At 47.9% G+C, this 222960-nt stretch overlaps 6 protein-coding genes and 1 long non-coding RNA gene across 16 annotated transcripts; 2 read left to right on the top strand and 5 right to left on the bottom strand.

Moving 5' to 3' along the window:
* Positions 1-5962: 5962 nt before the first annotated feature.
* On the top strand, positions 5963-24310 carry TOMM34 (translocase of outer mitochondrial membrane 34). The gene is made up of 7 exons (XM_072801185.1): positions 5963-6183; positions 10731-10830; positions 11868-12020; positions 15141-15310; positions 18409-18556; positions 23068-23194; positions 23390-24310. Exons 1-7 carry the CDS (start codon positions 6057-6059, stop codon positions 23492-23494), a joined length of 930 nt encoding a protein of 309 aa, XP_072657286.1. The 5' UTR covers positions 5963-6056; the 3' UTR covers positions 23495-24310.
* Positions 21605-47276, bottom strand: PABPC1L (poly(A) binding protein cytoplasmic 1 like). Of its 2 annotated transcripts, XM_072801184.1 has the most exons (16): positions 47047-47276; positions 45024-45217; positions 43359-43474; positions 41726-41865; positions 41436-41530; positions 38173-38310; positions 37774-37869; positions 32677-32943; positions 31299-31383; positions 30544-30672; positions 29295-29398; positions 28109-28202; positions 26763-26893; positions 26239-26313; positions 25129-25181; positions 21605-22704 (listed from the first exon to the last, which is right to left on the bottom strand). In XM_072801184.1, exons 1-14 carry the CDS (start codon positions 47237-47239, stop codon positions 26245-26247), a joined length of 1851 nt encoding a protein of 616 aa, XP_072657285.1. In that variant the 5' UTR covers positions 47240-47276; the 3' UTR covers positions 21605-22704; positions 25129-25181; positions 26239-26244. The 2 variants fall into 2 exon arrangements, with proteins under 2 accessions (XP_072657285.1, XP_072657284.1); XM_072801183.1 differs by lacking the exons at positions 21605-22704; positions 25129-25181; positions 26239-26313; ... (3 more) ...; positions 30544-30672; positions 31299-31383 and having other exon boundaries at positions 32734-32885.
* Positions 47277-48950: 1674 nt separating this feature from the next.
* On the bottom strand, positions 48951-69936 carry YWHAB (tyrosine 3-monooxygenase/tryptophan 5-monooxygenase activation protein beta). 2 transcript variants are annotated; one of them, XM_072801175.1, is made up of 7 exons: positions 69739-69926; positions 65418-65473; positions 55789-56091; positions 53495-53618; positions 52226-52389; positions 51245-51340; positions 48951-50928 (listed from the first exon to the last, which is right to left on the bottom strand). In XM_072801175.1, exons 3-7 carry the CDS (start codon positions 56080-56082, stop codon positions 50872-50874), a joined length of 735 nt encoding a protein of 244 aa, XP_072657276.1. In that variant the 5' UTR covers positions 56083-56091; positions 65418-65473; positions 69739-69926; the 3' UTR covers positions 48951-50871. The 2 variants fall into 2 exon arrangements, with proteins under 2 accessions (XP_072657276.1, XP_072657275.1); XM_072801174.1 differs by lacking the exon at positions 65418-65473 and having other exon boundaries at positions 69739-69936.
* A 5670-nt stretch (positions 69937-75606) lies between these two features.
* Positions 75607-118601, bottom strand: LOC140618510 (uncharacterized). 4 transcript variants are annotated; one of them, XR_012018630.1, is made up of 4 exons: positions 118453-118601; positions 87778-87944; positions 76264-76365; positions 75607-76161 (listed from the first exon to the last, which is right to left on the bottom strand). It is a non-coding gene; the product is annotated as an uncharacterized lncRNA (long non-coding RNA). The 4 variants fall into 4 exon arrangements; XR_012018629.1 differs by having other exon boundaries at positions 87822-87944; positions 118453-118597; XR_012018628.1 differs by lacking the exon at positions 118453-118601 and adding an exon at positions 92062-92478.
* Positions 92339-180532, top strand: RIMS4 (regulating synaptic membrane exocytosis 4). 3 transcript variants are annotated; one of them, XM_072801173.1, is made up of 7 exons: positions 92339-92505; positions 93812-93878; positions 157604-157742; positions 172123-172235; positions 172525-172626; positions 173229-173368; positions 175973-180532. In XM_072801173.1, the coding sequence occupies exons 3-7, from the start codon at positions 157666-157668 to the stop codon at positions 176189-176191; spliced, it is 651 nt and encodes a 216-aa protein (XP_072657274.1). In that variant the 5' UTR covers positions 92339-92505; positions 93812-93878; positions 157604-157665; the 3' UTR covers positions 176192-180532. The 3 variants fall into 3 exon arrangements, with proteins under 3 accessions (XP_072657274.1, XP_072657271.1, XP_072657272.1); XM_072801170.1 differs by lacking the exons at positions 92339-92505; positions 93812-93878 and adding an exon at positions 118023-118184 and having other exon boundaries at positions 157601-157742; XM_072801171.1 differs by lacking the exons at positions 92339-92505; positions 93812-93878 and adding an exon at positions 118027-118184.
* KCNK15 (potassium two pore domain channel subfamily K member 15) lies at positions 180005-186290 on the bottom strand. 2 transcript variants are annotated; one of them, XR_012018626.1, is made up of 3 exons: positions 185978-186290; positions 180982-182061; positions 180005-180898 (listed from the first exon to the last, which is right to left on the bottom strand). XR_012018626.1 is itself a non-coding variant. In XM_072801169.1 (2 exons), the coding sequence occupies exons 1-2, from the start codon at positions 186258-186260 to the stop codon at positions 181349-181351; spliced, it is 996 nt and encodes a 331-aa protein (XP_072657270.1). In that variant the 5' UTR covers positions 186261-186290; the 3' UTR covers positions 180005-181348. The 2 variants fall into 2 exon arrangements, 1 of the variants encoding a protein (XP_072657270.1); XM_072801169.1 differs by having other exon boundaries at positions 180005-182061.
* Positions 186291-205347: 19057 nt separating this feature from the next.
* Positions 205348-218196, bottom strand: CCN5 (cellular communication network factor 5). 2 transcript variants are annotated; one of them, XM_072801168.1, is made up of 5 exons: positions 217878-218196; positions 217603-217695; positions 213430-213646; positions 208134-208388; positions 205348-206372 (listed from the first exon to the last, which is right to left on the bottom strand). In XM_072801168.1, exons 2-5 carry the CDS (start codon positions 217660-217662, stop codon positions 206152-206154), a joined length of 753 nt encoding a protein of 250 aa, XP_072657269.1. In that variant the 5' UTR covers positions 217663-217695; positions 217878-218196; the 3' UTR covers positions 205348-206151. The 2 variants fall into 2 exon arrangements, with proteins under 2 accessions (XP_072657269.1, XP_072657268.1); XM_072801167.1 differs by having other exon boundaries at positions 217603-217717; positions 217878-218178.
* Between the last annotated feature and the right edge of the window lie 4764 nt (positions 218197-222960).

Genomic DNA, 222960 nt, shown 5'->3' with positions numbered 1-222960 from the left:
ATGGCAATCTGTAAACCCTCAGTTGCCAAAAGCATATTCCACCCAATTACCCATGGGGTAAGTTACATGAGAAAACATCACTGTTTTTAGTTGTCCTGCTTTTCCCAAAGGTATGTCATCCATGAAATTAACGCCTGAGCATCCACTTTTCAGGGCCACCCATGTATGGCATCCCATATGCTAAAATAGGGGTAATGGATCCATTCCCCTTAAGCTGGAGGAAAACATTTATAGCGAATCTGCTATGTGCCAGACACAATCCTCAAAACAACCCAATGAAGTAGAAGTTATTATTCCCATTTTACGGATAAGGAGAACTCTTTAACTGGCTAGACTCCACAGAATCCATGTTTTACTTGCACTTTGCCCTACTAGAAATCTGTGTAAATGCCAGTAAGAGCTCTGGGGTAGTAAAGATCAAAAAGTTTGCATCAAACTCAGTAAGCCGCCACAGGTCCCTGTTGCAAAAAGTCAGTCCTCTATCCTCTGAAATCCCCTGGTACTTTTCCTGTACTTCTCCTAAAGCACACTCTACTTTTGATCTTAAGTTCAGGCCCTGCTGCCCACACACGCATCCCTATAAAAGAAGGTACTCAGAAAGCATTTTTTAAAAAATAAATGTCAGCTTACCAATACATGATGTCAAACATCCCTGTCTAACCCCTTCCTGGGATTTTCCCTAAGATAGACTGACGTTAGGATTCCCCTCTTTTGGGGTGCCAGGGTGGCTCAGTCGGTTGGGTGTCTACCTTTGACTGGGGTCATGATCTCAGGGTCCTGGGATTGAGTCCAGTATCCAGCTCTCTGCTCAGCAGGTAGCCTGCTTCTCCCTCTTCCTTTGCTCACTTGTGCTCTCTCTCTCTCTCCCAATCTCTCTCAAATAAATAAAATCTTTAAAAATAAAAAAAAAAAGATTGCCTTATTTTCAGCAGAACTTCCAGCCCAGCACTGCCCCATAGAAATTTCTGGGTTTTGTTTTTTGTTTTTAAGATTTATTTGTTCATGAGAGACAGGGAGATAGAGGCAGGTTCCCTGCAGTGAGCCTGATGCCAAACTCAGTCCCAGGACTCCAGTATCACGACCTGAGTCAAAGGCAGACACTCAACCACCGAGCCACCCAGGCACCCTTAGAAATTTCTGTTTTGATAGAAATGTTCTATATATATGCTGTCCAGAACCACTGCTATAGACATGTGGCTATCGAGCACTTTAAACATGGCTAGTATGAAAAACTAAATTTTAAATCATATTTAATAATTTAAATTGCAAACCTCAATGAACTGTCATATGATATTTGCTTAAGAGAAAGAACCAATGGGGCACCTGGGTGGCTCATCAGTTGAGTGTCCAACTTGTGATTTTGGCTCAGGTCATCATTTCAAGTTAGTGAGATCCTGTGTCTGGCTCCACGCTCAGCAAGGAGTCTGCTTGAGATTCTCTTTTTTTCCCCCCACTGCATTTCTCTAACAACTAATGATGTTGAGTATCTTTTCAAGTGCTTGTCATCTGTACATTTTCTGAATTATCTGTTCAAGTCTTTGTCCTCCTTAAAATCGCATTGTTTTATTATTGAGTTCTTAGAGTTTTTTAATATTCTGGATTCTGGATGCATGTCCTTTATCAGATATGTGATTTACAAACATTATCTGGGACTTGTATTTTCATTCTCTTAATCTCAATTAAAGAACAGAAACTTTAATTTTTAAGTATAGTTTATCCATTTTTTTCTTTTATGAGTCATATTTTTGATGTCATACCTAAGAAATCTTGGGGGAGGAGACCAACTGTACAAGCTCACTTCCCAGGTTCCCATGTCAGCAGACTTCTGGATGGTTTCAGCTAGCACTAGCAGGAGGCAGAGGGCAAAACCAAGAGAGAAGCCAGTCTTTTCTTTGCTTCTGATCAAGTATCCAACAGTAACTTTGTCTTCAGCTCCTTCTAGAATGTCCTGACTTGGCTTCAGCTCCTAGCAACTACAGCTTCTGACCCTGTAAATATCACTGATGAGGGAGCAAAGGCAAACAGAGCAAAGCACATGCTAATCCTCCCCAGCTGCCCCCCTCCATGGGATATGTGTGACATTCTTCAGGCACTTATGGCTGCCCTAGAGCAAAGGAAAGGGGGGAAAAATGATAAAGATCACAGTCACGCAAAATACAAGTTTTCTTCAGCTTTCAACTGACTTCATGATTTGTAAGAAAAAAGCAATTTTCAGAATCCCATAGACTCAATTTCCTGGAGCTCTAAACATCACCCTCCCCTCCCTAGGTCAGAAAATCTTTCATGAGTCACTCCTCACAACACCAGCGCAACTCTTTCCACCCCTGGGTCCTGTCTCGGTGCTTTAATAAAAACCCACCTTTTTCCACCAAAGATGTGTCAGGAATTCTTTCTTAGCCAAACCCCAACACTCCAAACCACATCATCACCATTTCCTTTTTTATCTTCAAGTCCTGAGCATAGTAGTCATTTCCTGCTGCTGCTGACCTTTGGGCTCCTTCACTGTTACCTGTTGGCATCTTGGCTCCTCTGTCACCTCTGAAACCAATTCCCTGAATTAAAATCTTATTTCAAATCCCTCCTATAAGCCATCTTACTCAGATTGTGATTGATACACCTGAATTGAAAAGCATCCAGAATTATAAATTGACAAATTATGATGTCGTTTATACTTCTTTCCCTAAGACTAATTGGTTCATTATTTGGAATTAGCATATAAAAGTATTGGCTGTGCCTGGCTCAGTTAAATGAAACCACCAGTTAACCCTGAAAAGAAGTGTTTAAACAACAATAAAAAATTAATGTCCAATAATAATGTCTGTGCATATTATCACACCTAGGAGACTATGGCTGTAATATCTATTCCTTCTCCATTAAAGCTGAATACATATTAAATATGGCTTTGATGAGATGGTTAATTCAGAGAGATGAAATCTTAATAAATGTCAAAAGTTACTTCCTGCCCCAAAAATAGATCTCAAAAGTGCATCAGCTGATAAATGTATAAATAAATTGGACAAAAAATAAATAATAAATAAATAAAATGGACACCCAAAAAAATGTATACAATGGAATATTATTCAGTAAAAAGGGATGAAGTTCTGATACATGCTATACCGTAGATGACCCCGGAAAACACTATGCTACATGAAAGGAGCCAACGAAGTATCATATATCATATTCCATTTACATGAAAAGTTAAAAGTAGGCAAATATATCAGAATGTAGATTAGTGGTTGCTTTGGGGTTGGGCTTGGGCTTGGGGATGGGGGAGATGGGGTAGGTGAATTGACATGATAACTAAAAGAATGTAGGGTTTCATTTTGGGGTAATGAAAATTCTAAAATAGATTGTGATGATTGTGCAACTCTATAATAAAAAAACCACTGAACTGTACTCGAAATGGGTGAATTATATGCTAATGAATTACTTCTCAATAAAGTTTCTAAAGAGTCACCTCCTGGGGCACCTGGGTAACTCAGTGGCTGAGCGTCTGCCTTTGGCTCAGGTCTGATCCCAAAGTCCTGGGATGGAGTCCCGCATCAGACTCCCTGCAGGAAATCTCCCTCTGCCTATGTCTCTATTTCTCTGTGTCTCTCATGAATAAATAAATAAAAATCTTTGAAAAAAATAAAAAGTCACCTCCTAGAAGACTTCCCCTCTGCCCCGACCCCCCAATTATCTCCCTTCCTTAAATTATTTCAGTTCTGCTTTTATCAGCCCTAATAAAAGGGAAGCCCTGATATTATGGAAAGCATTGTGGGAAGGGATTGCCATCTCTCAATTGCTGTGTAAGAAACAATTCCCAGGGGTGCCTGGGTAGTTCAGTTGGTTAAGCGTCCGACTGACTCTTGATTTTGGCTTAGGTCATGATCTCAGGGTCCTGGAATCACCCCCCCCCTCTTTTTTGGGCTCCCAGCTCAGTGGGGAGTCTGCTTGTCCCTCTCCCTCTGCTCACTCTGTCTGTCTCAAATCTTAAACAATGAAAGAAAAGAAACCATTCCCAAAATTAGTGGCATAGAACAGTATTTTTTTCTCTCTCATAAATCTACAAAGCATAGCTTTGGAAGGTAGATAATGTCATTTCCACTGTTGAGGGGGCCTCAAAGTCCTTTGCAGTTTCAAAGACAGATGAGATAGACTCCATCTCTTTGATGGCCAAGTTCTGGAAGGGGGTAAAGGACTGGAAATTATTGTTCTGGTCATTTTTGGAAAATACCACTTGCCACCAGTGAATTTGTACCATTTATAATATGGTGGTACCATTTATAATATCTCCACCTGCAAGCAACTGAAAAAAAAAACATCTAAGTGGTGGCTAAGGCACTGTGGCATTTGCTGTTTATCAGTAAGTAGTCCAGAAGTCAGACGTTCCAGGGTTGACTCAGCAGATCAACAATGTCAATTTCATCTTTCAGCTCCCGCCCTACTCAGCATATTGATTTTTCATACCTGTGCTTTTTGCCTCATAATTGCAAAATGACTGTCACGTGTCCAGGTGTATATCCTTAACTACCCAAAGCATAAAGAAAGAAAAAAAAAAGTTTTGCAGTCCTGTACCTCTTATCTGGGAAGAAAAACTTTCCCATAAGCACCCGGGAGACATCCCCATAATCTCGACAGGTATACCAGGGTCACATCCACCCCTGGCCAATCACTGGCAAAAGGAAGTGAGATTGTGATTGGTTTAAAGAAACCCTGATATTCCCTGGACCAGGAGAATTCAGACTTCTAGAAGCAAAGATGGAAGCTGTTGAGTAGATAACCAACAGTTTGTGTGCCTCCTAGGGTTTCCCTACCACACTAAGTGTTCATGCTTTCCATATGGGGGACCTGCCCTGGACTGAGGGGATGCAGAGGGAACAGCCATTCAACCTCCAGAAAGTTTTAATCTGGTTGGGTGAGGTTTACAGAAATAATTATAACTAAACACCTCAGAGACCAGCTGTTTGCCAACAAACCTTTATAACTGCATGTTTGGCGCCAGATCCTATTAGGTCTTGTGGAGACAAAAATAAAGGCCTACTCCCTGCCTTTATTTTTTTATTTTTATTTTTTTACTACCTGCCTTTAAAAAATCTTAGTGTTTGAGAAAAGCTGTAAACTGACAATCACAGAGTGATAAGTGCTAAATGAGAGATAAACCCTGGGAGCAATAGGAGCAGAGGCGGGACAAAATGAAAAAGACCTGAGGAGTCAAGAAAGGCCTTCAGAGAGGATGGCTGAGTTGATTACAGATGGAGTCGGGATCAGGAAGAGAAGTGCTTGAAAAAAAAAAATTGCAGGGGGTGGGGCGCATAAGTAAAGGTTGGGAAGCAAGAAAAACAGCTTCATGTGCACAGGTGGCAACAAGCAATTAATCAAGTGGGACAGGACGCTGAAGCTAAGCTAAAGCTTCCCTCAGTGAAAGATCCTCATCAACCTATCAGTGCAATCATTCATTAAATCAATTATCTGTAGAGCACCAGGTACCAGTTAGTTTCCAGCCTCAGTGCCTTTGCACTTGCTATCTCTGGGCCCGCGCTCCTTTAATCTTCTCAGGCCCCTTCAGCTCAATTCCTACCCCGGAGTCCCTCGGAGCCCCTACCCCCCCCCCCCACCCTCTGATCTAAAAGAGTCCCCACGTGGTCACTTTCCATTACATCCCTGTTCGGTTTTCCTTCTAGCACTAATCACAAGAGCCTATGGTGTTCGTTTGCTCAAGACTTAACAGCGCATCCGTTCCCCTTAGAGCGTAAGCTCCTTGCGAGCAGGCGCCGGGCCTCTTCCCGGGTTTCACCTACGGAGCCCCGGCAACCGCGGCGCCCAGCGCATCTCCAGGGGCCCGAGCGCGCCGGCCGGGCGGCCCCGCCCCGAGCATGCGCAGGGGGCCCCTGGCGCGCGCAGCCCCGGCCCCGCCCCGCGCGCCCCGCCCCGCCCCTCCCCCTCCCCCTCCCGGGCAGGCTCCGGGCGGGCCCGCGTCCTCGGCCGCCGGTGCTCCCGCCCACGCGGTTGCGCACGCCTCGGCGCGGTAACGGACGCGCCCCCCGCCCCCGGTGCGCCGGCCCGGCCGCGGGATGGTCCCCAAGCTCGCAGACTCCGTGGAGGGGCTCCGCGCCGCCGGCAACCAGAGCTTCCGCAACGGCCAGTTCGCCGAGGCCGCGGGGCTCTACAGCCGCGCGCTGCGGGCGCTGCAGGCGCAAGGTAGGACCTGGGCCCCCGCGCCCTCCCGTCCCCCCGCCGGCCGGCTTCTCCCTCCGTGACCCCGCCGCCGCCCACACCTCGCTCCCGCCCTGGGTCAGCCCGGGGCTTGCTTTCCCCGCGGCCAGCTGGCTCACCGGGCTCCCGGGCATCCTTCCCGCCGTTCCCCCACCCGCCCCGGCATCCTACGAGAAACTTCCTTGGCCCTTAACACTTTTTTTTTTTTTTTTAAATTATAATACAGTTTTATTCCTGGTTCTTTTTCACTGACAAATCACAAACATAGTTCCATGGTAATGGGGGTCTTATCACATTTTTTTATTGCAGTAAAAAAAAAAATAAATAATAAAAAATAATAATAAAATAAAATAAAAACAGCGTTGAATTTACCTTAACCATTTTTAAGTGGGTTCTTAAGTACATTCACATGGTCGTGCAGCAGATCGCTAGAACTTTTTCATCTGCGACGGTGGAACTCTGTACCTGCTAAACACTAATCTGTCTTCCTTACCCCCCCTCAGCCCTGGGTTTCCACTTTTCTCCTTTGCCTACCTATGATTTTGATTACCTTAGGTACTTCAAATGAGTGAGGTCATACAGTGTTTGTCTTTTGTGACTGGCTTATTTCGCTTAGCAAAACGGTCTCAAGGGCCTTGTAATCCATGTCGTAGCATGTGACATTTCTTCTTTTTTTTAAGGCTGCTTCATTTTCTGTTGTATGGATATACCACCTTTCTTTATCCAAATGTACATAAGGCCTGTCTGATAAGGATTAGGGCTGCGAGGAAGATAAATATAAGGGGCACCTGGGTGGCTCAGTGGTTGAGCATCTGCCTTTGGCTCAGGTAGTGATCCTGGGATTGGGCAGGGAGCCTGCTTCTCCCTCTGCCTGTGTCTCTGCCTCACTCTGTGTCTCTCATGAATAAATAAATAAAATATTTTAAAAAGTGGAGGGGGCAGATACAGTAACGTGGTGAGAGGGGTGACTGGGGAGCTCCTTTAGAGTGGAAGGTCAGGGACAACTTGGAAGAAGTGACATTAGAAGTGATGTTGATGTCCAAATGATGAGAAGAAGCCAAGCAGGCACAGTTTTGGGTGCTGCATATTCCAGGTGGAGAGAACTGTCCTTTACAAAGGGCGCCAGGGCAGAATAAGCGTGCTGTGTTGCAGGAGCCAGAGCCTAGTGAGCCCCATAGAGAGTGGAGGAACAGTAAGTATTGAGGGCAGGTAGGCAGAGCCGTATTGCATAGGCATTTTGCATGGTAAGGTGGTGGTAAGGAGTTTGGATTTTATTCCCTGATGGGAGGCTACTGGGGAGCTCTGTTTTAAATAGAGGAGCTGCGCATCCTTATCAGTTCTTCCCGGCCTCTAGCTCATGGGAAGACACTTTGGAGAAGAGGTAAGCCTCATTCTAACCAACCACAGCCCATTGCCCCCAATCTCCTCCAGAACGTCTTACCCATGAGCCCTCATTTTCTGTACTACCTGTTTCCCCTTCTCTTCTCGGCTAGCATTTGTTGAGTCCTTTACTGTGTGCTAGACACTACAGACATCATTCCTTTTTATCTTCATACAAACTTATGGATAAGACACGTCATAGATGAGGAGTCCAGAAGAGTTAACCCTGGGTTACACAATGAAGGAATCAGAGGCAGGATTTGAATATGGGTCTGTCTGATTTTTAAGTCCATGTTTTATTTAATTTTTTTTATGATTTTATTTTCATGAGAGACGCAGAGACAGAAGCAGGCTCCATGCAGGGAGCCCGATGTGGGACTCAATCCCAGGTCTCCAGGATCACACCCTGAGCCGAAGGCAAGCGCTCAACCCCTGAGCCACCCGGGCGTCCCTAAGTCCATTCATTCATTCATTCATTCATTCATTCATTCATTTATTTATTTATTTATTTATTTTTAATATATTTATTTATTTATTTATTTTTAATTTATTTATTTATTTATTTATTTATGATAGTCACAGAGAGAGAGAGAGAGGCAGAGACACAGGCAGAGGGAGAAGCAGGCTCCATGCACCGGGAGCCCGATGTGGGATTCGATCCCGGGTCTCCAGGATCGCGCCCTGGGCCAAAGGCAGGCGCCAAACCGCTGCACCACCCAGGGATCCCAAGTCCATGTTTTAAATCATTGTGCTAGACTTCTCAAATCCTCTTGTTTTTCTAGGACACTCTTCTTTAGACCCACCTCCTCATCTCAGCCTCACTTGATGAAGTCACTGACAAATCTGATATACTGATAATTTCTGCCTTTTTCTTTCATCTTACCCCAGTTGACCTGGAAAAGCTTATTCCTTTGTATAGATTTATTCTGGATTCTTAGAAGGGCTGGCCTGGAGTCTGGATTTAGTAGGGGGGACCAGCATTTGATTCTGCTCTTGCTATTGATTTTTCACATGTTTTATGGGCAAATCCCTTGATTTCTCTGATCAGTTTTGCTGATCTTGAAAGGACAGCAGGGAGCAACCTAACAAAATAGACCATTCCAGCAAGTCTGTGAAGTAGAATCTTGATGTGACAGGTGAGCACATACGATCAGAGGGATTGAGTGACTCCTGTGGGCTCACCGGCAGAATCATAGGTTCCCATGCCCTTCCCATGGCACCGCTGCTATTTCTGTGCGACCAAGCCCTAGCGACTTGAGAGGGACTGCAAGTTCTGAGTACTTGTACTTGTTCCTTAAGGGCAAGGATATATTTTACTTTTTTCTGTACTTTGCTGTCCCACTCAGGGCCTAGTAAAGTCAGGGAGAAAGTTATTATTATTATTATTTTTAAATATTTTATTTATTCATGACAGACTCAGAGAGGCAGAGACACAGGCAGAGGGAGAAGCAGGCTCCATGCAGGGAGCCCGACATGGGACTCGATCCTGGGTCTCCAGGATCACACCCTGGGCTAAAGGCGGCGCTAAACCACTGAGTCACCCAGGCTGCCCTATTTTGTTGTTTTTAATGTGTGCATTAGTTATTATATATTTTTTTAGGTTTGTTATTGTTGATATTGAACAAAAGCGATCATCCCTCTATGTGGCAACATACGTAGTGGAAAAAATTAAGTTGTGGAAGGATAGGCAGCGAGGTACCACTTAATTTCTAAAAGCTTTGAAAGCTATAAAATGGCATATTCTCTTCCCTGTGAACCATATGTAATAGAGGTAGGCAAACATACATATAAAAGAATGTTACAGGGCAGCCCAGGTGGCTCAGCGGTTTAGCGCCACCTTCAGCCCAGGGCCTGATCCTGGAGACCCAGGATCGAGTCCCATGTCGGGCTCCCTGCATGGGGCCTGCTTCTCCCTCTGCCTGTGTCTCTGCCTCTCTCTGTGTGTCTCTCTCATGAATAAATAAATAAATAAAATCTTTAGAAAAAAGAAGAAGAAGAATGTTACATACCAACTTCAGGGTTACGCTGACCTCCCAGAGTCTGGGGAAGAAGCATAGGGCAAAAGATGAGGATAAGTGGGGCTTTAGCCATCTCAGAAATGAAAAAGGTTGGGAACAAATGTAATGTATGCCAAGTCCAGTGATGGACGTCAAGTATATCTTTTACTGTATTCTAGATGTTTTATAGTCTTCAGAAAAGAGTTTGTTTTTAATTCTTTGGCATATATACCCAGGAGGGGAATTACTGAGTCAGCACTTAATAGTTTTGGAGCTTTTTGTTTGTTTGTTTTCCATTATGGTCTCTGCTAGTGGGTATGAAGTGGTTGAAAAATTATTTTTATTTATTATTTTTTAAAGATTTTATTTATTTATTCATGAGAGACACAGAGAGAGAGAAAGGCAGACACAGAGGGAGAAGCAGGCTCCATGCAGGGAGCCCGACATGGGACTCGATCCTGGGTCTCTAGGATCAGGCCCTGGGCTGAAGGTGGCGCTAAACTGCTGAGCCACCTGGGCTGCCTGAAAAATTATTTTTAAAATTAAAAGTCATCGTGGCCACACAGTAAAAGACATGGGCTTCTAAGATTGCTGAGGATAAGGATTACCTTTAGAGAAGTGTCTGATAATTCTCCTCCCCAATGGGGGGTAGCTTGAATCCATCCCCTAATTAAGTTGTGCATTGTCCTGGCAAAGTCCTCTCTGATTTGACCAAGTAGGATTAGTCTCTGTCTTTTGTGTCCCCATAATACCCGTTCCGTCTATTTATCACATTCTTCTTTTTCTTTTTCAGGAACCCCTCTTACTGGGTTTACATGCTTTTTGTAACAAAATTCACACACACACCCAAACACACACACATACACACATAGTTAGAGCATGGATTTCTTTGAGCAGAAGCCAGCTGGTTCCTGTTTTGTCTTTTGCCTGGTCCTAACTTCAGTGCTGGAGTGAGTGAATGAGAAGGTACTCGGTTCCCTGTGGGTGGCAGGAAGCTTGCTGCTCTCACCCCCGTGTAAGGATGACAAAGCTGGCAGTCCATCAGACCAGCGAGCCTGGTCAGGTAGCCTAGAGAGCTCAGGAATGAAAGACACCCCAGGGTCCCACGGCATCCATTTCCCTATTAATCTCGTACTTTCCGCTTCCACCTGGCAGGTTGTTCGAACCCTGAAGAAGAAAGTATTCTCTTCTCTAACCGCGCCGCGTGCCACCTGAAGGATGGCAACTGCAGGGACTGCATCAAGGATTGCACTTCGTAAGTAGCCGGGGTGACCTCGGGGGGGGGGGGGGGGGGGGGGCGGGTCTCAGGAGAGGAGCCTCTTCTTTGGACCGATTCCCACAGCTAGAGCTATGCCAGATAATTAGGAAGGGTCTTTAGGTGTCACCAGGTCACTGACTGGTGCTTGTGGCCTCTGACTTGTATCTCCGGAGTCTGCCAGAAAGGGAGTAGGGCAAGGACTTAGAGGTGGGCCTCCAGGGCCCTGTGAGACTGGGGCCCTCAGGATGAGGTTGAGTTGCAGACTCGTGACTGGTTTGCCCAGGTGTTTTCTGGGGTGGATGTGCATGGGAGAGAAAGAAAGAGGGACAGAGGTTAGTGAAGCAAGGAGCAGAAGGTATCCATCGATGACCCAGATGTAAAGGACGTTCAGTTTTTCATACTTGTTCCTTCTGCAAGGCAGTCTGACACTGCCTTATTTCCTCATCACTGAAGTGGGACACATGTCTTCATGTGTTCCTAGACCCGATATCCTATGGCTTCACCTTAATTCATGCCCTGGTGCTAGATGAGAAGAGGAGAGGTGAGCGTGCTCATGGAGCCCGTGTAAGTTGCTCTGTGCCAGGTTTCCTTCTTGGAAGGCTCATGACTGCTCTGCGGAGTAAGTTTACCGTCCGGCCCAGGCTAGAATGGAGGCCGTAAAGTGATCTGCTGGGGGCCATGTGGTTGGTGGCAGAGGTGGAGTCCAGACACCATCTGACTGCAGAGCCTGTTTCTCCCACCAGGTCAGACTCTGTAGAAACACTTGGAAGAATGAAAGCTACAGGCACTTGTTCTTCATGTGGGGGGATTGCAACTATGAATATTGGTGCCTGGACACACAGATTTCACAGTATTTGTGGTTTTTTGCCCATCCTCCTTTCTCTTCTTCAGTCTAAGCTGGAAAGCCCCTCTGCTAAGGTTTGGCCTTTTTAGCAGTGTCTCTGTGCCAGATGTGACCTCTTGTGTACTGGAAGCTGCCGGTGACCCTGCCTTGTGACTTAACAGCCAGATGACATTTCTGCCCCCTGCTCTAGAGCGCTGGCCCTGATTCCCTTCAGCATGAAGCCCTTGCTGCGGCGAGCATCGGCCTATGAGGCTCTGGAGAAGTACCCCCTGGCCTACGTCGACTATAAGACTGTGCTGCAGATTGATGACAAGGTGGCCTCGGCCCTAGAAGGCATCAACAGGTGAGCGTGAGTCACTTCAGGCTATCTCTCTAGAACTCCCTGTCCTCTGGGATTCACTCGGGACCACGACTTTGGTCACCTTCAGGGGGTCCCTCTGAGCAAGGCCGAGAAACTCCTAGTGAGCACGTGGGGAAGGGGTGGAAGGAGAGTCGAGTCCACTGTTGTGTTCAGTGGGGCCTTGAGAGGTCAGAGTGAGAGGATTGCTGGATTGATTACCCAGCTGCTCAGATTCATTCGCATAGTAAGAACTTACTGAGCTCTGTGTCAGGGATTGTGCCCAGTGTGTAGGGAGGACTGCAATAAAAAACAGGCCCAGACCCTACCTGTTTCACAGACCTCTGTGGAGTGGGGAAAGTAAGACAGGGGCATCTGGGACCCAACACTACAGGACTGGTGTTCGCAGGGGTGGGTCATTGTGTGGTACTGTGACCCCTGTGTGAGGCCTGGCAGGGGGCATTTCCTCCTGGCTTTTGAGTGGCAGTTTGTTCTAGCCACGGATGCCCTCATTTGTGTAACTGATTGTGTTTCCCCTCTTTGCATGGGCTGCTCGAAAGCCAGGCTCTGCAGTAATAGCAAACCCTTCCCAGGACTTCGTGGCATGTGTTTGGTGTATTGCTTTTAGCATGACTTGTTTTCTCTCTGCCTCCTTTTTAGTTTTTATTGTTCAGCAGAATCTGCCACTCAGATGTACCCGACTTTGCATTAGGGCCTGATCTGCCACTCAGATGTACCCAACTTTGCATTAGGGCCTGGGGTGATGCCTGAGACAAAGCTCTTCCTGCCCTGATGAAACCCCTGGTCTCATGGGGAACCCCAGCCAGTCACAGCCCAGTGCACCACAGTGTGGTGGGTGCTGTGGTGGCAGGTGGCCCAGGAGGCCGTGGGGGCAGAAGGGGACACCTGACCAGCCGGGGATGGGGGAGCCAGTCAAGACTTTGCAGAGGAGGTAAGCTGAGGCTGAGAAACAGACATTAGGGCAGCCCTGGTGGCTCAGCGATTTAGCGCCACCTTCGGCCCAGGGCATGATCCTGGAGACCCGGGATCGAGTCCCATGTCAGGTTCCCTGCATGGAGCCTGCTTCTTCCTCTGCTTGTGTCTCTGCCCCTCTCTCTCTCTCTCTGTGTCTCTCATGAATGAATAAATAAATTAAAAAAAAAAAAAGAAAGAAAGAGACATCTGGGGCCAGGGCCACAGGAAGGGCAGCTGTGCAGGGTGAGCCAGGATGATGTATTCCAGGAGTTGTGAGAAGTCCCATGTCACTTGGTGCTGCTGGTGAGCAGCTCAGCTCGGACATGTGAGGTGAGGCCAGATTACACAGGGCCTGGACCTAATCTAGGCAGGGTGAGGCATTGTGAAAGGGTCTTTCACAGGGGAGTTGCATGAGCAGATTTGGGAGAAGAGCCCCCTGGCTGCCATGTTGCCGGGTGACACGAAGAAGAACAGAACTGGAAGGGCTGGGGAGTAACTCAGAGGGTGGAGACAGTGGAAAGAGGATGCGGGGATCAGTTCTGGGGACAGTTAAGTAGCAGTCCAGGGAATTTGGCTGTTGCGATGGTGAGAAGGGAAGAACAGGAGAATCATCCGGTGGCTGATGCGTTGAGTTGGAGGGGACCGAGAGACTTAAGGACAGTGGCTGGTGTTATGTGGGTTTTGGAGCAGAAGAGACAAATACAAGGCAGGCATGTGGATTTGAAGGTCTGTCAGCATAGAGGTGAGTTGAGGTTGTGGGAGAAAAAAAAGACCCCCCCCCAGCAAGTGAGCAGGATGACGTTTTGAAAGTTGCAGCATTGAGGGACTTCCAGGAGAACTGCAGCTGGAGGGCAGGAGGAAACTTGGAGCATTTAGGGAAGAAGTCTTTCCAGAAGGGTGAAGACCTCATTCCCGTCAGGTGTTCTAATGACTTAAGCAGGCTTCTGCGTTTCAGAGTGAGAGCTTCTGGTGGTGGTTATGGAAGCATCCAGGAAGGTCAGAAGCCCAGGTGGCCGTGGATTTAAGAAGCCTGGCTGTGAGAAGCAGGGGAGTCCAGCTGCGGTGGCAGAGCAGGGTCTCCAGGGGGGGTCTTACGAAGTGAGGAAGTAGTTAAATGCAGACAGTTGGAAGACAGTAGAGAAGATCAAGCTAGAGGAGAGCTGCTGGCCGTGGTTCCTGATGGAGGTAGGAGGAGGTGAGGCCCAGAGCTGAGGTGGAGAGACTGGCCTTATCACTTCCTCAGTGGTGACGGGAGAGAAATAGGAAGGATTCGGTGCCCGTGCAGGTGGGACCAGGAAGGGTGCCCTGAAAAAGCAGGAGGGGTTGGAGAACCAGGCTGAGGAAGGTGGAGGTTTGAAATAGCTTTGGGGGCTTAGTCAGAGACCATGAGTTTGTAGTGATAGCAGCCTGTGACGCTTTCTTTCTAGTCACATAGGAGCCCAGTCGTTGGAGCAGAAAAACCACACAATTGGCTTTACTCACTGATGGAGCACATACCTGGCACCCACCTGGCGATGTGCTAGGTGCTGGAGATCACGTAACCAAATGGATGTGGTCCCAAAGCAGCGTTTTAAGCAAGTTAGCTGGGCCCAGAAGGGGGAGATGGGGAGTGGGAAGTGAAGAGATCATTCCAGGTAGAGGGAAAAGCATGTGCAAAGGCTGGAACAAACAGATCAAGAGGGAATGTGGCACACGGTCAAAATGGAGGTGGGGAGGGGACCAGATCTCAGGCCCTGTCAACCTAGGAAAATGGGAACCAGTGGAGGATTTTAAAACTTGATAATGACCTAAGATTTGTATTTTTTAAAAGTCTGAGCAGTAATCAAATGTCAGGTGCTTACATGACCTTGTAATAGATCCATTAAGAAAATATAAGACATACAATCCCTTCTTGGGGCGCGTGTGGTCCTTCGGGGGTAAGGTTGAAGTACCCTTAAGAAGCAGCAAGTCACCACTTTGAAGGTAACAGTGTGGCCAACTGATGGCCAGGCAGGGAGGGAGGGTCATGGTGGCAGACTTCGGTTCCGTTCCTGCTGTTTGTCAGAAGGCTATAAGAGGATGATGGCTCTTGTACACCCACTTTGGATTTATGAGAGAAGGAGTATTTTGACCCAACCGCAAACCTCCCTGTAATACTGCCTGCCTTTCCAGAATGACCAGAGCTCTCGTGGACTCACTGGGGCCCCAGTGGCGCCTGAAGCTGCCCTCTATTCCCCTGGTGCCTGTTTCAGCCCAGAAGAGGTGGGATTTCTCGCCTCCGGAATACCAGAAAGAGATAGCTAAAAGCAAATTCAAAGAAACCACAACTGCAAAGACCACAGGTAAGCTGTGACATCCTACCCAGAGCATTACAATCTCCCCATAGCCACCTTCTTTAGAGTAATCCTGTAAAAATCAGTGATGCTTATGCTGAGCTATAACAATTATGTAAGAAAACAAGTCTTGTTCTCTTAGAGACTGTCCTCTCAGTTCCATCCTGAGAGCGATGAGAAAGCCCACCCACCACTTTACAGATTCAGTGATAGAGAAGGCAAGTTGAATTCTCAGCCTGACATATATAGGTATATAGCGTTAGTTTCCTTCTCTTTCCTCTGGCAGCATTGGGGATGGATGATCTAGGATGTTTTTGGTGGCAAGAACAGAAAAACTCAACGTGGTAAAAATAACAGAATGCATTGGCTTATGGAACTGAAAAGTTCCAAGTTCAGGTTCAGGCAAGGTTTGCTCCAGCAGTTCACTACATTATCAGACTCTGACTCCATTCCTCTGTAGTCTTCTCAGCTCTTTTCTCTAGTGTGTCTGCTTTGTCTTGGGACAATCTTCCCTCCCATTAGTAAAGTAGCTGTTAAATAGTTCCTGGCCTTGTGTCCCAGAGGAAGAGAAAAAGGTGGGAAAAGGTGGTTGTCTTCTGATAGCTCCCTAAGAAAGAGAGGGTTTCTTTCCTTTGAATCCCTAGGTCACATGTCTTCTCATTGTATTCTGGCCTGTTTGGTCACGGGCCATTCTCTGAACTAGTCCCTGTGACCAGGGGCTGAGATTCTGTGATGAGCTCCACCCTGAGCCATCTGCTCCCAACTTCATAGCTGGAGAGGAATGCTTCCCCAAGAACACCCACATCAGTGAGACCCTGGAGGTGGAATAAGAGGGAAGATCAAAGCCAGGTAGCCCCAAAACAGGAGATTCTCTGCCTCCACAGTGTGCAGTTGGGGATACCATCCTTCAGGCATCCGGCTCACCACGCCTCGGGGAAGTAGCTGGGCCCAGCAAGCTAGGTATGGAGGATGGGAGGTACAGAAGGTGTGAGGGCCAAAGCCTTTGGATGGGTGTTAGCAGACAGCAGGTTTGCTCCCCTCCCCAGGAGGGAATGTGTGTGGCCATGGGTAGCACTCAGGGGAACCTGATATGTGTCCCCCCACTCTTCTCTAGAATGGAAATGTGGGGTGCTGGCGAACTAGACGGCTTTAGTGCACCCACCACGTGTTTCATTCTTTCATAGTCACCAAGCCATGTATTTTCCAGGCTCCATGTCAAGCAGTGTGATATAGAGAGGACAGGCAGTCTTGGCCTTCAGGAAGCTCTCGGTCTGGATAAGAGACTGAGACATAAACAGCATTTTTCAAATACAGGAGGAAGGACAAGTGCTTTAGAGCCTTTAGTATTGGGGGAGTTCAAAACAGGAACTAACGGACGTGCGCCTAGGGGGCCGGGGAAGGCTCCTGGAGGAGATGGCATGTTGAACTAGACCTCGAAGTGGGGCATTCTTCAGGTGGGAGGGAGAAGAGGAGGGAGTCTCTGGCAGAGACGGAGAGAGCTAGAGAAGGCAGTGCGTGGTATCGCTGGTGGGAGGTGGGAGTGAGCATGACGGCAGCCTGTGGCGTGTGGCAGAGTGAGGGGCAAGCTGCAGGTGCGTGTATTTTGTGGCCCCAACAGGTGACAGGTGTGTCCACGCAGAATGCTTGCGAGAGCAGCAGACAGCAAAGCTGGAAGCGAGGCGGATCTCTGAGTAGAAGGGATGAGTGAGCCGAACTGTGGCAGTGGGGATGAACCAACCCCAGGGAGATGTGTCGGTGCAGGCGACTCTGAGGAGTAGTATTCAGGGGAAGAAACAGAACCAGGTTATGGAAGGATGCTTAGGATTATTTATTTTTTTTGTTTTTAATTTTTATTTATTTATGATAGTCACAGAGAGAGAGAGAATAGCAGAGACACAGGCAGAGGGAGAAGCAGGCTCCACACACCGGGAGCCCGACGTGGGACTTGATCCCGGGTCTCCAGGATCGTGCCCTGGGCCAAAGGCAGGCGCCAAACCGCTGCGCCACCCAGGGATCCCTGTTTTTTTTTATATGAAATTTAAAAACAGCAAGTGGTATGTGTGTGTGTATATATTTACATATATATAGTATGTATATAATATACATTATATACAATATATATATATGCACACACATATACATATAAATATACACATATACATATATATAGCTAAGCTACCAAGAAAAAGGGGGGAAGGACACACAGAATTGGGGACCATGGTTTCCTCCAGGGGTGGGTTGCCTGGGGGAGGGGGCCCCTCCAGGGCTCCAAAGGCCATGATAAGTGTCTCTCTCTCAAGGTGAGGGATGAAATCAAGGGTGTTAGCTTTGTTCCTAAAGCCTTGCTTACCCTTGCCATAAATACTCAGGATTTTAAAGATAGTTTTTAAAAAAGAAACCCAGTGATCTGGGAGGCGGGCCGGGAGCAGGAGTCCCGGCTGTGCAGCAAAGGGCCTAAGGGCCTAGCGAGAGCATCCCAGAGCTCACCTGCTGTCTCTGTCCGGGAAGGAAGGCAGGGGCAGAGCTGCGTGGGGTGAGGGGAGGAGCAGAGACGAGGGGCAAGGGGGTTCTTCTGCCCTGTTCTGAAAGCCTAGGAGCTACACTCTTTCTTTCTCAGATGCTGACTTGCTTAAATCCTTGCTTATTCTCCTGCTGTAAGTTTATAGGGTGCTCTGCACTTTGTGAGGTACTCTCAGGGTTTGTCCTGACACTAGCCAGTGTGGGGAAGGTGGTGCCCCCCACCTCCACCCCGTGGTGCTGCATTGTACAGAGAGACCCAGGTCCCAGAGGCTTAGGTAGGTCACACCGAGTCCCCAGCTCCGGAGCGGCAGCGCTGGGGCTCAAACCCGGCCTGCTTTGCACCACGTATCTGTTCTTATGTGCACATCTGTGTGTGTTTACATCAAGAGTCCCCAACCTCCTCTGACTGAAAACTGGAAACTGCACGGGGGACTCGGTCCTCAGGGAGGCTGCTTTAGAGCAGGATAGGGAGGCCCGGGCAGGTGCGGGGAGGGTCACAGATGCCTGGGAAGAGCCGATGCTGGCGAGGCATCGTGGATCTCGGGCACCCGCTCCATGGCTTTTTCCTCTTCTGAATTTGCATCTAGTGCCTTCTGCTGGGGATGTGGAGAGAGCCAGAGCTCTGAAGGAAGAAGGCAATGAGCTTGTAAAGAAGGGAAACCATAAGAAAGCTATTGAGAAGTACAGTGAAAGCCTCTCATTTAGTGACATGGAGTCCGCCACATACAGCAACAGGTATCTGCACGCAGCCGCTGGCCTGGGGGTTTCAGGATGGTGGCTGTTGTCTGGTAGTCTTCTCTGGACTGGGGCGGGCTCTACCTTCCTAGGGTTCAGTCAGTACGTCATAGCTCGAAATAGGCATTCACAGGTGTTTGGTCACCGTGAGGAGGATGTGGCCAGTGGCATTTGCTCTCTTAAACGAACAGAAGCTGAATCCTGTCAGTCTGGAGACTCAGATTTTCATGAACCATCCAAGTGAGGACAAGCAGCATGCCTGTTATGTAGACACGGCCTCAACACCTACCTGTCTCATGGCCCTCCCCCTGCCCCCAGCCCCACAGCTTCCCAGGACCCTCCTGCTACAAGGATGGGCACAGTCTCAGCACAGTTTCAGAACCCAAGGTGTGGACTCTTGCCTGGCCTGGGAGTAAGAGAGAGAGGGTCCTCTAGCCTGGAGGCTGTGATCTGTGGCCCAGTGAGCACCCCGCACCATGGGCTGCTGTCCATGGCTCCCAGTTCTTTCCACCCATAGTGGGGGCACCATCCCTTTATTGGATAGGAGTCACGGCTTTGCAACATACTCAGGTGTACTGGTGGTCGGGGGTCTTCCCCTTTTAAAGTCAAGAAATCAGAGGCTCGAGCCAGAAGGGCTTTACGCCAACTCGCCTGGCCAGTAAATGGTGGAGACAGACCTGGCTCCAATGAGATCTATTAGTTTTCCTCTCAGAACCTTGAAACATTCAAACATTCAGCAAGGGACCAAATCTGATGCACATCTTTTTTTTTTAAGATTTTATTTATTCATGAGAGACACAGAGAGAGAGGCAGAAACATAGGCAGAGGAAGAAGAAGCAGGCTTCATACAAGGAACCCGATGTGGGACTCCATCCCAGGAATCTAGGATCACGCCCTGAGCCAAAGGCAGACACTGAACTGCTCAGCCACCCAGGCGTCCCATGATACATCTTTCTTATAAAATATTTACTATAAAATGTTATAGATTGTTCCTCCCATACTGCTAACATATACATATTACTCTTTAGTTCAAAAATCTTGGATCTACTATAGTCTTGCCATTCCCTATCCAAAATTTTTGATATAAAATGTGTTCCAGATTTGAGTAAGGTAATACGATCCATACACTGGACTACATAGTACTCCCATAGGGTCGGGGGCGGTTGCTAAAGTTTGTTGTTAACCTTTCTGCCGTGAAACATAGGGAACTCCTGTGTTCACATGGGGCAGTGTTAAAGGGGCCTCATGCCTACGCAGGTCAGGTTTTGTTGTGAAATAAGTTAAAAGGAGAATGTTTAGTTTTAAAGCCTGGATTTTAGAATTTGGGACGTGGTTTTACTGGCTGATTGGATCACGGGTGCCTCAGTCTGCTGGCCTCACCGGAGGAAAGGCTGCTGCCCATTTGTTCTGTTTCTGCAGCAGCATTTTGACTCACTTGTCTCTGAGCCCACTGGACTCGTTCACCTCAGATTGCGAGGGACCTCTATTAGCCTATTTTCCTGGGTTTTTAACACATTCAAGACAGTGCTTTGTTTAAATATGGATTTTCATGCAAGTGTGTCTATGCTACCCCATTTTAATTATTAGTGCTATATGAACATCACTGGCTTTTTTTCCAGGTTTGTCCTTCCAGCCAAACCTTAAGATTATTATTTTTTTTAACCTTAGGATTATTTTGACAGACTTGGTGGGCATTTGGTTGTGGTTCCATATAACTTATAAATTTAATTTAGAGGCCCAATAACTTGACACAAAACTGAGTTTTCCATCCACTGTGGCTGGAGCTATACTGCATCCTGGATGCTGTTTCAGTGCTCCACCTGGTACATCTGCAGCTCTTGCACCAGGGCTTCGTCTAGGCCTTCCTTCAGTTCTCCCTGTGCAGCTGGTACTTCAGTGGGGCTGTCACTTACGTACCCGGCACCGACTGTTTGCCCTGAAGGAACCCTTAGAAGAGTCTCATTTACTCTGGAATTATTTTATTCTGAGACAGTGGGTTCAGAAAAATGAATTAGTGTGCACACAGCTCAATAACAAATACTTGATCAAGTTGGGACTTAAGCCAGGTCTTTGTGACTCCAAAGCTTGGGTTCCTTCTCACCTATATCATCTCCCAGACTCCTTTGTAATGAACACCCTTCAACTGGATACAAAAATCATTGTTTGCCAAAAGCCAAGGTGGTTTATTTTGTAGCCCAGAGTCACACACTTTTAACATCTTAAATATAATCTTTAGAAGTATTAACGTAATACTATCACATTTATACTCTGCAATCCCCACATCATATGTAATGCATGGTTCTTCTACTTCCCAGAAACTTAGCTAAACTTCTCTAATTTGCCAGAGCCCACTGGGAGAAAACCAGTTTCCTTAGAATTCTATGTTGAAATTTAAATCAAGGACCACTATTCTAAAACTTAGTAGCTTACGACAGCCATTTTATTTTGCTCATGATTTGTGAGCAGGAATTCAGAAAGGGCAGACCTTACTTAGGATCTCTCTTTCAGGAGCAACAAAATAGTAGGTGTGGCTGGAGTCCTCTGAAGCCTTCACTGGCATGTGTGGCCCCGGGGCTAGGGGACGGCACCACTCGGGCCAGCTGGCACCTTTTTTCTTTCTGTCCTGGCAGCCTTTTCTCATATGCTGGCTTGAGCTTCCTCACAGCATGGTGGCTCCAGGGTAGGTGGCTTCTCAAATGGCAGCTCAAGGCTTCAAGAACCCAGGCTGTAGCCCCAAGGCCTGTGTAACCTAGCATTGGAACTTACAGCACATCCTTTCCTCTCTACTGGTTAGTCACAGAACCTGCCTAAGTTAGGACCCCTTCATTGGGAAGAGTTCCCCAGAATTTGTGCCTGCTTTTAAGTTCGTACATAGCAGTGTTGGGGGGATACTCTGGCTGACTGTGCCAGTGGAGCATACAGCTCCTGATCTCAGGGTCATGGGTTTGGGCCCCACACCTAGGTATAGAGATTACTTAGAAAAAGCTCCCCCTTGTATCAATTTTTTTAATTTATAAATTCCCCTCAATCATAATGAAACCACTAGAATTTTCTTTACGATGGTTCCAAAGTTTATTAGGAAAAAATGTGAATAGCAGCATAAGAATTCAGCATATGATAAAGTGTAGAAAAAAGAGGGATTATCCAATGAATGGTGTTCCATTGACTGGATAGGAGTTAAAAATAAACCTGAATCTCTATCTTACTCCATCTTTTAAAATAAATTCTAAGCAGATCACAGTTTCAAATGTAGAAAGTAAAACCATTAAGTTCTAGAAGAATGTGTAGGTTAATTATCTCATAGTGGGGAAACTATTAAAATTGTTGTGGGGTAGGGGATAGGGATCACAGAGGTCGTTAAAGGTAAATTTGATTTCATGAGGTTAGAAAGCCTTATGTAAAGGTACTGAGCTTTGTGCATATTGAAAGCAACTATAGTAAAACAGACCTTTTCTTCCATTATTGACTGAAGTTAAAGGTTGACACCTGGGGTTGGTACAGTTACAGGAAAATAGAAATAGTTATGGATAGAGCCTAAGAGAGCAGCTCTTTTGGAGAGCGTTTTGGCAATAACAGTCAAGGTGCATTTGTAAATCTGTTGACCCATCCATCCCTCCCAGTAGGCATCTAAGTTTTATGTACAGGGAGGCTCATAGCAGCATCTTACATTTACAAACTGGGAGGAATGAAAAATACATCCAGATAGGGAATTGGTAAAATAAGTTATGGTTCATCCAACTAAGTGAATACGGCCCCCATTGCAAATAGTGAGGTGGAACGGAGTTCCGGAAGGAGCTCCAAGACACCTGTTTTTAGTGGCCGTCTGGGGAGAACACACTGAGGAAGATGTTCATACTTTTTTCCCCATAGATGCAGAACGCTGTATGGATGGATGCATGCAACTTTTTTCCCATGATTATGAAAATGATCACAATATAAGTTTAATTGTACATTGAATACTCATACACCTAAATTCTTCGTTAATGTGGTGTTACATTTGTTCTATCACTGTGTAGCCATTGATTGGTCCATCTTGGTTTGGGCACATTCAGAGTGAGTTGCAGACATCTTTACGTCTTCCCGCTAGCATGTCCACATGTCCATCCTCAGAGTCCAGTTCTGATGTTTCAGGTAGAGGGCTTTTTAATCTATCAGGAGCAAAAGAGCACAGGATGGGAACATGGAGTAGTCTGAGTGACGGAACCAACCGGTCAGGGTGTGGAGTCCTGCAGGTTGTGCCCCCATCCAGGCTCCGCCCCACAGCAGCCCTGGTACAGGTGTTCCCCCCCCCCGACCCCTGACACCCCCCCACCCCACCCCTCCACCCCACCCCCGAGCCAGCCAGCACCTTCCATCTGTAGAGCAGGGCTGGCATTGCTGCAGGGGTAAGGGAGCTATAGGGGGCCCAGTACAGATCGGGTGCTCAGTGAATCCACAGTCACCCCCACCTTATGGTTGGTGGGCGGCCTCGAAGCCATGACTGAACCCTCCAAATGGTCTTCCCCCATCAGAGCACTCTGCCATCTGGTCCTGAAGCAGTATAAGGAGGCAGTGAAGGATTGCACAGAGGCCCTCAGGCTGGATGGAAAGAACGTGAAGGCGTTCTACAGACGAGCACAAGCCTACAAGGCACTGAAGGTAAACAGCCTGACTGACTGGCACCTGTGGGGACGTCCATGTCTGAAGTGGCACGTCCAGAGCGGAGGCAGGGCAAGGTGGGGAGTACCATGTTCATCTCCTGGGGAGCCCACGTTGCTCAGGGCAGGCCCACAGGTTGAGACCCTCTGCCCCCCAGTTGGGTCTCCGTCTTCACCACCCTCTCTCTCCTCTCAGGACTATAAATCCAGCTTTGAAGACATCAGCAGTCTCCTGCAACTTGAGCCCAGGAACGTCCCTGCCCAGAGGTTGCGGCAGGAAGTTAACCAGAGTTTAAACTAAAATCCCAGAAGGGCAGCAGTATACACCTGTGCCCAAGCTCTGTCCTCTGTGCCTGCTCCTGGCACCCGGCACGCCCCCGAGTGAGCTCTGAAGCAACTCCAAGCTGATGGCTTCCCAGCCCTTAAGAGGCTTTGCCTGTTCAAATTAAGCTCAGTGTAGTTTAAAAAAACAAAAACAAAAAACAAAAAAAACCCAGATGTTTTATTTTGCTGGAATGTCCCCACTAGAGCTGAAGCCCTATTCCCCACTCCCCCCCAGACTTTGCTCTGTCCCTGCCCCCAGCATGCAAGCCCCAGCATGCTGCTCCTCCTGCTCTTCTAGTTTCACCAGACCCATCTCCCTGTGCTTCATCTGAGCAAACTGAGCTCGTGGGGTGGGGGGTGGGTGGGTAAGGGAGAAACTAGAACCCAGAGCAGCCTGTCGAGCTGGTTCTCCAGGGCTACCATCCCCACCCTGTCCGTGGCAGAGTTCCTTGTGTTCTGAGCTCCAGTGCCTTTTGGCTGGGCCCTCCTTGGGTAGGGACGGAGAATCCTGACCCTTGGACGGCCTTGGCCGTGGCTCCATGCTGCTGCCTCCTGCATGGAGGTGCCTAACCGGTGTTAAGCGTCCAGAGGTGTGGCCGCTCCCGAAGGTGGGATGGAGAGAGGCCTTGAAGTCCGTGTCCTTCCAGTCTGGGCAGGGACTTATTTTGACCTCAGCAGTGGTTCCCTCCACGCTTCTTGGTTCTTTGTAACGTGAAGTTAATTTGAACAAAACTGACTTTGTTGAACTGTGTTATTTAAAGGTATTGTATTAAACATCTTTCTGGTACATAAAGGTTTGCTGTACTTAATTTAACGTTTGTTTTTTCAGCTTTGGGTTTGGAACTTAGCGGTAATAAAAAGCTGCTGCTTATTGAGCATTTATGCACTCGTTGAACAGACTTCCTGGAATGTCTGCATGGGTCAGGCTCTGTCTAGTGGGGAAATCACAGTAACCAGACACGGTCCCTGCTCTCAGAGGGCTGAGGCTCTGGTGGGCAGTGGAGAAGGTGATCGGACAGTCCCAGGAACAAGATGCAGCCTGCTTAATCATCAGAGTGCTTTCCCTGCCCCGTGTGGGGTGGGACGCTTGGAGAAGGGGTCCCTGAGGACATTGGCTTGCATGGAATTCCAGTGTGGGAGTTAGACTGGTGAAGAAGGCGGAAGGCAATCCAAGCAGCCACAACAGTGGTTTGTAAAGCTAGGAGGAGGGGGCGAGGACCTGGACCAGAAAGTGCTGCTCAAGTTCATAAGACATGGCAAGGAGGGTGGACAGCACTTTAGGATTTGACCAGAATTAAGGGCTGCCACCCTTTCCTGGGCTGTGTCCCAGTTAAACTGTTCTCCCCTTAATGGAGCAGCAAGCAATTTGAGGACTCTCCGAGCAGAGGGATTTCATTGTCCCTTTGCTCCCCATCACCTAGTACTGAGCGCCATTCAGCTGTTAGCACACTGCTTCTGACCTCGGAGGGATGCATCTCTGCACTGTGAGCAACCACCGACCTCCAAGCTAAGCAGATTTTAGGGTTCACAGGCAGACCCATGTGTATGGCCTAGGGACCAAAGTGGGGAGCTGTACCCCTTTTATCCCCCACCCTTAGACATGACTCTTACCTGATTTAAGTTCAGTGGTGACGTCCATTCACGATTGAATGACTTTTCAAGGTCTAGAAGGCAAGCATCTTGATTTACTAATGAAAACATAGAAGGTAAAATCATGACCTGGGAAGGTATCCTAAAGTTGTTCTATGTGGGTTCCTTTATAATTACATCACACAATCCCTCAATCAGCCATCCCAGAGCCTAGAAGCAGTTGCTGTTCTGACGTGTATACCTGCACCGCTGGTACTCAAGCCAGGTGTCCAGAAACCTCCATGTGCCTCAGATGTGGGCACCTATAGGCTTTAGTTCCTTCTCTGGGTGCTGGGTGATGACTGCCAGTGAGTGACACTCTGCACCACTGCTGGGTGGGTGGGGTCTGCTCCCATCCTGGCCGTCCCACTCTGGTGTACACACCTTCTATAGACTTCACTCTTTGGGTTGCTCTTCCAGCCAAACCCTCCACCAAGTCAAGCCCACCCTTTGCTCTGCCCCACCTCCCTCAGACACAAGAAGGCCTCCTGGGAGACAAGACAGAGTTTGCAGCACTTTTAATGCACAAAGGAAAAGGTGATAGGCTGGCGGGGTAACCAGCCTTCCTTCCACATACAGAGCTCAAGTCCAGATAGAGCCCAATTGGAAAATAAGTTATGGTTCACAGGGACGGAGAGCCAAGCTTGGCAGGAAACGCCATTCTCTTGTCAGCCAAGGAAGGGTGGATTCCATTTTCTGGAGACGAAAGGATAGGCGTAAATGTTTCTAACATCTAGCAGATACCGGCCTTCAGCTAAGAAGGTAGAGTGGGCTAAGCCAGGCCTTCCGGCAAGGGGAGTAAAGCCAGGCAGTGCCCAGGGACCAGCCTATTCCCAGGGGGGTCAGGCAGGGCCGCCGGCAAGAGAACACCTGCGCTTGGCACGATGGTCAACATTCATTCTAATCACACAGTCTGTCCTGCCCTTGATCCTTACAGCTTCCCCCAGACTCCTTGGTGCCTCAGAGAAAGCCAGCGACACACGATTCTGTGGTTCTCAACGGGTTTCTGACTATCAGCCCCTAACTGGTTCTTTCCAGCTCCTCTTGGGCTCCACTGCTTCTGTCTCCGTCTGGCCGACCCCAGCCACCCACCTGGTTTCAGAGCACATTCACTTTCGCCAGCTCTGTGGCCTGGTGTGCCTGCAGCACTGCCAAAGCCTCCTCCACCTGTGGGATGTGAGTGTTGGAGGCAGGTTAGGGCAGCTGCCCAGCAGGGTCCCAGCAGAGCCCTAGCCTCCCGCTGCCTAACCCTGCTAGGTGCTAGAAGTCCCCTCCCTCCATAGCGTTGCTGCTTGCTAGCGCCCCTGACAGAAACCCCACGGCCACCTTCTCAAGACCGATGTATGCTGCTGGACAGCTGGGAGCATCTCAACCCGATACTCAGAACACAGCTCCTTGAACCCAACTCTCGTGGCACGGAGCTGCAGAGAGGGAATCTGGAAGGGCTGAAACAGCCAACGCCAAGGCCTTCTCCACTCAAAGACCCAGCAAGTACTGGCCAGCATTCGCCAAAAGGTAAACGTCCAAGCCACAGTGCACTGGCTCATCTAGGAGAGGTCCTGGTGACGAGCCCTCCTGGCCTCGCAGGGCGCCCTGCCACCCAGGCCCCAGCCCACCTTGGCATTGAGGGACTCTGGGGACTCCAGCATGAGCAGAAGCTCCGAGTTGTCGATCTCTAGCAGCATGCCTGTGATCTTGCCGGCCAGCTGGGTGTGGGTGTTGTAGATCAGGGGGTACAGACGCTCACCTGTACGGAACACCTGGCCGATATCCCAGCAGCCCGGGGTGGGGGTGGGGGTTACTGTGGAAAGGAGGGCTGAGGCATCTGGGGGGTCGTCCCAGAACTGCTCCTTCTAGGCTGTGTCCCTTGGCCTCACTGAGAGCCTCTTTCTGTTAAGTACGCAGAGCAAACTCTGCTTCAGAGCTAATTTGAAGAATCAAATTTGATGTTCTACATGAAGTAACGTATACAGAGTCTGACACAAACTCGGTGTTTAAAGACAACTCTTGTTCATTTTGCAAGAAATAGTTCCACCATACACACTGAGATTCTAACCAAGACAGGCTAATGCTGAACTAGACTTTTTTGGGGCCGGAGGCAGGGGAGCCACATATGTAAGACGAATTCACCTACCCCCATCAGGCACTTCTAGTGACAGGGTCTAGCATGGGTGGTCAGCCCACTTCGGCAATGTAAGGAGGGTCTAGCCAGGCTGGGGGGCTGGGGTGGCTTGAGTGGGAGGGGTTTTCCCAAAGAAAGTAAAGGGGTTTACAGGGAACTGCTAACAGAGCCTTCTGCCTCCATTAAGCCCATGCAGAATTTCCTGGGAAGTGGCGAGACCCCAAATGAGCTGAGGAAACAGGGTGGTGGCAATGAGGGGCCTTCAGAGAAGTTCTGGAAATCTTGGCGGCCACAAAGGAAGGAACCTGCCAACCAGGAGCAAACCTGTTCATTCACTGGACAGTTAGTGGCATCCTTTGGCAGGGCCTGCCATAGACACTGGGCTCGGGGTGAATGACAGGAAACTCGCAGCCCAGCGGGGAGCGTGTATTTGCCCACGGCACATTTATTTCTTGCCTTCTCCCTGCAGTGGGCGCTGGGAGGTGGACCCCATGGGGTGACAGCCTCTTCCTGTTCAGGAGGTGAGGATCTGCAACATCCAGCGGCAGAACCCAAGACCACATCCCCTTACTCCCAGCCCCAGATCTCCCCACAGCTGAGATCTCTCGAGCCTGTCAGGGGCTCTGAACAGCTCTGCTGTCCTGACCAGTGTTTTAATACAAGAGAGGGAGGGAGGCCGAGAGAGCAGAGGTGACCCGAGCAAGGTCACCCACCAGGTTGGTCAGCGGCAAAGCTGGACCTTGTCCACCGGGCTGATCTCCACCCAGACTTTTACCCACCGGGCTGGCCAACTCTCAGCACCCCACTTCTGGCTCCAAAGTAGGGGGACCAGCCACTCACCAATCATCTGCTTTTGCTCGTGCAGCGGTGCAGCAGCCAGCATGGACGCGGTCAGGGGCTCCTGTCCCAGGATGCGCACGGCAGGCTCCTGGACCTGCACATGGGGCCGGGGACACATCCCTTAGCCACCACAGACAGGCAGGGCCCCAAAACACTTACCCTGTCAGGTGAGCATAGGCCCCCCAGGAGGCTCTGGAAGAGGGGGCAGGGGGCAAAGTATGGACAATTGGGTGGGATCACATCCCTAGCAGGGGTACAGTGGGCCAGACACGCTCTAATTCAGATGCCTTCTGTGGTGCCAGGAACCTATAAAAAGGCCCCTGCCTGAACGTTGCCAAATGAAAGTCACACGTTACTCTTCACTTTGTGCCAAGTACTGCACTTTTTATCATGTAGCTTTATGGCCACATCCCCAGCATACCTCTGACCTTTCCACATTATGGTAACTTTAAAAGCATTTGGCTGCTTAAAGACTTCTCCTGTTCCTTTCTGCAAAGAAGAGTTTGAAGTATACACACTGAAATTCTAAACGGGATATAATGATGCCAAGTTTGAGACTTGGACAGGGGGAGGGGAGATAAATACATAGCTTTTTAACTTAATTACAGTAGATATTTTCAATTTTATAGATTAATCATATCCCTTCAATATTTAGCATATTTCTAGAATATTTTTCCATGCTGCTCACTGCTGAATACTAAAAAAAAAAAAGAAAAGAAAAAAAAATCCAGATTAATTTTGCTAATAACCCAGGCAGAGCAAATCAATAATTAATAAACCAAATGTGATCTTGGCCCTTAGCCTCCTTCTGTTAGTAAGGGTGATTGTTTCTTTTTTTTTTTTTTTAATTTTTTTTTTTAATTTTTATTTATTTATGATAGTCACAGAGAGAGAGAGAGAGAGGCAGAGACATAGGCAGAGGGAGAAGCAGGCTCCATGCACCGGAAGCCCGATGTGGGATTCGATCCCGGGTCTCCAGGATCGCGCCCTGGGCCAAAGGCAGGCGCCAAACCGCTGCGCCACCCAGGGATCCCGGTGATTGTTTCTTGATTGTACACGTCAGTAAGTGAAACTTCACAGATCAAGAAAAGAAAAAACAAGGTCCCAGAGAGGGCCAAAGCCATAGCCACAATTCTGAGCCAAGCCCCCTGGAGCCCAGACTAGAGGGCAGTCAGGCCGGCCTTACCCCATGGTTGTGTGTCGCTGAGGGATATCTGTGTGTCAGGAGAGGCCCACCTGGTGTAGAATATCCCACCCCGCTGGCTCCTGTGGTCTGGGTACCAATGTTGGCTGTAAGAGATAAGCAGGGGAATTGGGGCCTGACAGCGATCTAAAGCCACAAAGCCTAAAGATGAGCATTCACATGGAATCCCAGCGCCAGCTGTGAGGCTGGCACACACATGTACAAACATCTGCCGAATGAAGAGGTGTGTGCCTTACGGCCCAAATCTACCACCTTGTTCACGGCTGCTACAGTGCTTGCTAAGGTTCTAAGCTGAGGCTAAGCCCCGGCATGTGCAATCTCATACACCTGCGCGACAAGATGGGAGCACTCTTTGCATCCCTAAAGAAGAGGTGATCACCCTACAACCCAGCAATTGCACTGCTGGGGATTTACCCCAAAGATACAGATGCAGTGAAACGCCGGGACACCCGCACCCCGATGTTTCTAGCAGCAATGTCCACAATAGCCAAACTGTGGAAGGAGCCTCAGTGTCCATTGAAAGATGAATGGATAAAGAAGACGTGGTTTATGTATACAATGGAATATTCCTCAGCCATTAGAAACGACAAATACCCACCATTTGCTTCAACGTGGAGGCACCTGGAGGGTATTATGCTGAGTGAAATAAGTCAATCGGAGAAGGACAAACAGTGTATGGTCTCATTCATTTGGGGAATATAAAAATTAGTGAAAGGGAATAAAGGGGAAGGAGAGAAAATGAACGAAAATATCAGCGAGGGTGACAAAACAGGAGAGACTCCTAACTCTGGGAAATGAACAAGGGGTAGTGGAAGGGGAAGTGGGGCGGGGGGTTGGGGTGACTGGGTGATGGGCACTGAGCGGGGCACTTGGCGGGATGAGCACTGAGTGTTATGCTATATGTTGGCAAATTGAACTCCAATAAATAAAAATAAAAATAAATTTAAAAAAAATTTTTTTAAAAAAGAAGAGATGATCAGACCCAGTAGTTAGCAAGGCCACAGAGCGAGCTGGCCACAGGAACAGGGTCGGTGGGACTCTAGGGTCTGCACACTAACTGCTATGCCATGCAGCCTCCAAAGTCAGCTCTGCTCTCCAAGAGGGCAAAGGACAAGGTCACGGTGGAGGCCAGTACTGACCCTCCCCCCGCCCCCGCCTGTGCCAACCCAGCACCAAGCCCCTGCCCCACCCTCCTCACACACCCATTCCTCTTGGCCCCGCCCACACTCACCCACTCTTTGGGTGTGGGGCACCGGGGGTGGCACCTGGGTAGAGGCCTGCCTGACACTGCTGACCTGGGCCGGGGGGCGCCGCGACATGGCTGGTGGCCGGACCACTGAGGCAGCTGGAGGGTAGGTGGCTTGTGGCACAGAGAACATGGAGAGAAAGGTTGGCGGGGCAGGGGCAGGGCGATCCGAGTGGCACACTGCACCCTGAAGGTGCCAGGGGGAGACAGGGAATGGCGAGGGGGAACTCGAACGTTCTCAGCAAAAAGATGAGTGCGTTCACCTAGTCAGGCAGACCCAGACTCCAGGGAAGGGGAACGTGTGGAAATCTACAGTTACAAAGCCAACTTGTTTCCACCCAGAGCCCCAGGAGGCACAGGTGCCATGATCACCCCACTGGGCCCCCAGGACGCTTCAAGTCAGGGCAAGCTCCGCTCCTGGAGGGGGTGTCCATCAGCAAGCGGGCCACAGGGGTGCCTCCTGACGGTCACAGAGCAGACAAGCCTTGGGAGCTAACCTGGAGAACGGCGACCCGCGCAAGCCTTTTGCCAGTTTGGCACTGCTTGGTGCTTTCTATACGCCTCATTCAGAAGAGGAAACTGGAGGTGAAGTGACCCCCCCCCCCGAGTTAAGACCCGAGAAGCAGCAGAGCCAGGCTCGCCCCCAAAGCCTCTGTTCGCAGCCCCAGGCTGCACACTGCCCCAGGGGCCCGCCCACCTGCCACCTGCCAGGCTGAGGATTCAGAGTGGGGGGCACTCACAGGAGGGTCTCGGAGGCGGGGCCGTCCACCTGGGGGTGGGCTGCATGGGGAGGCCGGAGGCATAGTACGCAGCCTGGGCCGGAGGCTGTGAGGGAGAAGGCCAGCTGCTGGGGTCCGCAGCAGGTGAGAAAGCCACCCCCTCCCGGACTCCCCTGCCGGAATTCCACTGCCCCCTCTAGGGACCAGTGTGAGGCCCCACGAGCTGGGATGAAGCCCCCGCTGCCCAGCTCAGGCTGTCTGTCCGTCAGCCCTGAACCCTCCAGGGTCTCAGGTTCAATCCTTGCCCCTCAGCAGAGCCGGCAGCCCGAGAGTGGCATCAAATGGGCACACGCCTGCTCGGACCTGTGCCAGCCAAAGCTCCTGCTAAAGGGAGCAGGTGCATCCATCCCAGGAGTGGCCCAGGGCCGACACCTTCCTACTTCCTCCAAGTCCTGGGAGCTCCCTTCCCAAGCTGTGCTCCTCAGAACATGACCCCCGGCAGAGAGGCTGGCGGGCAGCCCACAAGCCAGGGCCCTGCAAGCTGCGGAAATGCCACTCGCTCTCTGCTGGTTTGGGGAAGTCGTCATGCATCCCACATGCTAGGCCAGAACGGTGTGTGCAGGAGGTGCACGACAGCATCGAAAGCCAGGCTCGGGCAGCCCGGGGGGCTCAGCGGCTTAGCGCCGCCTTCAGCCCAGGGCCTGATCCTAGAGACCCAGGATCGAGTCCCACGTCGGGCTCCTGGCATGGAGCCTGCTTCTCCCTCTGCCTGTGTCTCTGCCTCTCTCTCTCTCTTTCTCTCTCTCTCTCTCTCTCTCTCTCTCGACTAAATAAATAAAATCGTAAAAAAAAAAAAAAAAAAAAAAGCTAGGCTCCTTTCATTTAATGCATTATTTCTTCAAATTCTTTTGACCAAAAAAAAAAAAAAAAAAAAAAATTCTTTTGACCAGAGAGAGTTGTTTTTGTTTGTTTGTTTGTTTGTTTTTTAGCATAACACAAATACCTCCCTGGTGGGGAAGGGCTGTCTGACAGCCACACTCTTACCCCTCCTTTTACAGCTGGGGTTAAAACGGCCTGCCTGTTGGGGCACCTGGGTGGCTCAATGGTTGAGCATCTACCTTCGGCTCAGGTTGCAATCCCAGGGTCCTGGGATCAAGTCCTGCATCAGGCTCCCCATGGGGAGACTGCTTCTCCCTCTGCCTGTGTCTCTGCCTCTTTCTCTGTGTCTCTCATGAATAAGTAAAATCTTAAAAAATAAAAACAAAAAAAATTTTTAAAAGGCGGCCTGTCAAGTTTCCAGCAGAAACACGCCAAGAACCCACATCTCCCCGTGAAGCTGTCCTCCCGCTCTGCCTGGCTGTCAGGGAAGGAGTGTGGGAGGGTGCAGGCAGGTCATCACCTGGGGCACAGAGGGCAAGAAGTAGCTGGTGGGCTGGTGGAAGGAGCCCAAGAGGGGGCCGCCCAGGGCCCGCACAGTAGAGAGGCGCTGCATGTACTGGTTGGTCAAGATGGCCTTCCGCTCCTCTTTGCGCTGGGCCAGTGCCACGTACAGAGGCTTGGTGCCCAAAATGCGCCCATTCATCTCTGTCACGGCCTTTGTCGCCTCTTCTGGAGAGGAAAAACACACAAAGCCAAACCCCTTGCTGTGGCCACCCTCTGTCATCACCTAAAAGCAAGACAAGACAAGGGCTGCTGGGGGTAGGGAAGGAAGACTCCTGGGCGCTGTGCTCCCCATCTCTCCCTCCTGCCCCACTTCTGGGGGCCCAGCCTGGCACTGAGCAGGTCCAGGAGAAACCGCCCACACCCAACATTGACTGAGGCCCACTGCATGCCAGATATGCCTTCTCACTTCATAGGTACCACCATCTGAACTGGGGCAGGGGGCACACCCCATTCCCACTTCACAGGCATCAGAAGTGGGGCTCAGCCAAGAGTGACTTGGCTGAGACCAGGCTACTAGCTAAGCGGGGGCTGCTCCCTGTTCAACAAGACATTCCCCAGAGTCCGTGGGAACAGCTGCATTTCAGGATTTTTATCTGTACATTTTCTTTCTTAAATGATTTTCCTAAGCTGTGATGGAAAGCTGCTTTAAATAGAATCGGCCTTCATCACACAGGCTATGATGAAGTAAGGGGACAGTTTCAGGATGGTTAAAGATCTAAGAACAGGGCAGGGTTCTTTAGCCAGAACCATAATCTTAAACACTTCATTTGAGGTCGCTGTAATGAAAATTTGCATTTTGACTACTCTCTTTTTTAAACTACCCATACGATTCTTTGGCTCATTTGAGAATTAGAGAAAAAAAATACTCCTAAGGATTTGTTTCCTAGAGATTCCAATTAAAAGGTAGATTTGTGTGGAATATAAAAAGGATTTAAATTTATATTTTTGGTGCCTATCAATTTAGTCTATCAATTTCCTCTGTGGTAGAAATAAAAATCCTTATTACAACTAAAAAAAAAATAAAGTGACTTGTCCAGGGTCACCCAGCCTGTGGACACACATCAGCCAGGATTCAAACCCAATGTAGTGTTCTGGAAAACATCCACTGCCTCTACAAGGCACTGAGCCAAGCTCTTTAGGAGTCTGGGCAAGAGGTTCTTAGCTTTGTAATCTAAATAACCTTTTTTATTTTGGAATAACTTTATGTATAGAAAAGTTGCAAAAAATAATATGGAGTGACTGTCAGCCAGCTCATCCCAATGTGAACAAGGTGTATGTGTCAAAACTACGACGTTTCCATTGGGACAATACTATTAATTATTAGCCACAATACCATTAACTGAACTGCAGGTCTCATTCAGCTTTCACTAATTTTTCTAATATTATTTTTCTCTTCCAGGATTCAATCCACATTGCATTTATGGTTCATAATCTTTTTTGGGGTCAAGACACTGGCCTGGCTCACACATTTGGATTTGAACTGACATACTTTTTAAATCTGCTCTAGTAAGAGTTTATGTTCTGGGGCGTCTGGGTGGCTCAGTGGGTTAAGCATCTTCCTTCAGCTTAGGTCATGATCCCAGAGTCCTGGAATCAAGTCCTGCATTGGGCTCCCTGCTCAGTGGGGAGCCTGCTTCTCCTCCTTCTGCCTGCTGTTCCACCTACCCATGTTCTCTCATTCTGTCAAATAAAATCTTTAAAAAAAAAGAGCTCATGTTCTATCTACATCACTGATTTTCAAACTGCACTTTGCTACCCATTCACAAGGGGGCCTAAGAGTTCACAGATCCCCTCAAGGAGGCCAGTGGATAGAAGTCAGGGGGTCTGTGAATTCAGATGGGAAAAAACAATGGCCTCTTTGTAGTCACAATAGAAGGGACTGCTGATGTGAAAACAGACGACAAAAATAGGGGAGTCTTGCCTGTGCTTGCGATTTTGTCAGAAGAAAATATTTTCCTATCACGTTAATTACTGCTGCCCTCAAAATATCATTTATGCTAATCGCTATGTCCCTAGATCATATAGCTGGATACAACAATGAAGCACCTACTGCTGTCACCTAAGTATTTTGATAATTATGTTTCCACATAGTTGTTTTTCTGTAATCCTCTGAATTTTCTTTTAGGAGTTGAAAAATATTCTCGGAAGGAATCTATAGGCTTTCATCAGCCCAATTTTCTTGGCACAAAAGTATTGTCTGAACAAGTTAATGAGAACTTCTGTTAGGTAGTAAATAATGATAAAATACATTTATGCAGCTTACTATGAATGTGATAGCATTATTAGCATTTTCTATGCCTTAACTTGCTTTCATAATCACTGTATTTTATACACAAGCAAAATCATATAAATATGTAAGCTTACATAAAATCCGCACTTTATAACCTAATTGATCAATTAACAAGACAGTAACACAACTCTGAGTGACCCAGCTTTTTACAATTCCCTTCACTCAAGGGGTCCTCAAGGAGGTTGGTGAATCTCCAGAAACCAGACACAATGTGTAAATAATAAGATCACTATTTCACAACTTATTATGGGCAGGTGCTATACATGCAGGCTCTTTGGTGCTCAGGATACCTCTACGGTAGGGAATGTTGCTCCCATTTTACAGATGGGTAAAGAGAATCCAAAAGGCAAAGTCACTTCCCTCAGATTCTATAGCAAGTTAATGTAGGACTGGGACCTAGTTCTAACTAATTTCAACATCCCAGTTTTCAACCACAATACTACATAAAATATAGATTTGCTGGGAAAGAGGGCCTACAGCTTTTTTATGATGCTTAAGCAAATTTACTGAGGTTTATTTACATGTCCTATAGCTCCATCGTAATTTTTTCAAAGGTCCTTAATTCAAAAATTGTTAGAGCCTTTTCCCTAAACACCAGGCTTCTTGAAGGACATTTAAAACTGGATTCAGGGATGCCTGGGTGGCTCAGCGGTTATGTGTCTGCCTTTAGCTCAGGGCATGATCCTGGGGTCCCGAGATTGAGTCCCACATCGGGTTCCCTGCATGGAGCCTGCTCCTCCCTCTGCCTGTGTCTCTGCCTCTCTGTATGTGCCTCTCATGAATAAATAAATCTTAAAAAAAAAAAAAAGCAAAAAAAAAAAAAAAAAACCCAAAGTGGATTCAAGGGACACCTGGGTGGCTCAGTGGTTGAGCATCTGCCCTCAGCTCAGGGTGTGATCCTAGGGTCCCAGAATCAAGTCCCACATCAGGCTCCCTGCATGGAGCCTGCTTCTCCTCCCTCTGCCTATGTCTCTGCCTCTCTCTGTGTGTCTCTTGTGAATAAATAAGTAAAAAAAAAAAAAAAAAAAAACCGGATTCAAGGGTACCTGGGTGGCTCAGTTGGTTAAGCGTCTGCCTTCAGCTCAGGTCATGATCCCAGAGTCCTGGGATTAAGCTCCGAGTCATTGGGCTCCCTACCCTGTGGGGAGCCTACTTCTCCCTCTGCCTGCCCTTCTCTCTGCCTGTCTCTCCCACTGCTTGTGATCTCCCTGCCAAATAAAATCTTTAAAAAAATTTAAAAATAAAAAACATAAAATTGGATTAATAGGCAAAAGAACTTCTAGACCACTTCCCAAGAGCAACCATCACATCACATCACATGTGCTGGTCTCCAGCCCTACCACTCACACTGATGTCTTTGAAAACTTCCTCATTCCCACCTGCAGCTTCCTACCTGCTCACAGCTAAGCCAAATGCTTCTGCCATTGCCACTTCTTTTTTTTTTTTTTAAACAGACTTTTATTTTTTTTTTATTTTTATTTATTTATGATAGGCACACAGTGAGAGAGAGAGAGGCAGAGACACAGGCAGAGGGAGAAGCAGGCTCCACGCACCGGGAGCCCAACGTGGGATTCGATCCCGGATCTCCAGGATCGCGCCCTGGGCCAAAGGCAGGCGCTAAACCGCTGCGCCACCCAGGGATCCCTGCCATTGCCACTTCTTTTTTTTTTTTTTTTTTTTTATTCATGATAGGCACACAGTGAGAGAGAGAGAGGCAGAGACACAGGCAGAGGGAGAAGCAGGCTCCATGCACCGGGAGCCTGATGTGGGATTCGATCCCGGATCTCCAGGATCGCGCCCTGGGCCAAAGGCAGGCGCCAAACCGCTGCGCCACCCAGGGATCCCCATTGCCACTTCTTACAGGAAGCCCTCCTTCCTGTTCTCCTGAGCTACCGCAGCTCTGCCTCCAATACTCCCACTACACTACACAAACACCTAACAATAAACTGGAGTTGGTGATGTATCAGACTTCTCCACTTGACTATAAGCTACTCAAAGGCAAGAACCACATCTAACTGTTGTTCTATGCTTCCCAGAGGGCCTGGTAGGGCAGAAGGTACTTAAGCATGGCATGAGTGAACACAGGGTGATCTGAAAATCACCTGAGGAGCTTTTAAAATAAAATGCCCAGGCCCTACTCTGAGATTGTCATTTGATTTGTCTGACCCAGGTGCCTATCTTTAAGAGCTTCCAGGGGATTTTTTAAACATTTTATTTATTTATTAATGAGAGACACAGAGAGAGGTAGAGACATAGGCAGTTCAGAAGACACTGGTGAGAGGTCACAGAGCTACTGAGTAGAACTGCCAATCATCACATTTCAGATCTAAGTGGGCAGGGCACATGGTACGTGCTAAGTAAAAGGGGAAGAACCCAACCCTCTCATTTTCCAAATGGGGAAACTGAGGTCCAGAAGACACCAAAAGTTAGTGGGCATTCTGAGACATGAATTTCTAGAATCTGGCATACAGTAGGCACTCAATAAATGCTTGTTGAATGAACCAAGGTTACAGTGACCCCTGATGAGTCGAGCTGTGTGGCTAGGACTGGACTTCCAGACTCTGCCCCTCCAGAGCAGACAAGGCTGCAGATGGACACCAAGCTCCAGTGAGGGTGGGGTGGGGTTAGACATAGCCTTCCAAATTCTAAAAGGAGTAGCTCAGCTCCAACTCCCTGGAAGCCACGAGGGAGAGAGGGGTGTGCAGGCAGCAGAAGGACAGGAGGTGCAGTCTCTCTAGCCCCGTAGGTGCCCTCAGCCCTTACCTTAGCACTGGTGATCACTCCGTAGGGAGAAAACTCTTTTCTCAGCTTTTCGTCATCGATGGAGTCATCCAGGTTCTTAACATACAGATTCACACCCTAGAAAGAAAGGTTATTTCTGGGTGTGTCCCCCCCTATTCCAAGCCCCAGGCTGCCTTGTGTCGGGGGCCATCGGGGGCCATCAGGGGCCTGGAAGCCCTGGCCACCAAGCCTGCTGTTTCCAGTCTTGCATGGCACCCATGCCCCCATCACTCAGCATGCCCATCACCTGGAAGCTGCAGCCCCCCACAACCTCTAAAGCCAAGTTCCCAGAAGTGGGATTGCTGGAGGGAGGCTTCACATCCAGTCCCCTCCCCTCCAGACACTCTCACACAGCAGCAGCTGTCACCGGGGATCTGTCACCTGGTAACGGGTCAGCCGATCCTGCTTCAGCTGCTCAAACCTGCGCTTCAGCTCACTCTGCCGTTCTACCCGCTTCTGGGCCCGGCCCACGTACAGCAGCCGCCCGCTCACCTCCTTCCCATTCATGTCCATCACAGCCTGGGCAAGGAAGGGGCCAGAGTCCTCAGTAACCACCACCCCCCGCCGCCACGTGGCCCTGGCCTCTCAGTCCTAGCGTCCAGGCCTCAAGGGGGCCAACTGCAACCTAGGCCAGTCTTGTTCGCTGAGAAGAATTAGTACCAGGATGAAGCCCACAAAATCTCAGAGTAAGCCATAGATTTAAAAAATCTGGGGGCACCTGGGTGGCTCAGTGATTGAGCAGCCACCTTTGACTCAGGTCATGATCCCGGGGTCCTGGAATCGAGTCCCACATCAGGCTCCTTACAGGGAGCCTGCTTTCCCTCTGCCTGTGTCTCTGTCTCTCTGTCTCATGAATAAATAAAAATCTTAAAAAAATAAAAAATTTGATGGAAGCTCTATTTTAAAAAATTGAAATAAGCAAAGTTTCCCATATTTCACATTTAGGTTCTTAACTCCCTGATTATCTAAGCAAGCAGAATTCTTTCAAAATGGCACAAGTGCATAATTAACAGCCTTCACTTCATGTTGGATTTCACAGCAGAAAGATTCTGTTTTGCTAACTATGAGGGCTTTCATTTTTAAGAAACATGCCTTAACCCTTTTTCCTTTTTCATTTCTTCAGTTAGCTGCCCTAAGACTGCCACATTCTAAATTATCAGTGGCTGTGAATGCACAAAACCCTACATCTTCTACAAGATGTGCAACTTCTCTTAATGCACGTGAACTGAATTTAGACTTACCTGAAAAAAAAAATCGGCAAACGGTAGACTTGTGTATCAGCTCAATAGTCAGGAGTAGACACTAGTATTGATGAGGAGAAATGTTTGAAAGGGGACTTTTTAAAGTAAGCTCTATGTCCAAACATGGGGCTTAAACTAAGGGGGAACTGACTTTTTATGCAGTCAACTAGTTGGTTTAAATATTTTCATATAATGGTGCTTCCCTACCTAAATATGTAAATCCATGTAAATAAACTCTCAGGCCCCAAGAACTGCTATTTCTACAACAGTCTTAAAAGATCACTGCCTGGGTTTTCTATTCTGTTCCATTGATCTATGTGTCTGTTTTTGTGCTAGTACCATACTGTTTTGATGACTATAGTTTTGATTATTCAGCCACAAAAAAGAATGAAAGCTTGCCATTTCAAGGACACGGATGGAGCTAGAAAATATAATGCTAAGCAAAATAGTTAGAGAAAGATGAAGATCACATGATTTAATTCCGTAATGTAGGTGGAGTTTAAGAAAACAAATGAGAGAAGGGGGAAAAAAGAGAGGGAGGCAAACCAAGAAACAGACATTTCATTGTAGAGAACTGATGGTTAGCAGAGGGGAGGGGGTGGGGTAGGTGAAATAGGTTAGTTAACACAGTGTAATATTAGTTTCAGGTGTACAATATAGTGATTCAACACTTCCATACAACAGCAGGTGCTCATCAAGTGCAATCCTCAATCCCCATCACCTATTTAACAAGAGTTCATTCTTTTTTGAGTAATATTCCAATGTGTATAAGTATATATACACACACACACATATGCATGCACACACACCCCACATCTTCTTTATCCATTTGTCACTTGATGGACATTTTGGGCTGATTCCACAATTTGGCTATTGTAAGTAATGTGGTTATAAACATCAAGGTGTGTTGGAATTGTTGAATGACTATATTGTACACTTGAAACTAATATAACACTGTAAAACAAATTTACACTCCAGAAAGTAAACAAGTCATTACCGAAGTAATGTAAGTAAGACCTTGGAGTCTATGGACCTCTGAAGCTTCACCCACCTACTCCAACTCATCATTTCACAGTTGAGAAAACCAAAGCCTAGCGAGAGGGTGGGATTTGTCCAATGATACATAACAGGTCATCTTTTCAAAGGGGCCATTCACTTAAGAGCAAAACTTCATAGTCAGAAAGAGCTGGTTCTATCCCAGTGTTGCCTCTTACCAGCTATAACCTTGTGACACCTGGTAATAACTGTTGAGTCCACCCTAGGGGAGCAGAGAGGAGAGTGTATGCAGCGATTAGCACAGTGCTTGGCTCGTGATAAGCGCTCTGTGAGAAGTGGCTGCTATCAAGAAGGCACTGGGTCAGATTTCTAGTCAGAATCCACAGTGAGCTGAAATCCCCCATGTCCAATGGTCTTAAGGGGGCAGCAGCTTGGGAAAGAGCTTTAGGGTGGGAAGCCAAATGGGAAAACATTACTCGAGCTCTGTCACCATGAGACCTTGTTCCATTCACTTGTTCAGCCAATAAGTATCCGGTACCTACTGGCAGGTGCAACACTAGAGACTTAGCAGTGAAACGAGATCCAGTCTCTACCCTCAGTCCTATACATGGAGATCTGTGTTACTGATGGAAAGAGGCAGAGGGGCACCTCACCAGAAGCATGAGGACTGGAGAGGCTTCTTGGAGGAGGGAAAGTATAAGCAGAAACCCACAGGGTAAGCAATAAGTAGTCTAAAGCCACACTGTCCAACATGGTGATCACTAGCCACATGTAGCTATTGAGCACTTGGAATATGGCTTGTCTGAGTTGACATGTGCTAGGAGCACCAGATTTCAAAGAATTAATACTGAAAGAGGGGAATGTAAAATATCTCAATTTTTATATTGAGTACACATTAGAGGGATTTCAGTATGTTAAGTTGAATGAAACATTATTAAAATAGGGTTTTTTTTACCCTTTTTAATGTGACTATGTTAAATCTCACATGTGGCTCCCATTATATTTCTATTGGGCAGTGCTAATCTAAAGAGCAAGAGAAGGGAAAGGTTTTGAGAAACAGCATCTGCAAAGACCCGAGAGCAAAGAAAAACCTAGCACTTCCCCTCCCCAGCCTCAATCCCCATCAATTCAAGAAGAGGGCAGTGGCTATCTCAGATGCCCCTCTACCTCCCATGTGTGGCAAGAATCTATGAAAAGTAGTCAGTCCTAGGGCTTGGAAGCAACCAAAGGAGGCTAAAACTTTCTGCCTTTGCCACAGGTGGGAAGGGCCCTGAATGGTGTGGGCCCAGGCTGGGGAGTGACATTCTTCTTTTCTATGGCAGCTGGAGCCCTCTGTTCCTGATCTCCTTTCTTCCTAGTGCTGGCATGGTACTCCTCCGTGAAACAGAGCCGTGGGGAGACTCCTACCTTCTGGGCTTCCTCATGCTTCTGAAAGTTGACAAAGCCGAAGCCCCGAGAGTGGCCGCTGTCATCCCTCATCACCTTCACACTCAGCATCTTTCCTGGGAAGGGCCAACCTGGCTCAAAGGGGAGTTTGGGAGGCCCCAAGATGTGCCCTTCCCTTCCCCCCCAGTGTGGCTTTAGACTCCTCAGTGCTTCCCCCAACTCCTCAGGAAGCCCAGAAAGGCCCCTCCTCCCAGCCCAACCTGGGGAGAGAAGACAAAGTGATCCCCACTTCCCTTGGGGAATACGCCCACCAAACCGGGAGAAGAGGTCCTGCAGGCCCTGCTCATCCACATCCACATGGAGGTTCTTCACATAAATGTTGGTGAATTCCATGGCCCGAGCTCCCAGCTCCGCTTCCCGCTCCCGTCGAGACTTGAAATGGCCCACGAAGCTGTGGACACAGGACGGGGTAGGCAGCTGCCAGCCATCAGCCACCCCCATCCCACCCAGCAACCTGGGTCACTTGGGTCAATTGCGGCCAGCCTCTAAGGCCCCTGTATCCCTCATCAGGAGACTGGGCAGGGCAAGACTCTTTAGATGGAACACTTCCAAGGCCAGATCACTTCCAACAGCCAGGATTCTATGTTCTGGCATAGGTTAAGAAGATTTCATTCATTCCTGTGACACATGCACAGGAACTCCTATATACAGCTGAGTGCACAGGAGAGAAGGGCAAGAGTGAACTGGACAGTCATACAGATGAGGACCTGAATTCTCACTCTGCAGTTGCCTAGCGGTGTGACCCTGGGCAAGTTACTTAACCTCTCTGAGCCTCAGTGTTCATTCCTATAAAACTGTGGATTAAGGGTGCCTGGCTGGCTCAGTCAGTGGAGCGGGTGACCCTTGGCCTCAGGGCAGTAAGTTCAAGCCCCATTTTTTTTACTTAAAAAAACAACAACAACAACAAAAAAAAAAACGGAGATGAAACTCCAATCACAGGCATTTGCTTATTCATTTAACAGGTCCTAGATGTACCAGGGAAGCAGTGGTGAGAGAATCAGACATGATCCACACCAGAGTTACTATGGGGAGAAAGCAGGGACTGAAAACTATTAAATTTTCAAAATCATAATTTCCAAGTTCATGTACACACATCTAGGAGAATATCCTAGATTAAGAAGAAAACATAAGAAAGACTCGATGGTGTCTATCACACACTTAGCGCAAACAAGTCATAGCTGGCACTAAAAATTAAAGAACACAGAACGGCAAAGATGAACCCGGCGATCCGTAGCTAACAAAGATCACATCCTTCTGAGAACAGAGGAAGGCCCGCCAAGGCTCAGCTTCGTTGATTGGAGCCTCCCCTGAGATGCTCTGGACAACGTATTCTCATTGCGTCCATCTTCCAGCTCAGAGCCTCCTTCCTTCCCTCCGTGGTGCTGAGCTTGGGGCTGGCGGTCCAGGCGCAGATTCCAAAGTCGGGGAAGAGAATGGCCAGAGCGGATTCTCTCCAGCATCTGCAGCTCGGCTGGCTCACCCGAGAAGCCAGAGGGGGTGGCGAACTCACACGTGTGAAGATAGCAGGCTACGCTCGGGCCTGATTCCCTTCCTGCCCCCAAAAACCCCATGAAAACACAAATGGTTTAAGAACAAAATTCATGGCCAAGCCAAGAAGGCTGGAAAACAGACAAAAATCACAATCCAGTGGTGACCTGGCCGTCAGCTGTTCCCACTGGAATTTCGAAATCCCCTTATAGCTCAGAGCAATCCCCTTGGGAATATCAGCAGCCCCATTCTTGCTCAGGGAAAGGGAGCTCCTGAGGGCAGTCACGCGGCCAGCAGAGTTCTGGCTGCGGCTCTGTGCCTCTGTGCCCGGTGCCCGTGAGTGGTGACGGGCAGCCCTGTCCCCTGGCAGGGCGGTGCCCACGCCCCACCACTCACACTTTTCGATCATTCAGCAGCATCCCGTTCATGGTGGTGATGGCCTGCTGCGCGGCTTCGTGGGTCTCAAAGTGGACAAAGCCAAAGCCTCGGGAGCCGTGATCGTCACACACCACCTGGGTCACAGGGGAAAATGACAAGGTGGAAGGGGCGGGCACCCAACAGAGGGTTTGGGTACAAGAGAATGGCCAGGTTAAGGAATGACTATGGTCTCAGGGCTTACTCTGTGCCCCACACAGGGTCCCTCCACACTCAGCTCTAGCCCCAGGTCTTCCATCCAGATTTAATCACGGGGATCCCTGGGTGGCTCAGTGGTTTAGCACCTGCCTTTGGCCCGGGGCATGATCCTGGGATCCTGGGATCGAGTCCCACATTAGGCTCCCTGCATGGAGCCTGCTTCTCCGTCTGCCTGTATCTCTGCCTCTCTCTCTCTCATAAATTAAATATTTAAAAAAAAATCATGTTGACCAGGGCCCCACTCCAGGCCAAGCACTGGCTAAGGGGGTCACATATTTATCTGGTCCTATTTGCTATTAGAGCCCCTCCAGGCAATTCTCAACCTCTGAGCCCCAGCTGCCTGATTGGGGTAAAATGGGAATAAATGACTCATCCAAGGTCACTAGCCATCAAAGTTTCTGATTATTCTAACTATCACTTAGATGATAAATGGAGGTGGGAGGGCAGGTGGCCTTTCAGTGTTGTGAAGATGACTAGACTTAACATACATGCACAACAAGCCTAGAAGGTAGTTCTACCACTGTCCCCTTTTAGAGGAAGCCGAGGTATGGATAGGTTACACAGCTGGCCCGAGGTCACACTGCTAGGATGTGGAAGAGGCAGGATTTGAACCCTGGATGGTCAGCAGTAAAGTCCTATATCTGACCGACTGTGTTGTGCTGACTCTTTGCTCAGCAGCTGGCTGGACTATACAGGTCTAGCACTCTTCCCATCATGCTACAGAAACCTTTTCCAGGCAGCCACATGGTATTGTTCTCTATCCTGAGCTTCTGACTACATGGCTCACTAGGCTTTCCCTCCAGAGCCCAATTTCCAGCTTTTCCCAAAAGTCTCACTGTCTCCAACCAGCAGCCTGAGAGCTCCTGAGGTAGGCCGCACACTGTGTGTGCCTTGTATCTGACCTGGGCCACAACCACAACGGGTCCTCATGAGGCCTTGGAGACTCGCCCGAGTCACATCCAGCCTTCTGTCCAATTCTCAGTGGCCCAGAGGAAGCCTCAAGGCTTGACTGCCCTAATGGCCTTAATTAGCAGCCTTCCCGTACCCATCCATGCCTTTATCCTGTCATTTCCACTGTCCTCTCTCCCTGAATCTGGTCTCACAACTTGCTTTGGCCAACAGAATGCAGCGGACACAGAACTGCGCAGCCAAACAGAGCCTGGATGCCAACTGCAGAACTAGGAGCTAAATAAAGGCTTCGTGTTGACGGCCTCTAAGTTTTGGTGTTGCTTACGCAGCAAGAGCTGACTGATACACAGGTGACTTCTGATGGATCCTTCCAGAGAACTGGAATAACTACCTGCCCCCCAACCCCCGGAGCTGCATGGATCAGACGTATGGGCTGTGAAGCGAGGCTCTGCTTGGGATCCCTCTGCCACACAAATATTTATTTGACACAGCCCCTCCCCGGCAAGAGGACACACCCACCTTGCAAGAGAGAATGTTCCCAAAGGTGGAGAAGGTGTCATACAAGGCCTTGTTGTCAATGGAGTCCTCCAGGTTCTTGATGAAGATGTTGCCAACGCCCGACTTGCGCAGTCCTGGGTCTCGCTGGGACCACATGATGCGGATGGGCTGGCCTTTGATCACTTCAAAGTTCATCGTGTCCAGTGCCCGCTCCGCTGGATGGGAAGAGGAGAGAAAGAAGCAAGTAAGGGTATTTCTTTCCCTGAGCCCTGAGATGCTTCACTGGGAGGGAAAAAAGGGGGAAAGAAAGTGTCACTGTCTGGGTCTGACTTGAGAGAAGAGCCTGAAGCCTCGGGGGCAGACACGCAGAAAGAATGAATGTGCATGGCCCTCCACCCACCTTCCCACTGGGGTCTCATGTAGCTTCTCACAACAGCCATGGGAGCATGGATTCCTATCCCCCCTTCACAAAGTAAAAACTGAGGCTCAGAAAGAGGGAAGGGTCAGTGGTGGGGCAAGGTCTTCTGCAGTTTTGAAAGCACACAGAGGAGATGAAAATGGAATGGAGGGCCCAGAAGACAAAGAATTGCACCAGTTAGGGAGGAAAAAAAAAAAAAAAATCAAAGCTCAGAGGTGCCAGGAGGCAGCGTTGAGATTCAATCCCAAGTATTAGGGCTTTGGGGGAAGAACACCTCTCTGAGCTTATTTCTTCACCCGTGAAGTGGGGATGATGAGACTATACTACCCTATCTCCATGTCTTACTATCTACCTCCAGGTGCTTGGACAGGCTGAAAATTAAATATGTAAGGCGCCTTATACTTTGTGCTTGGCACACAATGGGAGTTTAGTAAATGGTAGTGTGTCTGCATACAGCAGCCTATGCCCATCCCCCTGCCACTGCAATAGCCTGTTCCCTCCCAGCTAAGAGGAAAAGTCCTTTCTCTTCCCCAGAGCTCAATTTGTCTCATCTGTGAAGTCTGGCAAAAGGTCAGAGGTGCAGGGCTTGGCAGAAGAGGTTAGAGGCAGTGGTGGGTGAAGCAAAGAAGCCTCTCTGGAATCCAGCGCAGTCACCTGCTGGGAAACAGGGAGAACCACCCCAGCAAATCCTCTTTTAGGAAACCTTCCCACCCACCCAGGAGACCCAGAGTAAGAGTGGCGTTGTTTGGATTTGGCCGGAGCAGCCCTTTTGTTTTTTTTCTGGAGTTTTACGCCTCAGTGTTATAGTTGCCATTATTTTTCTCAAGTTTGCATTTATCGAGCCCTTACGATGCACCCAAGGATACTGGAGATGCTCTAGACATAGCTCACTCCTTCCACGCTCTTGGGGAATAAGACTTAGTTAGCCCCACTGCACAGGCGGAGAGGAGGTGCGGAGTGCGAACCCTTGCCAAGCTCACACCCTGGTGGCAAAACCCGGTGCGCTCCATCTTTATCCTCTCCACCTCAAAGAAAGTGGGGCCATAACCACCCGGCAAGCTCTAGGCAATCCTGGTTTCAGGGCCTGGAGTGGAGGAGACTTTGGGTGCAAACTCAGGTCTGCAGCCGGGAAAGGTGCGAGCCCGAGGCCCAGCTCTGGCGGCTTCTCCACTCATCACCCGCATCCTCACAGGTGCGTGGACTCTCTCGTCCTCCCCAGGGCTCTGTAAGGCAGGCACCACCCCGTTTTTCAGACAGGCAGCTGGAACTCAGAATGGCTGAGTAATTGCTCAAAGCCGCGCAGCTGCGGGCTTGCTAATCCCGAGGTCGGCCTGACCCCAAGGCCCTGTCTTCACTGAGCCTGAGTATTTCTCCTCTGTAAAACGCAGCACCAGAAAACACACAGTAGGCGCACACCTATTGCTCGTTCCTGTCTCAGGGGCCTCTCGGGGGCAGGGCCTGTATCTCTGGGCCTCAGTTTCCCTGGCTGCAAAATGAGAGATGCAGGAGCAGCCGGAGATGCCGGCGGGGCCCGAGCTGCTGTGGGTGGGTGGGGGCGTCGCGGCGGCGTCCGTCGGTGCGTCCGTCCGTCCGTCGTCCGTCCCCCGCCCCCGCCCCGGGGCTCACCGTCCGCCGGCTGCTGGAAGTTGATGTAGGCGTAGCCCAGCGAGCGGCGGGTGGCCACGTCGCGGCACACGCGGATGGACAGGATGGGGCCGGCGGGCGAGAACTTCTCGTACAGCATGGCCTCGGTCACGTCGGGGTGCAGGTCGCCCACGTAGAGCGAGGCGAGCGGGAAGCCCGGGCCGCTGGCGTTCATGGTGGGAACCCAGGCGCGGCGCCGGGGCCCTGCCCCCCGAGCGGCCGCCCCTCCCTTTAGCCCCCGCCCCGCGCCCACCTGGGACCCCTCAGGCGCTCCCGGAGCCCCAGGTGGGGCCGCCCGACCCCGCCCCCCGCGGGGACGCGGGTGGAGACTGCGCGAGGCTCGTTCCAAGGCTTCGGGGCCCCTGGGCCCGCTTTCCTCCCCAACCGGTCCCCTGGGCGTGGAGGGCCCGGGTGCGTTGCGGGCGTCTCCCAGGCGAACAGTCCAGAGCCGAGCCGGACACCCAACTTCAAAGCCGGTGCAACCTGCCCGCCTCCCCCCGCCACCGCCCCCCCCCAAGGAGTCTTTTTCTCAAGACGGCCCAAACCCAGCACACCCTCTGGAACCAGCTTTACGACTTGGGGTTGAAGGCTCCACTTGGGTCCAATTCCTCAACATAGTTCTTTTTTTTTTTTTTTTAAGATTTTTATTTATTTATTCATGAGAGAGAGAGAGAGAGAGAGAGAGAGACATAGGCAGAGACACAGGCAGAGGGAGAAGCAGGCTCCACGCAGGGAGGGAGCCTGACGTGGGACTCGATCCCAGGTCTCCAGGATCACACCCCGGGCTGCAGTCTGCACTAAACCACTGCGCCAACACTAGTTCTTGTACGGTCAAGATCCTTTCCAGGATATTCCTTTTTTTTTTTTGAGAGCGATTGGGGCGGGGAGGGGCAGAGGAAGGAGAATCCTCCACGCTGGGTGTGGATCCCAACTAGGGGTTGGGTCCCACAACCCTGAGATCATGACCTGAGAGGAAAGGAGTCAGATGCCCAACCCACTGAGCCACCCAGGCAGCGCCCCCCTTCCCCCCAAGTTTCTTTTGACTAAGCTTTTCCATCTGCTTCCCATCAGGGTCACTACTGTTCTATGGAGACAGTAGGGCCCTAACAGTACAAGGCAGTGGGGGATGGTCCCAAGCTGAGCTTGCAGCCTCAAGCTACCCATGGTGTGGGGGGCATTTAAAAGAAAATGCCAGTGCACTGTGGGCCAGTAATTCTTCCCAGGACTGCCCCTTGCCTCTCACAGGGACTCTCTTGGTTCCCTACCACTGCGAAGCAGGTAGCCTCCTACTAACCTTTGCTTGGGTGTGATTTCAACAGGTTATAAACAGCTCAGAAGCTAGTCTACTTGTGCAGCATACAGGAGCAAGCAAGCAGCAGACTAACAAATCTTGGGCTGAAAAGTACCCTGATTTTTCTATCACCTTATGGGTGTGGAAGTTTTGAGCAGAGGGGGCAAATGCCATGAGGACACAGAGCTGCAGGTTCCAAGAAAGTGTTAGAACAGGACAGAATGGGAGAACCCCGAGGACGACCAAGCCTCATGCAAACCTCTCTCAAAGGCTTGGTATACATTTCAGGGTTAAAAAGAGGGTGTGTGTCTTAAATGGCATGCAAACTAACTTTCCAGAGCAAATCTTAGAAATTTAGCTACAAAAGCAGTGTAACACCTAGATGGTTTTTTTTTTTTTTTTTTTTTGCAGAGGGTTGGGAGTGGCTGTTTATTAATGGTTATTTCTGCCCCTTTACAAACACCTTGACTTCTGGTTCAAGACAGGATGAAACAGAGATGTTCCCCACTTTGAAAAAAAAGAGTAGAGCCAAAAGGAAGTGTGGTCAGAAGAGGTAGCTGGTTCTGGCAGTGATACAGATGGCGCCATACATTAGTTCACAGGCAACTGATAAAATTTTTTATTTCACTTTGAATTTTTACACTTTTCCTGATTATTCCGTGTTAAGGTGGAAACTAGAACTGTTTAAAAGACATACACAAATCTAGTACATCAATAACTGGGGATTTTTCTTTTTTATCTTTTTTTTTTTTTTTTTTTTTTGCTATTCTATTTTCACAACCACAGGTGTGCTTGCTAGGCAATATAACCGTCACAGAAGCAAACGTGAGGCAGAAATACTGGTAAGGAAAAACGAAGCAAGAAAGAGCTACCAGATATACAGACAGGCTCGTTCCACATTCACTACTGCATTTTCAAGCGCCAAGTATTAACTGCACGTTTTTGTTCAGCTAGAAAGGGGGAAGGGATTTTTTTTTTTTTTTTTCTTTTTTTGGTTTGTCTTAAATCAGTGCATGAAGATTTCTTTTCTCATTTCAGCAGATGGACAAACAGGTGGACATTACAGCAACGTGGAATGTTCAAGGGAGAAGGGTACTGTGAGACTTGGTAGGCCTGGCTATTCTGGACTCTCCCCATTGCAGTGTTCATGCAACTTCCCTGCATTATAGGGTCTTGTTCAGACAGGTCTGTGAACTTGGCTGGAGGAGCACACTTGGGGGATGTGGTGACAGGTACTAACAAGCGTTATCAGGGCTGGCTGCAACACAGGGAGAAATCATGGGTATTGAAAAACACTTTTTGATTCAGATTCTTGGTTGGACTGAAGAGCAAACAAGAGTGCTGAGAACTGGAGGAAGTCAGAGCTATGTGCTGGAAGCTCTTCTTAACTCTCTGAAGCGAAGCCTGCTGACCAAAGTGCTCGCCGACCCTGCTCACCCCCTCCAAGCCCCCACCTGGCCCATGCCAGATTAAACAATGGAGAGAAGACAAGGACAAAATTCAAAAAGAAAAAAAACGTAAGGAAGCAGGACAGATGTTTAAAGACTGAAAAGAAAAACCAGAGTCAACAGTCAAAAAAAGGACAGGGGGAAGAATGTTTCGATTTCAAAATTTAAAAGCCCCAAGCTAGAAAGCACTCAAAGGCTGAGTACTTCTCAGGTGGAAGGCAATCTCTGCAGAACATTACTCTTAAAGGTATGACCCAGGAAACAGATATGCGGCTTTTTTCCTTTTCTTCTCTAGGTCCCAGTTACAAGGGAAACAGATTCCACTGCTAGAGCGCAAGGTGCAAATCAGTAAGATGGCTACGGGAAAGGGGTGCTAGTCACGTGTTTTAGGAGCACTGGACCTTTTTCATGGTGTCAAACCCAATTATCTGCCACAAAGAGTTCAGGCTACTTCAGGCTTCAAGTTTACTCGGAGGAAGACACTGGACATCTGCAGTCATGAACTTTTGAGTGGCAACAGCCCAAACTGGCCAAGTGTCTGTAATCCCTCCCAAACAGGCAGAATGACTGTGAGTTACTGTCACACTTGAATGTCACAGGACAGGTGTCTCACTCTGCGTCCCAGCTTCACAATATAATCTCTATAGCTTTCTGTACAACTTTACAATGGAACTGTTATTTCAGTGACTAGTTTGATATCAGATTAAACTTTCCAAAAAGTTACACATAATTCAGATCTATTTTTTTCTACCAGTAAGAGTTCTGCGAAGTTACAAAACCCCATAATCACAGTGTTCAGTTTAAAAAAAAATTCAACACACAGTAATCCTGTCAATGTTAATCAAAACCAAAACTTCAGAATGCCGTGGCATTTATGTGACCAATCTGAGTTTTAGATACAAACACCAGCTGTTTATCCCGTGGACCATTTTGCTAGGCTGAGGCTGTGAAAAATTGAAAGTCGACGTACGACTCTTTTTTTTTTTTTTTTTTTTTTTATCATCGCACAAAGGGATATATGTGGAGGGTACAGAGTGACACTGAACAGATCACGAAGTACAACAGACATTAGTTCTCTCCCTCCCCAGCATCTCCTTCATCTCCCTGGTTTTCCGACGTCCACAGCTGCAAGAGAAAAACAGAGCTATAATCAAAAATAGGGCTACTAACATTCACTCAGGGAGGTAGGCCCAATCTGGGCCACCTTGTCTTGCGCTTAACTGCATTAAAATTCTTCCTGTATTACTGCAGCCAGTGAGGACTGCAAAGGGCAAAACTTTAGCAGTCATTTATAACCAATTTAACAACTTAATACTTTTAACTCTACTTACAGGGTACATATTCCCTCAAGTCTTGGGGAACAGTGAATTCTTAGATCAGTGAGTAGGTACAAGACTATATAAGCCCTCCAGAAGCAGTCGTGTAAACCAGCAGTACTTACAGTGAGATTGTCCCTAAGCAACTGCATGATCAGGGTGCTGTCTTTGTAAGACTCTTCATTCAGTGTATCCAATTCAGCAATTGCTTCATCAAAAGCCTAAAACAAAGAGCCTTTAATAGAGCTGTCACAGGTTCTCTGGAGCTAGTTTAGCCTAGTTTTTTTTCTGTTAACGAATATAATTTCTTTTCCTGTATGGGAGCTGAACTATTATGACCTTGTCTGCTGGTTGTATAAGCAAACAGGTAATGTATGTTTATAAAGCACTGACCAACACTGACACAAATTACCAGATAAGAACTGGATTGTATGCGATGAAGACGGCAGGCATTACTGTCAACCCAGCACAAATTCACATCATTTTCTAATGGCCAAAGATACTATTGGTAATCCTTTGTTTCTTTACTAAACCTCAAAAGGTCTGGATATAAGGAATAAAGGGAGAACAGAAGTTCATACCACTAAATCTGATTCAATTAAGTGATGGACCTTAGAAAATTCATTTCATCTACTTTCTCCAAATTAAAAAAATTGTTAAATAACAGTATGCATGCTGAAAGACTAAAACCTGGTCTGACTTCTTTCATTTGCGTAGCTGAAACATCAAATCTTGCCACAAGGAATACAATACATAATGGAGGCTTACAGAGCCCAAAGTTTGACAAGAAACAATACGCTACCTTCCCCCTGAATTTTCTACAACCACCAGTAATTACACAATGAAAACAAACAAAAATCAGCAGGGTGTATTGAGAAGAAATAAAAAAGTGACAGGTCCATATTACTTTCACAAAAGATCTATTCCTATCTCCAGAACATCTTGTACCCTTTTTCTAAAAAGCTGTACCTTTTTAGATTATATTTTAAACTTACACTAAAATTTTATGAGAGAAGTCTAAGACAGGGAGTTGTTAAATTCAGGTAATAATAAGAAGTTACTAAAAAATGAGCAGTGTTTTACTATGACCAGAAGGTCTTTCTCACCGTTTTTGCCAGGCTGCAAGCCTTTTCAGGAGAATTTAGAATCTCATAGTAGAAGACGGAGAAATTCAGTGCCAGGCCAAGTCGAATTGGATGTGTAGGCTGCATTTCTTTCTTACTAATTTCAAATGCTTCCTGGTAAGCCTGCTGGGAGTTCGACACAGTGGCTATAAGAAAGACAAGAACATTAAAAGGGAGTTTTTACCTAGATGCATCACATGCTGGACCACAATCCAGTTATTTTACCATACCAGGCAGGAATGAGGAGTGATACTAATGAAGGATCAGTGTCTCCATCATCTGATTAATAATCATTTGTTAAATGTTTATTCTAAGCCAACTACTACATTAAATGCTTTGGGGGAAAGCAACAAGTATGACAAAGTATACTAAAGCAGTTTTTAAGAAATACAGAAATATGGGCAGCCCAGGTAGCTCAGCAGTTTAGTGCCGCCTTCAGCCCAGGGCCTGATCCTGGAGACCCGGGATCCCTGCATGGAGCATGCTTCTCCCTCTGCCTGCGTCTCTGCCACTCTCTCTCTCTCTCTGTATCTCTCATTAATAAATAAACAAAATCTTATTAAAAAAAAAAAAAGAAATAAACTTTAACAAGATAGAACATGGGAAACAATATGCTCCAGTAGAAGAATCATGACTTGAGAGAGTCAACAGACCCAAACTTGAATTCCTAACTCATTCACTCAATGTGGGGCTCGGGCTTGAATAAGTAAAAACCCTGTGAGCCTTGGTTTCCTCATCAGAAAAACTGGCAGATCCTCACTGGAACTCCTAGAGTTGTGTAAGGAACAAATGAGACTCTAAAATACTTGGCACACAGTAGGCACTAAATAAAGCAGACCTATAGTTATTACCATCACAAAATGCACGTGATAAAAGAAATGCATTGCTATTTACTATGGTGGTTTTATAGTATCAGACATTTTAGTTTTATTTCTGAAAAGAGAGATACCAAATAATTCTCAAGATCTTTTTTTTTTTTTTTTTTTTTTTAAGAAAAAGATCTCTTTAAATGCACTACTATACCACACTTTTAATGCCCTCTGCACTTTCCCCTTAGACACATTGTTGTCAACTCCCATGACCCTATTAATCACAGGTCAGCATAATGCTATGGTCTTTTAAATTCTCAGTACTATGATGTTCATGAGTATGCTGACCAAAGCAAAAACTGTTTAAAATGATTATGAAGGAGGACTGGCTCCACTATTGGTCAAATTTCTTAAAAAAGAAAAAAAAAAAAAAGTTACTTACTTTGTTTATTATCTCCAGATGCCACCTCCGAAAGATATCTAAAATAATCTCCTTTCATTTTCAAGTAGAACACCTTGCTTTCTGGTTGTGTAGCATTGGGAATAAGATATTTGTCCAACAGCTCCTAAAAAATGATTCACATTCTGTTAAGAATCTGGAAATATTACTTATAAGATGTTAAAACTATGTTTGAGATTCAAGACACACTACCACATCTAAATAATTTTGAAGATTTAAAAAAAACATAATTTCCATCCAAAGCTTTTAAGTGGTTTTTCAGCCCAGGTCCTAACAACAGATGCCTGCATTCTTCTGTTAAAAATCTCTTTGACCATCCACAAGGGGTTGATTAAAGTACAGCCATACAATGGAATGCCACGTAAGGCCTTAAAAATGATGATGCAGAACTACACCGATAACATGCAAAGGTTCTCAAAAGAAGTCTGAGTGAAACAAAAAGATTATAAGTACCACATGAATCCTATTCTAATATTAAAATATGTATGTGTACACACAATAGTTAAGTGAAAACTCCTCAAGGATATTTATCAATATGTTAATAATGGTTCTCTACATGATAGGATTAGAAATGATTTTTACTTTCTTATTTATACTCTTCCACCTGGTCACCGCCCCTTTTCTTTCTTTTTTTTTTTTTTAAATAATGAACTTGTATTACTTCTGTAATTTAAAAAAGAAAAAAAAAATCTTTCCCTTTTGGGAGGAAAAGGGGATAATGGATCAAAACTGCCAAAAACCAAGTTGAAAATCAGACCTGGGTAGAAATCCCTCCTCTGCAGCTCTCTATCTGTGCCCCTGGACAAATTATTTAAGCACCCTGAGCCTCAGTTTTCCCGGCTATACGATGGGGAAGCATAATAGCCATCATCTAGGGTAGTTATGAGGATAAATGAACTACTGTACATAAAGCGCTTAACACGATGCCTGGCACGTAGTAAGCACTCAAAAAATAGCTAATACTATTATTAATAATAAATTCCTTTAAACATTTATGCTTACAACAAAAGCAGTTCTGAAGGAGTCCAAGCTTCGTATACAGAGCAATATTTTCGAAGAGTTGTTTTAGAATGTGGCATCCTGAAAAACTGGTTAAGAGGCAGTAAGTACCATGCTTTTCTTCACATTCTTTCAGATGCTCTTAAAAGCTGGTCTACATTTCAGGAATTATAGAACTTTCTCGCCCTTGGAATGCATGCCATACTTCATCTGAATACCAGATGTACCTAACATTCAGGAATTAGTGCACCATTAACAAACCCCCAAATTACCAACAGGCAACAAATTTAGCCATGACACTCTTACACCATGAGTCTAATAAGAGCAGTTCAATGCAAAAGCTTAGTTGTAAGGGGATTTAATCAATCAAAGTGAGAAGATGCAAGGGGCAGTAGTCATTTTAATACTCTGCAGACAGACAGGGTGTAACTCCTATGGGTTAGGGAGGAGTACTGCCTGATGGCTGACAAGCTTTGTACTGGTTTTCAAAAGAAAGGTGTCATGGGCAGTAATTCGGAGAGGCAGCCAGCAGGGGAGGAGGTAGATCCACAAGTGTGAATTCCTTTTCCCTTCAAAGCAGCCCTCACCGTTCATTTTTACCTGATTTCACCTGGAAGAAAAAGAAAGTTCCCAGTGGGCTCAGGATGTGAGGGAAAAACAATATGATCATGATTTGCTCTAGGATCCGCACCCCTCCCACCCAACCCGACTGTGGCCAGAACGAAATAGTTACGGATCAATCATTGGACTAAGGCTTATATAAAACCCAGGAGAGGACAATCCCCAAACCACTTATGATTTGGCTTTGGAACGCTGACTAAACTGACAGATGTGGCTAACTTTCAGGACTTTACATTGTGCAGACATGACTGGGAGAGGATGAATGGTAGCTCGGCTTCTTGCTCTTACCTCCCCAGCTGGAGGTGACATCACCACTCAGACAGAGTAGTCTATCTGTGACTGCACCTACCTGAGATCCTGCCTACGTGGACTCAATTTCTAAAGAAAAGATGGAAGGGACGTGGATTCAGTGCTCCTGTGTGTCACAGGTCTTTTTGAAGGGAGAGGAAAATACCCCACTCATGAGGAGCAACTGCTGTTCAAATAAGAGGCGACAAAAATCACATCATATGCGTAAAAATCAGTTCCGACTGGTTGGCAGCTTTCCAGCATATTCAGACACCTTCCTCTCATGAGCTGTTTGAGAGTCTGCATTTGGACGTTACATGAATACCATCTAGAAATCACCATTTAAAACCGAAACCCTGGCCTCTTACCAGAACATCATTGCAGATGTCCTGCAGCTCGGCCTCGATCTTCTCCCGGTACTCTTTGCCCATCTGCTGCTTCTTCTCGTTCCGCTCTGTCTTCTGCTCAATGCTGGAGATGACGCGCCAGGAAGAGCGGCGGGCGCCCACCACGTTCTTGTAGGCAACGGAGAGCAGATTCCTCTCCTCGTTGGAGAGTTCATGCCCCTGCTCCGTGACGGCCTTCATGGCCGCAGCCATGTCATCATAGCGCTCGGCCTGCTCGGCAAGTTTGGCTTTCTGCACCAGCTCACTTTTATCCATGGTTGTTCCCTGGAATGGGAGCGAGAGAGAAAAAAAGAGAGAAAGCCAGCGTCAGGCTTCAGGGCCCCGGAAATGCACATGTGACCCTTCTTCCAACCCACAGGCAAGCATCAGATGTAAATATGAAATGCGTACTTGCAGATGCCCTCGGCGACACTGAACATAAACACTTATGGGTAATAAGTACCTCGCTAAGGGTTTTTTTTGCCAATTAATTCTCCCAACAGTCCTAAAGAGTAGATATGTTCACAAAAATCCCTTCCCTGTTTTCTGAGCTGAGGAAATGGAAGTTCAGCAAAGGCAAGTGACACACCTGGTAACACTGCTCAGAGACCAAAGGCTCAAGTCTCTCTGTCCCCATGAGCCTGATCTGCCTCCTCAACACACTCAGGCTGCTGAAGAATCATTTCTTCAGAAGCTTATGCTAAATACATGTCCTTAACTTCTTTCAAAAACTGTCTGGTTTTGACCAAATCTGGTTTTTCCCCACAGTATTGGGAAAAACACCTTAAGTGTGAGGATTGCTTCAATTAATCTTAAAACAAAGACAGGACTTTAAATGTTACATCTGGCAGTGCCCATCAAGCAATAGGAAGCTAAAAAATAGCCATTTTTGTCATACCTTCCACTATTTGCTAACTTAACTTGCAGGACACAATATAGACAAGAGCATAAACTATAGGCAGGCAGATATGGCTCCTTCTAGCACCAGCTCTGTTAACTTACTAGAGGAGTACAACCTTGGTCACCTCACTTAACCTCTGAGAGCTTCAATTTCTTTACTGGAAAGTAACAACGTTACCAAGTCTCCTGGGGCTACTGTGAGAACAAATGACCTAATCTACATGAAGGTGCTTTGAAAGTTTCGAGGATTGTATACAAATATCAAATGCCTATACAACTATCAGGGACCAATTTTCTATATGGTGTATAGGCTGCAAGAGCTATGAGTGTATTCATGATGCATAGCAACAGAACTTCAAACCATAATTGAGTGTATTTAAAGTTTTTTCTGAAATAGACAAAAATTTTAGTGACTTCAGTTTATCAAATCCTCCATACTTACCAATCAGTAAAAACTCCTTAAATTATTCACCTCACCTTAGTCAATTCCCCACTTTAATAATCACCATTTGTAGAGAATGCAATAATTTTTGGATAATACGTAGCTAAAAAAAAATTTGTTAACCACTAAGTTTTATGCACGGTTAGCTTAAATTTCGAAATGTCCATCTGTGCTACAGTGCAAAAATACACCACTATCTTAAAGTATAATAAGGTAAATACTACTTTAAATAGTAGTAGAAATATCAGTATTTTTATAACAATTCTTACAGGGGCACCTGGCTGGGTTAGTCAGTAGCTTGATCTTGGGATGAGTTTGATGAGTTTGAGTCCCATGTGTAGAGATTACTGAAAAATAAAATCTTTAAGAAACAAAACAACCCAAACTCTTTCATTACTATATACACAATATCACAATCTAAGGCTTTGAAAACAATTAGTAATTTTAAAATAGCAAAGAAGTAGAGCCCTTCCTCACAAAATGTTTTTGCCTCAAGTCATTTTTGTATTTTCAAATGATAAATCCTATAAGATAGACCCGTCACATGTTTTAAATGGAGCACAGGGTAAGAGCCCCCCAACTGTAGACAACCAAGGAGTTATTAGTTCTCTAAGTTCAGAACTACTGTTTTTTTTCCCCATGGTTTATTATCCAAGTCATACTCGAGCTGCATCCTACATAAGGCTAATTCTAAGCTTCCGCTCAGTGAAGCAAGTCTCCCCTGATCTGCCTGACATCTTCACCCACGTCATGAGAATGAGACTGTAACACAGATAATAATCCTCACAAAACATTCCATTTGCTCTCCTACATTTCCTGGCAGCCCCAGGCACTCAGGATGGGTCACAGGGTTAGTTCTGTTACAAAACAGGAGAAATGATACCATTTCCAGGCGAAAACTGTGAAAAGCCTGTATATTATTTGCCAGACTCTCTTCTCTGACATCAGCTACCTTGAAGGCCATGTGCTGTAGACAATGTGCTAGTGCCTGTAGCCTGAGTCCCTGAGAGACTCTGTTGTACAGACTCCTACAGGCCGGTGCTGGACAGGGCAGTGTGAAGAAGCTTATTAAGTGAAGTCACTGAGATGTTGGTGCTTTTTGAGCCACAATGCACCCTAGTCTACGCTGATAAAAGTACATCAAAAGAACACTATTCTTCAGTTTCAAATTACATACTTTCTCAGTTCATGTTAACTTCCCTGACCACAAAGTCTTTCAAATGGGATAACCTCTATCAGCAAATAATCCTATTTCACTGTTCCTCAAAGTCAGAAGCAGACAGAAGTCAACCTTCAATGAACTTCAAAAATGTTCCAGTCTGCACACGAATTCAAAGTTAGCAGTCACTTAGTTGCCCACTCCAAAGTTCAAACAGCACCTGTGCAACTCTACCAGAAAAGATTCTAATTAATAAAGTATTGGCCAAAAGCCACTTCAGAGCCAAGCCAACCCATGCAGGATTGATTATAAAAAAGTAATGGAGAAATACAAAGGATCAACACTGTTAAATGTTAAAGATGCCATGAAACTCTTTGGCCTTACCAGGCCCCTCCCAAACATTAAAAGTTAAATCATACCTCTCTGAAGAATCTGGACTACTCCTTGGGAGCTCCCAAAGGTACACGCCCTATTTCTCTCAAGATCAAATGTGGCCTGTTGGGGGGTGGGGTGGGGTGGGGACAGACTGTTTTAAGCTTCTTCAGGATCACAGCAAGAGCCCTTAGATACTGAGCCATCATGATATGGTAAGACCAAATGCATGCCTTAAAAACATATATCCATCTGTTTAAAAAATGTTAATTACACACACACACACACACAACACTACAACAAACAAAATCCACAGCTAAATGTCCTGATGCCTACTGCTTACATAACTTTTGACTTATATAACACGGATTTTGAAGCAGTTAGACCAATTTCAACAGGAAATGGGTTACACAACACCCAGCAGTTTGGAGGAAGGCAAAAGACAAGGGGGATCTGGAACTGTTCCTATTTCTACATCTGCAATAAGCCTCCTATTCAGTCTCTCCCCAAACCCACTACCTGCGGTCCCCTTCATGTTTTTTATGATCAGACCAATTCTTAAAATTCTGATCAAGTCACTCACTTCCTGCTTAGAGTTCTTTAAAGTTCCTTCCTGCTGATAGTAGTCAGATTTCCTCCTGTCATTGAAGATTTTCCAACCTATCTTCCCAGCTTTTTGCCAAAACATGCCTTCCACACAAATCCGTACTTCTGCCAAAATGGTTTTCTTACAAAACCTGCTTTTCTGTCTCCATGTCTTTGCTCACCAAGCCACTCCCTCTGCCTGCAATGTCCTTTCCCATTTACTCAGCATACAGAATTCAGAGCATGGTTCACATGCCATCTTCTCCATGAAGCCTTTCTTAAGCCGCTAAGCTGGAGATGTCTAATATGACAGCCAGCCACATGTAGCTATTGTCATACGTGGAAACTGTAATATTTTGGATGCATGGGAGTTCAATTTTTAAAAAAACGATCAAAATAAAGTTCACTTGTTTCTTTGTACTTTTTAAATGTAGAAAATTTTAAATTACTTGTGGCTCATATTCTATTTTCTATCGGATAGCACTGCTCCAAGCTGAAAATATTCTCAACAAAGGATTTCATCTATACCTTACTGTCTTAACACATTTCTTCAGTACTAACATTACTTAGATAGATCTTTAAGTCCCTCACAACACCATAAACTCTTTTAGGACGTATCTCCCACAGCACCTTGCACCTAAGCATCTGCTGAATGAACTTACAGATCCCCAAATGAAAGAATAATAAAACTACAAATTTGGCAGAGTTTTCACTCTGCTTAAATAATTCAAAGCACCTATCCTTCACAAGCACGTTAAACTCTCGTGTTTGCACCTCATTCTTTTGTACTCCTGCACCTTACTTCAAAATCAGTCAAAGGCACAGCACACAGAATAGTCAGTGGTACTGTAACGGTGTGAGCACAGCATTAACGTGTAACTTGTTGTATCATTATCTTGTATACCTGAAACTAATGTACCATTGCAATAGCAACTACACTTCAATTTAAAAAAAAAACAAGAAGAAGAAGAACAGAGAGACTCTTAATCCTGTCCTCACCCTGATTTGGTGCACTTTCAATGACTCTCTTTTGGCAGCTCCATCTAAACCCTACCTGACCTTCAAAGTCCTTCTAGATTTTGGTTGCTCCATGCCTGTCAGGCTTTGTCATCGGCCACTCTCCAGAACGTATCTTTTTCTCTGGCTGGACATCCTCGAATGCTCTATAAATGTCACACTCAAACACCCCTGAAATTGTTTTTTTTTTTAGTTCCTTCATCTAGAATGCTTTCCCATTTACTTCCTATGCAAACTCTATCCATCCCCATGGCCAGAAAGCCTTCCGTGACTACCCCAGTACCCAGTGATGTACCAGCCTGTGAATCCAAATGCACTTGTAGCCTGTTGCACAGTCCAGGACCTACACCTATATGTTTTCTGGTACAGATGAGTAGTGTCCATTTACAAGCAGCTCCACGTGTGTATGTTCTCAAAGGAAAGCTTCACATTTGTTTCTCATTTAATGCCTAACACTGCCAAGCACAAAACTAATGCTCAGACAGGTATCTGTAAACAATTCCAACAAATCAGTTCTGAGAGAGCAGAAAGAACCCAGGATAGCTTTATATGGTACGGCAGAAAGGCAACAAGGCTAGGTCTAAGAGTGGGATGTGGTCCTACAAAGCCATGTGAACTTGTTCAACCTCAGCCTTCCAATCTACACCAGAGATACAGCATCTACCTCAGAAGATGTGCTGTGAAGAGATGCAGGGAATTAAAAAATCTTTTTAAAAAATACATAGTGTAAATCAAATGGAAGTATTATTATTCGTCTCACAGTACCTACACATCACTGTTTCAGGCCACAATGTGAGCTTGGATTTTTATTTATTTATTTAATGTACAACCCATGATAAGGAAAGTAAGTCTAAATTCATCTCCTGCAGGAAGTGAATATGTACAGTGTTAACATTCCTAGGTAAGACTCCACCCTTCAATAGCCTCAAAAGGACACATGTTAACTCTAACACTTTTATCCATTAGTTCCTAATTGAATTTTCTTGAATTGAATGCTAAGAAGTGATGGGTTATAATCAGGACCTACTTTTCTTCGGAGACTTTTTTTTCTTTAGCATTTTATTTATTTATTCATGAGAGACATAGAGAGAGAAGCAGAGACATAGAGGGAGAAGGCAGCTCCCTGTGGGGAGCCCAATACAGGACGTCATCCAGAGACAGCGGGATCATGCCCTGGGCCAAAGGCAGATGCTCAACCACTGAGCCACCCAGGCGTCCCTCTTCTGAGACTTTCTGCCAATATCCTAACAAGAAAAACATCAGCAAGAGTGCCTTTATTTGCCTTCTAAAAAACCTTAAAAGACTGCAGTCTCACCATCAGGCCTGGCACTAATAACACAAAGACACCAGAGCAAACTTATTAAAGGCTGCAACAGATCAAACCCCATAGTGCACCAGGAGACTTCCTTGTGCTGGGCACAGATCAAGAAGACACAAAGATGCCTCAGAACAGTTCTCAAGCATAGCCACAGGATGATGTCAGATGTCTATCCGTACTTTTTTTTTTTTTTAAGATTTTATGTATTCATTCATGAAAGACACAGAAAGGCAGAGACACAGGCAGAGGGAGAAGCAGGCTCTCTACTGGGCAGGGAGCCCAATGCGGGACTCGATCCCAGGACCATGGGATCATGACCTGAGCCAAAGGCCGATGCTCAACCACCTAGGCATCCTGTCTATCTGTTCTAAGCCACTGGATACAGCACTTTAGAGGAATGGAAAGCATGTGCTGATTAAATCAGTGGTGCTTAGTGAAAAAATGGAAACAATCTAAATATTTAATAAAGAAGTGGTTAAGAAGAGGGATAGTTGGTACAAGACTATATGGCTGTCAAAAGAAAGGATTTAATGTCATAAATCTGTTAGATACATATCAATAGAAAAAAGGGGAAAAGATGCACAAAAGTATTTCATTTACGGGCAGCCCCGGTGGCTCGGCGGTTTAGCGCCGCCTTTAGCCCAGGGTGTGATCCTGGAGACGTGATCGAGTCCTGTGTCAGGCTCCCTGCATGGAGCCTGCTTCTCTTTTGCCTGCCTCTCTCTTTCTCTCTCTGTTTCTCATGAATAAATAAAATCTTAAAAAAAAAAAGTATTTTTTTCTAAAATATCCTGAAAGAATGTTATGAAGAATAATTCTAAGGGTGCCCATGAAGTAACAGGATTTCCTTTCAATACATGAAACCTCAAATCTGACTGTAAATGCTAAAACAAGAGTATCTATATGAGCCAACCAAGGCTCTCTATCTCAAAATTCTTGCCTAAGGGATTTCTCTTAGTCAGGTTTGGAATACTGAGAGGCCATCTCCCAGTGGCCAGAAGCAGACATCCAAGTATGAGGGAAAAAAAATAAAAATACAAGTGACTACCCATTACCAATTCATATTAAAAAAAAAAAAGAAAGAAAGAAAGAAAAGCAGCCTGACAAGAAAATGACCTTCTGAAATAGTATTGAACTTTCAGCTAAGTTTTGTTTTCAAAGAAAAGAACATGCCTTTTTCTTTTTTTTTAATAGGCTCCACGCCCTATGTGGGGCTTGAACTCACAACTCTGAGATCAAAAGTTGCATGCTCTACTGACTAAGCCAGCCAGGTGCCATATGCTCAATTCTGAAATACTGAGCTTTAATTGAATTCGATAATTTCCTAGAAATTTAAAATTGAGGATTCCACTATCATGTCAGAATCACTAACCCTTTATTATGAAACATAAGAGTGGAATTTGTTTCTAGGAAAGCCCTACATACTACAAATCTCGGCTTCTAAAGAGAAATTAGGCAATTCTTAGAGTAATTTCTCTGAACCTCAGTTTCCTTAAATGTTAAAAGGAGACATTAGTAGCTATCAAGGATGCACAAAAAAATTGGCTAGATGGCACTGGTTGGAGCAAAGGCTCAATAGACACATTCTTTTTGTTTTGGTTTTGTTGGGGGGGGGGGTGACAGAGGAAGCAGGAGAGAGAATCTCAATCAGATTCCACACTCAATGTGAAGAGCCCGACTTAGGGCTTGATCTCATGAGCCTGAGATCATGATCTGAACTGAAATCAAGAATAGGACACCCAACCAAGTGAACCATCTAGGAACCCCAACACATTCTTACTCTTATGCTACTTCATAAAGATGTAGTGCCTATAATTTAATGTGTGTTGAAATCACTATGAATGAAAACATTACCAGTAGGTCCAAGAAAATTCTTTTCTTGAAATTCACAAGACATACAATTAGAATAGTGCAGATCTCACCTCTGAGAGCCTACACTCCCCCAGTAGGAACAGAAGACAGCACATACTTTAGAGTTATAAAGCTTCTCTTTGAAAAAACAACCAACTAGAATTAGAGAGAAGAGGTTTAGTTCAAAAGTGGCTGGGTCCTAACTGGTTTTCTGGGCTAGAGAGGTTCTTCCAGGAGAGACAAAGAGAACTCCAGGTAGGGACAAGAAACACCGATGTATGAATAAAGGGCACATTATGTTTTTCTAGATGAAACTAAAGAAATCAAAGGCCAAAGTAGATAAAGAGATACGTACAGTCACAAATCTGGAGAGAAAACTGACAGGAGCATCTTAAAAATCCAGACTCACAAGTTTCTATGGGGTAAGGAACTGACAGTAAATTCTGACTAGCGTTCACAGTCATACCATTCCAGACCGAGCACCCACAGCACCATAAGGCCAAAGTTACAGTTCTGGAGTCACTCCACTGAAGGAAAAACAGATGCCAAGCTACAGCAGGGGGGACTTGAGAAAGTCATGGGGCCAGGTGGTTAGGGGGTGTTACCCAGAAAAAGTTAAGTACTCCTAGCTCTTAAAGAAAATTACTGACTGAAAAACACCCACTCTTAAAAAATGTCTGTGTGCCATTCTACACACACAAATTCAGTCCTGTCAAAAACTTAACTCTGAACATTTGTAGGCTGTTAGAAAATGAAACACATCATGTCCTAAATACAAAATCATTAGTACTCATGTCCAGCAAACAGAATTGTGGAGGGAAACTTCACTTCCATTTCAAAATCTCTTCCCTCTTCCACATCGGTTGTTATGCCCAAGTAGTGAAAACTAAACTTTAAAAAATGGAAGTATTAAGTGATAATGCCCAAGGTCACACAATGTGAATCAGCAGGTAGGACAATAAATTGATCTTGTGGCATTTGATCAATCCCAAAAGACAATATGTTAATTCTCATCCATAAACACAGCTCAATTGGTCAATTTTGTGAATAGGGTTCGAAAGCTTTGAGCTCACCAACATAATGAAATGACCCAGCCCAATTTACCGGTACCACACTCCAACACCATAGGCTACCACATCTGTGAGTCTATCTTCTCATGCATAAAATAGGCAAATCTATTTAATATGGTTCTTGGAAACAGTAACTTAGTTCATGATGCAAAATACTTAAGTCTCTACACATTGTGAGCATTCAAATGGCAGCCACGAAAAAGTCTAATAGATGTGCTTAGCCAGGAAAGGGACAACTTACTACACACCTCATTTCTTTTAAAACTACATGGATTTCTTTAAAGACTTTTAAAAGAAAAGCATGTGAGCTTACCTATGCCTATTCCTAAAGTAACACTTAGCAGAACTTACTGTAAAAGTCTTTATTGACTCCCACTGGATTGAGAGCTTAAGGTAAGAACCCAAACTTGTATCTTTGGGCACCCAACGTGTGGCATAATGCGTGCCATGCTGAGTATGACTAATATGATCAACTGATGCACTTTTTAAAAGAAGTGAACAAGGCTGTTATTTCCTATGTGGACAGAGGTAAGTAGACCACATCTGACCTATAAAATACAGACTATATTTATCTCTGCCTTAGTCTACTTTAGAATAGAGCCACCCCAGCTCCAATCAGGAAACAACAGTAATGCTTTTTAACCAATGTTTTTCAGCTACCAATTTTTATATTTATAAATTTAGATTGAGTTTCAACAAGCCCTTGGAATACTTTCTCTCCATCTCCTCTTTTAAATAGTCCATACCAGCTGACTTAGTAAACAACAAAAATACCCATCATTTATAGTTTACCCAAATATGGAAAGCACTGGGGCTTTATTATCAACTCATTTAATCCTAAGTATCCTATGAGGTAGGTGCCACCATCCCCTTTTACAGATGCAAGGAGTAACTTACCCAGGGTCACACAGGTAAAACTGGTACACACGCTCTCCTCTATGTGGCACTGTCTCCTAAAGACCAATTAGGAGTCTCAGTACTTACTTTTGGAAGAGATAGAATGAACAATTTTTCCAAAAAACCCATACAAAGTTATTACAGTGAGGTTTCAGGGATCGGCCTTAAGTTAATTTATCTAGTTTTAAAAATCAAAATAAAATTAAGTTAAAAACAGCACATGCCGGGGATCCCTGGGTGGCGCAGCGGTTTGGCGCCTGCCTTTGGCCCAGGGCGCGATCCTGGAGACCCGGGATCGAATCCCACGTCAGGCTCCCGGTGCATGGAGCCTGCTTCTCCTTCTGCCTGTGTCTCTGCCTCTCTCTCTCTCTCTGTGTGACTATCATAAATAAATAAAATTAAAAAAAAAAAAAAAAAAAAAACAGCACATGCCGAAAGCTCAACAGATGTTGAACAAACTTTAAGGTGAGGTTTGTGGGCAAATAACAATGGCCAGGCCTCATTATCTACTTCATTGTCACCCCTGTCCAGGTCAAGGCCATTCAGAAATAACTTACTGTTGGGTCTCTTAAGGAAAACAATGAAATAAAACTAACAGGAAAAAACTTACATAAGAGAGGACTGGCCAGATTATTAAAAATAATAATAATAAAAAAATTAAAAATCCTCTCTCTAACCTATAGTTCGCTGCGAATGACTTGTTCTCTTGAGGCCATCAATCAATCTCATCTCACTATAAGTACACATTAGAAACACATAACTATGCCTATATTAGAAGATCTTTTAGCCCAGAAAGCAGTAAGCTTTCTTACTTGGCTTTTAGCACACGTATCCCAAAATAGAAAGTACTTTAGTCTCTTTTCCTCCCAAAGTATTCCCCTTAGAAAAACTCCTTTAGAATCCAGCTCCAACTGTTGGTTTCTCCCTCATGACATACAGATGACTTACCAGAACCATATTCATGTAAAGACCAAGATGGTTGTAATGCTTAAAAGTTGCTTTTATACAATGTATTTTTTGCTCCCTTGCTAGTGTGAATTATCTGTCACCTCTCCCTAGAAAAATGTAGGAACCAAGGAACGCAAAGTCCCTCTAGAGCAAATCTTAGTTCAATCTGGGATATCCTTATTCCTTAAAGGAAAACTGCCCAGTTTGATGCCACTCAAAAAACAGGTACCTAATAAGACATTATAATTTACTATTTTCCTTATCTCTTCCTCCCCAACAAAATATGGGGAAAAAAAAAATCTAAGAATCTACAGAAAAAGTAGTATGGTAAACCAAAAATTAGTGATGGGGAGTCCTGATCAAATTCTGTTAGATGAAGAACCAATAATTAGATAAATCAGCATGGCACAAAGTGATGAACTTTCTCACTAATATGAGGCAAATGCTAGAAACACTGTGTTTCTCACAAGCTTGCTTCCTGACGCACACCAGCAATATCATCCCCTCATGCCAGGATGAATACAGTCCCTCCACTAAATTACATTCTATGTACCTTCAAAAATAGCTAAAATTCTTGTTCAAACACATTTAAAGAGGACACATGTAAAGAAAAATTAAGAACTAAATGATGTTCACATGAAACATGTTCCACTGCTGGTAGCCACTTATCATTAGAGCCAGATTGGCACTTACCTTGTGCTATGTGTGTGTACTTCTGAGAAAATTATTTAACTCTTGTGCCTCAGTTTCCTCATCTGTAAAATGGGGCTAACAGTACTTACCTATCATTGGTTCTTATGAAGACTTCATTAATATGCATAAAGAGCTTAGAACAAAGTGTGGCACAGAGCAGGCAATGTGGTAACTGTTATTATTATTGACTAATTGCCCTGATGCTACCTCATCAGCTGGCGAATAAATCAAATGGATGGATTCTATGTGTCTATGCTATACAGCATATAGATATATGCTATATCCAGTCTCTGTATATGTGTATTCTTGGATATGGTCAAATAACATTTACTAAACACCTACTGTATCCCAAATGCTTATTTTAATCATTGCGCTTGTCATAACAACACAACAAAGACTATTACCATTTGCATTGTACAGGCTTAGAAACCCAGAAGATGCTGTACACAAAATAAAGTTCTATAAGAACATCAATTTTTGAAAGCAAAATGTATACAAAGCAGGGATGGGTCTCATCAGAATGCAGCTGGAGGAAAAAAGAAAGCCATTAATAGTGAATTCTGATTAAAAAAAAAAAACAGCTTATACTTAACAGTTTATATTATAGTTTGTAAAAAAGCTTCAAGACAACTCTGAGACAGAGAAACTAAGAACCAGAGATTAAGTAATATGCTGAAGACCCCACAGCTAGAAAACGCTGCAGGCTAGACCTGAATCAAATTTATCTGACTCCAGGTCCAGTGCTCTGTCTCTGTATCCACAGCCAAATGGGCAAAAGGCACTTTTCGCAGTAGCTCAAATCTCTGGAGACTCTGCCACCCGGAACAAGCATCATGGGAATTTGCTCAGCCTGGTTTTATGGAGGCTGCCTCCCTGATCTATAGAGCTCCAATTCTAAAATGGCTTCAACATAACACAAGCACTGCATGATGGGAAATGTACAGAAGATTATAGGGTAGGAGCCATACTCCAGGGGCTTACAGTCCAGAAATATTTGCTCCTGATGAATGAGGATATTCAATCTAAAAATTAGGTGTGTGGTCTAGGCCAAATTACCTTATTTCTCATAAAGACTTCATCTGTAATATGGGTGAATGGTTTCTTATCTCACTGAAAAACGAGGTTAGGAAAATCATTCAGCAGTTGCTACTGGATTACTACTCTTCCATTTGGAAGACCACACCCAAAATTCTGTAGGGTCTAATAAAAACTGACAGGTTTTACCCTCACCATCTTGCCTGCTGCTAAGGAAACAGACCCAAGAAAAATGAGGGCTCAGACAACTGAGATATTCCTGAGAAATGGGGTGTGATAAGGCAGTCGAGAAGAAAATCACTAGGAATCAAGCATTATTTATGCATATACATTTCCAAAGAGAAAATGCAAAAAGCTGAGTAGCTATGTGTCCAGTTCTATAAACTGCCTGTGTGTGTGGCTTTATATGAACAACTATGACACAGTGAGAAATGCAGACAATTTTCATATTTTTTGAAAGTGCTTCATCTTTCTGGATCCTGTGGCCGCCTGATTTTGTATGTTCGTAACATCCTCTCGCCAAATTCCATCACCCACAGAGAGTAGGTAAAATCAGAGCCTGATGCTGTCTAGTCTTACCAAAGAGAAAAGGAGTGAAGGCAAGGACAAGAGCCATGCGTTTTTATAGAAAGGTTGACAAATTGTCTTACCAATACTGCCACCTTTGAAAACCCCATTACATGCAGTTCTCCATTTGCAATAGACAAAGATGTACTCAATCCTCTGAAGAAAAGGGGCCCAAACCAATCCTACCCCTTCCCTACCACCAGGGAGGCCACCAGGCAAATTTCAATCCTTAAAAAAAACAAACAAACAAAAAAAAAAACGTGCTAACACACAGTATGGGGGAATTTGGGGTGAGGACACAAAAGACTTTGGCATTAAATGACGGTAAATACCGTGGGAAAACACTCCGATTTTCAGCTTCTGATTATTATTATTATTATTTTTCCCCCCCTGGGGATCAGACCTGACTCAGTAAGCGGTTCCAACAAATGCATTTTCTTGATGCAGACCTCAACCCTGTGTGCTTCTCAGGGGATCTCAGGTCCTGCTAGATTTCCAAACCAGCGAACGATGATGAAATGGCTTTACTGCAAAGTGGGAGGGGGGTTTTCCCTCTGCTCTCTCCCAAGGTTAAACCCCTTGCCCAGCCAGGGGGTAGTCAACAGAGGCCCTGGAGCTCGAAAACCAGCCCATATTTAGTCAATTTTCAATTTCTGGAAACCAGAAAGCAAGGAGCGGAGGTGACAGGGCTTAAAGGGTCGGCTTTCGCCGCCCAAGGAGCAGGGAGGGGTCGCGCGGGCATCGAAGGCAGGTGGGGAGAGGGAGGGCCGGGGGTCCGCGGCTCGAGGTCCCTTCCGGCCTCGCACTGAGCCGCACCCCGCCCGCAGGGCAGGGCCGCAGGCGGCGAGGGCCGCCCGGGCCTTTCCCAGAGCCAAGGGCCCGGCCCCGGAAACAGGGAGGGGCCGCGGCCAGGCCGGGCCCGCGCCGCAGGCGGCCGCGCGGGGCCGAGGAAGCGGCGCGCCGCCCCCTCCCAGGGCCCACCCGCGGGGTCGCCCGCGTCGCTGCGGCGGGCGCCGCCCCGGGGGGAGCTTCGGCTTGGGCCCCCAGGGGCCCCGGGCGGACCCCGCGCCGCACTCACCGCGGGAGGGCGGCAGGAGGCAAAGACGCTTGCGAGCGAAGCTCCGAGCGCGGGGACGGCTTCCTTCCCAAGCCCACTCCTCAGGCAGCGGCGGCGGCGGCGGCTGCACAGGCGGCGGCGGCGGCGGCGGCGGCGGCAGCAGCTACCCCGGCTCCGGAATCGGCGGCGGCGGTGGCGGCAGCTCCACTTCCGCTCCGGTCACCACTTCCGCTCCGACCCGCGCTCCGCCCCGCCCCTGCGCCGGCTCCCCATTGGACGAGCCGGGCACGGGGTTGCCCCGGCCGCCCGAGAGGGGCGCTGACGGAGGGAGGAGGAAGGGGCGCGGAGACCCGGACGCGGCGGACTGGAGCGAGGAGGGAGCGGGCGGACGGGGGCGGAAATGGAGGCGGCGGGCGGAAAGAGGCAGTGGGAGACGAGAGGGCGGAGCTGGGGTGCGGGGTGCGGGGGTGCTGGGAACCCGGCGGGGGAACCCGAGCCGACGCCGGGGTCATCGCCTCCCTCCCTCCTCCAAAAGGAATCGCCGCCGGGTCGCAGGCGGAGGTCAGTCCCCTGTGGCTGAGCGCTCCGGGAATGCGGACCTGGGGAAGGACAGAAATGGTTCAGCCTTCAACCTTCGCTTAACCGTCCCATCAGCCCTTGGAAGGCGCTCGTCGTGTTCTCCTTTTGTGGACAGGAGAGGCCGCGTGAAGCGCCAGGCATCTGCAGGCCTCGACCGGCCGAGTCTTTTGTGTTCCTTGAAGCCGGTGCCCCTGATCCCTTCGTGGAGGCGCGCCCTTCCCAAGGCTCCCAGGGGAAGCTTCAGGAAAGGGAACCGGCCTCTACCGCGCGCGCACACACACCCCATTTAAACTCAGTCCTCCAGAGTGCCCCTCACCTCCTCTCCCTCCCTCTCATTCATTCTCTCAACAAATATTTATGGAGCAGGCCTTGTGCTTAGTGCTGGAGACGCAGCGAGCACGAGACAGCCCGGCCCTGCCGTCTTGGGGGTTTACAGTCCGGTGGGAGAAAGAACAAAGTCAAACAGGCCTTTGTCATCTGCTTTGCCCCTCCTTAGCTGAATGATAGACTTCTAACTCATCACCCTAACCCTCAGCCCTGCCCCCATCCAACTGCCAAAGCATCTTGAAAGAATGCCGGTCTTATCTTCCCATCCTTTTGGTGATTACTGAGACCTGGAAGACCAGTGATAAGCTCCTGGAGTGTGACAGTCTGAGGTCCTCCAGCAGCTGCCCCTAACCTTCCACCTTTCCCTATTTTCCCTCCATCATGAAATCCTATTTCAGTTGGATGATGCCTTACCCTCCCCGATATGCCAGCTCCTATATTTCTAAACGATTTGTGTTCCTTGCCAACATTTTTACAAAAGATTTCTGTTCGCACAGAAATCTGCATCCGGGCCTTGACTGGCAAAACGGTGTCCACATTTCTGTGCGGTGACAACTGGCTGAAGCCATGGAGTGGCCGCCCACTCTAGGTCAGGCATAGACTTTTCAAAGCTCCAGGGTCCCCTCCTGACCTGAGTCTGCTTTTCTTATTTATGTTATCTGTCCTGTGCCAGTGACCCTTACGCGTTTAACTTGAGCGAAAGAGAGGGTTATGTAACGTAAACAGCATGGATTTGAAGTTAAAGATCACAGGATTTGAGCTGTGGAAGAGTTTCCCCGTGCAAAAACTTCTCCATGGAGATCCATCTTTGGAAAACCAAAAAGATCAGTAATCTAGAGATTGCTCGGCTTGGAATATGACTTAGTGGAATCTGTGCCTTCTGCCCCATCCAGAAAATGCCTTGGTGGGTCAGAGGGCTCATGATAATTATACCCAAATGATGTCGTCAACACATGGAAGGAACAGAAGTGCCCTTTGCCAACATTCCCGAGTGTACTAACTGGTTGTATGGATTACCTGCTTTCATCATCTCTGCATTCTAGGCCAGAGGACAGCAAACCACAGCTATTAATTGACAGATATAAACATATTAAAATACAACGTGGCCAATGCAGCCATAGGAATATACATGCCTAGGATATTATGGGATCCTGAGGAAAGGGCCCCAATCCGTCTTGGGAGTGCGGTAGGGAAACAGGAGACTTTCTGAAAGGGATTCCACAAAGGATTTTTTATTTTATTTTATTTTTAAAGATTTTATTTACTTATTCATGAGAGACCGAGAGAGAGAGGCAGATATAGGCAGAGGGAGAAGCAGGCTCCTCACAGGGAGCCCAATGTGAGACTCGATCCTGGACCCCAGGATCACACCCTGAGCTGTAGGCAGAAGCCCAACTGATGAGCCATCGAGGTGTCCCCAGAAAGGATTTTTTAAGATTAATAGACTATTTTTTTAGAGCAGTTTTAGATTCATAGAAAAGCTAAACAGATAGTACAGAGAGAGTTGCCATATACCGAAACTCTGCCCACCCACAGTTTCCCCTAATGTTAACAGATTAACAGAGTAGTGTGGCACAGCAGTTATAAGTGATGTACCAATATTGGTATGTTATTATTAACTCAACTCTATAGTTTACATTAGGCTCTTTTCTTTTTTAAGAGAGCCTGAGTGGAAGTGGGGGAAGGGGCAGAGAAAGAGAGAGAGCATCTTAAGCAGGCTCCACACTCAGCGTGCACCCCAACATGGGGCTCAATCTCACGACTCTGACAATCATGACCTGAGCCAAAATCAAGAGTCAGAGGCTTAACCAGTTGAGCCACCTAGGTGCCCCAAGGGCTCGTTCTTTTTGTTGTACAGTTCAATGGATTTTGACAAATGCATAATGTCAGGTATCTACCATTATAGAATAATACAGAACAGTTTCACTGTCTTAAAGCTCCCTCGTGCCTTCTGCCCAGTGGGGCAAGGAGAGAAGTTGCTGAGCAGGAGGCAGAGTTGCGCTACTTGTTTTGCTCCATCCTGTCCCGAGGGGGGCCTGTACTCTCTCTGCTCTTTTCAATAAATAACATTTAGGCTAAAAGCAATCCCACAAGAAACTACTCATTCAACCTTCACCTCTTGCCCTCACCCCAATCCTTGGCAATCACTTCTCTTTTATACTCACTTCAGTTTTGCCTTTTCCAGATGTTGTATAGTTGGAATTGTACACTAGGGAGCCTTCACCAACTGGATTCTTTCACTAATCAGTTCAAGGTTCCTCCAGGTCTTTTTATGGCTTGATAGCTCATTTCTTTTAATCACTGAGTAATATTCCCTTCTATGAATGTACCACAGCTTGTCCGTTCACCTGCTGTTATGGATTGACTCATGTCCTCCAGAAATGATGTGTTGAAGTCCTGGCCCATGGTACCTGTAAACATGGCCTTGTTTGGAAAAGCCTTTGCAGATGTAATTGAGTCAAGATGAAGTCATTAGGGTAGATTCTAACCCTTATGATTGATGTCATCATAAAAAAAGGAAAAGGCTGGGGTACCTGGTGGCTCAGTGGTTGAGCATCTGCTTTCGGCTCAGGGCATGATCACCAGGTCCTGGGAACAAGTCTTGCATCAAGTTCCCCTCAGGGAGCCTGCTTCTCTCTCTGTGTCTCTCATGAATAAATAAATAAAATCTTAAAAAAAAAAAAAAGGAAAAAGGAAAAAGCCAGGTGATGACAGAGGCAGCCACAAGCCAAAGAACACCAAGGACTTATAACCACCACCTGAAACTAGAAACTAAGGAAGAGGCAGGAAAGGACTTTACCCAGAGTCTCAGAGGGAGAGACCTCTGACCCTGGTGGCCCTGCTGACACCTGGATTTCAGACTTCCAGCCTCTAGAGCTGTTAGACAATAAATTCCCGTTGTTTTGAGCCATCCAATTTGTGGTACTTTGTGACAGCAGCCTCAGCAAACAGATATGCTGCTGAAAGTCAGATATCTGAATTCTGTTTCTGACCATTATGAATAAAGCTGCCATAAACCTCCGTGTGCAGGTTTTTGTGTGGACATAAGTTTCCATCTCATTTGAGTGACTACCTAGGAGCATGATCACTAAATCAATGTTAAAACTGTGTTTAGCTTTGTAAGATTTCAACTGTCTTCCAAAGTGGCTGTACCATTTTGAATTTCCACCAGCAGTGAAATCGAGTGCCGAATGCTTCATATTTATGTCAGCATTTGCTATCATCCGTTTTTTTTTTTTAATTTAAGCCATTCTTACATAGATGTGTAGAGTAAGAGCCTAGTTTGTTTCTCCAAAAGTTTATTTATTTTTGTTGCTATTACTTTGAAATTTCATGGTTAATAGCCTTTTTTTTTTAAGATTTTATTTATTCATTCATGAGAGATACAGAGAGAGAGGCAGAGACATAGGCAGAGGGAGAAGCAGGTCCTCAAGGGGAACCCGATTTGGGACTCGATCCCAGGGCCCTGGATTCACACTCTGAACCAAAGGCAGATGCTCAACCACTGAGCCACCCAGGCGTCCCCATGGTTAGTAGTCTTGAGACATCCAGTAGTCTTCCTTCCCTCCCTCCTTCCTTCCCCTTCACTTCCCTACCCTTTTTTTTTCTTTCTTTGTTTCCTCCAGCCTGTCCTTCCTTCCTTCCTTTCCTTCTTTCTTTCTTTCTTTCTTTCTTTCTTTCTTTCTTTCTTTCTTTCTTTCTTTCTTTCTTTCTTTCTTTCTTTCTTTCCCTTCCTTCCTTCCTTCCTTCCTTCCTTCCTTCCTTCCTTCCTTCCTTCCTTTCTTTCTTTCTTTCTTTCTTTTCTTTCTTTCTTCTTTCTCTTTTTATTATGACAATTTTCAAACACAAAAGTAGAATAGTACAGTAAACTCCATGTACCCATTGCCTAGCTTTATTTTAATATTTGATCTATCCTTCATACCATTTTCTTTTTAGAGAGAAAACATGCATGCATGAGGAGGGCCAGAGGGAGAGGGAGAGAGGGAGAGAATCTAAAGCAGGCTCCATGTCCAGTGTGGGGATCCATCTCAGGAGCCTGAGATCATGACCTGAGGTGAAATCAGAGTCGAATTCTTAAGTAAGCCACCTAGGAAGAGAGAGCCTTCTCCCATTTTTACAGCAGGATTTTACACAAGATCCCAGATATTATATCATTGTATTTGTAAATACTTTAGTATGTAGCTCTAACAGATAAAAAATTTAAAAGCTAATAATGACATAATTGCAATTCTGTGATCACACTTGAGGGAGTTAACACACAGTCCATGTTTGATTTTCCCTAATTGCCTCAAAACTTGACTTTTTTTTACATTGGCCTACTTAAGTCAGGATTCAAGGTCTATTAGTTTCATTTAGCAGCTAATTCTCTTTCAATCTGTAACAATTACTCCTCCTTTTTAAAAAAAAATATGACTTGTTGAAAAAACTGGGTAAATTATCCTATAGAATTTCTCACAATCTGAATTTGGCTGATTGGACCCTTGAGGTGTTTTTAAAATGTGACATCATGCCTTGAATATCTTGTATTAGATTTCAGTTCAGTTTTTGGCAAGAATATTTTACAGGTGAGATTATGTATTTCCTATTGCATCCTATCGGAAGGCACATGATGTCTAATTTTTCTCAATGATCTCTTTCCCTCTGAAAACCCATTTCCTTCAACTTTGGGATATTTTTGTGAATTTTTCTATGAAGATATATTTCCTCTAGCTTCCTATTTTCTATGTCTTCACTTTCTAGAACTCCCAATTATTCAGATGTCTGAGCTCTTGGAGTGATTTTCTAATATTACTGTTTTTTTCTCCTTCTCTATGATTTGTGTGTGTGTGTGTGTGTGTGTGTGTGTGTGTGTATGTTTGAGTCTCCTTTCTGAAAATCATTTTCCAACCTGTATTTAGTCAGAGTTCTGTGTAGGAGACAGAAGCAGAAACCACTCTAGATATTTTTAAGCAGAAAGAACTTTAATATAGGAAATTAGGTGCTTGCATACTCATTGAGAGAGTTGGCATTGCCAACTTGGGGAGGGCAGGAAGGGGGTGGGAAGGGAAGGACAACTCTTGTTTCAAAGTCACCAGAGCTGTGATTGAGAGGTCGGGGGTTGTTATGGCTACTCCTGCAGCTGCCACCTTAGCTTCCTGATCCCATGAAGCTGGGGACTGGGTACTGGATTGGAGAGTCTGGCCATTGACATTTGGCTCAAAAGGAGAGTTCAAAGGCCAGAGAGCTGTTGTCTGGCTTGAAAAAGAAGTTGAAATCGTGGGGTAGTCTATGACATGTCAACTCAGTGAGGTCTTTAATATCCATCCAATCCTTTTTGGCTTTTTGTTTTAATGGAACAAAGGCTGAAATCCTGACTTAGAGAGATCTGTTGGTGTAATCAGAAACACAGCTCCCATGGTCCTCACTTACTTTTCCACAGAAGAATAGACTGTGTGGTAAGAGACCAGAATTCTCCAAGATTGCTGAATTGAATTTTGGTCATATAATCACCTTTGCTCTCATATAAATGAGGTCACTGGAAAGGCAGGCATCATTAACCTAAAAAAAAAAAAAAAAAAGATTATGAGTCTGTATTTCAATTTCATGATAACTGAACCAGAAATAAGTTTCACAGTGTGTCTAGGTTTTGCAGATTTCTACCTGCAGAGAAAGTGGGGAGGCATCGTCATGCTCCAGTAGTTCCTCTAGCCTTGGAAAGTTCACAGAGCTATCCGCCTCCAGTCTGTTTCTTCAGGGTGCCAGCTGGGCAAAAAGAACCATTAATTTGTTGGGTGTTTGTGTGTGTGTATTTTAAGACTGATATTTTTTAGCATTTAATTTTAAGTAAGAAAACACCTGCTGTATTCATTTGAAATAATGTATTTTTATTACATGGTGATGTGTGGATATACTTTCATTGTAAGAAAACTAAAATATTAAAGATTAAAAACTAAAATCCCCTGTGATCACTGCCCCCCAGTGCTGTTTCTCCTCCCCAGAAAGTAACCAAGTGGCAATTATATAGCAGTGCACATTAGTCACAGTAGGTCAGGTCATGCTGCAATAACAAACATCCTCAAATTCTCAGTGCCTTACAACAACAGAGGTTTATTTCTTGATCCTTACATGTTTGTCATGGGTTGGCTTCAGCTATTTCCCTGGACATAGGTTGAAGAAGCAGCCAAGATGCGCTAATCTCATGGCAGAGGGGAAAGAAAGAAGGGTGGAAGCTTTAAAAGCTTCTGCTTAGAAGTATGGCATTTTCACTCACATTTCCTTGGTCAAAGCAAATCATAGGGCCAAGCCTGACTCCAGTGGGGGTGGAGATGTATAATCCTTCCATAGGGAGGGACAGTGAAAAGGTTCCCATAGTTTTCTAGAATTCATAAAATTATAGAAATACATAACATTTTAATATAATTTATTATGGGATTGAATCTTACTTTCTACATGCAAAAAAAATATCTTAGAAGTCTTTGCATGTTATACAAATAGATCTATCTCCTTTTCAAACAGCTGCATAATATGCCATAATATGGATGTACTATAGTTCATTTAGCTATTTCCCTACTTGAAGATGTTTAAATTGTTTCTAATTTTTTATTATTGCAGACAAGGGTGTAGCAAATATCCTTGCACTTCCCCCATAGGCATATGTGCAAGTGTTTCTCTAGGGTGGGTACAGAGAAGTAGAATTGCTGATGGATGTCCTGTGCCAGTTTTCTCTCTGAATCCTAATATGGCATACTCGCAGAATTCCAAAGAGAGCTTAATAAAGATTGTTTACAGAGAATAGTGCGGTGCCCCAGGGCTGGTAACAGTGGAGCTATCACCAGCCCTGGGCCAGAAGGAGCAAAGTGAGAGAACTGGGGATTAGACCTGGGAGGAGAGTCATGCGGAATGGGATGGGTGAAGCTAGCCCAATATGGCCCCACAAGGAAGAAGCTGAGAGAATAAATGCCTCAAATCACTCTTTTCCCTCTGGTCTCCTACTGGGCTGACCTGAACATGCTCGTACTTACAGATATGGTTCATTTTCACCATTCTGATGGTGCTTAATGCATGAATATATCACAACGTACTTATTTATTTCTATAACACACATTGAGATAGGTTGATTCCTCAATGCTACAATGAACATGCTAGAATGCCTCATGGACCACACTTGCAAGAATGTCTTGGGTATATATTTAAAAGTTGAGCTGCTATATCACAATATATGTACATTTTTCAGCTTTACTACAAATGGTTAATCTACATTGATTGTACCAAGTCAGAGTTCCACTAGCACTGTTTGAAAATCCCTGTTTTCTCCATACCTACATTAACATCTGGAATTATTAGGCTTTTTGATTTTGCCAATCTGATTGGTGTGAAATTGGCTCTGCTTGTCTTAATTTGCATTTCCCTTATTACTAGTGAAGGTAAGCATCCTTTCCTATGTTTATTGATGATTGCGCTTCCTCTTTCAATCTCTTTACCGTATCAATGGAAAAAATATGACAAAGATCACACAGTTCAGGGCGCCTGGATGGCTCAGTTGGTTAAGGGTCTGCCTTTGGCTCAGGTCATGATCCCAGGGTCCTGGGATCAACCCCAAATTGGGCTCCCTGCTCAGCCAGGAGTCTGCTTCTCCCTCTCCCTCTCCCTTTGTCTGGGCCCCGATACCTGTCGTGTATGCATGAACTCTCCCTCTCTCAAATAAGTAAATAAATAAAATCTAAAAAAAAAAAAAAAAAAAAAAAAGATCACAGTTAATCAGCAACAGTACTGGGTTTAAAACTTGGGTCGTCTAACTCCAGTGTAGTCTTTTTTCCAGCACATTGAACTGCTTCCAGATATAAATTTTTAGAGTGCTGTTGTTTCTACTAACAGTTATATCAAAGAAAAGATCTTTTCCTTTCTAATTAAATGTTGGGGCTATGAATTGCCGATAGTTGGATGCTGTATCAGTAAAGGTTAGGTTTGTGAATAAAAGAGATGCCAAATATTAGTGACTTTAACAAGTTAGAAATTGTTTTATTTCCCCTCTCCTGTAAAAGTTGGAGACAAGAAGTTTGGCATTGATTTGTGCTATGAAGTCTTCTGGGACTTAGGCAACTTTAATCTTGTTGCTTCATTCTACATAGCTGCTACTTCCAAGTTCATCTCATATTCCGAAATAGCTGCTCCAACTCCTGCCATTATATCTGCATCCAAGTCAGACAGAAAAGAGAAAGAGATGGGCGGAGGGGATGGTGGAGGTATTGGGTACCACACAGTTGTCTCTTAATGAAGCTTCTAGAATCTACTATGTGATTATCTGATATACATCCTATTGGGCAGAACTCAGCTACATGGCCATACTTGACTATAAGGGAATTTGGGAAGATTAGTATTCATTTGGGGGACCATGTACCTAGGCACAAGGGAGATAATTTCTAAATAATATTCAGATTCCAGGAATTGTACACTCATTTTTCTGTGGCAGGTGAGTTGGTCCTGCTTTCTAGGAGGAGTGTTCCTGTCCTCTGACCTCCATGACCTTTGGCTCTTTCTTCAAGGAAACTCTGCCTTGTCCAGAATCCTCATGGCCATATCTAATAGACACTAGTCTATCACCTTCTGGGGAACCTGCTCAGATTTTCAGAGTCCTGTTTCCCGAGGATTTGGGAACCCTGGAACTTCTCGTTGCCTTGTAGAAGAAAGAGAGACATTTATTAGGAGACATTTCGTGGTCTCTGCCACAGATCCTAAGAAAAACGTCTGGCCTGATTTTTTCCATGGTTAAGGCCATGAGTCTCCTATGTGGAGATTAAGGTCTAAAGATAGTTCTTGGAAAGATCATATAGAATTGAAATTATTCAACTCCATGTGTGTTATCCTCTATATCTCTGTGGATTTATACCAATCAGCTATTGCTGCATTGCGAGCCACCCCCAAACTCAGTGGTATAAAACAACCATCATTTATTTTCATGTATACTTCTGCAGGTTGACTGATCTAGGCTGGGCTCAGCGGGGCTTGCCTGGGCTTGGGTCCAAGCTATAGACTAGGTCAATATCTGCTCTACGTGTCTCTCATCTTTAGATTAGCAGGCTAGCCAGGCCATGTTCTCTGGGATTGCAGAGGCACAAGAGGGCAAGGTCAACCATGCAAACACATCTCAAACCTCTGCTTGTGTCAAAACAGCTAGCATCCCATTGGGAAAAGCAAGTCACATGGCCAAGCCTAGTGTCAGTGGGTGGAGAAAAAAATAGTGCACGGCTCTTCACCATGCGAAAGAAGTAGTGTAACCAAGCCCACCAGTCTCCAGCATCAAAAATTCTTTTCTTCCACAGAGGTCGCCTGCAGGAAAGATTGAAATATTTTTAAACAGTTTGACTTACCACAAAGTGGTTTTTAATTTATTTTTTAAAAGATTTTATTTATTGGGCACCTGGGTGGCTCAGTCGGTTAAGTGTCTGCCTTCAGCTCAGGTCATGATCTCAGGGTCCTGGGATTGAGCCCCGTGTCAGGTTCCCTGCTCAGTGGGGAGTCTGTTTCTCTCTTTCCTTCTGTGCTCTCTCTCTCTCAAATAAATAAAATCTTTTAAAAAATAAAGTTTTTATTTATTAGAGAGAGAGAGAGAGAGAGAGGGAGGGAGGGAGGGAGGGAGGGAGCAGGAGCAAGGGACATAGGCAGAGGGAGAGGAAGAAGCAGGCTCCCTGCAGGGAGCTGATGTGGGGCTCATCCCAGGACCTGGGGCTCATGTCCTGAGCAGAAGGCAGATGCTTAACCAACTGAGCCACCAGACACCCCAACATGAAGTGATTTTTAAAAAATCAGTTACTGGGATCCCTGGGTGGCGCAGCGGTTTGGCACCTGCCTTTGGCCCAGGGCGCGATCCTGGAGACCCGGGATCGAATCCCACATTGGGCTCCTGGTGCATGGAGCCTGCTTCTCCCTCTGCCTATGTCTTTGCCTCTCTCTCTCTCTCTCTCTCTCTCTCTCTCTCTCTGTGACTATCATAAATAAATTCTAAAAAAATTTTTAAAAAGATAAAAAATCAGTTACTCTAATGCATTAGTCAATTTGTGGCCCTCAATTCTTCTGTCCTGATTTGAGGGTGTCAAGAAATCCATCACTAAACGCTTGCCTAGCAAGTCGAACATTGCATTTTACTTCTTTGTTAATGGCTTGGAACCCATAAAATAATCTATATGTTATTTCTGTATGAATTGGCCAAAATACGTCAGTTATTGCAGCTGGATGGCAGGCATGGCCTGAGCCCAGGTTCACTAAGTGGATAGTGCGCAGAACCACTGTCACGCTTTAAGTCTTCCTCCCATTATGCATGACACTGACATTGTCTACTTACTAGCTGTTCCTCTTATTTGAGCAGCACTGCAGAGGAGACAGGTATCTGGCTCTGTAGTGGAAACGGTGGCATGCTGCCCAGAACCACAACTCCGGGACCAAGAAATCTATTCCCCTAGCTGCTGGGAACATTGGCTGTGGGACAGTGCTCAATTGAGTCCCTCGTGGAAACTTGCCCTTGGCTGATGAGTGCAACTTAGCCCAAGTATGGCATCCAATGACTGAACCAAGTGGAAGTCCCAAGGTCCAGCCTCCTTGCCATCCCCGCTCCATACTACTCCTCCCTTCCCTCAGGGCAGGCATCAGCTGGGGCCTCGGATGAGGCTGCGTTGCAGTTTGACTTGTCCCTTCCACCTGTGCTCCTGAGGGCGTGCTGCGGTAAGCTTTCTGCATGCACCCCTCCACGCTGGAGTCTGGTTCCTGGGGAACCTAACCTACAATAGGCTCTAACGTCACACGGAGCTGGCCGGAGTCTTATCTCAAATCCCCACTAGCTATATGGCTTCAGACATTATGAATCCACTGTAAGCCTCTGTAAGTCTCAGATTTTTAATCTCTAAAGATGCAATAATAGTAGTATCTGCCTCTTCTAGATACAGCAGGGGATGAAGAGAAATAGTGCATGTAAAGCACTTCACACGGTATCTGGGGCCTGTTAGATTTAGCTGAAATGTAATCACCCCTGTTTACTCAGCTCCTTGCCGGCATTTCCAAAAGACTGCGTCCCCACTAGAGCAGAAATAGACCCATTGTGCCACCTTGTTTCCAGCAGATGGCGACAGCGGACAAGGCTGCAGTGCTGTCCGGCTCCCTTCCAATTGCCGCTGCTCACAGGTTATGCATCCGTTTCCCATGCATTAGCTCATTTGAGTCTCCTTCATCAACCATCTCCCAAGTGCTGACCTTTCTATCATTTATTCTCTCATCCCTTCTCAACAAATGCTTACTGAGCACTTACTCCAGCCAAAGGCCAGTTTTAAATCTTTTCTAAAACATCACAGTGACTAAGAAATAACAGCAAAAGGAAATAAAATTTCAAGCCACTGCTGAAAAGTTGGATTTTGAGATGAAAAGATAAATTTTAGGCACTGGCACTGGGCTGGTGCCAACCCGTTCAGGAAGGAGGCTGCTTTAATAAAGCAGAAGCAGCATAATATGCCTGAAACAGAAGCAGGAGGCAATGGTCCCTCTGTAGGAGCAGCTGAGGTGCTTTTGGAGAACCATCCACAGGCCTTTCCAAGGGCTATTGATCTGAGGACAGAACACCTGGTCCCAGGGCTGGTTCAAAGTGCCAAGTAGGAGAGAGAAGAAAGAATCCATAAAGGAAGTGTCGGAGTGCTTGGGAGGAAGGGTTAGCTGGCCTGTATTTAGGACCTCCAGATCGCAGTCATTTTGCTGGTCTCTCAACTGTGCAGACAGGCCAGCAGGCACCCCTGGAAGCCACCAGCCCAGGGCCTGGCTGAGGTCTATTTCTGTGGTGGGGAGAGAAGCTGCCCACCTCAGCCTTCTCGAACGTGCTCCAGAACTGTATGGGAAAGCGCTTTCCTGAAGGTCACCACACAGGGTTGTCATCAAGCTCAATTGAGGAAATGTATGTAAAGTTGCTGGTTATCCGAGAAGCTCTCATTAAATGATAACTATTTATTACTGATGATAATACTACCACTACCAATCAATGGTTCTTATGGTCTTCTCTGATATAATTGCCCAGAGCAAGGTTTTATAAGAGGCATCTGGAATGGCAATCTACAGAGAGATTTGATTATTTGGGGGTTACAAGAGGATCCAGGACTCTGAAGGTAAAGAAAACACCAAGTCAGGGAAAGGAACACATAGATGAACTCAGTAAAATCTGTTGAATGGATGGCTAAGGGGGATTCTCTTCTTTTTTTTTTAATTAAAGATTTTATTTATTTATTCATGAGAGACACACAGAGAATGAGAGAGAGAGAGAGAGGCAGAGACACAGGCAGAGGGAGAAGCAGGCTCCATGCAGGAAGCCAGACGTGGGACTTGATCCCAGGTCTCCAGGATCAGGCCCTGGGCTGAAGGCGGCACTAAACTGCTGAGCCACCCAGGCCGCTCAGGGGAGTCCCTTCTAATAGCAAGAATCACGTTCATGATTTCAACAAGCATAAGTGGAGACCTACTCTGAGCCAGGTACTCTGCTTGTTCTTGGAGCTAAGGAGATGAATAAGCATCCTGTTTGTTTTCAAGGAGCTCCTAGTGCAAGGGAGGAAAGCCAAGGTACCTACAGGTTCTAGTCTGGTGACAGAAATGAGGAAAGTGGATAAGGTGTGAAGAAGGAGCACGGGTAAAATAAATATTTTACTTTCTTTAATATATTATTTAAAAAACAGTATTGCAAGAGTTATGACAAATGGCTCTGATATGAGGTTTTAATGCAGAGACAATAGGGCATGGTGGGGACTGTGAAGAAATAGAGAAATCATGCTCTAACCAAAGGGGACTGCTGCCACAAGAGTGGAGAACTATACCCATCTTACTGTATTTCCAATTTGTCAAGAGAAGCCAGGAATTGGAATTGTTACAGGCAATCTCTTAATTTTTAATTTGTGGCAATGAATTTAAAAAATGTAAAAACACCATGTGGGCCCACATAAAATAGGTCAAATGAAACATAATTCGGTCTTTTAATTTTAAAGATTTTATTTATTTATTCATGAGAGGCATAGAGAGACACAGGCAGAGACACAGGCAGAGGGAGAAGCAGGCTCCTCTCAGGAAGCCTGATGTGGGACTCGATCCCCCAACTCTGGGATCACGCCCCGAGCCAAAGACAGACGCTCAACTGCTGAGCCACCCAGGTGTCCCACATCTTACCATCTTGACACTTAGCAAGCTGTGTAGAAATTGCCCGTACGCCCATCTGTCTTTCCAATTGGACTGGAGATCATACACTGAACCCTCAGGCTTAGGTCTGGCATTAAGACTTAATTATGGGGATGCCTGGGTGGCTCAGCAGTTGAGCGTCTGCCTTTGGCTCAGGGCGTGATCCCGGAGTTTGGGGATCGAGTCCCACATCAGGCTCCCTGAGAGGAGCCTGCTTCTCCCTCTGCCTGTGTCACTGCCTCTCTCTATGCCTCTCATGAATAAATAAATAAAATCTTTTTTTTTTTTTTAAAAAGATGGTAAGATGTGATGTGATGGGTGCACAGAAGAAGAGCTGGTGGCAGGGGGGTGGTCTTTGAGGAGGAGAAGACACCTGATTGGAGATCTAGAAGAAGGCCCAACTGGCTAGGGAACTGGGGCCTGACAATCTAGTTAGGGGGAGTGAGACAGGGGAGTTCAGGGGCCCAGTGGACTGTCAGAGCTCAGGTGTCAGATGGGGTGGGGGACAGGGGGCATGAAGCTGGGGAGGTGGGCAGGAGCAGATGGAAGGCAGCCTTAACTGCATCATCTGTATTTAATGATTTCCTACTTTTCCCTTATTGTAATTTCTCCTGTTCTTGATAGAAAACCAGAGGTTGTGTCTGTACCCCAAAAACGGCCATTTTCTGTTATAAGTGGAAGCTCTTTCTGCTCTCAAAGTTGGCAACACCCCTCTTTCTCCTTTTCCTGCTTTGGCTCACCCTCATCTGTGCCTCACTTTGATCCCTACAGTATTAAAGAAAATAAATACTTTTGACCTTTGTCAGAACACCTTGGACTTGCCAGTACAAAAAGAAACAATTTGCACAGGAGGAAATGATTCCGTTCCTCCCAAATGAATCCTTCTCTGTGTCCTGAGCCAGATGCAGTTCTGATTCAGAGACCATAGGGGTGGCCAGCAGGACTCTGGGCTGGAAGACAGGAGTCCATTGTAGTCCTGGTTCTGTGGACTGATGCCTTGTGTGGCTGTGGATCAGAGCAGGCCACTTGTGCCCAACCTGCAAAAGCAGGTGGTTTGGATGGTCTCCCAGAACCTTTTCCATCAGGACCGAGGGCCCAAATCTCTTGTACACAGATTCAATCTGGACCTGATGTCTGTGATGTGTTGCCAATCTAACCAGTGTGTGCAAACGTCAGGCACTGTGCCAAGCTCTTGCCATACATGATTTCATATAATCCTCATAAAAGTCTTACCCCACTTTATAAAAAAGGAAGCTGAAGTCTAGGAAAGTTGCCCAACGTGATGAAGCTCGTATGTGCACCTCAAAGACTATGTTATTTGACACAAAATGTAGTTCATTGTGATGGTTAGTTCTGTGTCGACCTGGCTGGGTTAAGGAATGCCCAGAGAGCTGGTAAAATGTTATTTCTGGGTGTGTCTGTGAGGGTGTCTCTGGAAGTGATTAGCATTTGAATCAGTAGACTAAGTAAAGACACTCAACCTTGCCAATGTTGGGGGGGGGGGGGCGGAGGAATCACTCAATCTGTTGAGGGCCTGAATAGAATAAAAAGGCAGAGAGGGAGGGTGAATTTGCTCTCTATGCTTGAGCTGGGACATCCATCTTTTCCTGCCCTTGGACACTGGCACTCCTTGTTCTCAGGTCTGTAGACTCAGACCAGGACTTATACCATTTGCTCCCTTGGTTCCCAAGCCTTTGGGCTGTTACAACGCTGGCTTTCCTGGTTCTCCAGCCTACAGACATCAGATCACATGTGTGATCTGCAATTCTTGCAATAAATCTCTCTTTTTCTCTCTTATACACACATATACACACACACATATCCATATCCACTCTCTGGACAACCCTGCTAATATGTTCATATATATGACAACATATCAAACAGCACAGGACAGTTTACCATGAAAAGTAAACTCTCATGCCCATTTCCCAACTCTCTTGGGGCAATCTCAATCATTTTGATTTTCTGGTGATTATCTCCCTAAACATGAACAACAGCTGGGTGTTGTCTTATTTGTGTATGTCTTTATTGTGTATGTCTTTATTGTCTCTAAAGTTGAATTATACTCCCTGCTTTTTTTCCTAATGTTGATACTTACATATTTACAGTTCTCATTTCTCCCCATAAATTCAATAAACATAACCTCTATTTTCTTCTTCCATCACATGGACAGTCCCTTTTGACACTGCTTCTTAAGAGGAAGGCAAGAGCAATCTTTTTTTCTCTATCTTTCCTCCCTGCTTTTATTTTATTATTATTTTTTAATTTTTTTAAATTTTTATTTATTTATGATAGTCACACACAGAGAGAGAGAGAGAGAGGCAGAGACACAGGCAGAGGGAGAAGCAGGCTCCATGCACCGGGAGCCGGGCGTGGGATTCGATCCTGGGTCTCCAGGATCGTGCCCTGGGCCAAAGGCAGGCGCCAAACCGCTGGGCCACCCAGGGATCCCCCTGCTTTTATTTTTGACCTTTGGCCAGCCTGTCTGATTTCAAAAGTTCCTCACCCCATTTAGTTGTGTGCAACCAGTGTGTGACCAGTGCCAGCTGAGGGGTTGTGGGAGAGAGTGACTTTTGTTACCCTAGGCTGGAGTATTTCACACATGCTCTTCTGTCTGCTGCTACACTTGGCAACACTCCACATGGGAGAGCCTCCATTAGTCTGGGTCCCTGGGGAGCAGAGCACCCCAACTAATATACAGTCAATGTGTAGTATGAGGGAGATGTAAATCTTTGTTGTCCTAAGCCTCTGAGAGTTTGGGGGTTATTTGTTACTGTAGCATAATCAAGCATATTCTAACTGATGCAGTGAATGTTATTACTTCTGTCCTGCAAATACAACCAAGACTTTAGTGTTTTGTCCATACTTGTTTAAATAAACACATTACAAAAAAAAAAAAAAAGACAAACTTTCTCTGTCCTGGCAAGTTTGAAACTGTGTTTATCTACCCCCCTACTTGATTACATTTGGCTGGGAATAAAATTCTAGGTTAAAAATCTCAGAACTTTCAAGATACTCCATTAGGGGCATCTGGCTTTTCACTTCTGATGAGAAATCATCATCATCATCTTCTTCTTTTTCTTCTTCTCCTTCTTCTTCAGGTTTATTTATTTATTCATGAAAGACACACACACACACACAGAAAGAGAGAGAGAGAGAGAGAGAGCAGAGAAACAGGCAGAGGGAGAAGTAAGCTCCATGCAGGGAGCCTGATGTGGGACTTGATCCCGGGACCCCAGGATCACGCGCTGGGCCGAAGGCAGGCACTAAACCACTGAGCCACCCAGGGATCCCCCCTCCCTCCCCCTTTTTTTTTGTAGACTCCATGCCCAGTGTGGAGCCCAACACAGGGCTCAAACTCATGACCCTGAGATCAAGACCTGAGCTGAGATCGAGTCAGCCACTTAACCAATTAAGCCATCCAGGTACCCCATTATGAGGGGAAATTTTTTCTTCATAGATGAATATATTTTTAATTCATGAAAAACTTTTAAACTCTTAGAATCTTTAAAATGTATTGTGTCTGACACAGTCTTTTAATTTTTTCCCTTATTTTTTGCTTTTTTTAAATTAAATTTTTTTTTTTTTCAGAGAGAGAGAGTGCACAAGCAGTATGGGAAGGAGCAGAGGGAGACGGAGAGAGAGAGATTCTTAATCAGGCTTATGCTTAGCATGGATCATGACATGGGGGCTTGGTATCATGACCTGAACCGGAACAAAGAGTCAGCCGCTCAACTGACAGAGCCACCCAGGTGCCCCTCTCTCTGTCTTTTCCATCTCTGTCTTTTTGTTCTATGTTAGGAAGACTTAATTCAATTTTGATTTTCAACCATCTCTCAGTTTTCATTTTAGCAATAATATTTGAGAAATTTTAATACATGTATATGTAAATATATCAAACAAAAAAAGCACGAATCACAAGTGTACAAATGGATGGATTATCACAGCCAGACAACACTACCAAGTCAAGAAATAGATTCTTACCAGCAAGTAGTCGGCTCCCTGTGCTCTTCCCAATCACTACTCACCCCTTATCCCCAGAGATGACCCGTTCTTCTAACACTGTCAATTAGTTCCTTTTGTTTTTGAAAACTTATATACACGGAGCAAGTCATTTATCCTCTTGAGGTTCCAGTGCCCTCAGCTGTAAACTGAGAATGAGAGACAACTGAAAGAATGTGCTAGGTTATAGATGCCTAGTATGTGTTTGTTAAATCTGTAAGACCCGTTGTGCCCCAAGCCATTCTCACATATTTATCTTACCTCTGGTGGAATTATGGCATAAACAGGTAATATAGTCACTTAACCAGACAACTTATGGTTCTGAGATCTGATGTCAGGCAGACTGGGAGGTGGAAAGCCACTAGATAGGAAGGGGGACATTTTCTCCAGACACCGCAAGTGACAAAGAATTAGAATTCCTGTCATTCCACATCCCTGCCAACATCTGGTGTCATAGATACCCTGGAGTTTGGCCCTCCTCATGGTTGTGTGGTAGCATCTCATTTCATTTATTTTGCATTTCCCTAATGATGTAGGATGTGGAACATCTTTGCATATGTTTATTTGCCATGGATATGTCATCTATGGTGAGGTGTCTGGTAGGGTCTTTGACATATTTTTTAATCAGGTTGTTTGTTTTCTTGTTCCTCAGTTTTAAGAGTTCTTTGCCTATTTTGGGTCATAGTCCCTTATCAGATGCATCCTTTGCAAGTATTTTCTCCCAACTTGTTGCTTGTCTTCTCATTCCATTCACATTATCCTTTGCTGAGCAGAAGCTTTCAATTTTAATGAAGTCCAGCTAATCAATGGTTTCTTTCATGGATCGTGGCCTTGGTGTTGTATCTAAAAATGTATCACCAGACCCAAGGTTTTCTTCTGTTATCTTCTAGGAGTTTAGGATACATATACCTTTAATCTAACCTGTGGCTGTTGCTCCATCCAATTGGTTTCCGACAATGCCCTTGGCATATTGTCCTCTTCTGATCTTGGCAATGTTAACATTATGCAACCTTCTCTCTCTTATCTTGCTTAGAAGGTAATTTCAGTCCCGCATTTAAAACCTCCCAGTACTTATGTCCGCCAGATTACTTCCCCTCTCTTTACAAGTCTTATCAAATTCAGTTGAGACTTACACTTCTGTAACCAAGATTTGTTTGATTCTACATGGGCTTAGAAGCCGATGTCTTCTCTCCGAAGTGGAATTACATTTACCAAGCTCACGGGACTGATGTGAAAAGTCAGAACGTCAATGTATTCACTGATAACGAGAAATATAATTGCCCAGCAGACTGGAATATTCTCATCAGCATGACCAGCACATTCTCTCCTAAAGACAGATCTAAGTGAAAAGCCAAATTATACAAAGAAGGTGGCTTGGTGAGCATTTGATCATTCAGCTCTATTAATGAAGAGCCCACTGCATGTTAAACATTGTGCTGGACACTAGGTGGAGAATAGTGAATAAGAGAGGTAGGGCTCTGTGCTCACAGATCCTAAGGTGCTGAGAGAAGACAGGCCCTGAATAGTAATGAGGCTTTTGGGTAAAAACGACTGTACACCTTAGCTTCTGCTTTCTCCTTGAATCTACTAAAATAACAGTACAGGGATTTTTTTTTTAAAGGCAATACACAAAGACAGAGGTCGGCAAGCTATTGCCCACAGGCCAAATCTAGCCTGCTGCCTATTTAGGTACAGTCTGTACAAAGAATAGTTTTATATTTGCAAATGGTTAGAAAAAAATCAAAACAAGAATAACATTTTGTGACACGTGAAAATGATATGAAAGTCAGATTTCAGTGTTCATAAATAAAGTTTTGTGGGAATGCAGCCATGTGTTCCAATGCATGTTCCATGTATTGTCTACGGCTGCTCCTCATGCTACAATGACATAGTTAAGTAGGTGCGAAGGAGACCATATGGCGTGCAAAGCCAAAAATATTTACTATCTGGCCCTTTTCAGAAAAAAAAAAAAAAAAAAAAGCCAACCCTAGCTCTAGAGCAGCACTGTTCAATGGAACTTTCTGCAATGACAAGAAATGTCATACACTGTCCAATACAGTAGCTGGCCACTCACTCCATGTGAGCACTTGAAAGATGGCTAGTTCAACTAAGGACCTGAACATTTATTTTATTTATTTTAGTGAATTTAAATTTAACTAGCTGCACGTGGCAAAAGCTGCTATATTGGTCGGCATAGCGGTCGACTATAACAGGAGGGTATCTGGGTTGGGAAACACCACGTGTCGTGGAAGACAGGGCATCATTCTAAAAGCAGAGGGATTAAGTAAAAGTTCACATATGGAGGGTTGACATGCCCCACCCAATCTTCTCCTTACAGGCTTCTTTCTTGACCTAGATTCCAGAAGGCTGGCAAGGAGAATTATGCTCTCCTAAAAAGGAACTAGAAGAACTGTCTCTGGGGAATTTGACCAGCTCAGGAGGAAGAACCAAAAGATACATTGGGGGCTTTCTAATAGTCTTACCAAAGCTGGCAGTGAATAAGCCCTCCTGCCAATCCCATAGCATCCAATAAACTTTAGTCTAGGTCCCACGCATCCATATGAGCAGACAGCCAAGGACCCTCGTACATTTGAGGAAAAATGTAAATGAGAGACCAAACAAACAGATGAACAGATCTAAGGAAAGATCTATGGGAACACATATTCTATTAAGTTTGGAGGTCTATGATGCTGGAGGAGAGAAATGGTCCTTATTTTCACCAAGCTCAATTTCTTTTCTTTCTTTCTTTTTAAAGATTCTTTTTTTTTTTTTTTAGAGAGAGAGAGAGAGAGAGAGAGAGATGGGGAATGGGAGAAGTAGGCTCCCTGCTCAGCAGGGAGCCTGATGGGGGGCTCGATCCCAAGACCCCAGGATAGTGACCCAAGCTGAAGGCAGATACTTAACCAACTGAGCCACTCACCAAGCTCAATTTCAATGCAGCATTTTCTTCACTAATGTACATAAGCAACAAACTATAATAGTACCAGCACTTCCAGTGACTTCATCACCCATAGAAACCTGATATTTTCCTATCATAATACTATCGTTGAAGTCATTTCAAAGTATCATTTATGCTCGTCACGACTTTGAATTGATGGTAGTTATTAGACACACTGCTAAATCTTCTAATATAGAAGCACATATGTTACTATATGACAGATTTGTTTTTTAAATATTTTGATAACTGCCTTTTGATATAAATGATTTCCTTTGTAATCCTATGCATGGAAGCTTATTCATTTAAAAATATTATGCTGAAAAAAGGCCCACAGCCTTCACAAGACTGCAGGGGGTCCAGGGCACAAGAGGGGTTAAGAACGCTTGTAGTAATGTTCTCTTTAGGGCCATAAATTGGGGGATAGAGACGATAATCATCGAGCACTATGTGTCAGATTTTAAACCTCATAATTCTTTTTTTAAAAAAGGATTTTATTTATTTATTTATTTATGTATTTATGTATTTATGTATTTGTGTATTTATGTATTTATTTATTTATTTATTCATGAGAGACACAGAGAGAGAGAGAGAGAGAGAGAGGCAGAGACACAGGCAGAAGGAGAAGCAGGCTCCATGCAGGGAGCCCGATGTGGGACTTGATCCCAGGACTCCAGCATCACGCCCTGGGCCAAAGGCAGGCGTTAAACCACTGAGCCACCCAAGGATTCCCATAAACCTCATAATTCTAAGAGTAATTATTATTATTATTATCTCGATATCTTTCGTTAGTACTTTAACATGCTCATTTTGTCATTCATTGGGATATTTGGAGGGAGGAGAGATGAATAGAGGGACTTAATCAGCCCTCTTGACCCAAAAGTTCAGTTTCCTTTGTAAGAATAGGTACATGCACATCATAAGCAAGTTAGAAAAGTGCAAAGAGGAGAACAAAAATCACCTCCAATCCCACTACCTACTTGATGAATGAACATTTGTTCTAGACAGAGGAGTGTGCATACACATGTAAACATACATACATACCCACACAAACACATAAAAACCAAAATATGTAGAATTAGACCTATGTAATATTTAACAAACACAGGATCAAAGTACACATTTATCATTATTTTATTTTTTTACTACACATTTGTTATCATTGTGTTTCTCCCCCTGTGTTTATCTTCTACAGCAATAACAAGAACTGAGATAGGTCATTATTTTCACCATCCACACAAGGAAACTGAGACTCAGATCATTGGAGTCTTGTCCATGGTCACACATGGTGAGAAAGGAGGAAATCTCTTGGTCATCCTAGAAAGACTTACTCTTTAAGGACCTCCTGTCTGTGAGGGGGGAGGCCCTGGAGGTGAGCTGGACTGAGAGAGCTTCATCCCCTCGGCTGCATTGACCTGAAAACTTGTGACCCGAAATCTTAGTGATTTCCGGGGGATTCTAGCTCAGGTGGAGGTGACCCATATGCCAAGTCCCAACAGAGATCTGCTGAGAAGCTTCCGTTTACTGTCACAATTGGAGGCAAGAATCTGGCACATCCTGGATTCCTTTCTTTATTTCCATTCTGATTCCTTGGGGAAGCAAACAGGGACAATTCTTCTCATTAACCCCAACTGCAACAAGTCACTACTGGATGTCTTCATGGGCATAGTGTGCTGCAATGGGCAGATGGAAGGCAATGCACACAAAGGCTAACCACTTCATCCTGTCTGGATCCCAGGAACTGGAGGAAGATAAGAGAAAGTGGACTTCCTGAGGTTGGTCCTGGGGATATTTAATCTGCAGGATCCCAAAGCTTGGATGGGCTATACCAGAATCACCTAAAGAGCTTGTTGAAAGTAGTGATACCAGGGTTCTGATCCCAGAGTAGTGGATGTCAACCTTGGTTATGCATTAGAATCAGCAGGGAAGCCTTTAAAACACAAATTGATGGGGCACCTGGGCGGTTAAGCATCTGTCTTAGGCTCAGGTCATGATCTCAGGGTCCTGGGATGGAGCCCTGCTTTGGGCTCCCTGCTCAATGGGAAGCCTGCTTCTCCCTCTTCCTCTGCTCCTCCTCTCAGCTTGTGCACTCTCTCTCTCTCTCTCAAATAAATAAATCTTTACAAAAGAAATGGCAGAGTAGGGATGTTATGAACTGAATGTTTGTGTCTTCTCAAAACTTTATGTGTGGGAACCTTACCCATCCCCCAGCAAAGTGATGGTAGTGGGAGATAGAGCCTTTGGGAGGATTAGATAAGGTCATGAGGGTGGAGCCCTTTAATGGGGTCAGCACCCTTACGAGGGTCACCAGAGAGGTGTGCTTTCTCTCTCTGCTCTCTGCCATGTGAGGATAGGACAAAAAGCTGGCAGTCTGCGGCCTAGAAAGGGGCCCCTGCCAGAACCTGACTGTGCTGACTTAGACTTCTACCGCCCCCCCCCCCCCCCAGGACCATAAGAAACCAATTCCTGTTGTTCAGGAGCCACCCAGTTTGTGATGTTTCTGTTAGAGCCGTCCAAGCTGCTGCTAAGACAAGGCACTCTGAGCTCCTCCATGAAAACATTGGAAACACAAGCAGAAACTGTCAGAACTAACTTTGTCAGAACTCTGGAAAACCGTCAAGGTTTGGAGCAACCCATTGAATGCTGAATGAAGGAAAAAACAACTTAAAAAATGGCTCAGTTCAAGCAGGGGTACCATCTAAGGCAGAGTTGGAGGAGGAGCACCCCAGCACAGAGCCAGTTTGCAGATACCAGGCAGGGTGTGTGTGTGTGTGTGTGTGTGTGTGTGTGTGTGTGTGAGTGAGTACTTAAAGTATAGTTGACACATAACATTATATTAACTTCAGCTGTACAACACAGTGATTCAACCTTTGCTCATGAGTATAGCCACCATCTGTCCCCAACACAACACTATCACAACACCATAGACTATATTCTCCATGCTATGCCTTTCATCCTCGTGACTTATTCATCCCGTCACTGGAAGCCTGTGTGTTCCATTCCCCTTCACCCATTGTGCCCTCTCCCCATCCCTCTCCCCTCTGGTGACCAAGTCTGAGACGTGGTCTATTTCGTTTTTAGATCCTGGTGTTCGAGGACATCTCTGTTGAAATACAGTGGAACGGGAGCTAAAGGCTCAGAGACTTCAGTGAGTACATGGGGGTTTGTTTTCATTTGTGACAGCAGCGATAGAAAGGTAACACAGTGTACTGGTCATTGCTAGCTCTGGCTGTTGGGGGATGGACTTCAGCCTTATGTCACACGTGGTTAGTGTGCTCAATGAACACTCATCACAATAAAAATAATGAAGACCATAATTCACCAGAAGTGGTATATAAGGATGTCCGTTCCTTTTCTGCTTAACTTATGGCATTGGAAGCATCTGAAAGCACTTTATTCGGTAAAAAAAAAAAAAAAAAAAAAGGATTCTGAACCAGCTACTTTGTTCTACTACTCAGGCCTAATTCTACATTTGGTGAAAATTATAATTTTTTTAACAGGGGGAGCAGTTGTGAAATGGAACATACCCCAGGTCAGAAGTCGGAGAATTGGGCCCTGGTCTGAGCTCTGCCTCTGTCTGGCTGTGTGACTTAGGTCATCTTGCTTCCCCTATCTGGGTTTCATCTTTGCCACTTAGAAAATGAGAGTTACACCAATAGTAACTCTCATTTGTCAGATGCCCAGGATGTACAATTTATACATGAGGTCTTGTTCGAGCAGCACAAAAACTGTGCAAGGTATCTTCCCCATTTTATAGTTGAGAAAATTGAGAGGCCCAAAGAGGTTAAGTGACTTGCCCAAGGTCACAGAGTTATATCTAGCAGGACTGAGATTTAAAACCAGGACATTTTAGCTCTTTTTGATAAGCCCCTCTACCTTTTCCATGTTTCAGATGTCAACACTGTCTTTACAGAACATATTTATGCAGCGCTTGGTTTTCTCTGTATGTCATAGTGAGGATGGCTCTCTCTAGTTTTCCACTTGAAGGCTCTGGAATTGGGTCCACCTCTTGTGTTTCTGAGAACCACTGACTCAGCCTCTCAGAGACCTCCCATAGACATCCATTCCCCATTTCACCTTCTGTGAAAGACACTCCCAGTTGCTGAACCAATGTCTGGTCTTTACTTTTTACTTAGTAACAGAATCCTAACTTTGAATAAAATGTTCCCAGTCAAAAATACCTGCCCATACCCCCTTGCAGCTAAGGGTGGTCCCCTGACCCAGTTCTGACCAATGAGATGTAAGTGGACATTTGGATGGGACTTCTTAGGAATCTATGATCTTCTTCATTCTAAAGGAATGAGGGAAGTTTGTTCCTCAATCTTATTGCCTGGAATGTAGGTGAGGTTTCTGGAAGTGGAGCAGCCATCTTGTGACTATTAGGGTGAGAGCTGCCTGCTAAAGATAGCAAAGCAGGAAGGCAGAAGCTTCAGTCCTTAGTGATTTCTTTGTAATCGGTCCTCTGTACCAGTCTGGATTGCCTACCTCCAGACTTCTTGCTACGTGAGAAACAAAGCTTTATTTGGTTGGATTTCTGTTCTGTCAACTTCATGCAATCCTAACTGACAGGTTCTCCAAGAAAAGTCTCTCCCCTGCCCTGTAGTCCTGACATGTGGCCTTCCTAAGCACCTGTGGTGACTCAAAAATAGACCTGGGGAAGGAGAAATTGGCCATGGCTGTGATTCTGAACTTGCTGAGCCATCACCTGTTCAGTCCATGCTCTGAAGAAAAGTCTGTTAATTACACTCTCCTTGGCCAGCCAGAGCACAGGAGGCTGTGTCTGTGTATTCTCAGGAAGCTCAAATATAGCTCAGGCTCCTTCACTTCTTCTGCTGAGTATGCAGCATCTGCATGTCTGGCAGCCCCAGTGAAGAATGGGGAAGCTTTTCCCAGGAGGTTAGAGTCTAAAGAAGGTGCTGGAAAACAGGAATGTTAGCAAGATCTTCCCTCCTGTCTCCTATAAGGTGAGTATTATACCTCCTAGTTAGCAGACGCCAAAATTTGCTTGAGGTCCAAACAGGCTCAAAGGGTGAAGGGACCACGTGTCAGTCTGCTCATTTGGTTGCATGCAACAGAAAAGGACTCTGTTTAGCTGGAGAAAAAAAATAGTTTTGGGGAAGAATATGGGATGGCTCACAGAATTTCAGGCAGCTTGAACACAAAGGGAATGTAGTTTCAGGAGGTCTGGATAGCAGAGACCAGTACTGGAATGGCATAACTTGAGTCATGGACCCACTCCACTGTTAAGGAGGGCAGGGTGCCTTGATTGACCTCTCTAGATGGTATTGGAAAAGTGGTTTTCCTGAAACAACTTGAGAGTTCGAGTACCAGAAGAATGGCAAGAGGATGTTGGGAGGCCAAAAAAAAAAAAAAAAAAGTTCACTGCAGGTAGTATAGAATTGGTCAAGAAGGATGGATTTGGGGAGCTGGCTGACCTTAGTTTAAATCTTAGCTCTACCCTTTGGTCAAACCAATTCACCTCTTAAGCCTCCATTTCCTCATCTGTGTGTGATGAGAATGAGACATGTTTAATCTACTAGAATATAAGCTCTTGAAGGTGAGGACTTTTGTCCCCCTCCCCCTTCCAAATGCTCTGTCCCCAGTACCTAGCTGTGTGCATGGCTTGTAGCTGATGCTAAAAACGTATTTATTGAATGAGCAAATGAACTCTACATTTGTCCCAGAATACCTCCTTTGTATGGAGACACTTTGTTGAAACTATAACGTGATAGGTGCTTAGAGTAGAAAGTGAGCACCCCCTCCTGCCTCACTGCCTCCCTCCGGGGAGGGAGGAGAAGGAAGAAATGTAGGCAGACACTGAGGTAGATAAAAGGACGTCCACTCCGCAGACTCTTCCCCTGACACACTCCCCACCAGCACGCTGACCTGCTTACTACATCAGTCACTCTGCCCTCATCCTCACAAGCCAGGCTCTTTGGCAGAAAACAACAATCCCATGTCGAGTGCAGAATGGATTCATTCTAGCAATCTCCAGGACTTCCTGGTATAATGGCGTGTTAAACTCTGCTGATAGGTTTGATGGGGTAAGAAGTCTGCAGTCACCACGCCCCTACATTGTACAGTGAACCATGATATAGAGGGGCAAACAGAATAAATCACAGCCCTGGAGAACGCGTGCATTCTCCAAAAAAACAAGACAAAACAAAGCACACACACAGCAGGACATCACTGGTGAAATGAATGCATTTCAACCTTCTCAGTCATGTTTTCATTCACCAGTCTCGACAAGATGAAATTCTGAGTAGTTTTGTTCCCCAGGGCCACTGTAGAAATACAAAGCATAAGAAGAAAGAGACAAGCTTTGAAGAAATAGGGATTTTGGTATCCTTGGTCCCTCCCAATAACCAATTTGCCATATTCATTGTCGCCCTCAGGAGCTTGGCCATTCATGCCTGCAATTATCACCACTGCTGCTACTACCACCGCCATCCCCACCAAGCTACCAGTTACCATCAACACCACCATTTACCATTACTGGTGTTTTTAAAAGATTTATTTATTTGAGAGAGAGAGAAAGAGAGCAAGTGGTGGTGGTAGGGGGGAGGCAGAGAGAGAGGGAGAGAAGCAGACTCCCTGCTGAGTGCAAAGCCCGATGTAGGGCTTAATCCCATGACCCTGAGATCATCACCTGAGCCAAAGCTAAAAGTCGGACACCCGAGTGACTGAGCCCCCCAGGTGCCCTTACCATTGCTCTTATACCACCACCACCATCATTACTGCTATCGCCACCATGCCATCAACTGCCATCAATACTGCCACCACCAACCCTATCCAAGCCTAGTGTTGCCAGCAGCAGCAGCAGCAGCAGCAGCACATCTACCACTTCTAGTATTTCCATCTCCCTCATCTTCACCATAAAAATTATCAGCAGCATGGTTATCACTACATAGTAAATGACACCGGGGCACCACCCAGATGCCCTTTACCAGGCGGGTGCACTCATCTCCCAGCTGCTGTGAGAGCTGGTTGCTCACAGATCATGGCTATTCTCTTCTGAGAATACCCCTCTGCCAGTGGAATTGCCTTGCTTAAAGGTAGCCCGTACCCGATGACTGACTAACTGAACATATAAGTCCCCTGTCTTCTTGCTGCAGGCTGGGATAACTTGATGGCAGTGTTCATGTCCTCAGGCTGTTTTTGAAATTAGACAGAGGCAAGACTTGAGCCGAACCCACATTTTTTGCCTATCTTTCTCCTTTGTCCTATTCTGCTTCCCTCAGGCCCTCAAAGGCTTCACCCAAGAGATCCCTCAATAAATCACTTGAACAAGAACTCCATTTCAGACCTTGCTTCCAGGGCACCCAGCTTAAGACACCTACCACTCCTTTAATCACTATTCTAGTAGACTTCTTTTGGAATGGTTTCCCTGCCCATATTCTCTTTTTGGAGAAATTCCACCTTGCACAGGCAGTGGTGTGCTGGGCCTGGCCAGCTCTAGCTCATGAGGGTCAATTGCACACATATTCCTCAACTCTGTATTGAATGACATCACATTGATAGCTTGGAATCAGACATGGCAGGAGAATTTACACCATGGAAATTGGGGGAAAAAAGCCACATTTTTTGTTATTGTTTAATTTGGACTGCTAGTTGTGAAATATTTACTGGCAAACCACCGGACATATGTCAACCACACAATTCCAAACCTTTGTTGGAATGCCAGGTCTGAATTATTACTTAGGGGGCTGAGGTAGACTCCTCCCCCAAGGGGACTTATCCATAGGCTTCCAGGGACATATGAATAATGTGGTGAGAAAAAAATGGCTTAGGTCTGCAGGTGTCTCATGGAATTGGGAAATCAATAAGTTGTGGCCAGTTGGCAAGGAGGATTGAATAATGCTAATAATCATAGCTGCCATTTATTGAATGCTAAGTTAAATTTGTGTTGTGTTAGGCACTTTGCATTCATTATCTTGTTTAAGCCTTATAACTCCCCTTGCAGGAATACTATCACTCCATTTTATCAGATTGAACACATTCAAAGAGGTAAAGTCCTTGCTTAAGACCACATAGCTTGTTGATGCAAGAACTGGGATTTGACCCTCAGTCTTTCTGATTTTAGAGCCTGAAACAGACCTGGGGGCCCAGGTAGGCAGAAGCCACAGGCACAGTGATGTTAAGAGTGAACAGAAACTAGAATAAGGCAAATGTTCTCATTAGGATACTTTGGTTTCAAGTTGCAAAAACTAAACTTAAATAAGCTTCAATAAAAAAAAAATTCTTTGTGGCTCAAATCTATCCTTAGCAGAGACGAAATTAGGGCTGGCTTTAGGGCAGACTGGAAGAGGAGTCTGGAATCTCAAACCAAGCAATCAATTAAGTATAGGCCTCTGGCCTTATGCTTTCACACACACCATTGAGATAGCTTCTAACTTCCTTACATTAGATGCTAGTTGCATTCTCTCTCCCTCTTCCCCCTTTCTTTCCCTTTCCCCCTCTCTTCTTTGTTTCTCTTGGGTGGATGCATCCAAGGAGATCTAGATTCAAATACTAGCTTTCCCGTACCCACCCAATACATTGCCTGAGAGATATTTGATGGTTCACTGGTAGTGTGGCTTTGGGCAAGTCGCTTTATTTCTCTGAATCTGAATTTACCCATCTATGACTTGGAGGTGATCATTATGCTTAGCTAGCAGCATTGTGAAGATGAAATGAATAAAGTGAAGCACCTAGACCAGAGATGGTGTATAGTCAGTGTGAGTTCGAATATCCACTCAATTTTCCAGCAGAATCAGCTCTTCTCTTAGGTCATTTCTGACTAGGCTAGTAGGGTGGCCTCCACTCTTACCCAGGGATACAAGGGGAAGGGAAATATATCATATTAAAAATATCCAGATGAGGCCCTAATTCTCTGTTCTGCTAGCAGTTACATAAATTCCAAAGTCATCTCTATCTTTCCCTGCCACCCTGGCTAGCCTCCAGACCAATTAAACATTGATGGTGTAGCTATACTTATCTCCAATTCCCTCTTCCACCCAAGGCTTGGACATCAATTCTCTCTTTCAAATAAAAAATTTAACCCTCACATTTTTGGAGTTCTTCAGTTTATGAGCACTTCCAGATTCACTGGTTTCACATACTTATTATAGCAGGTAAGGCCATATGGAAAAGTACAAAGAAGAAAGTAAGAAAGTCAAGTGGTCAAGGTCAATATCATGAATGGTAAGTCATGTTGATATGCCCCTGCTGTGATGTGATCAGAAGACTACATCACTGCTCCCCTCCCCAATCTATAACCTCAGTCTAATCATGAGAAAACACAAGTCTAGCCAAAATTGAGGATATTCTACAAAATATCTGACCACTACTCTTTGAAAGTGTCGAGACTATGAAAGACAAGGAAAGACAGAGAAACTGTCATAGGCCGGAGGAGCCTGAGGAGACATGACATCTGAATGCAGCATGGTATCCTGATTTGGAAACTGCAACAGAAAAAGGACATCAGTGGAAAAATTGGACAATCTTAATGAAGTCTGTAGTGTAGTTAATCACATCATACATATCATCAAGTTAATTTAATTTTGATAAATGCACCAAGCTTATGTAAGGATGTTAACATTAGAACAAGTTGAGTGAAGAATAAAGGAGATGGGACTTTCTGCACTGTCTTTGCAACTCTTCTGCAAATCTATAATCATTTCAAATTTAAAAGTCTAAAAGCAAAAACAAAAAGCCTCAAATCTGCATAATTCACATGAGATACATGTCATGCCAACCATCTTTCAATGCATGTACACAGATAATCAAAAATAATTTAACCAAAACGGTTTCATATTATAACACTTTTCTTCAATTATGAAAGATATTTTAAATATCTTTCATCATTTCCATCACTTATTTGACTGAGACTTAACAGAATTTTTGTAAATGAAAAGATGAAAGAAGACTATCTGAACTTTAGATAGCTCTTTTTCTCCCAAAAGCGGTATTGGCTCATCAAAGATCCTTCCGGAAAACATCAGGAGGTTGTAGCCATCCTTGTTTTTAGCTAAATATTTCAATCTCAGGTGGCTGACTACCTGCAGTGAATCATTAGCACTGTTATGCTTCCCCCCACACACCATCTCTTCTTCCCAAACTTCCCATTTTGCATTAGTTACATTATTATGTTTACACTGTTGGGTGAAGCAGTTGAAGATCACTTTTAGCCATCGATTACAGAAAACTGGACAGTAGCTTAAACAAACACGTAGTGAAGAGTTAGACAGTTGCTGCCTCTGGTTCAGGGCCTCAAGGATGTCAGTACTGGGGTGGGGTGTCTTTGCAAGTCTCCTGGGGTTTCCCTCATGATTACAAAACAGCTGCTACAGCGCCAGTCACCATGCCCTTATTCCACTAAAAGAGGAGAAAATGAGTCTATCAAGAAAGCATTCCACAAATCCCTAGTCTGTATCTCATTTGCCATTACTATATTCTATGCTGCCCCTGGCTGCAAAAGAGGCTAGGTAATGTGGAATGTTCTTATTAAAGACATTTGATGGACCTAATAAAATTGGTATCTCTTAGCAAAGAAGGAAGAGCTGCTAATTCTTAGTTATTTTTTTCTTGTTCTATATTTAAGCATATTTAATATTTACCAGTAATCGTATATACCAAAGCTTCTTTATACCTAAAGTCTTTATTTTGATCCACTTTGTTGGCAGGATTTCATTGTCAGGATGAGCTGAGGCTCAGGAAGCAGCCACAAAAACTTGCCTTGCACACTCTCATTTCTCCACTGCCCTGGAATCAGACTCTAAATGGAAAGAGAGAGCCAAGGGGGCCCAAACCCAGCTCCCTGATCCAGGCAGAAGCTGTCCCTTTAAAAGAGAGAGGAGGCAGAGATAGCTTACTGCTGCCAGAAAAGGCTTCTGATTGACAGCCAGCATGCTCCCTGGAGGTCTGATGTCATCGCCTGTGAGCAACAAGGCATCTGACTGGCAGCAGAATGAGAAGCCCAGGAGCTGTTGCTGTGACTGGAATGGCCCTGTGAAGCACCACCCCAGCAGGCTTTTAAAGTTGCTGGAATTTATCTTAAGAGCATTGCTTTGAGTCCATCCCAGGCTCCTCAGAGCCTCTCTCTCAGCTTTACTTATCAAGCAGGGCTGGGCACTGGGCTTCTCTCCTCCTTTCTCTCTGTCCTTGGAACTGTGGGGTCCTGTCTGTAAGACCAGACTCCAATTCTGGGACTGGAGTTTCCAGAACTGCTCAGTCTATCCCCATAGTGCCAGGTGTGGATCACAACTGGCTCTCAAGTGCATTTTCTCCTCCCTTCATCCCTTCTGATGATAAACTTGACATTATTATTTTTTCTAATTATGAAGCTAATACAGATATTGTAAAAAAAAAAGAAGGAAGGAAGGAAGGAAGGAAGGAAGGAAGGAAGGAAGGAAGGAAAGAGGGGTGGAGGGGTGCCTTGGTGGCTCATTTGGTTGGGTGTTCAACTCTTAATTTCAGTCAGGTCATGAGATGGAGCCCTGCCTTGAGCTCTGTGCTCAGTGTGGAGTCTGCTTGAGATTCTTTCCCTCTCTTTCTGCCCCCTGCTCACGTGCTCTCTCTCTCTCAAAATAAATAAATAAAGTCTTAAGAAAAGGGAAGACAGTACCAGTTGACTCTTGAACATTGATAAGCCCTAAGAAGTTGAAAATCATGTATAACTTTGGACTTTGCCAAAACTTAACTACTAATAGCCTAACTGTTGACAAGAAGCCTTATTGATAACAGAAATGGTTGATCAACACATATTTTGCATGTTATATATATTATATGCTGTATTCTTACAATGAAGTGAGTCATAGAAAAGAAAGTGTTAAGAAAATCATAAAAAAGAGAAAATATGGGACGCCAGGGTGGCTCAGTGGGTTAAGCGCCTGCCTTTGGCTCAGGTCATGATTCCAGACCCACATCAGGCTCCCTGCTCCCTGCTCAGCAAGGAGCCTGCTTCTCCCTCTTCCTCTACCACTCCCCTGGATTGTGCTCTTTCACTCTCTCTGTGTCAAGAAATAAATAAAATCTTAAAAAAAATTTTTTTAAAGAGAAAATACACTCATAGTACTAGACTGTCTTTACTGAAAAAAATCTGTGTATAAGTGGACCTGTGCACTGAACAAACCTGTGTTGTTAAAGGGTCAACTGCACAGAATAGTATAAAGAATAAAATGAAAATTATATTTAGCAAAAATCACTACTAACTTTCTTCTGTTCCTTTCATACAGGACGTTTTCTATGCATTTATGTATTTTTTCCTTTTTAGCAAAACAGAACTTACATAAACTTATGTAAGGCACACAGATGTTAATTACACAATGGGATTGATTTTTATGTATGTACACACAGTATGACCCCGACCCAGACCAAGATCTAGAACATTTCCAGCACCCTAGCAGGCCTCCCAGTTGACAACCTCCTCTCCGGATCTTGATCACCACATTCTAGTCTTTTCCTACTTTTAAACTTCATAAAAGTGGCATATGTGCCTTTTAAAAGTTAAAATAGCTGTTTTACATATTTTTTCAACGAAAAAATGAATATTTCCCTATCATAATTTTTTCAAAACTTTTTTTAAATGACTGTGTATTTTATCATATGATTCTACATGATTTATTTAACTATCCTTCCATTTTTGCACAATTAAATTGATTGCTGAATTTTTGCTACTCTAAACAGTACTATGCAGTACATCATTTTATACAGGCTTTTGGGGGGTAGGATAGTGAGGTAGTTCAGAACATGGGTTTTGGAGTTAAAGAGATTGGGGATTGAGCCCCAGCCTATCACTTGGTCGACAGGCTTGAATTTGTGAAATTTACAACACCTTGTTGAGTCTCAGTTTCCCTATCAATCTCATTGGATGTTGCTGCAAGGCCTAATTGAGGTAAGCGTAAAGAGCTTAGCATATTGCGTGGCGCAGAGTGAACACCCAGTAAATGTTAAGCTGCTATTATTCATCTTTGTGTTCACTTCTAATTATTTCCTTAGGAAAAATTCCTAGAAGTAGAATTGTTGGATCAAAGAGTGCTTGTCTTTAGGGTTTTTAATACAGTCTGCCAAATTGCCCTCCAGATAAGCTGTGCCAATTCACAGAACTACCAGCTGTGTGTGAGAGCGCCCTTCCACCAATCTCTCTCAACAATGAGTATCATCCTAAAGAAGAGAGGAGGCAAGCAAGAAAGAACAAAGAGAAGGAAAAAGAGAAAAAGAAACCCTGCCAATCAGATAGGAGGGAAAAACCCCTTATTGTTGTTTTGCTTTCTAGTGAGATTGACTGTTTTCTTATATTGGCCATTTGTTTTTCTTCATTTGAAGATTTGCCTGGTAAGGTCTTTTGCTATTTTTTTTTTCTGTTGGAACATGTACTGATGTTTCCATAATTGGACTGTTACCCAGTTCAAGAAGTCCTGTTCTCCCTTGTATAGGCTGCAGTTTCTGTGATAGGGCTTTGGCTTTGGTCCTCATTCCCAAGTTCTCACCTTGGTGGTCTACCTGATTTCCTGGTTCCTCTAGGTTTGGGCTTCTGCTTCATTCTTGCTAGGATCTCTTGCTGTCTCACTGTCCCATATCTTGCCAGCCTGAGGTGCATAGTGCCCAGAGCAGCTAATATCCAGTGTCTCTTTTTCCCTTTATTTATTTTTTTTAGATTTTATTTATTCTTGAGAGACATAGAGAGAAAGAGAGAGAGAGAAAGAGAGAGAGAGAGAGGCAGAGACACAGGCAGAGGGAGAAGCAGGCTCCATGTAGGGAGCCCGATTTGGGACTTGATCCTGGGACTCCAGGATCACACCCTGGGCTGAAGGTGGCGCTATACCGCTGGGCCACCAGGGCTGCCCTCTTTTTTCCTTTAAATGCATATTTGCTCAACATATGTTTAGAAGAGAGACTGAGTGAAGCATGAGAAAAGAACTGGGAAGGAAGAATCCTTGTGGCCACAAGCAATTCAGCTCTGGCCCCAAACTTGCATAACTGCCTTAATGAGATTAGCACCCTGCAGCTCAGCAGACCCATCTTCCTCAGAAGGCAGTTTAACAGTGGAAATCATTCTTTTCCCTCCTGAGGTACCTAAGCAGTTTATTTATTTATTTTTAAAATTTCTTTATTTATTTATGATAGTCACACACACACACACACACAGAGAGAGAGAGAGAGAGAGAGGCAGAGACATAGGCAGAGGGAGAAGCAGGCTCCATGCACCGGGAGCCCGATGTGGGATTCGATCCCGGGTCTCCAGGATCGTGCCCTGGGCCAAAGGCAGGCACCAAACCGCTGCGCCACCCAGGGATCCCCTAAGCAGTTTAATTTTCCCCTTCAAACAAGTGTGGGGGGTATCCTCGAAAGGAATCCAGGTCAGTATAATTCTTTCCATCTCATTTCATACTTAAAGTTGTTTTAGAGCCTCTGAGATGCACAGCACCTTTGACAGACTAGAACTCTTGGCAACTGCCCACCTGATGATTGCGTTCCTGATTCTGTCTGGTCCTTGTAGGGGCCTGGGTTTCTAAGATATTTGGGGTCATTCCTTGCCAAAGAGGTGAAACAGGAGACAGGGTCATGAAGGGAAGTGCATAAAAACACTTGGCTGTCTTGGAAGATGATATCATTCCCATCTATTAAATTAGAAAATATTAAAAAAGAGAAGGTGAGAAAATGAATTATCTAGAAATTAACTTAAGCCAAGCCTGTCAGAGAAAGCTCACTGAAGGAGATGTTTAATTCTTGGATAAATGGATATATGTTTGTGAAAGGCAAGGCACAGCATTGTAATGGTGTCAACTCATATAATTCTAATATTTGGGGGAGAGAAATTGGATAAAACAATTCTAAAATTTTCACGGAAGAATAAGTTTCCATGAGTGGGGAATCTCATCCTACTAGATATTAAGACATATTATAAAGTCTAGTTTTTTGAAGTGTAAGCACTACAGACCAATGGAACAGAAGAGAAGAATCCAGAAAGAGACCCATGCATGTGGATATTTGGTATGTGATAGAGAGGGCAACACAGATCAGCGGGGAAAGGATGGATTATTTTAATGGTGTTAGGAAAGTGACTCCACTGCATGGAACAATAAAATAACATCCTATCTCATACTGTGTAAAGACAAATTTCAGATGGTTTAAGAAGCTATAAAAATTGAAAGGGAAATCTTTATGATATTGAGTTAGGGAAGCATTTTTTAAATAAGATACAAAACCATAAAGGAAATAACTGATGGATTTACATTCAATAAATGACATCACAAAGTTAATGAATGATTAAAAAGGCATTTGCAGCATATTTACAACTACAGATGATAAAAAATTAAAATCTCAATTATATAAGAAACTTAAATCAGCAAGAAAAAAAATCTGGCAATCCAAAAGGAAAATAGGTGAATTCACTTTCCGAAGATCTCAAGTAGTAAATGAACATATGAAGAGAAACAGATTATTAGAAATCAGAGGAAGCAAAATCAAAATAATAACATTCTGCTTTAGATTCATCAGACTGGAAAAAAATAAAAATAAAAATAAAATGCTGGCCAGGACATAGGGAGATGAGAACCTAATGCCCTAAATTAGTGTAGCCACTCTGGAGAGTAATTTCAAAGTATTTTGTGAAACTGAATACATTTTAATCCATTATTTTTCAAATTATGGGTAACTAACAGGTTATAAAATTAGATTGGTGAATTGTGATCAATGTTTAAAAATGGAAATTGAGTTAAATAGAATAAAACACACCAGAATGTTTTTCTTATGATATGGACAAGCACTATTTCACAGAACTTTTGTTTCATTTGTGTACATGGAGGGAGGCTTACCAGATTCTGGTGTAAAAAATGTATTTCTTACAATGGGTCATAATGAAAAGAGCTGGAAAGACATTACTAACCCTGTAACCCAGCAATCCCATTTCTGCTTAGAAACTCTAGCATAGGGACGCTGGGGTGGCTCAGTGGGTAAGCCTTTGGCTCAGGTTGTGATCCCAGGGTCCTGGGATTGAGTCCACATCAGGCTCCCCTCAGGAAGCCTGCTTCTCCCTCTGCCTATGTCTCTGCCTCTCTCTGTGTGTCTGTCATGAATAAATAAAATTTTAAAATCTTCAAAAAAAAATTCTAGCAGCGATAAAGAGACAGGTATGAAGATGTTCATCACAGTGTTGTTTATAACAGCAATGTGATGGCAACAAGTTCCATTAGTCTGAAGATGAATCTAAAAAATGAGGACTAAAATTAAACAGTTGTTCAATGAATTTGAATTATATAAGTTAACACAGATCTCAGTAAAAAACCAAAACAAAACACCGGTATTAATTGAACAGAAAAGAGGCAATAGAATGTAATACATAGGACAATAGCATCTACATGAGGTTTTATAAACACCCTTCCAAAGCAGTATCATATATTGTTTGGGGATATATAGATATATATGTATGTTTATATATATACATATATAAACAAAAGTTTTGATAGTGGATCATTGATGCTTATACATCTGGTAAGTAAGAGTGGGTGTCCGGTGGTGAGGGGGAGTGGGAGCTATGCAGTAATGGGACTGTGATGACAACAAAAATAGTCAAAAAGAGAAGAGCTAATTTGAGAGAATGGAGAATAATGTCATGTGCTTCTGGAGAGTGAAGAGTGGTCCAATATTGTTTGGGGAGATTTGTCAATACTTATTAAAAGCTTTGAAAACATGCATCTTTTTGACCAGTGGTTCTATGTCTAGAGAAGCCATTATGCATGTGTCCAGCAACTGAACTGCAAGAGTATTTCTTTGTATTTTAACATGAGAGCAAAAACATTAAATCATATGAAATGTTATTCAGTAATTTAAAAGAGTGACATAGGGGTATATTTATTGCTGTGGGAAAATGTTCATGATAGGAAGCTAAGTGGATAAAAACAGATCACAGGCCATGAAACTACTTACAGTATGAGACTATTAAAAAAGCACTTATATGAAACACGGTCAAGGGTGGGGAAAGGAAGAAAACATATCAGCTTTAAAAGTGGCTGTCTCTGGGCAGTGTGATGAAGATGATTTTCAATTTTGCCTTTATGCTTATTTTCTTGCCACAATTTCCTAAAATGTGCAAAATTATTTTTGTAATAAAATTCATTATTTTGATTTAAAAATTGAGCAGGTTATCCAGACAATTTGTCAAATGGAAGGAACTAGGTTGAGAAGAGAGATCAAGGCACAAAACTATCAGGATGGGAAAGTAGGAGACAGGCAAGAAGCTCAGAAGCAGGGAGGGCAAGGAGAAAGTCTAGAGAATAGAGCGTCTGGTGGTGTCTCACAGGAACTCTACAGCCTAGAGGCTTAGTCAGGAGGGAGTGGTCAAGGTACAGAATCTTGGCCCTGACCCAGCCTACTTCCTGCAGGCAGCTTGTGAGTCTTCAGATGCCTGGTGGCCTGGAATCCACCATATCCTTGCCTTGATCTGTTGTCATTGTCCTGTTTGTCAGACTGAATGAAAATCCCCCAAGTATGGAGCTCTGTTCACCAGAGGAAACCTCAAGCCATTGTCAGCCTCAGCTGGGTGCAGCCATAATGAGACAGGGAAGGGTTCCTTGAGGGTCACATGTAATAGCCTCAAGCCAAAAGGGTGCATAAATGAGCCATCCAAATGGGCAGGACCTGGAGAAGCACTGGGCCAGAAAGAATGTCTTACTATTCTTCCTGTATTGCTGAGTATTGCAATACATGTGTTGCTGAGTATCAAATTACCATATATATCAGGGCTTAAACACACACACACACACACACACACACACACACACACACACACACGTATATTAGCTTACAATTTCTGTGGGTCAGGAGTCTGGGCAAAGCTCTGCTGGGTTTTCTGCTTCAGGGTCTCCCGGGACGTGCAGTCAAGGTGTTGGCTTGGGCTGTGGTCTCATCTGCAGGCTCAACAAGAGAAGAATCCGCTGCCAAGCTCACATGGTTGTTGGCAACATTTGATTTCTCCGGGCTTTTGGACTGAGCATTTTCATCCCTAGTGGGCTGTTGGCCAGAGGCGGCCCTTCGGCCTGCCTGACATGGCCCCTTACTTCATCAAGCATGCAAATGTAGAAGGGCAAGAAAGAGAGTATGTTAGCAATGTGGATGTCACCATCAAATGTGATCTAACCATGGGCATGACATCTCATCACTTTAGTCTCCTATTACAGGTTAGAAGAAAGTCACAGTTTGCACTCACACTCAAGGATATTCATGGGTACCCAGTGCATGGGCACAGATCCAGGAGGTGAGGATCATCTTAGAGTCAGCTCACGGAAAGGGCAACCTGGAGAACAAGCTGAAACCAGAGGAGACAAGACTAAGGAACAGGATGGGGTCCCTTGGGGATAGGATGTCCAGAACCATCTCAGTTATAGCCCTGAAAGAACATCCTGGGAAACCCCTCTGTCCCAGGGAAACCAGAATGGTTGGTCTTCCTACCTAGTGGGGCACAGATGATGTTAGGCAGTGTCACACTATCCAATGTAGAAAGTCTCTGTTTCATGGACAAAGTCTTCCCTTGGCACTGAGGTGTCTTATCACTTCTTTCAGACCATCAACCAGCCTTTTATTAAAGAGAACCCTGGCTTCAGACCCAAGCCTTCTGTAGGCCATAGTATCTCCCTATAACTTAAGGTTGTTTCAGTTTTGTCCTATTTACTTATTTGGTTACCTTCTATTTATGGCAAATGACGCTGGGTTCTTCATTTATAATAGTGTTATAAAATTTTCATCTCAAATAAGTGCACCTAACAAAAAAGTAAGTCAGTTTAAAGGATAGCAGGAAAATAATAATATTTGTGGCTGATGACCACAAATCCAGAAGGCCTGTACCACCTGCCACTCCTGCCCATTAGCACCAGTGTGACCACACGTTATGCCACTTTTTCCTTCATTCATTCACACTGGCCACACTAGCCTCCTTGCCTTTTCTCCAGCACAGCAGACACACTCCCCACCTTGGGGCTTTTGCACCTGCTGTTCCCTTTGCCTGGAACACTCTTTCTCTAGTTGTCTGCGCGAGTCATCCCTTCAGGCCCTTCCTCACGTGTCACCTTCTCATGATGCCTTTCCTGGCCATCTTCCATGGCATCATCAGTCCCACTCTGGACATTCCCAATTATCCTTCTCTATTTCATATACTTTTTTCAACAGCATTTATTACCATCCAAACACTATAAGCATTTTGTTGTTGTTGTCACTTATTTCTCTTCTTATTCTATGTTTCTCCCCATTAGAAGTTGTTGTCGCTTATTTCTCTTCTTTATTCTATGTTTCTCCCCATTAGAATAGCAGTTTCATGAGGACAGAATTCATTGTCTGCTTGAGTATTGTTTCCTGCACTCCCCAGGACCTAGAACAGTGCCTAGCTCAAAGGAAGTGCTCAGTAAATACTTACTCTCCAAGGGCTCTATGATGTGTGTGTGAGTCAGCCTGGCTCACAGGTACAAGGCTGGGAAGACGGCTGTCATTACATTACTCTTCTCCCACACATTTCTCCCATGGTCCAGGACCTGCGCTCGAATTCCTCCTTCCTGTCTGCCCCTTTTCTCCCCACATCAGAAACAAAGACACCTGCCACGAAAATCAACATTTAGATGTGGGTTGGAGAAGTTCTGGCTAAGTCTGGGGTTACTTGGTATCCAACAAAACATATTGAAGAGATGCAGGAGAATGTCAAAGAGTCACTGGCAGGAAACAGAGTCAGATAAGTATGTCCGTGGGATGCTTCTGGTGTCAAAAAAAAAAATTGAAATCAAAAAGCCCAAAGCAAAATGTATTAAACAATAATGAGATGTATATGCTAACAATTACACCAACCCACTAAGTAGGGCAGCTCCAAGGTTGGTTAATTCAGTGGCTCAATGACATCATTAAGGATCTGGGTTCTTTTACCTTTTCTGCCATCTACTACTTCAGCTTTGTCCTAATTTAGCTTCCCTCTTGGTTGCAGTAAGAATATGTCCAGCCATGGAAAAAGTAGTGTTTGTCTCTAGTGTCCAATTTTCAAGAGTGAGGACACATTTCCAAGTAGCTGCTTGCCCCCCAAATGTCACTCACTTCGCAATGGTCAGAACTGGGTCCTATGCATACACCAAACAAGAGAATGTGGGGCTTGTCATGGAGGGTGAATTACCCAAATTAAAACAGAGGAAGGGGTAGGAAGGGTAGGCCACCTATCATGTAGGTTTCGAATGACCTCATGAAGGAATGAATGGAGCGGAGAACTGAAGTATCAGGCATCCGGGTCACCTGCTTCCTATTCCCATGGCTTGATTTGCTCTGTACATTTCCAAAGACTTCTTTTTCACTCTCCTGCTTCTCTGGACAATCTGGCTCTCTTCACTCACATGGTCCACAGCCCAGACAAGTCTCCATTAGCCTCAACGTCATCTCTCCTCCCAGTTAAAATGCAAACACCCGGTAGTGAATGCGTCAGCTTGGGAAGGTGAACTGCTGTAACAAACATACTTGAAATCTCAGTGACCTCAGACAACAAATTTTATCTCTTGCTTACGTCACAGCCCAATTTGGGCCAAGGTGTAGGTGCACATGTGCATGTGTGCTCGCACAGGTGTGCTGGTCGAAGGTGACCCAAGATGAACAGCAGCATCTTGATCCCAGGGCTGCTACAGGTGAAGCCTTGCTTCAGGGCAGCCCAAACTGGATCTGCAATAGAGCCCGACTTTGCTCCCTCTGTCTTCCTGCTGCCAATGATCTCCTTCCCTTTCTCTTGCTTCTGCTTCTGCCTCTTGTTCTCATGTCTGTTACTGTGTCTCTCTCTCTCTTTTCTGGGCTTGGAGGTCCCCTTCGACCCTTTTTTTCTTCTTTTCTCTGTCTCTTGTCCAAAGTGGTGGTTTATTGGGGCAGAAACCACACCCAGTTCTCTCTCTTTTTCTAAACCATAATGCCCCTGACCAAATAGTATCTGAAGATGCTCTTCCTGAAGAAGCAAAACAGGTGTGTTCCTATCCCCTTTGCTCCCTGCCACTAGAGCACATCAGGCACTTCCCCAGAGGAAGAACAGAGACCAAAAGTCAGGAAGGAAGCAGCAGAAAGCAACAGACTGAGCCATGCAGTGGCAACCAGTCCTGGCTTTGTCCCAGCTCTGGCTAGCCCTCCAGATGACCCCGGACTGCCATCCTAAGGCTTTTGGGTGTCCCTTGGCCTGCTACCTAACGATGCAGAGCTCTTTGCAGTTTTTAAAGTACAGGTGCACTCAGAATCACCACAAGGGGGATGCTATGGCAAGGGAGCTCTGTCCATTCTACTGGCCCAAGGAGAGTATAGCCTGTATCCAAGGTCACTCAAGAAGGTGGTGGTAGAGGCACCTAATGGCTTCTGCTATAAGGAAGGCCTCACCAGCTTCTACCTCAGGGGCGGCCCTTAGTTAAAGTGCTGCTGAGAATTTGCTGAAATATACCAGTCACCACTATGATGATGATGATGATGATGATGATAGTTAATATAGTAAGCACCTACTCTGTGCTATGCAATGTGCTAAGTGTTTTATATGCAATATCTCACTTAATTCACCTCGTTTACTCCTAGTCCTTTCAGGTAGATACTTATATTATCCCCATTTCATAGGTAAGAAAACTGAGATACACAGAAATTTAGTAATTTGCCTAAGAGAGAAAACCACACAACTAGTAAATAAATGTCAGTGCTATTGAGATGAATAGGTGAGTGGTCGGATGGAGGGCTGGCTGGCTGGAAGAATAAATTAATGGTTAGGCAGTTGATTAGGGACTTGGAGTTAATAAAGGATTTTAATATCTTTGTCCCCATCAGCTCAGCCAAATATTAGCCACCTAAAGGCAGGGAGTAAGCCAAGGAAATCCAAGCGTCCTCTCTCAAGCTACCAGTCTACATGGACAAGTTCATAAACAGCTGCATCCATGCTCAGTCAAGGATAAATTCATACCAAGCAGGATGCAGAGAGGCAGATACACACGTGCACAAGAACAGTCTTACATTGATATGCAAATATAACTAACATAACCCAGTTATACACATACACCAGGACCTGCAAAGACCAGGATGCATGTTGCATTTAAAGCCAGACTGGAAAAAAAAAAGCCAGACTGGACTCACTTCCCATAGGAACACACACTTTGCAAGGACATATTTAGAGACAAGGTCATTCACAGACAAGGGCACAGATATACAGAAATGCCCATCTATTCAGAGACATGCATATATAAACATAGATGTTCTACATGTGTGCGTGTACAACACACACACACACACACACACACACTCATCCTGTAGGTAGAACACATCACAGACAGGATCAGTCTCTCTCGACAAAGCCTCAAATAGGGCCCTGTCACCTTTCCACAGGGCATTCCTTCTCAGCCTCCCCGCCCCTTCCCATTTTAAAAACCATCAGTGGTCTCTTGGTTCAAATTAGGACTTATGTGAAGAGAAGGAGGAAGGCAACTCTGAATTCACTCTAATCTGTTTCTTCCAGAGAAATCCCAAGGATCATTTTAACATGCAAATGTGAGGGCAGTGACTTTATTTACTCTATCTATCTATCTATCTATCTATCTATCTATCTATCTATCTATCTATCATCTATCTATCTCCATATCCCCAGGGCCAAGAACAGTGCTGGACACATATAGGGGCCATTTTCAGCTTAAATGTCACCTCCCCAGGGAAGCCTTCCTAGATTCTCTCAGCCTGGATTAGATCCTCCCTACCCTCTCATACACTGCAGGTGTAGACAAGCACATATATGCACTAAAAAGCACATAAATATATATCCTTTATGACACTCATCATACTTGTAATTAAAATTATTACAATAAAACTATCATATGATATTATAATTAAATAATTATTGGCATAATCATCTGTGTATGTTGTCAGACTGTGAACTCCATGAATTCGGGGACCATGTCTGTTTTATTCATCTCTGTGCGCTTAGGACTGAGTACAGGGACTAGACTAGATGAGCACTCCAAATTACTCAATGAATGTGTCTATTAAATACCCACTATCTGCCAGGCACTGTATTTACATCCCATCTTCACCATGCCTTGGCAAAGTGAATATGAATTATACTCATTTTTTTGTTGGGAATCCTGAGGGCACTTGCCCAAGGTCACACAGCTAAACTAAGGATAGGCACTCAAACTCAAGGCAGGCAGTTCTTCTTCGACTGTACTCTACTGAGCTGTCTGGCCCTTGGCATCCTCCATCTCCCTGGGCTCTGAAGCCCACACCTCTGAGTTTGTTCCTGACCCCCCACTGTTCCCTATTCCGGACTCATCACTTCCCCCACCCACCATCTCAAGCATCCCCCACCATCAAACCTGTTCTTAGAACATATTATTCACATGCAGGTACAAGTAGTGGACGACTCAGATTTCTCATGGGAAAATTATATAGTTACAAGGGATCAAAGATTTAAGCTTACAGGCCCAAATCCTACTAGGGGAATTTTAGGCATGAGCTAACCAAGAAAGGAGAAATCACACCAGGAGTCCACTGCCTATATTGCTGGCCAGAGGCCAAGTCTGTTTCCGTTGGCTGCCTTTCCTCCTCTACACTGCCAGCTTTGTCTGCATTCACCCCAGGGACCCCCTGCCTCTCTTGCCAGGTGAGCAGGCAACCTGGAGCACAGCAGGAAGAGTACTGGCCCAGGTCAGGAGGCTTCTGTCATGGCAACAGCTCTGCTCCAATGTGCTATGCAGCTTTAGGCAGTCCCTTGCACTTTTGGGGCCTCAGTTTCCCTCTGTCCCAGAGGAGGAGGGTGTTGGATGACCTTTCAGATTCCTCCCAGCTCTGGACGTCTGCCTCTGACAGATGGGGCTGTCCGGTTCTGAGTAGTAGGAGCTCACACTTGCAGAGCACGTACTGTGTTCGGGCACTGTTCTAAGAACTCCACATTTATAACTCACTCCATGATGACACTCACACTGGGAGGCATTGTCCCCATTTTACAACTGAAGAAACAGCCCCAGAAGAAGTTAATTTGCTTGCTCAAGGTCACTCTTCCATTGTGGCATAAAATATTATTCCCAAACTTAGTGGTATAAAACAGCCACTGTTTATTCTGTGGGCCGGAATTTGGGAAGAGCTCAACTGAGCAGTTCCTGCTTGTGTGTCTCTCATGCACCTGCCATCAGATGTCAGTTGAGGCTGCATCCAAGTTAGACACCTAAGATCACTCAGTCGCATGTCTGGTAGTTGATGCTGGCTGTTGTCTGGGGACTCTGCTAGGCCTACTGTGGCCTTTCCAGCAAGTGAGGTTCTGGGTAGTCCGGGTCCTTGTGTGGAGGCTGGCATCCCCCCGGAGTACGTAAGCTAAGTGAACCAGGAAGAAGCCACAGGAAACTTCCTGAAGTTATGCATGTCACTTTTTCTGCATTATTTTGGTGAAAAGCCAGGCACTAAGGCTGACCCAGACTTAAGGGAAGGTAACATAGACCCTACTTTTCAATGGGAGAACAGTCAAAGAATGTACACACATGCTTTAAAACCACCATAGGAACTCAGATAATTAGTGGAAAAGCTAGAATCTGAACCTCCAAGCAGAGGTTGCATGCTTAACCGGCACATATGTCTACTTTCAACATTTAGGCCTGGTTCCTGGGAGTCTCACTGCTGGTCAATCAGACATTCCTCATGAGTCCCTGAGACTCCTTCCCCAGCTCCAGAACAGTCTTTCCTTGGCCTCCTTGGTGTCCTGTCTCTTGTTTAGACCTCTGAGTGCTGCTCTCCCTCTGGCCTGTCTTCCTTCTGCGAGGTCTTAGGAGGCCAGTAGAGCAGGGGACAGAGCACTGGAATTCCCCCTTCGCTGTGACCTTGAGTGCATCACTTTCCCTCTGAAAGCCTCCGTTCTTCATCTGTCAGTTTGGTGGGGAGGTAGTCATAAAGTTGCCACTTTACAAAGGGTGGTGAGGGAAGACTTTACCAAGAAAGTGATGTTTGAGCATGGGTCTGTGAGAGTGAGCCACACAGCTCTCTGGAAGGAAAAGTGTTTCATCCAGAGGAAAGAGCAAGCTCAGCACAGTGGGCCTGGAGCTGAGTGAGCCAGGGATGTGGTAAGAGGCAGCAGAGAGGGAGGAGGGCCAAAGGAGTTAAGACTGCATCCGACTTGGACTTTTACCTTCAAGTGAAATGAGACTATGGGGTGGTTTTTGGCAGAGGAGCAGTAGCCTCTGACTTCCGTTTTTGACATCCTGATACTGCCCTTGAAGACAGAGGAGGCTATGAACAAGAACTCGAGAGCCGTTTCTAGGAGCTAAGAGCAACTCTCCAGCTAAAGGCCAGCAAGGAAATAGGGGCCTCGTCCCACAGCCACAAGAAACCGTATACTACTAACAACCCAAATGAGCTTAGAAGCAGATTCTTTTCCAGAGGCTCCAGACAAGAGCCTCATCTGGCTGATATGCTGTGAGGCCTCAAGCGAAGAACCCTGTCAAAGCTGCTTAGATTTCTCACCTATATGACTCTACGTTAATCTATGGATGTTGGCAAGCCTCTTAGTTTGTTATGCAGCAACAGAAAACTAATGCACACATTATCTTACTTAATCCTCACAGCTATCCAAAATAGAGGGTCTCTCTATTGTACAGAGGAGGGAACAAGTCAGGGAGGTGAAGGGTTTTACCCTAGGCCACACAGAAGGACAGTGCCACAGCTGGGAATGAAACTCTGGGCTCTTGCCATCTCCCCAGGCCGCTTTGCAAAGAGTGTGTGAGAGCAGCTGGCAGAGGTTAGACATCTGGGGCTTGGCTGGATGGGAACCTCAGGCCCTGGGTTAGGGAATGGAGTTTGGGTTTCTGACCATGATTGTGTTCATCCTGGGGACTCTGAGTGTCTGAACCCATGCACGTGTGAGTCTGAAGACTATGGGTCCCTGGAGGCATATCTGGGGCTTTGTCAGTGCAAGTGTGTGATCCTGGAGTGTGTTAATTGTCTGTGTGCGTGTGTGTGTGTATGTGTGAGGGTGTCTGGGCAGTGTATCCATCACTCCCAATGCCCAGGGAGTGATGAGGCTCTATGTGTCTGGGTGTGAGCATGTGTGTTCCACTGAAGTGTGTTTGAATGACTCTCTGGGTCTGTGTCTGAAGGTAACCGTGCATGAATCGGCCAGGGTTTGCTAGCATTTGTGTGTATGTGTGAATCAGTGCTCTGGGAGTCAATGGTGGGGGGCAACTGAGTGTCTCTGCGCAGGTCTGAGAGAGTGCGTCATCAGAGTGCATGAGTGTCTCGGTGTGTGAATTTTAAGATGACTGTGAGTAGTGTGGGTGCATGGGAGTGTGTGTGCCTGTCTGAACTTCTCAGTGGGTTTGTGTGGGATCTGAGGGGCTCCCTGTGTGGCCAAGGTGGGGAGGAGGGTCCCTGCTTTTCACTCTCAGAGTGTCTGCAGGTCTCTATGTGAGTCAGTGTGTGTCCGTGGGTGTATCTACCTCTGGGTGGCCTGTGTGAGTCCGAGGGTGTCCACAGGTGTATCTACCTGTGTGGGTCTTTGGAGACTGTCAGAGGGTGTCTGTGGATTGATACAGCAAATGTCTCTAGGAGTGAGCGAGTTTGTGGGTGCATCTCTGCGGGTGTGTGTATGTGTGTGTGTGAGTCTGAGGACGTCTGTGTGCCCCTCGCAGAGTGAACGCACTCGCGTGGGAGCCTGTTTGAGCTCCTCTGCGGCTTCATGCGTGAATCTGAGGGTCTCCGTGTGGGAGGCTGAGTGCCGCGCGCAGGTCGCTCTGAGAGCGGGTCTCTTCTGAGCCTGACCGTGTCGCCGGGTGAGGCCTGTCTCGGTCGGTGGCTGGACGCCCGCATCCGGGGCGAGCCTGGGGGCTGGGTGCGGGGTTGGGGCAGAGCGGGGCGGGGGTGGAGGCCCGGGGCCCGGGGTCCCGGGTCCCAAGCCCGCTCGGCCCGCTCCTCCCGCGGGGCGCGCACACCTGCTGGACTGGGGGCGGCCAGGAGGGGCCCCACCCGCGCCCTCGCGGCTCCCACGCCCCCGCGCGCGGCGCCCCCTCCTCCGGGCGGCGCCGATTGGCTGCGGCGGCTGCTCCGAGCCCGCCCCGCGCGGCCGGCTGGGGGCGCCGCGGGCCAGAGCGCTGCGCCGCCACCTCCGCCGCCGCCGCCGCCGCCGCCGCCGCCGCCGCCGCCGCCGCCGCCGGGAGCACCGCGCGCCTCGGGCTCCGCGCGCCGCCCGCCCCGGCCCGCCCGCCGCCCGCCGGCCCCGCCGCGCCCGCAGCCCCGCCGCGGAGCCCCGGCCTAGCCCGGGCCGCCGCCACCACGCCGCGCGCCGTACTCCGCGTCAAGAATGGGGCGGCCAAGCTGCCCAAGCCGCCCGCCGCCGCCGCCGCCGCCGCGGCCGAGGCTCCGGGCGCCGGCGCGGGCATGGAGCGCTCGCAGAGCCGCCTCAGCCTGTCCGCCTCCTTCGAGGCGCTCGCCATCTACTTCCCCTGCATGAACTCCTTCGACGACGAGGACGCGGGTGAGCGCGCGGCCCGGGCCCGACCCGGGAGGGGCGGGGGTCCCGGGGGCCAGGGCAAGAGGCCCCCCGACCCGGTGCGCCCCGAGAGGGGGCCGCCCTCCTGCCTGTCGCCAGCGCCGCCCGGGGACGCCCCCGCCGCGGGGCCCCAGGCTCTGGGGCTTGCGGTGCCTTCGCCTCCGGCCGCCCCCGGGGACCCCAGCTCCTCCGCATTCACCCCGTGCCCGCAGGTGGGCCCCTGGGGTCGTCCGGACCAGCTCTCCTCACTCACCTGAGCCTCTGGGTGCCCCTGTCCTGTCCTAGGTCCGACCCGCCACCCTCTCCGAGTCTTGGTCGCGCGCACACCTCGAGCCCCGGGGCTTTGGCCGCCTCGCCCCTGGGGCTCCGACGCGCCCCCTGCCTCTCCATCTTTGTCTTGCCTGCATCCGGAGGCTCCCAGCCCAAGACCCCCGCCCTGCGCCCAAGGCCTGGAGCGTCCCCATCCGGCTTCCCTCCCCTTCCCCCAGAGGCCGGGGGTCCGGACCCCTCGTTCCTGTCAGACTGGGGCGGCCCGCGGGGGCCCTGGCCGGGTGCGGCCTTTCCTCCCTTCCCCTCCCAGCTGGTCCCGGAGGGAGGCGTTGGGCGGCGCCAGCTCCTCACCTGCGCGCACCCCCCCCCCCGACCCCGGAATGTGCCCGGATCCTGGGTGCTCCTGTCCCTGGAGCAGCCCTTCCGGGTGGGCTGAACCCGGCCACCGGCCAGCGGCCGAACCTCGCGCTCCCGGGCCTGCGCGCAGCCTCCCTCCGCCGGAGCCCGAGGGGCGGGGAAATGTCGGGAAACGGGCTCTTTGGGGCCCTGGGACCAGGCAGAGGGCACATGAGGGCTCCAGATATGTTTCTTCGGGGAGCAAGCGAATCACCAACAGGTGGGGTAGCTAGAGGGCTTGGGTGAGAGTTCCCCAAAGAGTGCCAGATTGGGAGTCAGAATCAGGTTCCAGTCTTGCGCCTCTACTTATTAGCTGTGACCTTGGGGAAGTCACGTCACCCCTAGCCTCGAATCCTCATCTGTAAAATGGGATGATAGTGTCTCAGAGCATGCAGTTTAAAGTGTTTTTCTGAAAATCTGATGTAACAGAAGCTGAACATCTGAGAGTATTGGAGTTCAGTGGGAGGACAAAAAAGGAGAGGGGTGTATGTGATGGGGAGGGGCAAAATGGGTTCATGGACACTTTTGAGAGCCTGATGAAAACCTGGACTCTCTCTGCAAAAAATACACATATGAATCGTCCTCAAAATTTTGTCTGTAGTTTTAGGGAGTTTATGGGTCCTGCTGAAGACTCCCTGCCTTCAGGGACCCTCATCTGGTCTCCAAGTTATCTGGTGAGACATGGGATGGAGCAGTGGGTAATAGGTGCTCACGTCTTCCTGCTGGAGCAGGAGGCAGGTGGGGGAAAGGTTCTCCAGAAGAATTTGTTGGCCAAGTGAATGTATGGGGGTACGTGAGGCAGACTCCTGGCAGACCTAGAGCTAGGGGTGGGGTAAAGATGGTAAAGATACTGCAGAGCCATTTTACAGAATCACCATTTTATGAAAAAAGTAACTGAGGCTCGGAGCATCAGGAGCTTCCCCCTCGGTGTAGCTGAGGGAGGTCATTACTCTGGACAAAGCAAGGTGAGAATGATAGAGAAGCTGTCTAACACAGTGGCCTCCACTGGAGGAAATCAGGTTAGCATGAGGACTAGGAGAGCTAGCCCCACGAGCATAGGTGAGCTAACTCTTCCACCCTTTGCCTAATGGTCAGGGACTCTCCTGAAGTTCAACAGGCCACTTAGGTCTCAAGAGGCAGGTGAAGCAGGAGCATGGGTTTGTAGGAGCAGGAACAGTGGCAGGGACAGTTAGGTTTTTTCTCCCAAGTGGTGCTCCATGTCGTGGGTCAGATGCCTTGGTTATCATTGCTGGTTGCAAGCAACTTGTTCTGATTTCACTTAAGTCAGAATAGGGAACTTCAGGTAATATTAGAGATTTTTTTTTTTAATGATCCACCTGATGTTTTTTTCCAGCAAGTTTCTTCAAATTCTTGTTTTGTACTTGGAAGAGACCCAGAAATCATCCTGTCTGACCCTTTTTTGCCCTCAAGTGGGTGAGTGTGTGTGTGTGTGTGTGTGTGTGTAACCCAAGGTCACCCAGTGAGGCAGGCACAGAGCTGAGACTACAATCAGGTTTCCGGTTCTCTTTCCAGTAAACTACTAGCCTTCTGTCTGAAAGAATTTTTTAAAAAGCCAAATCTCACTGTATAGAAAATGGTTCCCAGGTGAGGGGTCCCTAGGGAATGGCTGACAGCCAGGAGTTTGGTATGGGCATCTCGTGTTCATGGTCTGCTCATCTTAAGGGATGCTTTGAGGTTGGGAGGGGGAGGGAGACAGTGAAATTTCATTTCCGGGAGACTAATGAGTGTCTGGTAAGAATCGGAAGTAGGAAACGTTGTCTTGGCGCTTAATTTCTCTTGTTCTTCTCAAAGTCATTAATTTTCTCCTAAAAAAAGCCTTTTGGATTTATTCTTTTAGAACAGCACCGTGCTGAACTAATTTCTAAAAGCAGCTGGACTAATCTGTCACATACTGGACAGAGACTGCTTCAGTAGGAGGGCTACTAGAACTGGCTTTGCTCCACTTTACACTTCCCTGATCCCTCCCCTGGCCCATTGATGCCATGCAGTCTTATGGCTCAGAGATGTGTCCCTGATGGCTTCTGGCTCAACTAGGTGCCCCCTCTTTGATGCTGCTTCCAAATTTTGTGCAATGCATCTTGTCCATCGCCCAGGTCGAGCCAGATCCATCTGCAGGATTTACCTGCCCCTTCAGCTGGTTTCCTGAAAAACTGTGTGCGGAGAGGGCTATTTCATTAATCTTAACTGGGCCAGAATACTTTTCTGCATTGGGCTTGGGAGCCTTGGGCATTTTGTGGGCATAGGAAGCTGCTCCTTTCCCCCACCCTGTTCTAGCCACCCTGAGGCTCAGGGTACTGGTCATTGTAAATTCCTAGTATCCCTCCCAAGGAGCATCTTCCTCTGTGTACACACTGAACTCATGTCTTATGCTGCTTTTGTCCCTTTTCCAAAGATGCTGGGGCTTTAGAGAGACCCGGACTTGGGGGCATTATTGTGTAGGCATCTTCATTGCTCAGCCTTGGTGACACTGAGTTTGTATTTGGGAAGTTAGATACATGACCTCAGCTTTTTCATCCGGATGAGGAAGAAAATAATAGCATGGACCACATAGGGTCCACATTTTAAAAATGATAACCTCCAGTAGGCATCCTCCTATGTACTTTAAATATATTATTTTAATTCTTTCCTCATAGCAACCCTATAAAAAATGAACATTTTAACATCCCCATTTCCAGATAAGAACTCTGAGGCACAGAGAGTCCCTAACCGTAAGAGACATCAGCCGGCCCTGGGGCCAGCAACTTCCTCCGTGCTGGTTCTCCCCCTTCTCCAGGCCAGGGAGTGGGATGCTACAGTATCTGGCACCAGGTAGTCTCACCATACCTCAAAATGACGACCTCCCCCCATGCCCCAGTTCGCACTAGGACTACATTAAAAAAGAATCTGTTGGAGATCTCAAAAATGTTACGCCCCCTTTCTGTGGGATTCTCAAAATGTTAGCTTTTATACTTTCTATAAGCTAATTTTATTACATTGTTGTGGCTATTAAGGCCGAGTTGGGCCCTCTTTCTTGGCAGTGGTTTAAAGATGGGGATTTGGGGGACTTGTGTGTGGAACAAGAGGGTGGGAGCAGTCCAACTCCTTGTTTCCCCGTTCTTCCTTAACAGTTATTTTTCATCACATCTGTAGTCCTAGCTCTGCCGCGACACACTGGGGCATGGCTGGGGAGCAAGGGTGTCGTCACTTTCCAATTGATGCCAAAAGGGGGTCGCTGCCATCAGGGTCTGGAATTGAGGATGGTGTCCCTGAGACTGATCTAGTGGTTTCAGCATCCAGTTCTCCCTGGCCTGGGAGAAGGGCGGAGAACCTGGAGCAGCCAGCTCTGATTTGCCCATAGGATGCTTCGATCCAGCACAGGAGGAAGTTGCCATGGCAACACCGGGCCGGCTACCGGTCCCTCTCTTAGCGGTTAGGGCCACGTCTCTGGGCTGCAGAGCTCTCCACTGCACCACCCTCTTCCGCTCAGGCCAAATCTGGTGGGTGGGGCGGTGCGGTGGATGGATCCCCCCTCTCCAGCTAGTACCAAAGCCCACTCCCTCTGTTTTTGGACAGAGGGAAATGGAGGGGGTTGTCTGAGTTTCTTCTCCTGGATTGTGGGGTGGAGATGCCTATATCTTGGCAGACAGATCCCAGCAGGGGGAATTAGAGCTCTAATTCTTGCCCGTAGCCGAGGCACCTGGAATGCCAGCCCTGGCCCTCCCTCCCCACCCCCAATTTACTCCATTTGGCAAGAGTTTTCTTTCCCAGACCAAGTGCTAACTTTTGTCCTTGAAATTTGACCTGAGCTTTTTCAGAGACACAAAATGTCCTGCTGTTTTAGTCCTTCCAGCACTAAGGGGGTGGGTGGGAACGAGTATTTCAGCCCCAGAGCGGGGCTGGGGCTGAGTGCATAAGGGGGAATGGTGAGGAAGATGCCTTCGAATATCCTTTGGGATCAGGTCCACTTGAAGTGTGAGGCAGAGGTTTTGAAGCCTCCATTCCCACCCTCTTTTCTAGGGCAGGCCACTTCCTGTCTCTCCCCCCCCCCCCCCCCCCCCCCCGCAACTTACTGTCAAGTGCTCTCATCTCCTTTAGCTTTGGAAGTTGGGCAGAACTCTTCTAAATTGGGATAACCGAAGCATGGTAAAGGATTGAGCCAGTGTCCCATGGTTCGTGTCGTGGGGCTGGATGAAAGTATGGACCGAAACTACTTAATTTTAATACAATTATCCTGAAAGAAGCATCTCAGAAAAATCGAGTACATGGCAATGCACCCCTTCTTCCACTACCCAGATCACTGCCCTACAGCTCTGCTTCGATGCCTCTAGAGCTCTCTCCTTAAATCACTCTCCTTCAGCCCCCACCCCCCACCTCCCTTCCCTGTCCCCAAGCAGCCAGACTCCTGGCTCTGGCTTCCTTGGGTTTGCAGTTGCAGGCCTGTCTGGTTCTGTTTGGTGGGAAGTGGGAAGGAGGGCTCCAGGCACATCGGCTTCCTTTGAGCGCGGTGCTCTGCCTCCCTCCCCACCCACCTGGGCCCCAGCGGAGCCGGTTCTCCTGGCAGGCTGAGTGAGGGCGGGGCGGAGGTGTGCGGGAGAGCTGAAGTGTGAGCGCGCCTCCGTGTCAGCTGACCTGCCCTCCGGGGCTCTGGGCTTTTACTTTGCCTCCTCTAACGTCTTTTCATTTCGGCCTTAACAACCATTAACAACCATCGTTTCAACATTTCTTTTAAGAATTGTTGGAAAGGTGCCAGTTTTGGAGAATATGTTCACAAGGGTGCACACACACGTCCTGCACTGTAATCTATGGCCCCACCCTCTCCAGGGCTACTCACAATCCCACTATCTTACTCTCAGTTCCCCTCACCTCCAGTCACCTGGAGCAACCACATTGCAATCCCCTCTCTCCCCCCCTGTTTATCCTATGTGGTGAGGATTGGACGCCACTGTGGCTCTGGGGCCTCAGACGAGTCCTTTAACCTTCCTGGGCCTCAGTCTCCTTTTCTGGAAAAAAGGGTTAATTATCCTTGTCTGAGCATCTCTCAAGATGGTAAAAATAAAATGATTGAAAGTCTTGCTTGGCTGTGTTCTGCGCTTTCCACGATCTTACTGAATCCTATAGCAACCAGAAGGGGTAGCTCCTGTTGCAGACATACCCATTTTGCCGATGAGGAAAAGCCAGGCAGCTTGGAGTAGTTTAATGACTTTCTTGGGTTGCACGGTGGTGATTCAGACTGAGGTGTGTTTGACTCCAGAGGCTACCCTCTGCCTCTTTGCATGACATGAGATTCCAGGTGGGAGAAGGGACCTATGTGCCCTGGGGACTGTTCTTGTGCTAACAAAACAGCAAGTGCCAGAGGCTGGGACGTGGGGTCCCATCCAGATTCACTTGTGGCCCTCCAGGGTCCGCCAGTCCACTCCAGTCGACCCCAGCCTGCTAGATTGCCTTCCTGGCCATCATTTCCTGGATGATCCCCATCATGGGGCTGCCTGGCCTCCTTGAAGAATCCAGTTGTCTGCCCTGGCCCTGGGGGCCGAGCCATCACCTGCCTCTCCAGACCGATGTAGGCCAGTGCTGGATTATATTTAACGCTGTGCTATTTCCACTTGACAGCTCCAGAGCGCCATCCCCCCTCCCCTTTTCTCCTTCCTCCCTCCTCCCTTTCTGATTCACTCGGAAACTGACGTGGCTGATGTCAGCGCCTTATTCTTAGCCCCCGTAATTGTAACTGCATTTAGCAGTGCGCACTTCATTAACAGTTTCTGTGATGGGGGAGTGAGATGACTGCGTGCCTGGGCAGGGACACCGGTGGGGGTGAGGAGGGGGCAGCTGCTGCGGGGACCCTTGCCGGCTGCCTCTTCTGGACGGACCCACTGGGCCAGTTCCAGGCCTGGCTTCCCAAGACTGCCAGTCTGTGAAGGACCCGTGGAGAGCATCTTGTCCATTCCCCTTGTTAGGCGGGGAGGAGAACTGAGGCTTAGAGAGACAGCGGTTTGCCAAGGTCACGTGTTAAGGATCTAGGGCTCTGGCCTCTGAGTCCAGGTTTTCTTCTTTGGTATTTACTTATTCAACTAATATTTAATTAGCTGCTCAGTGCCACACAGTATTCTAGGTGCTCAGAATATATTGGGGAACAAGGCAGACTCTGTCTCATGGGATTATGTTCTGTGATGGGGAAGGCAGATAATAAACAGGGAAGCAATTAAAAAAATAAGTAATTTCAGATTGTGTCAAGTGAAATGAAAATAAAACTGATGGGATAGCAGATAACAAGTAAGGTACTCAGGGAAGGCTCACTGAGGAGGTGACATTGGGGTTGAGGCCTAAATGACCAAGAGTCAGCCGAGGGAATATGAGAAGGTAGTGTGATCCAGGCAGAGGCAACTGCTGGTGCAAAGGCCCTGAGGTCAGTGTGAGTTTTGGTGTTTATGGAACAGAAAGCAGACCAGTGTGGTTAGAGAGAATGGATGAAGGGAGATAAGCTCAGAGACGTAAGTTGGGGACAGATCGCTCAACCTTGCAGACAATGAGGAGTATCAGGTGGGGGAAGGCAAGTTCTAAAGTGGGAAAAGTAAAGGCCTCCCCAGCTGTGTAAAGTCAGAGAGAGGCCGAGAACTCATACCTCCTGAATCCCTGTCTTTTTTGTTCCTTAGACATAGTTGGCTGTGCCTTTATTTTATTTTATTTTTTATTTTTGGCTGTGCCTTTAAATGCATCTTGTGGCTTCCTGTCATATTGTAGTCTGGGCAGGGCTCTTTCTGCACCCCTCCCCACCACCTCTACTTCTTGAATCTTGCCTGACCCAGCTTTATAGCTCCTCAGGCTGACGTAGCTGTAAAAGACCTCAGGGAGCTTCTGTTGTGGGACAGTAAGAACATGGCTTTGGAACCCAACAGACCTGAATTCTCATCCTGCTTCTGCCACTTCTAAGTTGTGTGACTTTGGGCTAGTGGCTTCAACCCTCTGGGGCTCGATTTCCGCATCTGTATAACCGGGGAAGCATTCTTCAAAGGGTTATTATGAAGAATACATGACGTGATGCACATAACGCACCTATTCCAGAGCAGGGCACGTGGCATGGTTTCCTTGGTTACAGGGATGAATGAGATCGTGTGTTCCATGCTGAGCATATAGTAGATGCTCAGTTAGGGGGTAGTTGCTGCAATTGTGGTTGTCCCATCAGCTTCAGTGGGTCAGAATCACCTAAGGGTCTTGTTAAAACACAGATTGCTGGATTGCCACCCTGGTGTGTCTCATTCAGTTTGGAGTAGACGCTGAGCATCTTCTTTCTAATAAGTTCCCAGGTGATGCTGATCCCAGTGCTGCTGGTCCAGGGACCCTACCTTGAGAACCATTGGGTTAGAGAAGAAAGCTAGAGAGAACTGAAGTGGTTTTCTGAACTTAGGATGTCTCCTGGCTACCTGCGTCTTAGCTGCTGGGACATTGGGTACCAAAATCAGGAGCTGGGAATAGTCATCAGGCATTCTTGTCACCAGGACATGGTGTTATATCAAATGAGCCTCAGATGCTGCCCTGCTTTGTACCGGGTTTAATGTCTGGGACCCCATAAATCCTTTTGGAAGTCATCTATATAAATGATAAATTAGTCGACATGAATAACACATCAGGCCTTAATATCCTTTTGTGGGGTAACAGACTCAGTTCTGGGGATTCTGAGAGGTTCAAGTCTAGCACCTTTACCAGAGGGAACAGGACACAGTCCCTTTCCTGAATTGGAGAAAGGCAGGCAGGGCTATGTCTTAAAACCAGGAGGTTCATTTGAGGACAAGCCTCTGCTGGGAAGAAGTAAATCAAAAGAATCATCGATGTAAAGGGGCAAAATGCTGGGAAATGCTACCAAGGGAATTTACTGAGTCAGTTAATTTAGATGTTTCTAAGAAAAGGGTCACTGATAATTTTCTAGAGAAGGTTGAGATCTAACTCAGGTTGCAGGTGTGTGGGGGGGGCAACCTTGTGTTAAGATTTCCCCCCACCCCAGTCCCATGAAACTCTAAGTCTGACGATAAAGGCATTTACAAATAGTTTCTAGGTGGGACTTGTCCTAAACTCATGGGATACACTTTCTAAGAGGGTGGCTCAGGGTCATAAAAGAGCACAGGCTTTGGGTTTAAGTCTTTGCCCTATACCTGCTGAGTCTCTCTCTCTCTCTCTCTCTCTTTTTTAAGATTTTATCTATTTATTTATTTGACAGAGAGTACAAGCAGGGGGAGGAGGAGAAGCAGGCTCCCCCCTGAGCAGGGAGCCTGATGCCACCAGACTTGATCCCAGGACCCTGAGATCATGACCTGAGCTGAAGGCAGATGCTTAACCCACTGAGCCACCCAGGTGCCTCCCAGCTGAGTCTCTTGACTATAATATGTAATTGTTCTGCTCATCCTCATCCTTTGCAAGATGGAGTGAATAACTGCCACCTTGTGAGAATTAGAGATAATGTGTTTACTACCCGTGGGGCATCCAGGAAATGAAAGCTGCTGCCGTTCCTGCATCCCAGGTGCAGGATGGGCAGATGGTGGGAGCACACACCTGGGGTTGGGACTCATGCCTCTGGTCTGGATGGCTGGTGTTCACTGTGTGCCTAGTGGAGCCCAAGAAGCTGTATGAGGGGCCAGAAGGGGTCTCCTTTCAGCTGTTGAATTTCAGTGTCTTCTCTGGCCGCTTCCCTTTGTCTTTTGGGCCTCAGAATTCCCATGTGCAGAGAGGGTGTCTGGTGGGCTTGTTTATTACATACAACAAGAGTCTCCCAGAAAACAGGACACTTATCCAGGCCCCCCATCTCCTCCTTTGGATTCCTCCCCCACTCAGCTATAGCCCCTCTGTGGTCATTTTTGTCTCCAGGGTGTCCCCCTCCTGCCATGGTTTCTCTCTGGCTATTGGCTGATTGGTCATTGAATACTTTTGAAAAGACTGCTATTTGGAGTAGGTAATAAATGCAGTTGTATAACATTTTAAAAGCATGAAAAGTATCTAGTGAAAAGCATCCCAGGCACCTCTGTCTTCTGACTCCCATGCCCTCCCTGGGACAAACACTGTTTCCAGTTCTTTCTGCTGTTACTGATGATATGTTATAGTAAACAGGCCAGACTGCACCAGTGGACGCTCAAGGAAGCACCAACCTCCCTCCTACCTCAGCCACCCAGGCCTATTCCCAACACCACCAATTTTATTGTCTTTTAGGCCCGCGGCTTTTTCTTTATTTTCCAGTCACCAAATTCTTATTAGGCACTTCTGGTGGTGGTTAGCTCTGTGCCAGCCACTGTGCAGGTTTGAGAGTAGTCAGATTAGATTAGGCAGTAAGCTTGGTGATGGTTATGATACAGACTCTGCAGTCAGATGGCCTGGGTTTGAATACTGGCTTTGCTGCTTATTGGCTGTGTGTCCTTGAGCCAGTTAGTAACTTCTCTGATCCTCAGTTTTCATGACTCTAAAGTGGGTGAATAATAGCCCCTCCCTGCCCTGAAGGTATCATGAGGATTAAGTGAGTAAATATTTGTAAAGTGCTTTGTAGAGAGCCCACACACAGTAAAAGTGTATCAAGAGTGTTAGGTATTGCTGTCTCAGAGCCTCCAAGCTGGGAAAGCTCTTGGGAGCGGATGGCATTGCAGAGTTGACTAGCTTCCTGTACTCCTGTGTAAGTCATTGGCTATGGGTGGTCCCAAAGGTCAGAACAAAACTTTGGGGGCAAGGGAGCTGCCATCAGCTAAGAGAAATTCTCCAAAGAAGGGGCAGCTGTGAGCCAGGACCTGCAGCTACTCATAGCAGCTATGGAATGGGTATTGCTTGGTAAAGGGAATCTGGCTGGCCTGGGAACTTCTGGCTGAGCAGTGTCTACCCCTAATTGTGGTCACCCTCTCCACAGTCCCACAAGGTGTGTGTGATCATTGCAGTAGGTGGGCTGGAGGAATCAAGTATCTGGATGGATCCTTGACTTGGCCACAGTCACACAGCTAGGGAACTAACTGTAGCACAGGGCTTCAAATCCAGTTCTGACTCCAACACTTGTGGTCTTTCCCAACATTCTCTATTCTCTACTGTATTTCATTTTTTTTTGTGAATATGTTTGTATAGTTTATTCTGCTTAGTGGGCTTCTAAGTATGCTTTTGAAGGTTGTCTGTCTTGATGTTCAAGCCCTTTGTGTTTGACAGAACATTTTTGACTGTTTGATCTCACCCAATCCTCATGGAAAATTGGCTGTTTCCAGACAGGTGGGCAAGGGCCCTAACAGGCTGCCAGAGGGAACAGGTGAAGGGGTAGCTGATTTGTTGTGGAATGAACCCTGGATTTGTCATAAGAAAACTGGATTTGAGACCCCATATCTCCCAGTTTGCCAGTTGAGTGACCATGGGCAGTCATTCTCCTCTTGAGCCTTGCTTTTCTCTTTGGACAAACAAGTCCATGGCTGTAAGCCACAGGTAACCCTGCAGGTATTCTAATAATACTGTAAAGACTTGGGATGGCTTTGACTGGGTGGGGTGGGGAGTTCAGAACCAGAGATGACCTCTGCAGTGTGTGTATGGGGAATCATCTAAAGTAGGGCCTGTCAAATGGACACAGTGACACTTACCCTGCTGACCAGGTTTGGGTTCCCCCAGAAGCAGGTCCTGAAACAAGGCTTTGAGTAAAGTATTTGGGTGGGCCACCTGAAATTGCCATTTTTAGGAGTCAGAACAGTCACATAGCAATTGTACATGGTTTGTGTGGTTCATGAAGTGGATGGATTAAACTGCAGGAGAGGCATGAGAGAAAGTGAGTTGAGAGAATGGAGTGAGGGAACAGTATGTTGTCAGCCAAGTTACCCCTGACCGAGGGCAAGTGGAGTTGAGTCTTGCTGGGGCCTTCTGAGTAAATGGCCAGACAGTGGATATTTTAATCTTTGTGGACCTTAGGGTCTCACCACTACTCAGTTATGCATTTGGAGCTTGAAAGCAGCCACAGAGGATATGTAAATGGATGGGTGAGGCTGTGTTCTAATAAAACTTTATTTACAACAATAAGCTGTGAGCCACTTTAACTCTTGGGCGGTAGTTAGCAGAACCCTAGAGTAGAACATGCACCTTGATTATCCCACCTAGGAGTGAGGGAGCTGGGGTATTTATACTCCAGTTCCTGTTGGTTGTTGGTTGAGGGCCATCAGGGCTGGGCTAGGGAGTATTTGTCACAGTATTTCTAGCCTGCTACCAGGAGGCAGCTCTCAGGCCAGGAATTATAGTTGCTGGCATCAGGAGGTCAGACTAGTGGTCACTGACAGGAGTAAAGATGGAAGGATACAGGACAGGGGACCACCAGCATCACTCATGCCAACTCAGGGGCATGGCTTTTGGAGAGTGTACTAGAAAGAAGGTGGCAGGATGAACAGGAAATCACATTTTCGGGTAGAGCTACATTATTTAATTTCATATTTCTAGATTTTCCAGCCATTTGTTACTTTTAGGCAAAAATTGGCTCCTCTAGTCTTGGCAGTTTTGTTTGCATTGTCTACCTTCCTGCCTCTGCTTCAGCAGTTCCCTTTTCTGGGATGCCCTCCCCCTCCTCTAAGGCTCTAATGCCACTGCCTCCAGGAAGCATACGTCTTTTCTCTCACACGGAGTTGATCACTCCTCCTCGGCAATCACTGGCACTTCACTCTTCCCTCTCACCAGTATTTGAAAGTGTGGCTTCTTTCTTGTTCCCACTGCCACACTGAGAACCCCTCCAGATTAAGGACTGTGTGATTCCCTGTCTGCATCCCACCTGGGAAGCATTGATTTGGGAAAGGTGGAGCTGAATCCCAAACCCCTCCTTCCCTCCTATGCTCCCTACCCACTCCACTTCTTTTCTTCCACTAGTAGTTGCATAGGGCCAGGCCCTGTCCTAGGTGGTGATAACCTAAGAAATCCCCGGTCTTTGCTGGTCTCGTGGAGTTTACAGTCTGATGCTGGGATGGGTTAGGCTTTAGATTACCAAAAGGAACAATTAGTAATTTGATCACTACTGTGATAAGTGCCATACAAGAGAAGAGGGTGTCAGGAAAGACTGTAGCTGGGAGAACCGACCTGTCCTGGTTGGGAGGAGAAAGGGTGGAGATGGCTAAGCTGAGACCTAAGGGATGAGTAGATGAGTTGGCCAAGTAGGGGAGGTGGGGAGTGAGATAGGATGCCATATGCTGAGAGGACGGACTTGGGAGTCAGTTGTGGGAGTGGGGGGTTAAATCCTGGAGTTTCTCAATCTGTATGGCTGTCTCCTCTTTTCTCTTGTATCCCTGTTAACACATGTACATAAAGGGAGATATTAACTGTAATTGCTTCTACGTGACAGATTTATGGGTAGTGTTTGCTTTCTAGTTAGTGCTTTTTTTTTTTTTTTGTATTTCCTGAATTTTCTATGATGGATGTGTCATAGTGAAAATTGAGGGCTTCAGAGTCTGAAGACCACACTCTCACTGGTAGTTGTGTGAACTTGACAGTGTAATTTAATCACGTGCTGCTTCTCCTCCTCTCTGTAAAATGGGGACAGTATAGTGATGATTAACACATGGTGCCCATCACGTTTGGACATTTCACCTACATTAATTTATTTGAGCCTCACAACCACTCTGTGAGGTAGATACTATCACTATGCCTGTTTTATAGATGAGGAAACAGGCACAGAGAGATGGAGTGTATTGCCCAAGATCACACTGCTGGTAGTCAGAGGCAGGATTCAAACCTAGCTGTGTGCCAAAGTCTGAGCTTAACCACTTGACTCTGCCACCTACTTCACAGGACAGGAATGAAAATTAATGAGAGGATGCTTGTCAAGCTGTTAGCATAATGCTTGATACATAGTTAGTGCTCTGTAAATATTAGCTCATGTTATTATTGGCAGCTGTGCAAAGGCCCTGTGGTAGGAAAGGCACATGGTGTTTTGAAAGCTCAGGAAGGGAGCATGTAGTTGGCAAAGTATCAGGACTGGATCGTACTAGGTCTTTTAGGTCAAGAATCCTGGACTTGAGCTTATGGACAGTTGAGCTCCTGCTGGGTTTTTAACAGGGAAGCCGCAGACTCAAATTGCAGTTTGAAAAGACTTCTCTGGCTGCAAGTGGGAAGAATAGAGCCAAGAGGCACAAGGATGGCTCCTTTTGGTTATAACAACTCTCCCCAAATGGATCTGACCATTCCAGCGTTGAATCCTCAGACTGGCAATGATGATCTTCTGGTGTCTGGGCTGGCTGCGTGGGCTAGTGCGCAAGACACAAAAAAGTCAGGAGTGTGTCACCAGGCTGGTCTGGTGATGCTGGGAGGCTGGGAAGTGCTGGTTTGAAGGAAGAAACAAATTACTCTCCTGGCGACTGAGGCTGGGCCAATTCCTGCCGTGTTACATTATTAAATTTGTAATCTTCATTCTGATACTTCCCAGCAGTGAATAAGAACCAAATTTAAAATGCGGGCTTTACATTTCTGGAATGAAGCTCTTTGTCAAGAACTCTTGAAACCTATAATTTCTCTCCAGAAGTGAATGTCTGTGTCTTTAAAAAAAAAAAAAAGAAAGAAGGAAAATGAAAAAAATAAAGGAAAACCACTGTTTCAGGTAAAGGTTGGACTTAAAGGGTTGTCTGAAACCCCAGCCCCCAACCAGGGATTGGGAATTAGGATCTGTATGTCTCCAGGCCCAGAAAGGGGTCACAGTGGGACTGGGCCTACAGATACCTAGGGCTGCCCCAGAAATTTAAACCCCTAAATCTGGGCCTTGCCAGGGAAGAAAGGTGAGAGAAGCCTCAGGTTCACCTCACCCCCAAGTAGTCTGCAAATTTGTTGACTTTTGAAAGGGATTGGTAAAAATCAGGCCACAGTCCTCGAAAGAATGGAACATCAATCTATGGCAAGGTTTCTCATACCTGTGTAGTGAGTGGCAGACCTGGCTGCTGGTAGAGCTGTGGGCCTGTGGCCTGCTTACACCTGGCCAGAAGGGCCCTGACTGGGGGCCTGCAGCATTACTGGGCAGTTCTCTGGCCCTTCTCACTGGGTGAGGAATCTGTGGATGAAGGGATATACTCACCTGGACCCCTCTCTCTAGGCCATGTTCTATGTATGTGGGATCCTAGAATTTCCTTCCTTCCTTCCTTCCTTCCTTCCTTCCTTCCTTCCTTCCTTCCTTCCTTCCTTCCTTCCTTCCTTCCTTCCTTTCTTTCTTTCTTCTTTCTTTCATTTATTCATGAGAGACACAGAGAGAGAGGCAGAGACATAGGAAGAGGGAGAAGCAGACTCCCTGCAGGGAGCCTGATGTGGGACTTGATCCCAAAACCCCAGATCATGCTCTGAGCAAAAGGCAGACAGTCAACCACTGAGCCACCCCGGTGCCCTGACCCTTCCCCAGGTCCATCCGTCTGAGTATAGACTCTGCCCCTTGCTGGTGTCCCCGTAAGTGGTCCAGAGTGGCTGTTTGTGGAGGTGAGAACAGAACACAGATATGCAAAGTGGGCCTGTTATACGAGGAGGGTGGGAATGAAGGGGAGGCAGGCTGCAGCTGAGGACCTGCTCCCTCCTCACTCCATATTCAGCCACGGAACACTGTGGATTCTAAATTGGAACCTGTGCTGGCCTTCATACCCTTATGTAGGTATATTTGTCAGGATAAAAGGATAGAACATATTTTATTCAATAGCCTAATTTTGTAACTTTTAAATATTTAGAGTAAGTATGAGGGCCTCCACTCTTGTCCAGGGCCCCAGGGGGTAGAATATGGGGGGCGGTGGGTGGGCTGCCTTTGTGTCATCCTCTGAACTGAGAGCGAGAACAGCCCAGGGATGGCCCTTCTCGAGGTCCTATTTGGTACACGTGGCTTGTGTGGCATCTTTTTTTTTTTTTTAAAGATTTTATTCATTTATTCATGAGAGAGAGAGAGAGAGAGAGAGAGAGGCAGAGACACAGGCAGAGGGAGAAGCAGGCTCCACGCAGGGAGCCCGACGTGGGACTCGATCCTGGGACTCCAGGATCTGGCCCTGGACTGAAGGCGGCGCTAAACCGCCGAGCCACCCGGGCTGCCCTTGTGTGGCACCTTTATGCAGACACCCACCCTGGGTGATTGAGTAAAGAAATGACTGGTACCTCCTGTAGAGGGATGAATTAGAAAAAGGCCCCTCTTCTCCAGTGCCAGCTCGGGAACACAGGCTGTATTTCTGCCCCGGTGCCCCAAAGTTGGCACCTTTGTACAAGTAGCAGCTTGTCTAGTATTCCACAGGGCCCCATGAACCTGAACCAGAGAGGAGCCGTGGGCAAGACCAGAGGGAAAGGGCTGACGCTCTGGGATCCCAAGATAATCATGAAGTCATTTTACATTTTTAATCATCATCCCCCCTCATGATAGCGAATGTTTATTTTTGTTTCACACATGCGAGGTGCTCTGAGCACTTCACCTGGACTCTCCTGTTGAAACCTCCATATATGAAGGTGGTAGAATTGTCATGCCCATTGTACTGATGAGGAAACTGAGGCTCAGAGAAGCAATGCTTATCTTTGGCCCAAGGTCATTCAGCAGGAAGATCAAGCAGGCTTGCTTGGCATGTGAGGCTGTGAGCCTAACCACTGCTGTGCACAGCCCTTTATCATTTTCTTTTTAAAAAAACATTGTTGAAGGATCCCTGGGTGGCTCAGCGGTTTAGTCCCTGCCTTCGGCCCAGGGTGTGATCCTGGAGACCCGGGATCGAGTCCCACGTAGGGCTCCCTGAATGGAGGCTGCTTCTCCCTCTGCCTGTGTCTCTGCCTCTCTCTCTCTCTCTCTCAGTGTGTTTCATGAATGAATAAATAAAATCCTAAAAAAAAAAACAACAACAACAACAACAACAACAACAAAAAACATTGTTGATGTAGTCAACGTATCTTCTGACCCCTGCTTCCAGTGTGCTAGGTACTTGAAGGTAGGACGGGGGCTTCCCCCAGTAGAAGAGAAAAGATGAGCAGAGCAGATAACTGGGTGACCCCATTGAGCAGGGGTTGCTGAGTGTGGCCCTGAAGTATGAGAAGCTGTTTATCAGGCTGTGTGGTCAGGGAGGAGCTCCCTGTGGTTTATTGATGTCCTGTGGGGGTGAGGTAGGTGCTTCAAGAGGAGGTGGGGCAGGAAACAGGTGGATGATTGGGAAAGGCTCTAGTGCCTGGGGCCCATCTCGGAGACTAGAACTCTCTCGTCCTATTCAGACTTACTGGGGCCTTGCTGCGAGGGACAAGAGAGACGTCCTGCCCACCCCTACCGACATCCTTTGCAAAGGTGGGAAAGTGAGTTTTAGAGAGTGATATGCTGTGTTTTTGGCCAGGATGGATCTGGGACCCAGGCCTCTGAGCCCTCCCAGGCGGTGGCCCAGTCCCTTTACTGGGCTCCTGGTATGCAGGGAGTGGTAAAGTCACCGCTTATCACTTTAATTTTTTAAAACAACATTATGCTTTCACTAGTCACAAACACTGGTACAGTTGTACTAGCTGACATTTCCTGGGCACGTACCATGTTCCAGATGCTGTGCTAAGATTTCACGCACATTCCCTTGTACAGTCCTCAATCCTGTCCAGTCCTATTGCCATTCCCGAACTCCTCCAAGGTCACAACCTAGCAAACAGCAGAGCCAGTTTTCCTCGGAGTCTCTGCCATGGGTGCCCATGGTGGAGATTTTGAGAAAATGCAGAAAAAACACCCAAAAAGAAAATAAAAACGACTCTGATTCTATCATCCAAAAGCAGAATGTTTAACCAATGGGGCTGTTTCCCTCCAGTTGTGTGTATGTGTGTATATATGTGTGCATGGGTGTGCAGTGTTTAAACCAAGGCAGGGTCATGCTGTGATACTGTTTTGTAAACTGAAGCCACTATTTAAAAATCACCTTAAAAGGACCTTCACAGGCTGGTCTCCACAGGGATGCTCTGATTTCTAGGATCAGGTCTCGAATTGTGTATGATTTGTCCATAGAGACCATAGCCTGGCCAAGGCAGGCCCAGGGACGGCACAAGGCGGCTCACCCTAAGGGCCACAGCTCATTTCTGTTCCTGCTTTTTGCTCTTGTTCTTGTAAAAGATAAATAAATAAATAAATTGGAAACTGACAGACTTAGCCAGGATTTTATTCCATGCCTGGCCCCGCATTTAAATGCGAGAAGCAGAAGGCTTGTGAGCTATAAATAGCGCAGGCCGATTCTGAACAGTGGCAGGGAGAATTTGTAGGTTCTGTTTCCTCCCAACCTGGTGACCTGGATTACTTCCTTCCTGCAGCGGTGGCTTTCCTGCCTGCCTCCTCTGCCCATCCTTCATGGAGCAGCACAAGTACCTCTTGGAGGTGTTGAGTGAGCATCGAGGCTGGGCCAGGCCCTGGGTGCTGGGCGCATGGATTAAAGTGAGCCCCCAGCTGTGTCACAGCCTGGAGTGGTGGGGTAGACCTAGACATAGATTTTTGCAAATGAGACCTTGTCATTGTGGAAGCCCAAAGAGGGGTTCCCAGCTCTGGGAGGGGTGAGAGGCATCCTGGAGGATGGGATGCTGGAGGTGAAAGAAGGCAGGAGGAGACAGAAACCCCAGAGAGGAGGTGGCCTGGGAGGAGGGGTCTCCGGGGCCACGAGTGTGCGGCTTTGTTGTTTTTCAGTGATTGTGTGCCTCTTGAGGGCACGCTCTAGCTTCCTTTGGTGGCTTCTATGGCTTCTAGAATCTGACGTCTTGGGTAAGGAGGGTGCTCAGCATTTCACTAGTCCAGTGATTCCTAGCCTGCTGAGCACATGCTTTTCTGATACCAGGATCTGGAGCTCCAACCCAGATTACTCATGTGGAACCCAGAAATTCTATTTCTTCACGAGCTCCCCACATGATTCTGATGGTGGAGCACACTTGGGATTTGCTGTACTGATCCAGTGTCCTTCTGAGGACCTGCTTTGGTCCCCTGTCCAGTCTCCCTTGGATGACGGTGAGGGACAAGCTGAATCTCTCAGGGCAGTTCCTTCTGCTGACAGCTCAACTGCAGAAAGTCTTTCCTTTGTGCTCAGAGTCACCTTCACCATTAATACTAATATAATAATGATGCTGAAAATCAAATTTGCACAGCCCTTTGTTGTCTATAAAATTACTTATTTAATTTGAGAAGCAGAAACCATATAGATTTTAAATTCAGAGAGACCTGCATTTAAACCTCCTCCCCCTTTTTTTGTCCTGCCCTCCTCCTGGTTGTGCCCTTAAACAAATGAGTCTCTCTGTGTCTCAGTGTCCTCATCCCTTAAATGGGCATGATAATAGTATCAGGTCACTGGAAGAATTGAGTAGTGTGTGATATGGGTTCAGGGTAGGAGTCAGGCACCGATTTCATAATTATTTTATTTTTCGATTTCATAATTATAACAATTATTGTTATTACCACTGTTACACTGTTATATGAGACATTTACATTCAGCAGATATTTAGAGGTTTTTATTGAGTGCTTGATGTGTGCCCAGCACTACCGCAGGTGACGTACACCGTGAAAAAGTTCTCTCTCACTGGCAGTGGTCATCGGTATTGTCAGTATCATTTGAACCTTAAAGTTGCTGGAGCAGGTGGTAAAATCATGCACCTTTTATGGATGGGAAGACGAAGCTCTGAGGGTTGGAGGAGTTCCTCCATTGATAAGAGTTGGGAAGGGAATTTAATTGGTGTCTTCTACTAATTCTTTTCTTTTCTCCTACCATCAGCAGGCTTTTGCTTCAGTCCCTCTGGGAGGGAAGGAGGGAAGGAAGGACCATTATGCACAAGGTTAAGCCCCACCCCCACCCCCTACTTTAGCCCCCATGATTTCCTTGGTCCTGGGCAGTTTAGGGATAGCTGTATGGTCCTTTATTCTCTTCCTCCATGATATTCCACTGGGAAAATATAGTTATGGTGCCTTCGAGCATCTTGTAGGCATAAAGGAGTCCTTGGGGAGAAGTGTAGGGTTTGGCTGCTCAACTGGCTCTGCTGAGTTGGGTTTGCAGCCTGAGCGTGGTTAGGGTCTTCAGATCTGTTCTGGCAGCTGCGGGTGCAACCGACACCTTGTCCACTGTCCGCAGCCCCCACCCAACCCTGAGTCACTGTCTGGTGCCCACAGCATGGCTTCCCTGAGTCCAGGGCTGACCGCATTTGTTGGGTCCAAGGCTGGCCCTGGCTGGCTGCAGAATGCCCCCTGCTCTCGGCCTCCTCACTGTCCTGGAAAGGTGAGCAGGATTTTCAAGCACTGAGTTCTCATTCCCAGGGGGCTGTCATTCAGCCTTACCTCTCTTCACTGGACGAAAGGCCCCATCTCCTGGTGAGGAATCACAGACATCAATTCAGGAATGAGAAGCATTGTAGTTAGAAGAGGGTCCCCATGATAGACATACAGGCGTGTTTGCTGCCTGGTGAGGTGGATCTCAAGCCAGTGGCTCACGTGTCTTTTATCCCATATTATGTGCTCATCTAAGTTTCCCTCCTATGAGCCTTTCTCTGAGCTCACTTGCTTTCTTGTATGAAGCTGCCCTGCTCCTGCCTCCCTGTCCATCCACTTCATTCATCAGGCAGATCTCATTTCTAGTAGCCTCTGACCGTGGGAAGACGCTGGGTCAAGAGTCAGGAGGCTGAGCTGTAGACTCATGCTGTCCAATAGAAATGTGATGATGGAAATGTTCTCTGTCTATTACCCAAAGCGGTTGGCACTGGCCACATGTGGCTGTTTCAGCATTTGCTGTGTGGTTAGTACAGCTGAGGAACCAAAGTCTTCATTGTTAAAAACTTTAATTAATTTAACTGGTCTCATGTAGACAGTGGCTGCCATATTGGACAGCACAGTCCCAGTTCTGCATGTGCTGTGAGACCTCAAGCAAGTTTCTTGCCCTCTCTGGGATTATGAAGGGGTGCAGTTGGAGAAACCAGAAGAAGACTGTGTGGAACAGAGACTGAGGTCTGAGGTCAGCCAGATCTGGGGGTAGATTCTAGCTTTGTCAAAAAACTAGCTGCGTGGTCTTGGGCAAGTCACTTAACCTTTTTGTGCTTCAGTTTCCTCATTTGTAAAAGGGGCATAATAACAATCATCTCACAGCGTTCAGACGAGGTTTAAGCGAGATGAAACAAATCTACAGGTGACTCAGTCCCAGGAGGCTCTTGACATTAAATAGTAGCAGTTGTTTCAGCTGATCTTATAGGAGCCCATGTTCTTCTCCTGCCTCTTTGGACACCTCTGACAATTCTTGCTTTTGCTGCAAATGTTTAAAACATGCTTAGTTTCAGGGCCAGAGGTTTATCACCTTGAACCTCTTGAAAATACATGTAGCTTGTGTCGTTGTGCATCTGTATTTTTTTCTAGAGAAAACCAGAATTTTTTAATAGAGATAAACAGCTTTCAAAAGAATTTCAAAGGGGTCCAAGAAGTTTAAGAACTCTGGGAGGCAAAGAAACTGGCACCTACGTGTACAGTAGGGCTAGTGTGTTCAGGAAGACAAGAGGATTCTGGCCCCAGACTGCCAGCATTTTGTCCCAACCCTGCCACCTCCAAGCTTCCCCATCTGTGAAATGGGGTTAAGATAGGGTCTCCTTCATGGTCTACTATAGGGATTAAATAAATGAATCCATGTTCATTGTGTAGCATAGCACCTGGCATGTCATTATTGTCCAGTGAATGCTGGCTGCTTCTGACACCATCACCATCATCACTACCACCACAACCACCACGACTGCCCTCCCATTGTTTTCATCCACTGTATGCCAGGCTTGATGTGTCTGTCTGTCCAGATCTATCCTTCCTCACCTGCCACATCATCTCAAACTTCATCTGTACTGTTCTCCCTTGCTGGCTCTCCGGCCACTCTGGCCTCCTTGTTCGTCAGACAGGCCTGACACTAAGTCTGCTTCTGTAGGAAGGATCTGACACTAAGTCTGCTTCTGTAGTGTAGGATCTGTGTGGTTGGAGCACTGTTCCTCCTGGTATCCACCTGGCTTGTTCCTTTCCCTCCTTCAGGCCTTTACCTGAATATGATAATGAGGCCTCTCTGACCACCCATCCTTCCACTCATGACCTTCTAGCACCCTCTATATCTTCATGTATTTGGGTGGTTTCATGTTTCCTTCCCTCTCCCAGATTGGAGGGCAGTTTTTCTTCTTTATTTTGTTCCTTGCTCTGTCTAGCTCCAGTGCCTAGGACAGCTTCAGGAGGGCAGTTTGTTTCCTTTATTTTGTTCCCTGCTCTATCTAGCTTCAGTGCCTGACATGTAGAAAGTGCTCAGAAAAATACTTGGTGAGTGAGTGAATGAATGATTGGATCTCATTTGGTCTGAGATAGGTTCCTGTAGGATCCTCAAGCTCCAGAAAATGTTTCATGTAATATTTTCAATCAACAAATATCCTCTGAATCCTCCTCTGTGCCAGGTTAGGTCTAGGTTCCAGGGATAGAAAGATGAAGAACATCCCAGCTCTTGAGGAGCTCACAGGTGTGGAGGTGACCATAGTGTAGTCCCGTTCTGAGCAGTCAGCTCAGTTGTAACTATGGAATTGTGCTATACCACTGGGGTCTGTCTTCCACCCTATCCAGGAAGGGCTCAGTGGACAAGGACCCCCATACACCTTGCTCCATGCTGTGTCCTCAGCACCAGTATGAGACTTGGCACACATATGTGGACTGGATGCATGAATGAACACATATAGGGTGTAGTGGGATGGGGACCAGCAAGGGTCTGTGGTTGCAGAAAGGAGGAGCAGAGCCTACATGGAAGGAGAGGAATGTTCTCCTGTCCCTTGGCAGCCTGCTTTGAGTCTCACTTGGCCAACGATGCAGCAACTTGGGAACCATGGGAGGTTGGTGACTTCCCCTTCCTCAGGAGGCTGGGTAGCTCGCTGCAGCCCTTCTGTATTTCAACTTCTGCCTGGGCCTCTGTCCTTGGAGTTAAAAATAGCCAAGGATGGGAGTGCAAGGACATGCTGTCCTTCTCTGCCACAAAGCAGGGATTCTGCTACTGCGTCTCAAAGGGGGCTGTGGGCCTGCAGGTTTGAGAAGCCAGCGACTTAAAGAATGATCCCTTCCTGCCCCCTCGAGGACAAGCACAGACTTCTCTTTCCCCAGTCTGGCATGACTCTAAATGAGCCATGGAGTGTTGCAGCTGGGGGGACTCTAGGGAGTAGACTGATAACCTGGCAGGAAGCCCATCACCTCCAGGCCTGGGACCTTGGCAGACATCACCAATCAATTAAGGCCTCTCTCTTGGGCACATGGCAGGCATCACCAATCAATCACAGCACCCTTTTCTGCCAAGTCCAGACACAGTCTAAGAGTTCTTAACGCAGAGTATTTTAGACAACAGCTATCAGAGTTAGCAAAAAAAGAGAAACCAATTTATCATTGTTATCTAATCCAGTCCCCCTCTTGGTGGGAAAAGTGATTGCTCAGAGAGGTTAGAAACCTGTCTGATGTCACACAGAAAGTCTGTAGTAGAGCTAGGACCAGACCCAGGAGTCCTAACTCTGCTGGGGCTTTTTTGTTCTCTGTCCTCTACTGTATCTTTTTTTATTTTTTATTTTTTTTTTACGAGAACTAAAGTGTGTCTATCCAAAAAGAAAGGTTTTTCACTGGACTGCAAACCTCAAAATTTTTATGGAGCTTACTGTGTATATATGTGTTAACAGGTACTTTTATAAGGAAAGAAAATAATTATTGTCAGCTTCTTAAGAGGCTCCGTGCACAATCAAGAAAGGTGAAGAGGGCCACCTGGGTGGTTCAGTGGTTGAGCGTCTGCCCTTGGCTCAGGTCCTGATCCTGGGGTCCTGGAACTGAGTCCAACATTGGGCTCCTTGCAGGGAGCCTGCTTCTCCCTCTCCCTATATCTCTGCCTCTCTCTCCATGTCATTTATTAATAAATAAATAAAATTGTAAAAAAAAAAAAAGGAAAAGAAAAAAGGTGAAGAAATCCAAAAAGTGAACGGAATAGGCTAAAATACTACTCAAAGTGTGGACCACAGACCAGCAGCCTGGACCTCACCTGGGAGTTAGAAATGCAGAATTCCAGGCCCCACCCAGGAGCTACGGAATCCAGTCTGCATTTTAACCAGATCTCTGGATGATCCATTTGCACATTAAAGTTTGAGAAGCTCAGGGCTGGAATTTGGAAGCTCTGCCTTTGGTTTCCTGAAGTGTTTGGAGTGCCTGCTGAGTGCCAGGTTTGCAAGTCTATAAGGTAGACATGGTCTCTGCCTTCATTTGAGGGAGGGGAGAGAAACTGAGGCTCCTTGGCCAGGATGGGCCCAGCTGTGCTCAGCAGCTCTCCTGGGCCACATCAAGGGAGACATTTGTTGAAACTGTTTGAAGATAAGAGGTGGCCCTTTTATCCAAGGAGTATGTGACTCCAGCATGCATTAAGCAGGTGTGGGGGGAGGTTCTTGCCTAGAAAGCCTTAGTCAGTTAGCTTCCCTCCTGCAGAGTAGTACAAAGGGGGCCTGGATGTTAAGCAACTGTGATATTTGGATATTTGGATGAGCTGAGTGAGAGCTTGAAGCCAGGTTTACCAGCAGCCTCTGGTGCTGAGAACAGCTCATCTAAGGTGAGTTTTTTCTGATGTGTGCTGGTGCTGGTAGTTCCAGCTGGTTCTAATTGGTCTGAACTGGTCCTGGTTAATTCTTTGGAGTCTAGTAGGCTCTGAAGGAAGCTGACCACATGTATCCTGAGGAAGTTGCCAGTGGGGAGCTGGAGGCACAAACTGAAGGCTTACTCTGGTATGGTTAGGAGTAAGACTCCCCTCTCTCCCATGTGCTCACTGCATGTATTCATCTGCGTGCCTTTGTGAGGATATGAGTGTACGTGTGTGTTTTGAAGATGGCATGTCTGAGGTCCAGAGTGCACAGCCCAGGCTTCACCTGGCCTTTGCCACAGGCTTCCTATGCTGGCCCCTTGCTCAGCTGGAGCCCTTTGCTGCCCCTGTCAGAGGCCAACGCTGACCTGAAGACGCCTGACCCATTTTCATGCTACTGGCTCTGTGGGGTGGGGGAGGGTGAGTGTAGAAGAGGGGATAAGAGCAGGGCCAGGGAAAGGAAATGGGTACATATAGAGAGTGAAAGCTATAACTACAGACCCTACAATTCACTCTTTAAAGTGTACAGCTCAGTGGTTGTTAGCACATCTAGTTATACAGTTATCATCACAACCGATTATAGAACATTTTCATTGCCCGGAAAGAAATCCTGTGCCCAGTAGTACTCATTCTCCTGTCTCTCCTCACCCTCACCCCTAGAAACGACTACTCTTTCTATCTCTACAGATTTGCCTATTTTGGACATTTCATATAAATAGTCATAGAATATGTGATGTTTCATGTTTCATGTGACTTGTTTCATTTTGCATGTTTTCAAGGTTCATCTGTTTTGCAGCATTTATCAGTTCTCCATTCCTTATTGTAGCTGAATAATATTCCACAAAATGGATATAATACATTTTATTTAGCTCTTTATCAGTTAATGGACATTTGGGTTGTTTCCACTTTGTTTTTTTTAAGATTTTATTTATTTATTCATGAGAGAGACACAGGGGCAGAGACATAGGCAGAGGGAGAAGCAGGATACCTGTGGGGAGCCTGATGTGGGACTCGATCCGAGGACCCTAGGATCATGCCTGAGCCAAAGGCAGACGCTCAAACACTGAGCCACCCTGGTGCCCTGGGTTGTTTCCACTTTTAAACTATTATGAATAATGCTGCTGTGAACATTTGACTCTTTGTGTGGTCAGGGCAGGTTTGTTTTGCATTCTGCCCCTCACCTAACTTGCTGTGGGACCTTGGGCAAACCGCTTCAGTTCTCAGAGCCTTGGTTTTCTGAGAGTTTCTGGGAATTGGGGACGCTGGTATCCATTTCAGAATATTGTTGAGAATAGTGCCTATAATTTACCAAGTGCCTTTATCTTACCGTGGCAGTCACTGTACATATGTTATGTCATTGAGGTCAGCCCCGCAAGGGGCACAAGAGGATTTATTTCACAATTAATGTGAATCTGCACTAAAATAGACTAACACACTGCCTTGTTCTAACAGATCATTTGTTGGCTTGATGGGTTCTCTTTGCAATGTGTGTGCAGGGGAGAGAGCTTTGGCCTTTTCACATTATTAGGGGACATATTTCTTATCTATCCTTTTGTATATTCTTCAAAATGTTTAAATATACATAGAAAAAAGCTCAGTGGCTGGAAGAGCTGTCTTGTAGTTTCATCACTTCTATTTTCCTCTGCCATGAGATTATCATGTCTCGGATAGGGCTTGTTCCTTCATCCGGATTGCAGAAGCATTCATGGGATAGAGCCACAGCTAACTCAGAAGGGATGTTTCATGTGAGCAAACACTAAACCTTTAATCTATGAGCCACTGAGATTTGGGGATCATTTGTTACTGTAGCATAATCCAGTGAGAGCAGATCAATATTACAAGAATGAGAAATGGGTTCTATTATTTCCATTTTATGAAGGGACTGATGCTCAGAGAGGTTTAGTAACTTTCTTTAGTTTATTCAGAAAGTGGCAGAAGGATGCTGTAAGTCCTGAAACCAGTTATTCTGGTTCCCAAGCCTGTGCTCTTAAGAAGATGGAAGTATGTGGGCTATATTTGATTAACAATGAGTAATCCAGTGTGGACAGAATACCTGGTATGTTCATGATGTCAGACTTGTAGTATAGGTTTGGGCAGATTCTGGAAGCCATGAATGCTGTGAATTTGAGAGTTCCTAGTGCCAGATGGGACTGTAGACTCTATCTTTTTGCCCACAACCCAGCTTCTTCCAGAGCTTGCTCAGCTTGTCCCCAGGGCTATTGAGAATGGCTTCCTGGGGAAAGGCAGCCACTTGTGAAGACTGTAAATTGTCTTCCCTCCAATGATTGCTGAAATGCCTCTTCTCTAGAAAGTTCTCCAACTGTGGCAGGGGTAGAGTGAATGACTTTTCCCTGACTATCCCTGATAAGTATAGGATCCCTTCCTGCCCCAAAGACATTTACTCTGCATTCAGAGTTTCTCATCCTCAGTTTGCATTTTGGTTCTGCCTTTTTGCCTTTTCCCTACATATGTGTCAATATGGCTTTCGGTTATAAACTCCTAGAAGGTAGTACTTGCATCTACAATAAAATCTTGCTGTGATTTTATTTGCAACCACATGTAATTCAGTATTGAAATAGTTCTTCTTACAACTCAAGCACTGCCTCTACTTCCATTGCTGAATTAATTACTCCTCAGTTCCCATAGTACTATGTGTATATCTCAGTCCTTGAACTATTGTATGTTGTAATTATAATAGCTTGTGTTATAATTGTCCATTTACTTGTCTGTCTCCCCATAGACTGGGAGTTTCAACAATGTCTGTGTTTAATTCAGCTGTGTTATGAATCTCCAGCACAGACCCTGGCACTGAATAGGCACTTGGTAAGAGTTTGTTGAGTGAATGGCAGTTACTTATCTGTTATCTCTCCCCTCAGCCTCCACCAACTGTAAGCTCCTTAAGGACAAGTCGTCTTCTAATCTCCAAGGCCAGGAAAAGCATGGGATAGGAAATGAGCTCAGTAAATGCATATTTCACTGGACAAATGAGAATAGTATTTCCTTCCAGGGGCAGAACTCTTTAGAGTTATGAAGCACATTCGTATATTTTACCCAGTTAATTCTCTCAAAATCTTTAGACTCTCCCTGTCTAGTGCTCTCAGATTCTTACTACACGCCCTTTGCTTTCCTTGCTCCCACAAATTTCATTCTGCATCTTTATGACCTCTCCCTCTCCCCCCTTCAAATCCTCTTGGAAAAAGTTCTGAGGAATTCACACACAGCTCTGTCCTCTCATCCCCCCAGTGTAAAGCAGCCTAAAGAACAGATTACACTCTCGTCTGCACTGAACCAAGATCATTCTCCCACTTAACAGCTTTGCCGTCTTGGTCAGGTTCATTAACTTCCGGAGTCAACTTTCATTTCTGAAAATCGAGACAATAGCAGTTAAGGATTAAATAAGGTAACGTAGATTGAGCTCTGGGAACTCAGTAAGTGGGAAGTCTTTATGTGGAAGGGGGGGATTTGAGATATCATCAAGCCAGTGGAAAGAAATTGTGGCTTAAAAACAGACAGGGATGGGCTTGTTCTGAGGTCTCCCCTCCCCGTGAGCTGCCACCTCTGCCGCAGGCAAGCCAAAGCCTCTGCACTTGGGTCAGCACCACGGACAGTTCCCAGCACATCTCGTTCTTCAGGTCCTGTTCAGTAATAGGTCTAAGAAGTCTTCAATTCCTAACCACAATTTTATTTTATATACCATCAGACTTCGACTGACTTGCCATTGGTTGTCATTCACACCTTAATTTCAAAGGCGTTGAAAAGTGTGTCTTAGGGGCACCTGGGTAGCTCAGTGGTTGGTTGGGCATCTGCCTTGGGCTCAGGTCATGATCCTGGGGTCCTGGGATCGAGTCTCACATCAAGCTCTCAATGAGGAGACTGCTTCTCCCTCTGCCTGTGTCTGTGCCTCTCTCTCATGAATAAATATCATGAATAAATATCATGAGAGAGAGGCAGAGACACAGGCAGAGGGAGGAGAAACAGGCTCAATGCAGGGAGCCTGATGTGGGACTCGATCCTGGGACTCCAGGATCATGCCCTGAGCCAAAGGCAGACGCTCAACCACTGAGCCACCCAGGCATCCCTAAATAAAATCTTTTAAAAAATGTGTGTCCTAGAATCAGTGAAATGATGACAGTATATGAAAGATGGTATCAGTGAGCCATTGGCCAATGACCCTTGAAGAGGTTAATTTTAATAGCCAGCATTTATTGAATGCTTACTGAGTTCCAGGCCTTTTTCACCCCTTCCTCTTCTGTCTTGGGTGCTGTCTGCCCTTTATACATTTACTTAACAAATATTACATTTGGGGAATATAAATGTGAGCCAGATAGACAGTTCATCAGCAGTTTTCCCACCATCCTTCTTCCCAAAATATTTTAGTTCTGAGCCTCATTTCTTCAGAACATTGCTTCCTGCTGAAGGATAATGTTTTAACCTTTCTAGTCCACATCATACTTAATCCATTTAAAAAGCATTTAAAATGTATGTCTGTAGTGACCCAGCAATTTCACTCCCAGGTTTGTGCCTAGAAAAAAAACTACACAAATTGTCAACAAAAGGCACATATGAGAATGGCTTTCAGAGAGCTTTTTGTAATATCTGCAAGCTAGAAACTACGCAAATGTTCATCAGCAATAGAGTGTTGATATGTAAGACAATAAAGTTATGAGAAAGAATGAACTGCTTTAAAACAATCAATGTGAGTGAAACTTGCAAACATAATGTTGAATTTTTTAAAAAGTGACACTGGAGAACATATAGTAGATGATTCTGTGTATATAAAAATACAAAAGAGGCAAAACCAACCTGTGGTGTTAGAAGTCAGGATGATGCTACTCTTGGAGAAATAATCATTGCTTATGAGGGACTTCTGGGGCATTGGTAATGTTCTGTTTCTTGACCTGGTTGCTAGTTCCATAGATGAATGCACTTTGTGATATTTATCAAGTTATACACTTACAGCATGTAATTGTATACTTTTCTCTGTGTATGTGTATAAAATACTTCAACAAAGAGGTTTCTTAAAAAAATATTTATTTTAGGGATCCCTGGGTGGCGCAGCGGTTTAGCGCCTGCCTTTGGCCCAGGGCGCGATCCTGGAGACCCGGGATCGAATCCCACGTCGGGCTCCCGGTGCATGGAGCCTGCTTCTCCCTCTGCCTGTGTCTCTGCCTCTCTCTCTCTCTCTCTGTGACTATCATAAATAAAAAAAAATATTTATTTTAGGAGAGGGGCAGAAGGAGAGGGAGAGAGAGTCTTAAGCAGACTCTGTGCTGAGCACAGAGCTCAATGGGGGACTTGACCTCACGACCCCAAGATCATAACCTGAGTTGAAACCAAGAGTCAGACGCTTAAGTGACTGCACCACCCAGGTGCCCCAAACAGTTGTTTTTTAAAAGCATCTTTTTCCAGAAGAAAAAGGGAGGGTAAGAATTTTATATGCAGGATGATTGGCAAGGCATTTTAGGGTAGTTGGTCACATGGGATGTTTGGAATTACCTGAATTATTCAGTGTGAATGGAATGGAGAGCATATTGGAAAGAGGGAAAAAATAGGCTGAGAATGTAGATTGGGACTAGATCCGAAAGGCAATGTGTGTTAAGGTCTTTGGAATTTATTCTGCAAGCACTGAGGTATATGATTGGAGGTTTTTAATCAAAGAGATGACATATTCAGGATTGCGTTTTAGAAAGTTCATGCAGGCCACAACGTGGGGAATGGGCAGAAGAGAATGCTCTGGTGCTGGGACACAAGTTGGAGTAGAGGCTGACCACCTGACCAAGCATTCGAGGCACGTGGAGATCTTCTAAAATGACAGATTCACAGACCCCACCCTAGTCCTGCTGAACCAGAATTCCCAGGAGAGGGGACAGACAAATCTGGGTTTTAACTAAGTTCTCAATGTATTCCAAACTGTCGAACCAGCACTGGCCTCCGGGTGGGTGTTCAGAAGCCTCTAATTTGAGTCCCTAGAAGGAGGTATGGAGACACAGTTTGCTTAATTAACAAATACTTATATGTCATTTAATAAAAAGCGGTTATGTGCCAGACCCTGTTCTAAGTGTTTTTTTTTATTACCAAATATTAACTCATTTAATTCTCATAAAAATGTTATGAAGTACTTATTTTCTCCATTATTTTCTGTTACTTTGTCCATTTCCCCGAAGAGGAAACCAAGATACAGAGATTAAATGACTTGCCCAAGATAACATTACTAATAAAATGACTGGGGGCAGCTCTACAACTCCGGCTATCAGGTGACATTGTCCATGGTTTTAGTAACTAGGCTTTGCTGCTTCCAGAAACCATGGCAAATGGCTGTCTGTTTATGGTGGAAAGGGGCTGAGAGGTTGGCAATGAAGAGACCTGAATTCTAATTTTAACATAGTCATCAACTCACGACCCTCTGTAGACTTCAGTTGCCCCTCTACACAGGAAGGCATTAGTCTGGATGACCTCTAAGTTCCCTCCAAATGGAATCTTCTCTGATTTGAATGGAAGGCAGATTTTGACAGCTCTAGAGAGAAGAGGGGAAGGTAAAGGGCCCTCAATTAGAGTATATGCTTCCTTGGCCTGTTTTTGGAGACACAGCCAGAGGCAGCATCAGGGCCAAGGAGGTCTGAATGCCTGCATGTCATCTAAGCCTTGATTTTCAGATGAGTTTTAAGGCGTGGGCAAGGGAGATGTATGAGGCTGAAGTCACTTGGAATAGCTAGGCTAGGAAGAGGTTGACTGTGGAGGAAGAAGAGCAGCTGCTTCCAGGGTATTTATCTCAGGGGAATAAGAAGGACAGTGTTAGTGGGCAGGGGAAGCAGTGTGTCCCAGCAGCCATGATATTTCTCTGATCCTGGTTTAAAATAACAGACTGACCTAGAGCTCTTATGTCCAGGGGACTTCACAAACTGTGATATGGACCTGTAGTGGGCCATTCATAGAGACAAGATTACTCTGGTTAGCAACGCAGTGAGGGGTTTTAGAGCCTGGGGACCTGGAGTAGGTCACATAACCTCTCTCAGCTTTGGGCTCCTCATCTGGAAAACAAAGCTGTAAAGACCCATCTTCAATAAAATGTCAAAGTGGAGAATAGTTGTATTTTCTCCTTCCTCCGCTTCCTATCACCACATTCTTGGAATCACTAATGGTTAAGAGTATAGGATCTGTTTCACACAGATTTAAAACCTAGCTCTGTCTTGTGTGGTATAACCTTGGATGAGTTGCTGAACTATTCTGAGCCTGGTTCCTTTTTGTAAAATTAGGATAATGACACTTTACTCTCAGAGTTATGGTTAAATTATATCTCTAGTGCCTGGCACAGGGTAAGGGCTAATAATATTGCTATCTACCCTAATAATTGATCATTATGATCATTTTTTATGCTGTTCCTTAGGAATGCTTGCTTTTGGGAGAAGGTACATTAAACACACTCACATTCAGGTATAAACAACTGACTGAAACTTACCTGTTTTCTTTATTGGAGAATTTGCCTTTTTCTTGGGGACACATCCTAAATATAAAGCCAATTCAATTAATTACTCCTCATGGAGATGGGCAGTGTTTGGTGCTGTCCTAGGTGCTGAAGGGGTGTAGGGGAAGAACAAGCTTACATTGTAAACACATGTACCAACTAGGTTGACTGAGGACTGTGTTTTGAGATGCAGTGGAGTAGATACCCAGGAGAGGTGAAGATGAAGTGGCCCTGGGACTCAGGGAGCCTGATCGGGGAAGTCTTTGTGGAAGAGATGGCATTTGAGTTCTGTGGTAGAGCTTCATGAGTTCAGTTTAGGGTTTATTAAAAACATGGTTATTGGAGTCAGAAAGACCTGGATTTGAATTCTGGCTCTGCCATTAGTAGGTGTGTGTCCTTGGGAAAGTTCTTTAACCTTCCTAATTCTTATTTCCTTCTGTAAAATGGGGTAGTAACTCTTTAGCTCACAGTTTATTGTGACAATTAAATGATATGATGCCAACTTAGAACACTAGGCATGACATCTGACCCAGTGGTAATAATATCAATAAAAGCCATCTTTATCAAGTACTTGCTGTATGCCACCACCTACCTAGGACATCCTGGAGATTAAGTGTTTGTATCATTATATTACCTTATTGTTATAGTTAATCTTCAGAACAGCCCTAAGAGTTTGGTGAGTGCTGAATAAATTATAGGTGTTATTTAAAGCTTAGCTCTGGAGGATGGTTAGAATTTTGATATAGAAGGTGAAAAAGGAAAGGAAGTAAAGGAGAGAAAACCAAGGTGAGTAGTTACTGAGGATGTACCTAGAGCGAGGTGCCCAGCTGGGCTGGAGTGTGGAGACTGTGGGGGAGACCCGTAGCAGTTGGGTTGGGAATCACATAATGGAGTCTTGCCTGCCTGGATGCAAAGATTGAACCTAATTTGGCAGACAACAGGGAGCCATTCTGCCATTCTAAAGCTTTAAATAAGATCATGGCATGATTGGAGTGATTTATTTATAAATTTATATTTCACCTTCATTTATATTATAGAATTCATACACTTAAGTATTAAAAATTCAAAAGTCATAGAAGCATACAAAAGAGAAATAAAACATTCCCAATGTGCTGGTTGGAGTGTAAATTGCTACAACTACTTTGGCAGGTCATTTGGCATTTGAACAAATACTTGCCCTATAACCCAGAAGTTGTTCCTAGGTGTATTTCTGAGACACGTGTGGGAATCTCCCGTAAAGGCCAAGCACCGAAGTAATCACAGCAACATTATTCCTAATAGCCCCATACTGGAAAAACAAAACAAAACTAAGCAGTGCAATGGACAAATAGATCGTGGTATATTCATACAGTGGAATATTATGTAGCAGTAATGATAAGCAGTCTACAACTATACACCACAAGAGTGGATCCAAGAGAATCAACATAACAGTGAGAAGAAGCCAGCTGCCCCCCACCCACCCCAGAAAGGCCATTCTGTTTATAAAGTTCAGAAACAGGCAAAACTAATATCTGGTATTAGAGATCAGGGTAGTGGCTACCCTTGGGGAGTGAGAGACCGGAAGACAGCACAGTGAGCTCTGGGGGTCCTGACAATGCTCTGTTTCTTCATCTGGGTGCTGGTTATATAGGTATGTTTGCTTTCTGAAAATTCATCAAGCTGTACACTTTGGGTTCATGCACTTTTCTGTCTAGATCTTATAATATTTAGATTTTAAAGTCACAGAAACATCCTTCATACCCCTCTTCTGACAGTCCTTCTCCCTACAGTTCTTACCCATTAACAGTTTGGTTCATATCCTCCCAGATTTCCTCCCAAATATATATAAGCTATCTATAGCTTTACAAAAATGGTATTATGATTTACATAGTGTCCTGCAACGTACTTCGTTAACAATATGTCGAGGCAGTCTTTCTGTGTCATTGTATATGTAGATCTAGATGATTCTTTTTTTAAAAAAAAAGTTTTATTTTTAAGCTCTACCCCCAGTGTAGGGCTTGAACTCACAACCCTGAGATCAAGAGCTGCATGCTTTACTGACTGAACCAGCCAAGCTCCCCTAGATGATTCTTTTTAACTGTTGCACAGTATTTTATTGTGGGGTTGTGTCATTTAGTAAACTGGTCCCCTTTGATGGATAGTTAATTCCAGCATTTCAATGATGTAAATGATACATGGGAAACCTCTTCATGCATGTCTTTGTGTACTTTTGTGACTATTTGTGTAGAATAAATTAGTAGGAGTGGAATATTTTTGTTTGAAGTGGTAATTTAAGATAGTTAATCTGTTAATGACTTGTTGGGTGGGTGGGTTGGAAGCAGGGAGACCAGTTAGGAGGCTGTTGATGTAGTTTAGACTTGAGGTAATCAGGGCAGTTGGCTATGTAAGTGGACAAGAAAGGGGAGTGATAAAAGCTATGACAGGCAAAGACCTTATAAGACCTGCAATTTGGGGGCACCTAGGCGACTCAGTTGGTTAAGCATCTGCCTTCGGTTCAGGTTGTGATCCTGAGGTCCTGGGATTGATCCCCACTTATGGCACCCTGCTCAGTGGGGAATCTGCTTCTTCCTCTCCCCCTGCCCCTTCCTCCCCCACTCATGTTCCCCTTCTCTCTAAAATAAATAAGTAAATTATTTTTTTTAAAAAACCGCCATTTGATGAGACAGGGGAAAGTCAGAGAGGTCCTGAGGGGGTTCTGAGTCTGCATGGCTAAGTTGACTGGGAAGAGTAGGACCAGGGATGGGTTTAGTTTTGGCCAGATTGCATTCAAGGATTCTGCTCATCACCTAGGTAGTGATGCTCAGAATGCAGTTGGAGGTATTGCTCTGGCCAGAGTTAAGGGCTCCAGGTTGGGGGTGGGATTCATTTGCTCCATGTTGATGGGTGTATTGAATGGTGAGGGCCTCATGTATAGGGATGGAGGCAATGGTCAGAGGGACTGGAGGAAATTCATAAAATTTACTGTCACAGAAGCCAAAAGAGAGATCTGAAGTGACTGTTGTTCAAAGGATGAAGTAATCAGTAGCCTACGTTAGTCTCCCTCCCACTGGCCCTGCAATGGGTACTGTCATTACATCTTGTACTTGGTCATCAAAGCACTTAATACACTTGTGATTAATCAATGTGATCATCTGTTCAGTGCCAACCTCCCCCTCTGAACTGTGTGCTCCGTGGAGGCAGGGACCATGCCACTCCCATACTCTTCTATCTCCAGCATCAGGCGCAGTGTTTGGCACACAGTGGTGTCGGTACCAAAATTGTTGTTGCTGTCTCCTGGCAGGACTCCAGCTGTTCATACTCCACGCCACCTCCTCTACTCTGTGCAGATTGGGAGAAGAGGGACTTAGGGCCCTGCGGGAGAAAATTCAAGCTGCTCAGGTCAAGTTTTGGGTGCAGCAAGTGAGAGTGGGTGGCCAAAAGTGGGTCATCCAAACTCCCACTTATTTGTACATTACAGTAGCCAGCTGCATTTGGTGCCCAAAGCTTGTAGGACTTAAACTCCAAGCCTGTCCAGTGGGGCATTGTGATAACGGTGGACAGCGTAGCTTCTCCTTTGCTCCCCTTAACCAGCCCTTTGGAAAGCATGCCCTTCCCCATGTCTGAATTCATTATGCAGCAGCTCTTTCTAGCACCGCATTCATGAAGGGAATGGTGTTCCCATTGTGATGCTGGAGCCCTCCTTGCAAATATTTTGAACTTTGGCTTCCTTAAAGTGCCAGTCAAGACAGGTGTCTTAAGTTAGATTTCTCCAACAAGTACCCCAAGATGAGATTCACGTACAGGTGATGGAAGCACCCCCACAGGAGAGAGGGGGAAGCAGGAAGCACGCAGGAATGTGGGGTCAGGCACATCCCACAGAGCACAGCTTTAGCCAGTTCCACGGGGTTCCTCTGGACCAGTGTCATGCCTCAGAGTTGTTCTGTCCTGAGGCAAAGGACCTGATTGAAGGTTCCTTCTCGGGTTCCATTTAGGCTTTGATTAAGGGGACCACGGGTCATAAACTCACGGGCACTTATGCCTCTGCCCGTGTGGGGGCATCATAGGCTTAGTAGCCCAAAGGAAGCCTGAGAAACAAATGTAAAGTTGGCAGGTGGTGGCTGTCAGAAGCCAGTGTGGAGGGGCCTCACGGGAGCAGGAAGAGGGGAGATCTGTGAGAGATGGGTGGAGTGTCCGCATTGTCTGCTAAGGCGGGTCAAGGGGGTCTGTTTCTGGGACCCAATGAACCCAAAGCAGAGGCTGAAGTTCCTCTCTGTCTTCCGTCCACCTGTGCTTTATCAGTGGAAACCAGCACTTAGAAGCACATTCCACAGCTCCACGAAGGCTTCCCACTGAACAATAAGGAACTCAGCAAATGTTCATTGAGTGAGTGGAAGCACCATATTTCAGGAGCTGGTGACTGAGACAAGGCCCTTGTGCTTGGTCACGAGCAGTCCTGGGAGACTGGTTTGGTAAGCTGTGTGAATGGAATGGAAGGCACAGTGCAAGAAATGAGCGTGTGGTTATCTCTGTTCCCTGAAGAAGTTTGTTGGTTGAAGCGGGTGGTAGAAGAAGCAAAGCCATGAGCAGACTTGCAGGAGGAGTAGAAAGAACCAGAAAATGGAGAGGTGGCAGATTCAAGACCCAGAGAGGACAAATGGTAGGAGGAGTTCCTGGTGAGGGTGGGAGGAGGTAGGATGAGGAGAACAGGTGGCAGATCAGCCTTGGCCAGGAGAAGGGTTACCCCTTCCTTCCAGAGAGGAGGGGAGGGTTGAGGGGCATGTTGAAAGATCTGAGGAAGGTGTAATTTGGAAGAAAGAGCAAGTCAAAGAAACACATCTTTCAGCCAAGTGGGAGAAAGGTCATTGGTTGGGGTGATGGAGTGAGGAGTGTGAAAGCATTGGCACAGTCACTTTGGGGACCTTGACTGAGTTGGTAGAGATGGCCAGTGGGGGATCGGTTGGCTGAGTTTAGGTGGTGGACCTTGTTGATGTGGTTGGGTACCAGATTGGGGACTCCCATGGTGGGGAAGGTGGCATGCTGGGGGAAATGCAAGATAGTTGGTGTGAGCAAATTTGGGAAGTGTTGGGACGTCTTACTCTGCAGTCATTGTGGCTACTTCTGTTTGGCACCTGCTGTGTGCCAGGCTCTGTGGCCAATGTCCAGCAACTCCATGGGATAGGTGCTACCTGCCTTGCCCAAGGTCTGGCAGCTAGTTGTGCAGAGCTTAAACTCTGTGCCTGTCCCAGCTGATTGCAGAACCAGCCTGATCTGAAGCCCATATAGGGCACTTGGATGTGAACTGCTTTGGTGCTGCAGAATGCCAGACAGATGTGAAGCACACTTTTCCAAACCTCTTCCTTAGCCCCTGTGGGGACTGAGTTGTGTCATACTTTGATTCTCTCTCTTCCAGGAGAAATGTGTCGACCTTGGTGGGTGGAGACAAACATTCTGAGTCTCTAGAACAGGGCTCGGTGGGGAGGTAGAAAGTCCAGGCAGGTGTCTGCAGCCTGCCTGAAGGGTGCCAAGCTGTGGGTTTATATCTTGGGAATATATGTGCACAGTGTGTGTGTGTATGTGTGAGTTGGGGGATATCTCATTGTGCTTGTGAGTCTGTGCTTCTGAGTGAGCATGTGTGTATTTCTGAATCTTACTCTGTCTGAGCACCTGCCATACACAGAAAAACATAGAAATGGTTGGGTGTGTTGCACATACAGCCTAGGGAAAGAACAAATTGTGGAATGAAAGGAAGCACAGACAGGGACACATGTGTTCCCCTGTGTGTTCAGAAACACCCAGGTGACACACACATGGAGAAATGCCCAGTGTCAGTTTCTCTGTGTGATTTCTTGAGCGGGTTGGCCTATACTTCTTATGAATATGCGTCTGTGTGTATGACTGGCACATACCCATTTAGCCTCAGAAAGACAGAATGATAGGTATCTGGAGACTCATAGAAATGCATAAATATAAACACTCAGACATACATTAAGGCATTCTGTGTTGTTGCATGTATAATCCTGTGTGTTTATATGTTACTGTGTGTTTTTCTGTGGTGGACATCCGTGTGCCTGAATAATGCAGATACATGTGGGAGACAAACGTAGGCATACTGAGAAACACACAATGTCTCTTTGTGTGTGTGTGTGCGTGTGTGTGTGTGTGTGTGTGTGCGCGCGCGCGTGCCTTTTAAAGTCAGAGAGGGAAGGAGGAGGGAGGCCAGGAGGAGGCCAGTGGGAGGCATCCTGGTCTTACTCTGTCTCCTGGCACACAGACCCAGGTTCCCCTACCTTTTGCCTAAGAAGGATGGTAGGATTTGGGTGGCACTGCTTTGCTCCAGGGAGTTGGTCAGCAAGCACTGAGGAAGCCCCTGAGGTATATGAGCTCATCTCAGCCTGTCTAGAGACATGGAGAAGATTTCCCTGAAGATCTACCCCCACCTCTAGCAAACCCACAGTCCCTACAGGGTGGCAGGCAATGAAAAGCTTACCCTGATCAACGAGCTGTGATCAATTCCTGGTGCCGTCATTCCCCCTAGCTTTTTGGCTCTAGTGGTGTGGACAACTGACTTAATCTCTGTGTCTCTATGTCCTTGATGCTAAAGTGGAAGAGCAGACCCATCTACCATGGGTGGTTGAGGGTTAAGATGACTCTCAAGGCAGACATCTGTTCATCCATGAGTTATTAATTGAGCAACTACTGTGGCTGGACCCTCCTCTCAGCCCTGGGGATTCAGCTGGCAGCAAAGCAAAGTACCATGCACTGATAGAGTTCGTCTTCCATGGGAAGGAAGCTGGCCAAGAAACCAACAATGAACAACATGTCTGGGATGGTGCTGGGAAGAAAGCCAAAGCAGGGTGATGGGACAGAGAGGGGTGGGGTGTGGTAGGGGCAGGGAGTGGTCAAGGAAGGTCTTGAATAAGATGATGTTTGGTCACGGAGTGAAAGCAAAGGAGTGAGCTACTGGTGGAGGAGAGGGTGTTTCAGAGTGCCCTAGCAAGGGCAGAGGACCATACATTACAAGCCTGTTGTTCTCCCATTTTACCATTGAGGAAATGGAGGCACAAAGAGGCTGAGCAATTTGCCCAAAGTCTCATAGCCACAGAGAGAGAAATCCAGATTTGAACCTGGTTCAAACCAAACGGTCTGGTTTCAGAGCCAGTGGCCTAAATCGGCAGTCCCCAATTAGGGGTGACTTTTGTTCCCCACTAGGGGAATGTTTGGCAATGTCTGGAGACGTTTTTGGTTGCCACACTGGACTGGAAGGTGCTACCAGCATCTAGTGGGTAGAGACCAGGGATACTGATACACCTCCTGCAATGCACAGGACACCCCTGACAACTCAGCAAGATCCCATCTAAATTGCCAGTGCTGCTGAGAAAACCTGGTCCAAATTCATGCAGAGCACACAACAGAGAATGACACATTGTAAGTGCTCAATGAAAAGTAGCTGGAGAGGAGGAGAAATGATCTGTAGAAAGTTTCAAGGGAAAGATGAGTTCAAGGGGGAGAGAAAGTACTTGGAAATGAATCCAACAGTTAGCAGGACTCATGGGGTACTGCCTGTTGGGTGGGTATGAAAGGCAGGGCTGCCCCAGGGAGTGGGGTACTGGTGAGGCAGGTGGAAGGATGAATTTGGTGGCCTGGAGTTGGGGGCCGACACAGGGCAATCACCAGCCACCATAACACTAACCAGATGACTTGTCTCTTTGTCCCTTCCCACCCTGTATCTCTTTCTCCCCATCTCTCTTGGCCTCTCTGCCCAGAAGGGGACAGCCGGAGGCTGAAGGGGGCCATCCAGAGGAGCACGGAGACCGGCCTGGCGGTGGAGATGCCCAGCCGGACGCTGCGCCAGGCCAGCCACGAGTCCATTGAGGACAGCATGAATAGCTACGGCTCCGAGGGCAAGTGAGTGTGGGGCCCCGCCCACTGCCAGCCCTCCTGGCTTTGCAGGCCCTGTGGTGTAGGGCGGGAGGGGCAGGGCAACACCCTCCAGGAGCTCTGGCTCAGCCTCGGGTTGGTGGGGCATTGGCTCCGCGCTCCTGGTAGTTCAGAAGGGAGGTGATAAAGCAAGGAAGCTCCAAGGGTGTGGTGGAGAGGGTGGCTGAGTGATCCCGGGCACGTGCCTTCTGTAAAACTGAGTGATAATAGCAACCTCAGAGGAGTTGGATGGGTTAATATTTAGAGCATAGGACAGTGTTGGCACATGAGTGTCGTATGTCAGTGCTGCACAATAAAGAAGGGGGTTGAAAGGGGCTTTATCACGGTGTTACTGTTTACTTTCTTAATTTCTTAAATCATGATTGGTTTTTAAAAATATATATTACTGCTTGATAAAGAGTCTTATGTATGTCAAGCCATGAACTATTAGGTATGATGGCCTCCTCACCAGTGTCCTCTCTCCCCTGACAGTACATCAGAATCACCGGGCACTTGATCCCAATACAGATTGCAGGGCTCTGTGCCCTGAATCAGTCTCGGGGAGTGGAGCTCAGGAACTCCATTTTCTAAAGGCTCCCTGAGGATAGACTACTCTAGGCTGGGGGTTCTCGTCTTTGCTGAATTATGGACCTCTTTGAGAACTTTGGGCAAGTTTTGGGCCTGCCTTCCTCTAAAAAATACATGTGCATACATCCCTAACACACACACACACACACACACACACACACACAGTCACTCATTCTTACACACACATATAGTTGTACATACTCTTTTCATAATTGTAGAGGGTTCCTAGATTCCCCTAGAGCCCATCCATGGATCCCTCGCAAAGAAACTTTGCTCCCAAGTGATTTTCTTATTGTATAGATGACCCGGGGAGCTCAGAGAGGTTGAGGAGCTGGTCCTGGATCACACAGCACATTAACAGGTCTGGAACTCAGGAATCCTGACTCTCGGTGGGGGCTCACTCCATGGCAACGTTTTGTTCCCTTGTCTTAGCCATCCTCAGCCAGGGGATTCTCATCACCCTCATGAGGACACTGGAGCTTGGGGAGGTTGAAGCTGTGCTATCCAGTACAGTGGACACTAGGCATGTGGCTATTTAAATGTAGGTTAATTTAAATGGAATAAAATGAAATACTCTGTTTTTCTATCATGCTGGCCATATTTCAAGTGCTCAGCAACATGTGTCCAGTGGCAACTGTTTGGGAGAGTGCAGAGACAGACCATCTCTGCCCTCGCAGACAGTTCCATTGGACAGCGCTGGCTCAGTGGCTTGTCCGAGGGCAGACACCAGCCAGGCCACTGTGGGGCAGGGCTGGGGCTCAGCTACCACCTTCTCTTCACCCGTTTCTGGCGCTACCTCCTGGCTGGGGGTTCCTGCTGGCTGGAAGCCTTCCCACCCCCAGCCCCTCCTAAACTGGGCATCTCCGGCCTCTGTGAATGGCCTTGCCTTGGCAGAGGCTGCTGTTCCACCCACCTCCTAGGGAGGCTTTCCGGAGGGCGAGAAGAGGAGGAGGATAGGCAGAAGGGAGAGGAAGAGGAGGAGGAGGAAGGGAACAAGTGTTTTCTTTAACCTGAGAAACTTGGCAAGGCAGCAACACTTAGAGGAAGATATTCTAGGCATCAGGGTAGCAGTGGGTCTCTGCCAAGTTCCAGAGGGCCTGGAGGCTTGGGCACTGACCCCCAGGTGGCCTTGGGCACATCTCTTGGCCTCTCAAGCTTTGGAAGGCTGGTAAACATCTTGTCTCTTGGTCTCGCAGGCAGCTCAGGGGGAGGGCAGTGCGGTGCAGTGAGCAAGAGTAGGGAGTCAAACCCAGAGTCCCAGTTTACAGAAGGCTCAGAGAAGCCACGTGACTTGTCCAAGGAGAGAGAGCAGCATAGGAGGGTGTGATGAAGGAGAAATGAGCTGATGCCTGCACATGACAGGTGCTTGGGAGGTGGCTCTTGTCGTTTGCTGCGATGTGCTTTGAGGGACCAGAGAATCTGATTATGTTAGAGAGATTCCAAACAAGGACTCTGGAGTCAGACAAGCCTGGTTTGTGGCTCATTTCTGCTTCTTAGTAGCTGTGTGACTTTGGGGAAGTTACTTTACCTCTGTGAGCCCAGTTTCTTCATCTCTGGAAAGGGGACAAGAATAGTACCTACAGACTACTCTTAAAGTTACATGAATTAAAATATGTACAAGCGCTTAGAATAGTGACTGGCACATAGCATGCACTATTATTCTATTATTATTGGCCGTGATTATTGTTATTTGTTGTTGATTCAGCTCCTGTTAGTTGAGTATTTTGCTTCTCGTAGCCACTTGCATCTTAATGGATACAAGGAGTCACCCCAGCTGCAGTCGTGTCTGTAGAGTACTTAGCACAGAGCAAGCATGGGATTGATGTTGGCTGTGACATTTATGATTATCAAAAGGTTTGGTATGGAGATCTCTTGAGCCCAATTGAGGAAGGATCAGGTGGGTTGGAGGGTGCTGGTTCCAGCAGAGGGGAGAGTCTTGCCCTCTGGAGAGGTTCTGAGTCTTGGTGAAGCCCAGCCAGGTTCTATCACCCCACCTAACACCTGGGCAAGGAAGGGGCATAGAAAGGACAGAGGGGACATGGAGTTGTGGTCGGCCTCCTCCTTGTTCTGGAGGTATTTTGGGTACTGGTGGGACCCAGATGCCAGGCTCTGAAATAGGAGGGGGTGTGACTGTCCTCCCCTTGGGCTCCTGCCAGCCCAGCTGAGGCTTACGAGGAGCCAGTGTGCTCGAGCAGCCCCCGCGAGCCTGCAGCCCCTGGCACTGCTGGATCTGCCTGTCCGTGCCCTGGATCATTAAGCATGTGTCTTCCTGCAAGTGGGCACAGGTCTTTTTTATTTCAGCAGACATGATCGAGTACCCACAGTGTGCTAGACAATTGGGCTGGGCACCTGGGAGACCCTGCCTTGCACTGACCAAGCAACTAGCAGTGAGGTGAGAGCTGCACAGGACAGGCATAGAGGACTTTGAAAACGCTGCATCCTAACCAGGTCTCTGGGCTGGGGAAGGGGTACGTAGGGGTGGGGCCATTCTGTCACTGAAGATCCTTGGGTTCTAGGGTTCGTGATATCAGCCAACAGTGATGTCAGCCCTCGCTGTTTAGAGTGTGGCCCACAGTGCAGCAGCATCAGCATCCCCTGGGAGCCTGTTAGAAATGCATCATCTCAGGCTCTACCTCAGACCTACTGAATCCGAAGCTGAAGATTTACAAGATCTCCAGGCGGTTCATGTGCACGTTAAGGTTGAGAAGCTCTGGCTTAGTGGTAATAACATTCTAGAGCTAATCCTTACAGAGCACGTGTGGGCACTCTGTGAAGTACTTTTACATATATTAGCCTATTTAATCCTCACAACAACCTGATGACGCTGAGGCTGTTCGTGTCCCCATTTTACGGACCAGGAAACAGAAGCTAAAAGAGCTTAATTTAAAAAAAAAAAAGTTAATTAACTTGCCCAAGGTCATTCAGCCAGTTAGTGGCTTCAAATGCCAGGCTTCAGATCTGGGCCTTGGACTCCACCCTTAACCTTTTTACACTTGACTCTTTCCCTCATTTAATGGTTGTATCCATCAAGAGATCTGGAGGTGGATGCTTCCAGGGTGGTTTGGTGGCTCAGTGAGCCCCTTCATCTTTTCCTTCCCTAGATCTCAGCATCTCAGACTGATCCTGGTATATCTCCTGTGGCCAGGAAAGGGCTCTCCTCCCCTGAGCCCCTTTCTGCCTGGTTGAAAATTGGAGTTCTCTGTGCTAAGGATGGAAGGGAACAGCTGTGGGTTTGGCAGAGCCAAGCTCCCCACCTCCCCTCCAGCAGGCCCATCTCTCCTATGGAAAGGGGCAGGGGGTCAAGCTCCCTGAGAAAGACCATGAGAATAGTGCCTCCCCAGACACCCCTTGGATCCTGAGATACTCGCTGGTGACTGCTTTAGTCTGGGTTCCTCAGAACCAGACCTGAGAAGTGGATTTGAGTGCAAGTCATTCACTTGGGAGATGATTCCAGAAAACCGTGGTGAAGGAGCATGGGAGAGAAGCAGAACAGAGCAGGCATCCAGGAACATGTGCTTTAAGAAGCTAGCTGCCACTGTAGGCAGGAGCTTGACTGATCCTGATGAGGACTCTGGGAGCTGTCCCCCCTGCGGTAGGGGGAGCTGGAATATTCATACTTGACTCTCTCTCCTACTGGTTGGTGGCTGCTTTGCATTAACTCTCCTGCCCTCCCTGCAGCAAGCACAGTGAGTGAGTGAGGCCAGAGGAACACAGGAACTGGCAGTGAGAGGTCCAGGAGCGCTGCTGTGAGGCTTGAGGGGTAGAGGGGCGTGGGGACAAGCAAAGCCTGCTGAGCACACAGCTCACTGTCTCCTGGCTGCCCAAACCAGAACCTGGGGTTCTCCCAGGCGGCTTCCCCTCTCCATTTCCATATCCAGCCCCTCATTGGGCTCTTCCATTTTATTCCTATCTTTGACTCATCCATTTCTTTCCCTCCCACCCCCCTGGTGAGGCCACTCATCACTCTTGCTGGGATGCATGCAAGTCTTCCTTTTGGTCTAAACTCCATAGTCCGTCACTTGGCATTTACTTCCACTGATCCCTGCCATCCTCTCCCAGGCCCCGGCCATGTGTCCCCTGCTCCAGCGTCCCGAACCTCTTATGCTTTCCTCTGTCTCCGGGTCTTTGCTTCCTCTACCTGGCACTGCCTTTCCCACCTCTACTCCCTCTCCAGCCTCTGACTCATTCCTCCTCCAGATCTCAGCTCAGAACTGGCACATACGCTTCATCTCCTGTGCCAACTCCAGTTAATTGATAGTGGCTCCCTGGAATGCCATGTTGAGAAGGATTCTGGAGCTTAGTCCAGCCTTGGCAGGAGTGTCGAGGTTGATTAGCAATGTCTGCCCTGGGTGTGGACAGAGGAGATAGAATGGCAAGGTCTGCCCTTCCTCTGGCGGTATTGGAGGCTTCCACAGCTGCTTCCCACTGCAGCGCCTTCCGCTGTCTTGTAATTGTCATGTATATGTCCGTCTGTCCCCCTAGACACTGAGTTCAGTGCCTGTCCAGCATAAGACCTGGCCTACAGGTGATGTTTTGCGAATTTTGATGGATAATGGGTTGGTGCAATGAGCAGAAGCACACCCACATTCCATTCCTTCTCGAACTTCCTCAACCTCCATCACATAGAATCGGGTCCCCAGCACCCTCTCAAAGTCCCAGGAGCTCTTGAAGCTGGCTCTCAGAGCCCCTCCTGCTCCTTCCCTCACTGTCCCTGATGTGTCTGGATCACCAACATCAGCTCCCTGGGCTCTCATTGTCCTGATGTGTCTGGATCACCCTCATTGTCCCTCATTGTCCTGATGTGTCTGGATCACCAACATCAGCTCCCTGGGCATCTAGGTCACTGTGCCCATAAGCCCTGGAAAGCTGGTGTGTGGCCATGGCACCTGGGCTCACATCTTTGCCAAGGCTGTTTCTCTAGTCACCAAAGGCCCCAGACGCCTGGTGAGTGGTTGGAAGCCCTTTTCTCTTGCCTACCCCTGCTATATTATGGTCCTTGCCTGAAGGACAAACCAGGACTGGATGTGGCTGTGGGCTAGGAGACAGGGGGATTTGTTTTGTTCCATTTTATAAGCACTAGTATTTATGGAACATTTGACTGTGCCAGATTCAGTTCTAAGAAGTTCATCTCATTTAGTACTTACAACAGCCCTGAGGGGTATACTGTCGTTTATTCCTGCCTCACCAAAACGGAAACCCAGACTCTGAGAGGTGAGGCATGTGTCTCTGCAGCTAGCAAGTTGGGGGTGTTGGGGGGTTGGTCAGGATTCAAATCCACAATTCAAATTCAAATTCAAGTCCACCCAGAGCACTGACTGCAAACCCCAGTGCTCTGCTGTGGATGAAGGGAAGGTTTCCCCAGGGCATGGAGACTCAGCAGAGCAGGGTGGTTAAGCAGATACACCCTGGAGCCAGACTGCCACATTCTAGCAGAGGGATCCTGCTTGGGTTATGTACCATTTCTATGCCTTGGTTTCCCCTTCTGTTATTTATTTGATAAATGAAAAAGTAAATCAACTCTCTGGCTTCATGCCTGTGAGCCACACTCTGTGTGCTTGGGGGCAGGTTTGGAAATGTCTTGGTGCTTGAGAAGCCCAAGTTGGGATGGTGGATTCTGCATCTCCTGGCGTATAGTCAATTCTGCAACACCACTTGTTTTGAAAACGTGAATTTGTCCTAACACAGTTAAAGTATTAGGGAAGAATTTTAGCACAATACAGATTTTGCCTTTGCTTGGGTTTGTTTCATCCATGAGAAACACTAGGGGAACGCAGAAAACTGCACCCACATGGGAATATGCCAAACACAACTCACCCCTCCAGCCGCTTCCTACTCCCGCGGTTCCTGTACCGTGTCCCTTCAGCACCATCAGCACTGGGTCTGGTCAGCTCTCTATCCCTTCTCAGACAGCCCTCCTCCACCACTCTGCAGCAGCTCATGAGCTGCAATCCTCCAGACACTTATTTCCACAAGCAAACTTTTAGTTGTCTCCTAGGTAAAGTACCGTATTTATTGTAGTATGTATGCATTTCTTAACCATTTAATGTGTATAAAGACTGTGCTACCATTTTTACTATATTCCTGTCGTGTGTGTGTGTGTGTGTGTGTGTGAGAGAGAGAGAGAGAGATACTGACATAGTGTTTGAACATCGTGCCCCTAACCCAGAAGCTCTGTGATTTATTATGGAAGGATTTTGCACTGCAGAGTGATTTTTAGGAATCTCTATTTTGCATCATAGCAGAAGTGACTGTAGTGGAGGCTCCGCAGGTCTGTGGGATGGCAGATGGATGGGTGGAAACATGGGGGCGACAGTGAATGGGAGAACAGAGAACCCATAAAATACCAAAACCTTTCAGAGCCACATAACCCATAATCACCATGAGGGCTGTGCAGCCTTTTAATTTCAGATGCGGTTGAGACAGGTGATCCATCTGAAAAAAGAGAAGAGGCCATCCCTAAGTAACCCAGTTACTTCTTTAACGGTCAAAAGCACAGAAAAGCCACAGGCCAAACCGAGCTCAAAGGTTAATGATAAAAGACAAATGGGTTTCAGCTCCACAAACAAAACTAACAAGATTTGAAATGCAGAAAATCTTATTTCACCATTAACACAAAATAAAAGGCCAGCGGCACACAGGTTGTAATCCCATTTCAGCCTTGGCTCTACCTGCATGGCTGGCGTGTGTCCCCAGGAGGAACCAGCTGCTGCAGCCTGCCCCCCATCTGCTCCCCAGCCTCCTCCCCAGGCCTCTCCCCCATGGCATGGGCTTTGTTCAGGGATCCAGATGCTGTACTTCCAAATAGGTCTGGAGTCAGAAGTGCAATGAAGAGGGAGAAGAGGCTCTTCCAGGCCAGACAGCAGGGGCCAGCACTGATTCATCCAGCATATAATGTGTGCTGGGTGCAGTGCTGAACATTATCTTGCATTATCTTACTACGCTTTATCCCCATTTCATACACGAGAAAACAGCAGCTCAGAGAAGTTACAAAACTTACCCCAGGTTGCACAGCACTGGAATCCAAGGTCTGTCTTAGGCCAAAGTCCAGACTCAGCCACTGTATTTTCCCAGTTTGGGACCACCTGAAAGGTTTAGCAGTGAACATTTATTGAGTTTCTGCTGCATACAAGGCATGGTCTAAGTAGTAGCATGTGTATGGTATTTAATTCAGCAGGCTCTTTCCCACCCCTTTGCGAATGGACCCTATAAGCAGAGATTTTTGAAAATTTTAAAACTGGTACAACACAGGCGCCTGCCAATGGCATGGCTGCACACTGTCTAAGAGGTAGGTAAGTGTGCTCTTGTGTGCAAATGAGAAAATTTAAGTGCAGAGACAGCAGCAGCATGTCAGAGATCATACAGCAAGCAGGTGACCAGTGACTAGAACCAGCTCGACTTTGTGTCCCCTGCCTTTTGTTCTACTCCAGGGAGGATCCCCAAGGTGAAGTGGGATCTCTGATACAGTCAGTCCTCAGACCAGCAGGAACTACCACTTTCTTCTTCCTTCCTCCAGCCCCATGGAGGATGTGATAACCCCGTTCAGGGTTTCTGGGGCGTCTGTCTGGATCCTTGGCAGCCAGCAAGGCACCCTGGGATGGGAAATCAGGCAGCCGCCCAGATATTATAAACAATTACCGCTAATTACCAGGCCTGCCAGTTCCCCATTGTCTGCTCACAATCCCACCAGGAACTGAGGAGCAGAGAATGATGATGTTGGAGGGAACTTTCAATTTCAAGCTGCAGAAAACCTCACTCTGCCTGGGAGGCCGAGCCCTTTGGTGACTTGGAACCCAAGAGGTACCACCAGTTTGGGGCTTTCAGAGCCCAGACTCTCCTTGCAAAATGGAGCCTGGACCCCACAGATGGCCCCAAATGTAGAATGTAAAAGAGACAGGGCCATGGAGGAAGGCCCGTATTACCAGTCGTGGGAGAGTCTAGGTCTTAGCTTTGGTGCTATGAACTAAGAGTCTTTGCAAGAAGAATTTCTGTCCCTAGATATTTAAGTTCTTTTCCCCATACTTTCTCTATGAGACTGTTGCATAATTGCTAAGATAATAGATTCAGAAGCCGGACTGCTGGGATTCAGTACTCCTCTGCCTCTGTCTTGGTTTGGCCCTCTCTCGGGTATGGCAGGAACATATGCTTCTCTTGGGCTTAGAAGGACACACAGAGCCTCAGAGACACAGGTTCACTTGTCAAGACACCAGGCAGTCATTTCTGCAAAGCATCATGCTTTCTGAGCTCCACCCAGTAGGAAGGATGGGTACATGTCCCCTCTGCTTTCAGATTCTCCAGGCCTGCATGGGGATTCTTGTCAGCACCACCATCCCAGTGCAGGGACCTGGGCCTTCCCTGAGGACTCTCCAGCATCCCCACTGTCCCCCCTTCCCCCCTTCCTGACTTCCACTGCTCTCTCAGGCTGAGGAGTCTTCATTTGGTTATCTGGGGACAGGGCAGCCTGGTTTTTGCACATATTCTTCTAAGTCTGTTTCTTCTTGGATTTGAAATTCAAAATCCAGGCATCTGACCAGCTTGCTCACTGCCTTCTACTGGGTTATCTCTTGCCGAGACTACTGCCTGAATGGAAGAGGGTGGCAGGGATGGTAGGAAATCATGAAAAGGAAAAATATTCAGGCTACATACAATGTCAAATTATTATTCCACCATCAAGCCTGCTAATAACTTAAGTAGAAACAGGATCTACTGGCACACCGCACAGGTACCTCACAGGGTTGAGAGAGGAGCTTGCGCAGCCAAGACCAGGGAGCTAGTTTGGGGCTCTTGGTGAGGACCATGCAAGGGGCTCATAGCAGAGCCCCTTTTGGTCTCTGGGATTCTCTTTTATTGTTTGCCAGAGAGATTTTTTGTTTGACCGAGCTTGAGTCAGGTGTCTAATCTGTGGATCTGTGAGCTTGGGCCAGGGGCACCATATTTAAGTAAAGCCAGTTGCCATAACTAGCCTCTATAATCAATGACTGAATGAAAACATTCATTTCTTGTTCATGCCAATTTCAATGCAGATGTTTCTGGTCTTTGGGGTCAGCTCCTTTGTTTTTTTTTTGTTTTTTTTTCTGTGGCTTTGCCATCATTAGAGTGTCATATGGGGCAAAGAGAGAAGATTGTATGTGAGGGCTTTTTTTTTTTTTTTCCTAATTGTGGCAAAATACTGAGGATACCAACTTACCATCATAACAATTCTTTTTTAATTGGAGTAGAGTTGACACAGGATTATATTAGTTTCAGATGTACAACATAGTGATGGGACAGCTCTGTCCATTGTGCCTTGCTCACTGCAAGCGTCAATACCATCTGTCCCCACACACAGTGCTATTACAATCTTGATGACTGTATTCCTTCTGCTGTGCCTTTCATCCCTGTGACTTATTCATTCCATAACTGAAAACCTGGGCCACCCCCTGCCCTTCACCCATCATTGTAACAATTTTTTTTTTCTTTTTGGAGAGGAGGGGGATTTAGGGAGGGGCACAGGGAGAGACAGAGGATCTTAAGCAGGCTCATGCCCATTGTGGGGCTTGATCTCACAACTCTGAGATCATGACCTGAGCCGAAATCAAGAGTCAGACACTTAACCGGCTGAGCCACTCAGACGCCCCATCATAACAATTCTTAAGTGTGTCGGTTTGGTGGCATTAAGTACAGTCACATTGTGCAACCCTCACCACCATCCACCTCCAGAATTCTTCATCTTGTTAAAGTGAACTCTGTCCCCATAAAACATTAATTCTTCATTCTCCCGCAGCAAGACACTGGCAACCATCCTTCTGTCTCTGAATTTGACTACTCGAATACCTCATATAAGTGGAATCATATTGTATTTATCCTTTTGTGACTGGCTTATTTTGCTTAGCATAACATCTTCAGGGTTCATCCCTGTTGTAAAATATATCACAACTTTTTTCCTTGTTCAGGCTGAATAATATTCCATTGTATGTATAAACCATCCCTTCACTGAGGACACTTGGGTTGTCTCTACTTTCTGGCTATCGCAAATGATGCTTCTATGAACATGGGTGTACAACTGTGTCTCAGAAACCCTGCTTTCAATTTTTTTGGCATGCACCCAGAAGTGGAATTGCTGGATCATATGGTAATTCTATTTTTAATTTTTTGAGGAACTGCCGTACTGTTTTACATAGCGGCTGTACCATTTTACATTCCCACCAACAGTGCAAAGGATTCCAATTTCTCCACATCCTTGCCAACACTTGTTTTTTTGTTTTCTTAATTTTATTTTGTTTTTGATAGTAGCCATTTTATTGGGTGTGAGATGGTGTCCTGTGAGCCCTGAGAGTTGGGGTTTTGCGGGTTTTTTTTTTTTTCTGTAATGCAGTGCCTGACTTAAGCTTTGATTGCTGAAGCATTCATTTCAAAGAGGCAAACAAATTTGTCAGCCACACAGAGCCAGGCCACCTCCCCCACAATTGAGGCTCTTTTGATTTAGAAATCTTGGTTGATTTCGATAACTGGCCATTTGGGCCACTGGTCTTTTCTCTTCCTGTGTTTTAAATTCCCACTCCTATGTTTTAAATTCACCAATAAAGAGTGAGCCTGAACTTCTAGGCCTCACCCTTGACCCCAATAAAAGCTGAACTGGTCTGTGTGGTCTCGAGCCCCACTTCCCACAACCTTGTTATGTAGCCACATGTGTGCTGTGCGATTTTCAGGTCTTGTAGGTAATAAGCCTTTATTTTTTCAGTTTCCTGATGATTGTTGCTGAAAGGTATCTTGCAATCATCATAAGAACCACAAGGGTTGGTCCTGTGGTAACATTGGTTTGGAGAGGGGAGATGTCTATGGCAAGCACTGAGGCCCAGGTGAATGCCCCAGGCATTTCTAGCCTTTGGCATTACTATCCATAGGCTGAGATTGACATAAAACAGACAGTATGGAGGAGATTTGTATAGGTTAGACCTGGAAGGGGCCTGTATGCCTTCAGCTCACATTGGCCACACTTGGTTACAAGGCTGGAAGACAGGTTGAGCTGTCTCTCCAGGAGGAAGAGATGAGCACAGTATTCACCAGAAAAGTGTACCAGGCCTCCAGAAGCCCACTTCACATACTGGGACCAGTCCTGGACAAGGGGCAATTATTGTATGCTGTGGCAGCCGCCTAAAAGTTGCCTCTTACAGGCAGACCTAGGTTCAAATCTTGCCTCTCCCGCTGTCTCCCTGTGTGATCTTAGGCAAGTGGCTTTCCTTTGCTGAACCTGAGATTCCTTGATGTTAGGTAAATAAAATCATGCCTGCTTCACTAGAACCCAACAGCAGGAGTCACACCAGAAGATACGGCCTAGGGGCAGCCCGGGTGGCTCAGCGGTTTAGCACCGCCTTCAGCCCAGGGTTCCTGGTGACCTGGGATTGAGTCCCACGTCAGGCTCCCTGCATGGCGCCTGCTTCTCCCTCAGCCTCTCTTTGTCTCTCTCTCTGTGTCTCTCATGAATAAATAAATAAAATCTAAAAAAAAAAAAAAAGAAGATACGGCCCATGAGGACAGGACTTAAATAAGCCCCAGAGCCTGGAAGGGTGCTAGCACATAGTAAGCCCTTGGTACTGCAGTACCCAACCCAAAGTGGGAGGTGGGGAGGGGACTGGGTGTGTCTTGTTATATTGTCCTTTTCACTCATTTCTCCCAGAGCCACACGTTTCCCTGACAAAATGATAGGTTCTCAGCGTACAGGGTCTTGTCACTCTTGGAAAGGCAGGCTAGCGGAGTGGCTTAGAAGCAGGACGGGGCACCTTCCTTGGAAGCTCTTCCTGCCCCTTCAAGGCTGAGATCCCAGCAGGTTTCCCAAGAGGGGAGCTTTGGTGGTTGTGGTGGTGGTGGTGGTGGGGTGCCCTCAGGCAGTGAACCAAGCATGCTGTGCCCTCAGGGCCCCAAGGCGGTTTCCTCCTCCTGCTCAGAGACCTCCCTGGTTGCTAAGAAACCTTGCACCCAGTAGGCACTTGTTAATAGTCCGCTATTGGAGGCACCTGGGTGGTTCAATCAGTTAGTTGTCTGCCTTTGGCTAGGGTCATGATCCTGGAGTCGTGAGGTCGATCCTTGAGTCGGGCTCTCTGCTCAGTGAGGTGTCTGCTTCTCCCTCTCCCTCCAGCTCATGTTCTCCCTCAATCTCTCTCTCTTTCTCAAATATATAAATAAAATCATTTCTTTTAAAAGCTCACTTTTGTTCTTGGGACCTGCCCAGGTGGAAAGAGATTGGCATTGGAAGTGTCGTATTCAAGTACTAACTGCCCTGTGAACTCTGTGGCTTTAGGTGGAGCAGGACCCGGGCTTCCTCATCTCAATAGTGGTGATAACTATGAAGACCCAACCTCCTGGGATTGGAGTGAGGGTCAGATGAGGAAGTGGGCTGCCAATGTTTTGTTCCTAAAGATAGCAGGGCACCTCAAGCATGGTATTCAGTGCCTCATCTCATTTAATACTACAGACCCAGGAAATGGGAACATTCCCATTTCAGAGACGAGAGAGAAAACTAAAATCAGCTTAAGGAAAATAATAATTTATAATAATAATAGTTGTTATTGACTTATGTAACAAAAAAAAAAAAAGATGAAGTATCTTGCTTCAGGCAGAACTTGATCCAGGAGCTCATGCAGTGCCACCTGTCTGATGGCTTCCTTCATGGATTCCCAGATGGCAGCAAGTTGGCTCCAGTCTTCTCTCTGAGGTTCATGTCTGCTGGAAAAAGAGAGCTTCTTACTCCCCGCAGTTAAAACAAAGCTTCCTAACTAGATTCCTGTGGGCTGAACTGGGCCACATGCAGGTCTCTGAGCCAGTTCAGCCAAGAGAAGGATTGGGCTGATTGGCCAGGCTGACCTCATGCCCAGACTAAGGAGCCTGGTCTGCTCTGCTCCATGGGAATCAGTGCCTTGGAGAGGAGAGGGGGCTCTTCAAGGGAGATTCGAGGTCTCCTTCCCAACAGAAGGGGCAGAGGACTTTGGTTTTTTTTTGGAGGGGGGGTGGGCAGTAGACTTTGGGCAGCCCTGTAGCAGCAACAAATGGAGACCTCTGAGGCTGAGCCACTGGTCTTTTGCCTCTCAAATTGTCAGGTGTAAACAAGTCTGTTGGGGCTCTTGTTAAAAGGCAGACTCTACATGAGGGGCACCTGGGTGGCTCGGTTGGTGGGCATCTGCCTTCAGCTCAGGTCATGATCCTGGGGTCCTGGGATCAAGCCCCACATCTGGTTCCCTGCTCCGTGGGAAGCCTGCTTCTCCCTCTCCCTCTGTCACTTCCTCTGCTTGTGCTCTCTCCCTCGCTCAAATAAAATCTTTAAAAAATTAAAAATAAATAAAAAAATTAAAGGCTGACTGATTCAGCAGTAGGGGTAGAGTGGGGGTACAGTTTTATTCCTAATTTGCTCCTGGGCGATGCTGCTGGTCTCTGGACCACACAGTGTCATGGCCCTAGAATCACAGGAGCCAGGCACTGACAAGCATCACCTCCCATGTTTCTTACAATCGCCTAGAACAGCAGGTATCCTACCCATTTCATGGAGGTGGAAGCTGAGGCTTGGTGAGGAGAGGTGAGGGGATGGTACAGGACACAAAAGCTAATAAGCCCTGGAATTTTGGAGCTGAAGTGGAGATTTTTAAGGCCATGAACATAGAAGGGAGGAGGGAGAGACAGGACACCGGTCTGCCTGAGGCCGGGTGACAGATGTGGACAGAATTCCCAGGGACCGAGAGGTGTTCTGTCTGAGTCGTCTGAGTCCTCAGTCCATGCCTTGGAACATTTGGTTTTGTCTCCTTTCTTCTTGCAGCCTTAACTATGGGGGAGTTTGCCTGGCATCAGACGCGCAGTTCAGTGACTTCCTGGGCAGCATGGGGCCAGCGCAGTTTGTGGGCCGCCAGACCCTGGCCACCACGCCAATGGGTAAGTGCCCCAAGGGCTGTTCGAGGTGGGGGGGGGGGCGCGGCACAAGCCTTGCAGCTTTCGCCTTGCCCTCTCAACCTTGGCAGTCCACTGAGCACCCAGCTTAGAGCCTTGTCCATACTTGCCAACCCCTCAGCAGAGTCCAGGGACTTGTGTCGGAGTTGTTTCTGGTCTTGTTTGGAGCTGAAAGCAGGGGAAGGGGGTTTCATCTGTAAGTAGAGAGGAGGGGCTGAGCCCTTGGGCGAGCTTCTAAGCCACTTCCCCGTCCCTTTACTTGGGTGTCTTGCAGGAGACGTGGAGATCGGCTTGCAGGAGCGGAATGGCCAGCTCGAAGTGGACATCATCCAGGCTCGGGGGCTTACGGCCAAGCCAGGCTCCAAGACACTGCCAGGTGTGGGGACTTCCCTTCCTTCTGCAGGGCAGGGGTGGAGGTCAGGGAGGAGGTCCTGATGGGTATCTGGGTCTAGAAAAGAGAAAATGAGGCCCACCTACGGAGGGTTCCCTTTGTCCCAACTCTAGTGACTCACATGGGCTAGTGGTTTAGGGTTTGTTCTGGGGACGCATTTGAGATTCTCAGTTGACCTTGTTGGTCTTCCACTGGTTTGAGCTTCTGGAGGACAGGGACCATCTTTCCTGTTTATAGCTATACCCCTTTACCTAGGTGCTTACACATTCACACCCAGGCCTAGTGAATGTGTCAGTGATGAATGTGTAAGCAGGGGAAGGGGTGAGCAAATCAGGGGCAGAGAGGAAACAGGAAGTACACAGTGAGCAAAGGCAGGGAGGAAGCAGGCAGGACCCCCCTCCCCAAGGGGGTAGAGTAGGCCTCTCACAACCCTGGCTGTACCCCATCATCCACATCTACCACCACACCCACCTCTGTGGCTGTCTCCTCAAACCCCAGGGGACAGCTGGCCCCCAGCAGTGGGTGGGCAGCCATTTACCCACCGTCTGAGGGCCCTATTGGAATTCTCCCCACTGGCCTGTCCTCAGCGGCCTATATCAAGGCCTACCTGCTGGAGAACGGCGTCTGCATTGCCAAGAAGAAGACCAAAGTTGCTCGCAAGTCCCTGGACCCGCTGTATAACCAGGTGCTGCTGTTTCCTGAGAGTCCCCAGGGCAAAGTCCTGCAGGTGAGGGGCGCTGGTGTGTGTGTGTGTGTGTGTGTGTGTGTGTGTGTCTGTGTGCCTAGTTCCAGAGGGAGAGGAGGGCACTCCTGGGAAGAGAGAAAGTCTCTGGAGAGCTTCCCCTGGAGGAAGTAGAGCTCTGTGGTTGATCTGAGCTCCACGGGTACAGCTTGGCACCAGTTCTTTTTTGAGCCTTGGCTGCTTCATCTATATAAGATGGGGATGCTTCATCTGTAAGATGGAGACCCTCCAGAGAACATTATTGTGACAACGAAATGTATGCATTATGCAAGAAAAATATGTTTGGCCCATAGGAAACGTTCTTCAAATGGCTGTCCCATTGTTCTTGTTATTATTAACAGCCTCTGGAAGCCCGGGGCTGGGCCTGGAGCACAGAGATAATCGACTGGGAGGTGTGGAGGAGCCAGAGAAGCATTTGTCCCCCTGGCCATTAGGAGGGTCCTAAGGGTGACTCAGACATGGAGCTGGAAATAGCTGCCCATCGTGGGCGTCGGCAGGGCCCAGGTCAGATGCCTGCGGGAACCGTATGCCCGTCATCGCAGAGCTGCTACTCGGGCGCCTCTAGCTGGTGCCTCAATTTCTTGCTTCTAACGAGGACAGGAAAAGCAAATGAGGACAGGCCCAAAGTGTTACAAGTTGCCAAGACAGTGGGACTTTTTGCCAAACCCGGAAGCCCAGAGCCTGTCCAGGGCAGGATTTTTCAACCTGAGGGTTAAGACCCATTAGTGAGCTGTGAAATAAGGTTAGCACCTCTTAGCAAATTTGTTTGTTAGCTTGTTTAATGAAATGGAATAGGAAAGAAAACATTTATCATTCTTAGTAAGGCAAGCCGTATTTGGTGAGAGGCACTTGCCTTAATCGGGAATCCCACGTATGCGCCTCACTCTAAGTGTCTTACTGTATATCCCTGTCAAAAAAAGTTTGGGAAAAGTCTTCTAGCCTGGAGGCATGCAGCCACAATGTAACCCACCAGACGACCATCTAGGGGGCAGGTCTCGTCTACTAGATGAAGGTCATGCATTCTGGCCTCTGGCCTGAGCATCTTTGGGGAAGCTCCAGAGAATGGTCTGTCCAGGATGTGGAGAGGGTGGGGAAGCAGAAATAGGGAAGGGGTCGTTGCTAACTGAGCTCTCTGAATGTCAGAGCAGGACAGACTCACCAGCACCAGACACGAGATCTGATCACCAGTTGTATTAGTTTGCTAGGGCTGCCGTAACAAAGTACCACAGATTGGGTGGCTTGCACAACAGAAATTTATTTGTCACAGTTGTGGAGGCTGGAAGCCCAAGATCAGGGTATTCAGTTTCTTCTGAGACTTTGCTCCTTGGCTCGCAAACGGCCACCTTCCCACTGTGTGTCCTTGTATGGTCTTTCTGCTGTGCACACATGCATCCTTGGTGTCTCTCCATGTGTCCTAACCTTCTCTTAGAACTCCAGTTGGATTGGATTAGGGTCACCCTAATGGTCTCATTTGAATCTTAGGCTCTGACTCCAAATACAGGTACATTCTGGGGGCTAGGGCTTCAACATCAAGTTGGGGAAAATACAGTTCAGCTCATAACCCCAGTTTAAAATGAATCCATCCGTGCATTAGAGGTAGACCCTCTGAGCAGCTACCCAAGGAGCACTGAAGATTGGTCAGGTGAGCCCCCTTTGGTAAATGATTTAACTTCTCCGAGACTCAGTTTGAACAACTAAAATGGGAGCATTTTGTAGGGTTGTTGGGAAGATTGACTTTGAAACCAGTGTAGCTTTGGATTAGTTCCCGCCACAAAGCACGTCACAGTAGCATAGGCTCACACCGTTTTCATCTTACTCTGTGCTTGAGGAGCAGCCGAGAGTTTACAGTGAGCTTTTATATCCATCCCTCTGATCCTTCTGCATGAGGTAAACTGGGGATAATTTCCTTTAGAAACAAGAACTCTGAGACCCCATGAGGTTAGATGACTTGCCCAAACCACCCAGCCAGGACTGGGATTTGAACCTACTACATGTGTCTGACCCCAGAAGCTGTGTATGAAAACCGCCAGGGTCTACGGAATGATCGAGCCAGCCCACCTTCACGGAGGGGACAGAGTTAGAACTGGAGATACATAAGAGCAAGCACGTGGGGGTCCTGCAGCCACTGGAATCACCCAACTGGCTATGCTGAGAGAGTACTGACCACAGTGCAGGGAAGGCACTGTAGAGGAGTCAGTTGGGAAAAGGAAGGGAGTTAGCACCTGCACCTCTACCAGCCACTTTTAAAACTTGTTTCACGTGGAGGGTTTCCCAGGATCTGGAAGCAGGGGGCCAGGTGGGGGTTGGAGGGGGGCAGACCAGGCAGGGGACTCACAATGTAGGGTCAGCCATCCCGGCTTGGCTTCAGAGACGGAGGATGTGGAGGGTGGAATGGAGAGGGCTAGCTGGGAGGCAGGAAGCCAGTGGTCCAGGCGAGCGATAATGGTGGCACCAGAGCCAGGAAAGTGCGGTCAGGCCTGGGGCATTCTAAGGCAGTAGCATCCACGGGACTCAGAGATGGAGTAGGTGCGGGGGTGACCTGTGAGCAACACTGGCAGGATTTGAACCGCAGCGTCTCTTGCCCCCCAGGTGATCGTATGGGGAAACTACGGGCGGATGGAGCGGAAGCAGTTCATGGGTGTGGCTCGAGTGCTGCTGGAGGAGCTGGACTTGACCACCCTAGCCGTGGGCTGGTACAAGCTCTTCCCCACCTCCTCCATGGTGGACCCCGCCGCGGGCCCCCTGCTCCGGCAGGCGTCCCAGTTGTCCCTTGAGAGCACCGTGGGGCCCTGTGGCGAGCGATCTTAGGGCCGGGGTGGGGCGGGGGGGGCTCCCCAACAAGGCCTGGAGAATGCCCAGCCCCAACCTGGGACCCCAGGCCCAGGGGCACATTGAACAGAGGAGGATGGGGTTCTCCCCCATAGCGGGGAAGCAGAATGGGGAAACCTGCCCCCCCAGGGCCCCTCCTCACCCCCTCTCTGCCTCCTACCCCCTGAGACCTTCCCTCTCCCAACGGGATTGGCTGCACTTTTGACTTGGCCAGTTCTTGACCTGGTGGACGTGGCTGCAATCCGGAGAAAGGAAAAGATTGAGGCGGCAGCGCAGACCATCTTCCCGTCCCAGACACTGTCCGACTGCTCCCCCTTTTTGCCTCCTCGGAAGCTCGCTGCCCGGAGCCAAGTCCAGAACCCAGCGGCCATCTCCATGGTGCCAATTACCAGCAAGTGTCTTTCCTGCGGTACCGGGTTCAGGCAGCTACTCCTGCCCCAGAGCCGATGGGGCAGCTCTGCAAGGATCCGGAGCCAGCTCCGGGGAGGTCCAGAGCCTCCCGCTTGAAGAGGAGCTCGGCCTCCCTCCGCCTGCCTGTGGAAGGAGCTTTGCCGCAGCGTGTCTGAGTCCGTGTCTGTCCCTTCCTGCCTGCCCCTCTTCCGGTGGCTCTAGGAATTTGGGGGTCCAGCAGGGACCAAAGGAAAGGAGGCAGTGCCCTGAGCCTGGCACAGAACCCACCCCCACCCCACCCCCGGGGTGCTATGCTCCATGGGACTGCAACAAGCTAGTTTGGAAACAGTGGACTGGAAAGAACTGGGTCGTCTGTGTTTTGGTGGAAGAACTGCGGGACCCTGACTTTCGAGAACCCCAAGTCCGGAGCACTCACTGTCTCTGAATTTTGGGGACGCCGGACTGGAGAGGGAGCCTGAGTAAAGTTGGGATTGGGACTGACTGGTGGTGCCAAGGCAAGGGTTTCCCAAATAGGAGAAGCCCTCCTCGTTGGATGAGGTCAAAGGTCTTCTTGTCTACCCCTCTGCCTCCAGGCTAGGGGTCTGGGGAGGCAACAGAGCTTCCCTATTTTAGTCTTTTTAAACAAACCATCCTGTACTAAGGGCAGAACCCACTGCCCCGGCCTCAACTACCTTGGCTCATGAGTGTAAGAATCAGGAGATTCCTTCTCAAGCGGGCCTGGGTAGCTGCCTTCCTGGTCCAGCCCTCCCCGAGGCCTCTGGAAGCCCTTTTGCATGCTGGGAGGACACAGGTTGGCCCCTCTTTATAGAAGCACATTTCTGCCACCTCCCCTGGGAGGCACCCAGCAGCCCACCACCCCTTGTTAACCCAGTCCCTGCTGTGTAGGGCGTAGTCCAGTTTAGCTGGGTAGAGTTAGTGTTCCAGGCCCTGGGGCCTGCTCTTAGCTTGCATATAGTCCTTGCAGAGTTCCAGGACGGGGGTGGAGAGGAGGCACCAGAACATTCCAGGAGACGGCTGTCTCCTCACTAGTCTGGGTCTGGGCCTGGAGCCTGGTTCATGGGAGGCCAGCCCTTCCTCTTCCCTCCCCAACACCCCCTACCCCAGGGTTGTAGCTGGAGCTGCCCCTTATACTCAGATGTTCTGATGCATTATCTTTGGTACTGGTTTTATTTGTGAAGGACCCCGGAGGGTTGTGGGCCTTGGTGGAGAGGCCTGGGCTCCACGGGACGATGTCATCTTCCACTGGGGATGCCCAGCGGTGTTCAGCCCCGCCTGGTCCTTGGCCTCACTGCAGGCTATCGACCAGGCAATTTCTTCCACCTGGGACCCCTTCCTCTCTCTCCACCTCCCTCCCTTTCTCTCCCTTCTCCTCCCTCTGCCTGTCTAAGCCCTGGGGAGCCTTTAAAGTTCTGGATGAGTTATACCGCCTCCATGGAGCTTCCCATGCTGCACTGGGAAGGGGAGACGGAGATGCCCAAGCTTCCTGGGATTGTGCTGGGTGGAATCCCGAGGCTGGGGCAGGAGGCAGCAGGGCTCTGGATGGCCTCAGATCTGAGGCCCAGAATCAGCCCCTCCCCTGTTTGTTTTTTTTTTTTTGACCAGTGTGATTTCTCTGCTGTCCGTTTATTACTCATCATTCGGAATATTTTGAGCCAGGAGAGCGCCTTCTCTCTCCAGCCGTCCCTGCTCTGGTTGTTCAGGGGTAGCTTTTCAAAGACGGGGGGGCAGACCCTGGCTGTCCCACACAGAGGGAGAGAGGCCTCGGTGCCCCCGTGCCCCCCACTCCTGCCCGAGCCTACCCTCTGGGGTCTGCACAGCCTTTATAAAGAGAGAGAGCTTGCTCCAAAGCAATAACAACATCCTGGGGGTGGTCACCGAGGGCCCCCCTCAATGACTTTCTTGTTTGTTCTGTGAAATCTCAGTTCACCTCCTGGTGGGGTGGGGTGGGGGCTAGAGCCCTGTTTCTTTGTATCATCATTGTGAGCACGTGCCCCGCTTCCAAGGGGCTCTGACCATTTGGTGTGGGAACCACTGTCTGTCCTCACCAAGAGATGGGGGTTTGGGGGAGGGGGTGGCAGTTCTCAGCATTAGCTTTGGGGAACCTTCAAACCCAGCCTGTCTCTACTGCTGTCTGATCTTTTGCCAGCTCGTACTCCATCTGGAGAGTAGCTGAGAAGTGGAATTGTGGAGAGCTGGGAGCCAGGAGCTGGGGTCACTAGGGGCTGATTCTTTTTTTTCAATCACTGGGCCAAAGGTCACAGGCTACCGTGGGAGGAAGCCTCCATTTTCCCTTTGCCACAATCTGCTTTCTGTACACATGGGGGAGGGCCTCGGGGACCATTCACGAAGTCCATTTTATAGGTGAGGACCGAGGCCTGCCTCTGGGGTCGCCTGTGAGTTCAGTGGCACCCCCAGCCTGGGCCTCCCCCCACCTGAGGCTGAGGCTGAGCCAGAGCAGAACCAGTGGGGCTGCATTTCCCACGACACTTCCTCCTCCCTTCTCTCTGTAGAGATTTCCAGCGGCCCAGAAAAGATGGGCAGGGCAAATTGCAGCCCATCTGAGAGGTGAGGCAGTTAAAGCCCAGAGTCAGGAAGTGACTTGCCCAAGACCCTTCAGCAGAGGAGCCACAGACAAGACAGGGGCTCTGTCCTGCTTCCCTCCTTCCTGGGACAGGAAGCCACTGCCCGGGCACACCTGCCATGATAGGTACTTGTGGTCTTTAAGCTGTGGGGCCCCCAGCCTGTGTGATTCCATCTCTGCGGGCCCAGGTCTGGGGGAGAGAATTGCCAGAGAGACTTTGCTCTCTTTAGGCCTGGCCCAGCTGACTGAGGGTGCACAGGGTTTGGTTCAGGTCTCAGTGTCCAGGTAGGGGCTCCCACTGAGGGGGTCATAACCCTGTAGGACCAACGTGAGGGAGATGAGAAGCACCCCCTTCCCGTCTAGGGCTGTGTGGGAATGAGGTGGCCGTGGCACAGCTCCTCTTAGGGAAAGCCTCACAAGACCTTTAGCTGTAACAAGATCTGGCCTTCCTATAGTGCTTTTACGTCACTGTCACTGTCACATACAGCCTCAGTAGAGCCCCTGGCAGTAAAGGGGATCAGTATTAGGAGCTCCAATGTAAAGAGGAGGGAGCTGAGGCCCTGGGGGGGGGGAGGGTACCTTCAAAGGTCCCACTGTGGGTTCATGGTGGAGCCGGGACTAGAACTCAGTTCTGCAGCAGTTCAGAGTGATGTGAGGAGGTGAGGCAGGTAGTTTAAGGGGTGGTTACGCACTTTACAAGCTGATTCACCATCCAGTTCCTTAAACCAGGAGCTCCTGGGCACCTGTGTCCAGAGGCGGCGCCGAGCCCCCCACCCCCACCTTGGAGCACAGCTGTTGCGTCAGGCAAGGCCACCTGCATTTATTTATTGAGCAGCAGCACTGTGCCAGGCCCAGGGGAGCAAGCCCCCCCACATTCCCCTGTAATGATTCCCTTGGCTCTCTGGGAGGGCCCCTTGTCTGTACAGCAGCACCTAGGAGTGGATGGAAAGCCGCCATGTCCATGAGCTCATCGGACTCACCAACCCTGTGCGGGGAGGCGGACCGTGTCCATTGTGCTCCTAGCTTCTGTGAGGGCGAAGTGGAGACTCGAACCCGGGGCCTCAGGCTTGACATCTGGAACCGCTTCACTCCCTGGCTGCCTCCTGAATGAGCAGCAGGGAGGCCAGACCCCGGGTCCATGGGCTGGGGGCCTTTCCATCCACCCATTTTTTCCCTCACTCCCTCTCCGGGAGCGGGAGCTGCTCGGGACTTTGGGGAGGGAGGGTTTCCCTGGGGCGGGGGGAGGCCTGGGTTGGAGCGGGCCATGTTGCATTGTGTTCATGACCATGTAGCTCATGTTGAAAATTAAAAGTTTTTGGCTTTTCTAACCTGGCTGGCTCTGCTTTGTATGGAGAGTTCTGTCCGGGAAGCCAAGGGGAGTTGGTGTTCGGAGGAGCAGAGTGCTACAGGATGCCAGCAGGGCCACCAGGGGCGTCGCAGGGGGCAGGGCACGTGACCCTTCCAGAGATGCAGCGGGGTGGGGAGCGGATTCCAGGTGAACCGCAGCCCTATTACAGCCGTGGAAACCGAAGCCCAGGGCGGGGATGACAGTCCCCAAGGTCACATGGTGGGCAGTTGGCAGGACCCAGATCTCACAGTTGCCGCCAGACGAGGGCTCCTCCAGGGCATGCTGCTGCGTCCGGTGCCCCAGGGATGCGGGTGTCAGCAAGGCCCCCTCTCGTCCTGGGGCGGCACTGGCCAGGGACAGAGTATCAGACTGGGGGGGGGGGGAGGGGGAGGGGGAGGGGGCCCCGAGGAGGGGGCGCGCTTCACTCACACGTGGGCCAGTGAGGGGCTTCAAGCAGCGCGGACAGGACATGCTTCCAGGTCCACACGGGTCAGGCCCCTGCCGGGGTGCGCGGCTGGCCTCACCTGCGGGGGCCCGCGTCCAAGGCCCCGCGGAGAACCTGCCCCTTGCACAGCAGGGGAGCGGCGGCGGGCGGCGGGGCCGGGGCCGGGCAGCCTCTCCCGGGAGGCTGACGTGGCCACGCCTTCCCCAAACCACGCGGACCACCGGGGATTCGCACCTCCGGGGTTTTCCGCTGGGGCTTTACTCTATTTTTGGAGAGGAGGGAGGGCCCAAGTCCCGGGGCGCGGCGGCGCTGACCGGTGGCCCGGGGCCGCGGCCAGGGCCGGGCCGCCCGTCAGATGGACTTCCGCCGGGCCGGGGGCCTGCCCGCCGCGCCGCCGCCCACGGCCCCGGGGCTCGAGGGAGGCGAGAAGCCCAGGTTGTCGCGGGCCCCCGGCTGCGGCCGCTGCGCGCGGGAGGAGACCGAGGCGGAGCCGCGGGCGCGGGCCCGGGGGCGGCGGGGCGGGGAGCGGCCGCGGCTCTCGGGCGCCCCCGCGCGGAGCGGGCCGGGGCGGCGGGCGGCGCGCTCGGGCGCCTCGGCGCTGGCCGCCAGGAAGCGCAGGACCACGAGGTTGAGGAAGGCGCCGATGACCGTGAGCCCCAGGAGGATGTAGAGGAAGCTGAAGGCCACGTAGGGCGGCTTCCTCTGCAGCGCCTCGCCGCTCTGCAGCGCCACGAAGTCGCCGAAGCCGATGGTGGTGAGGGTGATGAAGCAGTAGTAGTAGGCGTGGAAGAAGGTCCAGCCCTCGAAGTGCGCGAAGGCGGCGGCCCCGAGGGCCAGGGTGGCGGCGCACCCCAGCAGCCCGGCCACCACCATGTTCTCGGGGGACACGCGCGGCCGCCGCAGGCCCAGGCAGCGCTTGGCCGCCAGCAGGAGGCGCCGCACCAGCGCGTTCAGGCGCTCGCCCAGGCTCTGGAAGGTGACCAGCGTCAGGGGGATGCCCAGGAGCGCGTAGAACATGCAGAAGACCTTGCCCGAGTCCGTGCCCGGCGCCGCGTGGCCGTACCCTGGAGGGAGAGGAGGGGAGCGGTGAGCGCCCGCCGCGGCCGCCCCGCCCCTGCCCCGCCCCGGCCCCGCCCCGGCCCCGCCCCGGCGCAGCCTCCCCGAAGCTCCTGCTTCTAACTAGGTCGCTCCCCGCCTCTGAGACCTCGCGCGCTATCCCTAATCGCCCCAAACTGTCAACAACCCACCGTCCTCCCTCGGTCGGGGGGGGGGGGGGACGGGACGGGCAAAGAACCTGCGGAACGTCCACCCAGTGCATCTGTTCAGGAACAGAAAGGCACCAAGAGGGTTACCTGCCCAGCAAAGGGTGGATCTCAGCTGCGTCAGCCAAGCTCAAAAGACTACATACTGCACCGTTCCGTTGAAATGACATTCTGGAAACGTTCTGGCAAAACTGTGGGGACAGAGGGCAGATCTGTGGTTGCCAGTCCTTGTGGTTGGAGGAGGGGTTAACCGGAAAGAGGCAAGGCAAATTCGGGGGTGATGGAAGCCTACTAGGTCTTGGTGGTGGCTGCAGTTGCCTGACAGGCCCTCATTTGTCAAAACTCTGCAGAAGGCTGCTACACTGGAAAATGGTGCGTTTCACTGTGTGTAAATGATGCCCTGATTTAAAAAGCAAAATCTTCCATGATGCCCCAGTACCCACAGGGTAAAGCACCCACCAGTTCTCACGAGGCGTCTGACTCCCACCCCCCAACCTGTCCAGCCTCACCCCGCGTTGCTTCCCCAACCAGCACACCCCACCTCCACTTGCCTCTTCTCATGATTCTTCCCTCCCCTGAAACCCTTTTCCCCACTCCCCCTAGCCCACTTCTTCCCACATCCCTAAGTATTTCTTCAGTCTGGTGTAGCAATTCTTCACTGTCACAGGAGACCTACACAGGAGAGGGCTTCCTTGAATCCTGGACCACTGTGCCATCAGCAGGAAATGAGCATTCCTGGCGAGAGCAGTGAAAACTTTCGTGGCTTTCTCAAAGGAGTCCATAACCCAGGAAAGTCAGGTGAGCCTTTGCCCAAGAGAATACGCCTCCTCTAGCAAATGGGCACCATCTGCCAAAGTGTAAATGTACAAACCCTTGGGTCGTGCAGTTCCACAATTAGCAAGTTAGTCCTCCAAGACACACGTGTGCAAAGTGTGGTAGGCATGTGGGTCGTCACTGAAGCATCGCTGCTTATGGTGAAAACAACCCAAGAGTCCATCAAGAAGGGTCTGGTGCAATAAATCATGGTGCTCACCGAATGACAGAGCCCTCCATAGCAGTGGCTCCAACGAGGGGTAATTTTGTCCTCCAGGGGGACATTTGCCAATGGCTAGAGACACTTCTGGTTGTCACAACTCGGAGGTGGTGGCTGTGTGCTATTGGCTTCTAGTGGGCAGAGAGACCAAGGATGCTGCTAAACATCCCATGATGCACAGGCCAGCCCTGCAACAGAGTTACCCAGTCCAATACGTCAATAGTGCCATGGTCGAGAACCCCCATTCTACAGCCACGGAAAAGATGACACAGCTTTTTTTTCTTTTTTTTTTAAGTAGGCTGGAACACAGGGTTCAAGCTCATGACCCTGAGATCAAGATCTGAGCTCAGATCAAGAGTCCAACACTTAATTGACTGAGCCATCCAGGCACCCCAAGGTGACACAGCTTTTTAGGGATTTTTTTTTAAATCACCAAAAAATATCAAGTGAAAAAAGCGAGAGACAAAAAACAGTGGGTACAACCTAATGTCTATATAATGGAAGTGTTTTAAAGGAATTCATGAGCAGAGAATATGTCCGGAAGGATGCACAAAAAACTGATGACTATATTTAATCCAGGGAAAGGAATTTATGGGTTGAGGGACCGGGTGAGAGGGAGACTCCCTTTTCATTCTCCCCTCTTCTGTAGCCCGTGGAGTGTGTGCTGTGTGCATGTATAATTTATTCAAAATATCAACACAGTACATGTTTTAAAGACCCATGACTCCTCATGTCAGTTTGTCTCCATCTGTTATTGGGGGAGCTCCATCCACCACTAGACTGTGAGGTCCTTGAGGCCAGAGACCATGCCAATCACTTCCCTGTGTCCCTAGTCACCAGTGTCCTGAACAGAGCTGGACACAGACTAAGGGTTCAATGAAAGTTTAATAATTAATCCTCATCATCATCATCAGTAATCAAATCTAACCGAAGGGAGTGCTGAGTGTGAGACAGAGGAGCCTCTTTGGCAGTCAGGTGCCGGGGCAGTGCTGTTTCCAGCTGTTTGGGGGCTATGTCAGGCTTTGACAGAGTGAAGCGAATGATGAAAATAATTAAGCATGCTAGGTACTCTACAGAGATTATTGTACTCCCCCCCCCCAATAACTGTAGGAGATGATATTATGATCCCCATTTTGCAGAGGAGGAACCAAGGCTCAGAGTGAGGAGCTGCCCAAAGATCCCAGGGCCTGAGCCATTAACCACTCTCCTCCACAGCTGCTCAGCGCCTCTCTCATCCACACAGAACTCTAGCTCCTGAGTTCTGGCGACCAGCTCTCTGCAAGGCTGGCTTATGCAGCCCGATCACACGGCACGAGCTGGCGCCCCTAGGTGGCCAGAAAAGGCAATATTCCGGTTGTTTCCACTGGGTCCCTTTCCTCAGGCTCCCAAATGCCACAGAGGAGCTGCCAGCAGAGAAGACCAAAGGCCTCTGGATAGTGTGGGGGTGGGCAGAAAAGAGGTGGATGGGGTCCCACCCGCTGGCATGGCAACAGGGAGTGTCTAGGGCTGACCCCAGGTAGGGAAGCAGAGGTGCCTAGGAAGCATGTTGACAGGAGGCATAAAGGGCTAAATGGGAGCTGGGCCCACAGCTGGCAAACAATGAAATGTTATTATTACTAATTAATAGTGCCTAATTAGCCTCAGGCACCGTGCCAAGCATTTTACACACTTGACCTCATTTAAACCTGGCAACCACCCAGGGAGGTAGCAAGAACTGCATTTGCAGTCGAGAAAACTAGGACTCAGAGAGGTACATCCAATTGCCAGAGAAGACAGGAGGTGACAGAGATGAGAACAGAAGTCTGGGCTATGTAATTGCCAGGTTCTTAACCCACAGCTCACGCTCACTTGCTGGGGCATTATGAAAAAAACTTTCTCCAATGCTCAGAGTGGTGATCCAAGCCCTGGGGCCGGGCCGGGGTGGTGGTGGTGTGTGTGCCTAGACATCCACAGCTGGGACCCGGGAAGCAGCTGACACCCGGCCTGGAGCCCTGCAGAGCCTGCTCCACTCCATTCCTGCTTCCCCAGCTCAGCAGGTACCAGCCAGACGGTAGCCATGGCAACGGCTGACGGTCCAGATGCTGCAGAGAAACTGCTCTGGATCCCCGAGGGTGAGGTCCAAAGCTTGTGATAATCAGTCATCCCTTCCACAAATATTTATTGAGTGTCTACTATGCGCTAGGCTGGGTACACTGCAGTGACTAAGACAGACTGGATGCCGTTCTCACGGAGTAGCAGCATAATTATAATACAAAAATCCATCTCTCCTTTCCAGTGCTTTCTATGTGTCAGACCCTGCGCTAAAACTTTCTGCAGCCGTTAGCCCCTTGGCAATGATGATCTTAGCGCAGCCCTGACATCAGGCCTATCCGCAAGCTCCATTTTACAGAGGGGAAAAGTGAGGCTCGGGAGGTTAAGCAAGTCGCCTGAGGTCACGCGGCGAGGGCGAGGGCGAGGGCGAGGCTGCCGGGCGGGGAAGCCTCCACCTGCGGCCACTGCGCGCCGCCCGCTCCACGGTCCCCCCGGAGGTGGCCGCAGCACCCCGCGTGCCGCCTGCGCGCCAGCCTGGGCCCCTGGCTCCTCCCGCCCGCCCGCGTGCACGCCGGGCCCCTCGGCGGAGCGCGGGCGGAGGACCGCAGGGGGCTTCGCGCCCGGGGCGTCGCGGGGCCGCGCGGGGCCGCTCACCGATGGTGGTGATGACGGTGATGGCGAAGTAGAAGGAGCCGGCGAACTTCCACTGGCGGCCGGCGCGGTGCGGCTCGGCCTGCCGCGCCAGGCGCTCCAGCTCGCGGTCGTCCTCGGCCGAGAAGCCGTACTTCCTGCGGAGCTCGCCGCGCTTCTGGGCCAGCAGCCGCTGCCGGCCGCGCTCCGCCTCGGACTCGAGCGCGTCGAAGACCGCGGCGCCCACCAGCAGGTAGGACAGGATGCACAGGATGAGCGCGGCCGTGCGCACGCTCTGCTGCCTCATGGCGGCGCCGCGGGCCCCGCGCCCCGGGCCCGGCCGTGCGCCCCGACGGCCGCCCCGCGCTCCGCCCCCGCCCCCGCCCCGCGCGCGCCGCCCGAGCGGGCTGCGGCGGCCGGACGCGGGGGTGGGGGGGTGGAGGCGGGGCCTCGGGGAGCGGGGCGGCGAGGAGGGCCGAGCGGGCTCCTCCTGCCCCCCCAGTCCCCTGCCTTTGTTTACCCGCCGGGCGCTCGGGGGCGCAGGTGTCTGCCCGCAGGGACAGTTGGGGCGAGCGAGCGCCCAAAGCCCGGGTCTGCAGGTGTCCGGTCCCCACCACTATGGTCCTGGGACCTTGGGCCAGTCATTCATTTGTTCAATCATCCGACAAAACTTTACTGAGCACCGACTGGGGCAAACAAGCTTTTTGGGGTCCGCAGAGCTGGTATCCTAGAAAGGAGGGTTGTCTAACAGACACACAGTGGGAGACAAGTGGGAGACAGAAGGGAAACCGTTCCTGGGGGGGGGGGCACGCTGGCGGAGGTGGTGGGAAAGGTCTCCCTGAGGAGTGACTGGGGAGGGAGGGTCCAGGCAGCAGGTGCAAGGCCCATAAGCAGAGAACCAGCGTGGCTGGGGAATTGGCCTGCTGGGGCTGGAACAGCTGGGAGCAGGACAGTAGGGTGGCAACTTCACACAGGGTCTTATAGTCCCTTAGACCAGAAAGGCTGTATCCAGAAAACACATGCCAGTGATCAGATTGACTTTTTTTTTTTTTTTTTTTTTTTTTTTGAGAGCATCCTGGCTGTCCTGTGGGAAAGGGGTGGTGGCTAAGAGTTAGGCTATTTAGGAGACTCTTGTCGTCCACGTGCATGGTGGTGGTGGTGGGTGGCAGGGACGGAGGTGCGGAGAAGCCCATGGATCTGAGATGTGGTGGGGAGCTGGAGCTGGGCACACACGCCCAGCCACATGTCTCAGCCTCCCTTGCACTTACAACTGTTGCCAACAGCATGTGGGCACAAGTGACCTATGTCAACTTCCAGGCCTGGCCTTCCCCGTGCCATGCTCTACCTCTCTCTCCCCCACTTGCAGACTGAATGCAGAGAGGTGGAGTCTTTAGGAGAGGGCACAGCCACAGTGGACGGAGCCCGGGTGCCCGAATGACCAGGAGCACCGATTCTGAGCTCCTGTTGTGTGGAGCCCCGAGGCAATGGGGGCAGTCCGTTACCCCAGCTGGTGTTACCCTGATGCATGGAGCAGGAGCCCCTGCTGATGGGCCGGATCTGGAGGGCAAAGGGGGACTCGAGATGATGCCTGGGTCTTTGGCCTGAACAGCTGGGTGCTTGGGAAGCCTTCCGTCGACCTCACTCCCCAAGGAATCCACTCCTGCTGCCCTGCACTGAGGTGAGACTCATTTCAGAGTCCAGGGTGGGTCTTTGTGGGGATTCTGGGCAAGCCCCGGGCAGCCTCTCCTGCAGGTGTCCAGAGCATCTACGTGGCCTGGACTCTGCTGCAGCCTTGGCACGCGTCCCCTCTCCCTGGATCCCTACTCCAGCCTCTCCCCCTACAGTCCCTTTGTGATTTTGTTTTGTTTTGTTTTGCTTTGCTTTGCTTTGCTTCAGCCACACTGAACTATCAGCTCCTTGCACAAAATTGCTTTGCTTAGAACAGTCCCCTTCCCATCACACTCACCAGCCCACATTTATTGAATGCCTGCCAGGATGAAGCACTTTGCAAGTATCAATGCATTTTATCATGACAGTCTCCTTACGCTGTAGGCATGGCTACATCCTTTAGCTCCCAGTTTATTGGATGCGTCCTTCCCTGGCGCCTCTGCAGGTGGCCGTCCTCTGTGCTGCCAGAGGCCTCTGAGCTCCTGCCATCTTGCCTTCATCCCACTGCATTGTGATCCTCACATCCCATACCTGGGATGTCCTCCTGAGCACAGGGAGCCTCCCCTGGTCGCCTCTCTGTCCCCAGCACCCAGATCTGGCACAGCACACACCCGGTGACTGTGGACAGATGACCAGCAGCAGCCTGGAGAAGTTGAGAGCAGGGACTCTGCACCATGACTGCCTGGGTTCATATCCCACCTCTGCTGCTTACCGCCGTACAAACTTGGGATGTTTCAGTTCCCCCTCATCCCCTGGTAAAACAGGGTTAGCAAAGTTCTTGTTTCATAAGGTGCTGTGCACCACCCCTGCAAAGATGCCCACGTTCTTTCCCTGGAACCTATAAATAGGTTAGGATGCACAGCAGAGATGAGGGTTGCAGGTGGAGTGGAGGTTGCTAATCAGCTGACCTGGTGACAGGAAGTTATCCTGGACTATCTGGGTGGGCCAGGGGGCATCACAAGGGTCCTTATACGTGGACACCGAGGCAGAAGAGGGACAACCAAAGAGATAATGAGAAGGATTTGGCCCGACGTTGCTGGCTTTGAAGATGGAGACAAAGGGGCCACAAGCCAAGGAGAGCAGGTGACTTCTAGAATCTGGAAAAGGCAAGGCGATGCCTCCCTAGAGCCTCCAGAAGGGAATGCGGTCCCACCGACACCTCAGTTTCAGGCCAGTGCCACCTGTGTAGCCCTCCATCCTACGGGAGTGGGAGATGCACACTTGTGTTGTTCAAGCCGCTACATTTGCCATCGTTTCTTTGAGCAGCAGCCGGGAATGACTTCAGTGGTTGTGAGGACGGAGGAGCCCATAGGCAGGAAGCGCTAAAAGTAGCATCTGGCCCTGAGGACTCATCTAGAAGTGTTAGCCACCGTTTCAAATATCACAAGCGAGTGAACGCCCCGGGCCCGCAGAGACATTATAGCGTGGGCTCTGGAACTCAGTTCTGGGGCTGAATCGGGGGCCTCGCACCCCTTGTTCCCGTGGGAAGCCAGACTGCATCTCGGTGGCTCAGAAAGCCTCATTTGCAATAGTGGCATCAGCAAATTTTCTTTTCTGGTTCCTGCCCAGCCTCCAGAGGAGCAGGAGCCTGGGCCACAGCTTCGGCGGGGTCGGGGTGGGGAGCACCATGATTTTCTGAAAAGAGCTTTCCGGGGACAGTTAATGAGTCCTGGCCACTGACAAGCTGGAGTCAACAAGGCCTGGGCTCATATTCCAGCTCCTCTCCTGTCTAGGTGGGTGAATGTGGGGAGGACATCTCTCTGGACTTGGTTTCCCCCTCGGAGAAACCCAGGTGATAATAATGCCCACCTCACAAGACCACGGGGAGGATCATGAAAGATAATGTGTGTCACTTCCCAGGTGCCCGCTAGCAGTAGCCTCGTTTGCTCCCTCTGTACAACTGCCTGCCTGCCTGCCTGCAGATGTCAAGAATTCTTTTTCTGGAAGCACATGTCTGTGCTAGGCATATTCACAGACATGACTAACGGAGCGCTCGCTTTCCAGTGCGGGGAACCAAGGCACAGAAGAGAAGACGCCCCGCCTGCCAGGTCCTCACAGCCAGGCAGCGGCTGAGCCAGGACTTGAACTCGGGGCTGTGTGGTCCCTAAGGTCATGATCCTTCCACTATATCCCACGGCTTCGTCAGGCATCGTGCCCCTCCCACAGCCCCTCCAGGCTCCAGCTTCCTCGTCTCTAGGATGGAGCTGAGAAGCCCTGGCTCGCTGGCCACCCCCACCGTCGTGAGGCCCCTGTGACACACAGCTGAGCGGTGCTTTGTCAGGTGTGCCCGCTGGGGCTGGGTTTTACTGGGGCCCTGGGGGAGCTGTCTGGCCCCGCCAGGCAGGTGACTCTGCCCTGTGCTTGGCGTTTTGGGTTCAGCAGCTCTATTTTAAGCCAGAGGAGGTCAGAGTTTGTGTATGTGTATTTCTCAGCTTGCAAAACCGTCAGCTGAGCAGTCACCCAAAACAGCAGCACTCCGAGGCACCTCCTTCAGCTGCCCCTTCCTCGGCCTCCCCCACTCCTTCCTCCTTTGGGGACCTCAGGGGACCCAGCGATTTTCCTCTGTCCCTTCATGCCAGAGCCATACGCGTAGCACCCCCACGAGGCCTTGGATCCTCTTCCAGGATCCTCTTTGAGGATGATGAGGAAGGTGTCCCAGCCCCCAGCTGGATCCTGGGTGCCTTTCAAAGCATTCCACATCCCTTATGAGTCTAGAACCTTCTGAACACTCTGTGAGCCAGGCAGGCCTTGCCATTCCCATGTCCAAGAGAAGATGCAGGCTGGGAGAGTGACAAGTGGCTGTCACGTAAGGTGGTGCAGGGTGGGGCAGAAGGTAAGAAAGAACATGAATTTCTGAGTGAGCCAGACCTCACTCAGTGAGCCTTGCCCTCTTGGGCAAGCTTCTTCACCATCGAGCCTCAGTTTCCTCATCTGTGACATGGGCATGAAGGAATCGGACTCCCAGTACTTCTGTGAAGATTAGATGAAAGTGTGAAGGAGCACTCAGCACAGAGTAGGTGCCTAGCAAATGCTAGTGCCCCTTATGCCAAATTAATTTTTTCTTTTCCTTTTCCGCACTGCTTATTCCTCAGGCCTCCTGGGATCTGAAAGGATTGATTTTTTAGAGTTAAAATATAGTTCAGTAATTTTCCAGAAGCCCAGAGAGCCCAGGTGTTTTTCCTGATAAGATCTCTCTCCCGTCTCTGTCCTAAAAGAATGGATTATTTTGGCTTCAGGTACCAGCTCCTTGAAGATGACAGCTGTAACCTTTCTGCAGCCTGAGTATCATTTAAGGAATCTGGGCTGCAAGAAATAAAAAGCTGCCTCTTGCTAACTTAAAGAACATTATAGGTAGGATCTGGGGTTCTTGCAGAATCTTCCAGGCACTGGAAGACAAACTGTATGGTTTGAGGGACCCAGAAAAATGGAAGCTAGGAGCAGGGAAACGCCATAGCCCTTCCCAGTGTGGGGGGCACCATTGTTCCCAGGCTGATGCAGATACTATTTGGGGGATAAGCCACAGCTGTCTGAGCATGACCCTGTCTCTGACTGTTGGGACCCACCAGAGCCGCCCAAAGGATTCCCAACATGAGTTTGTGGCCATTCAGTTGGAGCCTCTGGGAGTTCTTCACTTTCCGAAGGATGGTTATCTTTGGGTTAAGGGAGATACTGAAACCTTTACTCTGGGGACACCCAGGTGGCTCAGCGGTTGAGTGTTTGCCTTCGGCTCGGGTCGTGATACCAGGGTCCTGGGATCGAGTCCCACGTTGGGCTCCCTGCAGGGAGCCTGCTTCTCCCTCTGCCTATGTCTCTGCCTCTCTCTCATGAATAAATAAATACAAATATTTTTAAAAAATAAAAACTGATACCTTTACTCTGGTTAATAGTTTTTAAAATGAACTGATAGGAGTATGGGGAGTTGTTAAACCATTCTGTGTCCTTTCATGTACGATTAAGAATTTTCACAATAAAATTGTTTTTTTAAAGGAACCATTTCTCTCTCTCCATCCCCACCTCCTTTGGTTCCACTCTATCTTTGCTCTGAGCAGGAGGGTTACCCTGAGGGTTGGAGTGAATTGGAAGGACATTTACTGGTCAGTGACTAGGATCCCAGTGGAGATCTAGGGGCTCAGCAGATGTCACTTCATGTCACCCTTACGCTGGGCACTTTTCATCCCACCTCCCAGGGGAGGAAGCCAAGGCTCCAAGGGCTGCAGTGACGAGGAAATCACACAGTCAAGGAGGGAAGGAGCCCTCCTGTCCTGCAGGCAAGCTCTTGCTCCTAAAGGCAATGCTTCCCTGCCCTGAGGAGCGTGGCGGAGTGTCAGCACAGGATAGTGGTCATAGCCACGTGGCATTTGGGGTTCAGCCATTGCTGATAGACTTGTCCCTTCTCTTCCTGCTAGTGTCCTCCCATCCTCCAGTCACCATAATGGATTGGGATCAAGAGACATCTGAATCAAAGAGGGCAGGGTTTGATTTGAGAAGATATCATTGTCTGGAAAGGGTCAAAGCAAAGACCCTAAAAACGCCTGCGATGCTCAGGTCTTTAAGCCTGGTCTTAAAGTTAGTGTAGCACAGAGCTGCTCTGTGCTCTGTAACCACTAGCCCTGTGTGGGTGGCCATTTGTCTTTAAATTAATTAAAATTTGGGCACCTGGGTGGCTCAGTGGTTGAGCATCTGCCTTCGGATCAGGTCATGATCCTGGGGTCCTAGGATCAAGTTCTGCATCGGGCTTCCTACAGGAAGCTCGCTTCTCCCTCTGCCTGTGTCTCTGCTTCTCTGTGTCTTTCATGAATAAATGAAATCTTTTTAAAAATTAATTAAAATTCAATTCAGTTTTAAAATTCAGTTCTTCAGTCACACCAGCCCATTTCACCTGCTCATTAGCCACACATGCCAGGGTCAGGCACAGGTTAGAACATCTCCATCATCATGGAAACTTCCATTGGACATCACTGGACAGCACAGACTTTGCAACCAGACTGGCTGCTTTCGAATCTTGGCTCCATCATTTAGCAGCCATCACGCTGGGCCTCAGTTTATTCACCTATAAGATGAGGCTCATAATCCTGTGGAAGCCTACACACCCAGCTCAGTGGGGCCCAGGGTTAGTGAATGAAAGCGTGGAATTATTCTAAATGACATATACCTTGAACATTTGCCATTCTTATCTTTGAGTGTGGAGCTATTAATTGGCTTTTCACTCTGTCCTCCTCACATAAGCTACAGAATCTGCCTTCTGGTTTCCGATTTGGGTTTCTTTCAAGCGGAACAGGATTTGAAGACCTTGTACAGCAGCTTGAGTGCAGAATCTCTCTAGATTCTTGTGGCAGTTTTTTTCTGGCTGTCTTGTCATTGTTTCTTCCATGCCTAAATCAACAGTATTTTTTAGCAACTCATCTCTAGCGAATTTCATAAAAACAAATCTCTTCCTTTTTGCACTCATATTTCACCAGCCTGTGGAATATCGTTACAATAACAAGTGTGGCCGGTGCAAATTGGTTTGGGAGCAAACCCAACAGATTCTTGGCAAATGTGCCATTTGTCATCGCTCAGGCTGCTATAACAGAATACCATAGATTAAGTGGCTTGTTTCTCACAGTGATGGAGGCTGGAAGTCTGAGATCAGGGTGCTAGCATGGCCGGGTTCTTGGTGAAAGCCCTCTTCCTGGGTGACAGAGAAAGCAAGCCCTCTCATACGTCTTCCTATAAGGGCACTAATCCCATTCATAAGGGCTCCACCCTCTCTTGACCTTACCTCCTGATACCATCATTGAGGGTTAATACTTCAACACATGAATTTGGGGGTGAGCAGTACACAAACTTTCGATCTATAACATTATTCTGTGGGAGGGAACAGAGGGAGGCAAGAGTGCCAGAGTGCCTGGTGTGGCCCACCAGCCGTGAGCATTCATTATTATGCTTGGGGCAGGAGTGTTGTGTTTAGAAAGAATGCAGAGCACTTGTTAGCCTGATTAAACAGACCTTGGTAAAGAAAGCTTCTTTGTGGGGACCTGGGGGGCTCAGATAGTTAAGCATCTGCTTTCAGCTCAGGTTGTGATCTCCAGGTCCTGGGACTGAGCCCCAAGGTGGCTCCCTGCTCAGCCAGCAGGGAGTCTGCTTCTCCCTCTCCCTCTCCCCTCTTGTGCTCATGCTCTATCTCTCTCAATAAAAAATCTTTAAAAATAAATAAGATCTTAAGTGAATGAATAAATAAAATCTTTAAGAAAGAAAAAGAAAGATGGAAAGAAAGAAAGAAAGAAAGAAAGAAAGAAAGAAAGAAAGAAAGAAAGAAAGAAAGAAAGAGAGCTTCCGTGTCACACTATCAAAGGCTAGTGCGATGTTGTCTCTGGAAGACACCTACCCAGACAGAGACTACACTTCCCAGCCTCATTTGCAGTCTAGCATGACCCCGTAACTAGCCCCCACCAATGGAACATGAGTGGAAGTGGTGAGTGTCATCTCCAGGCGGGGCCTTCAGGAAGCAGGTGAGCTTCTCCATCCCTGCCTGCCATCTAGCTGCAGAAGGCCCCCCAGCCCGGAGCCATAACCTGTGAGCCACTTGGCTCACCACACGAGGGAACTCCAACAGGAACACCTGCCTTGGAATATTATGTGAGTAAGAAAGAAACTTCAGTTGTGTTAAGCAGCTGAATTTTGGGGTTTGCTTGTTATAGCAACTACCGTTACCCTAATCAATAAACTTGCCATATAGGGCTGTTGTGAGGATGAAATTTGATGACATACATGTAACAGAATCTTAAATGAAACTTTTCCTGTTGCCTCATATTTCCAGTTAAAACCACAAGGTGCTAAATGCCCCCATATTCCAGAAAGCCACAAGACCCATGTCTGTAGGACCTTTTTAGGGATGTCATACGAGCTTTTCTCCTCCTGCATCCCTGCCCCCTCAGCCTCCATAAGCAGAAGATTCAAATTTGAGAATGATTTTCTAGAGCAGGGAGAAACGACATACCTTTTCTTTTTCCATTTTCTTGGGGGAAAGGAGAAAGGGGTGTTCCCCTTGTACTGACAGATTCTGCTGGTAGATTTCGGGTTCTTGCCAGAAGTGGTGAATGGTACCTGATTTTCTGACCATTTATCAGGCAGGCTTGCACATCTGCCCACAGTGTCTGTGTGAGCCTGCAGAAAGTGGTTCAAGAGAGATGGCAGGGTAGTGGGGAGTGAGGGGGGGCATCCTGCATACCCAACCATTTGGCCATGCAAAGATGGGCGAGCTTCCCATGAGCTGAGTAGGTGCTGGGCCATCTGCTCAGTATCCTGCCCAAAAGGGATGATCGTTTTTGCTTTCCAGGAAAGAGGACTCTGGCAGAAAGAGGCTGGGAAGTGTACTTCTGGGGGCAGAGTTTGAGAGAGGTCAAGGGGTCTCAGATATCCCTCAACAGATAGGAGACCACTACAGAGGCCCCAGAATAAGCTCCTCATGTGGCCCAGGGATACCAGCCTTTGGACACTTGCCGCACAGAAGGAATTCATCCCCCTGAGAGGACCTGAAGCAAAACCAGCTATATTTTCATCCCCTTCCCTCCACTGTGCTCCCTTCAGGCCTCATAAACAGGAGAAGCTAGAACTCAGGAGGAGTTGGGGGGGTGGGTGAGAAAGGTGTGAAAGGAACTCTCCCACTGCTCTCAGTGCTGCAGAGAACTATAATGCCGAGCTTAAGGGCAAGATTCCGGAGCCAGATAGGCTGGGTTTGAATCCTGTGTCTATGACTTACTAGCTGTGTGACCTGGAGCAAGTTACCTCACCTCTCTGGGCCTCTGTAGCTGTAAGATGCCATCAACAAGAGTACGTACCGCATAGTGTGGCAAGGTGCACCTTGTTAGGCTACCTAACAGTTTGTTAAGTTAAAGAATATGCATTCTTGAGGTGTAGGGTCAGTGCTGATTCAGCAGAAGCGTTCATGCTGGACTGAGAGGCACAGGCAAGAAGTTTGGCTGAATGTGTTCAAAGACCATGGTTGAAGGGAAACTAAACCCATTTCTGCGTGTCTTTCATAAATTCAGATCACTCGATAAACCAATGATACAGGCCAAGTAGTTAGATCAGTTTGAGACACATTGGAACCCTCGGGACATGTTAAGTATTAACGTCATTCAAACCTCTGCCAGGCCAGGGATCAGATCCTCTCTCAGCTTTATTAGTTTGGGGTGATACTATGAATGGCTATTTTTGTGGTCTCCTGCCTTTTGCAACTACCAAATTTCATAAAATATGTGGGAGTCCCAGTAAGACTCCCAACTCCATTTGCAGAGTAAGAACAATGGGGCACATTCACAAGGATTGTTTATAATCATCATCCTCTTAGAATGAATTTCATACCCCCCCCGCCCCAATTAGGAAGGTCATCAGTTCAGGTTAAAAAGACGTTCCTACAGATGGTGTCCATTTCACTCAAGGAGATTCCACTGTGTTGCCCTTATTTTTAGTCCCAGTTCAAGAGCTGATGCCTGAAGACCTCAGATACACTTTACATAGAGCTTGCAAGCATCTAGAGCCATTGTCCCCTGTCCTCATGGGCACCCTGTAAGACTGGGGTTGGGGCCTACAGTTTCTTTATGGGGATTAGAGAGGTTGGATGACTTGTTGCGGTTCACCCAGCTGGTGCAGTAAATCAAGCCTGGCCCCAGAGTCTCAATGTTCCTGGGGGAAAATAGTCTTTTCTTCTGGGTTGAATATAGTGGCAGGGGCCTCTGTTCTATGAGGTCACCCAAGGACCCAGGCTTCTTCTTGTCCCATCGTGCCCTAACGCAGAGACTCTTATCCCAGAGACGAGGGGTCTGTGCATGGAATTTAAAGTAGTATTAGCTGTGCTTACCTGTTGCCCATAGAAATCACGGGTATTTTCATAGCACGCTGCAGTTATTGCAGACATCTCAAAGTACTCCGTATCCTCCTTATTCACCACACTGAAATTATGGTAACCAGACTCAATCTTGTTTACTGGGTTAAAAAAAGAGGCACATATGTAATTGTCTCACATACCTTTTTGTTTTAGTGATGATATTTTGATCATTTGTTTCCCTTGTAATCCCATATGTTTTGTTTTATGCGTTTAATATTACTAGCGTGAGAAGGAGATCATAGATTTTGCCAGCATAGGCGCACAACCCTCTTGGGAGCTTCCCGGGTGTAGACTGAAGCTGGCCCCCATATACGCAGGCAGGGAGAGACCACAGGGAGGGGCAGGCTGCTCCAGGTTGGTAAGTGGAAGTTTTAATAATGGTGGAGGGAATTCGCATACGAGGCTTGTCTCGGGCAGCAGCAAGACCAGTGGCTCCGTGCACCTGCCTGCCAAATTCTAAAAGCTTGTAAAGGGGATCCCTGGGTGGCGCAGCGGTTTGGCGCCTGCCTTTGGCCCAGGGCACGATCCTGGAGACCCGGGATCGAGTCCCACATCGGGCTCCCGGTGCATGGAGCCTGCTTCTCCCTCTGCCTGTGTCTCTGCCTCTCTCTCTCTCTGTGACTATCATAAATAAATAAAAAAAATTTAAAAAAAAAAATAAAAGCTTGTAAAGAAGCCCTACCTGGGCTTAGTCACGTATGCTGTGCAGGTGTTCTCAATGCTGCATCACCATCTCAAGGCTGTGTCCTTGGAGCGGTCTCTGGGAGGAAAGGCAAGTGGAACCCCTGTTCCAAGGACAGGGGAGGGGGTGGGGAGCCTCTGAGTGCTGGGGCCAGCTCAGGGGTCAATCTGCAGTCTAGTCTTTTTGATCGCGTTCGCCCAACAACCAGCTGCCCGATGAGACCTTGCCTCATAAAGAACAGTTAAGATTCATGTTCTAGAGCTTTGAAGTCCCCCGCTGGGTCCTCTACACAGGACCAGCAGACAAGTGTGGTGGATTGTACAGGGGGTTTATGGTTCAGATCTAGAATCATATCCCCCCTGGCCAGACCTCAGTTGCCTGGGCAGAAAATGCTGTGTCTCTCTGGGTGCCCAGGAGGAAAAGAGAGTTTGGGGAACGAGAAGCCAGCCTCTGCCCCATTATCATGTCACTTACAAGGACTCAAATGTAAGGAGGCACTGGGACCCCCTCATCTCAGGGATTTCTGTGGGAGACGGGTGCTGGGCACCAGGGGCCCATCTTGCTTGTCTCATCTGCAGGTGCGTGAAGCCTGATTTTGCAGGGAGGTGGTGCCGAGGGCAGCTGAGGCTGCTCTTCTCGGATCTTCCTTCTGTTCTTCCAACATGCCGTCTGCTTTGTGTCCCAAGAACACAGAACTGGTGAAATTAGGACAAAATGTATATCCTTGAAAATATAATTATAGCTCCCATGTATGTAGAACTTTCGTTTGCCAAGCACTTTCATAAGCCTGGACTTATCTGGTCCTCACCACAGCCCTCAAGCGAGGCAGGTCAGAGATGACCATCTCCACTGCAATTGGAAGCAGGGCTCAGAAAGGAAAATCAGATGCTCAAGGTCACAAACCAGAGGCAGAATTGAGGCTGGAACCCAACTCTGTCACCATTCAGCAGGCATGTGGTAAATACCTACAGTGTGCCAGGTCCTGTGCTGGCTTCAGGGATACAAGGATGAATCAGAAATCCACTTGGCTTCTAGGGAGCAAAGCCCAACAGAAAAGCCAAGAATAGACCGGTAATTACACTGCCATATACGATTATATTTGTCAAGACTCTTTTAGCTCAAGTGATAGAAACCCAACTCAGGCTTGTTTAAATATAAATGGAATTTAGTGGTTCACATAACTGAAACATTTAGAGATATATAACTTCAGGCATGGCTGGATCCAGCAGTTCAAAACCTATTGTCTGGCATCTGTTTCTCTTAATTACTTGGCTCTGTGTGATTTTATTTCTCAGGCAGTCTCTTCTCAGGATGGCAGACCTAGCCTCTGGCAATCAAAGGCTTACCCTGTAATAGTTTGGCTACTTGAGTCAAAATGATGGTAACACTATCCCAATTGCTACAGAAACAGTCTTGAGGCTTTGTATGGAATGGCCGAACTGCCTACCTGACCTGTTCGTGCCATTCTGGATGCAGAGAAGGTAGGGACGGGGTGGAGCCATAAGATAGAAGGAGCCTGAGTCTCTTAATTGTTTTGTGGAGGAGACCACCAACCGGAACCACCTGTTAGGAATGTTATGTAACTGAGGAATAGACTTTGTGGTTTAGCTAGTAAGCCATGGTAGGCCAAGGGGAGGTCATAGTGGTGAAATGGTCTGCCCCCCACCCCCGATGTGGGTGACAAAGAGGTACATTGTCCTTAAAGACTTTTTAAAAAGATTTTTCATTTATTTATTCGCCAGAGAGTGAGAGAGAGCGCACAAGCAGGGGGAGCAGCAGAGGGAGAAGGAGAAGCAGGCTCCCTGCCGAGCAGAGAGCCCCATGTGGGGCTGGATCCCAGGACCCCAGTATCATGACCCGAGCTGAAGGCACTCAACTGATCACCCTGGCATCCCTGTCTTTAAAGATTTTTAAAACCGGGGATCCCTGGGTGGCTCAACGTTTTAGTGCCTGCCTTTGGCCCAGGGTGCGATCCTGGAGTCCCGGGATCAAGTCCCGAGTTGGGCTCCTGGCATGGAGCCTGCTCCTCCCTCCTCCTGTGTCTCTGCCTCTCTCTCTCTCTCTCTCTCTCTCTCAAATAAATAAATAAATAAATAAATAAATAAACTTTTAAAAAAATTTTAAACTGGCTAAATTTGATCTGCCTTTTTTTTTTTTTTTTTTTTTTTTATGATAGTCACACAGAGAGAGAGAGAGGCAGAGACACAGGCAGAGGGGGAAACAGGCTCCATGCACCGGGAGCCCGACGTGGGATTCGATCCCGGGTCTCCAGGATCGTGCCCTGGGCCAAAGGCAGGCGCCAAACCGCTGCGCCACCCAGGGATCCCTGATCTGCTTTTTATCATCACCACATGCCAGTAAATCTAAACATTGTCAATGTTAAAATATTCCTTGCCCAGGAAGAATGCTCCCAATTTGGGGCCTATTTAGTACTGGAATCTGGTTTTCCTTAAAGACATACATCAGGGTAGAAGTAGTAATATGATGAAGACCCATATGTACACTACAGTCATTAAGGAAACGTTACAAATATGACTGTAGACCTAAAATTGTAAAATAAATGTAGATTTCTTTTGGAGATGGAATTTAGATAGCTGAGAAATCTGAGTGAAAGGTCCCAGGGAGGCCTTCCCATCGGGACCCTGGACTGGCCATCTGGAGTAGGTGGTGACACCGTGCATCTGGTTCCGAAACCTTGGGCTTTGATGGGGATGAGGGCTGGGTGCAGAGCAGGTGCAAAGAGAGGACAGGAGGGCGAGAGCATATGAAGGAGTTGTCTTGGGATTGGGGATGCAGGAGGGTTATCTGGACATGGAGGTCTGGTCTTTGAGGGGAGAAGATGGTGAAAGTCAAAGTCAACCACCTGTGCTTGGCTGCCTGCTGGCTTCAGGGCTGCGGAGAAGCAGCTCGTGTTCATGTTGCCCACCCCACCGAGACTGGATGGAAAGACCCAGCCCAGCCGTGAGATTCAGAACACTTTAGTGAAAGCCGGTAGTGAGGGGCCAGGAGGCAGTGAATGGGCCACGGGTAAGAACCAGATCAGTGTTATGGGGCCACTTACAGCTATGCTCATTGGCTCACCTGAGGGTGTCCAAGAGGCCTGGGCTCCTGCCCTTGGTTCCCGCTGGTGTTATAATCAATCATACCAGAAGAGTTCTTGAGAATCGGCTATATCACAAGCCTATTGTTGAGGATTGGCTGACCCTAGACCAGACTTTGTCCATCAAGAGGCAGGTGGACTTTCTGAGAGCACATGGCACCCCCAATGAGGCTGCTGGAGTTGCCCCTTGAAGAGAACATCCCTACCTCTTGTTAGCGGAGTAGCCAACATGTGTGTATGTTGATGGGAATCATCTGGAAGAGAGGGAGAAATGGAAGACAGGGGCGTGGAAAGGGCATCTGGCAGGGCCACATCACCTGAGGAGGCGAGAGGGGTGGGAGCCAGCGCACAAGGGGAGGGTTGACCTCAGGTAGACGGGATAACCAGGACTAATGGAGAACAATTGGGGATCAGCCCAAGTTAGACCTGAGGAAAGGAGTGCCCCTGGGCCGGAGTGGGGAGCCCCAACCCTCCAGTGTGGTGGGGCACAGAGGAGGCTGGAAGACCTAACAGGGCCCGTGAGTCATGGAAGGAGTCTGGACCCATCCCAGAGGGCAGCTCTGAGCCTTGGAGGGGTTGAAGCCGTGGCATAACCCTAACTGTGCTCCAGAAAGAGCCTCTGGCTGCAGAGTCTAGCCCCTGGGAGGAGGGACTGGGCTGTGGGCAGAGGGACCAGAGGAGTCGTCCTGGGGACAGATGGAAGGCTCGCCCCCAGGGCAGTGCAGGGGTCCTCACGGGCACCTGTGCAGTCTGGGCATCTGTGAAGTCTTTGCAGTAAAGAAAACCAAACCGCAGGACTGACACGAGTAGGGAGGAATCCCGGCCGTTCGTGCACTCCAGTGCCGCAAGGGGGCAGCATATCACCGTCTTCCATTCTGGCGAGCTATTACCCACCCTAATAATCTTACACGATTCTAATGAGGTGGAGGACTTACTAAAACAGACTTCTGGCTCCATCCCAAGAATTTCCGTGAGTCTGGAATGGAATACGAGATATTTGCATTTCTAATCAGTTCCCAGGTGAGGCTGATGTTTCTGGTCTGGGGACACCACTTTGAGAACTATTGAGGTTTAATATCGGGTGGGGATGGGCGGGAGCCCTAATCCACCCAGACGTGGCCACTGGGCAATCACTGTCAACTGGGCAGCCATTCCCATTTGACAACGATGTATTTACTTTTCTTAGTCCCATTAAATCCCCTTTTCGAAAGGAAAATATATTATTTCATTCATTCAGTAAGGACCAAGCCAGGTTCTGTCCTGGGTATGGTTTTAGGTCCTGGGAATCCATCAGGGAGCAAGGCAGAAAATAAGAAGTCCCAGCCAGCAACTGTGGAGTCAGGCAACAAATAATAAATGTGACAAACAAGTCAGGTAGTATGTCACACCATGATGTGTGCTACATGTATCTGGGGGAATGGAAGAGGGGTTCTCAGTGAAGTGTTAACTTATGAGTCACACAAGAAAGAGAGCAAGGGGATTAGTCATTGGGGGGTATCTGGGGGAAGGTGATGTCAGGCAGCAGGAACAGCCAGTGCAAAGGTCCTGAGGTGGAAGTGTGTCTGACATGTTCAAGAAACAGCCAGGAGGACAGAGGAGCATGAGCAAGGGGGTGAGGGCAGAGAGGCGACTGGGGCACAGTGCAGGGCCCTGTAGGTTGTGTGGCATGGTCTGGCTTGGTTTTAACAGGATCCACACTGTAAGGATCAGGGTGGAAGCCAGGAGAGCAAGAGGAGGCTGCTGAAGTCATCACGGCAGAGATGGTGATGGACCCCAGCTGGGGGAGCAGTGGAGAGGACAGGGGTGAGGGAGGTTATACACACCAGCATACACACGGACTTGTCTGTGTTTCCATAACTAAATGGCCAGGGCAATCTGATGATCTACTCCTCTCTGTGCGAGCAACTCTAATTCCCAACCTGAAGTCTTGTCAGTCTGTCCATGTCTACTCAACCCATCTTTGATCTCTAGCTGCCTCCAGCCACACTGTCCTGAGTGACTACTGCCTCCTCAAACTCAAAACAACGAGGACACCCCCTCCCACCTGTAGGCGCCCCCACTCTCCCTGGTTTCTGCCCGTGTGGCCTGTCCATCCTGCCATCCTTCAGCACAAAGCCCAGGGATGTGTTGGGTAGTTCTCCTGCTCTTCGCATCCATCCTTCAAACCAGATCTCACAGGCAACATTGGGCTATGCTGATTCCCCCATCCGTTCCCTCTTTCCCGTTCCCACAGCCACCTGTCCAGGCTGTCATGCCCTACCCCTGAATGCTGCAGCGACCGCACGCAGGGGAGCCTGGTGGCCAAGGGCATGGACCCTCAAGCAGGACTCTCTGGGTTTGAATCCTGGTTCTGCCAATCGGGAACTCTGTGAACTTAGGCTATTTCCTTAATTTGCCATATCTCAGTTTCTCTGTCTGTGAAATGGGCATAGTTATGCTTCAAATGGTTATTATGGGGTCGAGTGAGTGATTACATGGAAGATGCTTGGAACAGAGTCTTGTATGTGGTTAGAGCTCAATATGTTAGCTCTTTTATTATTTATGCAATAAGTCTTTATTGAGCACCTATTGTATAGAGACGACCTCCTTACACCTATTGTCTAGATACCTCACATACTGGGAGATATCTGACCCAGGATAAAGAGTGCAGACCCTAACAATTCCACTCCTAGATGTTTATCCAACAGAAATGTTTACCATTGTCCACCAGAAGACATGGGCTAGAATGTTCACAATACCCTCTTCATAAAAAGCCGCAGACTGGAAACTACCCATAAGTATAGAATGCATAAATGAAATGTAGTATATTCATACAATTGAATACCATACAATGCTGAGAAGGAATGCACGCACTATTGTTACTTGAAACAACGTGGATACTACAAATATAAATATAACGAGGGGTTGGGTGCTCCTGGCTGGCTCAGTTGGTGGAGCGTGTGACACTTGATTTTGGGGTTGTGAGTTCAAGCCCCATATTGGGTGTAGAGATTACTTAAAAATAAAATCTTTAAAATAAATATATATAAAATAATATATGTAAGATAGATATAAGAAATACATATTATTTTTTATATATTTATAATATAAATATATTACTTAAATATAAAATATTTAAACTATATATGTAAAATGTAAAATATATATATAACTAGGATGCCTGGGCCCAGCACCTCTAGCTGTGAGTTTCAATGGGGGTTAGTCTGATTTTCACCTATAGCCTTTGCCCTCACATCACCTGCTTTTCTTTACAAACAAGAAAATTCTCAGCCTTTGCCTCATATCACTCTCTGACTTGCAAAGAATCTTGGAGGCTAGGATAATAATAATAGATTGTATCTCAAGTGAACACAGAGGAATTACTGACCTAATACAACACCCTTAGGTGATGGAACTCACTCAACATGGTGATCCTATAGGGTTAGCATTGCTATTTATGCCCATTTTACAGATGAAAAGACTAAAGGACTAAGAGGTCATGGGAATGATAGCTAAAACTGTTATTTAAATCATATAATAACAACCTGTGCAGAGTACTGCCATTATCCCCTTTTTAGAGGAAAGGACACTGTGGCACAATGAAATTACATGCCCTGCCTAAGATCACACTAGGAGACACCAGAGCAAAGATGGGGCAGGTGGCTGAGCCGCACAGCGTGGGCCACAGAGGGAGCCACAGAGGGAGCCCCACTCTGTGCGGCTCTGTTCCTAGCTACTTGGTAGTGAGGTGACAGGCCTTGCAGCCAGCCAGCCCAGGGGTCCAGCACCACACCCCTAGGACAACTCATTCATTGCTCTGAGTCTTAGTTTACCCATCCCTAGAATGAGAACATCAGTCGCACTTTCCTTTAGGGATGTCCCAAGAGAAACATGCAATGGTGGGTAAAGCCCCTGGCAGCAAAGGCCCCACATGCAGGAATCATTCAATGCAAGTCTGTTGTCACAGTCATTGTCACCGTCAATGCAATCCTCATTGTCACCGTCTCTAGAGACATTACCTGAACTTTTTCCAGCAATGTGTTCAGAGTTTACCCTTGGGGAGCCTGACTTACTGAAACCCTCAACCTGGGAGAGACCATCAACCCAGGCTTGAATCAGGTAAGCTTGGCGTGAGCTAACACCTCCCCGCAGCTGCAGACCAGCTTTTGGACACGTCCCCTTTCCAAGCAGTCTCTTCCTCTGTGAACTGAAGTTAGTTCTGTTTGTGGAAATTGGGTGGTTCAGCCGCTGCCGGTGATTCTCGATCTGGGGTTTTTGGAGGAGGTGGTACTGGAGCAAAGTGCTGGAGGCAGGTGTTCTGAGGGGCAGGTCGTGTGCATCCTGTGAGCTGGGGTCACCCCTTCCCCTGCTCTGCTTCCTATCTCAGGGCCCCAAGCTCCTGGGCTCCCTCATCTCTCACCTTCCCAGTGGGTTTGACCAATAGGAGGAACTACCAGAAACTGGGGGAAGCCAGGTCTACCTCCCCATTTCTATCGGCATTTTGTTAGGTCTACAAAGCTGAATCTGCTCCCAGCAGACAGCTCTGCTCTGATGCCACCTTGCCCTGGAGGGCCCCAGCTTCTGGGCTCTCCCTCAAACCCTCCATCCCAACAGCTGGTACCGAGTGAAAGAAGCTATTCATAGGCGAATACCTACTGCGTGATTCTACTGAGGTGAGGTTCGAGAACTGGCAGCTATCCCATCATCTATGGTGGTAAAACTCAGAACAGTGGTTGCCTTCAGGGGTGGAGGGGATGACCAGGAAGGGGCCACAGGAAACTTCCTGAGATTCTGGAAATGTTCTGTACCTTGATTGAGGTGTTGATTACACAGGTGTGCATGTTTGCAAAGACTGGGTAAGCAGTATATTAAGGCCCACGTGTTTCACTGCGTGTAAACCAGGCCTCAATAACATTAGTTTAGTAAGAAGAAATCCCTGTTTAAATATGGAGCATGTTCTCTAATTTCCTGGTTGGAGTCTGATGGGAACACAGTTGTTATTTTTAAACACACACGTGTAGATCACAGAGGAGGATGGAAAATTTATATGTAGGGTTTAAAAAAAAATAATAAAACATGAGACTTCAGACAGAATGTCACACTTGGGTTGGTTTATTTTGAGCCACGTTCCCCAGTCCCAAGGGGTTATCCTTAATTCTCCCCTACTTTCCTCTGGTCTTAAATGTCGCAAAGCACCAACCTATATATAAAGTGTCTAGCTCAGTGCCTGGCACATGGCAGGTGCTTGAGAAAGGTTCATTCTTATTAATACAAGCTGGGTTTAACAAATCACTCTCAGGCTTGTTTTCTGACTTTCTTCAAAACTGTGATTTCACCTCGTGATTTTCACAAAGAATGCAGCCTCTGAATTCTGCCCAGGATGGGGAGGGCTTTCTACAGCATAAGCCTGACCTACAGGCTCTGGCATAGGCACATATTCGGGGATGTTCTTTCATCACTCCAGGAAAGGGAGCAGGAGTTTCAGAATATCTGTGTGCCCCTCTTCACCACACCCCCAGAAAGACAGCCAGTCCAGCCCAGCACCTGCCTTGGCCTACTGATTAAAGGACAGCTGGTTGCCCTAACTGCTGGAAAGCTTGCCCATGCGCATGTTTGATAAAGGCTGTGTGGAGGCCAGGAATGAACCAGAAGATCCGGGACACCTTGGCCAGCCCCTAGGCTGTGAGGTAGAGGAAGGGGGACTGGAGCATACATCCCGACTCTATGTCGGGGTCCAGATGGACCAGACGACTTGTGAACATTCTTGTCTTCCAGGGCCAGGATACCGTTGCCCCAGCCAAGGGCATGGGGAGGGGCCATCTGCCGTCTGCTCAGGGCCCAAGCACGGGGTTGCCTGCTGGGGAGGGTGGGCACTGAGCCTCCCTATTCCCAGCCCTGCTCTAAAAGGTACTGTTCCATGGGCTGCGGCCCCTTGCAGGTGGACAGGGCCTGGGCAGGCAGAGGCGGCGCTGGGTCTCCAGTCGGCAGAGGAGGTTCTGGTTGGATACCCGAGTGGCCACGCCCAGCCCGCAGGTGGTTGAACAGGGGCCCCAGGCTGTGCTCCATTCTGGGCAGGGGACTCCAGGGGGTGGGGGAGCGGCAAGGCCAGAAAACTGGGGTCCTGGGGAAGAAAGGGAGGTCAGCACTGTGAGGTCAGGACTTGGCAGCCAAATCAAGCCAGCTGCTGGCGATGCCATCTTTGTCATGTTGTTTAACCTCTCTGGACCTCAGTTTCTTCCTACATAAATTTTCTAACGGTTGATGTCAGGGCTGAATAAAATAATGGAGGGGACATACTTAGAATGGTGCTGCTACCCAAAGCACCTCATTTGTGTTGGTTACTAGGCAACTATCATGGTGTTGGCCATGATGACCATCATGATGACCCCAGTAATGGTGGGTTTCTCATTTCTGCACCCCATGGCATCTTCCAGGAAGGAGGTCATGGCCAGTGTAGAGTGATGCTGTGACCCAGTGGCAAAGATGCTAGACTTTCTAAGCCTGTACCTGGAACAAGAGGAGGGGTTCACGATCTAGCTTTCCCTCCTCTTCACATCTTATTATGCTCTGTTAATATTTTGGTGTCCTCTCTTCTGGTCCTTATCAACCAAATGGTTCTCAACTGGGGGCGACTTTGCCCCTCCCCCCAGGAACATTTGGCAATGTCTAGTCATTCTGGTGGTCATGACTGGGAGTGGGGGTACTGGAACCCAGCAGGGATGCTGCTAAATATCCTCCAGTGCCCAGGACAGCTCTCACACTACAGAGCATCACCCAGCTCAACTGTCACTCATGCTGAGGTTGATAAAGACTGCGTGGTATGCACCTGTGTGCAGTGGGCATGCACACATACGTACACGCATAATGGAAATCAAATTGCAACTACAGTGTCCTATCCTGCTTTTTTATACATAAGATGAACTCACTGGCATTCTCCTCTGTATTTAAGTGGATATGTCCCATTCCATCATAGGGATAATGACAGCCACCATGGATGGAGCGCTGCGTGCGAGCCACTGCCGTGACTGCTTTTCTTGTATTTACTCATCTGGTCCTCACAGCAGCTCTGCAAGGTGGACACCCTTACTCTCATCCTACAGTGGGAGGAACTGAGGCACAGAGAAGGCGAGCAACTTTCTCAGAGTCACACATCTAGGAAATAGTGAGGCTGGGCTTAGAACCCAGGCAGACTTCATGCTGAACCCACGATGTTCTACTCTCATGTGGCACCATCATTAATGGACCAATGCCTTCTTTTCAGATGCCTTTCTTTTAAAAGATCACATTCATCTAATAACAATACCCCAGTGATGTAACAGTAACAAAATCTCTAAAACTAAAGAGTTTACAGCATGAGCTGTCTTTCTTCCGCCTCTGCCCACCTCTAAGCCCACATCCTAGAGCCAACCACCTCACCTGGTTCAGTTTTAAGTTCCTCTTTGGATAAGCCCAAAGAATGACATATTAACAATATTATATAATATTTATGTAAATATATTATTAAGACATATCGATATATTAGAAATAGATTAATAGCATACATCATAATAATATACCTCTGTTATGAAATGCGAGCGTTCAAGTACCCAGTCCTCCTTTCCCTTCCCCGCTCTGCCACCAATTTTTGTTTTCCATGAATTATGATTTAAAATTATATCCTTCTCGTTTTGTCAGTTTGAAAGAGGTCTTGTGACTCCCCACTGGGCTTTCCCTGTCTCCTCAGCCACCAGCCCCTCCCAGCTGCTGTCAGGGAAACCTGCGCTTTGACAGGTCCAGGTGTGTCGCACGAAGCCCCGCCCCCGCCCCAGGTGGCTCCGCCCCCAGGTGGCCCCGCCCCGCCCCCAGGTGGCCCCGCCCCTGGCCTGGGCCGGCCCGCACTCACCTTGGGCTGGGAGGGGCTGGGTCCCCAGCTCCCCTCCCCGGTCGCACACCCACTCAGGGCAGCACCTGCCGGGGACCTCAACCCTCCGGGGATGCGGGCAGTCCCAGCTGGGCAGCCGGACGTCCTCACTGCACAGCGGCACACAGGTGAAGCCGCCGTCCTCACAGTGGCAGCGGATCCTGCAGTGGGGCTGGAAGGTCTCCCCGTCCTGGTACACGCGGCCGTTCACCTCACAGCTCCCTTCATCGTCTCCCCCTGCGGAGGAGAAACCGGACCCCCGTCTGTGACCCCCAACTTTTCCCTGAGCAAGACCGTGCCAGCCAGGTCCCTCTGCAGAGCTGGCCCAGACCTGCCGGGAGACCAGGGCCCTTACAGGCGTCTGAGCACTGCCGAGGGGCTCCAGCCTGCGATGCGCACCCCATCCCTACTGCCAACCTGCCCTGGCGCCCGTGGGAAGACAGTGACATACCGCATCCCAATACAGGGGATGTGGGACCACTGGCTTGGTTGGAGCCCCTGCTCTGCTTTTTATTAGCTATGGAGCTTGGCTAAGCGACTTCGCTTCTTGCCTCAGTTTCCTTGTCTGCAAAATGAGTTCTAACTGCGCTTATTTCACAGGGTTGTGGTAGAGACTAAATGAAATGATTTATGTAATGAATCCAACATAAAAGAAACCTCCAATAGATCCCAGCTGTTCTGTTGTTACTATTAATATAATTAATTACTATATATTAATAATATATAACTTAAATACACACTGAGAGTACATGCAACAAGCCTACAGTGTGCATCTGCTATGTTGTAGTCATCACTGTCTGGCCAGGGCTTACCTTGCTGGCTTTGTGACTTCGGATAAGTCACTTACCTTCTCTGAGTCACCTTAACAGTGGCAATGATGAGAACAGCTCAGCACCTTCAGGTACATGAGATAATATGTACAGAACATCTAGCATGGTGCGAGGCATATGGTAGGTGCTCAAGAAACACACTTCAAATGCACCCTTCAAGATAGGGGCATTATTCCCACTTCCTCCACTGGACAAGCACTCCTTGGGGGGCGAGGGCTGAGAGTGTTCATACTGGTGCCCTCCCCCCACTCTGCCCTGTACTGGCTCAGAGCATGGTGGGGACCCACAGACCCTCAGCAAATGCCCTTCAAATGAATGCCTCGTGCCAGGCCAAGCACATGAGAGACACTAATAAAAGAGTTCTGATTTCTTCTTGCTCTGGAGATATGTACAGTGCCCCTCCTGTGTGCCAACCACTGGGTTCCTAGACAGGACGAAGATACAACCCTTGTCCTAAGAGATGGAGGGCCAGGCAGGTGACAGATATGAAAGCCACCATCTCCAAAACTGAATGAAATACTGTGGAGAGGCACAAGTGAGCTGCTGGGAAAGTGCACTGCAAAGAGGAATCTGGAAGTCCTGGAGACATGGGTGGCAGTTCAGTGGGGTCTGAGGAAGGATTTACTGGAAGGCAGGTTTTCCCAGGTCTTCAAAGAAAAAACTCCAGTAGGCCCATGCAGGAATTTGGGAACTGCACAGATGTGGGTGCCAGCCTCTGTACCCACTTGCTAACTGTGGGACCTGGGCCAAGTTACTGCATCTCTCTGAGCTGCTGTACCCTGCTCTCAGGGCCACCAGAAGATTAAATGAACTAGTGTACTTAAAGCATTTCACCCAAGCCTGGAACATAGCGGATGCTCAGTTAATAGGAGTGAGTGGTGGTTGTTCCAGGGACCAGTGACAACTGTCTCCCTCTTTCTTCCAGGCTACAGCCCTTTGGCTCCAAATCCCTGACCTTTTGGCCTGGATCATGTGCTGCTGGTTTCCTGGAAACCTCAATCCCTAGGGGTCCCCCACCAGATTCCTGGTGCCATAGCCCTGGGGCCTCCTGGTCTCTGGGATGACCTGGTAAACAGAGGGATTATTTGGGAAAGGCAGCCGGAGGGGTGATCATTTTAGCAAGGTTTCCTGGCACCTCTCCTGGTCCTCCAGCTTGAAGCTGGCTGGGGGTGGGACTAATGATTCCTGGGCAGCCACTCCCCACCCTGGGGTCTGTGCACGTTTGTACATGGTCCCAAATGCCAGGAGGCACCTTCAAACATACTCTTCAGTCCACCTCCCTATCCACACCCTGTACACATATAGTTGCCAAAACTCTACTTCTCCTTCCAGGCCCTTCCAATGCCCCCTTGTCCAGCAACTTCCCTCAACTTCAGAGCCCAGTCCTCTCATCTGGTGATTTCTGCATCCCTCTTTCCCTGTGAGAGTCCCTTACAAGAAAAGGAATAACAGAGGATTTTTTTTTTTTTTACCTTTAGCCACTTGCATACCATGTGACCTTAGGCAGGTGACTTCACCCCTCTGAACCCCAGTTCCTTTATCTGCAAAATCGGTTTAATAGTAAGACCTACCTCATTAAGGGTAAAATGAAATCACATGTGTCAAGGGGTTGCCCACAGGATGTGCTTACTGAATGGTGCCTGTTACTGCTAGCCTCTCCAGAGCTGTTTCTATCAATCATTCAGCCAGCTGTTATTTACTGGGTGCCTACTGGGCACCAGGCACTGTTCCAGGGACTTGTGATACAACAGTGACTAAAACAGGCATAAATCCTGCCCTCTTTGGAGCTTCTGCTCTAGTGGAAATAAGTGGAGTCTGTGATGTCCAGTGGTGATTACAGCGAGAAGAATAATGGAGGGCAAGGTTCAGGAGAGAGGTGCTGAATATGGTGATCGGGGAAGGTGGTATTTGAGTACAGATGGGAAGAAGATGCAGGACCTTGCCATGTAGATATTTGGGGGAAAGAATGCTGGTAGAGCAAAGAGCCAGTGCAAAGGCCCTGAGGTGGGACACCCCACTCTACCCCACCCCCGCTGGGGTATTTAAGGAAAGCAATAAGCCAGTGTGGTCGAAGCATTGAGTAGGAAGGAGGAAGGGAGTTGGATGGGGTCAGAGAGAAAACAGGAGCAGGACCCCGTGCAGCCTTGTAGCCACTGAGAGGACTGGCTTTTACTCAGAGGTGGTGGGAAGCTGTTGGAGACCTTGAGGAAAAGGAGGGATGGGATCTGATGTGTATTGAAAGGGGCCCTGGGGTGCTGTGTTGGGAACAGAATAGGGGGCAAGGACAGAGGTAGGGAGGCCATTACGGGGCTGCTGCAACACCCAGCACGTGAGGATGAGGGTCAGACCAGGCTGGTAGCAGTGGATGGATTGAGAAGGGACCAGAATGTCAGGTTTTAGAATATCGTGAAGACTTTGCTGGTGGGCCGTATGTGGGGTGTGCAAAACGTGAGACGTCAAGTGCCAGGAAGGGTGGAGATGCCCTGGGCTGAGCTGGGGAGGCTGCACGCTTGGGGTGGGGGTGGGGGTATCGGGAGCTGACAGTGGACAGGCACAGCTTGGAGTCCGCTGTCAGAGGTCCGTCCAACTAGGAATTGAGAGGAGCGTTTGGGACAGCGTATTCCCTCCAGAGCCAAGACCTAGACTCTGCCTCTGTGCGGGCTCACCTGTGGGGTTCATCAGCCTCCAGATTTGGTTCATAAGCACCCACTACGTTGCCTGACCAGGGCTGGGAGTTGTAGGAAGAAGCAAAGACCAAGTACATTTTTTACCTCCCACTGTTTGAAGTCTGGATCAAGGTGAAATAAGAAAAGCCCCTTATTAGACTCAGGGGCAACAGCAGCCAATATGTACTAATCAAATGCTGAGTGTCAGGCAGTAGAATGATGAAAATGAAGATTGTGAAGCCAGCTCCCTGAGTTCAAATCCCAACTCAGCCACTTATAAGCTGTGTGACCTTGGGCAAGTTGCCTAACCTCTCTGTACGCCCCCCCCCTACCATTTATAAAATGCAGATGACATTAGTACCAACCTCATATGGTTGTTGTGAGATTAAATGAGGTGATATTTGTGAAACCCTTAGAGCCTGGCACACAGTAAACGCTATGCAAGTGTTCAATAAGTGAAGCTCTGCCAAACGCTTTACATGTGTCCTGGCTAATTAAAACAACAGCCTGGTAAGCTGAGTGTTACTTATCTCATTTTTCCTTTAGCTACATTTTTATTAGCAATCATCTGAGTTCATAAAACAAAGCACTATTTTCTCATGATTATACTCCCTTGATCTTAAAAAAAAAGCATTTAACAAGGATTTAGTATTGATAACTTCATGTCTATTAGTCTTGTTGGGTTTTTTCCAACCTTGTTTTTTTCTGTAAGTGGACTCATTATCGGTGACTCATGAGCCCTTCTCTCTCTTGTTCATTTTTTAAAGTGATGCATGCAAATAGATGATAGAGGTAGATTGCTCTACAAGACTTATTAAAAAAAAAAAAAACGCCCTCATGTTTTTCTGTTTCTCTAAAGAAGTGGTTCTCTATTGGAGATGATTTTGTACCCCAGGGGACATTTGGCGATGTCTGAAACAGATTGTCACGACTCGAAGGTGGGGGACAGGCTACTGGCATCCAGTGAGCAGAGACCAGGGATGCTGCTGAATGTCTTACCATGTACAGGACAGCATCTCCCCCCACACACACCGCCATGAAGAATTATAGCAAAGAAGTATCTGAGCCAAACGGCAAAGTTGAAAAACTCTGATCGAAGGCATCAGAGGGCACCAAAGCTTGGAATGGTGGGAGACGTCACACGCTCAAGGTCATTAGTAAATGGCAAACTCAGGATTCAAACTATGGTCCAGGGGCTCCCAATCCAGGAAGAAGACAGAATGAAATGTTGCTTCAGAAACTGTGTGACCTGGTCCCAAGCTGTGCCAGTTAATATTACTGAGCCTCAGTTTACTCACCTACAAAATGAGTTGAAAGGACAAACCTCATAGGATCACCGTGAGGATTATGTGATTTATGGGAGGATCGTGCGGTAAGTTTCAGCATACTGCCTGACACATAATACTCTGTGTCCTAAATAAATGATTGCATTTTTTATCTTCTCAGAAGTGTTGTGAAGGTCCTGAGAAAGGATAGTGATTCCTGGTTTGAAGAATCTGGGAGGACTTCTCAGAGGAGGAGTGTTTGAGCTTGGCTTTGACAGTTGGTTGTGATTTGGGCAGGTAGGAATGGGGGGGGGGGGGATATCCATTCAGGTGGTGGGTGTGGTCGAAGGGGAGGAGCAGAGGGAGGGCCTAGGGAAACCAGGATCCCCAGGTTTGGCTGGAATGGCTGGTGTACCTGAAGTGAGGAGGTAGAGAGAGAAGAGCTCCTCTTCAGCTTGGGACCCCTCAGCCTTGACCCTCCCAAACATACCCACGTGAGTCCCGCAAACCTGCTTACAGAGGCACAGGGCCCCTCGGCCACCAGGGCCCGCCCTGGGCTGGCAAACCAGACCCTGGCTGGGGTCGCAGACGTGGACGTGGTCACAGGGCTCCCCCAGCCGCCGCGCACACACCCGGCAGCAGCTACAGCCATCCAGCACCAGGGGCACCCCCGGTGGACATCGGGGTGGTGGCCAGGGGCAGGCACACGGTGTTGGGCACAGCTGAGCACACACCTGCAGAGACAGAGCATGTCACTCAGCCATGGTCATTCAAGGTGGGCAGTGAGCGGTCCACACTTGGGCCCCAGGGTCACACAGACCTGGCCTTGAACCCTGGTCATCTGGTGACTCCCCTCCCTAAGAGGCAGTGTGGCATTGTGGTCAGGAGCAAGGACTTTGGACTAGAGAGCCCATCCTAACTCTGCTCCTTATTAGCTGAGTGACCTTGGGCAAGTTGCTTAAGCTCTCCAAGCCTCAGTTTCTTCATCTGTAAAAAGGGAGCAAAAGTAATATTTAACTCAGAGGATTGTTTCCAGGAGTGCATAAAATGGTACATATTAAACCCTGAGCACACAGCCTAGATGCCGTAGATGTTCAGTGCATTCAGCTATGATGATCACCACCGGAAATTACGACGAATGATTAGGCCCTGCCCTCTAGAAGCTTACAGAAAGGAGAAAGCAACAAAAGCAAGGATTATAATGACAAGGTACAGTACATTTTCTAGCATGTAGACTGTGAATATTTATCTTGACAGCTGAACCAGTCAAATAGTATCATAGATGTTTTTGGTCTTTGGAATAATCCAGAACATATTTCTGGATACATATCAAATGAGCCAGGAGACTTGGTAAAATACTGATCCCCAAGCCTCCCCTGGGATTTGCCAAATAGGACTTCCAGAGACAGGGCCCTGGAATCTGTATTTTTATCGGGCTGTCCCGGGACTTCTGGTGCACAGCTAGGTTTGGAGCACGTCTACTCCAGTACTAACCCCCATTCCCCTGCCAGGGTGAGGTGGGGGAAACTGAGCTCCAGAGAGAGAAAGGGTCTTGCCAAAAGTCACAGTGTGTTAGCTGCAGAGCTGGGAACCTCCTTAAGGATCCTGGAATAGAGAAAAGCCTGAGCCAGGGACCCCTCCCAGGGACAGGGTCAAGGCATTGACCCAACTATCCTGGTTGCTCCTCCCCACTCAGGACAGAGAAACAACCAAACCAGAAACCAGATGCCATGGTCTCCCTATATGTCCATTTGAAGGTGGGGACCCAGAGACAGACATCACTCAAGATGCTTCCAGTGGCCCCTTCAGTGACAGACCAACCTTTAGGTCAGTAGGATCCTTGGAGGACCAGAGAGGGTTTTATTTGGAGAATGGAAGACTTAAAGTTTACAAAAATGGAATACATAACATCCTAACTTGTATGTGGCCCCAAAGCAGGCAATGAGCCCTTTGCCCTGGTCCCCACTTTGTCCCACCCCTAGGACCCCTCAGTCCTGCAAACCTGCATTCAGTGGCCTGCAGCTTACACCCTGGCCACCAGGGGCCGCCCCAAACTGGCAGACCAGCCCTGGCAGGGGAGGAGGCTCCAGCCTAAGACAACACTGGCAATGAGGCAAGTGGGTGCTCAGTGCCTGGAGCCTCACCGGAGAGCGAGTTGCCATCTCTGCAGGAGTTCCAAGCCAGAGACTGGGTGATACTGAAGAGATTCTAGAGAAGATGGCCTAGCCTTGCCCCTCAAAGCCTGGTCTGGACCACCAGCAGCAGCGTCGCCTGAAAGTCTACAGTGGCATCTTGGGCCTCTCTATAGGAACCTAATTCTGTATTTTAATAAATCCAGAAATGGTTCTCATGGAATGGACCTGAGGAGCAATCGACTGGACTTTGGGGTTCCTTTTCTTTTTTAAGATTGTATTTATTTATTCATGAGAGAGAGAGGCAGAGAGATAGGCAGAGGGAGAAGCAGTCTCCCTATGGGTAGCCTGATAGAGACTCGATCCCAGGACCCCGGGATCACAGCCTGAGCCAAAGGCAGATGCTCAACCGCTGAGCCACTGGGGTTCCCTTTCAAACCAGAGGTTGGGTTCCCTTGGTTAGTGGGAAATAGGAACTCTGACCAGAATTGGCTCTCGGGTCCCTCCCACCTGAAAGCAGGGGTGCCAGGCCACAGGCTCTCTGCTTTGTACCCAGGTTCCCACTCTGAGCTCTCTAGAGGGCGAGCATGGCTGGGGCCAGGTGTGCAGGTCCTGATACCCAGGAGGGGCCACTAGTGATATCGATGATTGTGGCTAACATTTACGGCGGGCAAGCCGTGAGCTGTAACATGTTGTCTAACCCTGTAAGAGGAGGTACCAGCTTTGTGCCCACTGTAAAGACAAGGAAGCAGATGCTCAAAACAGTGTAGTGACATCACTGATATAAGGTAGAGTCAGAACCAGAATCCATATTCATATGAATCCAAGGACCAGGCTTTTATTACCACACCTACTTCTTGTCCCTGGGCAGCTCTGTTGCCAGCTTCGCTACTGCCTCAGTTTACCGATTTGTAAATCGGAGGGACCGAGACAGGTCGAGGGAGCACAGCCAAGGAGAGAGAGGCCCTCTCTGGACTCCCTCGATCTCCAGGCCCTTCCTAATCACCCGATACATGTGGTTTCCCCAGACCTTTGCTGCAGCCACCACAGGGAAGAGCTCTGGACATGGAATATTCTAGGGAAGGGTTGAAATCCAAGTTGTATCACTGATGAGCTGTGTGACCTTCAATATAAGGCTTAACTGCCTCGTGGGGAGGGAGCCACTTCCTTCTCGGTAAAATGGGGTGGAGATCACCTGCCTTATAATTGTGACAGGGATTAAATGAGCTCCTGGCTAGCTCTTGGTCACTGTGACTTTGTCCGTTTCCAGGTCTCTGCCACCTGCATCTGTTCACAGGCCTGAGCCCAGGAGCCCACAGCCTGCTGGAAGATTGTTGTGGCTTTCCACCTTCACGATGACTAAGTCCCTGAGTTCTGTGCAGGATGCTGCCTGGCTCCCTGGGACGGGGAAGAAGGGAGGGGTGGACAGTGGGTCCAGGATGGCTTCATTTTGGTCTTTCATTTAAGCCTGGGCCCGGGAACCCCAAATCCCCTGCTCCAACTCCCCAAGCCACCTGCTCAGGCATCACGTTTTGCTCAGCCCCTTCGGGAGAAGAAACAGTGGGGTCAGGTTGCCAGCAAGGTTCTCAGCCTTGCCCCCACTACTGCTCAGGACCTCACAAGAGAAAGCTCCGGCCGTGCTCCTCAAGGGGGTGTGAACCTACAGTGAGATCATGGCTGTGGTGGGGCCGATCTTCATGGCATCAGGAACTCAGCATTTGCTGAGGAATGACAGGGCTCGGCAGTTGTGGCCTTGGTCCAGGTAGGGGAAGAGGCAGGGGCAGGAGAGGTGCAAATAGAAGGGTCCCTTCCCCCACCACACACCACCCCAAGCCGATCCTGGGCTCCACCTCCTTTGTTACTCTGATGTTTCTTCGCTGTGTGATTTTAGGCAAGTTGCTTGCCCTCTCTGAGCCCTGCTTGACCAAAAACAGGGAATAATAATTCCTTAGGAGGTCATTGGATATGTTAGACAAGGTAGCTATTTCACAAACCTTTTGGAAAATGTTCCATAAGAGGAGATCATTATTCCATGAGGTGACTCCCTGTCCCCCTTCAGCCAGGGTCTGCAGGTCACTCACTGCCAACAGCATTAATGCCCTTGCAGTATGGACTTTACAATCAGTGAGACACCAACATCCCTTCAAGTCCTGGCTCTGAGTTAGGCAAAGCAGGTTGTATGCTGTGTCTCCCCATTTATAGTGAGGACGCCCACGTCAGCTTAGAAGGGCCCTGGGGACTGCTAATAGCCATGGCCCTCTTCTTTGAACACCTGCCATGTCCCAGGTCCTGCACCGAGTACTTCCGCTGAATTGCCAAAGTGCCTCGTGATCATTATGCCCCTTTAACTGAGGAAGCAGGTGAGGCTTAGAGAGGAGGAGGGTCACATAGCAGAGCTGGCCGGAGGCAAGTGTCTGGGCACCAGGGGGGAAGCTGGGCTGTGCCCACCTTGAGGGACCTGCAGGAATTCCCCCAGGGGATCCTTGGCCGGGATTTCACACCTCCCCCACCACACCGAGGAAGTCAGCAGGACGTCCTGGGGCCCGGGGCGCCCTTACCTTTGAGAGGAGGCAGAGGAGGGAGAAGGCCAGAAGAAGGGTCTGTGGTGTGCCTCTCATGTCACTGTGTCCCCCACGGAGCCAGCTTTGAGCCTGGGAGGCAGGACCTGTAAGTCTTTATGTTCCGGAGGCTGTGAGGTCACTCCCAGGCGGGCGTGCGCGCGTGCACACACACACACACACACACACACACACACACACACACACACACATGCTGGTCTCTACATTCCTTCTCTTCTCTCCATCCTCATGCTCCCACTGATGAGCCCATTTACCTGAAGATGAGACGTGGAGGCCACCAAGCGGGTGCCTGCCAGTGTGAGTGTGTGCGTGTGCGTGTGTCTGTGTTTGCGTGTGTGAAAGCCAGAGCCAGTGCCAAGAGCCTGTGACAGGCTGGCAGGGGCCTCTCTAGCTCCTCCCAGCCCAAGGGGGCCTTCGGAGCTGCTGCTGCTGCTGTGGCCCTGCCCCCAGACCCCTGCCCAAGCCCTGGGGGGGCTGCGGACCCAGGAAGAGCTCAGCAAATAGCCCGTGTGCAGCGCTGACCCACGTCCTCCGAAGCCCCGTGGCCCGGACTCTGGGCAGTTTCGGCTGGGCCTGTGGTTTCTGGCAGGAAGATTGGCAGCCACCCAGAGGCGGGTGTGACCCAGAGCAAAACTTCCCTGGGCGGCCTGTTTGCTTTTGGCAACAAGGGGCCTCCCTCCAGCCTGCTTCCCTGGGCTCTGGAGGGTGGCCCATGGTGATGGGCCCCTGCAGGTTGGACCTACTGTGTGCTGGCACTTGCTGGGCCCTGCCAGGTGATCTGGAAAAACCAAATCCATTTCGTTTCATTCAACCATCTCCGAGGCCTCCGTCTGTGAGAGCTGGAGACACAACAGTGACTTGGACAAAACCCAGAGTGGGAGACGGCAGTGCAAAGACAGGTGGACTTCCTGGGCATATTGAGGAGGGGTCGTTGTCCAGACCGAAGGTGAGGGACAGCTTCCTGGAGGAGGTGCCTTTACAGAGAGCCACAGAAAGAGGGTAACAGAAGGCAGAATGTGGCAGGCAGAGGGAACAGTGCATGCAAACATCTAGAGGCGGGGGTGAGCATGATAATGTGCCTATTCTGGGAGCCAAAGTGTGGCCGGAGCTGAGGGAGGTGGGGAGTGGTGTTGTACACGGCGGGGGGGGGGGGGGGCAGGACACCCAAATTCAAACCATCAATTTCTGGGGGCACCTCCAACGGTCCAGCCACTGGGGGTGAGGGATGTAAAGACAAGGCCTTGGACTACAGAATTTGGTAAAGACACTAAACAGGTGGTGTCAAGAGTTGGGTTGGGAAGGCTTGGACCCCCAGGGTCTCCACCAGTACTCCAGACCTCGAAGTGAGGGCCCTGGGTTCTAGAATGGGCCAGGGATGAGGAAGAAGAATGACCTGCTTTAGGGTCAGACTGAGTGACTGAGGGGGAGACTCCCTCCCGACTGCAGTCCCCAGGGAAGGAGGCGATGGGATGGAGGAAGGTGGAAATGCACACTAGGCTCGGTGGTTCTGGCTGGAGGAAGAGGAGGGCAGGGTCGGGGTGGGGGTGTCCCCAGGCCTGGAGGGAAGGCGGTGCAGTGTGCGTTCATCTCTACATGCTTATGTTTTAGTCCAAGGTGTGCCTAGGGTGCCAAACACCCAGAGCGGATCGTTGCTGAGCACCCCGCTCCTGCGCACAACAGGATTATTTTCAGTAATAACCACGAGATGAGACAAATACTTTTCACGTATGAACTGAAGTTTGCACTTACCAAACAAAAACAGCCCCCCTTCGCAGTCACACTGTCTCACTGTTTTTAATTTTAAGCACAAGCCCAAACTCCAAGGAATCACATAGAACGAGAGAATTGAAATACCTATATCTTCGTCTTCACCATCACTCTGTGACTGTTGTTGCTTTGAATCTACTGTTGGGGTACAGAATCGCACCCCCAGGGTTGGAGACAGGGCTGTGCAGGATTCTGAACCATCAGGAGCTTCTGCTTCTGGTCACAGGTTCCTGAGTTCATGTGCGCTCGGCAGCTGTCTTCCTAGAGACCTCCAAGTTCACTTCCATGTAGGGTAGGTTTATTAAAGGGTAAGAAATTAGGGGGTGCCTGGCTGGCTCGGTCGGTTAAGCACCCCACTCTTTATTTCAGCTAAGGTCATGATCTCAGGGGTTGTGAAATTGGGCCCCGCATGGAGTCTGCTTGAGATTCTCTCTCTCCCTCTGCCTCTGCCCGTCCCCTGTGGAAGAGAGAGCTTTCTCTTGCTCTCTCTTTCTCTCTCTAAAAGAAAAAATAAAAGAATAAGGAATTAAAATGTGCTAAATTTGAAGCTTACATACATATGAGTAAAATTTAACAGTTACCGCATCAATTGTTTAGAACTTGGACCAAAAAAATGTTTTCAGGACGAAGTATTTTATGACTGACATGATTTATATTTATATACGACATGGTTTATTTACTTTTTAAAAGATGTATTTATCTTAGAAAGAGAGAGCAGGGGGAGGGGCAACGGAGAGGGAGAGAGTCTTTAGCAGTCTCTGTGCTGAGTGTGAGCCAGACTCGGGGCTCAGTCTCAAGACCCTGAGATCATGACCTGAGCTGAAACCAAGAGTCAGAGGCTCAGTTGACTGAGCCACCCAGGCGCCCCAATACTGACATGATTTGTATTTCTATTTATATACTGACTTCTCCTAAGTTTCATTTTATCTTTAAATTCTCTACAGACAATATACCCCTCTTGTTGCCTGCACCCAGGGAAGACCACTCCCGTGCCCTGTCCTTGCTAGGACCACTGGTTTTAAGAACAATTAAAGTGATTACATAAATGGCACACAGAGGAAGGCAGCCTTAGGCTAAGGGTTTTTTTTTTGTTTTTGTTTTTGTTTTTATAAAATGTGGTGCTTCTAATCCTCACAGTCTTTGCCTCAATAAGAAAGGGGAGGTTCAGAGAGGTTAAGTAATTTGTCTAAGGTTACACAGCCAGAAAATAGAGCAGGTTTTCAGTGCAGGTCCACTGGACTCCAAAACCTTATCTTGTGGTTTTGTTATTTATTTTGGCTACTGCTAATAGAGCTCTCAGTGGCATATATTTTTTAGATTGAGGGGTAATGTGTACTGGGAAGTATATATCTCAACAACTCTTTTTTTTTTTAAGATTTTATTTATTTATTCATGAGAGACACAGAGACAGAGGCAGAGACACAGGCAGAGGGAGAAGCAGGCTCCCTGTGGGGAGCCCAATGCAGGACTCAATCCCAAGACCCCAGGATCACGACCTGAGCCAAAGCCAGACAGTTAACCACTGAGCACCCAGATGCCCCCATCTTGACAACTCTTCACATGTGTGCACACCCTTGTAACCACCACCCAGGGCACAATACATTTCCAGAAGGTTCCTCATGCCCCTTCCAGCTACTCACTATTCTGACCTCTATCACCGTTGATCAATTTTTCCTGGAAGGGACAGTGTGGAGCCACTTCTCTGTCTGAGGCAAGAAGGAAGGCAGGAGAATTTAGGTGTGGGGAGGAGCCGGCGAGAGGCGCACAGCTCAGGGCAGCATCTGAGGGAGGGCCTCCACCGACAGCCAGGATGTGAGGCTGCAGTGGGCTCCCAGGGGAGTGAAGAAGGCATGAGCCAGCGTGGGCCAGGGAGGCGACAAGGAATGAGTGGAAGTGCTGCCACCACCATCCTCCACCCTACACCCACCAGGGCCTCTCTGAGTCAGAGTGTGGCTGTTTGCTTGGAACTTGTTCTCTCTCATAACCGAGGATGGCAGCGTGTGGACAGTGGGAGGCCCTGGGGCCCGGCCAGTTCTGGAAGCACGCGGCCTGGCATCGGGGCGTTTGGTGATGGAAGTGTCAGAGATGAGCCTTCCATGCACAGTTCAGAGTGTTGAAAGCCTGCGGTGGGAACTGCCACTTTGCTGACTGGTTACACGTGGGTCAGGCCCCCCAAACTGCCAAGTTTGGTGCTAGAGGGCTGTGACAGTCCAGGGGACCCGTGCACCTCTCAGCTTGCTGCTATAGCCTTCCCCACAAATAAGACCCCAGAATGAACCTCGCTGCCCTTTGCATTTCTGGAAGGAAACACAGGTTCATAAATCAAAACATCTTGGGTTCAAATCCTGGCTCCCCCCAGGACTCACAGTGCCTGGATTAGGATGTGGTAAGAGGGGCTCCTAGATGCCCCAAGGGAGCAAAATGTAAGGGCTGTTCCTCTCAGGTGCCCCCTGGCACTGCACCAACCGGACAGTGAGTGCCTCCTGAAGAGGGAGGCGCCTGGGGCATACAGGGAGCTCCTGGCAGCAGCTCAGTGAATATTGGTTGCCTGACTGCATGATAATCCCCCAACCTACTGCGTTAATCAGGGTGCATTAGGCTATGCCGAGGTCACACATCCCCAAATCTCAGTGGCGTAACCCAACGGAGCTTTATCTTTGCTCCCGAATGGTCCAATGGAGTCAGGCAGGTCTCCTCCGTCTTGGGGCTGATCCTCTGGCTCCCCCCTCCCTACCTGCCTGCTGGGATGTCAGCATCGCCCAGGTAGCTTGTTCCCAAGTGTGGAATCCCAGCCCCGCCCAGAATCAGAATCTGCATTTTAATGAGACCCCCAGGTGTTCTGCGTGTGCGTGTTCCAGTTTGGGAATCGCCCCAGGTCACCTCGGAGAAGGCACCCTGGGGCCTCGCTGCCTTGGACCAGAGGGTGCTCCGCACTCCTGCTGGTGTTTCATCGGCCAGAACGAGCCTGCGTTGTGTTCATTTTATCCTAGGAGCAGCTTTTAGCTCTGCTCTTCCACATTCTTTTGTTCTCTAGTTCATTGATTTGTGTCCAGAAGTTACTGTGCAGCTGAACCTCATTTGGGCCCTCAAATCCTGAGTCCTTCCTTGTCTGCAGCGAGGTCACCTCCATCAGGACGGGCCCAGTGAATGGCCACGGCTCGCCCAGGTCTGGGCTCCTGCCCCGGAACACGAGCTTCATCAGTCCAAGACCGCCGCCTCCACAACGCCCTCGCCCATGACCTTGTTGGGAGGAGCTGGTGCAAGTACCGCCTGCCCCCATGCGCTGGTCCGCAGATGCCCGGCCCCCAGGCGCCTCTCCGCGGCCTCCTCTCCCGCACATTCCCCGGTGTGGCCAGGGGTTCGGAGGTCTGCTCCTGACCCTGAGATCTCAGGTGCCACGATGAGCTCCTTCCCCCTGCCCCGGGACAGCTCTGGGGCTTGAACCGTTTAACACTTGGCTTCAGTCTGCGCTGGCAAGGGTCTGCGTGCAGGGGCTGACGCGGTCCTCCCCCAAGGGGGGGTTGGAATGTGGAGCTCTCAGCACACGCATGTGACCGCCGCTGCGCACGG

This window comes from Canis lupus, chromosome 26 (genome assembly GCF_048164855.1).
Source record: "Canis lupus baileyi chromosome 26, mCanLup2.hap1, whole genome shotgun sequence".
Lineage (NCBI taxonomy): Eukaryota > Metazoa > Chordata > Mammalia > Carnivora > Canidae > Canis > Canis lupus.
The sequence above is the reverse complement of the archived record's forward strand: the minus strand, read 5'-3'. Positions and strand labels throughout refer to the sequence as shown.

Excerpts from the sequence above, each read along its gene's own strand:
- YWHAB (XM_072801174.1), bottom strand. The coding sequence starts at position 56,082 with ATGGATAAAAGTGAGCTGGTGCAGAAAGCCAAACTTGCCGAGCAGGCC. Across the intron at positions 51,341-52,225 it reads CTTGCAGCCTGGCAAAAACG|GCTTTTGATGAAGCAATTGC; the intron begins GTGAGAAAGACC and ends TCTTTGTTTTAG. Across the intron at positions 50,929-51,244 it reads TGCTTAGGGACAATCTCACT|CTGTGGACGTCGGAAAACCA; the intron begins GTAAGTACTGCT and ends TTTCTCTTGCAG.
- TOMM34 (XM_072801185.1), top strand. The coding sequence starts at position 6,057 with ATGGTCCCCAAGCTCGCAGACTCCGTGGAGGGGCTCCGCGCCGCCGGC. Across the intron at positions 10,831-11,867 it reads TGCATCAAGGATTGCACTTC|AGCGCTGGCCCTGATTCCCT; the intron begins GTAAGTAGCCGG and ends CCCCTGCTCTAG. Across the intron at positions 15,311-18,408 it reads CACAACTGCAAAGACCACAG|TGCCTTCTGCTGGGGATGTG; the intron begins GTAAGCTGTGAC and ends ATTTGCATCTAG.
- KCNK15 (XM_072801169.1), bottom strand. The coding sequence starts at position 186,260 with ATGAGGCAGCAGAGCGTGCGCACGGCCGCGCTCATCCTGTGCATCCTG. Across the intron at positions 182,062-185,977 it reads CACCGTCATCACCACCATCG|GGTACGGCCACGCGGCGCCG; the intron begins GTGAGCGGCCCC and ends CTCTCCCTCCAG.
- PABPC1L (XM_072801184.1), bottom strand. The coding sequence starts at position 47,239 with ATGAACGCCAGCGGCCCGGGCTTCCCGCTCGCCTCGCTCTACGTGGGC. Across the intron at positions 29,399-30,543 it reads GCCCCACACCCAAAGAGTGG|CCAACATTGGTACCCAGACC; the intron begins GTGAGTGTGGGC and ends TATCTCTTACAG. Across the intron at positions 28,203-29,294 it reads CAGCGACACACAACCATGGG|GTCCAGGAGCCTGCCGTGCG; the intron begins GTAAGGCCGGCC and ends CCCCATGTGCAG.
- CCN5 (XM_072801168.1), bottom strand. The coding sequence starts at position 217,662 with ATGAGAGGCACACCACAGACCCTTCTTCTGGCCTTCTCCCTCCTCTGC. Across the intron at positions 213,647-217,602 it reads TCCTCTGCCTCCTCTCAAAG|GTGTGTGCTCAGCTGTGCCC; the intron begins GTAAGGGCGCCC and ends CTGTCTCTGCAG. Across the intron at positions 206,373-208,133 it reads CCAGCCCCTCCCAGCCCAAG|GACCCCAGTTTTCTGGCCTT; the intron begins GTGAGTGCGGGC and ends TTTCTTCCCCAG.
- RIMS4 (XM_072801170.1), top strand. The coding sequence starts at position 118,088 with ATGGAGCGCTCGCAGAGCCGCCTCAGCCTGTCCGCCTCCTTCGAGGCG. Across the intron at positions 118,185-157,600 it reads CTTCGACGACGAGGACGCGG|AAGGGGACAGCCGGAGGCTG; the intron begins GTGAGCGCGCGG and ends CTCTCTGCCCAG. Across the intron at positions 172,236-172,524 it reads CCTGGCCACCACGCCAATGG|GAGACGTGGAGATCGGCTTG; the intron begins GTAAGTGCCCCA and ends GGTGTCTTGCAG.